Below are 288,358 nucleotides of genomic sequence, written 5' to 3' on the forward strand. Positions count from 1 at the left end.
AATCCTTTCGAAAACCCTGCTATTTCTGAACACTGAGAGAAGCAATTTTCAACTGTTTTCATCTTATAGTACAGGGGTGTCCAAAGTTTTTGGCAGGAGGGCCACATCATCTCTCTGACATCGTGTCGGGGGCTGAATTAATTTACATTGCAAATTTGGATAAATTTACATAAATGAATATATTAAAGATGAACTTATATGAATGAATGAAGGCCTTGCAATAGCTCAAGGCCTATAAAAGGCCTTGCACAAAGCAAGGCTGGCCTTTCCTTTGCTGCTGCTACTGCATCACAGAAGTGAAACAACAAGCAGCGGAGGGAGCCCTCATCCCACAGCTCACTCGAGAGGCCAAACAGTTGCCCTCAAGCTGAGAGCAGTTGCATCGGGCCAGTGTGGGCTCCAACAAATTTCCAGAGGGCCAGAGGCTTATTGGAGACTAGGGGCTCCCTGAGGGCTGCATTGAGAGGCCTTGAGGGCCGCAAGTGGCCCCAGGGCCAGGGTTTGGGCACCCCTGTTATAGTACACTGAAAAAGTACTAAAATTGTCAGCTAAAATTTTGATAATTGGCAAGGCACACAGCACTGCCAGCCAGGGGCTCACATCCCCAATTGCCCTACCCTTCAAACTCCTATTGCACATGTGACCTGCCCTCAAACTCCCATGGCATACCTGAAGATCATTCATGGCACACCAATGTGTCATTGCACAGTGGTTGAAAATCACTGATTTAAAGTATAACAGAAATGGGAAATTTACTGAATTTCGTTAGAAAAGTACATATTGTATGTTAGAACATAATAAAATAGTATAGATAGATAGATTTCACTGATTGATGAACTGATTAGCTGATTGGTGTAGTGGTTGGGGGTTGGACTTAGACCTGGAAGATCCAGGTTCAAATCCCTGCACAGTCACAAATCTTCCTACGTGATCTTGAGCCAGTCACTGTCTCTCAGGGTTGTTGTTTCTCAGGGTCCCTTGCAGGGTTGTTATGAGGACAAAGGAAGGGGAGGAACTCTGTATACCAGCCTGAGCTCCTTGGAGGAAGGGTTGTATAAAAGTGGGAAAAATAAACAAAAAAAATGTATTCTATATGTTCTGCCACTGAGCTATGGCCACTCCATTCCATTAAAATTCAGATCTACTTCTGATAATAAATTTCATTTTCTTGTAGAGCAGGGGAAAATATCTTTGATTTCTCTGGAACCAAGTGGAACATCCAGAGCCGGGAGCCAGTGATAGTCCATGACATCTTATCAAATGACATTCTGAACTTCAGGGACCATCACAACCTGCAGATCAAAGCTATGATACATGGCATGAAGGACGATGGAGACTTGTTGAACGACACTTGTGAACTGTGTCTAGAAGATGATGCAGAGGTGGGAAGGCTGGGGGCAAACCTCCAGGAGTACACAGAGGAGAGGAATGCACCTGGTATGCTGCCAAGCAATGAAGTGGAAACTTGTGGGACAACAGAGAAACCTACAGATCAGGAAAGGGGAATCAAAGACCCTGAAGAACGAAAGAGCTATTCTGCACCACTGGGAAAAGAATAATCAAATGCCGGTTTTCAGGAAGTCAAGTCCTGAACTATAGGAATCATCAAACCAGACAATGACAAAGGAGATTCTCAGGGAGGTGATATCACCTTGACCACATGATAGCCTCTTGTGGACCCCTTTGCTGTGCCTAGGGCTACTTCAGGCCTGGAAGAACCAGGTTGGCTGTCAGACGGATGTTCTATTGCAGAATGGGTTCTCGAGTGAATCCTGCCCTTGTTCCTTTCACACAGTATGGCTCTGATGTCTCCAACGGTGCATGATGCACAGTACAATGGTTTCCAGTATCCCTCTGTTTTAATTATTGAGCCTACAGGATCATAGATTCTGAATTTCTACACTATACTGGTTCTAGACTTCACGTAGCTATGGTCAGACTTCTGGACTCAGGAATGTAGGTCGCTACTCTCTACCTTCATAAGTACTTTTCAACTTTCTAAGAAGGCTTGATGGACCAAGAAGAACCTCAGTCTTGCTCAAAGCATTTCTTTGTGGTACCCCCAAATCACCATTTCTCTTAAAGATACTGGCCAAACACAGTTTCTTAAGACACTTCCTGGCCTACCTTTTGATCAATTGTGGTTCATTCCAGTTTTATGTGTTGAAGCTAATATCCCTCCCCCCTTTGCAAAATGATGTCAGAAGAACCATATCAGTGAATAAGACACTTTTTAAACCCTAGATGACAGAAGAGGAGAAATGGGACAACAAACTTCTTTTGTTAAATGTATTTCAGTGTTGTTTATTCACAAGAACACATTCTACAAAATTGGTTCTTTTAAGCATACAATAGTTTTGTGTGTGTTTTGTTTTCTCAGGATTCTTAGTATCGTTTAGACCAGGGGTCGGCAACCTGCGTTTCTAGAGCCGCATGTGGCTCTTTCAGCTGTCTGCTGCGGCTCCTCCAGGTGAAAGTGGCAAAGAGTGTAACAGGAGGCACCTGTGTTGGGAGGGTGGGCTGCTTCCCTCCACCCCCTGAGCTCATTGCCCTCCTCTCCCTTCACCCCCACCTGCCCCGCATTGGTTTCCCTTTCCAATTTTGCAGCTCTGCAGGCTTAAAGTCCCTGTTTTTCCCTTCCCCAACTCTCCAGCAGGCTCAGCCAATCAGCATCCAGCAGGCTCCTGGCTTTTTCTGTTGGAATGGCTCAGGGCCCTTCACTGGCTGACCACCAGCCAATCCTGAGCCGCCTTCCTCCTCAGCCATTGCAAGCCCTTGCAGCCGGACTTTCCCTGAGCATGTCCCCACTCAGTGCAAGGAGAGGCTTTTCCTCTACAGCAGAGGAGACATCCTGTGTGTCTACTCAGTAGTAAGCCCCATTACAGTGGATGAAGCTTGCTCCCAGGAAAGGGTGCCTGGGATTGCAGCCGTGGAGCCTGCTCCTATGTGTGTCTACTCAGTTGTAAGCCCCATTACATCGGATGAAGCTTACTCCCAGGAAAGGGCGCCTGGGATGGCAGCCTTGAAGCCTGCTCAAGGCCAAGTGCAAGGACGGGTGAGTGGGAGCCTGTCTGTTCCAGAGTAAGCCCTGATGTAGTCCCTGGGCTACTCCCAGGAAGGTGTGGAGGGCTGTATCCTCAGCCTCCTCCTGTGCAGGTCTACTCACAAGTAAGCCCCGCTGTAGTCAGTGGGGCTTCCTCCCAGGAAGGTGTGGAGGGCTGCAGCCTCAGCCCCCTCCTATGCAGGTCTACTCACAAGTAGTCAGGCTTCCTCCCAGGAAAGTGTGGAGAGGACTGCAGCCTGAGAGCTCCAACCAACTTGTCTGCTCAGAAGTCCCATTGTAGTCAATGGGGCTTACTCCCAGGATAGTGTGGAGAAGGTTGCAGCCTGAGTGAGGGCGGGCAGGCAGGGCAGAAGCTGGCCTGTGGTCCCCCCCCAGGTCTGTTTGACCTTTAAGCCAATGGGGCTTACTCCCAGGATAGTGTGGAGAGGATTGCAACCTGAGGGAGGGCAGGCAGGCAGGCAGGCATGGCAGAAGCTGGCCTGTGGCTGCCCCCCTTCTTCTCTTCCCCACCTCTGGAGTCTGTGTCCTTTTTTCCTTCCAGCAGGGTGCCTCTGGAAGGTGGGGGGAGTTCTTTAGTATCCATGTAAGATAAGCAGATGTCATAACTGCCATATGTATTGGAATCCTGGAAGATCTGGTGAGGAGGTAGCATGTGGTGTCAGCAGTGGCCCCTTTAAGGGTAAGGCCTGGGCATCCAGCAGAGTGTGCTGCACAGCTGCAGCCACTTGAAGGCAATAGGGCCCTCAGGGATATAAGGAGCACCTGAGGAAGGGGGTGTGGGTTGTAGAAGGAGTGCAGGTTGGAGAGGAGAGGAGGCTGACTGAGCTTATTGATTTTGACTTGGATACTCTGACTAATTTGACTGACTTACTTTGGAATCTGATCTTGGACTATGACTTGGCTTATTGACTTTGGACTCTGCCCTGGATGCTCTGACTGACTTTGTGACTAACGGACTGCTGGAGACACTGGAGTTTGGTGTGTGGCTGCTGTGCCGAAGACCTGCTGAGGACCCAGGGTCTGCTGTAGTGGTGGGAGGCTGCTGGCAGGAGAGGACCTCTGCAGGTTGAACAGGCGAGCTACCCTGGAGGTGGGGTCCAGCAGGACTGCAGGGCTGAACCAGGGTCATTTGTTGGGGGAAAGAAGGGGAGCTAATTTGCTTAAAGTGGGCCTAATTCTCCAGGCAGAGAATGGCCTTGGAATCAGGCAAAACACCATAGAGGACCAGGCGTCTGAAAACATAGGACAAGAATGTATGACAAAACTAACTAAAAGCTACAAGAGGGGCTACATTATAAAAATGGGACCTATAAGAGCATAAAGGTGAAAAAAAACTATATATGCAGTATTATCTTCATTTTAGACATCAAAAGGGTTTTGTGGCTCCTGGGGTTTTTTTTCCTCCGGAAAATGGGTCCAAATGGATCTTTGAGTGTTTAAGGTTGCCGACCCCTGATTTAGACCTTCAGTGGTCTGAGGTGGTAAAATGGACAGTGCCAATTGAGACCATAGGAGGGGGAACCATAGGCTGCTTCAGATTATCTCTTTATCACCCAACCAGCTGCGTGCAGGATGGGCCTTAGGACCTGCAGGGCCCAATTTAATACTTCGACATAAGTGCTAGATCCTGGCCCTGGCTCCTGCTCCTCGCCCACCCACCCCTGGGAACTCCTGCCACCCTCCCTCCCTCACCCCAAAACACCTCCCTCTCACCTTCCCCCCCCCCCCCGACCCTTGCATTGGTCAGGTTCAGCCAACACAAACTTACCCCACCAGGGCTGGAACCGATGCAGGGAGGCTTATGCAACTCCTTGCTCCGGCCTCCCCAACTCCGAGGTCTGCACAAACATGCTTTACGGCACATTTACGACACTCCCAGGCTGGCGCAAAGGACTTGTGCCGGCCCAAGTCCACCTCAGCATTGCGCCCTGAATTGTATGGAGGAATGTTTCATCCAAACTGGCTACGCAGCCTGATAAACCTATACTTTATTTCTATGTAATGTATATATACTATTGGAGAATATGGAAATCACTTTTTCATCTATCAGAGTGACTGTCTTGGGCATTGAACTAACATTTTTCATCTATCATTTGTCCAAAAAGTATTCCTCTTTCAAAGCTTAAAAGAAAACATTTTGTGGAAAATGCAGGGGGGAAAAAGAAATCCAGTTGTAGTTTGACATCCATTCTATCCATTTCCAGTGACATTATCCCATTTTTAAAGCCACATTTTCTTTAAGTGATTTGACTTCATAATGGATTTGATAATCAGGAGGTTTGCTGGTGCCACTTTTCTGCTTTTGACAGGAAGCAGTTTGAACATTATATTTAGAGTTGAACAACTGGCTGCTCTCACATCTGTACAGCTTATTTGAAGGGTGACCTGCTTATCAGGCAGCTACTGAGCTGTTGAGCCTTCAAATTGCTGAGCACAGTGAAAAGGTGGGGGGAAAGGGGCTTTTGCTTCTTCAATTCTTTTGCTTTAGCAAGATCAAGGAGGCTTTGTACCTGGGGATTTATAGTCTAGAAATATTCCTTCTTGGCTACATATCCATTGGCAGGCTTAGGGTAGGTTTCACAATGCATCTCATTGGTGACCTTGCTGAGTGGCAAACCCACGCCACAATCCAACACAAAAACGTGAGTGGCAAAATAGTGAGGAGGCAAAATAAATAAAGGTCTTCCTACATTTGATCTTGTCTCTGGATTTTGGTACTCTAGGGCTCCAGTAGGGAGCAAGTCTATTGACCAAAAGTCCAATCCTATCCTGCACTGGTGTGGCTGGGTTGAGTGGCCCACACTGTATTCTGTGCAGGTTAGGAGTAGGCTGCAGGTCTCCTTGCGGTAAGGGGATATTTTTCCCCTTACCCCAAGTAACACCCCAGCCTGCCCAATGGGGATACTTGGATCTGCACCAGCTAAATTGCTGGCACAAATCCAAGCAGCCCTGTGTAGGGCTTTCAGGGCCAGGATAGAGGTTGGGATATGGCAGAGACCTGCTCCACTGATCCCACCTCTTTTGGGCCTGAAACACCCCCCTACGCACTTTCCCTCCACACCGAAACATCCCCTCCCTGCCTCTGTTCCACCCTCCTGTTTCCATGTCTCTAATGTTCGATGAAGCACTCACCTCCGCTGGTGGCTGGGAATGCAGCACCAGATGGCCAGCTGAGGCCAATGATAGGATTGCGCTGAGAGTGACATAACATCCTTATCAAGCCTGGCTTGCCCATGAAGAGGACTGAGGCAAAGACTGGAAAAGGCACTTCCATCCACCTCCACTTTTGTTACCTTCCACCCCCACCCCCAATCTTGCTCCCCTGCTCACTGGACTTAAACAGGAAAAGGGGAACAGAGCAGAAGAGAAAACAGTGAAGAGATGAGTGATGGCCTAGAATGTCTTGACAGGAACTGTAGTAAAGGCTGGGGTTCTGGGAAGACATAGCAACCAACTCCCTAAGCAAACTGAGATCAAGCAAATTAAAATTGTAATGGTAAATGAAGTTTGTTTAAAAGGGTGAAGCACACACCAAAATAAGGAAAGGGGAATAAAAAGGCTGCCCAAACACTAAGAGTCAGTGGTTCAATTTGGCCATCAACCCCTTCCTTTTCCTTTGGAGGATCTTGTTGAGTCACCAATGGAGGAGAAATGGATGGGGGGGGGGTTGGCCAATTGCAAAGCCATCCATGAAAATCCAGAAGTGCCATCATGACATAATAATAATAATAACAACAACAACAACAACAGGTATTTATATACCGCCTTTCTTGGTCTTTATTCAAGACTTTATTCAAGGTGGTTTACATAGGCAGGCTTTATCTAAATCCCTATTTAAATAGGGATTTTTACAATTTCAAAGAAGGTTCTTTCTTTCAAGAACTACTACATTCAAGGTGTTTCATTCCGTTCTGGCCTCCATCCTCCCACGCTCCGAGCAGATGGAATTGCTCGGCTTCAGCTTGTGAGCTGCTCCAAGGTCGCACGGTGCCGGTGGCCTCAAACTGGCGACCTTGTGGATGTTATCTTCAGGCAGACGGAGGCTCTACCCTCTAGACCAGACCTCCTGCCCATTGCATGATATCACAGTGTTGCATGATGTCACGCTGTCAAGTGACATCCTAATGTTGCTGCCGTGCATACCAGGGCCCCTAGCTATGTCGCTGCTTCCAAAACTCTGTAGCAAGAACGATGCAACAGGCCTTGCCGTCACCACCCTCTCCTTTTATGTGCCCTCTCCGTTGGCAATGTGCTCTCCATCTCTTTCCAGGAAACAGAAGACAAAGATTCCCAGCAAAAAGGAAAATCAAACAGAAGGATACATGCTAAAATGTGCCCATACAACAGGCACATTAAAAAAAAAAACCAACAATATCACTCTGTTCTCTCTTGGTTTCCAACCATTTCACTCACTAGTGCAAAGTTGATCCAGATTTGCAAAGCAAGTCATCACTTTTGTCCCCTTTCTTAAAGGTCTGCACAAAAGGGAAAGGCAATAAAAATCAACCTCTCCAAACAAAGGCAACTTCACTGAGCGTGTACAGCTCGAAGCAGGTTCACTTTCCATCTTTCAAGGGCTGTACACAGCAGGGTCCTGCATCCTCAAAACCAGAAAGCAGATTCTGTTCCTCTGAAATAGCCAGTATGCAGAACACCTCCCCCCCCCCCCCCCCCAAGGAACTACTGAAGCTTGAACACAGGTTTCTTATCTGAGGCTACCACCTGCTCAAGCCCTGAAAAACAAACTGAATAAGGAAGTCTGACAGAGCTTCCTCTTCCGAGTAAAATAGGGAAGTTGAATGGTGAATGTAAACGGAAACTTATTTTTCTCCACATTTCGAGAAACTAGATGCAAAGCTCTCGTACAGGAGCGCTCATTTAATTTCTGGACTGCTGCAGGTCAGTACTTTATATATCTTACCTTTGTGGATGGTTAGCAAAATCAGTGGTCTAGCTTCTAGCTGACCAGTCCTCTGTTGGACTGATTACAAGCTGATACTAGAGATGATGCTTCTTCAGTGGTTTTTTGATAGAAAGGAAGCCGTCTGAATTTTCTGTTTCTATTTCTGAATGAGAGACCCAACAGATCATGGAGCAGGTGACACACACAACTAAGGGGAGATTGTTCATGACATTCTCCAAATTCTGATGGTGAGCGCATAAGTGGAAAAAGCAGTTTTGCAGGCTGGGAGAGAAAAGGGTAGCAAGGGAGTCATGTGTTTAAGTCACATTCGGGGTACTGGATCTCTGCGGAGATGAGAGAGAGCTGCTCTACTGCCTTGTAAAAGTGTCTCCTGTTTGCCTCCACATGTGTATCTGTAAATAAAACACATGCTGTAAGTTAGGGGGCAATCCTAACCCCTTATGTCAGTGCTTTCCAGCACTGGCATAGCAGTGCCAATGGGACATGTGCTGCATCCTGCAGTTGGGTATCACTCATGGAGGCCTCCTCAAAGTAAGGGAATGTTTGTTCCCTTACCTCGGAGCTGCATTGCCCTTATGTCAGTGCTGGAAAGCACTGACATAAGGGGTTAGGATTGCACCCTTAATTATTTTAATCAGTTATTCCCCTCCTTCAACACAAATATTTCTGGGGCAGCTTACTAATAAAATATTACAACAAAAGCATTTCAAAGACACCTGAAGTCTCCAGAGCTTTCTCATTCAAATAAATCAAACTGGGGGAATGCTACCCCTGGAACTCCCCACCACTTAGAGGAAGTGGGAATTGTGCTACCCCATTTGTTTTTCCCCTTCTGATTGCTACTAAAAATAACATCGGCTCATCAGGCTTTTTATCCTACTGGCTGAAGTTTTTTGCTTCAGTGTTCTTTTTAAGACCACAAATGTGTGGTTTTCAATTTGTGGTTTTGTTTTTTTTCAACGCTGCTTTAACATTGAGGGCGAACCACCAGAAGGCTTGAAAAGATGGCTTGCAGACATACTGCAAATTTCTCTATCCAGTTAATCGCTATGGATAGGGTATGCTAGCAAAAAAAAAAAAAATACTGATTGTTATTGTAAGTTAGGAATGTGTGTGTATTTTGCTACATCACAAAAGTGGTTCTGGAGTTGAATTTAGGCATGGAAGTTCAAATCCCCAGGTTCAAATCCCTGCTCAGTCATGAAGCTTCCTGGGTGACCTTGGGGCAGCCACTATCTCTCAGCCTCACCTACCTCACAGGATTGTTGTGAGGACAAAAGCAAGCAAAGTGCCATGTCCACCGCCACGAGCTCCAAGAAGGAAGGGTGGTATTAAATGTTAAAAATCAATATATAAATATGGTGAGAAACAGGATGCTGGACCAGATAGAGGCCTTGAACCTGATTCAGCAAGGCATGTGTTCCTATGCCTTGATCTATTTGATGTTGTTTTTAAAGATGAAGGACTGGTGTACGTTACAAAAGGCAAGCATCTTCATGGGCCATGGGGCATGGTGGGGTGTGCATGAATCCCTCTTTATTTTCTGACAGCTCTGCAATGGAGAGAGGCCAGCCCTACTCAGGCAAAGGTGTTCATCAGGAAGATACAGAAGTTATGGCTGACTTTGATACTGCTGAAGAAGGTGACTATGAAATCTTAACTCCATTGCAACCAAACCAGGAATTCAAGGATCCCGCCATTCTCCTAGGTGAGGCTCTAGACACGCAACTCCAGTATTTTTTTTTTAAACTAGTTTTTATTATCTGTGCCTGTACTACTTCTGTTTAATTTGGCCAGAATATTATTTATTTATTTATTTAAAAGATTTATACTGCGCTTTTCCTCTGCCTGAGCAGATGCCCAAAGCAGCTTACAAATAAAAACTTTATAGAAAAACAAACAAAAAACACCAAAATATATACAACAACAAGACAATAAAAACAAAGTGAGGGCATACAGAGGCACGGGGGGGGAGATATCTCTCTCTCTCACACACACACACAAGACTAAACAGAAACGTTTTGAGCCCCTGCCAAAAAGCCATGAAGGAGGAGGTAGTTCTTGCTTCCCCCAGTAGGGAATTCCATAGTTGTGGTGCCACTACTGAGAAGGCCACCCCCGTGTCACCATCCTCTAACTTGGGATAAAGGTCGCCCTTGAAGGAGAGCCCCCTCAGGTGACCTTAGAGATCAGACCAGAAGGTATGGGAGAAGGTGGTTCATCAGATAACCTGGACCCAAACCGTGAAGGGCTTTAAAGGTCAATACTAGCACTTTGAATTGGACCCAGAAACGAATAGGAAACCAGTGCAGTCGCTGAAGCAGCGGTCCAACTTATTCAAACCACTTAGCTTCAGTTGCCGCATTCTGCAACAATTGCAGCTTCCACACCATCTTCAAGGGCAGCCTCACGTAGAACGTGTTACAATAACTCAGTCTTGAGGTCACTAAGGCATGGACCACCATGGTCAGGTCAGATCAACTCAAGTACAGCCACAGCTGGTGCACCAGCCAAAGTTGGGCAAACACACTCCTGGCCACAGCTGCAACCTGCACTCCCAAACTGCGCCCCCGATTATGCAGAGTAGGCAGGTGGCTTAGAATATAAATTACCATCTATATCCTAAACACGATGTAGTATTGGCTCAAACGAACTACTGTTTTCACTCTGTGCATGTGTGCGTGCGAGTATAATATTATATTGTTTTTAGGTGCCCAAACCTCCCAAAGTCCCAACTCTTCCATGACAACTAAACAACTTCAAGAATATTGGAGAAATGAGAAACGCAATTGCCGAGAAGTCAAAGTCCTTTTTGAAATCCCATCAGCCAGAATAGTTGAAAAACCCTTCACAAAATACGTGGTGAGCTGATGCAAGATTGTCAACTGATATCAACTCTGTACAACTGGTGTAAATGAAATGCCACTTGATCCACTATGTCATCCTTCCCTTTTTGTTCTCATGGCTAATGTTACATCCGCACCACTATTTTCATTAACCACGGTTAGCTCAAATTCAATCAATTGCAACCACGGAGATGAACATTAGCTTTTCATTAGCATTTTTTGCTAACCATGGTTAGTTCAAAATTCACAATTTGCAACCATGATTAGAAGCTGATTTGCAAATTGTGTCTTGAGCAAGCCCCATTTAGCAAAGAACCAGTGAAGACGTTAACACTAGCCTTGGTTAGCTCTGAAAATGAAGGGGAGGGGAACCATGGATGAGAGGTGGGGAGAAAGGGGGGGACAACATGCCAGCCTGCAGGGTACTGCGTTTTACCTAACCTTAGTTAGAAGTTTAGGTAGCATTACTTTGCTATGAAGTTTACAGGGACAATATGTCAAAGAGATGAACTAAAGAGTTATACCAGGGCTGCCCATCATGGAGACTTGATGGCCATGCCATATGGTTTGGTTTATTCTGTGTGTTAAGGAACTTGAGTCTTGAACCAATGCTTTTCCAAGCTTAGTCTATTTATTATTTATTAAGAGTTCAATTCTATGCATGTTTACTCAGAAGTAAGTCTCACTGTGTTCAATAGGACTTACTCTCTTGTAACAGTGTTTAGGATTGGAGCCTTATTTAAGAAATTTTCCCTTCCTAAGCATGTAATCCAGTACAATGCCAACAAATGATCCTCAGTCTTTAAGTCTAGGAAATATCAACATGCCCCATTCATGCCAAGAGCACCTTTACTGATTGGCTTGTAGTAACCTTCATCTGGATTGGCCTCCTTGCCAATCAAGTCTGGATTAGGCTTGGCATCAACATTTCAGATAAGCGAAATGGAAGATTTCCAGATTCCCCCACCCCAAGGAGAAATAACTGGAATTTTCAAGGGAAATTTGGCCAAACAAGTTTCTATAAAGCACATATATTTCTTAGGGGCTCTCTGCACATCTCTAATCTGGAGAAGAGAAATGCTTATTCTAGTCTAACCCATGAGCAACAGTGGCGTCACTAGGGTTTATGTCACCTGGTGTGGGAGACCATCTTGCCCCCCCCCCCCCGTTATGGACCTCCACCCATGCAGTGGGCATGGCAAGACCCTGAGTAGTGGGCATGGCAATATATTATTGTCCCACCCCCTCTGGTTTTTTGGCTATAACTTTTGATAGAATAGAGATGTTTCAGCGTGGTTTGTTTCATTGCATTCTGCATGAAATTAACGCACTGAATGATGGTATTATTCCTAAAGACTGCAATTTTAACCATTTTGGCCAGTAGTGGTGTTACCCACCCCCCATGTGCGGCCCACACACCCCATACACCCCCCCCAGCACTGGCAACAGTTGTGATGTTGCAGTTTCTCCATCCTTCTGCCCGTACCTCAGCTGAGCATACATGCCCGATTCTTCCTTAAACGATTTTGTTTGTATGTTTCCTCTTAGAAGTACCAAATTATCATCATCCAGACAGGCAGCTTTGACAGTAACAAATCGATGATCGAGCGTCGCTACTCAGATTTCGAGAAGCTGCATGCAAATCTTTTGATGGAGTTTTATGATGAAATGGAAGACATCGTCTTTCCCAAGAAGTGTCTCACAGGAAACTTCACGGAAGAAATCATCCAGGAGAGAAAGTTAGCCTTTCAGGATTATTTGCGGCTTCTGTATTCCATGGAATATATCCAGACATCTAGAATGTTTATCAACTTCTTAGTAAGACCAGAGCTCGAAGAGGCCTATAGTTGCCTCCGGGGAGGGCAATACACCAAAGCTTTGAACTTGTTTCTGGAGGCTGTGGCTCTGCAGGAAAAACTCACCAAGCACAGGCCTATCCTATTGGTCCCAACTCTCTGTGCCATAGTTGTGTGTCACAATGATCTGGAAGATTCAAAAAGTGCCTATGAATTTGGAGAAAAGGCTTTGCTGCGTCTTGAGAAATACCCTTGTCACAGATACCATCTGCCTCTTCTGGAAACCATGATCTCCTTAGCTTATGAACTTGGCAAGGATTTTGTATCCTTACAAGAGAGGGTGGAAGAGAGAAAGGCCAAGAAAGGTCAGATAAGAGCTGTGACCCTAAAAGAACTTGCAGTTCAAGAGTATGTATACTGAGTGGACTGGCAGAAAACTACAACACCCAGGTTACTCTGGAGAGAGGGAATATTACCCCAGTTTAAGGCTGTGTTCATTTTTCAGCTAACAGGACTAGAAATGCTAGAGAGCTTCCCCCCTTCCTTCTAGTGTGCTAGAGGCTCATTCATTTTTCAGGTTCTAGCACGCTAGCAATCTGTTCGAGCTCAAGACTAGAAAACATGGTGGTCTCCATGAATAACATAATTGTTAGACTTCCAGGTGGAAAACAAGTAGAATTATTAGTTGACATAGAAACTTATGTGAAGTTTGTTCAGTAACCTATTAAATTGTTAAAATTTCACCCAAGTTATTGTTGTATTTCTGAATTTGTAACATAAATTAACATATATTCACAAAATATTCACATATGTACATATTTACATATTAATATGTAATTACTATGTGATTACAGGTGTGCTTCGCTTAACAACCTTCTGCTTAACGACAGACCGCATATACAACAATGGTCAAAGCACCGCAAAGAGGCTCTTAATGAGGCGGCTAGGTCTCCCATAGCCTGCAGCAGAGTGTCTGTTTACACAACAAAGAGGCTCTGAATGCAAAGAAGAGGCTTTTATCTCCAGTAGCCTGTGCAGCCAGCTAGTGTCTGGTAGGGAGTGTCTGTTTACACAACAAAAGCACTAGATTGGGCTGAATGTTTGCTTAATGACCTAATTGCATAGCAACAGGGATCAAAGAACGTATCCCCGTCGTTAAGTGATGCATACCTGTTCTTCGTAAATATAACATACTTAAATAATACTTGCATTACTCTGATTAGTTCAATGGCTCTGCCTTTTAATTGGTTACTGCTGGTTTTCTGTTTTTGTTTATTCCCCTTGCTCTTGGCTTTAATGCGATTTTTAAGTTGTCCACTGTTTTAAAGAGATTTTAATGTTTATTTTTTTTTTAATTTTTGTAAGCTGCTTTGAATGCCTCTCAGGGAGATAAAACAGGATATAAATTTGTAAATGAATGAACAAATAATACACTTACATATTTTCCAACTTTGAACTTGGAAAAGTTCCATTTTTTAACTTCCATTTTTTAATGAATTGCACTAGAAGCGTGCTAATGACATCACTTCTAGCTATTTTCTAGTTGAAAAATGAAAGCAGCCTAAGTTTCTGGCATAGCTGATACTCCTATTTTGCCTTTTTTCAGTGACCTCTGGAGCCTCAGTACAATCTCTCTCTCTCTCTCTCTCTCTCTCTCTCTCTCTCAACCTTTAACATGCATCTCTATCAGGACATACAACTGGAACTGTTTCATCTCCAAAGAAACAGGAGACAGCTAACATCTGTCTAGTATGCCTTGCAAGCCTCAGAACTGCCTGTACACAAACACACAGACACACAACAGAAAATTTAAATAAAATCTGGGCAGACCATTTAGAACAGCCTTAGGGATTTGCACTACAAGCTACTAAGTTTGGGCCTATTTCCATATCAATTATTAGATCATTTGGGCCATTAAGCAGATAATCGTTCCTACACCACACTTGAAAATAAGGAAAGGAGGTCCCCAAGGTTGCCACTTTGCTTCTGAAGCATATGCAGGCAAGCTGTTCCCTGTGCAACACAGCATCTTGTTTACAGGGAATCCTGTGATCTTCCACCCTTCGGCCTTGCAATCAGCACTCGTTAGCTGCGGCATCACCAGAGGATAATTATTCCACTTTTGTGTGTCTTAATGAGGCCTTGATGAACTTTTCCTACATTCACTGCAAACCCCCCCCCCCCACACACACACACACACTACTTCACTGGGATTTCATCATTTAAGCCAAAAAGAATATTTTCAGTGGTTCCAATCCTGGCCACCCACTTCCCAATCAAGGATCTGGTTAAGGGCTGCAATTGTTGGTGCCCAGATAAGACATCATCAGACAGTGCCAGGCAGCTACAAAACAGGCCAGACTTGGACAACACAGGCACACAGCACAAAAGGAAAAGCCCATCTATGAACAATCAATGGGTAGTCCAATCCTATCCAACCCTGGTGTAGCAGAGCTACCAGGCCCATGCTGTAACCAGCATTGGACTTGAGCAGGTGGGAGGTCTCCTTGGGATCCCTTATCCCAACCTGTTCATTGGGGCTACTTGGATTGGTGCCAGCTAGTTAGCTGGCACAGAATTGAGTAGCCCCATATAGGGCTTTCAGCCCCAGGACAGGTGTTAGGATGCAGAAGAGGGCTTTCCACCATTCCACCCCTTCTGGTCCTTAATTGCTCCTTGCCTACCCTGAAATAACCCCTCTTGCCTCTGACTCAGGTTTGCAGGAAAGCCTTCTAAACCCCTTCATCTGCTTTTAGAAGATACAATCTTTTGGAGAAGATACAACAACACCCCTTCCCTGCAACCACCTTTTGTTCACCATCTAGCCTGATGAAGAATCCAATGGGAGCTGCAAGCTTGCTGTTTGATACCTTGTCATTTTTTTGGTTGGTCCTAATAAGTCCTACTTTAGATTGCGATTTTTTTCTTCTCACAGACCCAAGGTTTTGAAATCCAGAACAGTGACTCACTCAGGGCGCAATCCTAAGCCTAACTAGGTGGGTCGCAAACATGCCATAAAGCATGTTTGCCCTCCTCGGGAGCAAGCCATGCCAGCACACAGAGGTGCGCTGAAGCACGGAGGCAGCATCCAGGCTTTGCGGCAACTTGTGGAGCGAGCCTTGTGTCGGCCGAGCTCGGCTGACACAAGGCTCTAGGGTGGGTGGGGAGGAGGTGGGGAGGAAGCGGGAGGGAGGTATTCCAGTGTGGGGAGAGGGCGGGCGGAAGGCAGCCCTGGGGGCAGGCAGGTGGGTGTGCAGGCAGGGAGAGGGAGGTAGGGCTGGGATCCAGCCATTACACTGGATCCCAACCCCCATTCCCGAGCAGTTCTTACCCAGGGGTAAGGGGAAGAGTTTCCTCTTACCTTTGGCTGAGCCACTTTGGTGCCCTATCTTGTGCTGGATACAGTGCAAGCCTCTTGGACTGCCTGTTGCAGCACAAGATAATAATAACAACAACAACAACAGGTATTTATATACCGCCTTCCTTGGTCTTTATTCAAGACTTTATTCAAGGTGGTTTACATAGGCAGGCTTTATTTAAACCCCTTATTAAATAGGGATTTTTATAATTTGAAAGAAGGTTCTTTCTTTCAAGAACCACTACATTCAGGTGTTTCATTCCGATCTGGCTTCACATTCTGGCCTCCATCCTCCCATGCTCAGAGCAGATGGAATAGCTCGGCTTCAGCTTGTCAGCTGCTTCAAGGTCGCACGGTGCCGGTGGCCTCGAACTGGTGACCTTGTGGATGTTATCTTCAGGCAGACGGAGGCTCTACCCTCTAGACCAGGACTGTGCAAGATAGGACTGTGCTGTCAAAAACACAATGGGAGAACTCCTTCAGGGACAGAAGGTTTTTGCGTCCAGTCTTACATGGATTGAGCACAACCCTTTTTTTCTCTTGTCAGGATAAAGAATGTCTCTTTTTAACTCTGAAAAAAACAGCATACCCAACCATAGAAGTTTGGAGGCTCATGGTTTTGTCTTGATGATGTGGTGATAGACCACTAGATGGCACTGCCACACCAGTCCCAACTCACAACTGTAGGCATACTCCTGAAACTATGTGCATTAAAAAATCAAAACTCCTCTTTTCTTTTTTAATGGCAAAGATTTAAAAATATTCTGAATAAAGGATTTTCTTTTATTCCAAAAGTATAACATTTAAATTTTTAATGTACTTAAATTAAAAAATAAAATCAATTCCATTGTGAGTTTTGGATAGCGGAGCTTACCTTTCTAGTCATCCTTAAGGACAATTTAACATATCCCTTTATCAGGGAGCTGTATAAGGCAGGCGAGGAAAGTGAAAGAGAAAATATTCTTGCAGGCTTTTAGACCTGGTGAGTTCAAAGGCAGAGTCACTGCCGTGCCTCGGCTGCTACGCTGCCATCTCCTTCTGATCAGAGGCAGGCCAAGTAAAACCTGCAACTCTTAAAAGAACTATCATATAATGAGGGGAGGAGAGGAGCAAAAGTAAACGAACCTTTTCTGTGCAGTGCAAAGTGGGAATCTGGCACAGAACTCCAGAACTAACCGCTGTAGCAGGGGTTAATAAGTCGGCTGTGACCCACACTGACAAACTGTGGTTCAGGATGGTGAAGTCTCCCAGTACAGACTGGGAGACTGACAAACGGTCAGCACTCAGCCACTGATGTGGTTCTTGATGCTAAGGCCCCACTTTTTTTTGTTTGCTGGCAGATTGGGCATGCACACTGTCACAAACGTGTTCTAGGCATGTTGCAGTAGTGCAGCAGACCCCAGCGTAGGTGGGAAAGCTTGTGCTGGCCTATTGGTGTCAGTTGGCCAGTGCCCACCAAAGCAGGTACAGGCTCCACTGGCTAGTGGGGCAGGGTAGGGCAATCTGGGGGTGGGGGAGGTGGTACAGCAGTGGGGAGGGGAGGGGAAGGGGGAGGAAACAGTGGAGGAGGCATCTGCCACGTCCTATTCCATTCCTGAGCCTCCTCTGGACACAATGGCACAGATCCAAGTAGCCCCACAGAGGCTGCTGGGGGTTTTCCGAGAGTAAGAATGAATAGCCCTTTGCCCAAAGGGACCTCCAGCAGCCTCTAGTCCCATGCTGGATGCAGTGGAGTTTGTACCAGCCCCACTGGATCAAAGCCCAGAACTTTTGTCAGGATTGGGCTGTTAGTGTCCTAAGTTATGGAGAGGAACTCTCCCCAGGGAAAGCATTGTTCTCTGAAACTCAGGGGCAGGGCTTGCCAGACTGCTCCCTGTCTTCCATAAGAGATATGATTCCCCATGCAGAACATCTGGGGTGTTCAATAGCACACTCCCAGCGTCTCAAAGCCTGTTTATGAGCCTGAGCTCAGAAGAAGAAGAGAGAGAAGTCTCATCCAGCCCTTTAATAGCATGCCTGCCCCTTTCTCCAGCAGTGAAAGGGGAGAGCTCCTTCCTCATCTCCCTGGTGCCCTGGCACACACCACGTCAAAACAATGCTACAGGGTAATTGCCATTGCAGTAGCCCTTGCAAAGACTACAACTCCCATAAATGCTTGTGTATTTCTTTGTGACATGCTGAGAACGCAGCACAGCATCTCATGTGCTAGGGACAAACAATAGGGAATGGTCATCACACGTTCATGCCCCACTTCCAAGCTTCCAAACACATCTCACCAGCAGGTAGCAGGGAAAGCAAGCCTGGGCAGCCACTCCAATCCAGCGAAAGCAGCTCTAACATGTGTAGCTTGCAATCCCACCTACCAGGGCTGTGTTTGTTTTTCAGAGTCCAGCGCTAGGAGTGCTGAAGAGTTGTTTTTCCCCTCCTTCCAGCATGCTTGGGTTGTGTTCTTTTTTCAAATTCCAGCAGGTTCACCACGCTAGCAATTTGCACTGTGAGCTCGAAGCTATTAAAGATGGTCACCTCCACACATTTGCTTTCTAGTGGCAGAAACATGGTGACCTCCATTTATGGTAACAATGTGGCAGCCTCCATGCATTTGATTTCAATGACTCTATGATGTGTCCCCATTTTTTCATTTTTTAAAATGAGTCACACGAAACACATGCTAGAACAATGTTTCTCAACAAGTGGTACAGGTACCACGAGTGGTACTTGAGATGGTGTCTGGTGGTACTCTCAGGACCGCTGGACCCCTGCTGCCTGGCAGTGAGACCAGAAATGTGACACAACAGACAGCACTAGAAGGCTTGGCTCAGCAAGCAGAGCTCCAAAGCATGATTTTCTGCACTCAAAAAAGCCCTCCTGTCCACCCTGAGCCTCTTACTGGTGTTTGGCACATCACATCTGGCCTCCCAACCCAGAAGTAACTGGTGATTATGTTACTTCTGGTGGTATTTTGAATAGGTGGACCATGTGAAGTGGTAGAGTGGAGGGCAAATGTCGAGAAACACTGTCCTAGAGGCAGGCTAGAAATGTCACATCCTGCTATTTTCTATCAGAAAAACAAATGCAGCCTAGATCTGTCTTCTTCTCAGTGGACTCTGTGTATTGGGTATTCTTTGTGATACCCCAATCCTTCACCTGAAGTGGTCACCTCACTTCACGTTCTCTTGGTAGCAGAGTTGACCCTCAGCAAAGTGATCTTGAGTGGCCTACCCGGGCGGCTTCCAAGAGAATGGCTCTGCTACCATCACGAGAAGGCTGTGGGCACAAAGGGACATGGAAGCGTAGCTACATTCTACGTACATTTTCAGTTTCCTTTCTTGTTTTTCTCTCCCTAAAACGGTCTGTTCACCAGAGACGGCGCATTCTTTTTATGCACAATAGAGAAGAACATACGACCCTTTTTCTTTTGGGTCTCTTTGAGTGTCGAGGGCCCTGAGCTATAGAGAAGCCTAACGACAAGATTTTCAGTTTGGCAGATGTTCTATCGCTAACACCCATTCGCCACTGGGGGGGGGGGACCCTACTTTCTCTCAAAGCAAAAGAACTTTTCAGGCATTCAGCCCTGTTCTCCCAGGAGAGCTCCATCGTATGCCACCATTCCAGACTTATTTTTGTTTTTTCAACCATTTTCCTCGCGAAATCCACGCATCCCTTTGAGACAGCCTGTCTTTCAAGCTACTTTCCCCCTCCTTGTTCCCATTGATATCACCTGCCCTCACTGCCTACGAGAGTGTGCTTGCCTGTTTAAAGGAAGAAAGGAACGGAGAGCAAAAAAGAAAGGAAGAAAGAAAGAAAGAAAACAGCAACGAAGGATATACGTTGGATGCAGCATCATTAACAATTCCTTAATACATACAAGCAAATCCGGCAACTTTAAATCATGTTTTTTGCTTTGAAACACACGACAGACCATCTTTCCCACTTCCTACTTAGCAAATCTTCATAGGGGCTTTTTTTTTAACACTCTTTCTACTTTTGCCGTGATCAAAGGAATTGCTCTCCGTTTGCTTGTTCCTCTGATAAGTGATAAAAGATGTCAGTGAGACTAATGAGAACTGCCTCCAGCTTCCTTCATAAAGCCCCTGTAGAAAAGGAAAATCACAATGTATCATCAAACCTTTTTTTTGGGGGGGGGGGATGCTAGGTACAAAGGCAACGGAAAGCAGGGTGTTTGGTGGGGGGGAGAGGCTTTTGCAAAAGAAACAAAACAGGGTAATAGCAAAAAGGACATAATACTCCAATCAAGAAGCTGCATTTAACTTTCTTTCAAAATCCAACAGAATCCTTGGGGAGATTGTTCCCAGACTTCTTTGTTGTGCTGTGTGTTATGCTGTTGCCTTTTTTTTTTTTAACACAATAACCCTTGTGCCGCTTTCTTCTGAATGCAAGTGGTAGAATGCATTGCTTGAAAGTCAGGATTTTATTTTACAGATCTAACCCCCCCCAACACACACACACACACACACACACACACACACACACACACACACACACACACACACAGAAAGAGAGAGGATTTGGTGAACTGAAAAGACAAGAAATAAATTCTGCCCAGAACCTGCCAGATTAAAGGACCCACAACTTGAAAAGGGGATTAGACACAGTCATGGAGAAGAATATGGCCGCAATCCTAACCAACTTTCCAGCACTGATATAAGAGCAATGCAACTCTGAGGTAAGGGAACAAACAAATAGCTATGCTGGTCAAGGCCGGTTCATCCACAGGGCCCACTGAGGCAGCTGCCTCAGGTTGGGAAATGCCCTCCTCTGTCAACCCACTAGCCTCCAGCACTCCTCCCTCCTCCTCCTCTCTGGATTGGAAAAAAAAGAGGGGTGCAGAGTAGAACAGGAAGTGTGAAGGACCCCACCGCTCTCCTCTCCTCCACACATCCTGTTCTACTCTGCACCCCTCTTCCTTTTCCAGTTCAGGGAGTAAGAGGAGCCAAGGTTGGCATGTCACAGTTGGGGCATTTGTTAAACTGCCTCAGGCACCAGGAGGTCATGGACTGGCTTAGATGATGGTTTCATGAAACCTCCAGCTTCAGAGATAAATGCCAGTGGCTGGGAAGAAGTCCTGATCCTTTTTACTGGAGATGGCAGAGATAGATTCTGGGGCCTTCTACTTGCAAAGCTTGCACTTAGGCTGCAGTCCTAACCACACTTTCCTGAGAGTAAGCCCCATTGAACAAAATAGGACTTACCTCTGAGTAGACCTAGTTAGGATTATACCCTTAGTTACAACCCCTCATTTTCTGTTCAGGCCACAAGAGCAGAGCAGTCACACCTTTTCTGGTCAGTGGGCAACCCTAGTCCCTCCACAATACAGACATGTTGATGCTCCTTCTTTCACATCTTTTGCACCTTCTTTCCTGAATTCACTGTAAAGCTGTCAATTCATTTCAATAAATTTGGCAGTGGCTGAGCCAAATGAAATGGGGGGGGGGGTGGATTGGGGGCCTGAAACAGACAGCAACAGGATGGGGAAAAATACAAGGCCTGTAATTTCAGCAATGCCCTTTAAAGTGATTAAACCCAAATTCCTTTGGAAAAATATTAATACACCACATATGGTGAAGGCAGGAACTTGAGGCAATTTGGAGGAAGATGGCCATTAGAGGCGTTAAGCTCATTATACCCAGAAAAGCATCTTTGGGGGATTTTTGTAAGGAAACCTATTATATTCACAGAGGAGAGCAAATTATTAAGCATTGGGAACAGATGTGGGGGAGGAGAGGCTTCCAGACATGGCCACGTTTCATGCCTCCATTTTTACAGTGAGCTCAGAAAAAACAAGGCAGGCAAAAAACAAACAAACAAAGCCCTCCCATCACATTTCACCTCAAAATACTTGACTGTTGCCTTCTAGAGCAGCGTTTCTCAATGTTTGTCCCCTGCCATACCACTTCTCATGGTCCACCTATTGGAAGCACCAACAGAAGTAACTGGGCACTTACTTCCTGATTGGGAGGCCAGATTTGACACAAGAAACACTGGTTAAGAGGCTCAGGGCAGACAGGATGGCTTTCTCCAGCTAAGGTAAGGGTCTGGGTGTCCCATGCATACCACTGGACACCACCTCAATTATCACAAGGTTGAGAAATGCTGTTCTAGAGCAAATGACTGCCTAGTGCTCTATGCCTACCATCTGTGTACAAGGTCTGTTTCCACTGGTAACTAAAAGAACCCAAATGGCCTATACACATTGTACTCACGTGCAGGTGTCTGTTCACATTTCTGTGTCAATGGCTAGGAAAAGAAGAGCTCTGCTGGATCAGACCAATGGCCCAGCTAGTCTTGTTTCCCCACAGAAGCCAACTAGATGCTTTCGAGGAGCCCATAAGCAAGAGATGAAGGCATATACCATTTCCCTTATTGCTCCCTATATTTGCCCCTCAGACTGCCTCTCAACCTGGAGCAGTGCTTTTCAACCTTTTTTTGTCTCATGGAACACTGACAAGGTACTAGAATTGTCAAGGCACACCATCAGTTTTTGGACAATTGACAAGGCACACCATGCTTTTGGTGGGGGCTTATGACAGATTTAGTCATTCTAAAAAGTGGGTCCCAGTGCTAAGAGTTTGGGAACTGCTGCAATAAGTTGTTAGTAAGTCGTCACGGGGTGTGCGTGTGTGTCTGTGTGTGAGAGAAAGACTCTACAAGTTTTCAAAATCACTAAAATCAGAATTTGGAGGAATAAGACCATCATATTATATATCAATCAATGTGTAATTTCATGCAGAATGCAGTGAAACAAACCACATTGAAATAGCTGTGTTATAACAAAAGGTACAGCCCAAAAACTGGTGGGGGTGGGGTGATGGTACATCACCACACCCACCTGGGGCATTACCCTGCCCACTACATGGGGTGACGTTAAGGCCTCCCGCACCGTGTGACGCAAATCCTAGTGACGCCACTGACTTGTCTAAAGCCATCTAAGCAAGTGGGCATTGCCACATCTTGTGGCCACATCTTGTGCAAGGAACTATATCCTACATCTCCTGCCTGTCATTTCACTAGATGACCCCTGCTGCTAGTGCTATGAGAGATGTCTAGAAGATCTATCATTCTCTTTCCAATGGTGACCAACTCAGCAATTTTCAACCACTGTGCCACAGCACATTGATGTGCCGCAACTAGTCCGCAGGTGTGCTATGGGAATTTGAGGGAGAGTCGCTTATTAGTAGGGCCATTTGGGGAGTTTGAAGGAGGGCAGAAGGTGTGTCATTTTCAGTCCAGGTGTGTTATTCTGTGTGAGCCTGAACTAATGTACTTTGTTTGTTCTTTCTATATCTTAATTTTAGTGCCTTGTCAGTGGGCCATGAGATGAAAAAAGGTTGAAATTTGCTGAAATAGTGAGTTCCATAAATGCCACAAGGAGGGTTTGAAGGCAACAGCTCATGTGTGCACACCCCCCCCACACACACACTGTTGCCAGCCATTGGTATCCAGTGGCACAGTCCCACTGAAACTAGAGGTAGTGTGTAGCCATAACAGCTAATAGCAGCCTTACATCACCAGTCTAATTCCCCCGTTAAAGCTTCCTGTGAAGGCGGCCATGAAGCCCGCTTGTGTTGTAAAGTAACACAGCATGTTAGAATATTCATTAGTCCATTTTGTTTCTCTGTTTCAAGAAGCAAAGAAGAAAACAAAGCACGAAAAGAGCAATCCATGGCATTGAAATATATATATATATGTGAATTTATAGACGAAGCAAACACCACACACTCGTCTTTTAAACTGAAACACACTGCCTCTAGGACTCATCTTTGTCTCTTTTTTCTTTTCTTTTTTTGTGCTTTTCTTTTTTTATTAAAATAAAAAAAGACCTCTTTTGATACACGAAAGAAACTAATTCAAGGGGCGGATCTAGAACTGCACACGGATACCTGCTGATTTGCCAACTCTGGGGTTTTTAAAAGTCTCCTCAGCTGCTGCTGGCACCTCATGTCAGTTGCTGACAAGAAGATGTTCCTCTGTGAAGGGCGATTTACGCAGCAGGGGTCCTCCAAACGACCGCCTCAGGTAGTATAAAAATATGTAAGAGGCAAATCATATAGAAATGAGAGGGAGCGGGTGGGAAGGGGGGTTCGAGGAGAGGCCAATTCCTCATTTTTGAGGGGGGGGGGAAAAAGAGGAAGAAGTAGGGATGGAGAGGGCACAGAAGAGAAGGAAGGAGCTGAAATATTGCCCAGATACTTCCAGCCTGAGAAACAAGAAATGCACGGGGGAAAAACATAGGGAATAAGGATGGAAAGCTAGAATTTTGTCAACCAGGCTGGATCTGAGCAAGCAGTCCTCATGTTTGGACCTGAGAACTTGTTTTCAGATTTAGGACTCAGTTCTGCAGCATGCCCAGAACAATAACTCAATGCCCTGGCGCTCACTGCCCTGGTGACATCACATCACGCCGTCACTTCTGGGTACTCCCCGGAGGAGGGCGTGCGAGCAACTTCGCACCCCCATTCCTTTTCCTATGGAGACTGCCTTTCAAAGGGGAAACATCCACAGAAGAAGGAGGGGCACAAAGCCGCCAGAACACCCTCCGGGTAGAACCCAGAAGTGAATGCCTTGCGCCAGTTACAGTGCAAGGCAGTTACTTCTGGGTTTTTCCTGAAAGAAAGTGTGCTTGCTGCAGCGGCCTTGCCCCTGGTTCCTTCTCCTGTAGAGGCTCGCCTTTGAAGGAGCAGAAACAGGGGTGCGAAACAACCACAGCCTCCTCCATAATTAGTGTGGAGCCTGAGGGGCAGTTATGCAACCCCCTTGGCATGGCGCCTGAGGCAGATCCCCCTCAGGCTTCACCCAAGTTACACCTCTGAACATGCCAGTAGATAATACCATAGTCTTTTGAGACTGAAGGTTGCCAACCAACCAATAAATAGCAGGGCCTCTGAGCATGCACAGAGTGTATTTTCCATATCATGTTTGCTTGTAGTTTGTTTTACAAGTATGCAATTTTATATTAAAATATGCTTAGATCCATTTGATTCACTAACTCTGATGCACTTTTTAAGCCCACACTTTGATTGCTTTCCATTCTGCCATAGAGATAGAAAGTCTTTAATCAATTTTACTTATATCCCTAAGATTCTACAGACCTTGGCTGGGAACCTGGGACCCCGCAAAAACCATGTTTCCAGTTGGGCCCTGCAGCTCTGTTGCAGTACGCAGCCGACGCCGCAGCTCCAGAGACCCAAGGTCAGGCAAGTACTCCCGGGAAATAACGAGGCACATGGCAGTGCTCCACCACCAGATGTTCCTTTACTTGAAGTATGTACAATACAGTTGCAAGCAAACAGCACAGATAGCTCTCTTTCTCAATACTCCGATCACCTACGTAGCTTCCCACTGACACTCCACTTATCATCTCCCACACAGCAGCTTACACAGGCTGCAATATATACTGGCACTGGCCAATGAGAGGTGGGCAACAGTCTGGTGATCCTATGACTCACCATCTGGTGACATGTCTGGTGACATGGTATTGCATCAGCCACTCCCATGATGCATCAGTGCTACACTGTATGCAGGCCAAGACATCAGGGCCTTGCCTTGTTCTATCCAGCCTGTAAATTCTCTACAGCCCTGGGGCATATAGCATAACAAGGTCAGCCCTGAGTAGCAGTGCATGCTGACTGGGCACCACTGGGACAGAAAAGTACAGCAACCATGGCCGTGCCCACCAGGTTTCAGGAAGTAAGGTATTTATTGCAGTTTGGAATCTGAAGTGGATCCCACTGCCCTAGAACAGGTGTTTTAGAAAGGCTCAAAGAAACAATGACACGTTTGAGGAGGCTCAGAAGATAAGTGTGCCTTTTCCTAGCCAAGCATATATTGCAAAACAGCATGTTTTGGAGGGATGAGGGAATCAATGTACCAGGACTGGATATTATAAGGAATGGAGATTGATCAGTGGAGAGAGAATCTGGTTTCCTTTTAACCAAAGCTATCAAGCTGTCTCCAGCCCTCGTCTGCAAACTCTTAGAGTCCGTTTCAGCTGGAGAATGTGAAATTTCAGACAACTGCTGTTGCCAGTTCTTTAAACAATCATCAAGCGTTACGGTCAAAAGGGCCTCTGAAGTTTTAAATCAGCCGGGGGAGAAAATATTACATAGCAATGTGGGATTAATATCAGCTAACTTGTTAAAATTAGTCACGGCCATAATTAGGAGCATGCCCGACAGTGTCCATGGGAAAGCAGCACTTTTGGAGAAGTATTCTGGAGGTAAAGTTATACATTGATCCCCAGTGATAATGGGATAATGCCGCCGGTTTGCTGGCAGTGGAACCGAGCTTTTGAACCTGGAAAAACTAACAGACCAGAAGCTCACCGAGAAAGCTAATCAGTTCCAGGCCAAGCTAGATTTATTTTTCCCTCTCAGGGCAGGTGGGGAATTTTTAATCACAAATACAAATAGCAGTTCAAAATGTTTTAAGGTCCACTCCTAGATTCTGCTGCTGTAGTTCAACTTCATAGTACCTTAACTAATGTAATTAGGTCCTAGTCAAAGATCATTTAGGAAAAGCTAACATTCCCCCCCCCATCAGTGTCACCAGTCTCTTCTCTGGCTGCAAAGCAGAGGGAGGGAGGGAGGAATTTGGGTAATTTGTGGGTAGGTGCACAAACGAGGATACAACATAGAGTGAAGTTACAAGTGATGGAGATAGTACTCCCACCTTCTAGTGAGTTGCAGGGGAGTAGCTAAGGCATCTGGTACCTGGGGGCACAAACATTTTTATCACCCTCATACCACATGCAACCCATAACATCCCCAAAATTTTTAACACCCACCCATAAGACATCTTAGAGGCCTCTGAAAGGCAAAAACCAGAAGTGCCTTTTGGAGATCTCCAGGAGGTTCTTTGAGGACCTAGCTACCATATTTTGAAGGGATGTCTTAGAGTGTCGGGGCCCCTCCCAGATGCCCTGACCCCTGACTTACCCGGGAGCAGGCACCCCATGCCCAGGGTGGGGAGGCTTCCCTGGCCTTGAAGGGGGCAAAGCAGGTTGGCTCACCCCAACCAGTCAGAGGGGGCTGGCAGGGCAAACAAGGAACACAGAAGGAAACAAGCCAGGAACAGGAAAGGACTTTTCTGCCCCACCTGGAGGAAGGGGAGGGGCCAAAGGGGGCAGGCTTGCTCCATTAAACAGGAAGGCCAGGGATGAGAGACAGTCAGTGTGAAGCAGGGAGCTGTGAGGTGAACAGCTCCTGCTCCCAGGCCAGGTTTGGCAGCTCTGCTAGGGAGGAGGACAAGAGTGCTGGAACCCCCTCCCCCTCAGGCCAATCTGAGGCCTCCCTGGGGGTGGAACAAGCCTGCTCCAGGCCCCTCCAGGGCAGGGACCCTACACAGAGGCCTCCAAAAGGCACTCTTGGTTTTTTCCAAAAACTGGAAGTGTCTTTAGGAGGTCTCCAAGATACCCCCTCAAGTGTGGTACTTGGGGCAGTGTACCCTCCCTGGCCTCCCTTAGGTATGCCACTGGTGAATTGTTGTTTTTTAACCCACAAGGTCTCCAGAATGAAAACACCAAGTATCACTTTGACATGGCACTGTCATGAAGCCTAGTCAGAGTGAAAGCAGTTTTTCCAGACCTCATTCTTCAGTTTGCAAGTAACTGAGATTCTGAGAGCTTGATGGCTGACAGTTCCACCTGGTCCATGAAACAGGCAGTAGCAAAATAGATGACACCTTTTGTTCCCTAATCACCTTTCAAAAGAAAGTGTTCTGAGCAGAACATTCAGCTCATCTCCAGATATAATTCAAGGTTCTATTCTATACCATGAAAAACAGTGGCACCTGTTCTTGGGTGCATCAGTTCTTGGGTGCAGTTCCTTTGTCACACTCGAGGGCAACGAAGAAACAGAGCTGGTCAGGAAGCAGGGCTACACTTACAGGAAACAGGGACCAGTGACTCCCTCTGAGCACTATGTGACAAAGGGAATGCAATGGAACATGGAACAAAAATGAAGGGCAGCAGGCAAATCAGACCTATGCCTTTGGCCCTGGTGGTCAACCTGATGCCTATTTTTGCTTTCTTCAAAGAGCTCAAGGTGGCACACATGCTCCCCATTAGCCTCACAACAAACATGTGGTAGGCTAGGCTGTGGAACATTGGGTGAAGTAGGCTAGGCTATGGTTGGTTGACCAAGAAACAAGCGTGCCCTGCAACCCAGTCCTAAGCTGTACTGGTGCAGTCAGGCCACATGGCTTGCCTTGCATCCTATGAAGCTTAGGAGGAGGCTGGAGATCTCCTTGGGGTAAGCAGTGCTTTCCAAACTCCTACAAGGGAGTTGGGAGCATTGTAGGTCATTGCAGGGGAGGCCTATGGCAGCAACACAATCCCCAAAGGATGGGAGGGGGTTTTCACTTACCTGCAGCCAGCACTGCAGTTCTGAGGGATCCAGGGACCCCACCGTAGGACTCCCCATGCCTGCTAAAGTCTTAAAAAAAGGGGGGGGGGGAAATGGGCATTTCTTGTTTTGTCACAAAAACCAGAAGTGCCTGCTTTTTATTTTTATTTTTTTTAAGGCTTTTGCAGGCATGGGGGGCTCCCTGCCGACTCTCAGGACTGCCGCACAGGCTGCAGGTTACGCACAGGCTGCAGGTTACGCAAAACGCTCTGGTCCCCAGCAGCAGTGCAATCCTGGGGATCATGTTGCCGCCTTCCCCCCCCCCTTAAAGGGGCAGAGACAAGTGCTTCCCTGGCTTGTGGGTCTCAACCCATCAGTTTGGGAACCACTGGGGGAATATTTTTCCCCATTATCATAAGTTAAGACTCAAACCTCCTCCCCCACCCCCCATGGGGCTTCTTCGATCCATACCAGCTTATTTAGCTGGCATAAATCTGGGAAACTCAGATAGGGCTGACCTGGCCCAGGAGTAGGTGTTAGAATGCAGCATGTTCTGCCCTCCCCTTCCCAGAAACACCCCCTCCCCACCCAAAAATTGCCTCCCGCCACCCTCTCCCACCCGGCACACACTTCCCTATGCTGGCTAATGCAGAGTCAGAATCAGGCCTGTTTGTTTTGGAAAACAAAAACAGCAAAAAAGTCAGCTGGTTTCACTCTTTCCGCCAAGATTTCAAGCCAAAAATTCTCACTGCCTAGCTTTTGGCTCATCCTTAGTCGGCCCTTCTTCAGTACTACTGCTCCAAACAAATTCAGAGTCCCCTACAGCTACTTGTAGGTGTTAAAAAAATGAAAAGATCAGGATAGCCAATCATAAATCTCCTATGTTTTTGTCTCTTTTGGTCCTTATGGCCCAATCCTCTGGGCCTGCTGCACTGCTGGAACTCGGGTTCCAGCAGCACAACAAGCTTACGGCGTTTGCAAAACATGACGTTCCATAGAGGGCAGCCTGGCCACTGCTGCAAATGTTGAGCAGCAGCAGCCCAAGTGACAGCTGCCTCCATGGAAGCCCCAGTACCAGTACAGTCACACTGGAGGTTGGAGTGGTCAGAACAGGCAGTAACCAGGGCAGAACACAGGTGTACCAAGGGCAGGAAGGGGGTGGGTATTGGAGTGGCAGCTCCACCACTGTCCTATCCCCCTACCCAGTCTCGATTCACATACCTGGGTCCACTCAGACGTCCTCCAGCAAAACCACTGGCACAGGTCTGAGTAGACCCATCAGGGCAGCAGAGGCTTGCTCTCAGGCAAGGGAACAAGTTTTCCCTTACCTGGAGGAGTCCTCCAGGACTTCCTTCCCCCACATCACAGCTGCATGGGAGGGGCATTTGGATAGGACCCAGCTAGTAGTCCGATAGGTGTTATGGGTTTTCCCCCCTTCCTTTCTATCGAAGAAAGCATGATTGCCAGTGCACTGATGTTCCACTTCACACATCATAAGGTTGAGCCCTGACTCCAATTACGAGCTGTTTGAAAGCCTGATTTCTGCTGTCACACAAGAAACTCTGTTGGTTTAAAAAGCAGGGTGGGGGGGGGTGAGGGGAGGGGGGAGAACTGTCAAGAATAAAAACAGCCTGAGTGACAGCTGTAGCCACAAGTGGAATGTTACACCATGTCAGAGCTGTCAGGAACTCCATAAAGCTTGGGAATAGGCTGTTGTCTGCCTGCCTGTGTTTGCAGACAGAAAGACACTCCTGTAAGACAGGTTGAAAAATTAAGTCTACAGTGCAGAGCCCCCGGAAAAGCAGAGCCCTGGATGTGGTGTGTGATTCTCTGAAAATACCCCTTGATCATAGATCCTATATATATATATATATATATATATATATATATATATATATATATATATATATATATATATATATAGCACAGATATAAGTAGAGGACATCTATTTTAGCATAATATATTCTGAAGTATTTGTTTGCTACCTTCCAATAGCTTAAGATGGATTACGCACAATTCAGATACAATAAAATGGCATACAAAAAGAATAAACCTGGAGCAAAAAGTCTCCGAAGAGAACTTTTGGCCAAAATTTGGGGCGGCTTTCAGAGGCAAAAGCAAGCTAAAACAAGACCCCCAAACTGACCATGTTTGACTGCCATGTTCTCAGCTGCAATCCTATGCACACTGACCTCAGAGTAAGTGCCATTAAACACTGTGAGACTTACTTTGGAGTAAACATGTCTAGGATTGCATGGAGAATTTCTCCAGAGAGTTGCCATATCCCTCCAAAACTGACATTAGCATTATCAAGTCCTGTTACTAGGAAAGGGGTGCTCAAAGGCGGGAAATGGCAACCAATCATTGGTAATAACAGACCACTATATTTTCCCAGAATGCCCAGCCCTGGAATGACACTGTTTCCCCACTCATTCAGGGGAGGATGGGTAGAGACCACCTGCCACTGAAAGAACCTTTGCCACCTTCAGTAGTGGTAAGCCCCCCACTCTTCCACCACCTTTCCTTCCCTCTTTCACTCTTTCCTTAAAACTGCTAATTGCAGTTTTCCCTGCCCATAAATGGGGTGACACCAGCAAGGGTAATTGATGCTCCAGTGTTTTGCCAGATTCCCGATCCAAGCTTCACTTAGAGAACTTATGCCTACTCTGAGCTAATTAGCTCCCCTTTGTTCCCCAACAATGGCCCCAGTTCTCCACGGGGGGGGGGCACTGCTGGACTCCACCACCAGGGTAGCTTGCCTGTTCAGCCTGCAGGGTCCCTCCTCCCAGTTCCTAAGGCAGCAGTCCTTCCAGGTACAGCAGCAGCACCTCAGCTCTCCAGCAGTCTGTTTGCATAGTCCATTAGTTAGTCAGTGAACCAGATAATCAGTCCAAAAGTCCAGTACATCATTAGCCAGTCTGTTGGTTTTTTAGCAGAGCTGTGGGTCAGTCCATGAGTTAATAGCCAGTAAGTCAGTTAGCCAGAAGGTCAGTCTAAAAGGCAGAGCCATAAGTCAGTCCATGAGTTAGCAGTCCAGTTAACCACAGTCAGTCCACTTAGTCAGCAAGCAAGTCTCCTTTCCCTCACCACTACAACCCACAAACCCTTCCTGCATCAGGTACTCCTTATTTCACTAGAGATCTCATTGCCTGTGCAGCACACCCTCTGCTCAAAGCCCAGGCCTTAGCCCTTAAAGGGGCCACTGCTGACACCACATCCTATCTCCTCACCAGATCTTCCACAATTCCAATACATCAGGCTACCTCTTCATGATGTTGGGTCCTGTGTGGAAAACTGCAGCCAAAAGCCACGAGGACAGAATCTTCTAGCAGGGACATGTGGTAAGGGGAGGAAGGTCTGTCCCATTGTAGTCTAAGGAACAGAGCTGCAGCTTTCCCTGTGGTTGCACATGCAGAAATCAGAACACATGCAGAGTCAGAAAGTGGGTGGATTGTATGCACAATCACAGTGAAGGCTGCAGCTCTTTACCCCTGACTACAACAGGGGTGGGTCTTCCTCCCTTGCCTCCCCTCACCATTGTCCCTGTCTTCTAGTGGCTTTCTGTGGGAGGCTTCACACATCCGTCCTTTCAATCTGACCAGGATCAATCTGATTCTCAGGGGGAGCCTGTACTTCCCTAAATGGGCCACTGAAAATAAGGCAGACCCAGGCATACTTTTTGAAAAGGACAACCTTAACTGAACCAGTTCTGCTAAGATTGCGATCTTGGTTTGGCTCTCTGGCTGGGCTCCAATATCAATAACCCAGGAGGCCAACTGAGGCTGACTGGCTGCCTCCTCTTCTGGCTCCCAGGATTCAAAATGGGAAATGGAGAAGAAGAGAAAGTGTGGAAAGCAGTGACTGTCTTCTCCCCACATTTCCTCTTCTGCTCTGTCCCTCATCCTTTTTGAATCCAGGATGTGGAGGGAAGAGATTTGGCAGTTGACCCATCACCAACCAAGGGAGGGGAACATTTACCAGGCTGCTTCAGGCACCAGGAGATCTTGGGTCAGCCCCGCTTTAACCAACACGTGAGCTAAAACAGTGACTTTCAACTGGTGTGCCAGGGCACATTGGTATGCTGTGAAAGGTCCGCAGGTTTGCCGCAGGATTTCAGAGCACAGTGGTTGACAATTGCTGAAAAACTCTTCCGGGTTCTGCAGCTCTGTTTCTAGGGCAACTCTCTGTAGTAGTGAATGTAGTAGTAGAGGAGGAAGAGGGACAGACAATTCATTGCTGCAGACAGTTGCCCTAGAAACAGCTGCAGAACCTGGAGAAGCCTCATGGAAACTGGAGGTTCCATCACAAGAGGCAAAGACCACAGAAGTCAGTGTGCCATGAGAAGAAAAATGCTGAAAATCACTGAGCTGGAGAAATGCCACAGGTAGAGCTTCTCCCATTCTCTGAACCCCCATGCCAGAAGAAAACTTTGCCAGCTGAATTTCTGACTGTCGTGCTACTATTCAATGCACAGGAATCCTACCATGAAAAGGGATCCGTTTTGCCTCCAGGAATTTGTGACTGAAGCTCCCAACAGCATCTGTTCTGGGACCAAAAGGTGTGTGTGTGTGTGTGTGTGTGTGTGTGTGTGTGTGTGTGTGTGTGTAGGAAACACTTGTACAACATGGCATGAAAATCCTCATGCATGTATTTGGGGGCCATGCGCACCATGTGGGAACACAGTGTATGTGCTCCCTTAGCCCCAAATGGTTCACAGGACCTACATTCTCCATGGGCTAGAATTCCACCCCTGGTCAGAAATGATCAAAGTATTTTACGTATTTTCGTTGAAAAGCTGACCTATTTCTGCAGCAGTTCTGTCTATTTATCTTTCAAAGCAACAATAGTAAATGCTGGAAATTATCTCAGTTTGTTTTTTTTAAAAAAGCACAGACAAGAAAAGTAACCTCTCATTGAAATGTCTTTTTCGCTCTCCTGCCACATCGCACACAGTTTCTCCAGGACCATAAATCCAGACTAGCCTTCCAGCAATTCCCCCACTACCTCCCCACCACCACCACCACCCCACCAAAAGCCTGTAGAAAAAATAAGCCTTCAGAGAGATCAGTTTTCCACCAACAAGCCTGCAAGATCCAGATGAATATTTGAAACCGCACTTCCTCAAAAACAATCCTCATCTGTTGTAACGACACTGTCCTCACATCCCATGGCTTCCTCCCAGGTCGCAATAAACCTACAGCATAGTTTATAGTCTCTATAAAAAAGAATAATAATTGAAAGGGGGGAAAAATCCTTTTCAACAGTCTATGTCCCAGTGAGTTCCTTGGAATCCAAGCATCCCTCTGCAAAGACGATTATTCTCAAATTACAGCTCTCTGATTTTTTTCTGCAGCATTTCAACTTTACACTAGAATGCCCCACTGGATTTTATCTTGCCTTACAGAAGAACAAAGGACATTGTAAGAGGCGCACTCCTTCAACCAGGGAAGCATCAACACAGAGCCCTGGAAATGTGCTCGTGGACAAGGGATCAAGGTTTTTAGGGAAATAATAGCAGGGATAGGACCCACAGTGGAGTACCAGAAGTTGTTCACACAACTTGGGAGGCTGGGCAGCTACAGGGAGATCCTACATGCGTTGGCTACCAGCCCAGAGCACAATGCTTCATGGCTACACACAGAACTCCGGTTTTGATGTGGGGGGTTGAAGCCGCACAGATGACTCTTGGGTGAATGATTACTGTTCCTTCAATCGCCACACATCATCAGAATTATTTTTAATTGTTACTGTTAGTACAGGTTGAGTTTCCCTTATCCGGAATGCTTGGAACCAGAAGTGCTTCAATACAGTAATGTAGCTGGGGGGGTGGGTGATAAGTACTGCAGGCAATGCAATATGCTGTGTAAGCAGCTCTCCCACTCGCCATTGGAGCCATTCCAAACCAAACAGCATCTCCTGCGCATTGTTGCCTGGAATGGCTCCGATGGCAAGTGGGAGGGCTGCTTACACAGCGCATTGTAGCACCTGCAATACCTACTGATCAGATTTTTGGGGTGGATCTTGGAATATTTGCATATACATAAGATATCTCACGGATGGGACCAAGTGTAAACAAATTAATTTAGTGTTTCATATACACCTTACACACATAGCCTGAAGAAAAAAAACTATACAATATTTTTAATAATTTTGCAGATGAAACAACTGACAGTTGTACGCCTACCAGATGCCATCGCCATATCCTGTGGCAAGGAGTTCCACAGATTATTCACATGCTAGGTAAAGAAATATTTCCTTTTGTCTGTCCTAACTCTCCCGCCACTCAGTCTTAGTGGATGTCCCCTGGTTCTGGTGTTGTGTGAGAGGGAAAGGAATATCCCTCTTTCCACTCTATCCATCCCTGCCTCATTTTGTACATCTCAAGATTGCAAAGCATCAGCCACCAATTGGTCCCCTTCCCCCAATCCAGCTCTCAAAGGAGGTGTTTTAGGGCGCAATCCTAACCCCTTATGTAAGTGCTTTCCAGCACTGGCATAGCGGTGCCAATGGGACATGTGCTGCATCTTGCAGTTGGGTGTCAGTCACTCAAAATAAGGGAATGTTTGTTCCCTTACCTCAGAGCTGCATTGCCCTTATGTCAGTGCTGGAAAGCACTGACATAAGGGGTTAGGATTGTGCACTTAGTCTGTCTCATGGCTGGGCCACCCTGCGTAAGGGTAAGACAAAGTCAGGGACTTGAAACCAGGGGCAAAACACAATGAAATCCTAAACAAAGGCTTCCTAGACTGTCCCTGCCTAGACAATGTCTGCCGGTTGGTTGCCATTTCCTTATTTGCCTCCTGTCCCAAAGGCATATGCCAGCAAGCAGCATTTAACCCTGCAACTTCTGGAAAAAAACACTTCCCTTCTCAAACCAATCACCCCTTTTTATGAAGTGTTGTGGGGTTGAGATTCTACAAGCCCCTGTTTTGCGTCCAAAGACAGGAGAGCCTAGCTCAGCTTCCAAACCGCACCTAAGTCATGGTCAGGTGGATGGACTTGGCAAATGACAGGGACTAGCCCAACCCAGCAGTGTGCCAGTGGATCTGTCCTGGCTCATTTTTTCCCCCCACAGGGACTGGTGTTAGCCACACTGACAGTGCCAATACAGTGTATCTGCGGATCCATCATCCTCTCATTTGACTCACTGTGGATGCCATGGATATGCAGGAAAGCCACACCTGGTTTGCTTGTCTTCTGGGCTTCTGAGGTCTTCCTGAGGCCTTCTTAGGCCCATTGAGACCTCCACGGGCCTCCTTGGATGTCAGAAGGCCTCTCGGATGCCTCAGAAAGCAACTTCTAGTTTGCTCATCAAACCGGACGTGGCAGCGGATTCACATATTCTCAGATTTGTGTATCCATGGGAGGTCCTGGAACAGATCCACCATAAAAGGGACAGTACACATCCTCAGCTGAGTCCTTCAGAGGATGGGAGGTTCACAGGAGTAATACCAGGAATGCGGCAGGCATGCATTGCAAGGAAGGCTAACCTGCAGTCCTGCATCAACCCAGTTCTTCTCTCCATAAAAGCATTTGCCGCTCAGTTCTTTGAAAGGAGACATTCTCTCTCTCTCTCTCTCTCTCTCTCTCTCTCTCTCTCTCTCCCCCTCCCCCCTGCTTTTATTTGTACATCAGAGAGAAGGCCACAGAAAACAGATTGATTAACATTTGGAGGCATTTTGCTTTCCAGAAATCAAAGCTGGAAGACTCTGAAGGGAAGGACAAAAAGTCCCAAATGTTAATCAGTCTATTTGCAGCTTCTTCTCTGATGTCTATATAAAGGGGGGGGGGGGAGAGAGAAATATGTTGCAATCACATTTTGCTTGGCCGGCTGCCAGGAAATACCTCAAGGATCTCATTGCCAGCCCCACCTTTTCCAGCGCCTCCTTTTGTACTGCAGACCTGAACAGCACATGTGATTACAGAGAGAGAGAGAGAGAGAGAGAGAGAGAGAGAGAGAGGTGATGGAAGCTTGCAAAGGTGCAAAAGTCTTTATGCCACAGGGCAATCCATTAGAGTTGTCCCAATGATTGGTTGGAGCACCAACAGCCAAAGGAGTCACTACAAGTTGCGTCACCCAGTGCAAGAGCTCATTGCATTCGCCCACCCCACCCATGATGTACCAGAATGTACAGAATAAATTACAATATCATGTGCACCGCCTAAATGCAGGGCATCACTAGGGTTGGTGTAATCCCCATTCACTTTTTTTATTTAATAAATAACAGTACAGATCACCCAACAAATCAGTAACCAACCCAAAACCAGGGCCAATTTGATGACACACAACTGACTAAGAATTCTGATATTAGCTCTGTTACACCAACAGCCAAAGGCATCACTACGATTTGCATCACCTGGTACAAGAGATCATTGCTTGTGTCCGCCCCTTGATGGACCTTGTCTCAGACCATACAGAATAAATTACAATATCATATGCACAGCCGAAATGCAGTGGCATCACTAGGATTCATGTACCCCCATTTACTTTATTTATTGTTAATAAATAACAGTACAGGTTACCCAACAAATCAGTAACCAATCAAAAACCAGTGGCCAACTTAACATAAGAGCATAAGAAGAGCCCCGCTGGATCAGGGCAAAGGCCCTTCTAGTCCAGCTTCCTGTATCTCACAGTGGCCCACCAAATGCTTCAGGGAGCACTCAAGACAACAGACACAACCTGTGTCCTGGTGTCCTCCCCTGCATCTAGCAATCAGAGGCAGCCTGCCTCAGAAACCAAGAGCTTGATGACATACAACTGAATAAGAGTTCTGGTTTTAGCTCTGATACATGGAAATGAGAGCTGACGCACCTTATTGGTTTCCTGCAGTGTCATAATAACACCTCATTGGCTCTTGGAACAATCAGACTCATTGGCCAGTTTTGAGTAAGAAAATCCACTTTTTCTTGCATAAGGCAGTTATGTTTTCCTTTTCTGGTTACTTTACTACAACTTTGGATAGAATAGAGATATTTCAACGCAGTTTGTTTCATTGCATTCTGCATGAAATTCCACATCAAATGATATATAACATGATGGTATTTTTCTAAACTACCACAATTTTCTCCCTTTTGGCCAGTAGTGGTGTCACTCGACCACCTGTGCAACTTGCACCTAGCAACGCCACTGGCTGTATCTGAGTTAATTAAGGAGGGTGAGTCATGTAGCGAATTCTCATACTAATATTCCAGTTTAGTAGCTGTGAATGGTAGTGGTGGTGAAAATACTTGCCACGATTGGCTGATGTCACAGAAAGGCTACAGGGCAATACGCATTGATTTAGCCATGCTTTGCTTTAGCCATGCTTAACCCTCAAACTGTGCTCTGGGACAGTTCATCTCCAAAACACTGCAGCCACTTCCCATGGCATTCTCAGAGCCAAACTACACATTGCATCACCTGCATCACTGATCATGACATGCTTGCTTTCTATTAGGTTAACAGCAGCTGTGAAGGTGAGGAGGCAACCAGGACTGCAGTTCGAACAAAAGGCTTTTAAACCACTGCCCCTGCTATGGTGCTAATCCGGATCAGATTTCCTCCACAGCTGCTGTTTAACATTAACAACCTGGCTGAGAATGGCATTTGGCTACTCCTGTCCCAGCATTATCTCCTGAATTTCAAACACCATGGCCACTGCAGGCCATAGTTCTCTGAGGGGGGAGGGCACCAAATGGCAGTTGGCTTCAGTCGAGTGGATGGAGGGAAGACTAGCTATGTCATCTCGCCCTCTGATGAGGCAGGTGTTCATTTGTGGAGGCAGTTCTGAGCTAAGGGAAGCCAAACAGCAATTGGGTTCCAGACCAGTAGTGGATGAGATCTCAGTATCTCACTCTCCCTCTGACGTAGCTATACGGAATGGCCACTGGTGGAGGCAGTTCTGGGTGAAGAGGAGCCAAATTCCAATTGATCCTACCCAAAGCTATGGTTTTCCTCATTGTTGAACTGTGAGGAGGCAAACACCCTCCTGTTGGAAAGCTACTCCAATGCAGGGAGGCATTAGCAAAGGATCATGGCCTTTGAAACATGTGGTGTGGTATCAGGCAGAAAGGGCTAGGAGCTGGCTTTGGTTGGCAACCTTCAGTCTCGAAAGACTACGATATAAGCCTACAGCACCTGGTATTCCCAGGCGGTCTCCCATCCAAGTACTACCCAGGCCTGACCCTGCTTAGCTTCCGAGACATGGTATAAGCCTACAGCACCTGGTATTCCCAGGCGGTCTCCCATCCAAGTACTAACCAGGCCTGACCCTGCTTAGCTTCCAAGATCAGACAAGATCGGGCATGTGCAGGGTAACAGAGGTAAATACAGGAGCTGGCTTTATTTATTTATTTATTTATTTATTTATTTGTAGAATTTATATCCTGCCTTTCTGTCCTGGTAAAGGCTTTCCCTGTTAAGCGTCCAGTTTGCAACTGATGCATGTCCTGTGCATGTCCTCTGATCTAGACAGCACAGGTTGGCATTCCACTGTCCAAACCAGCAATGTTCAACTGGTGTGCCGCGAATGGCCCACATGGTTTGCCAGAGGAGTTTGGAGCACAGCAGTTGAAAATCACTGAAAATAATGAATTGTCTGTCTCCGCAGAGCCGGTGGAGGAAGAGGGACAGACAATTTGTTACTACAGACAGTCACCCTAGAAACAGAGTTGCAGAACCCAGAAGAATCCCCCAAAAGCTGGAAGTGGCATCATAAGAGGTGAAAACCATAGAGCAGATCATGGAGGTGAGTGTGCCACGAGAGGATAAATATTGAAAATCCCTACTCTAAACAGAGACGTGTTACGATTCTCTCATACTCACTCCTAGTAAACCATAGCCTCTATTTTGACCTTGGGGAAATGCTGGGATAGGCCAGAAATGCAAATTATTGCCTCTAAAACCACTTGAATGTTTTTCCCTCTAACCAAACATGTTTTTCTTCCAGCATGACAATGGGGGAGGGGGGAGCCAGATATTTGTTCAACTGGAAAGTTTTAAGTGAATGCATTCCCTCCCCATGCCTGTCAAAGTGGCCCATAAACTGCACACCTGTGAGGGACATCTTTGCAAATGCTTCTATGCGCTGGAAGCTCAAAGGCTCTTTTGCGCTGGCAGCCCTGATCCACAGACTTAGATGTTGTTAAAAAGCTTACGGCATCAGCAGGCCAACGGCTGCCTCCATTAGAAACATGATACTAAGATGCTGATTAAGACCAGGAGGGGGCTTTAATCAGCTCGAGCCATATGCTATTTAACTTAAGATGAAAGTGCAAATGATAATCATTATTTCAGAAAGGCTGTATTTAAAAGAAGGGCAGAACAGCAAGTGGCATCTTTTTATCATTAGAGTTCTTCATGCCGCTCCTCTCTCTCTCTTTTCCTTTAAATGCTTTATAAGCTTTCATGAACATCTGGATCACTTCTTCATTATATGGGCTTCCGATGGCATCACGTTTGATGTTGGGATCCATTTTCCTCTTCTTTATTTTTATTTTTTTAACAGAACTATGCTAAATAGCTAAATAAACAATTAATTCTGATTCATTACAGTTTTCAAACTGGCAAAATTATCCTTCATTAACTTAATCACTTCTATTTTATCTGCAAATTGTATTCACTCTTTCATAATCCCTTACATCTAAAGCAGCTTTTTTTCTTTCTTTTTTGTTCCGGGGTCTCTGATGCCATGCATGCTGTTTGTAAAAAAAAAAAAAAAGACTCTTTTTTCCCTCCCCCTCTAAGAAGCCATTCCTCATTCTCATGCATAACTAGAGATGTGAGCCACAGCATTCCCCCCTCCACACACACCCCATGTTCAAAAGCCAGCCAAATCCAAACTGGGTTGTTTTTATCCAAGCGGTGCTCAGAGGAATGTTCTCCAAACCCAGTGGTGAAATTGGAGCTACAAAGAGTCCAGACCTGATTGTAGCAGATGAAACTTCCACGTTTCACAGTGTTCGTCTGGGTGGGAAGGGACACTAAGCAGCATGTAACGGACCAAGTTAAAAGTCAAGCATAAGTTCACCTTCTGCAGGGTTCAACTTCATGACAGATGCAGGGATAGGTTTCGTAAAGCATCAGCATATGAAGGAAGTGCTAGAACCATCCTTAGGGCATTCCAGAGATGGGATTGCATTGCTTTGTTACCCTGCACATGCTGGATCTTGTCTGATCTCGGAAGCTAAGCAGGGTCAAGCCTGGTTAGTACTTGGATGGGAGACCGCCTGGGAATACCGGGTGCTGTAGGCTTATACCATAGTCTTTCGAGACTGAAGGTTGCCAACCATACGGTTTTGAGTAGGGTGTGAGCGGTACTTTGACAGCTGTCCACCAGTGGCCTCCTGGCCAGTTTTCAGCCAGTGGTTCTGCCAGAGAAGGGCTGTGGCCCATTGGCAGAACGCTTGTTTTGCTTGTAGAAGATTCCAGGTTTAATTCTTGGTACCTCCTTGGCCCTGCGCTAGAGTAATCTGCTCTAGTCTTGTCAAAATGCACACAAGAACAATGGAAAATTGTAATGGACATAGATGCAAGATAACGCTTTGTTTACTTCTGCAACGCAATCCTAACTTGCACTGGAGCAGGCAGGCCAGTGGGCCTGCACTGCATCCAGTGCAAGTTTGGAGCCAGAAGTGGCACAACCCAAGGCAAGGGGAAAACTTTCCCCTTATCCCATGTTGCACTGCACTGGCCCCAATGGTTCTACTTGGATCTGTGCCACCTGACAATGTGGCACAGATCCAAGCAGAATGGAGCAGCTGGGGCCACTCCCAGGAATCTGGTATAACCACCAAATCCTGGCCCTGCTTCCCGCTCCCCACCCGTCTTCCCATGGGAATGCCTGCTGCCCACCCTCCCTCCACATGCCCCCCCCCCCGGAGCCCTACATCAGCCAAACTTGGCCAACACAAACTTACCCCACCGCACCTGGATCCAGTGCCAGGAGGCCAGCACGACTCCTTGCACTGGCCTCCCTGACTCCTGAGTTGATGCAAACATGCCTTACAGTATGTTTGCAACACCCCTGGGTCTGCGCAAGTGACTTGTACTGGCCTAACTCAGGGCTTAGGATTGCACCCTTACATGTATGCCATTTTATATTAAAATATGCTTAGATCCCTTGGGTCCATTAACTCGCACACACTTTTTAAGCACATATTTGGATTGCTTTCCATTCTACCATAGAGACAGAAAGTCTATAATCAATTTTATTTATATCTCTAGGATGTTACAGGCCTTGGCTATGAACTGGGGCCCTGCAAAAAATGTTTCCAGTTCGGCCCTGCAGCTCCTAAGGCCAGCCCTGGGCATGGTTATTGGGAGGAATGTCTTGAAGGTTTAGCACTTCAAAATTTACCACAACACTGATGTCTACTCAAAGGTAAGATCCATTAAATTAAACAGGATTTTCTCCCAGGGAAGTACAGCTCTATTATTGTTCTCTGTTGTTATTACATCGTTATTGTTGTAAATTGCTTAAGGTCATTTCAGGGCCAAGGCAGGGGGAAAATGTTATAATAGATAGATGTATACATGTTACATGCAACAGTGTTTAAGAAGAGCCTAATGGATCATTGTCTTGCTGCAAAGCAACATTGGGGTATGTGTGTGTGTTATGTGTGTATGGGAGGGTAATTTAGCATAGGAAAGCAGTGGTGATTCTTCACCACCACCACCACCCCAAGTCTGCCATGCAAAGTAGGCTGCCCAAATTTGGTGATCTGCAAAATGGAAACCCTAGGAATAAGGAAGGAGAATACTGGTCTAGAAGAACACATCTAAGGTATCCAGGGTCAGGACATGACCCCCTCGCCTAACCAATCTCCATCTATCCGTGACCAACATTTCCTCCAATCTCTTCCTGCAGTGTGCTGTGCTCTATGGTGGCTGTGCATGTGATGATGTCACTATCATGACCAAGCTCCAGAGCTCTGAGAGGGAAGTTGCTTGGGGCTTCGATTATAGCTGTAATGCCACGTAGCTCACAGGTCATGTGGTCTGTGACTCTCCTACTCCTCCATCCCTCACAAGAGGATGCTATTTGCCCCTTTTTTCAGGTGGAAGTGTCCAGCCATTCTTTGTAAGACCCACTCTTTGTCTCCCCCCTGTCCCCTTCCCCCTCACTACTCCCAACAACAGTCTCCAGGGATCTAATCTCATTCCCTCTGGTCTTCCATAGAGGGCACCAAAGTTGTATTTTTCCCATTCTTATGCATCCCATTCTTATGCTGCAGAGATTTGACTTCCCTTTCCATGATCAAGTTGAAAAGAATGCACTGTGGTGGGGTAGGACTGGTGGGGTGGGGGTTTGTGACATTTTGAGCCAACCAGCTGATGAAGCTATATGCCCGAGTCAGAAATCAAGTATATTGCAGTACCATCATTGTTACCTTGACTATTATTATTGTTATTCCCTAGGCTTATTTGTTTAGAACCCAGCTGGAACAAAATTGCACAGAGTGGACCAACTCAACAGAAGGAGATTTATTTTATCTTTGTCATTAAAAGGATCCATCATGGTCTCCTCAAATAACTTTTGACATGTATGTATGCCTGTGTCTGGACATCCACTGTACCTAACCATGGGGAGTGAAGGTTAAGAAAAGGTTTCTTCACAGAAGCCCCTTTCAGACATTCGCCAGTCTGTCTAGAACAGCATTTCTCAACGTTTGTCTCCCACCATAACAAATTGCATGGTCCACCTATTGCAAGTACCACCAGAAGTAACTGACAATGATGTCATTGCCAGTTACTTCAGAACTGGGAGGCCAGATGCTGGGCAACGAACACCGGTTAGAAGCTCAGGGCAGACAGGAGGGCTTTTAGAGCATGCAAAAAGCACGTGCTGGAGCTCTGCCAGCCAAACCGAGCCTCCTAGTGCTGCTTGTTGCATTGTGTCGCTGGTCTCGCTGCTAGGTGGTTGGGGTTTGGGGATCCTGCACATACCACTGGACCCCACCTCAAGTACCACTGGAGGTAAAAGTACCACTGGTTGAGAAACATTGGCCTAGAAAAACATTTGGAAAACCCCATTTGAAAAAATAAAAGGGGGATTTTGGTCCGCCTGCCTATGTAAACCGCTTTGAGTCTATGAGACACAATTCTACAAGTGTACGACAGAGGTGGTATATAAATATGGTAATAAATAAAATAATATCCTCCCTTAAATTTTTGGGAATTTGCTCCCGCCCCCCAGCCACAGTGCATACACTTCCAATTTGCTGCCTGTGAACAGGGTAGCATATTTACAGGTTGGGGGGGGGGCATTCACTATTTTCACTCAGACCTAATTTTTGCAAAGCACATGCCTGAAGCCTGGGCACCTTGCCGGAGCACTTCACTGTCCAGTTGCTCAGCTCTGCACAGCTGCATTCTATTGAGAATGTCTGACGCCTCTACCGCAGAGCGGAAGCCGCACTGGAAACCTTAGACAGGGTTGCTGTTGCTGTTGGCACGGCAAGATTGCAATTTGAGGAGTCCCTGCAAATCAATCCATTAATTCTTAACCATTTAATGAGGTGTGTTTGCTAATGATCTTTTAGCTGAAATGGGGAGGAGGCGGCATGTTTGAGAACCTCAGATAATGGGGCAGGAAATCACAGCAAATGCTGGTGATTAGCTATACTTGGATAGTTTTCCTGAACAAGCGCTCAAGAGCTGAAACTTTCCTACTTCCAGCATCTCTGAAGAAGTCTAGTTCCCCCCTTTCTTGCCTTTTTGTGTTGCATTTTGATGTTACTTCCTGCGAATCTGCTTGTCAGACAAGACTAACTCTCCACCTACTGTCTGTCAAAACGCTTTCGCTAACCTGACATTCCAAAGGTTCGCCGCTTGAAAGCTGATCGTCGTTATATTTCCCAGCAAATATTTGGAAACCTCTTAGAGGCACAGTGGCTGCCCCCTCTTCTCCCCCCCCTTTAAACATCTCAGCAACAATTTGAAGGCCGATCAAACGATTACAGTAATTAATTAGGCTGGCAAAAGTCGTTCAGAGCAGTGCATTGAAGCAAGCTTGACATGTGTGGAGGTTGCCTTCCTACTGGGGACTGAAAAACATAAGGAAGCTAAGAAAGGAGACTAGAATTAAAGTACTGAGCTAGCAGAGAAGCCTCCACCTCTACCAGGACTCCAACTGATCCGATCTAAAGATTTGGGAAGGCATCTTGATTTCAAATGAGATATTTGCTGTTTAGGCCCACACCACGCTAAGTTACAGCAAGGCAAAAGTGCCCATATGGCAAACTTTCCTTTCTTCAGCACTCAGCAACGCTCTTGAAGTTTCTTATGGGGAGGTGCTGATAGAAACTCCTTGCACACCAAAAGGGCCAAACAAAATGAATGCATAAGTCCTGTATATCCATAGAGTGGGCCCACCTTATCCGCAGGCTTATCATTCATGAATTTTGGTGTCCCCGGACACCAAGCCCATGGCTGGAGGGCCTCAGAAGCACACAGTGGAGCCGTGGAACTGGTGACTTATGGTCACGTCCAAAGGTGTTCTGAGGCCCTCCAGCCATGGATTTCATTATCCATGAAATTTGGTATCTGCGGGGGATCCTGGAATTGATCCTCTGGGGATACTAAACGCCCGTATACCCTATCATTTTTTTCCTTGCGTCTTTGACACTTTGTGCTTTGCCCAGTATCATAAGAATGGTTCTCCCAGAACAAACCAAAGACCCATCTAGTCCAGCATCCTATTGTTCCAGTGGCCCACCAGCTGACTTGAGGAAGCCCACAAGCAGGTGAAAAGGGCCTATCTCTTGCCCACCACCACTCCTCTGCAGCTGGTAATCAGACTGAATACTAGCACATAGTCAGCATGATGAGAAGCTATGTATAGACCTGTCTATCATGAATTTGCCCAATTGCCTTGAATGTAATGGAACTTATTTCTGAGCAAAAATGCATAGGATAGTGCTGTAAAACTTGTGAAGGGCCCACCAGATGGTGATTAGTGGAGCAGGCAGGAAGGAGGTCCCAAGAGCTCTGCAGTGCAGTCACCTCTGTGCCATTTTGTTTTGGCAAGCACGGAATCCAACCTATTCACCCTTTGACCTTGTCTGAGATTAGCTGGTTGCATTCAGAGGCCATTTGGAATTTTTTTTGCCTTACTCTGGATTGACATGGGAGTGGAGTTTTTCACCTACCTTGGACCAGCAATTTTCAATGTTTTTCACAGTGCTCTGACCTCTATAGGATGATCTATGGTCTTCGCCACTTGTGATGTCACTTCCAGCTTCTGGGTTCAATTCATGAATGGTTCTGTTTGTAAGGCAATTGCCTGTAGTAACAAATTGTCCCTCTTAGAGCCAGCAGAGGAAGAGGGACAGACAATTTGTCATTACAAGCAGTTGCCCTAGAAACAGAACCCAAAAGACATTTTCAACTGCTGTGCTCCCGTGGCACATCTGCAGACCTCCCATGGAACACCAATGTGCACAGCACACCAGCTAAAAATAATTGCACTGGACTGTGTGCTTAGTGACGGGTGTCAGCCAGGTAGGCTAGGACTGGCAGGGACAGGGGAGTAGGAATCTGGTACCTGTCCTTGGGTAAGGAAGAGTCTCAGACACTGTCTGGCTCAGGGATGCAGGCTGGCAACCCCTCCACCTTTAATTGGGGAACCTACATTAAAGACTGCTTAGCTTGGAGTAGGCAGAACTGTTCCATTACCAACACCGGCATGGAGCCCAAATTCAACACAGGACTGTAGCGTTTGATGCATGTGCTACCACCCCCATGTGCCTTATTTCCTGTACAATCTAAACTACCCTGCTTAATTAGAAATTATTATTCAGTGTTTTTCTAGACACTTCTCTCCAGCTTTCAGCCAAGAATCCAAATGAAAGGCAACTTCCTTTTCACAAGACTTCTATTTCTTTGGTGAATGTGTGTGTGTGTATGTTTCCATTCTTACAGTAGTACATATTTTTTTTCAAATCTAGGATCAGCAGAGAGATAAAATACAAGATGGGCTGCTCAAAGACATAAAGACCTTCTGGACAGGATGGAGGCATACTTCCCTGCTTTATTCTATTGTAACTTATTCATAGAACAAGCCTTATATCCCAGAGTAAAGGCAGAAGAAAAATGAAACCAATATTCCTCTGCATTAGACTCCATGCCTTTCTTCTGTGTCTCAGCATCTCAAGTTCTCAAGAAGATGCTTTTGAAAGGGCAGCCTTTTCTTCTCTAGTTTCATCTCAATGCCCCGCGAGCAAGCCATACAGTAGCTACAGCTTCATCCTTACTCTTACCCACCTTAGAATTACTTTGAACTCCAATAAGACGATTTAGGTTAAACATCAGGAAGGATATGTTAACTGCATGAATAATTGGGCAATTGAACACATTTATCAAGGGAGGATGAGCAACCCCCATTATTCTGCAGTTATTAAACACAGGCAAAACCTCCGTCGGCGATGACTTGTATGAGAGAATTGGCAAAACTTCAAAACCAGGTCCATGAAGGCTGTGGGCTTGCATCTTAATTGGTCTTTCCGTGAACAGTCCTTGCAATTCCACTTAAGACATGTTTGGCAGGATTTGTCCCCCACCTCCAAGTTTTGGTGTGGTGACTCCCCACAAGCCAGACTGACAGCCCAATCCTAAGCTAGGCTAACACCAGTGTAGCCACTGCTGTAATGGCGCTAGCTGTCACAAACATGCCGTAAAGCACATTTGCAACAACTCAAGAGTAAGGGGCAGTGGCAGGAAGACCTGCTCTGTCCCACCGACACCAGTGCAGGACCTGTAGCTGCCAGCACAAGTAAGTTCTGTGCCGAGTGGTGTAGGAGTGGGTGGAATGGAGGCAGGGAGGGGGGTTTGGAGTCAGAAGAGGGCAGGGAGGAAGCAGTTCAGGCCTGGGAGGGAGTAGGGGTGGGAGACAAGGTCTCCGCCGTATCCTAACACCCATCCCAGGCCTGAAAGACCTATATAGGGCTACTTAGTCCTGTGCCAGTGATTTGGCTAGCACAGATCTGAGCAGCCCCGTTGAGCAAGCTGGGACTCTAGACCCTTAGCCCCGAGGAGACCTCCAGTCTGCTCAGTTTCAGCACTGGATACGATGTGGGCCCCATGGTCCTGATACACCAGTGTTGAATAGGATTGGGCTGTGCGTCACATAGTAGAACATAGCCAACATGGGGCAACATGGAGAAAGGACAACACACACATATGAAGGTGCCCTCATATCACAAACGTTTATTCAGTCTTAAAATGCTAGCTCCATGAAGCTTTGGGCCATCACGTGAAACCTTCTGGGATGTGTAAGGCATTCACAACACAATGAAACATGCCCAAACTGGAATAAGAAATCTGTGTTTTATGCAGAAAAATGCACTGCTCTGGGCACAGAAAAATTGAATTAGAGACGCAATTCCTAAGGCGACCATCCAATTAAAGAAATATTAAATCTGTTAATTGTGTGAGTTTTAATCAACGAAATCTCCATATCTCTGCATATGGATAAAACAACTATTAAGAAGGAAAAAGCCATACTTTGCAGACAGATGGTAGATGTACGTACTGCAGCTCAGTGGCACAGCTAGAGGGGATGCAAAGCACTACGTTTTGCAGGGAGCCTCACTGCAGCATGCAAGCAGCCCCTTTTGGAGCCATTCTGGGTGGTGTGCGCAAAACGGAGGTGAATGCTCCCATGCCTGGAATGGCTCTGAAGGGGAGGGGCCGCTTTCATGCTACAATGAGGATCCCTGCAAGATGGTGGTTGGCAACCTTCAGTCTTGAAAGACTGTGGTATAAGCCTACAGCACCCAGTATTCCCAGGCAGTCTCCCATCCAAGTACTAACCAAGCCTGACCCTGCTTAGCTTCCAAGATCAGATGAGACTGGGCATGTGCAGGGTAACAGTTGCTGCAAAATGTCGTGCTTTGCACCCCCTCTAGCTACGCCACTGCTGCAGCTGCATCCTTCCCCCAAATATGAGTGCAAAGATGGAGCCAGCAAGCTACAGTATTATACTACAGAATGAGTCTCCCTTATCTGACATGTTTGGGACCAGAAGTGTTTTTGGTTTCAGATTTTGGAATATTTCCATATACATAATGAGATATCCTGGGAATGGGACCCAAGTCTAAACACAAAATTCCCTTTTTATGTTTAAAGTCTTGCACATTGGGGCAAAAAATCAAAACTTCACATATAGGCTGATGGGTTCTGAGCTGTATGTGACAGATCAGGAGAGAGATCTTGGGGTGGTGGTGGACAGGTCGATGAAAGTATCGACCCAATGTGCAGCGGCAGTGAACAAGGCCAATTCTATGCTTGGGATCATTAGAAAAGGTATTGAGAACAAAACAGCTTCTATTATAATGCAGTTGTACGAATTGATAATAAGGCCACACCTGGAGTATTGTGTCCAGTTCTGGTTGCCGCATCTTAAAAAAGACATAGTGGAAATGGAAAAGGTGCAAAAGAGAGCGACTAAGATGATTACTGGGCTGGGGAACCCTCCTTATGAGGAAAGGCATTTGGGCCTCTTCAGCCTAGAAAAGAGGCGCCTGAGGGGGACATGAGACATACAAAATTATGCAGGGGATGGACAGAGTGGATAGGGAGATGCTCTTTACACTCTCACATAACATCAGAACCAGGGGACATCCACTAAAGTTGTGTTGGGAGAGTTAGAACAGACAAAAGAAAATATTTCTTTACTCAGTGTGTGGTTGGTCTGTGGAACTCCTTGCCACAGGATGTGATGATGGCATCTGGCCTGGACACCTTTAAAAGGGGATTGGACAAGTTTCTGGAGGAAAAATCCATTACGGGTTACAAGCCATGATGGGTATGTGCAACCTGCTGATTTTAGAAATGGGCTATGTCAGAAGACCAGATGCAGGGGAGGGCACCAGGATGAGGTCTCTTGTTATCTGGTGTGCTCCCTGGGGCACTTGGTGGGCTGCTGTGAGATACAGGAAGCTGGACTAGATGGGCCTATGACCTGATCCAGTGGGGCTCTTCTTATGTTCTTATATACACCCATAGCCCGAAGTTCATTTTATAAAATATTTTTAATAATTTTGTGCATAAAACAAAGTTTGTGTGCACTGAACTATCAGAAAGAAAAGGGGTCACTATCTCCACCACCCATATGGACAATCTGTGGTTTGTTTGGCATCACCATCATTCCCGATTCTGAATTTATATTCTACTGATAAGCAATCTTTTTTCTTACAGACAGTGCAATCCTATGCATGATTACAGTGTAGTAAGTCCCATTACATGCAGTGTGGTTTACCCCCAGGAAAGCATGGATAGGATTGTAGCCTTATTCACACATAAGTGCTTAACACTTAAAAAAAAAAAATACCATTGATACAGTGAAAAAAACAATGTGTTCAGGGCAACTAAGCAGCACAGTAGCATCTCAGAATACCTATATCAGCTGTTTTGGGCTGTTTCAGATTAGAGATGCTCAGCCTGTTGTATGTTTAGAAAAACAATTTCAAGGTTGCTGTCTGATTAATCAGGGGCAGCTTTGGATTCAATCAAAAGGCTTAACATTGACTGCTCTCACCAGACTAGGGCTGCAATCCTATCCACACTTACATGGGAGTAAGTCCCAATGATCATAATGGAGCTTACTTCTGAATATTCATGTATAGGACTGGGCTCTTAAGCTTACACCACCACCATCCCCCAGTTATTCCTCATGCACATTTATAGCTCGTTACCAATAAATCCCCCCCCCATAAAAAAAAACTCCACTGGAAAATGCATAAATTTTAAAAAACAAAAAACCAGAAAAAAATATGAAACAACAAGAACTTGTATGGCCCTACTAGCTTACTTTTGTACTGACTTTGATGGGGAAAAAAGTTTTTTTAATCTCTTAAACTTGGTCTAAGTAGACTTTTTAAGGTTTGCCGAGCTGTTCTCCAGCTGAGAGCTTCCTTTTAGATATGCACACCTCCTTGTTGGACATTCATTATCAACCCTCGTGTTCGTCTTTTATCTACAAGTCCTCTTCAGTGTTCAGCATAAACTACATGGACACCTTGCAGATTGACATTTCCCCATTCATGCTTTACCTTAAACAGCATGCAAAGACATCAAAGCGGTGGAACTGGCTTTGATGTTACAAAATGAAAAACGCCTCATGATTTGCCAAGACCAGGGGAACTTCTAGTTGCTCTTTTTTCCCCCCTTAAAGGAAAAAAAACCCCTACTTTTCCTGCAGACACGTGAAAAATCTTTTTCCTATTGTTCGCCAAACAGCTGAGTGCTGGTTTCTGGTTTAAAAGGAAACCACGTGGTCCGGCATTCCAGACAAAAGTCAAACCGTATGCTGATCTCCCCCATCTGCGGCAGAACCGTCAAACAGATGCCTCAGAGCCTTCTGTTCATGAACACTCTGCAGGGCCAGCCACACCATGAGGCAAGTTGATGTATCTGCCTCAGGCAGAAGAGTTCAGGAGCCAGCACGAAAGGCTCCACCCACCCCACCTGCCTACCAACACTGCAACATCTTTGCATTTGCAGAGGCGAGGGCAGGGGCGGATCTACAGTGAAACTAATGATGCTTAAGCTTCAGGGCCCCTAATCTCAGAATGTCCACATTGCTTAAAAATTTTGTATGAGAAAGGGTTTAAAATAATAATAATAATAATAATAATAATAATAATAATAATAATAATAATAATAATAATAATAATAATAATAATAATAATATAGTGCAATGGTCACACAACTCAAACTGATTAATTTTTTGTTGTATATATTTCAACAATCCCAAAACTTGAGAGTAAGCAGCTATAAAGGTCGCGGTACGTTGGCTGTTCTGCTGTGGCTAATGTAATTTTTTCCCCTTTTTAACAGTGGTCAAGACTCTAGAGCAGGGGTGTCCAAACATTTTGGCAGGAAGGCCACATCATCTCTCTGACACTGTGTTGGGGGCCAGGAAAAAAAGAATTAATTTACCATTTAAAATTTGAATAAATTTACATAAATTATTAGAGATGGTACTGATATGAATGAATGAAAGTCTTGCAGTAGCTCAAGGTCTCTAAAAGGCCTTGCACAATGCAAGGCCAGCCTTTACTTCTCTGCCACTGCTGCATCACAGATGTGAAACAGCAAGTAGCGGAGGGAGCCCTTGTCCCACAGCTCAGATGAGAAGTCAAGCATGAGAAGTCTCATGCTGAGAGCAGTTGCATTGGACCAGCATGGGCTCCATCAAGTCTCTGGAGGGCCAGAGGCTCATTGACTGGGGGCTCCCCGAGGGCCTGATTGGGAGCCCCCAAGGGCCGCAAGTGGCCCCCGGGCCAGGGTTTGGGCACCCCTGCTGTAGAGGAATAACAATCCAGTACAGCAATTTTAATCAAAATCTGAGAGGTAGTGGTTAATTTTTTTTTTAATGTGGTGATCTGTCGTGGAACAACCGCACTGAAGAAGATAACAGTGAACCTCCAGATCTTTTTGCTGATTGAGAAAGGGTTCAAGCTTCCGGGCCCCAAAAATGTAGGTCCACCACTGGGCAAGGATCAGAGCAGAGGAGGAGATGAAGGAGAATGGTGGGAACCATTACCACTTTCCACTCTTCTACTGTCTCTTCTGCTGTATCCCCAAGCTCAGCCCAGCTGGCCTAGATGCCTTTGAAAGGGAATTGGATAGATTTGTGGATGAAACATCCATCACAGGTTATAAGCCATGATGTGTATACCCATTTATTTAGAAGTAAGCTACCTCAGAATGCCAGATGCAAGAGAGTGGCAACAGTGCAAGTATCTTGTGCGCTTTCTGAGGCATCTGATGAGCCACTGTGAGATAAGGAAGTCAGACTAGATGGGTCTTTGGCCTGATCCAGCGGGGCTCTTCTTATGTTCCTATGAGCATCCATGCACCCACACCACAAATACCTCCAGTGCCTTGCTGTCTTGTCCTGTGCTGAAGAAGAGGCCAGGCAGGGAAGATGGAAGCAGCTGTAGATCAATTCGGTTTTGATTTTTCACCTCGAGCAGGTGATGATTGGAACAGGATCACAGTCGCTGCTTGCTTTCTCCTCCAGCCCCACTGGTGCAATTGCTGGCTTGTGGTGTATGACAGACCCCACTGCCCTGATCTTCTTCCTGCTGACTCTCAGCAAGCAAGAAGAGGGGAAGCACAAAGAGCTCAGGGTGATGTGGCTGGGATATCTTCCTCATCTGCAGAATGGGGCTGATAAGACTTACCTTACGGGGTTATTTTGAAGACAAGATCAAAATGATACATATGGAGCATTCTGCACACCTGTGAAGGACTACATATATTATTAATTTATTAAATTAACCAAAACTCAAAAAATCATGTGATTTAGGAGTGCTTTCATAAAATGATACAACATTTGGCATCCTTCAGTCTTGGAAGACTATGGTATTGCACTCTGAATGGTGGTTCTGGAACAGAGTGTCCTTTCCAGTGCACAAAGCCTGGATAAAGTAGATATGGAGGATAGACTGTTTCCCATGCAGCAAATCCCCCCTCTCCATGTCGCTAAAATGGTCCAATGGAAAGGCAGAAGCCAATACAGTTGGTTCCAGCGGTGTGGCAGGAGTTGCCAGAAAGTGACTGTGTTCAGCCATGAACTGCCTCAGGGACTCCGGCTCCGGATTTTGCCTTGAGGTTGACTCCTGAAGCCTTTTCCATAACTGGATGTAGCCACAAGGCAGTGGAGGTTTGGAATCAGAGCTTTCCTTCTCTCAGATGAGCTGCCTTCCCAGGCTGATGAGTCCCACCTACCCGGTGGCTGTTTAGTTGCCTCTTATGACAAGTACAGCCAAACTGAGGGCCTATTCTTATCCCCAGCCCCCAGGGGAATAAAATGATAGCTGCATAAACTAAGCTGCATAAACTAGCTTCTTCCCCCTCAATTTGACAGATGTATTCACACACTGAGAAAGGCGGTATTTGTATGACAGGGGGGGGGGCCTGGGGTGATTTTCAGAAGGGGAGGCATTCACCTGTAGCAGAAGCACTTCTCCCAATGGTCACGGGCTGGCAGCTGCCGTGTTTTCCCCAGAATGGAAACAATTGCTATATCTTGTCATGTCCTGCCAAGGGGCATTTTGAGAGCTTTCTTGGTGGCCAGCAAAACAAGAGGTGGTGGCCAATCAAGACAAGCCAGAGAATGAGTTTTCATCCATTTCCCCCAACTCGCATACTGAAGATGAAAATTATCCATACTGTAGGAAGCTCAGTGCAGACTGCTTGGGGATATCCAGCTGCCTCCCATCCATGCGCAAACCAGGCTGACATCAGCCTTAACAACCAAAGAGCATCACGTATCATCAGGCCCTTCTCTGGGCATCATACGAGGAAGTCATCCAAAGACAATTATGTGAGCTAACTGTATCAGGCCCAGGGGAATAAGATGGGCCAGAGCATTTTTCACATGTGAGCATCCATAGGAATCATTCTCAAAGCCATCCCAGGAATGTAAAACACAATGCTGGAAACTGTTGGGGAGGAAAAGTTCACAACAACATCTGCCAGGGACAATTTCTATCTTGGGAATCCAGACACACTGAAGAGGTTAGGAAAGAGTTAGACTGTTAAGGCCTTTGATACAGCATCCAGTTTCATGTCGCTATCAACCATAGTGAGAAATTGCAGTAAGGGGGAAGGCAATCATTTGGGAGGAGAGAGCTTACAATGCGTCCATCAGACTTGGTACAAGTACAGCTTCCACCCAGTTTTGGAGGGTGAACAACAGATGTACAAACTAGCCCAGGGATTCTCAAACTTCCCCCTGCTGCAACTCACCTGTTCTGCAGGCCTCTGGAAGCAACCAGAAGTCACTTTCACAAACACAAAAGAAAATCAGGAAGTGACTTTCTGGTTGCTTCTGGAGACCTGCTAAGGCCTGATGCTGTCTCCAGTTGTGTCCAGAGGCCTCCAATTTGGAGCCAACCCGACACAAGGGAGGCTGGGAGGGTCCAACCCAGGACTCACTGGACATTGGGTTGCAACCCACCAACTGGTAAAGCCTGTACTAACCAATTAAACAATGACTCCTACATGCCCCTCTCTGCATACCTTCTCCCTTACTTATGTTTGTGTCACCTGTGCATTTACCTCTGTTGCCAATTCATTCACATCTTACTAATTTTTTTTTTTAATCCTAGCTTTTTAAAGTGCAAAACTGCCTCAGGGATTGTGGGAGTTGCTGGTGACGGCACAGGTACCAACCAGTCAGTGCTATTCAGAGTAGATTTGCAGAAATGTCCTTTTTTCCTCCTCTGAAACGTAGGAATTTAGGAATTTCATACTGTGCGTTTCTCGTAAGCAAACCAAAACGGCTAACCATAAAAAGGTAAGCAAAATAACATGGTCAAAACTATTAAAATGATCTATTGTTTTGTGGAATGTTTCATTCATGAGATCAGAGCCCCACATAAGTGCAATCGGTTGCCTCTTTTCAAGTGGTATTTAGTATGGTGTCATGATTACCATGTCAAGACTAGGAATGGGGAGATCCAGGTATATCCAGCTCTCTTTTCCATATAGTTTCTTCTATACATCTCCCTTGCTGTAACTTTTTGGCATAAAACAGTAAAACTGCAACGTCTCGGGTGTCATCCTTCATTCCTGCCACGGAAAGCTGCAATCATTTTAACAAGATTGGGTTTTGGCAGATATTTCAAGCATCGTAAAAAAAAATGCCACCTCTCTCTCTCTCCCTTTCTGTCTCTTTCTTGCGCTACGCATTCATAGGGATTTTGAAAAGTCTGCCACCGATTGGAAATACTGTTGTTAAAGTTCAGATAATTTTGACAGATATGGCAGCTTTTTCACAGGGCCTTTTTATTGCAGGGAGATGTGCCTGGATGACTCAGCCTTTTTAGTCCCAGCTCTTAGAGTTCATCTCTTCCTGTCACCGTTGCCCTCCTCATTCAACTCCTCGGTAGACTTACAGCTCCAAGCATTCATCATTCACTTGCTTGGCGCTTTCAGACAAGCACACTGAAGTGCAGTGCCGTCTCCATTGAGTTTTCTTGGCATGGGAAATTACTAACTCAGAGCACCTAGAGAGATTTGACAAGTAGAGAGCACCTACTTGTCCTCTTCAACGTGCTCAAGTATCTCGTCTTTGCAACTGCTGGGAGCATAAAGACAACAGCGGAAGTGTTAGGGCCAACACAAGCCGGGGCCAACCCATGACCTCTCAGCACAGTAAATGCTGCCTGCTCTGAGCGCCTCTGTCATTTCTCCTCCTCCCATGCTCAGGGTTAGAAAAGTAAGAGGGGAATAGAGTGGAAGAGATAGTGTGGAGGAGAAGAGGGTGGTGGCTAGAGTGGCTGCATTGGTTTTTCAACTTCTAGTTCTAGAAGCAGTAGATAATTTTTTTTTTTTGCCTTCTAGTATGCTTGCCACACTAGCAATCTCTGCTGCAAGCTTGGTGCTCGAAAACATGGTTGCCGCCATTATAATGATTCTGTAAGGGGAGACAGGATGGTGCTGCTTTAGCCACTGCATCCCTATGGTAAAGACCCCATTGATTCCCATCAATACTTGGATGCCATTTTCTGTGTAGTTTCTGGATAGTTTGACGTTTGTTTTTGAATCACCCTTCTAGCATGGCACAGGCATGCTAGCAACTTCACTTCTGGTTATTTTCAAGTCAAAAAACAAGCACAGCCAGTGTCAGTCCATCTATATCCATTTTCCTCCCTGTCATCAAATTCAGGGAGAACTGGTGGGAAAGGACAGACAGGGATGAGCAGTGCCAATTTGCTAGCTGTGGGAAGGACATCACTTCTGAGGTGGAAAAATATAAGCCGGGAAAAGATATAAGCTTCTCCTTCCCTCCCTCACACATTTTCCTCTACAAATCCCCCCTTTCCCAATGCAGCTTTTCAAAGATAGCATGGGGCTCAACTGCACACGGTGTGTGATGCATCCACTAAGCTTGCAGCCATCACCGCCTTTGGTGGCTGACAACAGGATGTGTCTTTTATTAGGTATGCTGCAATCAGCATCTTTCAAGGACCTGTCAGCATGCTCCTCATTTAATTCCCCCTCCCCAAATCCTCTAAATGACTTTCTTTGGCAATAAGATAATTAGTCAAAGCAAAAATTCAGCACAGGAACGGATAAACACCCACAACAGGGAAGAAAGAAGCAAAGGAAGAAAAAAGAAGGGAAAGGTCCCATTCTTCCACCACCCAGTTCCAAGCCAACCAGGCTTTCTGTTACAATATCAACCTGAAGTACAGTGGCAAGACTCATCTTGGGCTGATTCATCATTCCTAAAATACAAATCCTACTGTCTTCTGATAAAATGCACAACTAATTCCTAATCTGATTGCAAGGAGCCACTTCATAGAAAGAAGGAAAAATGACATGGCAACAGATTGCAAACCACAATCATGAAAGCTGGTCTATGGACTGGCAAATCACAGAGGCAGAGACAAGACCTGAATCCTCTTAAGAGTTTATTGGCCATTATCATCAGTGGCATCGCTACGGGGTGCGGGGTGACATGCACTGGGGGTGACACGCTAAAATCGTGGTGGTTAGGAGTAACCCCATCATATTATATACCGTTGGATGTGGAATTTCGGGCGGAATGCAATGCAAAAAACTAGAATGAAATATCTCCTTTCCATCAAAAGTTATGGCCAAAAAACTGGAGAACAAAAAAATGTATGGATCCCTAAGGAAAGTGAAAGTGAACCATATCACACATTTACTCGTGAGTAGGCAAACACGCCTTAGTCCGTCGGAAAGGGCAGGCTGAGAGGAATCCAAAGACACCAGAATGGTCCTGATCCAATGAATGCAGCCCAAAAAAACACCTGAGAAGGAAGTCCCTCCCTCCAAGCAGATGAATGTATTGAGCCCTTTGGAAAGCGAAACTAAGCCTCGTGGTCACGTTTACCCACGAGTAAGCAATCATGCCTTGGCTGGTGTGGAAGATTAGGTGAGGGAGAGTGCAAGGCTACCAGAATGGTCCTGATCCTATGCACCTGGAGCTAAACAAGTGCTCCAGAAGTCAGCCCCCCCACTAAAAAGGATCAAAACAGAGGCTTCAGCTGATAAGGTGAACCTTTCTGAGACTTGCAAGGCCAGGTGGATCCTGACAGTGATTGGGTTTAAACAGAAGTTCTTATTTGAACTGGGCACTGGGTAGGGCTGAGAACCTTACTGATTTGGGGAGGGGGGGGATATTGCAGGCAGGCCACAGAGGAAATTCACGTGGTGGAACAGGGCTGGCTTCTGCTTATTTAATTATTTGTTTTACTTTAATTATTTATACTTATTTATTTTAATTTGCCTGATGATGTCACTTCCACCATGACATCACTTCTGGTGGGTCTTGGACAGACTGTCATTCTAAAAAGTGGGTCTCAGTGCTAAAAGTTTGAGAACTGCTGCAATAAGGTGTTAGTAAGTTGACACCCGGGGGTGTGTGTGTGACACCGCTAGTGACCAAAATAACTAAAATCATAATTTGGAAGAATAATACCATCATGTTATATCAATCAATGCGTAAATTCATGCAGAATGTGTTCTATCTTTGTTCTATTAAAAGGTAAAGCCAAAAAACCAGTGGGGGAGGAGTGATGGTACATCACAACGCCCACCACCTGGGGTGTTGCCCTGCTCACTACATAGGGGGTGACGCGCTGGCATCCCGCATCGGGTGACACAAACCCTAGTGACGCCACTGATTATCATTAACAGACTGTTGGCCATTATCAACAACAGGGTGTTCTGCCAGATTTCTGATCCAAGCCTCACTTAGAGAACTTATGCCCACTCTCAGCTAATTAGCTCCCCTTTGTTCCCCAGCAATGGCCCCAGTTCTGCACTGCAGTGCTGCTAGACTCCACCACCAGGGTAGCTTGCCTTTTCAACCTGCAGGGTCTCTCCTCCCAGTTCCTAAGCCAGCAGTCCTTCCAGGTACAGCAGCAGCACCTCAGCTCTGCAGCACTCCGCAGCCTGTTTGAGTAGTCCATTAGTCAGCAAGCCAGATAACACAGGCCTTCAAAACTGAGGGTCAGAAAAGTTTTTCCCAAACTTTATGGTGGTTTGATATGAATTTGGGGTGCCGATTCCAAAAATGGCATGGTGTAGGCTTCCTCATGAGGAAGCTGCTTGAACCATTCCCTAAAGAGGTTATGCCATGTCTCCAAAACTAGACGTGATAGAGCAAAACGGATGCCATTTCTGGAATCAGCACCCCAATTATACCCAGGAATCGGTGTAACGTTTAAGGAAGCAAAATGTGTGCTGGTCTGTGTAATCAGTCCAAAAGTCCAGTACATCATTAGCTGGTCCATTGGTTTGTTAACAGAGTCGTGGGTCAGTCTGTGAGTTAATAGCCAGTAAGTCAGTTAGTCAGAAGAGCAGTCTAAAAGGCAGAGCCATAAGTCAGTGAGTTACGGCACAATCCAAACCCCCTTTGTCAGTGCTTTCCAGCGCTGACGTAAGGGCAATGCAGCTCTGAGGTAAGGGAACAAACATTCCCTTACTTTGAGGAGGCCTCCATGAGTAACTCCATGAGTAACACCCAACTGTAGGATGCAGCACAAGCCCCATTGGCACCACTATGCCAGTGCTGGAAAACACTGACATAAGGGGTTAGGACTGTGCCCTTAGCAGTCCAGTAGGTCAGTTAGCCACAAAGTCAGTCCGTTTAGTCAGCAAGCAAGTCTCCTTTCCCACCTCCACTCTCTCTCCACTACAACCCACAAACTCTTCCTGAATCAGGTGCTCCTTATATCCTGTAAAAGCTTGACTGCCTCTAGTGGCTGCAGCTGGGCAGCACATGAAAGCTCCGGTCTTAACCCCATGTTTCCCAGATTCACCAGAACAAGGGCCACTGCAGACACCATGTCCTAACTCCTCGCCATATCTTCTGCAATTTCAATACACAGGGCTGTTCACAAGTACTGTCTTCACACAGCTTCTAAAGAGGTAGAGGGGGGGAAAGAACCTCTATCACCAAGCCCATATCAGACTCCCACCTCAGTGGCTGCACACTAGGAAAGGATTAGACCAGTGTTTCTCGAACTGTGGGTCGGGACCCATTAGGTGGGTGGCTTTTCTTATGGTGTTAAGTAGACCTGGGCAAAGATAGTTTATAAACAAAATCATGAGGTTTCAGTCTGAGCAAGAATGTTTTTTTCCATATTCAAGTCCCAGAACATTTTTCTGTATTGACCAAATATTGGCATAGTAGGGGACACCACTTTTGAAAGCTGTCCTACATTAAAAACAGAGACACAGATAGTGAGCTAGCCTATCACAGCTGCTGCAGTTGTTCCCTCTTTACAAGAGAACATTGCACATTGAAGAGTTCTACAAATGCAGTCTGTCCACTCCACCCTCACCCCTCATCCGCTGACTACAGTTGTCCTGTCCATTCCACCATTTCAGAATTCTACCTACCCCAGTCCAGGCCAGCCTTAGGAGCTACAGGGTCTAATTGGAAACTTTTTTTTTTTTTTTTGTGGGGCCCCAGGTTCACAGACAAGATCTGAAGAATCTTGGAGATATAAGTAAAATGTATTAGAGACTTTCTTTCTCTATGATAGAATGGCAAGCAAACAAAATGTGCGCTTACAAAACGTGCGTGAGTTAAGGGATCAAATGGGTCTAAGCACATTTTAATACATGCAAGATGAGAGTAGATTACCCTAGCTTAGGGGCCTTCGGTGTGGGGCCCAGTTGGGACCAATTGGTCCAATTGGCTTAAAGCCTGTCCTGACCCCAGTCTGCAGTGTGTGCAGACCAGCCCTGAGCTGCAATTCACTTTTGCAGGATTGTGTCCCAGGTATCCTCTCTCCACAGATGGATCACAGAAAGGCTGGTCCAGGTTGATCGCATCACCTCCTCTGGGGCTGGGGTGGAGGGAGCAGAACTGCATATGAAAAGCAAGAGCCTACTGGAAGTTGGACACAACTGGGAAGCAGATGTAGCGCTTGACTCATTACAGTCAGACGGAGAGATGAAGGGCAGGGGGGTGCAGGGGGGGAGAGAAGGGGACCTTTGTGAGCCAAGTGCTTTGATCTTTGCAACCTAAGTCTGGCCAGCTTTAGAAACACAGAACTCAAATCAATTACAGTCCTCCAGTCAGCAGTGTTTATAACTCATGACATAAGCTTGGATGGCTTTCTCTGTGCACAATTCAAAAGGGACACTGTCCAGGTTTCTAAGAGAATTCCTTCCTCCCACCATCGAATCAACACATTCCAAATCACGGCCTTGCATAAAGCCTTTTTTCACTTTCAAATAGTTTTATGTAGAACTTTTAACATAAATAGTACTTTGAAGCCCTTTCGGCTCGCTTGGGCGATTTGCTGCAGGGGCATTGATGCAGGCATCCTCAGAGCTCCCCCTCACCCACTAGGGCATCTCCAGTGGTTTAAATTGGGAAGGGGCATAGTTCAGTGGTCCCAGGTTCAATCCCTGGCATCTCCATGTATGGCTGGATCTGACCCCTGTGAGACACTCTCGAGGGCTGCTGACAGTCCATGGAGGCAACAGTGACCTAGATCAGCATTTCCCAAACTGAGGGTCACAACCCACTGGTGGGTCCTAACCTGATTTTCAGTGGGTCACGGGCTTGCCATGACCCAGACTTTCGGTTGCGCCAGCCCACAACCTGTGAGATTGGTTGCCTTGCACCACGTTGCGCCCCAGAATGCCTAGCAATAACTTCTGGGGCACAACATGGCACAATGCAGACAATCACACAGGTTGCAAGTAGGCACAACAAAAAGTGACTTCCAGGTCATGTCCCACATTTCCCTGCAGCTTCCTGGGCATGGCAGGTCCAGGACCCAATATGGACAACAAAGTGGGTCATGGAAGTAAGAAGTTTGGAAACTGCTAACCTAAATAGACCAATGGAGTGACTCGGTATAAGGTAGCTTCATATGTTCTTATGCTGTCCACAGACCAGCTCTCTCCAGTAGAGGCAAGACAGCACCATGTTTTTAAATAAAACTCCGTGTTTGAAAAGGAGCATCTACAGAGCACCATCATGGGTGCAGCACCAGCCTGCCTGAGCACTATTCAGCTGGCCCCAAGAGTGCTCTGTAGAGTGTCCTTCTGCCCTGTAGTGGGAGGCAGGGCTAAGGTCCCTCTTTGTCCCTCCTTATGCTTCGATCCCACTCTGGCTCGGGGCCCTGCCTGGCATCAATTTACGCTCTAAAACTCTTGCCCCAATCCTGCAATAGGCATGTTGTCCAGTTATGCCTTTTCATTGAGTCAATCAGTGAGTTCTTTGGATCAAAGTGACGTCTGAGGAACAGAGCAAATCAAATAAACAGAAGCCCTGTCATATTTCCAGTCACTGAGCGGCCATTTGGGAATTCAATTAGCCTGTGTGATTCTACATTCCCCTATCTTTAGCCTGATGACACTCATTTTAGCCCAAATGCCTGGGAAGTGCTTGACTTCCTATACTGGTTTCATATAACATCTCCATGACCTAGGCAAGATGTACTGGGAAGCAACTTGGCATCTGTTACTGATGGGGGTAGACACACATAGACGAGATGCTCTCCTGTGGATCATCATGATTCATTTTGGTAGATTCCTTTCCTGCAAAGCAGGAGGCAAAGCTCACAGCTGAGGAGCAGAGCATACGCATCGCACACAGAAGGGCCCTGCCCTGTCATGTTCAACTTCATATGAATGGAAGCCTTTCGTCTTGGATTCCATTCTTTCAGAAAACGAATCTACACCCCTATCAAATCCCATCATTAATTATTCCAGTTCAGCATACCTTACATGCCTACATAGGCTTTCTGCCCACTTCTGGACCCAACACTTGTCCTTGCATGCAAAACCCTCCATGACCTTCTTGTCTCTGCTGTTATGTCCCAGTATATCAGTAGCCCTGGCCTTTGCTCCTCCAACTCCACTGTCCTCAGCCATCTGAAAGTCTCCTGCTCTGTCAAACATGAGCCTTCCTCCCTTGCTGTCTCTTGCACCTGGTGCTGCCTCTCAAAAATACCTCTGTGGCACTTCCTCTCTCTCTCTCTCTCTCTCTCTCTCTCACACACACACACACACACACACCACTTTTCAACCAAGTACAATAGGCCCTCCTTATCTGCAGGCTTGGCATTCGTGGATTTGAACCATCCCGAATGCTTCCCCATGTCTCACAATATTTCCACATAGCAATTGGAAGCTACTTCTGGCTCACACTCACAACTTCCAGTCAATTTCAGGTGGTGATTTGAGATGGGGAAAGGCCCACAGCCCACTACAGTGGCCTCCCTGATCTCTGGAGGGCCCAGCACAACCTCAAAATCAGACTCCGTATTGTGGCAGCACAACCCTGTCCCTCCCTATGCCCTTTATTCAAGATTCCAGCATCCATGGATTTTGGTATCTGCAGGTGGACCTGGAACTAACCCCTACCCCTTGCAGATACTGAGGGCCCACTGTAGTTCACAAAGATTACACAGAAATAAAGCAATAAATGGTACATGATGCCAGTGTGCCATCTAGCCTCATTTTGTTGCCAGTGTGCCATCTAGCCTACTGACTTGTAGGCTTTTTCGTTCAGTCACAGTCCTTTCCCAGTCCTACCCAGAGATGCTGGGGCAAAGCAGGTGTTCATCCACTGAGTCACAGAAACATCTCCTAAGATGAATGTCAGACTGTATGCTCCTCGGGGCAAAGGCACTATCTTTTGACATGTTGCAACGCATCATCCACACAAAGGGCACTAAATAAATAACACGTCTTAATGTACAGGTGGAGCAGGCAGGTGGTAAGGGAGTTGATTAAAAGACGATGGAATTGGCAGTCCCTTGAAGTCGATAACATCACCAGATACTGCATGTCACTATCCTCTTGTGGCTTCTTGACATTCCCCTGACACGACAGACTTTGATACTTTTAAGAGCCAATCAACATATTTTAATTTATGCTACACTATTATTGCTTCACTGAGACTGGGAGGCAAATGTTCAGCTTACGGAATCCTTGCTCTTCAACGAAAAGAGCTTGCCCACACACAAAAAAACACTCCTTAGTTCTCTCTCTCTCTCTCTCTCTCTCTCTCTCTCTCTCTCTCTCTCCCCCCTATATATATATATAAAATCAATTTTTGTTGAGTTTTTACACTGCACATAAAAGACTGTGGCATCAATTAGCCTTAATTCTTTCCTCTCTCTCCCTCTCTCTCTTTTTTGGAAAACCTCTTTGTAGAAAAATCTCATATTTCAGCAATTTGCATTATCCACACAATCTGCTTTGAAGTTCTAAGTTATGGTAAGAAAAGGATCCACTTATCAGCACATAAAAAATGTTCAAAGCTTATAAACTCCCTGAAACAGATGTACATTATCATTGGATTTGCCTTTCTCTCTCTGCTGTTGCATGGCTAATAGAGTTTCATATGCCCCCTCACATCTTCCCTTGTAGCATCTTTTCTCTACAGAAGCATGCTCCCTGCCGAGCCAATCCACACTTCAAAGATTTCTGTCTATCTATTAGAAACAAAGCACAAAGTGAGAACATATGGCCCCTTTTAAATTTCCCACATTTAAGTCAATATCGTTTCTTTTCTCCTTTGGCAAAGAACATAATAAGGTTTATCTCTCTCTCTCTCTCTCTCCCCCCACCATCTTTGTTCCCCCCCCTTTCCAAAATCTGCTGGCTCTCTTAAATTGCTTCTGCCAATGCAGCAGTTGCACTTCACATCAGAGTTGGCAGCACATTATGTTGTGTGCGTGTAGCTGTGGGTATTTAGTTCAAAAATGCATTTCCCCTCTCCCTTGCCATGAATTCAATCTTACATACTTCCCAGTGACAATGCAGCTGCAATGCAACCCCGAGGCCTCCATGACTGTCCCCCTCACTGAGGATGCAACACATACCCCACTGCATTTTGTGCTGGAAAGTTGGAGAGGATTGGGACCCAAGTTCTTCGAAACAACCATCTATATTCTAACAGCATCCGTCTGAGAGGAAGTGTGGTGTAGTGGCTAGAGAAGCCATTTTCAACCACTAGTGTGCCATGGATAGTCTGCAGGTGTGCCCCAGGACACATTTGTGTATCAGCCTGCGTTGGAGAACTGGAGGCCAGAAGTGAGACCAAACCAGGAAGATCCATTCTGAAATGTTGTTGGTTCTTGAAAGAGAGAACCTCTATGTTTGTAAAAATCCCCTTGAGGGATTTAGAAATGCCTGCCTATGTAAACCGCGTTGAATAAAGTCAGAGGACTAATCTGATGACCAGAAAGGCAGTATATAAATACCGAGTTGTTGTTGTTGTTGTTATTATTATTATTATTGCTCCCCACTAGGGGATACAAGCCTCTGCTGTCAGTGTGGTGTGTCTTGTCAATTGACAAAAAGCTGATGGTGTGCCTTGACCATTTTAATGCCTTGTCAGTGTGCCATGAAATGAAAATGGTTGAAAATCGCTGGGCTAGAGTGTCAGGCTATAGATAGAAAGACCTTCTATCTATCTTCAAATCCTTGCTGAACCATAAAGTTCACTCAGTAACCTTGGGCCAGTTGTGGTCTCTCTCTCTCTCTCTCTCTCTCTCTCTCTCTCTCTCTCTCTCAGTCTAACCTACCTCACAGGTTGGTGTGAGAATAAAACAGGGTATGACAACCATGAGCATCTTGGAGGAAGGGTGGGAAATAAAAGTGGTTCTCTTCCAGAGCACAGTACTGGATTCTGCAGACAAAATGCTATACACCTAGGCAGTGGGAGTATGGGGTTTCAGAGGGTTTCGTGCAAGGGTAGGGCTTGCCAGTGCATTTGTGCTCCCCCAGTCACATTAGGGCCACGTGATTTGTTGTCTGAACTGGAATATGGCAACCCTATCAGCATGAACTCATTTTCAAGACAGACGCCTCCCAGCCTAACTTAAATCTTGGTGGGCAAGGTTGCACCCAGAACGTCCTTGCCAACGGTTGCTGCCAAGCCTTTCGGAGTGTGGCACCTGACACGAAGACTGTGGTGTCGGTTCTATGCATTGTGTTTGCAGGAACTAATTAACATTCGTTCTAATTTGGAAAGTATCGCTTCAGGGGGCTACAGCAAAGGAACAAGGAACAAGACTGCCAAACACTTGTCAAGCCCTCAAGGCAGTTCTAGAGAAACTGAATTAGTAATGGAAAAGGTGTTTCATGGAGACAAAACACTTGCTTACAAGGGAAGAGAGATCTAATATTTGGGGCCCATGAGGCCAAGACCTGGGGTTTGGGAATGGGAGGCGCCCTCCCCCCACCTTCAAGCCCTCATGCTGCAATTTTTGTTTATTGTTAATCGCATCTAATGGACACTGTTCTGACAACCCCACCACAGAAAATAACTCTTTGCCAAAACCCTGGGCACATTTGCCATAGCATCAGTCAACTTCCTCAGTGTGGCCAACATTACTCTCTTCAAGGTCTAAAAAAGACAGAATCGAAATTAAAACGGAGAGACAGAAGCACGACGACGGCAAACTTCACAAATGCAAGGGGGAAATAATGTCTGAACTAGTAAATTTTTTAATTAACAGGGGTTTCTCTTGGCACAGTTTTGCTATTAAATAAATAAAGCATTTAGTCAAAACCATCTATATTTACTATACAAAATACTGAAAAGCAAACTTTAAAAAAATGGTATGGAGACTTAAGAGTTCTGTGAATAAAAAATAACCCAGAACATAAAAACTGTGCTACATGATGTGATTGATTATTCACACTTAATGCACATAATACAAAATGCAAAACAGTTCTTTAATACCATATGTTCCTACATAACTGGTGTAAAAAAAAATTTTTTTTTGCCTCCTTTTTAAAAAAAATGCACAGGGATGCCATGTTAACAAAAATTCATTTGCATTTCATAAAATCTACGTTTCATGTGGTTTAGATTTTGGAAAGTAGACAAAATAAAATGGTCAACCCAACCCCACCTCCAACCCACCCCAAACTCCCACTTAATTTCCTTCAATTTCCTTCACCTTATACGTTTTAAAAGCTCAAATGACAAAATTCTTACTGACTGCAAGAACTCCCCACCACCACCTAGATCCATGGGAGCATATTTGCTGTTATCTCTACTGAGCAACTATTGTTAGATTTCAGTGCAATCAGAAAACTTGAACAGTGTCAGTCCTAAAATGGAAAAGGAAGCTTGTGGGTTGACCTAGAAAACTGACCCAAGGTAAGCTTGGCCCAGTTCTCACCAGGGCAGTAAAAGTGAGCTTGGGCTGTACCACTTCAGATTGCAGATAGGGGCTTCCTTAAAGGAACACTTCTCCATACGAAACATTCCTTCTGCACATAAAGCTGGTACATTAGGGAAAAGAACACTATCCTTGCCTTCTCCCCACATGCTAGTTTTCCATCTTGTGGACACTTTGGGTATGGAGGAGTATTCAATCATGTGATCTATCTTCTGGGGTGGTACAGCCCAGGTACCAGCTCACTGAGCTGCAGTGGGCTATATCTTAAGAAAGTTAATGCTGACTACACACCATTGTAATCAATGAGACAAGTTAGACATAACTAACTTGTGTCCCATCATATCAATGGGACTTACTCATGATGAACATGTGGAGGATACAACCCAATGTGTGCTGGCTATTTTGGTTAGGGGCAAACTCAACCTCACTCCTATTATACACCTTCATAAAACCAGCCTTGAAAGAGGTGTTCTCCTAGGACAATCTGGGATTGTTTGTTTTTTTTTTTTGGGGGGGGGGGGACAACGGAATTATCCTTTAGCACCTATCACATACACACATCATCCCCTAAAACTGACCCCCTTCCACGGCATATCTGAAAAACGATACCTGAGAGAAGGTTGGATGAACACCACCCAAAGACACACAGCAACCATTTGGACAAAAAGAAGAAATCTAGTAGCCAACATTTCCAAATTTCTAATGAATCAAGTAGGGCGGGTGCTGGAGATCAATGTTGGACAAAGATCCCAAAACTCATTGCCAATCTGCTTCAGCTCTAAGCATTTTCCACATTCCTTATCTCCCCTCCCCGGCCCACAGAAATCCATTCTTTTGCTTTGCTCTCACTGTCCAATTGTGCTTGGAAAACACTCAGCAAAAAAGACCATCACCTTCTCCAGAACCTAACAGGCATCCTTTCTCCAATGGAATGTGTTACACTCATGGGGTTGCATGCAGTTTAACAAAATCACTCAAATACATCAGACATTGTTTAACACTATCATATAAATAAGCTTATCCTTCTACTAGACGTGTAAAATGTCTTTTTGTTTGTTTGTTTGTTTAGTTTCCTTTTCTGCAGTCCGTGGTTATATATACACATTGGAGGAAAATAATGGTCTGATAACACAAAGCAGCAAAACAGGCTTAGACTAGGACAACCCAGTGGTAAGTAAGGAATTCCTAAATTTCTCCACAATTTTTTTTAATACAGAAAATTCCGCCGATAAATATGTTTTTGAATGTTAGAAATTTAAAGGATAAACTGAACGGGCTAGCTGTCACATAGATCAAGCGCATGTGAAAACATCTCACCAGATGGAACAGGACAGAATGTTGACAGGAAGAGAATACACTCGGATAAATCTGGTTTTGTCTTGTTTTTAAAAGGAACAGAAAAAGTAAACTATGGGTCATTTTCCTTCTTTCTGAGACAAGAGTCGGAGAGTTAATTAACGGCTGTTGATTCCAGTCTCAATCCACAAGAAGACCAGACTTTTGAATTGTGTTTGCTTCATGTTTAACACTTCGGTGGAGAACATACTTTCTTCTAAAAGAGACCATCCCAGCTTGAACAGATCAAAATTGGAACTGGGGGGGGGGGAATACCCCACCCTTTACATAAAGGGCACAGAAATGTAGTAGAACAACATTTCACAATACTGTAAACAGCAACAACTAAATCACAAACACTTAAAAGAAGTTACAAGCAAAATCATGTCGAAACACAAAAAGGACTCCCTGTGTGCGGTCAGAACTTCCTTTGAATTTCTTAAAGCAACAAAGGAATCCTGGCATCCTTGCTTGCTGCCTGCAAAAAATGATCTAAACTGTTGCCAAACCGGGGAGGGGGGGGAGCTCAACACTACTCCCACCTCCAGGTCAAGAACATCCTCCTGGTAGTCTCTGCAAAAGACACACATACCCAAAATATATTCTCCTCTTCCAACATCTTTCACCCTGGCGTAAAATACAACCTCACCCAATTATAGCAATTGGCCTAAAACAATTCTGGTTGGCAATTAATTTTTAACACTGTAAGTTCTGAAGACCCACCTACATTGGCTCTGCCTGCTGGCCCACTCTCACACGTGCAAAGTGTTCCTGGTAACACCAGTAGAGGTTTTGGCACAGCTCTTCCCTCATACTGCACCCTCATTATAGGGCCAGCCTTAGGGCAACTTGACCAGTTTTGGCCTTCAGGAGCCCTGCACTGGGTCTGTGAGCAGCTGGCACCTTGCTCTGTAGCTGATGCTCTAGCATGGAACCTTCCATGCTAAGGTGTCACAAGGAAAGAGTGGCAAGTGGAGCATTGCTGCTGGACAACCCTCCCTCCTGCCTGCCCCGGGTCCGTTTGGGTTGAAATCTCCCCCTCCCCAAAAAACAGTTGGGGGTAACACCACTGCTGGGCGCCTCACCGCTGCTGCTTATCCTGGTGAGTAGGGGGGGCCTGTGGGGGTTGGGCCCCTTGCAAAAATGTTTTGCATTGGGCCCTGCGGCTCTTAAGGCCAGCCCTGCCTCATTCTCATTTGCTTATGTCATGCTTGGTTATGTCATGCATGGGGAAGAGTGAATCTCTGGGGAAGCTCTGTTCTACCAAAGACATGCTTGTGAACTTCTTGGAAGGCATGTGGTTGAACATGGAGTCTAGTAGGGTGTTGGATTACGCAGACCTTTGGTTGAATCCAGTAGGGCTCTTCTGATGTTCTTAGGAGCTGCAGCAGCAGCAAATCCTTCTTCTATGTGTCCCCTCTTGCCTCTGGGATGGCAACTGGGGAGTGGGCAACTGGTGCACCGGGGGGGGGAGATTTGGCTTGGGGTTCTCCAGTTGCCAATCTGTACAACAAAATCTAGTTCACCAAATGTTTTCCTTTGTCTATTGGCTGTGAACAACCTTTTAGAACTTGACTTGCCTGCACGTCTAGATCTCCTCCCTTATGGAATGGAAACCTGATGATATAAACGGGGAGAAATGAAGGAAAGCAGAAAAACCCGGGGAAACTGGTATCTTTTTAGCATGGATGTAGCACAGTGGTTCCCATGCTTTGTTAACTGGCAGCTCTCTTGACCTACTGGGTTATTGGCCACAACTCCCCCTTAGGGCTACAGTCCTATGCATTGTATAGGGCAGCGGTTTTTCCACGAAGATTTTGCTGCTCCCCTGGCTGGTTTCCATAGGAGAGACACATCTCACAGTTTGAGAACCACTGGTGTAGCAGAAACAGTAGATGCTGGGGAACCAGAGGCACCCAGGAGGAGGAGGAGGAGGGGAAAAAAGGGATGCACATGAGTGTGTGTGATGTAGTATACACAAAGAATTCACTGTTTTAAGATTAAAACGTTAATATTAAAAAAAACCCACAGATTTCTATAAAACACAAGATGTACCTGAGAGTGTGTATATTTATATATTTATATATTTATATATATATCTTTATATTTTTATAGATATATATTTGCCAACATTTTAAAAAGTGAGAAAGCATATTCTTCCCACAACTCTCAAAAAGGAAAAAAATACGAACAAGAAAAAAGAAAGAATACCCCACAACCTGTGGGATTAAATGATTCTTTTTAAGTGAAAGAAAGAAAAAATCTGAGCAGTGAAGGTTAATTATGGCACAACTGAGGAACAATGATGGGAATATATCTCTGTCTGGGATGTGTTTTTTGTCAAGATGGTGGACCCCTCTGCAGTTCTTGAGAAGGGCATTAAGTGGTGGTGGTCCTGAGAGCACCGTGCATGAAGCTGACAGGCAATAGGACCCTGAGGAGGCAAGCTGGAGGTTAGCGGAAGCAAACAAGCAGCAAACAAATGATTACACCAAGGGCAGAGAAAGGACAATTCATTGAGAGCTACAGAAAGCAGCTTTCAAACATGGTTGGCAACCTTCAGTCTCGAAAGACTATGGTATAAGCCTACAGCACCCGGTATTCCCAGGCAGTCTCCCATCCAAGTACTAACCAGGCCTGACCCTGCTTAGCTTCCAAGATCAGACGAGATCCAGCATGTGCAGGGTAGTAGTTGCTGCAAAGCACTGGGGGGAAAGTCTGAGAGAAAGGCTGAGAATGAAGTGAGCCCTTGCCCAGCTATTGCTGGGAAAGATGATTGCGAATGGGGGTTCCGTAGATGTGGTATGCCTGCCTTTGGAGTCTAGCGCTAAGATCTTGTAGGGCCTCTAGAGAGCCAATGGAGTATGCTTTTTACTGCCATTTTCCAGCACTCCACAGCTAGTAAGAAAAAGAAAATTCTGTTTAAATATTACTCAATATATAGAGCAAACAAAAAATGTATCCAGCAAAACAATTGGAAAGGAGAGAAAAAATTAAGTCAAAAACGTGTAACTCTGTTGACAAATATAGTTAATATTTTCCTCATTATTAATATTAAGATATAGCTTGCAAGGAGGTGAGAAGTACAACATAGACAGGCTACACAAATGCACTCGTGTACAAATGCACCCTCCCCCTCCCCCCCCCGTAGCACAATACAATCAATAAGAAGTTCTGAATTATACTAGAGGTAGCAGCTGTTTGCATTCCTGGAGTCCAGAACCTTCGAACATTTGCTCCCCTGATGATAGGCTGGTGTGCAATGAGCCCACATGTGGGACAAGCTGAATGTCTCACTGTATTGTCTGAAGCATCTCTCCCAGTACCACGGAGGAAAGGGATGCTCACCAGAAGTGCGCCAATGACCTGCATTTCATACACAGCTCATAATAATAGTTATGGCTGTTAGCGCTTTGCGTGTTAATGTGTGTATAAGTGTGCTCTCTGTCCAAGCCAAACTTAAAAAAAAAATCCACAAGTTATTAAAAGTAAGCTATACAGGTCCAGGTAATATAAATAGTGTTAGGTTATTTTTGTTTGTTTAGCAGTTTCCGATAACTCCTTAAATAGGTGCAAGCGGAATATTATAGTGGAGTAGCGCCAGTGTTCTCAAGATCAATGCCCTTCTGTCTGGAGTCGCGGCAAAGAGTTTCCTTCATATGGGATGATCCAGAACGGACTATGGTTGGTCCATTTCATGTTTGGTAGAAGTGGTGATAGTGGTGGTGGTGCTCGTGGTGGTGGTGATGCTCGTGTCTCTGTATCATCTGTCCCACTTGGCCTTCGTACAAGATGACGGAGGGGAGGTCTCGCACGTGTTCCTTTTCCAGAACCGTCCCAGGAGCCTGGAAGGTTTTACACACTTGGTGAGTCTCTTTTGCCCTCTGCTTGTGTTTCTTGTAAGTCTGCTGAGACTGCATGGGGAGGTAAGGAAGGTTTTGGCCTACCCGTGCGGAAGGAGAAGCCACTGGTACAGATGCCCCTTGCATGGGTCTACTCCTTACAGCCCTTCCTGCATTCACAGAAGCTGTGTTTTTGCTTTGGGCCTTGGGGGACTTGACAAAGTGCCTGCTTGCATCTTGACTCCGCAGCCTCTGCTGTATCTCCGCAAGCTTTGCATAGGAAGCTTCCATTAAATTGATATGACCAGGATCTGCGGCCGGCGACTTCCGCTGGTGAGCGTGGAAGGTTTCCGGTTCGTGAGAACGGGATCTTGTCTGATTGACAACCCGGATGGGTGGGTCGTGTTTTTGAGCTGCTGGTGGAGATCCTAAGGAACGACAAATGGCACTGGTCATCTTTAAAGATTCAATGTTTTAATGAGTAATATTCTAAAATTAGCTTTTGTATGGTGAAAAATTCAGGCTTATAAATTTATGCCTTCAGAGTATTAAACGGAAGCGGTCTAGGAAGGAAGAAAAGGAGATTTGTAACAGATCTCTGCTGCATCATTGGTGACTTTTCATTTGGGCACAGAGAAGGGTTGTTAATGAGACCATGACATTACAGGGCAACCCATTTACAGAGCAACCCTAGAAGTGTCAACTCAAAATTAAGTCCCATTGAATTCAGTGTAACTTACTCCTGGGTAGGTGTGTATAGAATTGCAGCCTCACAGCGCAATCCTAAGAAGACAATTCACAGGTGCAGCGGCCCCTGTGCTGGTGGAAGGTGGCATATTTGCTACATCGCATGAGTAGGTAGTGTTAGCAGGGTGGCCCGCACCTCTCCACTGGTGCAGTCTCCAGAGGCACAGCCACTGGAGGAAGTACGTACACTGCCAAGCAGTGCAGGGAGAGGGCGCTGGTGGGGTGTTCCGGAAGCAGGGATGGGTGTTTTGGGGCAGGGAGGATGAAACGAGGGGTGAAACAGACCTGGGAGGGGGCAAGAATGGCGGAGTAGGCCTACACCGTATCCACCGCATTACACCGGGCTTCCTGGATTTGCACCAGCTGGGGCAGATTTCAGGAGGCTGGGGCTCTTATTCCATATCATTCTAAAGGAACTCCCATTACAGTAAACATCTATGTGTTTACTGCAGAATATATGGGACACGTCAGCCTGGGAAGGCAGCTCATCTGAGAGAAGGAAAACTCTGATCCCAAACCTCCACTGCCTTGTGGCTACATCCAGTTATGCAAAAGGCTTCAGGAGACAACCTCGAGGCAAAATCCAGAGCTGGAGTCCCTGAGGCAGTTCATGGCTGAACACAGTCACGCTCTGGCAACTCCTGCGACGCTGCTGGAACCAACCGTATTGGCCTCTGCCTTTCCATTGGACCATTTCAGCGATGTGGAGAGGGGGGATTTGCTGCATGGGTAACAGCCTATCCTCCATACCTACTTTACCCAGGCTTCGCGCACTGGAGAGGACACTCTGTTCCAGAACCACCATTCAGAGCGTGACACCATAGTCTTCCGAGACTGAAGAATGCCAACATCATACCTTCAAAAAATACTTATCTAAGTTCCATTTTAACCAAATAAAATAACAATCCTAACAAGGAGATGCAATCCGTTTCAGGGGAAATGCAAGTGTAGCCTTTACCTGGCCCAAATTTGGACGTATAGTTTTCTATTCCTGCAAGATCCAAGTAGTGGTTTCTCCTTTCAATATTCTCATCCACACAATGACGATAGCAGCTGTTCTGTTCCGGCTCAGCATCACCGTGGTGGTACCTGAGAACAGGGAAAGCGAATTACAGTACGCGTAATATTGGGATATCTCAACTGAAATGAGAAGCCTCGTTTTGTAGTTCTGAATGCCCACCACTTGAACAAATACACACTAGGAATGAGACTCCCACAGAACCCCCACTGCAATGTCACATGCAGAGATAAACCATCGGCTGTGTACATGTAAAAGGTCCTAGGCACAGATTGCTGATATGACCAGTCAGAGCTGTAACCAGGGTGGAGCCTGAGGGGCACCTATCCTGGGTATTACACCAAGCAGAGGGGGCCCTGGGTGCTCCCAGGCTCTGCCCTAGTAACAGCCTCCGGGGGCTCCGGGGACTCCATGCACCCCATTACTTTTCCTGTGGAGGCTGGGAGCCTCTACAGGAGAAGGAATAATAACAACAACAACAACAACAACAACAACAACAACAGGTATTTATATACCGCCTTTCTTGGTCTTTATTCAAGACTTTATTCAAGGCGCTTTACATAGGCAGGCTTTATTTAAATCCCTTATTAAATAGGGATTTTTACAATCTGAAAGAAGGTTCTTTCTTTCAAGAACCACTACATTCAGGTGTTTCATTCCGATCTGGCTTTACATTCTGGCCTCCATCCTCCCACGCTCAGAGCAGATGGAATCGCTCGGCTTCAGCTTGTCAGCTGCTTCAAGGTCGCACGGTGCCGGTGGCCTCGAACTGGCGACCTTGTGGATGTTATCTTTAGGCAGACGGAGGCTCTACCCTCTAGACCAGACCTCCTGCCCAGGAACAGGAACAGGAAGGAACAGGAACCCCCTTTCTCAGGGGAGAACCTGGAAGTGATGTCATAGGGCACTGTGTTATAGCTCTGTATCCAGTGAAAAGAACTTCAGGGAGCAGTTCTGGAAGAGAATTGAGGCAGAAAATCCGCTCCTAGTTGGGGCAGGGAGCACCAGCCTAGATGTACCAATCCCGTGACCCAGCAGCCATGTGTTTCTCTCTACAATCCCACAGTTTTTGGCAAATGGGAGGGACTACAGGTGAAAACAATGAGAGATAAGAGCAGACTTCTGTTTTTCAGAAAGAAGTAGAGTTTATAAAGTCAGATCAATTGCTGTCTCCCTCCATCCAGCTCTCTTTCCTGTCGAGTGCTATAAATGTATTTATAGCAAAACTATTTCCTGAAAATGAATATCTGAAATACCAGCCATTGGTGAGCCAAACAAGGAGAAAGAGTATTAGTGAGCAGTCTGAGCAGTGTTGTGGCCAAGAATTCCGCACAATAAATTGCACTGTGTTCTAAACGAAAGATGTCTACATGTGTAAACAATTTCTCTAAAAGAACAAAAGGTGAACCTTTCAGGGTAGTTTCTGAAACTCATAACATGCAACAGATCTGAGCTTCTCCTTCACTCCCCCCACCCCAAAAGAAATTCTCCTTTTTTTCCCCTACATCAGGGGTCTCTAAACTCTTTGGCCGAATGGCCACATCAAATAGCAGGTACAGTGCCGAGAGCCGGGGGGGGGGGAATTAAATAATAAAATTATTATTTTATTTATAAACAAAAACATTAGAGATGGAACTTAGATGAATTAATAAATGAATGGGCTCAAATGCTCAGGATTTCTCCAAGCACCAACACAGCTCAAGAAATAAAGCACACACTTAAATGGCCCCCATTCCCCCAACCCAGAAGCACAACTCCAGTTGTGTTTAGTCAACTGGGCCAGAGGCTTTCAGGGGATCAGAGGCTGGCTGCGGGCTGGATAGAGGCTGTCCTCGGGCCATGTCTGGCCCCCGGGCCAGGGTTTGGAGATCCCTGCCCTACATAACCAAAGCAGAGGATTGGTATACTGTCACTGGTGGGCCTTTTTTATCTGTGGATTTGATTCACCACAGGTTCTGATCACATGGTGGAAGGCCCCACCTGACCTCCTGGACCTGACTGGAAGATGCTTCCAGTCACACCTGGAGGTCAGGTGAGGGCCCAAACCCACAGATTTGGTTATCCACAGGTTTCGGTATCCAAAGGAGTTCCAGGAACAGAACCCCCACAGAAGCTAAGGGCTGACTGTATAAGAAGAGCCCTGTGGAATTGGACCAAGGGTACACCTAGTCCCACATCCTCTTTCCCACAGGTGCACCTGGGAAGTCCATAAGCAAAGCATGAAGCTAGTAGTTTTCCTCTAGGTTTGTTCTGTAGCAACTCGTATTTAGAGAGGATGCTCTGCTTTTATGGGTTCCATTTAACTTTCGTAGTCAAGAGTCATTAATAGATCAGATCTCCCTGATTTGTCTGATTCACCATTTAAGATAGTGGCCATCACCACTGATGACATGGCACACCCCTCCTGAAACACACTGAGCTCAAGCATGTGTGTGTGTGTGGGGGGGAGAGACGACTTTCCACTGCTTGATTAGATAGCCTGTGTGCCTGGCTCAGGGCACCGAGGGATTACCAGGCTGAGAATGGATTTGAAACCGCCTCTCTGGTACACACCTGATGCTCTATGCATTACGCGACACCACTGCTCTCAGTACCAGAAGCATTCCAAATTCTAAGAGCATCAGCAAAAGAGGAGAGAAGTTTTTAATCTCCACAACTGTGGAAACTCATCAAAGCCAACAACTTGTAGAAGCTCTGCAAATATCCTTTCCCCTCTTATTCTTTAACTGTCTTGGGGGGAAAAAAACCAGACAAATTGGGGCAGACTTACCGTATTTTTCGCTCCATAAGACGCACTTCCCCCCAAAAAAGTGGGGGGGGGGAAGTGTGTGCGTCTTATGGAGCGAATAATGCCAAAAAGAGTGCACGTTGGGGACCTTAATGAAGGGGGAATCTTCATGCCAGTTTATGATCCCATTCACTCTAATAAAAGGAGGGATCTTCATGCCAGTTTATGATCCCATTCACCCTAAGAAGGGGGAGGGATGGTTCAAATGTTATTCTGTTATAGTTTATTAAATATTTTATTACACTATTTGGTTCAGAATATTTTTTTTCCTGTTTTCCTCCTCTAAAAAATAGGTGCGTCTTATGGTCAGGTGCGTCTTATGGAGCGAAAAATACGGTATTTTAATCTGATTCACTCTTTGCGTTGAAATGGGCATTTCAATGGGGTGGAGTCACCCTACTGCATCATTTTATGTGCTGCAACCTGCAGTCTTTGGAGGATGGGGTGGGACAGACCCTGAAAACGCACAACTACAATTCCAAGGCAGATGAAAAGACACCACACTGGGGCAGACCTTCGTCCCAGTGATTCTCCCTGCAAACAATTGCCAATGACATGACAAGATCCCCCCCCCTTTTCTGGAGAAACGAGGTCTCTTTCCCAGACTGGCATCCAAAATCATATTGCACATTCCTTCGGGGAGATAAAACTTCAAATAGGCCTGATTTATCTAATCTTTTCAAGCTGCAACTATACTTGCAGCTGTGCATAAAAGGGACTTCTGTTTCTGTCTCGCTGCTTTCCTGGAAGCTGACGTACCCTGAATCACACCCTCAAGAAATCTATGGAAAAGCAACACACACTTTTTTTTTTACTCTGCTCCGAAGGGCAGTTCTGAGCATTCTTTTTTAAGTGCACCTCATAGTTCCTCTTCAGACAGTTTATAAGAAGTGCTGTTTACATTCTTTGTACTTCTTTCTTGCCTTCAAGAATTGGTGCTGCTGTACACTGAGTTCAAGAAAGCCAGTGTGGCACAACGGGTACAGGGCTGAACCGTTTCAATTAGGCATGCCTAGGTTCAGTGCTCCACTCAGCTACAAAGCTTTCTGGGTGACCAGCCTCACCCGCCTTGGAGTTGTCACATGAACTACGTAGGCCCAAAACTCCCTAGGTGGGGGAGAAGGTATAAAAGCCCCATTACCAAGATAATGTGGACACCGCAGGGAAGCGGTTCCTGGCTGCCACCCTAGCATTTGAAACATTCCGTGATTATTATGAACACAAAATTGAAAGTCTTTCAAGGCTGACTAATCTATTGCTACCTTACATTCAGGAGATGGATAAGGGGGGGGGGTTACCTGAGGGAGGCTCGCTGCTTCTTTTCACAACTCCTCATTTCTTCATTGGCTTTGCTCTCCGTTCGGTGCCTCTGGAGATCTGCCCCCACCACACAAAAATAATGTTATTTTTCCCTCAATACTGATTTTCAGTACAGGTTTTTCAACACTTCTACAGGCACATCTACTATTGCACCATTGCAAACCACTGATGTGATTAAAAAACCATGCACAGTTTGCTCCGTGACTGGGTCTTTTAAAAGATACACTTGGACCTTTTTATCCATGTTCCTGTATCCCCCCCCCCCCCCTCGCATGGATTCATGGATAGTGAATCCTGGCTAATTCTGGCCTGATGAGCAAACTGGAAGTGGCTTTCCCCTGTATCCACAGAATCCATGGTAAATCAAATTTGCAGGTGCTGATCTACGAGTAGGGAGTCACAATGTATTGCCACACCATGACTTCTGGATGTTTACCTAATGGAATCAGGGTCCAATCCTATCCAATATTCCAGCTCTGATGCAGCTGTGCCAAAAGGGTGTGTGCTGCATCCTGCAGTGGGGGGGGGGGGGGAGAGAATCACAGAACCCTCTTCAAGGTAAAGGAACTTTTGTTCTCTTACCTTGGGGCTGCATTGTGGCTGCATCAGACCTGGAAAGTTGGATAGGATAGGGTCCTCAGACTTTTATCCAAGCCCATGTTATAGAACTATAAAACCAAAGGAGATAAGGTTGGGGCCATAGCTCAGTGGTAGTCAGTGTGCTTTGAATGCAAGGTCCTAGCTTCTCTGGTCGCATCTCCAGGTACGACAGAGAAAAATTCCTGCCTAAATCCCTGGAGAGCAGCTGCCATTCTGAGTTGACAATACTGAGCTAGGTAGATCAACAGCCTGACTCAGCGGGACACCTTCTTATGACAAGCCTAGGGGTTAGGCAGGTTGGGAGATGAACAGACAACTCCATCAGGTACAAATATTTAATAGGCAAAGGTGTTCTTAAACATTTTTTATTCTTTTGTGGATTTCGCTTTTTCCTAGCGAGGAAAAGTACAGAAAGTGGTGTTATGTGTTTTTATTCAAGGGCACGTTTTTATAAATTATAAATATAAATTACAATAGCTTTAAAAATGTACTAAGTAGATGATATATAGGTGATATAAATGTCAGCAGATGCAGCCACAATCATTACCCATGGACCCCTCTCCACAGATTTCAGGGTTGTTGCTGTTGCATTTGTTTTATTTTTTTGACAAAAATGAGAAGTGCAGACAGTGGTGTCTTGTGCTTTTATTTTGTTATCACTGAAAACTCACACCTCTGTTAATAGGTTTTAAAATCTAGCTTTGCAGTGCTTGGCTAGTTCAGTAGCTTAGCTGGGCCAGCTGGTGTCTGAGGGCTGGTGATGCCCCCCCCACATCATAAGAACATAAGAACATAAGAACAGCCCCACTGGATCAGGCCATAGGCCCATCTAGTCCAGCTTCCTGTATCTCACAGCGGCCCACCAAATGCCCCAGGGAGCACACCAGATAACAAGAGACCTCATCCTGGTGCCCTCCCCTACATCTGGCATTCTGACTTAACCCATTCCTAAAATCAGGAGGTTGCGCATACACATCATGGCTTGTACCCCATAATGGATTTTTCCTCCATAAACTTGTCCAATCCCCTTTTAAAGGCGTCTAGGCCAGACGCCAGCACCACATCCTGTGGCAAGGAGTTCCACAGACCGACCACGCGCTGAGTAAAGAAATATTTTCTTTTGTCTGTCCTAACCCGCCCAACACTCAATTTTAGTGGATGTCCCCTGGTTCTGGTATTATGTGAGAGTGTAAAGAGCATCTCCCTATCCACTCTATCCATCCCCTGCATAATTTTGTATGTCTCAATCATGTCCCCCCTCAAGCGTCTCTTTTCTAGGCTGAAGAGGCCCAAACGCCGTAGCCTTTCCTCATAAGGAAGGTGCCCCAGCCCAGTAATCATCTTTGCGCATGATGTCACGGGGCTTTTAGGCAGGAAGCTGAAAGCCAGGACCTCAAAGGTAGCGTTCTCTGAAGTGCTACCTTTTCCACGCGCAGGGCCAGCTAGTCAGGCGGAGATCAGGGGTCTCAATGCGTGGATGAGACGGTGGTGTAGGGAGGAGGGGTTTAGATTCATTAGGCACTGGGGAACTTTTTGGGACAAGCGGGGCCTGTACAAGAGGGACGGGCTCCACTTGAACCAGAATGGAACCAGACTGCTGGCGCATAACATTAAAAAGGTGGCAGAGCAGCTTTTAAACTGATCCCTGGGGGAAGGCCGACAGGAGCCGAGGGGCATCTGGTTCGGGACTCCTCATCCCTATGGGATGAGGATGGGGAGGTTAGAGAACAACAAGACAAAGGCAGGGTAGGAAAAGAAATTGGGAAAGGTAGGGTGATGGGATGTGATAGACGGTTTGGCACAATGAGAGGATGCGGGGACAAAGGAGCGAATAAGCAGCCCATCCTGGGGCATTCCGTGTATAAATGCTTTTATGCGAATGCCCGAAGTCTACGAGCAAAGGTGGGAGAACTGGAATGTCTGGTGACAAGGGAAAATATTGACATAGTGGGCATAACGGAAACCTGGTGGAATGCGGAGAATCAGTGGGATACCGCAATCCCGGGCTATAAACTCTACAGGAGGGACTGGCAGGGGCGTGTTGGAGGTGGGGTGGCCGTTTATGTTAAGGAAGGGATAGAATCCAGCAAAGTAGAGATTGAAGGTGGGTCTGACTCCACCGTAGAATCTCTGTGGGTTAAATTATCAGGCTTGTGCAGCGATGTAATACTGGGGGCGTGCTATCGTCCTCCAGACCAGAAATCGGATGGGGACCTTGAAATGAGGAAACAGATCAGGGAGGTGACAAGGAGGGACAGGGTTGTAATCACGGGGGACTTCAATTATCCTCATATTGACTGGGTCAATTTGTGTTCTGGTCACGATCAGGAAACCGGATTTCTTGACGTGCTAAATGACTGTGGCTTAGATCAGCTAGTCACGGAGCCCACCAGAGGACAGGTGACTCTGGATTTAATATTATGCGGTACGCAGGACCTGGTTAGAGATGTAAACGTTACTGAGCCATTGGGGAACAGTGATCATGCTGCGATCCGTTTTGACGTGCACGTTGGGGGAAGAATACCAGGCAAATCTCTAACAAAAACCCTTGACTTCCGACGGGCGGACTTCCCTCAAATGAGGAGGCTGGTTAGAAGGAGGTTGAAAGGGAGGGTAAAAAGAGTCCAGTCTCTCCAGAGTGCATGGAGGCTGCTTAAAACAACAGTAATAGAGGCCCAGCAGAGGTGTATACCGCAAAGAAAGAAGGGTTCCACTAAATCCAGGAGGGTGCCCGCATGGCTAACCAGCCAAGTTAGAGAGGCTGTGAAGGGCAAGGAAGCTTCCTTCCGTAAATGGAAGTCTTGCCCTAATGAGGAGAATAAAAAGGAACATAAACTGTGGCAAAAGAAATGTAAGAAGGTGATAGGGGAGGCCAAGCGAGACTATGAGGAACGCATGGCCAGCAACATTAAGGGGAATAATAAAAGCTTCTTCAAATATGTTAGAAGCAGGAAACCCGCCAGAGAAGCGGTTGGCCCTCTGGATGGTGAGGGAGGGAAAGGGGAGATAAAAGGAGACTTAGAGATGGCAGAGAAATTAAATGAGTTCTTTGCATCTGTCTTCACGGCAGAAGACCTCGGGCAGATACCGCTGCCCGAACGGCCCCTCCTAACCGAGGAGTTAAGTCAGATAGAGGTTAAAAGAGAAGATGTTTCAGACCTCATTGATAAATTAAAGATCAATAAGTCACCGGGCCCTGATGGCATCCACCCAAGGGTTATTAAGGAATTGAAGAATGAAGTTGCAGATCTCTTGACTAAGGTATGCAACTTGTCCCTCAAAACGGCCACGGTACCAGAAGATTGGAGGATAGCAAATGTCACGCCTATTTTTAAAAAGGGAAAGAGGGGGGACCCGGGAAACTATAGGCCGCTCAGCCTAACATCCATACCGGGTAAGATGGTGGAATGCCTCATCAAAGATAGGATCTCAAAACACATAGACGAACAGGCCTTGCTGAGGGAGAGTCAGCATGGCTTCTGTAAGGGTAAGTCTTGCCTCACAAACCTTATAGAATTCTTTGAAAAGGTCAACAGGCATGTGGATGCGTGACATCATTGCATCACTCCTGCACCTACATTGTCACTCCCCCTTCGCACATGTACGGCCCTGGCCCAGAAACAGCTCCATTTGGAGCTGCAAGGGAGAAGGGGCGGGAAAGGACCAGTCGGCCAATTTTGCACCTCAGATAAGAGCTGTAAACCTCCCCCCAGTGGAGATGGCAGAAAACCACCACTCCACTGTGGGGGGGGGGCCATGTACCTCCTAGCTCCAGCTTACCCACTGGGCTGGATGAATACCCATTGTCGTTCCAGTCTTCCACTGGTTGTGTCTAGTGCTTTCAATGGCAAAATTTGCTTCTCATAAATGAGCTGTTAAACCTTCTTAAGATTATCTTAAGCTGATATGCTTACGAACATGAGAATCAACAAGTTGCAGAATCAAATCTTACCAGCATGGTTCAGCAGAATACTTTTTTTCTTCTGACTTCCATCTGGAGCTACAGTGAGCTTCACCCGCAAGGTTTTACTGGAACTAGGAGAGTGGTTTACTGAGGCATCGACTACCTCATAGATAGTATGAAGCAAGCTGGTGATATCCTGAGGACAACGTTAAAACAGAGGAAGACAAATGTGTAAGAACAGTAAATAGAGATATTATTCCCCCTGATGAAATGTACCATTTTTTCCCTTCACAGAAATGGTTCTGCTTGCTAACATTCTACTGTTAACCATCCCCACCTCCCAAACAGTAAGAATATTTGTGAACATTCCATGACATCACAGCAGCTCAACCAATGGCAGAATTCATAAGGCTGGCCAGCCAAATGTCTTTGTTCTGCCTATTATATGCGTTAGGTTTCTGTTTTAAAATACTGTTACTGAGCAATCTGATGTTACTTTTGTTTCGATTACCAAAAGTTACTGATATCCAAATTATTTCGGGTAGTCAATCATTACATTAGTAAAACTCATTTCTTAAGTGAATGATCTAATTTATTTACTTAATTTATTTGCAAATTTATATACCACCTTTCCAGAGGTAACAAAATGTGGCACCCAAAGAATAGGATATATGTATAATAGGGTGTATATATCCTAAGTATAATAGGATATAACAAACAGGGCCTAGGAGAGGGGGGTAAAGGGGGTAATGTGTACCTGGGCCCAGGGTCAGAAAGGGGGCCCAGGAGCCAAAGAAGGGGATCCAGAAATTTCCTGGGATCTTACATTTTCCAATCTCAGACTTACTGCCCACATGGGATGCACATGGCAGCAACTACTGCCAGAAGCCACATGCACCAGGCCCAGGAATGCATACATTCCTTCACAGTGTCACATCTGGGAGGAAGCTGGCCTGCTCCAGGAGCTCTTTGGCTTGTGGATCTGCTTACAATGAAGGAGTGGATGGGAGCTCAGGGACACAGCTATGGGGCGACAGCTGCTGCAGAAGTGGTGCCATTGCCCACTGGCCCCCCCCTCTGTTTCACCCCACCCTCTTTGGGAAGGGGCCCCAAATAAACTTTGTACCCCCAACAGAATTCCTCTTGGAGGCCCTGATAACAAAATCACAGTATTTAAAACCACAGTAGCTAAATTATGCCATCAATATCAGCCTGGCTCCTCACTGATACCAATCAGATACAGCTTCTACTAATTGCCTTTGCCACTTCTGTGTCCTTGGACTAATTCTAGATACCTAGGAGTACATGAGGTATCTAAGCCCTGCTTTGTTAAACACCGGAGAGCATGCCCACTAAGACCCAATTTTAATGTAAAGTCATACATTCACATGCTGAAGTAATCCATAAATTCTGCTTAGCTGCTTCTGAGCAGAGATGAGACAGTAAGGCCGACTCCAGTGGCCTTACTGGGAACAAGTGGCATTTGGCCAGTTCTCCCTTCTGAGAACTTGCCTCCATTAGCGGCCATGGTACTTTACGTACTTATACTCTTTTCCCTACCCTTCTTTCTGTCTTTTTCATTTTGGGTCTATTAACCTGTAAACCAGGAGTCTATAAACTTTTCGGCCAAAGGGCTGCATCAAATATCTGGCACAGTGTTGAGGGCCGGGAAAAAAATATTAAATATAAAATTTAAATAAAGACATTAGAGATGGAACTTAGATGAATGAATAAATGAATGAATGGGCTCAAATGTCCAGGATTTCTCCAAGCACCAAGAAATAAAGCACTCAGTTAAATGAACCCCCATTCCCCTACCTCACAAGCACAACTCTGGTTGTGTTTGGTCAACTGGGCCAGAGGCTCTCAGGGGGCCGCGGACCAGATAGAGGCTTGCAGTGGGCTGCATCTGGCCCCCAGGCCGGGGTTTGGAGACCCCGGCTGTAAACCATTGTTTTAATTTGTGAAAAGCAGCATATAAACATATCTAGCAACTGAAGAAATAAATCTCATGCACTCAAATAGGAAAGGTACAATCTGCCTTTTTTTATCTGCAGAGGATCCCTTCTAGTACTCCCCCCTCCCGAATACTTGAATCTGCTGATGGGCGAATCCACGGCCACTTCTGGTTTGCTTGTCAAACTGGAAGTGACTTTATGAGGCTTCTGGGAGGCCTCCTCCTCTCCCCTGGTATCCACAGCATCCACCGTGAGTCAAATTCACGGATGCCGGATTCACAGATACCATGGGTACACTGTATTACCACATAACTTTTGCAGGGATGATCCTATGTGCTGCATACAGTAGAAATCTAGTCTCTGTTCATAAAGTCATCCCTGGAAGAGGCTGACAACCATTCCAAAACACCTTTCCCATTTATATGAGATTGAGGAATCCCTTTGGAAAATAATTCCACGGGGACGAACGTTCTGTGAAAAGGAGCTCTCTGATGTATTTTCCCAAGAGAATCAGACAGGTTTTAAAGGGAAGTGATACAATCCTGCTCTAGCGACTCCGGCATTATGCCGGTAGTAGTTTAACATAACCCCTTCTTTATGTGACATGCTGGAAGACACTGAAATTAAAAGCCAGAGCAAATGGTTTTAAAGGAGATAAGACCTCAAGCCTTCTGGCCTACTAAGACAGGTTAATTAAAAGCCCAAAAGGTTTTAAATTCCACTGTGAATTATAATTGAAGTTAACAGAATGACTCCAAATATACACTGATTCCAACAGAATCTAATTTGTCAGTGTCCATTTATTCCTCAGAACTCTTTCTCTGGTCTTTGCTCCACTCACAGTGAATGAGGTGTGCATATGTGTGTGTTTTTTGTTCTCTCTATCACCGTATTATCCAAAGTCTGTTGACAGTTTATATCCATCCTCCTGACAAAATATCAAGAATGTCTGTAGAGAAGTCTGTATGAAAGGACAGAGGCTTGATAAGAGGCAGGTGACCGACTACCTGAGTGTTCTTTATACTTATTCTCTTCTTGCACATCTCGATATCTCTCCTCACCTATCAGAAACTCCATTATCAAACACAGCATCTCTTGAAACAAAGCTCGACAACCAAGGGGCGGCCCACAACTGTGCTGACAAGGAAGTTCATGCAGGAGCAGTGGCAATACGTGCGCAATGCATACCTCTTTGAAGCCTCAATCTACCCTCTAACTCATCAGGGTCAGAAAGTTATGTACTTCAAACACAACTAAGCCAGAAAAGGTTTGGAGAGACGCAAATTGCTTTGTTGCTACCCTACTGAATTCACCGTTGTCCTGTATTTTGACCTTGTCATTGTGTTATGGCCTGAGGCGCCTATACACAGATAATCTTCCATAGGATCTGCTACAAAATTGGTGTTCTTTGTAGACATGGACACATTATATTTTAAAAACTGTAGGAAAACAGCTGGTTGTTTATTTCAGTGCACAATGAACTCCATAGTGAACTAGCCATGAGACAATTGAAAATTATTATTTATATTTTACCACCAACGTACATGGTGATTTACTCACAAAAAGAGGTTCCAACCCTGATGGCACAATCCTAATCTTCCTGAGCGTCCATGCAGCAACCACCATAAAGCACATTGCGACAGCTTAGGAGTCAGGAGCACCAGCCGGAAGGCCAGGGCTATCCCACTGGCACAAGAAGAAACTTGTGCCAGAGCATCGCAGGGACTGGGGAAGGGGAGGGGAAGTAATGGGGAAGGAGGAGGGCAGAGAAAGGGTGGGGATGGGTCCTAGGATGGGGAGGGATCAGTGGCAGTGGTGCATGCCGAATCCTATTCTCTCCCCTCGGCCTGAGAACCTGACATGGGGCACCTTGGATTTGTGCTGGCTTTTCGGTAGGTGCAGATCTGAGTTGCCCCATTTATCAAGCTGAGGCTTGACGAATGTCCCCTCACCTTGAGGAAACCTCCAGACTACTCAACCCATGCTTAGAATGCAGTGCAGCCATGCTGGACCACTGCATTGGATCAGGTTAGGATTGGGCTGCCCTGGACTAGACTATAGCCTAGGAAGGGGAAGTACAAGTAAATAAAGCCAAAGGAAGAACATGTAATTGTTTCAGCTGTACATGCTTCGGTTTAGTCGTAGAAGGGAAAGAGGACTAGGATATAGTGCCAAAGGAAACTGTGGAAACTGAAGCATGTGGGTTTTTAAAAAGGATTTGACGGAAGAAAGGTAGGGGACATTGTGCACCAGGAGGCAGTTCCAGGTCTAAGGAATGACCAGGGAGAGAGGGCAGACATGTCCAAGAGAGCAGAAGTCCTTTGGACAGCTCAGGGCAGTGGAGCTGGAAAAGGCAAAAGTCACAGGCAGGAATATAATCATATACAATAACCAAGTGGTAGAGAAGGGCAAGGTCATTAAAGGCTTTGAAAGTAAAGGCACGGGATTTGTGCTGGAGAAGATGGGCAGCCAATGATTTAAGGAGGGGAAGTGATATGGTCAGAGTAATGAGAGAGGTGAATGATTTTGGCTGCGGACTGATGAGGGAACCGAGGTGAGCAAAGTGAAGATGAGCTTAGTTAAAAAGTCTACCATTTACTCGAGTAGTTCCCAATCTCGACTTAAACATAAGAGAACCTCTAAGTCTTTGCGGTGGCCATAAAGCAGGGCAGGGACTTGACAGTGACGGTGGTAACATCACTCCCAGGTTTGTGCCACCACTGCAGTCGACTAGGTGAAAAAGGGGGGTTTTGTACTTACCCATGTTTGACAGCTGCAGAAACCCAGATTTTGTAGTGCCGTTGCAAACAAATACATTTTTTAAAAAACCTTTTTTCTGCTTAGTTGGAGGTGCAAATTTGGGAGTGATGTCATTGCCATCCTGCCATCACTGACAGGTTGCCGCTACTCTTAAGGGGGCAATAGGTTGTTTCCCACTGCCCTAGGGGTTGCAATCCCCAGATTGGTAAACACTGATTTACTGGGTCTTAGATTCAGGTAATTTAGGTCCATGAGCATCAATGTATGGATATATTTCAATGTAAGATTATTTTCTCATGTTGGTCCTATTCAAATGAGGTGCCCACACATGGGCATTCAGCAGTCACTTGTAGCAAGTGGCTAAGATCCGCTCTCCCACCACGCGTAGCAGGTAGGCTCATCAGAACTAGTCCGCTATAAACATGTGGTGTGCAGTACTTTGACCACAATTAGCTGGTGAAAACGAATGCTACAGCTTCTACTTTTCAAGGTGAGAATGTTATTAACTGCTGTGCGTTTTTCACCTCATTATATTTTATGGAGAAACCCGCTCTATGACCCAACTGCACCATGTTTACGAGGATTTTCCTAATCTTGCAACACATATAATAATTAAGTTACACTGATGTAATTTTCAGATCGAGGCTCGAGGCAGCTTGAATTTGAGACTCAGAAAAAAAAGCAACTTGAAATGACCAAGGTTGCAAACTTCTCCATATTTACTCGGAAATAAACACCCCTGAAACTGCTAGGATTGACTTCTAAGTAATCTTGTTTCAGGATTGAACTGTAAGTAATTGTAATTTTATTATTATTATTAACAGTATTTATATACTGCTTTTCAACAAAAGTTCGCAAAGCGGTTTACAGAAAAAAAAAATCAAATAACTAATGGCTCCCTGTCCTGAAAGGGCTCACAATCTTAAAAGATGCAACACCAGCAGGCAGCCACTAGAAAAGATGCTGCTGGGGTGAGGTGGGCCAGTTACTCTCCCCCTGCTAAATCAAAGAGGAGCACCCACTTGAAAAAGTGCCTCTTAACCAGTTAGCAGGGGTTTATTAGGCAGTGCATCTGTGGCAAGGTAGTACCTAAGCAACACCTGGAATTTTGAACTGCTTTTTTCTACTTTGGATCCTGCCCTTCCTTCTGCTCCTAGACAAATGGTTCCCAACATTAAGGAGCCTGCGGACGACTGAGGCAAAAACTGGAATCTCATGGACCACATGCTGTGCCATCTGTGGGCAATGTTCTCTGCCCTCTGTGGTGGTCTGTGGGAAGTGCGTACCCCACCACCAGAGAGAGTAGAGAATGGACCGCCCACAGCCACTGCCTTCAGTGTCTCTACTTTCTCTAGTAGTCCATGGGGAAGCATCTCCCAAGTGAGCACTCCCCCAAGGACTATAAGAGAGGGTGGAGAAAGGACCGCCCTGAAGTGCTAGCTGTGGACAGTCTGTTCTCCACCCTCTCTGATGGTCCAAGGAGGAGCACTGGCTCAGCAAGACATTGCAAGTGATCAAAGGCAATTTTTTCCTGAGATCTCATGGATCACTTCTCAAGGTCTTATGGACCACAGGTTGAGAACCAGTGTGACAGACAGACAGACAGACAGACAGACAGACAGACAGACAGACAGTCGCCCCCCAAACCCTTGCATCTCCAGTGGAAGAATCTCAAGTAGCAGGTTTCAAAAAGACCTCTGTCTTAGGCCTTGGGGAACTATTCCAAATTTACCCAGAAAGTGGTTTAATTAATAAGGCAAGTCCATAAATTCATTCCAAGGAGACATCTGCCTACTTGCAAGAAGCCCCACTCTGTGAAGTACATTCAAAATTTCCCACAACCTGGGCACATTAAAAGGAAGGAATTTTCAACAGCAGCCAGAGGACCATATATAGCAAGCGAAGTCCTGGTGTGGCACAGATGACCACATATTAGCTCTCTTCCATGCCTTCAATCCCATTATTAATATCCATGTGGAGTTAATTAAAGGGCAGCTGTCACGTTCTCCACTAGCCCCATGATACATAATGAGTTCCTCTCTTAATGGCACAGGGAATGCTGGGAAATAATATTAGTCCAGTTTTGTAACATCCACACCAAAGTTATCTCCCCACATCCCAAAAGGACCACGAATGGCCTTTCTTCACCCCAGGCATTAATGACACTGTTTCAAGTACAATAATCGGATGCTAATTTTATAATTTGCCATCACACTAATTATGCTCCCAAGTACACGCCGCTTATCATTTCAAAAGAAGCATGTCTACATCTGAACTCGAACTGTGGAAAAAAGACAAACGCCAAAGGAAAAAAGGAGCAATCTCAAGAAAACAATCAAAGCCACATTAAGTTTAGAAGACTCTTGAAAAAAGAGATAGTCAATTTCCAAAGAGCTGCCTTCTAAAATGAAATCTGAACACTTTCATGGAGATTTGCTATTATTAAAAAAAGAGAGCGCACTAGTGAAAAAAAAAATTAATGCGTGCTCCGTTCTTAAGAATTTGGGGGTCATTTTAACACCGACGCCATTTTGCCCATGAAGAGAACTTGTACTTCATCTTATGTCTTCTTCCAATCCATTATTTCAGCGGTTCCCAAACTGAGTTGTGGCTCCTGGGGGAGCCACAGAAACCAGCCAGGGAAGCCGAGGAATTCTTACAAAAAACCCACCACCCTATACAATATATAGGATTGTAGCCCTAATGGGGAGACACGACCAACAGCCCAGTAGGTCAAAGGAGCCACCAGTTGAAAAACTTTGGGAATCGCTGCATTATTTCATTGTTTTGAGTGCCTGCTGGAAATGCTCTAAAACTAAAAGAAAGGTGTGCTATGCTCCAGAATGCCTAGCAGCATGCACTAAAATAGTTATACTGCTTTAAAGCGGGCTTGCAATGAGCCATGTGCCCCAGTGAAACACTGCACAAAAAGAATTTCTTATAGATTTGCATCCACAGTCACATCAAGATGGCTCTTTTGCAGTGTTTATTACAGTGTTTACTGTAAAGTTACACATCTTTACAGGTGTGTAAAGAACAACGTAATAAGGGAAAAATTAACTTGAAGGAACGGAAAACTGCATCAAACTACACATGGACAGTATTCTGTATGAAATTCAGAACTTAAAAATGGAATAATGGGAAACCTTTAATGCAGTGATTTTCAACCTTTTTCAACTCATGGCACACTAAGGAAATGCTAAAATTGTCAAGGAACCTCATCAGTTTTTGACAGTTGACAAGGCACACTGCACTGATGGCTGGAGGCTCACAACCCCCAATGACCCTATTAACATATAACCCTCCCCCAGTCTCCCATGGCACACCTGCAGGCCAGTTGTAGCACACCAATGTGCCACGGCACAGTGGTTGAAAATTGCTGCTTTAATGCATCAGTTCCACTTCAAAAAACAAGACCAAGTAATTAGGAATTTCAAAATTTGGAAGAAATCTCAGATAGACAGACTTTTAGATGCATCAAAAGTCCAGCATGTTTTTTTGGTTTGGGGGGGGGGGGGAGGCTGAGATACACCAAGAGTATTGCACTGAGACACACCAGCTATAGTTTGTTGCATTGTAATGAAATCTGTTGGTGGATGGCCTATAATTTGACCAAGATGTTGGTACAGACCATGCTCCATGCCCATAAATATGATTGACTGACATAGTTAATCCCACTGGAAAACTTTTCAAAGAGCACCCTTGCTATTTGGTTAGCTCAGCTATAAAGGCAGGAGAGGAGCCAAAAGGAACATATACTTGCAAGGATTTGTTTTGACACTCTGTTTAGAGAATCATTTGTTTTATACTTTTATCCCTTCAAAAACAAGGAGGTTTTTTTTTTTAAGTCTTTGTTTTTAAACAGCTAATCCTTGACATTAAACAGGAATGGGCTCATATAAAAATCAAAAAAACACAAATTCCAGAACAGTGACATGAAGTGCTGGTTCCCACATGCACATGCTTGCCCCATATGCACATGCAGCATCCCATGATGACTATCACAGATCATCTTAAACTATAGAGACAACTTTCACTATCACTGCAAAATGCAAAGTTTTGCCATTTGCCTATTAAGTTGCGAATCATTAATTGTGCAATAGTCGGGTGGGGCACATGTTAAGTGTGAAGCAGGTCTATTGATAAAGTGGGTCTTGTGAAAGGGAAGCCTTCACACCTGGCACTGAGATTTGCCGATAACTTCCAGCTCATCTGAAAAATGTTCCTGTCATAGTTACACCTAAAGTGCATGAATGGAATGCTCAGTTCATATCAATGTGTGAAGTTGAGCCTTGCCAGCTTGGTGAGCACCTATGTGTTGCCGTCACTGCCCTGAATGGCTACAATTGCAAGGGGGAGATGCTGCTTACATAACACCTTGCAGTGCCTGTCATGGTACAGCCCCCTTTCCCCCCCCAGTTATGCTTCTGCTCCAACTATTGAGTTTTCAGGACATTCTCTTTATCGCTTTCTTCAGCCACCCAGTTTCTTGGCTGGTTTCCCCAGCACTCCACTCCTTCCCCTTCATAATAGTATGGGTTGCATCAGCGGTTGGCCAGAAAGGGCACTAATCAAGGGCCCCCAATCATCAAAGGGACTACCTGGGCAGATTCCTGAGCCCTCAATTCTGGTGTCACAATATGACACAATATGCCACTGACACCAGGGAGTGAGTAAGGGGGACTTTGCTCCAGGACCCCTAGCAATCTGCCACTGATGCCGCCCAATAACACAGGCTTCTCTTGACTGCAAGCGTTACAACATTTCTTCCAAGTCCCCTCTCTGTTTGCCTTATCTTGCCTCAATTTCCCAAGCTGTCATCACAGCAGCTCAGCCAATCAGTGAGGGTGGCTTCACCACTTCAAGCACAATACAACAAGGAATACATAAACCAGTCCTTTCGTCCTACACATGAATCAGGCAGCTATACTTTGCTCACCTCACGGGTGACTCTGCCATTGTTGTCAAAGTCGTAAAGGGTGAAGGTCCATTCTTGTCTGTTGTCTTCCTCAACGGATACATCACACTGTAATTCCTGCAGAACACACAAAGAGTAACAGATTACCTACAGCAAAATATCTATTGAAAGAAGGCCACTGTCTCCTTCATGAAAATATTAAGAGAACAACAGCTTATAAAAAAAAACTATATTCAACTTCCTAGCAGTAGTAGTAGTAGTAGTAGTAGTAGTAGTAGTAGTAGTAGTAGAACCATTATTGCCATAGTCTATGTGCAATAATACCTATGTTCTATACAGACCTACATCTTAAACACAGTATCACTGGTGTTCACTAGGTGTTCACTAGTCCGACTCTTCCCAATAACACCTACAAAAGCTACCGTTCTCTCCACTATGTCAACCACCTCCATAGATAGAACAAACCAGACCTTGTCCTGATCTTTATGGTTGTCCTGTCCTCCCAGGTTGGCCATAATTGAACCTAGGAACTCTGATCATGGCTCTTCAAGAAGTGGACAGTCTAAAAGTAAATGCAATACAGTTTCTAAGTCCCACCCACATTGACAGCGCCTTTCAGCATATAGCACCCCGTTAAATCTGCCATATAATAGGGAAGATGGCTGGGCATTGCACCTTGATAATGAGAATGCCCTTCACTCTTGTGGCCCTTTAAGGAGGGGGAAGAAAAGCCACCATTTGACCTCTCTTGATGGAAAAATGTAGATGCAATGGTTTCATTAGCAGCATTTGGCACTTCCTGATATTTTATATCCAGGATTCTCCTTTTGCTCATTTGAAATGCTTGCTCTTGGCTTGATAGACCCAATAAGTCAAGGTCTGTTCCCAACTGTTTTAGTTTCTTCACAAGTGGATGGTCTGTTCAACTTCATATATTCATATAAGCTTGGCTGGTGGTGGTGATCAGTAGTTTGTCTTACTGAATTGCTTCACCAGCTGCTGCTGAATAAAACTATTGCAAATAGTCTCCTCTAAATGCATAAAACTGCCACAGCACTGAAACCTATCAACACATAGGAATGCAGCAAATCCCCTCCCCTCACAATAGAGATGTTTTCTGGGGAAATGAATTTTGGCCACTTCCCTGCATGTCTGAAGGGATGGTGCCTGGAAGGCTTCCCTAAGAAAGGAGTTCTAAAAGGGTGTGCTACTACTGAAAAGGTCTCCTCCTTGTAGACTGTAGTTTAATGTCTCTGCAGGTAAGTAGGGCTCCCAGATTATGGTATTTGGTGAGCAATTCCTGCAATTGTCATTGCTATGTTGCTTTGCCTTCTGTAAATGGAGTTTGTGGGATGGGACTGCAACAAAGGCCCCAATCTCATAAACCCTGCATTCTCATAGAATGCCACAGAAAGTGGTGCAGTGCATTGTAGTTGTATTCAACAACCCCGTTGTCTTAGATCTGCATATTGGTTACACAGCTGACGCATGCATAGTAAATGAAAAGAGATCGTGCTGACTTTAATTTTAAAAATCACACAGGTTTAAAAAATTTTTATTAATAATAATCTATATGTGGATGACACATAATTAGAGGCTTATAGTTTAGAACAACCGTCTCTAAACTTGAGACCACTGCATCAGGAAAATCCCTTCCCTGGCACAAAGAGAGCTTACAATTCCACTGGGGAGCCTCCTCTTTGGGCCGCAGATCCCCCCCAAGCATCACACCAGCCAGCCATATCTGCCTGGAAACCCAGGTGCAAAAACCTGCTGGGGTGACTAAACCCAGAAATGGCTGGCTGGCACAATGTTTGGGGGTGATCTACGATGCAAGGAGGAGGTTCCCTGCTAGAACAGTAAGCTCTGTTCACCCAGGGGATGGATTCTGGCGGGTGATCTGTAGTCTGTGGCTGGTCTAGAAAATCGATAGAAGATAACAGAAGAAGGCGAGGGAAGTGGAGGCCACATAAACAGGGGAAATAGATGTCATTATTTCAAGTATATGTGGTTAGTCTTAAATACAGCTTGGTGCAGAGAGCAGGGGAGCAGTGGCGTAGCAAGTGGGGAAGGATGCCCCAGGTGCCAGACCAGAAGGGGGTGTCACATGAGGCCCAGACAAGATGGTGGTAGTGGGAGAAACAGCAGCAGCACCAGCATGATTGCAGGTGGGCAGAGGCTGTTGCCACCTGTTTCAATGGCTTTGCGATCTCGTTGCTGCTTTGTTCCTTCTCCTATGGAGGCTGAGCCTTCAAAGGTGAAGGAATGGGGTGGCAGCGAGATTGCATAGCCACATCCGCCATCACCTTCTCTTCTGGGAGAAACCATAAGGGACGGCACAACATCCCACAATGTTGTGACATCACTGGCCTGGGTTCACTGCCTCTAGCGACACCTCTGCAGGGAGGTTAAGCCAAAGATTTCACAGAAACTGGTTTAATTCACGTACGAAAAAAAATCCTCCATTATCAGGCCAAATTCCTAGCTCTTACAGGAAGAAAGCAGGCAACTGGCCCCAAAAGTAAGAAATAATGGCTAGACCAGAGCTTGGGTTGCATGTGTGTTTTTTTTTTTTGTCTCTGTCAGTTGGCAATCCTGATGATAATGACATTTGAAGCCAATTTTCCACCTATTCTCCTGGGCGGGAGAGGGAAGCCATTCAGCAGTGTATTTGTCTAATTCCCTTGGGCTAACACTCTCAGAGAATTTGAAACTTTTTTTTCCCAATTTCACTGAGCAAGAGAAAGAAACTATGTGAAAGGCCGACAGACTTCCTAAAATCCTTAAGAATATAATGTTCGAGATCCTTTAATTTAAGGGGGAAAGAAAAGATGGGCACAAGAGAGAATACACAAGAAAAATCTCTGGTTTAATTCAAGGAGAAAAAGCCAGAGGCTCACAGCATGAGGTAGGATAAAAGTTGAAACAGAAGTGACCATTAATACGAAATTGACATGCGGCATAAACCTCTAACTGAAACATCCTTCCACAACACAGATGTTTAAATGCAGTATTAATTCCAGCTACCCCTTATAACTCATTAAGGCATTATACCTGCTGAAACAGAGCCCAAGCTGGGTTTAATAAGGGAGGGGGGGGGGAAATCTTCCCTGTTAGAGCTATTTTATTAAATCTTGCCAGGTGTAATTTATGTTGAAATCTTGAGGATGTTGAGAGGACAGCAGTGTCCAAAGGATGCAGTTGAGAGCCGTTAAAGCCAATGGTATCAACAGAACACACTTCAGGAAATCAAGGAACAGAAAACAAAGTCAAAAAGGTAATATTGTTTTATTTTGCTATGTAATCCACTTTGTTAGCTATGCTTGTTGAAAAGCAATATACAGTGCTCAGTATTTGTGGGGGATCTGTTCCACGACCCCCTGAGGATTCCAAAATCCACAGATAAATCCGTGGGGGCCAAGGCTGCAGTGCCACAAAAACTCATCTGGAGGCTGCACTGGGCCCTCCAGAGGTTATGTGGCCTCCTTGCAACTCAGAACATTTCCCAGATGTGACAAGCAGTCACAGGCACCCAGTCACATCCGGGAGGCCCTCTGAAGCACTCTGATTTGCGGGCTCAGGATCCAATGGTCCCCAGTCCACGGAGGTCCAACATGCGGCTCTTTTTGGTGCTCTTCAGAAACCTGGCCACAGGCTTTTTCTGTTTCTCTGTTTCTCTTTTTTTCTGTTTCTCTGCCATGTTGTTCCAGTTTCTCCTGCAGATAAGGAGGGCCCATCGTATACATATTCTTATTCTTAGCTACTACAACAACAAAAGTCAGAAATGAACTTTCAGACCTCTAATTGTCTACGGCCTGGCCTTTATGACCGCTTCATTTTGTCATTCCATGTGCAGGAGGTGAAAATGCATGTTGAGGGAGGAGGAGAAGGAAGGATTTCAACCAGGTTGAGAAGGGCATAAAATGGAACTAAAGGAGAGGAAAGGGGGCTTTACTAGTGGCACTCAGTATAGGTGGTGGCCACCATTTTAGTTGCCCATAAGTCCTCTGGGGTGGTGCTATGTCATTGTGTAACATTGTTCCCAGGTGATCAATTGGAAATTAAAATGGTCACATCTTGTGAAAGTGAGTTCCATACATTATTATTATTATTATTATTATTATTATTATTATTATTATTATTATTATTATTATTATTAACAGTATTAACAGTATTTATATTGATCATGATCATTGATCATGAGTGGTGTGAAGAAATACTTTCTAGTATATGTCCTGAATCTATTGCTAATCATTTTCATTGAGCAATAGCAAGGCATTGTAATATGATGTCAAGTATTATGTCTAGTATTGTGTCTAGTGTTATGAGAGGTAGAACAAAAACCCTCTGTGCCTATAGAGTGCATGTTTGATATACTTCTCAGACATTATTTCATTAATCTCTGCAACAGCCCTAGAACATAGGACCATACTATTTTCCCCCATACTGCATTTGGATGCTAGGGATTGACTCAGGAACTTCTTTAGGTAAGCCGTATACTCTCTCATTGAGTTACACAACACCAGAACCAGGGGACATCTACTAAACTTGAGTGTTGAGATAGTTAGAACAGACAAAAGAAAATATTTCTCTACCCATCACTTAACTAGTCTGTGGAACTCCTTGCCACAGGATGTGGGGATGGCATCTGGCTTAGATGCCTTTCAAAGGAGATATGACAGACTGATGGAGGAAAAGTTCATCTTAGCAGTGATGACGCACCAGCCCTCAAGAAGGAATCAGCCTGTGCCAACTGGTCTACTTGACTGTTCTTATTCCTCCTCGTTAGATACTTGCCCTCCTCCTCTCGAGGCCTGTGCTGCGATCAGAGTCGGCAAGAGTCACAACACAAGCCATGGGGGCAATTAAAGGAAATGTTGCTGCTCACAAGTAAAATAAACAGCTCCAAATAGCTTTGGCATGATGGAAGATTCGAAATACCTGCTTGATCTGCTGACTTGAAACCAATTCCCTACAGCGGTGAAGGGTAAACTCCCCCCCATCCCCTGCTGAGTTCAAAGGCAGCCTTCTCTTCACTCCAACAAGCCCTGGCTGAAAGCAGCTAAAGTATCCCCTCTCTCAACAGTGGAAACAGAGTTTCGTATTACACAAACATTCCCAGCACCTTTAAAAGCCAAGGCACATCCACCTTCTCCGATTTAGACCTCTCTGTCTTGACAGTTGCATTTCAGATTCTTTTGTACTGGTCATAAAACGAAAGCATTTACCATTTTCTCAGCCCCCAGCTTACATGGTTCAGAAGCTTTGAATTGAAGTACGTGGCAGGCATGTGTGTGTGTGTGTGTGTGTGTGTGTGTGTGTGTGTGTGTGTGTGAGAGAGAGAGAGAGAGAGAGAGAGAGAGAGAGAGAGAGAGAGAGAGAGAGAGTGAGTGAGTGAGTGAGTGTCTGTGAGTGTGAATACATCAGTATCTGGTACTTCGTCTCATATGAAGAGCTTTCACTGCCCTCCGCTATCTAATACACAAAACAGAATAGACCAAAGAAACACACAGGCAACGCATCATTAATGCATAGAATTTTCTGCCACGGGATGTGGTGATGGCTGCTGGCTTTGATTATTAGGCAAATTCATGCAGGAGGATAGCCTATCAATGGTATTTAGCCAAGAAAACTAAATGGAACCTCCAAAGTAATATAGCACTGAATGCCAGTTATTGGAAATACCAAGAGAAGACTACGTATTCTTTTCATGCCCTTTTGTGGACTTCTTAGAGTTATCTGGTTGGCCACCATGGGAAGCTGGATGCTGGACTAGAGCAGGGCGGTTCAACTTTTAGCAGTGGGGGGGGGGGGATTGCATGACCCTTGTGTGACCCCTGGCTGGGTCGATTCAGAAGTAATTCACAGTGACATCATGATGTCACCCCCAGTTACTGCCGCATTCTGAGCCTGCAGAAGTCATTCAGCAGGAGGCACTGGAGGTGGGTGTAGCGGGGCTTTACGAACTCCCTGCACGTTCCAGCTTCTCCTCCAAAGTTATGGGTACATGCTATGACAATTCTCATGCTGCTGAGCTGGGAGAGCTCTGGGAGAATCAAGAGATAGCCAGTTATGAAAGAATCAAACTCTGTCTCCCATGAAAGAAAGAAAGAGCTCCTGCTTTGCATGTAGGACATCCAACTTCTACTACTAAGCATGTGTCAAGACCCTGGCACCATCCCCGAGTAGCCAGACATAAGATGATGTCACCACCAATTACTTCTGAGTTCTGAGCTGCTGGAAGTCACTTGTAGGAGGAAGTAGCAGGAGAAGCAGGAGGAAGAGAAGGTGGTGGGTGTGATTGGGGCTTCGATCTCCCAGCCACACCATTCCAGCTTCTCCTTCAAAGTTGGAATGATGTGGCAGAGAGATGAAAAAGCAGCTGAAGCAGGTGGTGGGGGCAGTGGGGCTTTTCTAAGGTTGCCAAAAGAGACCTTGCCTGCTGCATGTGGCCTGTGGGGCATGTGTTGGACCACCCTATAATAATAATAATAATAATAATTATACTGGTATTTATATACCGGCTTTCTGGTCATTGGATTACTCCTCTGACTTTATTCAAGGAGGTTCACATAGGCAGGTTATCTCTAAACCCCCGAGGGGATTTTTACAATAACAGAAAGGTTCTTTCAAGAACCGCACAATGTTTCAGATGGATCTTTCACGGTCTGGTATCACTTCTGGCCCCCAGTCGCCTCCCACGCTGGCTGACAAGCAGCTCCTTCATCTCTCACTTGAAAGGCAGCCAAGACACTTCACTCACACCAGATAGCAGGTGGAATAACTCAGCTCAGCTTGTCAGCTGCTTCAAAGTCTCGCCATTCACGGAGTTGCCGGTGGCCTCGAACTGGCAACCTTCAGATGCTATCTTCAAGCTAACGGAGGCTCTACCCTCTAGACCAGACCTCCTGCCTGAAGGACCTATGTTCAAATTATAGAAGAACCTATGCTCAAATCTCAGCAGTATCTTCCAGCAGAACTGGGAAGCACCCTTGCCTGCAATGCAGTAGAGCTTCTTTCAGTCAGTGTAGACAGTGCTGCCTTGGTCTGAAGCAGTATAAGGAAGTTTCACTGTTTTCTGGAATTGGTCAGAGTATATTATTTTCATGGTATTCAATCTCCATTGGCTGGTCCAGACTCCATTCAAGCTACTAGTTCTTACTTTTCAAGCCCTAAACACTGCAACCAGGATACCCCTCCCATGCTCCAATCAGTAACAGAGGTCATGCTCCATCTTGCATAGTTCAGCAACCAAGGTGCGGCAAGCAAGTACAGAGGCTTTTCAGTTGTGGCACTGCTGAGAAACACCCACCCATACTGAAGGTTTTTCAGCAGTCTTTGTGAAAAAACATTTGCTTAATCTTTTACACTGGCCTCCTTTGCCTGCAGTGATGTCATTGCAGAACTATATCTTATTGGCTACTGTCCTGTTCCTAGTTGGATAGCATCAACTAAGGAAGGAGGAAGAAGCAGCAGGTGGGGGAAAATGGCATTAAAAGACTGCCTGTCAGGAGAAACAATGTCGCCAAATTTTTTTTCCAAAAAGTTGAATGTTTACTAAATGGTTTTCAGGGAAAATCTGATCATTTCCTAAAAACATTAACTGGAGAACATCCAGAGTGCCATTAAATAACATGACTGATTCTTTAACAAATGGGTAATCCCAGACCCAGTTCAAACATTACACCTACTACGAAGATATGAGAGATTGTGGCACTCAAGGTGGATCGTAGCCACCTGAGTTCTTCAGCCACGCGTAACTTTTGCGTGGGAGCTTTGGTCTCACCAAAATGTTCTGAAGCTTTTCCTTCTTGGAAGATATTCCATGATGCATTATAACTTCTTGTCAGCAGGAAGGACTCTGCCTTCTTCAAAAATTGTTCAGGAAGCGATAGGATGGCACTTCAAGGGAGATAGACTTTTATATATCTGGATAGCCTTCGCAATATCAGCCAGTTTGGCATTTGCTCTCACTGCTTTGATAGAAACGTGGCCTCGTCCCACGTGAATTGATTCTAGCTCACTCTCAAATGAGTGAGTTAGAATCAATTCACGTGGGACGAGGCCACGTGACTTCAACTGAGGTGGGCACCTGAGGTGGAATGTGAGAAGAAACCACACATGAGAACAAATGCCAGAAATCAAATTCACCACGTGAGCTTGCAAGTCATTGCTGGGCAAGAGTACAGTGGGCCCTTGGCATCTGTGGGGGATTTGTTCCGGGAATTCTGAATTCCACGGATAATTAAATCCATGCTGGGGGATGGAGACGCTGACAAATAGAAGTGCCTCCCAAATGCACTTCCAGTTTTTTTACAAGCTACTTCTAGTCATGTCTCTGAGGCCCAGCATCCCCTGATACTCAAATCCATGGGTGCCGAGCCTTCAGATAAGGAGGGCTCACTGTATTGTCTAGACGAGATCTCAATTTGCCGTATATCCAGGGATGCACACAAGTTGCTTTGATGGCACCAGCATGCTTCGTTCTCCAAGGAGGCCTTCTAGCTTGGTTGACAATGTGAATCAGCACTTGTATTATGAAATCTCTTCCTTTGTAAGCGATGCACACAACACCTGACAGTTTTACGAAGCAAGGAAATCGGCCAACCAGACTTGTTTTGGCAGGACCTTGTCTTCCTCACCACCAGTCATCAGATGGATTTCTAGCACGACTGGGTCAAGGTCAGATCACTCTGGAGGCTTAGAAATGAAAGACTTCTTGCAAGCATCTTTTTCACTAGGAGGTGTATGAGTGAAAAAAAAGGAGGACGGTAGACTACAAAGCAAAACAAAACAAAACAAAACGAAGCACACAGGGAGATACGAAAACACAACTCTATGACAGAAAAACAAAAACATTACACATAAAAGGAAGGGGAACTCAAGTGTTTGAGACCAGAGAGTCACAATATGCAAGGTTGGCCTGGCGTACATTTCGTTCCCCTGAGCTATATGTTAACATCCCTTATTTCCTATCTCCTGGTGCCAGTACACCTTGGAGCTCTGCCTTCTCCAGTCTGTCATATTGCAGCCTCCACCTTCCAGTTTCAAAATACAGGCACCTTCTGGGTATCCACATAGGATACGTTCCTGCCTCCTGTAGATACTGGAAACCATGCATACGGGAGAACGCAATTCCCCAAGCCCCCGTGCCCCATTACCTTTGTTTCGTTTCATTACAGTTCCCCCAAAGTGATAATGTGTCTTACTTGAACAAAAGTTATAAGCAGAAAGCTTATAGCAAGACAAGAGGCAAGCAGCCTGCAGCCTAGGAGGGAGACTAGGAGCAAGCATTACTCTCCTGCTTCCTGCTCACTTTTATTCTCTCTTCTAGGTTGCAGGTTGCTTGCCTGCTTGTCTTGCTATAAGCTTCCTGCTAATAGCATTTTCAAGCAAGACATATTATCACTTTGGGGGAATATCACTTCTGGGGAATGTAATGAGGTTAAACAAAGGTACTGGGGTGCACTGGGGCGGGCCCATAAGAAACCGCAGATAACCAAATCAGTGGATGCCAGATCTGTGGAAACCAGGGGATGCCTGTATTCCAGCAGCACTCTGCCTCAGTCTGCAGCACACCCCCTTCCACTTTCTCCATGCTTAGCATTCCTCTCTTAACATGTTCAACAGCTGCACAAAAGGAAGCAGGATCACAGCCCTGCACCCTGTGACCTGTTGGTAGCCATACCCTCAGTCACTACTTGTTAGGCCAAACATAACGCCCTGTTTTCACAACACATCCAGGATGATCAAGCCATTTTTTTCACAGAGGGCTGGTGCAATGCAATGGCTCAGATTCTGAGAGTGCCACGAAGTCTCCCGAAGGAACTTAGGTAAGCTTCAGCCCTACAAAGCTGCAATATAGGGATAAAATGAACCATGGTGTTTGGACAAAGAGCTGTCTTTTAAAGTACTGGCTCTCCTACTCAGTACTTAGCTCAGAAAGCAAGCTAAGCCAGCAGTAAAAGCAACCACAGGAAAATGCCATGAAAATGATAAAAACAGAGCAAACAGCAGAATTCACCAGAAGCTTGTTGTGGCTAGAACACATAGTCTCCATGCGAACCCTGAAGACATACAGCCTAAAGACTATTCAGGAAGGCGCTGAGTGAATTGTCTGGGGCGAATGTTCCATAATCAAGGTGCCACAACTGAAAAAGCCCTGCCGTTTGTTGCCACCAGCCTCACTTCTGCCTTCAGCCTTGAAAATGAATCAACTTGGTTCAACCAGGGACTTACAATGAAGTCTTTGGGGGGAAAAATGAGCCCTTACCTCAAATTTCAGTTGCTTCTTGGAGCTTGTACGTGCATCAGTTTCCTTTTCCGCTTTCTTTTCATCACTGCTACAAATTCCGTCTGTCTTCTCTGGAGGCAACGCCACTGGGAGGGAGAAAAGAAAAAAAAAGTACACTCAGAAGCAAGTTCTAGAACAGGCTGCTTTAAATCACCTGACACACCAGAAACCTAGCTGTAAAAACCAGCAGAGGTCTTCGCCGTATCCTATCCTCCCTCTCAGGGCTGGAAGCCTTACACAGGGCTTCTTGGACTTGCACCAGAAAATTAGCTGCAATGGATCTGAGTAGCCCCATTGAGCAGCCTGGGTCTCAACATGAGGGGGGAAGGGGAAGGGAAAAATATCCCCTTACCCAGAGGAGAACACCAGACTGTTCCTAACCAGTGCTGGATATGGCGTAGGCCACTCGGCCCAGCTGCAACAACATAGGTTAGGATTGGGCTGCCTAATGCAGCTGGAACTCTGTGCCACAGTTAATACTGAAAATTGAAGTTAGAGGAGAATTTTGGCCACAAGAAAGGGGGAAGGGAAGGAGTTCATGAGCTCAGAGGATGCTCCCAATCCTGTATCCCTAGTTAGAAGTTCAGGAACACAAACCTGCAAGGAATACCCTATCAAGCTAGTTTTGTGCATTGTCCAGACACTCTTTTTTGACAACATTCATCCTTTTTCAAAACAAGATCATGTCCATATTCTGCTCTTTCGTCAATCTTTAAGTTGAAATTTGACATTCAGGCAGAGGGTGGGCTACCTGAGAACACGGCCAACAGAGAATAAATGCTCTTGGTTTTAAACATTGCAGTTTAATCTTTCTGCATATTCAAAGACATAAATTATACATTAAAGCAAAATTTTCTAACAGGTAAAAGCTGTGCTGTGACAAATTAGACCCCATCAAATATAAGAGTTCAGAATATATGAAGGAAGGGCAGGGAAAGGGGAAACTTGAAATATAAATGCCTTAGAACATTTTTAATATTGTATGCAGGGAAATATTAACCATTCATTTTTCCCAAGACCAAGACCAACCATTCATTTTTCCATTTCTTGGAAAAGGGACTAGTTTCTTCAAAAGGGACTAGTTTCTTCAAAATCTCTCATGTATATTTCAATATATTGTGCACTCTAATTTCTATCAGAGAACTATGATTTCTCCTATGTATATAATTACTTTTACTACTAGCTTAGATACATCCAAGTATAATTATCCCTTAATCCTGCCAAGTAAGGGCTCCAAGAATATTTATTTTATATATTTACAGGTATTCGTACAATAAAATTTGCATTTGCTCTTGGAAAAACTATATTTCCCAAGGGCTACCACATCACTTCTTCCGTATATGTGCCACAAAAGGAGAGGGAGGGAAAGAAAGATTTACCTCCTTTCTTTTTTCTCCCCACAGTTCAAACTCTGCCCCTGTTGACCCTGCCCAAAGTTTACAATACTGGTTCCCAACCTGTGATCCGTGAACCACAGGTGGTCCATGAGAAGTGGTCCACGAGGCCTTAATACGAATAATAATAATAATAATGAACCACATCACCTTCTATCACTTCCAGCCACTTCCAGCATCCCACCAAGTCAGTGCTCCCCCACGGACCACCACAGAGGGCAGAGAACGGACCGACTGAAGTGTTGGCTGTGGGGGGGGTCCATTCTCCATCCTCTGTTCATCTGTGGAGGAGCGCTCATGTGGGAATGCTTACCCATGAACCACCAGAGAGGGCAGTGAATGGATTGCCTGCAGCCTGCAACAAAAACAGCAATCCACAAATCTTCCCTATAAATAATAAATCTAAAATTTTCTCTATTACCAATTTAATTTGTGTGTGTGCAGGTGTGGGGGGAGGGGGTTGCATGTGGCCCATGATGATTTCAATATTTGCCTCAGAGGTCTGCGGGCTCCTAAAGGATGGAAACCACTGGTTTAAAAAGAAGGGGGGCTGGGAGATGATGCAGCACTTGGTAGGTGCAAAGGAGTGGGCTTCAGTGACCTGCGATTTCAGTGAAAACCCCTGAAAACTATATCTGAATCCTGATACAACAAGCTTCGCCATCACCTCTATACAAATTATCTCTGATGCAAGAAAGGAACTACTGTACAAGATGTTTTTCAAACTGTGTTAACACTTGGAGAAAGAGAAAACCACTGAGTTCAAGGAGACTTACTCCTATGTATGTGTGCACAAGATTGCAGCCTTTTTAAATCACACTGCTCAGTCATTAGAGAAATCAATGTTTTGAGGGGTTCCACCCCCTTTTCATACTGCATTCCCGGCTTGAGGCAAGCTCATTCTCTTTCAGCATCTGTGCAACCAAAGCCTAGCTTGGGCACATGCGTTGAGGCAACTTGCTCCTTGCCTCTGAGCAGGATGTTCAGTCCCTGCAGAAATGGGAAAAGGCTATGCCACTTGAAAGATTTATATCCATATAATTCACAAAGGAGAAAGAAACAAAATATGCCGAGAGCTTCTATTAATAAAATGTGAATGCCTTGCCTAGGAGAAGGAAAGCGGCTCTGAAAACTCAAGAAACACCATTGAGCTCTGTGCCAGAGTTCACGGAGTATACACAATGCCAGAGTATACACAATGTGGACTTCCACCAAGAGCCTTGCCAACAATATTAAACCTGTCCAGACTAGACTGCTATCTTAAATAAGAGGGAAGCATTAACAGAGTCATGTTTCCAGCATCTGTGCCATTAGAAATAGGTCCGTTGACAGTATCATTTCTGTAAAAATATGCACTTGCTTCCTCTTCAGATGTCAAGCCGCTTTCAAAGAGGTGCATTTTGTGTGTGTTAAACCTTCAGACTTGTAGTTGTAAAAAGCCAGAGTTGGACTCTCCTGAGGCTAACTACAAACGAGTTCCAAAGAGTTACGTTAGGCAGGCCCAAGAGCTTGGATAGGCCCAGTGGAATTTTTTTTTGCTTCCCCCCCTTTTCTCCCTCCTTTGAACAGCAGACCACCGTGCCATATCAAAAGCTGCCTTTGGAATGCTTGGTTCTTAACTGTATGGTTGTGGTTTTTTGTATCACATAGTTTTATATCTATGCAGCCCTTCCTTCCAAGTCTTTAAGGTGGAGCACATGATTCTCCCTTCCTCCAACTGCTCTTAAGAGACAACTTTGACTTAAGAGACAAGTTCAGTGGTTCCCAAACTTTTAAGCGCCGCAGCCCACCTCATACTCCCCAGTGGGTCACCACACTCCGCTCCTTCTTGTGAGACCCTGGAGGCCTCTACTTGGTTGTGCCGGGCCGGCAACCAACTTTATTGGCCTCTGTGGACCTCAGAATGTAAAATGACTTGGGCTGGTTGTGGTCTGTTGACTCCTCAACTCTATAAAACCTTTGCGTCTAGGCCAGTGCAGAAGCCTGATAAACTCAGGTAGCAAGGAAGCCTCCCTAACCCTGCCTTGCCTCACCTCATCATGCCTTGCCCAGTCTTGATAAATCTGGCATCTTGTCACTGGCATAGCTAAGGCAGGGCCAGGGGGGATCCACAGCCTTAAGGGAGTATCAAGCTGGGGGATGCTTAGAGCAGTTGCACATTGCTCAGACTGGGCAACCACTTTTTTACCTTTTTTTTTTCCTCTTGACAAGTCACAAAAAAGTGATCAACCACTCAGAGCAGAGCACAACTGCTCCAAGTGTCCTGTAACCCAGACGTAATTAGCAGTGGTATCACACACTTCCAGGGCAGGTGACATTTCAAGTCACAGCCCTGGGTGTCAGAAGGGCCAGCTACACCACTGCATCTCATCCTCAGTTTGGCTCAGACCACGTCTTATGCTCTGGCCCTCTGATTGTTGGTCTCAACCAGAACTCAACCCTGGCCTGTCCTTGTCTACCTCAACTGCCTCTGGCCCTCCTCTTGTCTCCCACCTGTGGCTGAACTGGATCATCCTATCATGGCTGGTTTCAACAATTAACCAAGGAGTGATGCCCAGTGAGCTTCATGGCTGTGTGGGGATTGGCAGCTCCAAAGTGCTTGCAAAATGTCCCTGAGTAGGACATTAGGCAGTATTACAAGCTTATTTTTCACTGTGAAATGTTGGAAGATATGTTAATGAGGTCTTACAACTTAGCACATTTTAAATCCAACTTTTGTTGGACACAAGATTTTTTAAAAGTGGGCACTTTGCACAGTCCACTCTTCCACTCCCTTGCCAATTAGGAAGCCCTCAAATGGTTTCTTGTCCAGGATCCTTTGTATAGAGCCTTTCTGCAGGCTTCCAGTAAGGAGATTCTTTACTGGGTTAAGATCCCCATCTGTCAAGGACAAGTACGCCTAAAAGTACGTCTAAAAGGATAAGTACGTCTATTGTTTGCAAGGGCCTCATTTTCAGTCAACCCATAATTGCATCATTGAAAAAACATTACATTTGTTTCTTGACAGTGTCCCTTTTTCTCTGTCTCACTGCTATTAATCGGAAAGTATGTGCCTTGAACAACACACTAAAATGTTCCTTTTTCTGTTTGAAACTGGAAATACAACAAAGGGGAGAAAAATATTACATTTCAAACATTGTGAAATACTATTCCTGCATTAAAGAGAGCTAATTGGCACAAGTACACTTACAGATGTCTTTTGCTGAGGACAGTTAATTAATAACATCTATTTTTGAGAAAGAATAAGAGAACAAAAAGCATATGTGGAAGGGTGCTGAATCCACGGCTGTCATTCTGTATTCTGTACTCAGCCTGTTATGGAGTTCTACCCATTAAAGAAAAGAAACAGTTTTAACCATTCTTTAAGAATTCTATGCCCAAGACTGGGCAATGGGGGGGGAAAAAAGATTGACGGAATTTCTGCCAACCTATTTGGGGGGGGGGGGGAATGGAAGTTGGGTTGATGATTGTGGTCTTGTCACTTCTGAATCCTGACAGAGAAATGTATTTTAAAGAATATTTATATACTGCTTTTTGACAAAAAATAAGGTCACAAAGTGGTTAATGTGGTGAAAGAAATGAAAAAATGGTTCCCCATCTCTCACAATCTTAAAAAAGACACATGACAGAAAAGCCACTAGAAAAGATGCTAAGTTGGAATTTATAGGGACAGTTGATCTCCCTCCTGCTAAATATAAGAGAACCACCACTTTAAAAGGTGTCTCTGCCTTTTAACTAGGGGTTAAAATTCAGGTGACTGTTCCAAGAATACACCATGCTTTCTACAAATGCACTCATGAGTCATATGAACAAACATGCACTTGTGTGATATTTTCTCAATTGGAACTTCTGCATTCTCACAATGTTCCATGCCAAACCAAGATTATTCTCTCAATCAAAGCATGCATGTCCAAGAACCACCATCTTAAGACTACAAAACCCATGAAGCACTGCAAGTCTACCACTAAACTGAACAGAGTAGCTCCTTGGGTCTACCATGAACTGCTGCTCCAATAGGAACAGAAGGAACTATAAAATTTCAACCCAGAAAGTACTAAAACACTCATTCCTAAAATGCCTTCAAGAATACTTTCTGCTTGATCATAGTTTATCAGATCAGCCAAGCACAAGCCGTTGACAGTACGATTTAGGTGCCAAGTCTGAACTGAAAAGGAATGTTCAGAAGTTTCCTTGATGGCCACCTAGCAAATGTGGAAGTCCCTTCCCCTGGAGATGTCTCCAAGTCTGAACCTGAGTATTTTTCCAGAAGCACTTCAATAATGCTTTGTTTGAACTGGTTATGAAAGTTTGGAATTAAGGAAGAGCTGAGTAATTTTAATTGGCTTTTATCACATCAGTTATCTGCTAAGCATTCTGCAGCCTTTGTGTATCTGCTACCAGCCCCAAGCCCTAGAAATGGGGGTAGATGAAAGTGTAGATGAACTTATAAGAACACTGTTAGATGGCATGAAATGGGCTCAGACTTGTTTGAGATTCACCAAGTTGGCTTCGATTCTGTGCCATCGGAAAGTACCTGAGCAGTCCACAAAGACGTAAATAAAGAATTGATCAAGATTTTATTAATTACCATATTTGTATATTGCCTTTCTCAAAGACTCGTAGACCTGAGTCATGTAGAATCAAGGTGGTTTACATAGGCGGATTGACCATACATCATGTTTTTCAAATGAGGTTTTAATCTATGAGAGAATCTCATGGGATCCTCCATTCCTCCAGATGTTTTCTTTCATTGTCCTGACTGCACCAGCTCTTGCACTTTCCAAGCTTCCAAAGGCAGCTGCAAAACACACCTCAGGCTGGTTCTCAGGATGTTCTCCATTTCTTGCCAGTCCACATTCCTTCATCTCTAGCCAATCTCCCATCCAAGGTGAAATCCAAGTTGATCCTGCTTAGCTTTTTCAGGTAAAGAGATGGCTCAAACTCCAGAGCACACCTCCTGCTGTCAGTGCAGTCAGCAATCTTGCACATCAGGTCTGAACAGCAAAGATTAAAAAAAGGTTCCTTCATTTTTCCTGCAAAGCTCTAAGGCTGGCTCATCAGGGAGGTAGTCTGAGACAGTCACCGAAGGAAACGTGAGGCTACTGCCATCATCCACTTGCCTCCATCACCTTCCCTCTTCCTGCTCATTAAAAAATGAAGCTGGGAAGAGCACACAAATGTGGAGGAGTATCTCTGACTCTCATCCACCGCTCTGCACTCTTTCCCTTTGTGAATCTGGGGAGCAGAAGGAGGAGGAGATGCAATGGAGACAGCAGCTAGCATGCCCCTTGGTAAAAGGGGAATTATTTGGTGTGCTGCTCAGGCACTGGAGGTCTTGAGTCAATCCCACACAGAGCCCAAGTTTGATACTTCTCCAGGGTTATGGTTTCTTCAGCAATCTCTGGGCTTGCAAGACAAATATGGCCAACAATTCCCAAGTGACCCACGGACACTGATCATAAGAAACAACTGGTTTTGCGAGTCCAAATTAAGGAGTCTTCCAAGCAGGCAATTATCTTCAAATTCAAATTTCACTTTCAAGTTTTTCACTGTAAGACATGAATGAAAATGTATCGCCACCCCCTGCTAGGCGCAGAGTTGCATGGACTGAAATAGATTTTCCCAAGATGCTTATCTGGCGCTACCCCAAAGTCTCCCTCCCATGCCAGTTGGGGAAAGAGGGGGAGAAAGCATATGGGTGAAACACAAGTCAGCCTCCATTAGCAAGGCCAGATGAGCCAGACAATGTTGTGAGAATGTACTCCTGTATTGGGTTAAGGATAAAAGGGAGATTCTCTTCTCATTTGGGGGCAGAGTGAGCATCTCATAAGCAGCTGAGTGCCATGAGACAAGAGCCACCATGCGCTCATCTTTGCAGCTGTATAGTTGATACATGTTGCATTCAGTTCTCCTCTCAGATTACTTCTGATTTGCTAATATGATAAGTTATAATCTTGTGCATTAAAGGTTAAATTATATATATGTTGACAGCGCAATCCTATTCAGGGCTAGAGCCAATGCAGCAACCGCTGTGCCTGCACTAGGTGTCACAAACATGCTGCAAAGCATGCTCGCGATGACTTGGGAGTAGGGAGCGTGGATCCAAAGTTGCAACTGTAGGTGCTGGTAAGTACAGTGCCAAGCTGTGCAGGAGAAGAGGGTGGGGAGGGGGTGTTTTTAGGTAGGAGGAGGCAGAACGGGGGCGCATGAGGCCCAGGAAGGGGTTGGGATAAGTGAAGGTGGTCACTGCTATATCCTAACCCTCTTCTGGGGCTTGGCAGCCACACTCAGGGCTACTTGGATCTGCGCCAGCAGGCAGGCTGGAGCTCGACATGGGGAAAGGGAAAAATGTTCCCTTACCCTGAGGAGACCTCCAGCCTGCTCAAAGCCAGTGCTGGCTAGGATTGGGCTGTATCATATGTATGTTTGTGAGCATAGTCTTACGTGTCTTAAGTGAGCATAGTCTTAAGTGTGTACAAGAGCAGGTAAACAGCCGTATTATTTACTTATTTGTTTGTTTAAGAGATTTATACCCCGCCTTTCTATCCCATGAGGACACTCAAGGCGGCTCACACTTAAAAACATTAAAAACATAATATACATATAAAAACATTAAAAACAATGAAACACAATAAAAGCCTGGATCCCAAATTAAAATCCATTCAAGATGTGCCATGCCCCCTAGTGTCAGCATAAAAAGGCCTCTCTAAATAAAAAGGTCTTAAGCCCCACCGAAAGGACTCTAAAGAGGGAGCTGTTCTCAGTTCCAAGGGGAGAAAGAGTTCCACAAATGGGGAGCCACCACCGAGAAGGCCCTCTTTCTTGCCGCCATCCCCCTCACCTCCGCTAGTGGTGGCATGGTCAGAAAGACCCCCTCTGATGACCTGAGAGAACGGGTCAGAATATACGGAAGGAGCAATTCATGACAGGAAAATGTCTTGCTAGGTTTTGCTATGATAACTCATGCTAGCTATTGAAGTAACTGTGCCCATTTTAAAGGGATTTGGTGTTGCTTTAGCATAAATGGGTGTCAATTTTGGGGCTCAGGAACGCATCAAAAATGTTTCCCATTGGAACTAATGGTAATTACATACATCTTCAACTTCTGAGAATTCGCCCTACAAAGGGTTTTTCAGGAACGAATTACCCTTATAAGGTGGAAGACTGGATATCCTTTTTTCTTTTCTTTTCTTTTTTAAAGCAGCACATTGCAACAGAAGTTGCCAAAACATATGGCAGTTCTAAATTGCTGTTAGTTAGCAATTACATCACTTCAATACGAGCTCAGACACCAAACTTCAATTCTTTGCACTGAGCTGTTTGATGCATTTATACCAGACAATCCTTTCTCTTTCCAATTAGTTCTCTGACTGGTTATGTTTCATCAACGGCAACTGCCAGATTAAATGCCTTACTTGACCATCTTCACCCAACCTACTTTGATGTTCACTTTTTTCCAGCTTCGGAATACCTTTTGGATGAAGATCAGACAGCATTAAACAGAATTACTAATTAATTAAGTAAAGTTAAATTTTAAACACTGTTTGTTGTGTTAGCCAGAAGCCTCAACAGAACAGGCCTTTCCCATCTCTGCAGAGATCAAAGGAGATAGTTTTCCTCTGCTACCTCTCCCCACCCCCTTCTCTCCAAAATTAGCAAGTCCGGGCTCGAAAGAGCTGATGAAATGTTCAATTGCTATGCATTGAAAGGATTTTTTTTTTTTTGACATTGCAAGATTAATGCCATTGAAAGTCCAGAACATTCATTGCTCACCACTGATGTTTCAGTCTCAGGATTTGCATAGCAAGGTACCTTGAATCAAGTCACATTACTGGTCCCTCTAGCTCAAAACTATTCCAGTAGCACTCCACAGTTTCAGACAAGGGCTTTTCCCAGCCCTACCCAAGAGATGTTGCCTCAGATTGAACCTGGGACCTTACACATGTCAAGCAGGGGCTCTGCTTCTGAGCTCTAGATGAACGTACAAAGTCACCACCTATTGAATCAGACCACTGGTCCATCTAGCTCTGTAACATTGACCTGAATCGCAGTGTCTTTCCAGAGTTTTGGACAGGGGTCCTTCCTAGCCTTGCATGGACATATCAGAAGAGGCTCTTTGGCCTCTTCTTCAGGCCAAAGAGCGCTATACCACTCAGTTATGGCCCTGTCCCCAACGCATAAATGCTTCTGTTGGAGCAGCATTAACAATGTCGACTCCAGGGCTTGAACCAGCAACTTCAATATCTGGGGACTAGCCTAGGGAGCTGGGTTGGAGTTAGGGACTCATACCTTTGAAGAGCTGCCATTGACTCAGACAGTATCATCCAAAATAGCCCTTAGGCCCAAATCCTAACCAACATTCCAGCATTGACCTAGCTGTGTCAGTGGGGCATGTGCTGCATCCTGAAGTGGGGGACAGTTACCTTGAGAGGCCTCCTCAAGGTAAGAGAATGTTTGTTCCCTTACCTTGAAGCTGCATTGCCCTTACCTCGGTGCTGGAAAGTTAGTTAGGATTGCATCCTTAGTCACTTTTCCCCCCCGTAAACCTTCTGTATGCTTAATAAGGGGCTCACTACCTCCCCTTCACTAGCTCATCAATAGTTCTGACCCTGGATAACCCAGTCCATTTCAAGGACCAGTTCATTCCTCTCCCAGATTATACCAACTCTGGTTGGCCCACACACCCAATCTGTGCAGGGGAGGGTGTGTCCTGGGATTGCCAACCTCTTGGCATTGTATAGCCATCCTCTGAACTAATAGTGGAGAGGAGCCCAATTGCAGAGAGAACCACCCAGAATAATGCACTGATTTATTCTCTTTGCCAAGGCTGCTGTGTGCTTATTTAGGTTGGCAGCCATGATTATAGAGCCAACTCATTCCTCTCGCAGCACAACCCAATTTTTACATATTTATGTTTCCACAGTAATTTTGCCTTTTCACTTTAAGGCAACCCCCCCCCCCCACAGTCCCTTCAGGGCTTATTTTAAAGTCCTAAGGAAAAGCCTACATGACGCTATTCAAATGAAGACTGTGTAGGTAATGTCATTAATAATGCAGGCTTTGATTACTGACTGGTCCTGTCTAACTCAGATGTTCAAGGAGAGAGCTGGGTTTCTGCCACATTGGCAATGATAAGAGCTCTGAAGATTCCAAGACGAGGGAATAATCGTATCAACCTTTTCATCAAAATTGCTTCCCACGGGAGAAGCTGTCACAATGACCCTCACATCGCTAATCGTCAAGAAACAAAGCTTCTGAGACCAATCGCAAACGTTCTCCTTGTTGCTATGAACCCAGCACGCAACCAAAAAAGTATCTGCTGTTGCAGGTTTGGAGTCTCAACTAATCCAGCTGTATAAGCTCTCTCAACTAAAACAGGAAACTGGATCTCACTGCTGTCCTTTGAAAAACAAACGCACAAGCACATCAACGATTAGAAAGTTTAGGAGAAGAGATCTTGCATAGCTATCTACCTGACATGCTAGTTTACGTGCAGGGAGTTGATTATGCAGGGGAGGAGAGCATTCAAGCAAACCTACGGGGGGGGGGAAGGGTGACCAGATACAATGGAGGACACAGGGTTTATACTTTTGTAAAGAAGAGGGAATTTTGGCAAGTGCAGCTCTTTAAACCCTTCCATGTTGAGCTGCACCTGCCAAAATGCCCTCTTCTCTACAATGGTTAAAGGTATAGGCGTGCTGTCATCCATTGTATCTGGTCCCCTGGTTTTGGGGTTTGGCCGGGTCAGAAATTGGTCAAGTACTGACACCCGTAGCAGGGTCTATTGAAGTCTATTGAAGTAGCAGGTTGACACGTGTACCTTCAAAGTAGGGGATATACTAATGCCCAATGAGCAACTATTATTATTATTAACAGTATGTATATGCCACTTTTCAACTAAAAAGGGTGGTGGGGCACCATGCAAGGGGCCCAGTTTTGCCTCGAGACCCCTAGCAACCTAATGCCAGCACCTATATTCTGAAGTGGTACGGTCTAGTAAGAGTGACACCACTAGATTGTGAGGAACATATAGCGTGGGTTACACAGGACTGTGTGATTGGATTAGTTTACTTTTGCAGCAAACATAGAGGGCATGCATGGATTCAGTCCCATTGCCAGTAGGCAAATTTAAGAGAGGGGAGTATTAATGTGGGCAACCAAGTCTGCCCTAATGTGGCTCCGTTGCTAGAGTCCTGGACAGGGGAGGAAAAGCTTATATCCCCTTGCCAGCATGGAGCTTGCTAGATGACTCTGGACAAGGCACAAGATTATTGTGAGGATAACAAGGACGGGCTCCTGTGTATCACCCGAGCTCTATGAAGAATACAAATGCAATGCCTAAAATAGGATTGTTGCTTAATTGAAGCGTTCAAGTGGCCTCTCCCCCTCCCCTTTGGAGCCATTCACCATTCGGAGGTGTTTGCTTCTGTTTTGCTCCCCCCCCCCCCCGGCCCAGAATGGCTCCAAAGGGGAGAGGAAGGGCCCACTTGCATGCTGTGTGAGGCTCCATGCAAAACTTAGTGCTTTGCACCCCCTCTAGCTGTCTATGTCACTGACTGTACTCCTGAATGTGTATAGAAAAGTCTTCTGGTTGCATCCAGGAGGTGGTCTGAGGCCTGGGGAGGCTGCACCTCAGAATACCTCCTGGATGAAACTGGAAGGTACTTTCAGCTGAAACTAGGAGTCCTTTCTGCAGGAGTCCTGCAGAAATCGGTATCTGTGGGGATCCAGGAACAGATCCCCTGCAGATACTGAGGTCTGACTGTATCATACCACTCTAAAGGACAAATCATTATTTCTTAAAACACAGGAACTTGGTCTAGTTTCACTGACGTTCAAAACCATCTTCACTGAATCCAGTGGAACGACTTTGGTGGGATCGTCACCTTTCAGCACAATCCTATACGTGTCTACTCTGAAGTAAGTATCATTGAGTTCAGTGGGACTTACTCGCAGGTAAATGTGAATAAGATACAGCCTTTGGCATATCCCACCTTACAGGAAGCCCTCCTCTCCTGTATCCTAGTTGGGATTCACCTTCACTCCTGCATTCGTGACTAGAACATAAATGTTCGCATTCAGCAGCATGGGGTGGGAGGGGGGAAGAATCCTGCCATTTCTCAAGGGATCTACAAACGTTGTCAACAAGCAACATTTTCCCCCCCTCTTGGATATTTTGCTATCAAAGAAAAAAAATTGAAGCATCATTCCAACACAGTTTTTGGAAGTCAAAGCCTGTGTCAGGAGGATGCTGTGCCATTTGGACTACATTCTCTTTGTGGGTTATGACACCAGTTGCATTCTTCAATATTACATTCAAAGCGAGACAAAACGGGTCACTTCAATGTTTTTATTTCTTCCCTGCCTCCTCTCCTCCCTCCCAAGGAAGATGGGGTGGGGAGAGTTTCCATCTACCAAACAGCTGGTTTCTAGGCTGTCTTCAAAGGGGAACGGCTGCTTCAGGTTAATTCCAACAGCCCCATAACTTCATATTTATTATTTGTTTTTAACGAAGAAGCTAATTATGGTTCTATAAAAAAGGACTAGGCACGGGGAGGAGAAAGATGGGGGAAGTGAAACTGGCTCTCTTCCAAATAAATGGCATTTTCTCTCTCTCTCTCTACAGCAATATAAGGTTGACTGGTGCAAGAGCTTTGAGGTTTGGATATGATTGAGATGAAACATCTGTTGGGGGGGAAATGTGAAGGGGGGGACTTTTTCCACTAAAAATACATCTTTTTTTTCCCCTTCCTCAGCAAACTTAAAACATATGATGAAATTCAACTTTTAAAATATAACCCTGAAGCTACTTGAAAACTATAAAAGTTGCCTCCGTATCTGAAGCAAGTCAGAAATTCCACTGTTCATGCTGAGCTTTTATGAAGAGCAGACTTTAGGAGAAAGAGAGGGGGGGAAAAAGCTTGTAATCTGTCTAGGTAACAAAGGCCACTTGTTCTGCCGGCTGAGGTAAAACTTTAGGTTTCTGTAGCTACTCCAAGCAGAAGTGGAGTTGAAGCAAACAATAGGCCCCCTGCCTGTGATGTACTTTCAATCTGGGACAGCAAGCTGGTCAAAGCAATATCTTTTTTTTCCAGGTATTTTTTTTCTTCTGCACCCCCCCCTTTTTTTTTTTTTTGCAATTGCTGCTATATGTCTGTAGTCGTGTGTTTGCTACAGATTCACCAAGACAAAGGCATGGCTGTGTCTGAAAACATTTGGCCCCAAGGGCTTCCAGTACTTAACCAGCCTTACAAACTTTATGAAAAGACAGCTCCTAAAATTCAGTTTCCCTGCAAGTGATGCCAGTTATCTGGAATGCCTGTGTCTGGATGAGAAAGGAATGGGCTGTTAATTACACACACACAGCCTTAGAATGCCATTGCCCCCTCCCCTAGTTTTCAAATATGAAAAGGACCATCTTCTTCCATGTGTGCCCTTCCTGTATGTTCCAGAAGTGGTGTAGCTAAACTGGGGCAAAGGAGAGTATATGGTCCCCATAGTGAAGTGTTGGTTTTCTGCCAACTCTATGGGCGGGGGGGGGGGGGGAGAAGATTGACAGCACCTACTGGAAGTGCGAAATCGGCCCTCCCACTCAGACTTGCCCTCTTACAATGGAGCTGTTTCTGGGGCCAGGGCTGCACATGCACAGAGGAGGGGGTGACACGATGACGCGGGGGTGTCATTGCGTCACCTTGTCTTGGGTACCCATCCCCCAGCTAAGCTACTGCATACCAGTCATTTCAGGCCTTCTAAATCACAGTGGGCATCTGTGATTTAGAAGAACAGTGGGCATCTGTTACTAACAGCGTAACACTTTCAGTTTGAGTTTGTAGAATGGTTGGCAACCTTCAGTCTCGAAAGACTATGGTATAAGCCTACAGTACCCGGTATTCCCAGGCGGTCTCCCATCCAAGTACTAACCAGGCCTGACCCTGCTTAGCTTCCGAGATCAGACGAGATCCGGCATGTGCAGGGTAATGTGGAATGCCCTCCCTACAAAGGCCCAGATGGCGTCTACTTTGCACTCCTGCAAGAGAGGCACAAAAACTTGGTTTTTGTGTTCAAGGGAGGGGGAGAATTCCAGATGTGGTGGTGAGCGGGTGAAATTGTACTTTCCAAGCTTTGAATGTTTGTAATTTTATTTTATTGCAGCCTTTTAACTAGTTGAATTTTGCTAAGACTAAGCTCAACAAAAGATAACAGACCTCGACTTCAAATGCTCCACTGAAAACACACTTTGTTGGGCATGGATTAAAAATGGATCAACTTTTGAGAGAGCAGCATGGTCTTTGGCTTCACTGTCAACAATACATAGATAAACCAGAACACGGGCAAGACTAAGAGAAAATATCCTCTGTTCTCACATCATTGCTGGAAAATTAAAGGGGAAAAGTAGAACTTTTGTGCCTCCAACCAAGAACACTAAATCAATGGTATGCATTGCATTTCAAAACAGTTTATTTTCAAATAGTGACTTGCTTTGTTCCCTTGATATATATATACATTGTTCATGGTGGTAGCTGATCTGCAGTGGAGTTCAACTGTAGTGTATATGGATACTGTATATATTTTTGGCTCAACCCAGGCAGCAATAGCCTCCTGAATTTGTACGGAACTGCAGAAGAGATGTTTCCATTAGGGCAGTGGTTCCCAAACTTACCTGGACCTTACCTGGATCCGACGACCCTGCAGTTTGTTTTTCCTGACTCAGTTGGGTGCTGCCATCTTGGAGCATGTGAAATTTTGTGAGATCCAATACAGCGGCACTGAAATCTCACAAGATTTCATGAGATCCAAGATGAGCCCAGTTTTGCAAGATTTGGACACCACCATCTTGAGAACCAATATGGTGGAGCCCGGGAGAACAGGTAGGGAGGCCATCAGGGACAACCTATGGCCCCCCATGAGAATGCTGCAATGCCCTAAGGCAATGGTTTCCAAACTCTCCAATAGAGTTTGCTCTGCTGTCTTTCCAGGGGAGGGGGTGGTGACAGAATCTCCACAATCATGCTGCCACGGCACAAAAAAGGTTTTTTCATACTTATTGGGGGTCGCTGTGGCCCTCCCTGCACCTCAGAACTGCACTGAAACGCAACTGCAACCCATTTCCAGTTTTTGTCGATCAGTTGTTCTTCAGTCTCAGAAGACTCTGGTATTGCACTCTGAATGGTGGTTCTGGTGTCCCTTCCACACTGGGAGCAAGTGCAGTTTGTCCCTGGTCTGTCTTCCTGGCTATGGGCCTTCCTTCTTTGCCTCTTTGCCTCAGTCTGTTGGCCAAGTGTCTCTTCAAACTGGGAAAGACCATGCTGCACAGCCTGCCTCCAAGCGGGACGCTCAGAGGCCAGGGTTTCCCACTTGTTGAGGTCCATTCCTAAGACCTTCAAATCCCTCTTGCAGATGTCCTTGTATTGCAGCTGTGGTCTACCTGTAGTGCACTTTCCCTGCATGAGTTCTCCATAGAGGAGATCCTTTGTGATCCGGCCATCGCCCATTCTCACGACATGACCAAGCCACTCCAGGCGTCTCTGTTTCAGCAGTGTATACATGCTAGTGATTCCAGCTTGTTCCAGGACTGTTTTGCTTGGAACTTTGTCCTGCCAGGTGATACTGAGGATGAGTCGGAGGCAGCACATATGGAAAGCGTTCAGTTTCCTCTCCTGTCAAGGAGTCCATGACTCACTGCACTGCAGAAGTATACTCAAGACGCAAGCTGTGTAGACCTGGATCTTGGTATGTTCTGTCAGCTTCTTGTTGGACCATACTCTCTTTGTGAGTCAGTAAGTATGAAAAAGCCCATATTTGTACAGCAGTGCAATCATGGAAATCCAATCACCACCATCACCTACCCCTTAAGGGGGCAGAGACAGGGCTTCCCTGGCTGTGGTGCCACAAACCTCTGCCCTAAGGTGTCACGGTGCACACACTGGGAACTCCAGCATTAGGGACATTGGAACTACCTCACATTCATCAAAACTCACGTCAAGCTGTGAGCTTAACTGGCTGTCACTAACAAATCAGTAATTCCTGAACTATGCAACATATAAGCTTGCAACAGAAACACAATAATTCATTCATCTATTTATTATTAAGGGAGGCTGTGGGGGTAAAACTGAACAGCACAATCCTATGCATGTCTACTCAGCAGTAAGTCCCACTATGTTCAATGGGGCTTACTCCTAAGAAAGTGTGTACAGGACTGCAACATAAGTTAAAATGCAATTAAAAAATCAAATTAGAAAAGCAGAAATTCGGAAGAACACATAAAATTCCAGCATTTAAAACAACTCAGTTAAAAATGACAGATCTAAATGACCAGGGCAGCTAGTAAAGTCTTTACTTGGTGCCAAAAAGAAAACAAAGATGGCGCCAGGTGAGCTTCCCTACACCAGGTATTACAGAAGTGGAGGCCACAAAACTCTACTGCTGGTCATCACCTGCATTACTCCTGATGGTAAAAGGAGTTGGAGAAGGGTCTCAAAGAAAGACTTAAACATCCAGACAAGCCAGTGTGGAAAGAGGCAATTTTTTAGATACTATAGGACAGCCTTAGGGTGTCATGGTGCACTCACAGGGGTACTGCAGGATGTCCCCACTGGCCCCTTCTACCTGTAGATCCAGATAGATCTCCCAGAAATCCCATTTGGGTGGGATCATGCAAGATTTCATAAGATCCAAGATGGCTATGCCTGGCTGAGCCAGGAAGAAGAGGTTGAGGGGGCGCCGTGACCCCAATAAGTTTGGGAACCACTGCTATAGGAGGTTGTGCCTGAAGAAAATTAGTCATGATTCAATGCCACTGAAGTTCATGAGATAAGTTAGTCATGACTGGATACAAAGGAAGTCTTCTTATCCTGGGTCAAACCATTAGTACATTAAGCTAATCTATAGTGAAGGAACATCTACACTTAAAAACAGCAGCTGTCCAGGGTTTTAGACACAGTCCTTCGTAGCTCTGCCTAGAAATACCAAGGATTGACCTGGGACTCTCTTCACTCAAAGTACATGCTCTTCCACATAGCCAGGGATCTCATGCCCAAAGGCACACAGATACAACCCAGAGTGTTTTACTGCTACAAGCCGCCTAGACGCTATTTTATGGGGAAGGTAACCTAGAAATTTTACAAATAAATAACATCAGTCATCACGCCAAACCACAGCTAAATTCCTTGAACCACGGGGTATGGCGTGATGCCTGACCCAAGCCTACGCTGGAAGAGTTATCGTTCAACCTGAAATTTCAAAATCCAGCAAGACTCACCATTCTAAAACAGAAACACTTGCTTTAATTGCCAACTCTTGAAAAGGGAACTGTTCGAATCACAAAAAGAAGTTTACCTTCCTCCCCCGCTACCCCTTAAATTGCCATACAACGTAAGACTTTCCTCTTGCACAGGGTGAACAACCTACCTGTTTCTTACAATTTCCTGGATCTTTATATGACCGCAGGAAAATGTCTGCTAAGCCCTACCAGTCTCGTGTTCTTTGGTGATTTTGATTTTTCCTGCCAAACCAAACAGCTTGCTCTTGGCACCAAATACCATTTTCCTCCTGCTTTATGCTTACTGGTCCCTTTCCCATTTCCCATTAACCAGCTTATCATCCTCCAGATCAGGTGGTGCTTGGCTCTTTTGGCACGTAATCGACTGTATAAAGAGGCGCCTCAAGTTTAGGGAACTTCATGCCGCCATATGCCAAACCAAGCCACCTCCGCCTTTTCATCTGGCTTACTGCAATCCCCCCTCCCAAGGGCCCCTGTGAATGTGGCTGGCTTTCCTCTGGCACCCAGCCCAATCTCTGTGGGCTGCATCAGTCAAGTGTGGGGTTCTGTGGGGGACTGACAGGACCAGGATCAAGGGCAGGGATGGGGCGTTTCCAGCCAGAGCAACATGGGCGACAAGACAACCATGCTTCAGAGCAACGTCCATATTGTTGCTCAGCAAAGGTTTCAGAAACTGATGCTGACGGTGGAAAAACACAACTATGTCTATCCAAGAGTATGCACGAGAATGTTTGGATGTGCTATGTAATGTGCGTAAGTGAACATGAACAGAATTAGCCGCTGATCCACTCCACATCATTCCATAAAACCCACTCAAAGTGCCCTAGGGCACCGTGGTGCATTCACAGAGGCACCATACGATTCTCCGGCAGCCCTTTCCTCCTGGCTGTTCCACTATCTTGCCAGGATTGGCACGATCTCATACTATTCAAGTGAGACACATAAGATTTTGAGGAAGTGTGGTGTGGTTGTGGTGGTAGTGCCACAACAGGGTACCATGGATGAAGGGCACTATGACCTGCTCTTGCGTGCAGTTATTCACACATTTATTTATTAAATTTAGATCCTGCCTTTTTTGTCATGCAGCTCAAGTTGGCTTAACTGAGGCTCCCAAGTGGTCATCCAAACAGGTAATGACCAGACCTAGACCTACTTAGCTCCTCCAAGGTAGCTGTATCAGCTACTCCGAACAGTGGGGTCTTGTGAGTGATAGCACTCCATCTCTGGAAACCCAGAGGCAATCAATGAATATAATTGACATGGTGACTTTACATGCACTGATGATGTATATCTGTAGGGTTCCTGTGATACACTGAAACACACTATTTTCACTACCCAATACAGAATGAGATATTTTTAAAACCTTCTGTCTGTGGCTGCAGTCATGGGATCACCCTGTTCAAGGTGGGAAAGGTTAGCCCAGTATAAACTGGACACGCATATCTCTAACAACTTCTATGCGCTTGATATTCATGACTTTCAATTCCAAGCAACAGAAGAGAATTTGATAAGAAATGAACTGGGCCAACTGAAGCCACCAGTGACTAAATTGATCTCCAAGGTTCGTTTGCTTAACTTTGGCATGCTCAGCGCAATCATGTGGGAGAAAAATCCAATTGTCCCAAATTTAGAGTGATTTGTGAAGCAGAAAAATCAAAGGCAGGTACAGGCTGAAATGCTGGTCAAACAGTTCCTTTTTGCCTGCCGCTCAGTAAACAGAGTAGCCCCAATTGTGTCCTCCCCTCTTGTCAAGCATCAACACTGAGTCAACAACCCGCTCTCGTGGCTTAAGGCTTTTGATGTTTACTTTGTTCTTTCCACAGTTCAAAAGAAAGCACTAATGCAGCAGTCCTCTTACCAAATACAATCTTAATCCCAGAATCCAGAGCCTTTTGCTGTTGACCAGTTAAGTCTGTTAAGACGAAAAGGATTTGATCAAGCTTTACATAACAACCCAGAAGTTAAATCCAGCGTCTTCTTTTGGACCGATCCGACAGTTCTTTTTATCTTTGCTGCTCAGATGGCTTGTTAATAATGGGTGGGGGGGGGAGAGTAGTAATGAAATTGACAATGTAAAAAACAAAAACAAGGAATTCAATTATTCTATAATTGGCACTTTGTATTCTCAGGCCTATTTCTGTTGCGAAACAATGACATACTCTAAATCTCAGCGTGCCAATGCAATGAAAGTCTCGGATCCTAGGAAGAAACAAATTGAAAAATTGCTATTTCTTTCACTGACTGTTTTATGGAATTGTCCAGATCAATGACATCACATTGACCAAATCAATGACATCACAACCAATAGAATGCTACCTGGTACACTACTGTCATAATACCAACAGATGTATCAGGAAAGCATCACAAAATGCTGGTGCATAAGAAAAGGGAGAAGAATGTAATGTCCAGTACGCAATGATCGCCACAATACAGGCCATCCTTGAGAATCTGAATTAATACTGGGGGCATTAGTTGGACGGAATGTTGGGACAGATCCACAGGAGGCATGAGGGTTCAAAGATTTGAAGGACAAGGTCAGAGCTAAGGAGTCCATTGAAATTGAGGCTAGGATGCAGGAGAGTAGACAGAGAAGTTGTCTGAAAGAGGTTGCCTAGAACAAAGAGGGAGCCAAACAATCAAGTCCAGTTCCCAGCTGTTGCCTAGGTAAAGGGCCTGGAAGTGTTTAGAGTTGGGCCAAATGAGAAGGAATCAATGGGATGTCTTGTGGATGGTACCATGCTCCTATTTCCTTCACGTGACCATCTGTGGATGCTGAGACAGCACAGGCTCAGCACCCACAGATATTCAAATCCGCGGGAGTCAAGCCCACAGGTAACGAGGGCCCACTGTATAAAATAACATTTTAGTTAACAGTCCACTGATGATCACACTAGATAGCAAGAACCATGAACATGCTCAAGAAGGGACCTTCCTGACTTTCATTTATATAGCCAACTTTTTACAAATGGGTGATAAAATGGTCTAAAGCAGAATCAGCTACATTTTACTGGACGTGGGTGGGGGACTATATCCATCAGGCTCTTGCCACTCACCACCAAACATATCACAAGTGGTGCAATGGACATTTTAATCTTCCACTGACAAAGTAACATGCCTGAAGTGCTCATTAGCTAATGGAGCACGGCTTCCGATCTAACCGTGACACTGCATGACTTTTGCAATGTGAAACAATAAAGGGAGACTCTTGAGATTCGATATGAATACATTTAAGTTCTGAAAGGACTTTTTGTTAACATGGCTCCATTGCATTAAACGGTCAAGAAGATTGTGGAGGATGACCTCTTGCTGGAACATAAGACATGACTGGTAGGGGGCTGGGGGTGGGGCAATGATCAAAGCACAAGATACCCATTCTAAGAAGACAAGGACATAAGTCACAAAAAGCAAACATTTCCCTGCCTGCTGCTGCCGGGGAAATCAAGATACTTCTCCCAACATGAGAATGCCTTCTTATGCTCCTCATTACTCCTAGCATTTAGCATTCAGGAGTAATGACCAGCAGAGGGTCGGGAACACAACATGTCAAACAAAACAATTCTACTCCCTACAGGTAGGAATTGCTGTTGGCTAGCTGAAGAATATCATATGCTGAATATGAGCTTAGCCTTAAGGGGGCTTTATGGCAGGCTTCTGTAACACCACTGCTCAAGGGAATGCAGTGATTGAGATATGTCTGCAGCTACACTCCACAGAAGTGAATTTAAGTTTGTGCTGTAGTGGCATTTTGTACCCTGTTTATATAGCTTCTACTGGCAAATACAGTGGGCTCTTGGAATCTGCAGAACAGTTCCTGGACTCCCCCCCCCCCCACACACACACACACAAGTGTATACCAAAATCCGCAGATGCTGGAATCTTTGAGGGAGGGGTCACAGAACCATAATAACTTATCTGGAGGCTGCGCCTGGCCCTCCAGAGGTGGCACGTAGCCTTGCGACCTCCTCAGAAGCTTCCTGGACGCAACCAGAAGTCATTTGTGATTCACACCAGCAACGTCCAAACACCTTAAGATGCCTTCTCCTTAGGACAATTTTGGATGCAACCAGAAGTCAGTGGAGAACCACCCCCAAGCCTGACTCTACTTTGATTCTCCATTGCTTGAAATGTGCCTCCCATAATATTTTTGCATCTTCATTTTCAACGCCTTTCTCACTTTTGTAGTCTCACCATTTTTTGGCCTCAGGTAGCTTGTATTTTTTACAGATGTTCCACTGTGTTATTGCTGCGACCTTGTCCTGCCTTTGTTTATAGTCCATTTGTGCAACCTCATTACAGCAACTAATTAAGTGGTCCACTGTTTTATCTCTTTCCTTACAGAAATGGCACTTGCTGTTCATTGTTGCTTTTTCAATTTTTGCTTTTATTGCACTTGTTCTTAGTGCCTGTTCCCATGCAGTCATTATTAGACCCTCTGTTCCCTTTTTTGAGCCACTGCCAGGTCTTGGTAATGTCTGGTTTTCTATTTATATCTGGCAAATATTGTCCATGCAGTGGCTTATTTTCCCACATTTCTGCTTGGTTCATTATTTGTTCTTTCTTGTAAACCCACATTGTTTTGTTAGTATTTAATAATTTCTCGTTTTTAATCATTTTAAATGTGTTCTCTTTGCTATTTTTTATACATTCTTCCTCTTTTTTCTTCCTCTACTTGACGGACTTGCAGCATTCCTCTTCCATGGGAGCTGTGAGGGAAACACAGTCTATCCACATCACTGCGGGGGTGCACAGTATGATGAATGGTCATTATTTTCCTGGACTTCTGGGCTATTTTCCTGGTCTTATGGGTCTCTAGTTCTGCCTGAGATATCATCATCATCATTATACTGCCTTCCTTATAGACTTGAGTATCATAGACTCAAGGTGGTTTACACAGGCAAGCTGACCATAAGCCCCCTTTTTAAAAATAGGGTTTTTACAAGTGTTGTTCTATGAGAGAAACTCACAGAACCATAAGAACATAAGAACAGCCCCACTGGATCAGGCCATAGGCCCATCTAGTCCAGCTTCCTGTATCTCACAGCGGCCCACCAAATGCTCCAGGGAGCACACCAGATAACAAGAGACTTGCATCCTGGTGCACTCCCATGCATCTGGCATTATGACATCACCCATTTCTAAAATCAGGAGGTTGCACATACACACCATGGCTTGTAACCTGTAATGGATTTTCCCTCCAGAAACTTGTCCAATCCCCTTTTAAAGGTGTCCAGGCCAGATGCCGTCACCACATCCTGTGGCAAGGAGTTCCACAGACCAACCACATGCTGAGTAAAGAAATATTTTCTTTTGTCTGTCCTAACTCTCTCAACACTCAACTTTAGTGGATGTCCCCTGATTCTGGTGTTATGTGAGAGTGTAAAGAGCATCTCTCTATCCACTTTATCCTTCCCATGCATAATTTTGTATGTCTCAATCATGTCCACCCTTAAGCGTCTCTTTTCTAGGCTGAAGAGGCCCAAATGCCGTAGCCTTTCCTCATAAGGAAGGTGCCCCAGCCCAGTAATCATCTTAGTTGCTCTCTTTTGCACCTTTTCCATTTCCACTATGTCCTTTTTGAGATGCAGCAACCAGAACTGGACACAATACTCCAGGTGTGGCCTTACCATCGATTTGTACAACGGCATTATAATATTAGCCGTTTTGTTCTCAATACCTTTTTTCTAATGATCCCAAACATAGAATTGGCCTTCTTTATTGCTGCCGCACATTAGGTCGACACTTTCATCGACCTGTCCACCACCACCCCAAGATCTCTCTCCTGATCTGTCACAGACAGCTCAGAATCCGTTAGCCTCTATGTGAAGTTTTGATTTTTTGCCCCAATGTGCATGACTTTACACTTACTTACACTGAAACATATATGCCATTTTGCTGCCCATTCTGCCAGTTTGGAGAGATCCTTCTGGAGCTCCTCACAATCACTTCTGGTCTTCACCACTTGGAAAAGTTTGGTGTCATCTGCAAACTTTGCCAACTCACTGCTCAACCCTGTCTCCAGGTCATTTATGAAGAGGTTGAAAAGCACCGGTCTCAGGACAGATCCTTAGAGCACACCGCTTTTCACCTCTCTCCATTGTGAAAATTGCCCATTGACACCCACTCTCTGTTTCCTGGTCTTCAACAAGTTCTCAATCCATGAGAGGACCTGCCCTCTAATTCCCTGACTGTGGAGTTTTTTCAGTAGCCTTTGGTGAGGGACCGTGTCAAACGCCTTCTGAAAGTCCAGATATATAATGTCCACGGGTTCTCCCACATCCACATGCCTGTTGACCTTTTCAAAGAATTCTAAAAGATTTGTGAGGCACAAATTCTAAAAGGTTTGTTTGTCTATGAGTTTTGAGATTCTATCTTTGATGAGGCATTCCACCATCTTACCCAGTATAGATGTTAGGCTGACTGGCCTATAGTTTCCCGGGTCCCCCCTCTTTCCCTTTTTAAAGATAGGCGTGACATTTGCTATCCTCCAATCCTCTGGCACAGTGGCCGTTTTGAGGGACAAGTTGCATATTTTAGTCAAGAGATCAGCAACTTCATTCTCCAATTCCTTAATAACTCTTGGGTGGATACCATCAGGGCCCGGTGACTTATTGATCTTTAATGTATCAATGAGGTCTGAAACATCTTCTCTTTTAACCTCTATCTGACTTAATTCCTTGGTCAGGAGGGACCGTTTGGGCAGCAGTATCTGCCTGAGGTCTTCTGCCGTGAAGACAGATGCAAAGAACTCATTTAATTTCTCTGCCATCTCTAAGTCTCCTTTTATCTCCCCTTTCCCTCCCTCACCATCCAGAGGGCCAACTGCTTCTCTGGCGGGTTTCCTGCTTCTAACGTATTTGAAGAAGCTTTTATTATTCCCCTTAATGTTGCTGGTCATGTGTTCCTCATAGACTCACTTGGCCTCCCGTATCACCTTCTTACATTTCTTTTGCCACTGTTTATGTTCCTTTTTATACTCCTCATTAGGGCAAGACTTCCATTTATGGAAGGAAGCTTCCTTGCCCTTTACGGCCTCTCTAACTTGGCTGGTTAGCCATGCGGGCACCCTCCTGGACTTAGTTGAGCCCTTCTTCCTTTGCGGTATACACTTCTGCTGGGCCTCTATTACTGTTGTTTTAAGCAGTCTCCATGCACTCTGGAGAGATTGGACTCTTTTTACCTTCCCTTTCAATCTCTTTCTAACCAGCCTCCTCATTTGAGGGAAGTTCGCTCGTCGGAAGTCAAGGGTTTTTGTGAGAGATTTGCCCGGTATTCTTCCCCTGACGTGCATGTCAAAACGGATCGCAGCATGATCACTGTTCCCCAATGGCTCTGTAACATTGACTTCTCTAACCAGGTCCTGAGTACCGCACAATATTAAATCCAGAGTCACCTGTTCTCTGGTGGGCTCCAAGACTAGGTTCTCTAAGGTACAGTCATTTAACATGTCAAGGAATCCGGACTCCTTTTCCTGACCAGAACACAAATTGACCCAGTCTATATGAGGATAATTGAAGTCCCCCATGATTACAACCCTGCCCCTCCTTGTCACCTCCTGATCTGTTTCCTCATTTCAAGGTCCCCTTCCGGTTTCTGGTCTGGAGGACGATAGTACGCCCCCAGTATTACATCGCTCCACAGGCCTGGTAATTTAACCCACAGAGATTCTGTGGTGGACCCACCTACAATCTCTACTTTGCTGGATTCTATCCCTTCCTTAACATAAACGGCCACCCCACCTCCAACACGCCCCTCCCTGTCCCTTCTGTAGAGTTTATAGCCCGGGAATGCCCCAGGATGGGCTGCTTATTAGTTCCTTTATCCCTGCATCCTCTCATTGTGCCAAACCATCAATCACATCCCATCACTCTACCATTCCCAATTTCTTCTCCTACTCTGTCTTTACTTTGTTGTTGTTGTCCCATAGGGACGAGGAGTCCCGAACCAGATGCCCCTTGGCTCCTGTCAGCCTTCCCCCAGGGATCAGTTTAAAGCTGCTCTGCCACCTTTTTAAAGTTATGCACCAGCAGTCTGGTTCCATTCTGGTTCAAATGAAGCCCGTCCCTCTTGTACAGACCTTGCTTGTCCCAAAATGTTCCCCAGTGCCTAACAAAGGTAAACCCCTCCTCCCTACATCACCGTCTCATTCACGCTTGAGACCCCTGATCTCCGCCTGCCTAGCTGGCCCTGCATGTGGAACAGGTAGCACTTTTGAGAATGCTACCTTTGAGGTCCTGGCTTTCAACTTTCTATCTAATAGCCTAAATTTGGCCTCTAGGACCTTCCGGCTACACTTGCCCACGTCGTTGGTGCCGACATGCACCACAACCGCTACCTCCTCCCCAGCACTGTCTACCAGCCTGTCTACACTAGAAGTGATGTCTGCAACCTTCGCACCAGGCAGGCAAGTCGCCATGCGGTCCTCACATCCATCGCAAACCCCCCTCTGTCTCTTTCTGATAATCGAATCCCCCACTACAAGAAGCCCCTGACCCCCCTCCCGCCAAGGAGTATCCTGAGTGCATTTGGATACTGGCCTGTCCCCTGGAGAAGGGGTCCCCCCAGGGGATTGTTTCCCTCCTCTCCAGGATGACGTCCTCCAGCTCCAAGACTTCCCACCTGGGCAGCTGAGGACCTGCGCCCCTGAGGGTGGGACGAAGCCTGATCATCCCCGGAAGTCTCCCCATGGTCCTTCTCTGCCTGCCTCTGCTTCTCCAATTTGGCCACCAAGGCTCAAGGGAGCAGACGCATTCCCTGAATCCCTGGAGCTCCTTGCATCGAGGACACACCCATGACTTATGCCCCAGAGGCATATAGTCATACATGTGGCACTTGATGCAAAACACTGGATAGCCCCCACCCTGCTGCTGGCTGTCTGACTGCAAAGCTTTTTTTGGTTTGTTTCTGTTTAGGGGTGCTTAAAAACCCTACACTGGTTTGCTGCCCCGCTTCTCAAGGGAAGAGAAGGGCGGTATCTGGGGCCCTGGGGTATCCTTGCCCTGCTGCTGAACGTGCACAGATGCTAAACTTGCTGTGCCTTACCTGGCACTTTGTTCCCAAAGCACTTGGTTTCCCAGAGGCCACACGCGCTTCTGCAAACCATCCATTTCACCAGGTGTTTCCATTCATAGGGCAATCGTTGTCCTGGCTGCATAGCATTTGCACACATGTGAACAAAGCTAACTTTCCTTAGGCTGCAATCCTATGCAGATTTTCCTGGGGGAAAGCCCCATTGAAGACAGGAGGACTTACTTCTGAGTAGAGATTGCATGTTATACTAGTGAAATCTCCACGACCTGGACCTCTTGAAGGACCCTACTGTTATGTACACCACATAAATGTATTTTATTAACTGACAAAGAGACACTCCACAGGGGTTTGCTTCATCCACACATCTACACACACACACACCCCTTGCTGTTATGCACAAACAAGTTTCCTTCTCTTAAAAAAAAGTAGCTTTTTGTTGTTGTTTTAATGGTACCTTCCAGATGAAAGTGCTCATTCTCAGTTGCCTCCCGGTAACCTTCGCCAGCTGGATCCTATAACAATGAAACAACAAGGGGAGGTTACTGCTATGTTTACAACATGCAAAATAGTATTGCGTTAATGAACAACAATATTTATGCCAACGCTAATCTGGAAAGACATGCAAAAACGTCATCCAAGTGCATAGTGCAAGCTCCCATGAACCCCCAAGGATTGTAAAACACTGAACAGCACCCTGCAGTTTGCAAACTGATTTCAGATCAGATCACGGTCTTATCCACTCGTACACGACACTTGCACGGCTTTCCAGGGGCTCAGAATGGACTTGCTGAACTCCAATTCTTAAAAACAATAATGCATAAAGCAGGCTACTTTGTGAATGGAGACACACACTGCACCTTTGCAAATCAGTTTAGTTCCACATACTTATTTGATATAGTAATTTTCAATCACAAGCTTGGAATGCGTAGGAGAACAAAACAAACAGAGAAGAAAAGAGATTTATAGATTAAAATTACCTCTACAAGGCAGGTTAATACTTAGTATTGTCGTATTATCGTATTATTGTCGTCAGTCAATGCTATGAGAAATCTCAGATGGAATCTGTAACGGAGCAAGCAGTGTTTTCTTGCACATATAGCCAAACACTTGATTTAACCCCTGGGGGCTCGGGATAAGAATAAGCCCTCAGTTTGGCTGTACTTGTCGTAAGAGGCGACTAAACAGCCACCGGGTAGGTGGGACTCAGCCTGGGAAGGCAGCTCATCTGAGAGAAAGAAAACTCTGATCCCAAACCTCCACTGCCTTGTGGCCACATCCAGTTATAGAAAAGGCTTCAGGAGTCAACCTCCAGGCAAAATCCAGAGCCGGAGTCCCTGAGGCAGTTCATGGCTGAACACAGTCACGTTCTGGCAACTCCTGCGACGCCGCTGGAACCAACCGTACTGGCTTCTGCCTTTCCATTGGACCATTTCAGTGACGTGGAGAGGGGGGATTTGCTGCATGGGTAACAGTCTATCCTCCATATCTACTATACCCAGGCTTTGTGCACTGGAGAGGACACTCTGTTCCAGAACCACTATTCAGAACATGATACCATAGTCTTCCAAGACTGAAGGATGCCAACTGAATAGTTTGATTTTTTCCCAACAAAGCTTGCCAGTGACAAAGAACTCAGAAGCACCCCAAGCCTGACTCTACTCTGTTTCTCCAATGCTTGAAATGTGTCTCTTTCTCTCTCGCTCATCTGTCACATCCCTCAATTCTCTTGGTCAACTGAAGACATCAGAAGCCCTTCATCACCCTTCTGAATGTTATAAGGATGTCATAATCAGTTCAAACCTATATGAACTCTGGAATCTTGCAGGGTATCCAGTTCCAGGAAGCCACTATTTAATGGGAGACTGCAGAGAATGACACCCCAACACACAGACACACACACACACTTAGACTAAAGGATGAGAATATTTTAATATGTAGGGTTCCCTCTCTATCCACAGATCCCGTATTCTCAGTTTCTGTGGTGCACAAATTCCCCCGCATCATGCAAATGATTTCTCTGATCTCTGATTGCACCCCTCCTGTTTCTGTCTCCTGTTTCTGTGCTGTTTGCAATACTAACAGGAAGCAGGAAGTGCTAACAGGAAGCTGTTTGGAGGGCTGAGGACAATATGATGCATATCATCAAGTTCATAGAGCTTAGTGTTGCATTGTTGCCAGGGCAAAGAACTTTCTATAACTCTGTAGTTTTCCTCTTAGGACCTCTCAAGTTCTTTAGGGGTTCTTCTGTGACCAGATCAGTACCGTCAGAAAACATTCCTTGAAATGTAACTTCAGTATCAAAATGCTGCCAACTCCATTTGCAGAGATCTCCAAGCAGAGGTTCAAAAGGCACCTGATGGAGATGCTCTAGGGCAGTGATTTTCAATCTTTTTTGTCTCATGGCACATTGACAAGGTACTAAAATTGTCAAGGCACACCATCCGTTTTTTGACAATTGAAAAGGCACGCCATGCTGCTTGTGGGAGGCTCACATCTCCCAATGACCCTGCTAATAAATGACACACCCCCAAACTCCTGCGGCACACCTGCAGACCATTCGCAGCTCACCAGTGTGCCATGGCACACTGGTTGAAAATGGCTGCTCGAGGAGGATTTCCTGCTACAAGCAGGGGGGTTGGACTAGAACAGTGTTTCTCAACCAGTAGCATGGCTACCAACAGTGGTACTTGAGATGGTGTCTGGTTATACTTGCAGGATCCTTGGGCACCTGCCAAACAGGCAGTGAGACCAGGAACATGACGCATCAAACAGCTGTAAGAGGCATGGCTTGGTGGGCAGAGCTCCAAAGCATGCTTTTCCACACTCAAAAAGCCCTCAGCTCCACCCTGAGCCTCTTACTGGTGCTTGTCACATTGCATCTGGTCTCCCAAACCATTACTTGTCATCACTCATTACTTCTGGTGGTATTTTGAATAGGTGGACCATGCAAAGCGAAGGACAAACCTTGAGAAATACTGGACTAGATGACTTTACCTTCCAGCTCTATGATTCTATACCCAGTTTATTTATGGATTTTTAGGGCCACATCCAACTGTAAATAACCATGCTAAATAAATTTGCCCTTCACAGTCTATTTCTGCAAGATTCCATTTTTTAAAAATGCAAACAACCCACATACCCTAATTAGGCAAGCAATATATCCATGACACACAACTGGAGAATTGGGGGAGAGGCATAAAGTATGTCTAAAGCAAAGAATCAATATTTTAGCATTTAAACTTTCCCCTCCTTAGACCATTTATTTGCATTTGTATTTTCATACCACTTCTAAAGGTCTGTGCTTTTTTTTGTTGTTGTTGTTGATGTGGCAAGAGCTGCAATATACACATGAACAACCCTATTGCTAAAAATGGACAATGGCAACCTTTGCGCATTTCAGCGCTACAGCGAGGCAGCAAAAACTCATCAGCTGTCAATTAAATATGCCAGTCCTTCGTGCCAGTCCGAATGTGACAGGCATTATCTCTGATAGACAGACATTTATTTAATAGGGCTGTGTGGACAGTTCAGTCTTCAAAAAGTACTATGCATCTAAGAACCAAAAGGAGAAATATTTACTTATTAACGCAAGAGGAAGCTGTGTGGCCCCACAAGTTGGCAGTGCAACTAATGCTTCAGGAGGGGAAACAAAAATTAAATCTTTTTTTTATAAAGACACCATGGTCCCAATCCAGAGACAATAAGGTGCTTATAATCTGCTGGAACTATTGAGGCTCAACCCATGTGCTGCTCCTGCAGCCCCAATGGATCTATTTGGATCCCTGGTGCAGAACTGGCTCCAAGGCTTGGGGGGGCGGAGAATCCAGTTGCAGCCTCTGCCACCGTCCCTGCCCCACTCCTGGGCCTGATCCTCCTCCCATTCCTCCTCGCAGTTTCACCCCTCTCTGCCTTCTCCCGCCCTCTCCTCCACCTGGCGAGGAGCTTACCATCCACGGTTCCAGTTGCTCCTGCTGCCAGGACACCAAGTGGTGCAAGCCTCTCTGCCAGCGCCTCTCCCCTGCCAGCCACCGCAACATGCCTTATGGCATGTTTGCAATGGCTGTTGCCTGGGCAGTGTGCACGTGAGTGGTACTGCCCAGGTGGCCCAGTTCACAAGCCACAACCAACCATAGTTTGTCATGATGGGAAAGACCCGTGGCATCTTTTAGGTTTGGGCACTTCTCCTTCCCTTCTTTGCACACAAAGGGAGGAGAGTGAAAGTTTCTGTTTGCAATTTATAATAAGCCACCGTTTCCTATATTCAGACATTGCAAGAACATGCAGTTTATTACAAGTTGCAGTCTTGCAATCTTCTCCCTTCACGTACAGAGGAGGAGGAAGGGAGTTATACAGCCCCAAGTCTCATCACAATTCTTGGTCCAAAATCCACCAGTGTTCTGAAATCAAGAACAAAATGATGTCCACATAATCATCCTGATCTATGACAAAAAAATTATTATCAATATAGCACCATGAATGTACATTGTGTTTTACACAAACTAGGTCCCTGTCCTGAGGAGCATACAGTCTAAATATTGACACAAAGATGACAATAGAGGGAGAGACGGTCGCAAGGTCAATACAGAACAACAGAAGTCAATGCACTTGCTTTATTTTGAATTCAGGGTGCATCCAACACCAAATGTGCAAATCATTTTGAAGCTAGTTCCACACCAGTTTTAACTGTCATTGCTTTAACTGTCCCAAACAATCCTAGTTGTGTAAAATTTTTGGCACAGAGTCATAGGTTAGACCTGGTCAGCATCTGTAGCAGGATCAGGTGACACAGGAGGCAAGGGATCACATTTCAGTCTGACATCCTGGATCGTGTAGACCAGGGGTGTCAAACTTGTTTCATATAGTAGGCTGAACACCACTCATGGTGCCTGCTGAGAGCCAGAAGTGATGTCATTCAGCAGGAAGTGATGTCATTCAGCAGCTAGCCAGAAAGAGGCACTTTGTTCTGACATAGAAACTAGTTGCAAATGACAGAAGAGAAAATGTGCAAATCTTGATCATATTTTCCAGATATGGGAGAGACCAGTTATCACGCTGGGAGAGCTCACTTATCATGCAGGCTACACTTTCAGTAGTGTCACTTCTGCAGCAGCTCAGCAGCTGAGAGGTGGTGTGCAAAGGACCACTGGCAGCATCTTCCTTTCTCACCTCTCTTGGTCTGCCCCTTTCCCTGAACCAGGAAACCATTTCTCCCTCCCAAAGCTTTGGCAGAAGTGGCACTGCTGAAAGGGCAGGTGCTTGGAGAGCCCAGTTATCACTGTGGCCAGATAAAAGGCTTCTGGGGGCTGCATCTGGCCAAAGGGCCTTTTGCCTGGTGAAGAAATGATAAGAAAGAGGGATGGTCTTACTCTGTAGAAGGCATCTTCAGACATACTTTGGAAGGCCACAATTGGGCTACTAAAGCCTGGCCAGACTGGGGAACAAGCGAGCTGCCTAGATAGACACACTGTTTCTGCCCCTTCCAGTGGCACAACAGGCAACAGATTATGAAAGTTGCCAGTTTGCAGCCCAGCCACTCCTGACAGGTGCCACCTTATCTTCATGTTGAGCTATCGGTAGGCTGCAATGATACCTTGATCACTTGCACCTGTGAGCAGGCATGCAGCTCGCAAGAGCTAGAGAGGATTATCCCCTGCAACAAAACACAGGTGTGCAACCCCTGAGACACACACACATCCACACAGCTCCATAAATCTGTCAGCAGGAGGTGCTGGAAGAACAGATGGCTTGCATTCCGCAGGCTGCAATCCCCTTCTCCCATCCACAAACCCAGGTATGTTAACATCTCCTTTCTGTAGCAGGCGAGGATTTTAGGCTAGGAAGTTGCAGGGTGGGAGAGATATGTGCACACAACACATGCACTCCGACGTCACCAGCATCTGTTCTCCCATCCCGCCAAAGAGTGGGCCCAGCATGAGCACAGACATCAATAACTTGAAAAGACTCTGGGTCTTTTTCACCCCTCCCCTCCCACGTTCAGAAATATGCAAGCCAGCTGCCATGAGCCAGTGGGAGAGAAAGCTGAGACGAAAAGGATGGAGAAGACAAAAGCTACTGGAGCCGTCTTGAAAAGAGCAAAGCGCTTGAATTCCAGATTCTGAGACTTGGATTTACAGAGGCAGCCATTGGCTCTCATTGGGCCTGGCGGTTTCCGCAGCTACCTCAAGAAAGAAACCCAACAACCATCACTTTAACTGTTTTGTACAGCAATGTTAATAGAGATGATCACAGAGGAAAAACTCTTGATTCAGGCTGGGATTAATTAACAGACATGAACACCCTCTTCCTGGAGTATTTGTGCAATGTTCATAGCAGCATTTCTTTCATTTCTATCTTCTGCCCAAAAGGTGCATTCAGGGCAGTGCGCAATAGGAACACAAATATAAATACTGCACACTTTTCACAAACCAATCAAACACGTGTGTTGCAACACATGCATTTGCTTAAAAGCAGCGTAAAACAAATAATCACTGAATGTGTCACTTTAAAACTCATCTGAACGTGGAACAAAAAAGAGCCACATCCCAGAGGCCTAATGGCGCCAGGGCGGGGTGATGCGGTGACAGAGCAATGTGACTCCACCCTGCATCGCCCCCCCACTTTCACGCTACACCCCCTCCCAGAAGGCCTCCATTCTGGAGCCAAATGGTCCCACTTGGGGGCTCACCTGCAGGCAACAAGCATGCCCCCCTCCCTGTGGAAAGGCAGGAAACCACCTGGAGCACGGCTGACCGGGGGACGCTGTGCACCACTGCCACTGCTTTCTGCCTGGGTAAGCGCACCCAGCGCACCCCTTCAGTGGTGCCCAGGACAAATAACTTGGTTTGCCACACCTTAGATATGCCCCCTGAAGCACGCACACCCCAAAATGACCCATTTCAAACAACCCTTTGCAAACCTGAAAACAAAGGAAACTCTTAGGTCCACTACACCATTTCTGTGGCCACATCAGGGAATGTGGTTAACAACTGTAAAGTCCATCATGAGATCTTGGGCCATTCGGCTCTCCAGCTGCCCGCACCTGCCGCCTTGGGGGTAAGCGGCACGGCCGGGCAGCTGCTTCCGCAACCAGCTCCCCCCTCTCCCCTTCCGCAACCGGCTCCTTATAATGCCAGGGGTTGTACCCTGCCAGGCAGCTCCCCCACTGGTTGCCAGGGGGCAGGCTGAGGAGGCTGCTTTCCTTGCTCGCCCCCTCCCTCGTCCAGGAGCCTCGGGAGGAGCGAGTCGGGCTCCTTATGAGCCTTGCCACGCTCCCTCTCGGCACCGCCCCTTCCAGGGTTCGTCCGGACCCAAGATCTCGTGAGATCTTGGGCCATCAGGCTCTCCAGCTGCCCACGCCTGCCACCTTGGGGGGGAAGCCGCACGGCCGGGCGGCTGCTTCCGCGACTGGCTCCCTGTCCTTTGGGCGGTGGCGCCGCCTCTGCCTGCTGCTAAGGGGCCGGCTGAGCTTGTGGGCTCCGGCTTCCCCGCCCTGCGGGCTGTCCCGCTGGTCACCCCGCAGTTCCTTTGGGCGGTGGCGCCACCTCTGCTTGCTGCTCAGGGGCCAGCCGGCTCCTGCGGGCTCCTGCTCCCTTGCCCTGCAGGTGTTCCTGCAGTTCGCCCCACGCCTCCACCTGCCCAGGGTTGCAGGGCTTCCTGGCTGCCTGCCGCGTCCTCCCTGTTCCTTCCCGCCATCAGGTAAGTCCCCAGGCGACAGACCCCCCACCGCCAAGACCGGGGCCACAGCATCAACGGGCCACGGTGTCCGGGTATCCTGTCGAGAAAGGAAGTCAGCGTTACTATGGAGTCTGCCCGTACTGTATGGAGAAGGCAAAGGACTGGAGCAACATATACCAACGGGTAAGTTGAGGGTTTGTATCTTTCGTTCTGTGAAGACAGGTAAGCGGGGTATGGTCAGTCATTAGGATAAAGGGGGCTCCCAAGAGAGCGCATTCAGGGTCCACTTAACAGCCAAGGCCTCCCGCTCGATAACCGAGTAGGCCCGCTCGGCCTTGGTGAGTTTGCAGCTGAGGTACATCACTCGGTGTTCCTGGGAGGGGTTCCCCTGGCTAACACCGCTCATATCCCCACCCCAGAGGTGTCCGTCTGGGCGAGGAAGGGCCGAGAGAAGTCTGGGGCCTTCAACATGGGTTCTGCACAGAGAGCGGTTTTTATCTGTTGGAACTTTCTTTCGCAGTCTGGTGGCCACTCAGTGGGTTTCCCTTTCTTTCCCTTGGTCAGGTCGGTTAGGGGCACCGCCAGGGTAGCATACCCTGGGATGAACTGGCAGTAGTATCCTGAAAGGCCCAGAAACCGTTGTACGTCCCGCCGTGTTTGCGTCGTCGTCTGCCCCTGGAGAAACTGCACTTTGTCCATGACAGGCCGGACCTTCCCCCTCCTACCACATGTTCCAAATACTGCATTTGTGTCAGGCCAATTGCGCATTTGGTGGAGTTGGCCGTTAGTCCAGCTTGCCGCAGCACCTTGAGGACGGCCGTGAGGTGTTTCACATGTTCCTCCCAGGACAGGCTGTAGATGATGATATCATGGATGTATGCGGCCGCGTACTCCTGGTGGTTTTGCAGTACCCGGTCCATCAGGCGTTGGAAGGTGGCCACAGCCCCCACCAGCCCAAAGGGCATTCGCCAGAAGTGGAACAGGCCTCGGGGGGTGGCAAAGGCCATCTTTTCCTGGGAGGATGAGGTGAGGGGGATTTGCCAGTACCCTTTCGTGAGGTCAAATTTTGACAGATAACGGGCTCCCCCTAGACTTTCTAATAGTCCTGGCACCCCACGCATGGGGTAAGTATCGTGATATTTCATTCACTTTACGGAAATCGATGCATACCCTCACTGAACCATTGGGCTTAGGTACCATCACAGGGTGGGTACGCCATGGACTCTGGGAGAGTTCGATTACTGCAAGCCTCCTCATGGTTTCCACCTCCTCTCTTAGGGTGTTTTCCAAATACTGTGGCCATCAGCAGGCAGGTAGGCGGATGATACGTCCAAGTATTGTGGGGATGTCGTGTGCAGCCAATGGGGTCTGCCCTGGGGTGGGGGAGTACATGTCATTAAAGGTCTTTTTGAGGGTCCTTACCTGTTGGATTTGATATTTCAGGCTGTCCCCCAGGACCACCAAATGTGTCTGGTATGTTTCTGTCCCGGAGGGCCCAAAGTCCTCCTCCTCTTCCTCCTCCTCTGCCATAAGGCAATCTTGTGCCCTCCGTGCCTTTAATAGATTGACATGATAGATTTGCAGTTGTGGTCTGTGATCAGGCCTCCCAATTCACTGGCCCGGTTCTGCGTGTTACCTCATAAGGTCCTTGCCACCGTGCTAGTAACTTAGATTCGGAAGTAGGTAATAAAAGCAGGACCCTATCCCCTGGGTGAAACTCCCGTTGGGGTGCCTACCGAAGACTAGTTCAAACGGGGAGAAACCTGTGGAGGCCTGAGGGATTTCCTGGACTGCGAATAGGAGTGGGTCAATCAAGCGAGCCCACTGCCCCGGCCTTTCTCGAACGAACTTTCTCAGCATGCTTTTAAGTGTCTGGTTGAATCTTTCAACCAGCCCATTGGCCTGAGGGTGATACACTGATGTTCTGAGGGGTCGGACTTGCAGTATGGTCCACAGTTTTTGTAGGACCCGCCCCATGAAATTGGTGCCCTGGTCCGTCAGAATTTCCTTCGGGAACCCCACACAGGCAAAGAAATGTAATAGTTCCCTGGCCAACATTTTGGCCCCGGTCTTCCAAAGTGGGATGGCTTCAGGATACCTGGTGGCATAATCCACCATGACAAGGATATGTGTGAATCCCCCTTGGGCCGGAGGCAGTGGTCCCACTATATCAATACCAATCTGCTCAAAAGGGACCTTGATGATGGGGAGGGGTTCCCTCCCTTGGGGTCCCCGGGGTTGTGTCAGTTGGCATTCGGGGCAGGAAGAACAATATTGCTGAACTTGTTCCCATATCCCTGGCCAGTAGAACCTCCGACTCAGTCGGAGCAATGTATTATAGGCCGCCAGGTGTCCAGCCATGGGGACATTGTGCACAACCTGTAAGGCCTCTGCTATAGGCCCTGCGGGACCACTAGCTGGTCCACTGTCTGCCCTGTGTGTGGGTCTAGACCTTCCCTGAATAAGACTTCTTCCCAGAGGGTAAACTGCAGGGTGTCCCTTGCCCCTTGGGTAGGGTTGGCTGCCTGCACCAAGGCAGCCATAAAGCAGCCTGCCTGCTTTTTGTAATTCCCTAATATCCTCCCTAGGTGCCAACGGAGCTTTTTGTTCCTCCTGGGATACTCCATTCTCCTCTCCCAGTGCACCCTCCAATGCTTCGCTTTGGGCCAGTAACTGAGCAAACTCGGGCCAGTCCCGCCCGATCACGGCTCCGTACTGGAGTTGGGGTACTACTCCGACCTTGAGGAACTGGCAATCCCCCCCACTGTCATCTTAGCCCACCTCAGGTGATAGGGGCATACGTCCCCGTGGATGCAGCGAACCATTTGGACTGCATCCAAGGGGCTGCCCCGGGCCCGCTGAACTAGGGTGCAGATGCAGCTGGAGTCGAGGAGCACCATTACTGGTTGCCCATCTACCCAGGCTTTCACCAGAAGTCGGGAATCCTCCTAGGCCCCCTTTACCTGGGCCGCCGTCCACGCTTCCGCATGCAAGCACTCCATGACGGGACAGTCACGTCGGATATGGCCTGGCTGGCCACAGGTGAAGCAGATGATCTGGTTGGTCCGAGGGTTAGGTGGTGATGGTGGTGTCCCTGTGACAGGACTACGGTTGGGTCTGGTCCCAGGTCCTCCCATAGATCTCGGTGGGTTAGGAATCAGGGGGATTCTGGGTCTGCGTGGGGGATGATCTTCTCTTGTGCCTCCTCAGGGTGGGGGTCCTTGGCCCCTAACACCTCCCGGGTTTGGCCAGGTCTCAAAGCGACGCCCCGCCCCAGGAGGACCGGCCATGGGACCTGTTCCGGTGGCGGCCTCGTAGGTTTCCATGAGGACAATCGTGGCTTCAAGGGTATCGGGTCAGTTGCACAGGACCCAATTGTGTGCTGAGGATGGTAAGATGGAAGTAAAGTGCTCTAACAGTATAAGTTCAGTGACCTCTTGGGTGGTTCTGGCCGTGGGTTTCAACCACCGGAGGCCATTGTTCCGGATACGATTTCCGATAAGACGGATGCTGGTACCCTTTTGGAATTCAATTTCTCTGAGTCTCCTTCTATAAGTTTCGTCGGACACACTCAGGGTGCCTAAAATGGTAGTCTTTACGGTGGCATAGTAGGCTGCTTCGAGGGGTGTAAGCGTATCCACTGCTTCTTGGGCTATGCCTGTGAGGTACGGTGTCAGTAGAGCGGCCCATTGGGCTGGGGGCCAAGAGGCAGCCACCGCAATTTGCTCAAACATCTTCAAGAATGCTTCAGGTTCATCATCAGGTTCCATTTTTCTCATCCGTATGGGGAGTAGTTGTTCAGTTCCCATGGGGTTGGCCATGTTCAGGCCCAGGGGAGGGATGGTGGGTAGTGCGGTTGTGGGGTTTCCGGCCGTGGCCGAAGCGAGACTCATGGCTGTGATGTGTTGTAGTAGCGAGACCTGCTGGTCCACCAAAGCGGTTAGCAGCCTTTGTTGTCCTTCTGCACGGGTCTGTTGTTGTGACATCCACCATTGCAGCCATTCAGGGGTAGCGGGCTCCCCAGGTTTTCTGGGGCCTGAGGGCCCGCTGCCCGCATTTTCCACCATTGTAAAATCCATCCCTGGGGTGGGGCCTGGGGGCGGGGCCTCAGAAGTAGCAGTACTGGAGATGCAAGCTCGAGGAGGGCAGCAACGACAATGAGGAGCGGAAAGAAATGGTTTGCACACCCGATTTAATCGAGTCAATGACTTCACCTTCATTAGGACCTGTTGCAACAATTGTACAACTCCTTAATAAAGTATTTATCACACAATCAGATCAGAGTCCTTGTTCTTTTCACAAGCCTCTTGGAGGGAACTATGCCTGTGCCGCAGAGATCTGTACCGTACCCAATCGAAGTTGAGGGTACTCAGCTGTTGGTCCACTGCGGACAGGCTGCTGTTCTCTTGGGTCTCTCCTGTTGCCACTGTTGTGGTCTGGGTCCCAAGCGCTGTGTTACTGGAAAGGTAGGGTGATCCCTTGCAATTTCCCTTCAGGGGGGTCAGTTGGGATGCCCTCCTGGGGTCCCAAGTGGTTGCTAAGGGATAGGCTGCCCTGCCTATCCCTCTGCTGGCACTGTGCCCGGGAGAGGTGGATGTCCGGATTTCCCCAGACCCCTGAGCAGGGTTGCTGCCAGGGGTTCTGCCCTGCTAGGCAGGTCCCCCACTGGTCACCAGGGGGCAGGCTTTCCCTGCTCGCCCCCTCCCTCGCCCAGGAGCCTCAGGAGGAGCAACCTCCCGCCTCAGCGGTCGGGCTCCTTATGAGCCTTGCTGCAATCCTTCTTTGCTCTGCCCCTTCCAGGGTTCGTCTGGACCCAAGATCTCGCGAGATCGTGGGCCATTCGGCTCTCCAGCTGCCCGCGCCTGCCGCCTTGGGGGAAGCGGCACAGCCGGGCAGCTGCTTCCGCAACCGGCTCCCCATCCTTTGGGCGGTGGCGCCGCCTCTGCCTGCTGCTCATGGGCCGGCCGGGTCTGTGGGCTCCTGCTCCCTTGCCCCACAGGTCTTCCTGTGGTTCGCCCCGCCCCTCCACCTGCCCAGGGTTGCGGGGCTTCCTGGCTGCCTGCCGCTGCCTCCCTGGTCGCTCCCGCCGTGAAGTAAGTCCCCAGGTGACAACAACACAGCCCTATTCATGTTTATTCAGAATTAAATCCTGCTCTGTTCAACAGTACATAGAATTGCAGGCAATGAACATCTATAGTTCCTTCAAGCCAACACTTTATAAACAGGCAAACAACCCACCCTCCTTTTTCAGCAGTGGGACTGGTCTGCTATGTGCGTTTCCTTAAAAGGAGCCACATCAAAGCAGGGAAGTTTCATAGATTCTAGCTCCCCACCCCCAGACTTTGAAACCAAGGCTTCCTACTCCAGAATTTAATATCTTTGCTCCTTCTCCCCACTCAGTTTTCCCCCCACCCCCAACAGCCCTTTTGTCTGACTCTGTTCTCTTAAAAGCTACCAGATGTTAATGCCATGAAGTTTCAAAGAATTCTTTTTTTTTCATGCCCACATAACTCATTATAACTAATATATTCCAAGAATTCTTTTAGTTCAGGAAACACTGGAGTGGGGAGAAATAAAAGGGGCGGGAGTGGAATACAAGGGGCAAATGTCTACACAGAATCATCCTGGGAAGAAAATAACCAGTTCACCTGAAAGTCATTGATGTATCATTTTGGCCACTTTGGGCAACAATTACGACAAGATAAGAATTCCTCATGAGAAAGGGATCCGCAAGGAGAAAAGGGGGGGATGCTTGACCTGTACTGTGTGCACAAAATAATGTCTTTGTAATCCAGAATCTCTTTCACACATGCTCATGAACAGGTAGGACGGGGCTCTCTCTACAATACAATATAGAATCGACTCCAGCATTGCACAAATGAAACAGTATACCCCAATTTTCATCCTGAAAGACCACTGCCCAAGCCATTATGGTATATTGCATTGGTTTACTCCGCAGTAGTCTGTCCTCCAAGGATTTAAAATCACAAGAATAATTCACCAAAGGAGGAGGAGGAAAAAACCCACCCAAATATCCTACAATAGGTTATCAACAGTTAAAATACAGTTGGATCTTAGTATCCGCCAGAGATCTGTTGCCGGATCCTCTTTAGATACCAAAATCCATACATAAGTGAATCTGCAGGTCTGGTCCATAGGAGCTCCAAACATGACCAGAGATGTTCTCAGGCCTGAAGAGGCTGTGCACATAAAAACCTTTAGTGCCTTTCTGGCACTACCGGAAGTGTTGAGGGCACCTGTGGCCTTCAGAAAGCCTCCCGAATGCGACCAGAGAACACCCTCAATTCATATCCGGAAGTCTGTCTGGACCTCCACTGCAGGTTCATAACCCACTGGGATTTAAATCTGCTGGTCCTACATCTGCAGATACAGAGAACTGACCTGTATAGCTCAACAGCAGTAATGCAGGAAATAGTTCCTTAGTGTTCATGTGCATATATTTACTTGGACATGCACTACAGAGAAGATATACCGAGTCCCCACTAAGAGATTTAACCTGAGAGCAGGCAACACTATGGCTAAAAGACTGAGCTGTTTGCATCATGCCTCTACCTAAAACTCATTATGAGGAGATAACACCATATATAATGTCACTTATAATCACTTCGGTGCTTTTTCACCCAGATAAGCTGTCATTATTAATAAAACTACTGACCCTTCATTTTTTGTATTTAGAGCCCACTGCCCTTGAGCGACCAGATGTTGGGTTGGACTAGATGATCTCCAAGGAACCTTTCAACTCATTCTATGTTTCTAAATACAGTGGGCCCTCCTTAACTGCAGGCTCAGCATCCACAGTTTTAAATATTCATAGATGCTGAGCCCGTGGCTGGATGGCCTCACAGGAACTTCCTGACGCGATCAGAAGTGGTTTCTCTGGTTGCGTCCGGGAGGGGTTCTAAGGCTCGGGGAAGCAACAAACTTCATTATCCGTGAAATTCAGTAACCGCAGGGGGTCCTGGAATAGATCCCCTACAGATACCAAGGGCCCACTGTAATGAGAAAGGTTCCAACAGCTTCTGAAGGCCTATCAAGCTGGCATCAAATATGATGCTGACCCAACTCTCTTGGGAACAGAATCTCCCAGAGGACTTTGAGAAGGAAAGGGGGGGAGTAATAATCGCTGGCTCTTAAGGTTAGCTAAGCTGTGAATCTCACAAATAATAGCTGGCTCTCAATGATTTGTGGGCCCTTGTCCCTCACAAAGTATCCCAAAACTTTTTAACACATAACTGCTTCTTCCTTCTCCTGCTTGCCAAAATGGCCCTGAGAGTCACTGAGAGTTCCTGGCAGAGCTTTAGGGCATGAGGAAATGGGGAAAAAAAAGATTGCATCAGTTCCCCAGTAGGGGGGTATCAGGCACAACTTGTAGTCCCTTTCTTCCTGTCCTGATGCTGGCCGCTCTCCCCTTGAAATCAGTGGGAGGTTTGCCTGCATCAGGGCTGGAAGATCAAGACTTCTCTGATCACAGAGTTGGAAACAGTAGGGTTCTGCATCTCGCACCACCTCGATCAGCAGCATTCTGCAGACTTGGCGTCTGTCCTACATTTGGAAGGATATGAAAGACAAAAAAGTGTTTGGGGGGGAAAGAACAGAAGAAATGAGGGGGGGGGGGAAAACTAGTTACACAGCCACCTCTGCACAAGCACAAAGCCTCTAATAATCCATTATGCTTTAGATACCATCAACCATGATACCCTTCTGGGTCACCTAATGAGGCTGCAGGGCGGAGACGTATATTGGTTGCTCCACACATTCCTTAAAGCAAGGTCCAGAAAGTAGTGACTTCTGCTCAACCCCTTGGATTTTGGCTGGGGGGGGAAGGGCCACAAGGCTCCCTTTGCTATTCAACATCTACACTGGTAGCCTCCAAACTACAGCCTGCAGGCCAGATCCAACATAATGAAAAGGCTGTACGGGTGTGGCACTCGCTTTCCATTCTGCGCTGCAGACTCCTATCTTTCCAGCCAATCTTCTCAGACACTTGCGCTGGGCAGCTGCTTCCGCCCAGAAAGCAGGGCATTAAGCCTGCTGGAGCAATGGACAGTGGAAGCAGTGCCCGGGATGAGTTTTTGAGAAGATTGTCTGGAAAGATAGGAGGCCACGGTGCAGAACAGAGAGTGCTGCGCCTGGACTCCTTTCTCCTTATGAAGTGGGCTGTGGTTTAGAGACCATTGATCTACCCAAAAGTGACAGGACCATCGCATCTTGAACAAGTGCCTCCTGGTATTGGATATTTGCATCCATTCTTTTTGCTTCCTGGACATTTGCGTCCTGATATACTGTATGCATATTTATAGTAGATGTGCTTTTTTTCTTTTTAAAACACAAAAGTAGGGTCAGGGTTAGGGCTGCAATAACAGGTTTAGGATAAATAAAATAGGGTTTGTTGCCCATTTATATTTTGTTTGTTGTCCAGTTATAGTGGGATGCAAATGAAAGGGACGCCGCCCCCCCCCCCCCAGGGACACAATGTTCAGGGACACAAATGACTGGGATGTATTTCACTAGGACACAATTGTCCAGGATGCAAATACTCTAGTAGCCTACACAGAGAGAAGTCAACTGGAGATTTGAGCTGCAGAGTCAAGGGTATGCTGATGACACCTGGCTCTATCTCACTTTTTCATCTGATCCTGAGCAGAAGGTGGAGACCTGGCGGCCTGGCAGGAGTGTGGGACTGGGTGGAGGAGCTGCAGTGGAATGCAGGCAAGGCAGAGGTGCTGTTTGATGGATTTTCTACTGATCCATGAGACAGCATTCAACCTGCCCTTGACTGGTTTGCACACGTCCTTAAGGAGCAGATTCCCATTGAGGGTACTCCTTGTTCCAAGGCTTCTCCTGGAAGCTCAGGAACCCAAATGACAAGCAGTACCTTGTAGCAAGTTCTGCTGATTCGCCAGCTACTGCCTTTTCTGGAGTAGTCCGACCCAGCTACAGGCATCCACACTCTGGTCCCCTCAAGGCTACCGTACAGCAACCCGTTTTATATGGGGTTGCCTCTTCAGAAACTTCAGCTGATGCAAAAGGATGCAGCCAGCCTTTTGAGGCTGCTCGCTGTGATCACATCACTCAGACCACATCACGCAGTCTGGCTACCAGTCTGGCATCACGCAGTCTGGTAGAACGGCATTGGCTACCCATTTGTTTCCAGACTCACAATATTGATTATGTGGGAAATATCACGACAGAGAAAACCTTATGCTATCCCTTTCCAGAAAAAGAATGGAATCCAAACCCTAAAATCATGGTAAGTTTCTCAGATTTGTGGCAAGTGTACATGAGAAAACCAGGACTTTCATCAGGTGATTTAAACCCTTTTCAAGAATTGCAAAATCGCCCTTTCTCACTCCCTCTGCTTGTCTCATCAATGCCTTTCCTGGCATGTATTATCACACAAATTGCTCAGGTAGTTTAATGCTTCACTACAGCCAGAAACCTCAATTAAGGTCTGTTTTGAAAATACGTTGTGTTTTTTAAAAACAAATTTCGATTTTTTTGAAGGAGTCATTTTAGCCCTTGGACACTGCTGTTCAGCCAACATTAACAGAAAGACACCTTCCTCCATGTTTCACCCTACATGTTTCACCCTACATAAAAACAAACTTTAAACATACAGCATATAAAAGTGACCCCTATGGGTTGGCTCCAGACTCCAGCTGGGTTATATAGGCTGGAGTAATCATTTCTGCCACAGTGCAAAAGGCGGGGCGGGGATGGGATGCAGGAGTGAGGAATTGTGATGGATTGACAAACTTACAATAATGTATGTAGGAGATAAAAAAACTGCAAGGGGAAAGCTGAACCCAAACATTAAACCCCCTGCCTTTCCAACACTTGATTTTAAAAAATGGCAACATGACACAAACTTTGCATTTAAGACCAACATAAAATAAAATCCCATATTAGTAACATGTTGAGGCAGAAGGGATTTTGTGCCCAAGTAAGGGATTTAAGACTTGGACCAATAATAACAACACTCTGAACTCATAAAGTCTCAGGTTTTGCTGCATTCCATGTTCAAAGTTCTGTCCAAACATTCATAAGCAAAACACTTGGGATTTTTATTATTATTATTATCGTTATTTTTTAAACTGACTTTCCAGACAATCTAAACTGTCTGAAAAATTCTGGAGAGAATTTAAGGAACTTGTTCTTGGCCTCAGTAGCATTTTTTTTTTTTTTAAGTTGGGAAGTGAAATCTTGGGTAAGCCTCTGAACAGCATCTTTGCTTCAGAGGTCACAGCTAATTTCAAAACTTGCACACATTTTCCCCACTCACAAATGTCATTCCTTTAAAATGTGCCTGCTTAAAACAAAACCCATGAGCTTTCATTCCCATTCTCTACTTGAAGTTTTAGAATCTTCAACAATTTCCGACAGTAGCTTCATATTTAAGGGAAACCTCAGTGGCCACACCAAGCAAGAAATACCTTCTTCTGTCATTGACTTCAATGGTAAAAGGGCTCACAAAGGCTGGATGCAAACATGGTGTCACAGTCATGTCAAGGTGGACAAGGCAAGAAACTCTGTCACCAGCGAGATGGGCTGGGTGAGATGAAGCAAAGACAGCTCAGTTAACAGACATTCCAGTAGGTAAGAAGAGCTCTGCTGGATCAGGCCAAAGTTCTACCTGGTCCAGTGTCCTGTTTCCTATAGCTAGAGGTGGGAGAAAACAGTTTTATTTTGTCACAGATTTTGGTCTTTTCCAAAACTGGAAGTGTAGGTAGAGATATGTGTTTTTATTCAAAATCAACACTATAACTTTAAATTATAATCGCTTTAAAAGTGAACCAGATCGGTGATGAATGTGATATAGTGGTCAGTAGATGTAGTCACAGTCATGATCCATGCACCCCACGCCCCCACAATTAGAAATTAAAACCAAATAAGGCTTTGTTTATTCCACAGATTTAAGGGTTTGTTTGGTATTTTACAAAAATGAGAAGTGCAGAAAGCAGTGTTATGTGTTTTTATTTTATTATCACCATTTTTTCCCACTCCTGCCTATAGCCTCTGGGAAGCCCACAAGCAAGAGATGTTGGCACACCCTTCTCTCCTTCATAATTGGTGTCCAGCAGAACATCACCTCTAGACACGGAGGTTCCACCTAGCTAACATGGTGAATTAGTGATGATAGACCTGTGGCAGCTTGGCTTTCATATTCAAGAGATGGGTTGCTGAGGCTGAGAAGCAATGGCAAATTCCAAGATGCATAGGGTTGGGCTTTCCAAAGTGTGTGTCGTGACTCCTTAGGGCAGGAGTCTCAAACTCATGTTTTCCCTGGGGCCACAGTGGATTCATGGCACCTGCTGAGGGCCGGTGGTCCAATGGCCAGAGTTCCACGACCAAGCACGACCGGAGCAAGGGACAGGGAGGACATGCACTGCCTCCCCAGCCCTCAGAATGATGTTCTGAGACCTAAGGCGGCCTTATAACATCACTTCTGGTTTTCTGAAAAACTGGAAGTGACGTTTTAAGGCCTTCTGAGACCTCAGAATGTCAATCCAGGGCCAGGGTGGCAGTGCACAGCCTCCCAGAATTCCCTTTGAATGTGACCGGGGCACAGCTCCAGTCGTGTTCAGAGGGGGCAGCCCTGGAACCCCACGGGCCACCTGAAGAGGTTCCATGGGCCATATTCAGCCCGTGGGCCATATGTTTGACACCCCTGCCTTAGGGCATCACAGCATGCTCACAAGGGAGCCATGGCATGTGCCGGGTATCCCATCCTACCTGTTCCCCTGAACACCACCATCTTGGATCTTGTGAAAACTTGTGAGATTTGGGTGCCCCTATCTTGGATCTCACATGTCCTCTTCCTCTGTGAATGGAAGTTCTGTCTCAGTGATTCTCATGGATGGGCCATCCCTGCCCTCACCTCAGTTTCTTTGCAGCAGTGGGTCTTCCTCCCATCTGGCAGCCACCATTCCCAAACATAGTGCTCCTTGGAACAATGCTATGTCAATGTGAACTATTGGGGGTGGCAGTGACTGCCCGTCAGGAGAAGGACTGATGTCACTTGGAAGACCTCCACTTCACCCATCTGAAAAGGTTCCAAAATGGCCACCCACATTTCTCCACTTGCAACTTGAGAGGAGAAATTGCGCAGGGGCATTTCGGCATGGAAAACACAGAGAAAATGCAACATGATGCGTATTATTGGAGCCTTCCAATAGCCTACATCGGTGTTTCTGAACCAATGTTACTGGTACAGGCTAGCACTGAAGCAGTATTCAGGAGCTTGCAGGCTGTGGAGAGAATCACTGCAAGTGTGGCGGAGCTAAGTTGCTAGACCCCAGGAAGTTTTTCACTTAAGCAGAGACTGTGTCGAAAGTTTGGGGCCGCAGAGCCATTTCATGAAGTTTGAGAGGCAAATGCTCTTCTCCAAAAGCCATCGCTAAATGGAGCACCAAACACTTCTGACATCAAAGTGGCGACATTTTAACTTCACTTGAAAAGTCTCTTTACGTTCCTGAACAAACACAACATTAAGAACCCCGCCCTTTCGAAGAAGATGAAAGGAGCCAATCTCCTCTTTAAATTACCAAGGAAGTCGGGAGCCTTGACTCCCTTTTTCAATGGGAAGTCAAAAAAAAAAAAAAAAGGGAGGGGGGAAAAATGTCTGACTTCAATCAGTTTGTATAAACCAGCTTTTGTTTTTCCTTTTACCCAAATGACTCCACTCTTTAAGGATTTATTGTAACTGGATTGCTTTTCTGCCCAGCAGGGAGCTGTAGCACTAAGCAAAGCCGAGGAACACAGTAGGGTTTTTCTGCTGATTGAATTCCTAGACTTTCAGCTCTTCGGAAATGTTTGCTCTTGTACAAGCTGTCAGAGGGAAATTGCGAGCAGTCGATTTTCTCCCAGCTAAAGCTAAGCGGGGGGTCCCATATGCAGCCAGCAATGTGTGGAATTGGACGAGGGATTGGGTGAGGGGAGAAGGATCAAACAAATTGTGCCAAGGGGGGAAGGATGGAGAAAGGGACTCTCACAACACAAAGCCAAAAACATTCCTTCCAATATTTCTGAGATGAAAACAGGAACACCACCGTAAAGCCCTCTATTGTCGGACCAAAGGCCGGCGCCCAGGTTCTCCCTTCCCGTTAGAGATTGATGAAGGCTCTTTTCTGTCTCCTCCATGGGGTAATCTTTGCTGTGATCTGCAAAGCTTGATCCTGTGCTTTTTAAAAAACCCCGAAAATATGTAGTCTTTTTGGTGAAAGGTATGCCAGAAAAACAAAAGTTTCATTCACACCTTATCCTGCACCAGCCTACAACCTCTTGGCACCCAAAGCAGCCCTCCACTGTTCCACCTCCTTGGATTTAAAACAAAGGGAGGTTGGAACTGTTTGGAAGAAGTGTGGAGGTGGGCAGGACCTAAACTTCCTGCCCATACTACCTCTTCTCCTCTAAGAACATAAGAAGATTCCCACTGAATCAGGCCAAAGGCCCATCTAGTCCACCGTCTTGTATCTCACTGTGGCCCACCAGATGCCTCAGGGAGCACATAAGACAACAAGATCACTGCATCCTGGTGCCACTCCCTTGCAACTGGCATTTTGAGGTAGCCTACTTCTAAAACCAGGACGTTGCACAGACCCAACATGGTGTGTGGAATTTTCCTTCATGAATCTGTCCAATTCCCTTTTAAAGGCATCTAGGCCAGATGCCATCACCACATCCTGTGGCAAAGAGTTCCACAGATTAATTACAAGCTGGGTAAAGAAATATTTCCTTTTGTCTGTTCTAACTCTCCCAACACTCTATTTTAGTGCACGTACCCTGGTTCTGGTGTTGTGCGGGAGGAAAAAGAATAGACCGCTATCCATTCTATCCATCCCATGCATAATTTTGTATGTCTCCATCACCCCACCCTCTGGCACCATTTTTCCAGACTGAAGAGCCCCAAACGATGTAGTCTTTCCTCAGAAGGGAGGTGCCCCAGTCCACTCATCATTTTGGTTGCTCTCTTCTACTCCCCTTCTTCACTCCAAGGAAAGGGGAAGCAGGCAGGCAGTGGCAGGGGTCCCTCCACCTACCTGTCACCCAAGACACTCATCTCAGTTGATCTCAGAGACAGGATGACCAACTGCCCTCTGTCCAGGTGGAAATCTGCTAGGAAAGTCTACACCAATCCAGCTCGACATGACTGGAAACCCTGCACAATCAGGAATCCTGATTCCCATGGAAAATGTACATGCAGAAATTCCCTTCACAGACCTTTAGTTGAATATGTAGTGATACTGGGGGCAGGGGGCTGACAGACATGACAATGAGGCCAGCAGGTTTGACCCTCCATGCACCCGTTGAATGTATGAACGTACAAAGCTGCCTTGTCTGGAGTCCTTCTCGCTAGCTCAGTTTTGTCAACACTGCATAGTACCGGCTCTCCAAGGTTTTTGATAGGAGGCTTTCCCAGCTCCACCTGAAGATGCCAGGGGTGGAACCTGGGACCTTCTGCAGGCAAAACACACACTCACCCTCTGAACTGCAACTCCTTCCAAAAGAAAAGGGAAAGATTTTTTTTTCTAAAAAAGTTTTCTCCTCATTTTTTGTTTCCCTTTTGTTGATTGATAGATTATAAATCCCTCCTGTCCTCTTGCTTTTGTGTGCATGTGTGTTTGTTTCCTTATCAAATCTGCAAAATGTACAAACTGCAAATGGAAAAAATTACACAGACCGGCATTTAAATACATCAGACAGGGATGGCTAATCACATGCAGACATCTGAGAACTCAAAATGCATGGTTGTCAGTATCACACTGGTATTCCAAATATCAGTTGCAGGACAGCAAAAACAGGAGTGGGGTCTGCCTTTCTCTCCTGCTTGTGGGCTTCCCAGAGGCAGTTGGTGGAGCACAACAGGGAAAAAGAGTGCTGGATTAGATGGGCCTTTTGCCTGATCCAGCAGAGGTTTTCTTAGGTTCTTATGTACCTGTTCCTAATGAAAGGCAGACAAAAGTCCCTTTCATTGCAAAAGTCTCTTTGCATCCTACCTTTTCTCAACCTATCATCTTCAGGTATTTTCATACCTGCCCCTTGCCATACTTTACCTACAGTGCAATCCTATGCATGCCTACTCAGAATTAAATTACAGTGTAATTAACTGCAGTGTAATTAAGTAAGTGTGTACAGCAATGCAGCCCTAGTCATTCTTTTAAATAATACTGAATGCCGCCAATATTTAACAAACAAAATTTGGGCCACTGGACATAAATAGCCAGTGTAAGAGCCAGGGTGGTGTAGTGGTTTGGGAGGTGGGCTTAGACCTGGAAGATCCAGGTTCAAATCCCCCCTCAGCCACAAAGCTTCCTGGGTGACCTTGCGCAGTCACTTTCTCTCAGCCTGACCTATCTCACAGGGTTGTTGTGAGGACAAGAAGAAGGGGAGGAGCAGCCGTGTAAACCGCCCTGAGCTTTTTGGAGGAAGGGCAGTATAAAAAAGTGGAAAATAAATAAATAAATAATAAATTACACATCTACTCCTGATGTTCCTCCCTAACCCTTTTATCCAAACACCCCAGTAACATCACCAATGGGTTGAATGGGATATTGTCAATATGATAGCACCGTTCTACGTGGTCGACGCAGAAGTATAGGCAGAGAGGATTGTTGGCCAAGCCATATGTTCCCTTGCCCTACGCGCACAACAGATAGAACAATAAAGAGAGACAATGTGGCAAATACAATCTGGAATGCATTTCCCACACAAAGAAAATGGGGTTGTGGATTCAGCATAATTGCCCTGAATCAAACTGCCACCAACTCTCTTGTCGGGGATAGGCATCTGTGCTTCTGATCAGCAGAGAAGCCAGAGCAAAGCACGCATGATGAAAGAACATGTTTTCAACTCCAAAAGTCTAACCGGAAGGCCCGCTTGACTGATCAAAGGCACGAGGGCACTTTTGTTTGCTGAGTAATAGGCTAATGAACGCCATTAAGTGCTCAACAGATAGGACAAACATTCAGTCACTTTGTCTCTCTATACAAGATTTCAGAGGATGTCAACTAGTTTTTTTTTCCCCCAGCTCTGGGCTGGGAACATATCTATAGGCTCAGGGCCAAAAGGGAACGGGGGAAATTTGTCAGTTTTAATTTTGCTGAGAGATCAATTATTTTAACAGAAATAATAACAACAGCAATGATGATAACAATAATTACACCAACGAGGAAATGACACAAGGTTTTGATCAGCCACGACAACCAATTCTATTAAAATTTACGCCAGCTGCCCAAATCATTAGCATTTTGCCTTAGCAGCAGGGTTCAAGACAGCTGGTTCTGCAGCTGTAATATATGCACAGATGCCTCTCCCTCCTTGAAGTGTCACTCAGAGCACAATCCTGAGAAGTACTTGGGCCAGGCCAGTCTTGCGCAAACGGACTTGCGCTGGCCAGGGAGTTTCACAATCATGCCATTATGCACATATGTGATGACTTGGGAGTTGGAGACGTTGGTGCAAGGACATGCACCAATCTCCCCATGCCAGACCCGAGCTGGTGGGAGGTAAGTTTGCGCTGGCCTAGGGAAGCCAATGCAGGGGGTTGGGGAGTATAGCAGGAGGACAGCATTTTGGGAAGGGGTAGGGCAGGCTGGTGGGTGGACTGGGCCCAAGAGGGGGACTGGCCTCCGGCACTTAGGCCAGATCCAGACCCCTCTCCAGAGCAGCTAGCATTAAACCAGACTACTCAGATCTGTGCTAGCGTTTTGGGCAGCGCAGGTCGAGTAGCTAGCGTTTTGGGCAGCGCAGGTCGAGTAGCTCCATTAAGGTGATTGCCAAATGATACAGGGTAAGGGGAAAGGAAATCCCCTTCCTCCAAGTTGTGCTGAATCCACCTCCTACCCCAGTCAGCCTGCCCTTTCCAGCACAGGATAGGATTGGGCTGTCAGTGCAGTGACTAAGAATCATAGAGTTTGAAGGGTTCCTCAAGGCCATTTAGCCCACCCCAATGCTTGAAGCAGGAAAATATTCTCTAGAGCAGGAGTTCCTTACCTTCTTACAATTACAGACCCACAAGGGGTCGCCCAATATGTCCCCAAACCCCTTCACCAGACTGTCAAAATAAACATCACCACCAGTCCTATTAGGTAGTATGACTTTTTAAAAAATGCTAATAGCTTGGTTTTACCTTACATATGAATAGATAATAATAATAACAACAACAACAACAACAACAACAACAAAGTATTTATATTCCGCCTTTCTGGTCATCAGATTACTCCTCTGACTTTATTCGAGGCGGTTTACATAGGCAGGCATTTCTAAATCCCTCTTACAATCATAAAGGTTCTCTCTTTCAAGAACCAACAACATTTCAGAATGGATCTTCGTGGTTTGGTCTCACTTCTGACCTCCAGCTCTCCCACGCAGGCTGACAAGCAGCTCCATCTCTCACATGGAGGGCAGCTAAGACGCTTCTTGCTCACTCCAAGAGCAAGTGGAATCATTCAGCTTGGCTTTGTCAGCTGCTTCAAGGTCTTGCCATTCTCAGCCGTTCAGGGAGCTGCCGGTGTTCTCGAACTGGCGACCTTCTGATGTTATCTTCGGGTTAATGGAGGCTCTACCCGGAGGTCAGGATAGGAACAGAACACTTCAATCCATATTGATAATAGTGATAGTTAAACTAATCCAACAACAATTTTTTAATTGTACAAAAATCAAGTCCTGTACCCCCATAATTTGGTTCCCATTCCCCCAAGGGGTATGAATAGAATCTCAGCTCTAGAGCATCTCCAAAAGATGCCTGTCAAGACTCTACTTGAAGACTTGTTGCCACTGAACCCATCATAAGGTATTGCCTTTTGTGGGGGGGGGGGAAGAGGGGGGGAGACCCGATAGACATCCAGCAGCACTTCTAGTATAACAGGAAAAAAGATGCTTAACACTACACACTTGATTAGGTCTGCAGGAGGCTAAAATCAAGCAGAAAAAACACACTAGCTAAAAAGCCTCCGAACAGAAATATGATGGAAAAAACAATCTATCCAAAACGGGCTCTTCTGCTTTTATATGCATACAGCTCCAAATAGGCTGAGCGGTTTACTGGTTTGAAATGCTTTCCGCGGTCATGTAACTCCAATATAAGCTTTTATTTAAAACATGGGATTTGGCAAGTCAGGAATCTCCACAGAAGCCAACTTACTTTGGAGAGTGTGGAGTCTTTTTTAATTTTTTTTTTAAATGTTCACATTGACCAGAGACTTTTGCATTGACATGGCAAACTGCCTGCAAATTCTCAGGCAGAGCACTTAAGTATAGGGTTGCATCACTTCAAAGAGCATGAACAGTCTTAGGGAGGAACTAGATGTAATGGCGGACAACACAACACTGCCACTGAAGACTTGGGACACTTCCCAAATTCTCGTCTGAATTACTCCCCAAATTATTTCCAAATTACTTGCTCTTGTTACCCAAGTGGAACCAATGCATTAGAAATTCTAAGACATTCCCATTTCTGGACGTCCCAGAGACATCTGGTTGGCCACTGTGAAAAGAACACTGGGCAAGATGGACACTTGGCCTAACCCAGGAGAGCCTTGACCCTTCCTTGCTCTGTGTGTGTGTGTGTGTGTGTGTGTGTGTGTGTGTGTGTGTGTGTGTGTGTGTGTGTGTGTGTGCTTTTTTAAATTGTCAAATAGCACACAGGGCAGGAACAGTTCACTGCAGCTTTACGCTCCTTTGGGAAGTCAGTATCTTTTCTCCCATCCTCTCTCCATCTCCAGTGTGCACATGAGTATTCACAAAACACCACACAAAAGCAATTGTGATTTTATTATATGCCAGATTGTGGCAAGACTCTTTTCTATAGTGTTTCAAGCAGTGTGTAGAAGTAAATCCAACCATCAAGCAAACACTACACTAAGCTACTACTGATGCCATCAGGAAAAGGGAGAGAGGGTGAGATGTGGTTGCCATTTTCAAAGGCATCTGTCTCTATCTGTCTCTATCCTTAGTCTGATCCAACAGAAATACTCATCATCTGCAAAACTAAGCACATCTCCTGGAACTACTCCCTCCCCTTCTGTCTGAAAGGAAAATATCCACACTAGAAGCTGGAAAAAAAACCCCAAGCACCTGGTATCCTTGGCACCCAAAGTTTTGATGAAATAGTTTATCAGTAGTGGACAGAGGGTGTCTCTATGAACGGTTTGCTGGAAGCACAGTTTAAGACCGTGGTGAAGTCTCAGAACACTTCTCCAGTCGGTCCTGGAGTCATGTGAGGCTCCACAGTGATCCAGGTAAGTGGGGGGGAGGGTGGCTTCATGCTGAGAATGGATGTAAAGGTCCACCATCATGAACCTTTGCCCTGGGGCACCATGAGGGCAGGTCCACCACTGCAGTTTATATAGCAAAAGAAATGAGAAGATTGTTCTCTATCACTCAATCTCTTAAGGAAACAAGGAAGAGAACAGCAAAGGTATAAGATGCTCTGCTGGGATGAGCAGAGAGAGTTCATTTCCCCTTGCTGAATACAAGAGAACCACCTCTTTAAATGGTGCCTCTCTACCCAGTGTGCCAGAGGAGACATAGGGTTGACTCTTACAAAGCTATTGCAAGCATCTTGGAATTAAAAATATTCTTCCAGCTCTTGTTCTAATCTAAGGAATAGACTCTGAACCACTAGCCTGAAGAGGCAGGATCTCTCCACATGGTTTATTATTAAATAAGGTCTTGCAGCTTTGCTCTTGCAAAGCTTATCTTGTACAGCTCAAATAACAACACTATTTAGCCATGTTCACTCAATCAGGTTCACTGCATAAAGAAGGTTTGAGTTAAGTGTGACCCAGTGAGGCCTCATGGCGCTAAATTAAGTCTCCTCCTCCTGTCTCAGAGAGATCTTGACAGAATCTATTTCAGCCTGAAAGAAAAAGATCCAGCTCTCTTTCCTTTCCTCCACCTTGTCCCCCCTGGAACGCTGCTCCAGCAAGCTGTCGAATGTGACCTGTGTGAAATTTAAGAAGAGAACGGATGTAAATCAAAGGGGCAAAATGTAATAAAAGACCTCCTGGCAGACTTGATGATATGTTGATAATGTTCTCGTCCTGGAGTCAGGGTGACACAAGCCTGAAGATGATATATAGAACTAAAGCCCACATACCACACAATTTACTGGCCTAACGACAGTTTTCATTGATCCAAGGCCAACAATTACTGGATCCCAGCCCATTGCCTATTTCAGTATCTGGTTCTGGCTTACAATCAAAACACAAACTCTGCCTTTCCACAGTTCCCGTGCCAACTCCATGCTGCATGCTCACGCCAAGAAAGGATGATACGCAAATCTGGCAGGTGTTAGGAGCATGCCAGCGCAGTTTGCAAACCTAGACATGCGGTTTTTTTAAGGGAAACAGTCGAAGAGGTCGAGGGAGTCCCATTCAGAGGCAAACCAGTTGCCCACTTTGCATAAAAACACCGTAAGTGGGTCCCAGAAATGGCAGGTGGGTCTCCCTCGTACCCACAAAAAAAAAAAATGATCATAGGGCTGGGTTTTGTCATCTTCTTCAATATAAACATGCAATCAATCTTTAAATCCCCTCCGGACCATTTCAAGATACGAAAAGAGGAACAAGTCCATCAACAACCAACAGGCATCAAGTTTACATAGAGATTGAGGTCAGGTTTCTCTTTCTGAAACAGTGCAAGGCACCAATTTTTAATATCCTCCTAAAAGTAGACAAAACTGCTGCAGTGTTCTTAAGAGGACTAAAACAGGGAGTTCAGAGTTAGGACAACCAGTTCTCCTGAGATTCAGATCCAGAAATGCAGGGGATAAACCCAGAAAGCTATAGGCTGATACCAGGCAAATCAGGTACTGGGGCTTGGGTGGATAATTGTGAAACGTCTTGATCCACCACTGCCATACCCGCCTCCTCCCACACCAATTCACCCACCCTACCCCCTCTCCTCCCTGTTTCACCCTCCTCCACCCTGTTTAACACCCACCCCACTCTCCCATCACCTGTTCAACTCCGTTCGCCAGGTCTACCTGCTCCGGCCTTCCCACCAGAACCCTGCACTGCCGCAAAGAACGTTACGGTGCTTCTCTGGCAGCCTGCACCAGCAGAACATGTGTTCCACCAGTGCGGCCTCGAATAGGATTGGGCCATTGGTCACCTTGCTATACATCTTCCCATCAAGTCACTTATAGAACATGGCATGGCTTGTCTTTGGCAAAAGGTTGTAAAGAATATCACCCAGACAAGACAGGGACATATTGTCAGAATAGAATCCAACAGAAAGAACAGGAACTCAGGCAGGACTCAGAGATCCTGAACTCCAGAAAGAATAATCAGGGAAGTGGGGCACTGTGTGGTGAGAGGAGCTGACCCAAGAACCAATACAGCATCTCAGCAGAGAAAATGAAACAGTCAATTGTAGCACTCTGTTATGGCTATTTAAGGCTTTTGTTTTACTACTGCGAAAAAAAACACACACAAACACCTTCCAGTGATTCTTAGGCCCAGAAGTAACATTTTAACTCTGCGCAGAATCAACTAAGAAGTAGGTGACAAAACCACATAAATATTCAAAATGCAAGCCTGTGAGTGCCCTTTTGCATGAGCCCAAAGGGCTGGAGTGCCCTTTTGCTTACATCCAGCAGACCCTTGAGTGCTGTTGTCATCTCAAAAGCAACAGAGCAGCCTGCTGTGTCCCTGATGTGTGGCAAACCAAAAATGCACTCTTGGCTCCCCTCTCATACTTCCTGATTGTCTCCAATGCGCTCAGGGTGGTAAACCACCACAAAAGACAAACCAAAGACAGAGGCATTTTTGTGCCCTGACGCTTAACCCATGTGCTACTCTAGCTCCGGGGGTACTCATCTCTGCCAGTACCCAACTCAGTTCAGAATAGGTTTCTGACAAAAAGTGAAAGAGTCTTTCAGAGGTCTTGAAGACACCCTTGCAAGGCATGGCACCTGGGGCAATGTGCCTCCCTGATCCCCCACTGGCCACATGTGGAACCCAGACCTTTTCTGCAACCTCATATCCCTGGCTGCTTCCCCCACCCCAGACTCAGACTAGCATCAGTCAGTACAATACTATGGACTGGGCTCTTGCGCGCTCCCCCCCCCCCCACACACACACACACATTACAGGCATGATTCCCCTGGTGCTAACATTGGTCACTAGCCCCTTTCCCAAGGCAAACTATTCAACATTTAAGCTCCGCAGGAGCTGTCACACTCTGTTATGTAGAACCTGAACACATGACAAACAACATCTTTCCCTTGCATTAAACAGGGGAGTAGTGACATGCCTTTGGAAACGCCTATTAAGGACAAATGAACGTGAGCAGCAGCCAACTATAAAAACTTCATGTTTTTTGTCTGAACACAAAATGAAGACCAAAAAAAATGAAAAAGTGAAGGAGAGGATAAACGGAAGTAAGATACCCAAGGCTGGAAAATGGCCCCCAGGCTGTCATCCACAACCAGCCGGAAGAGGACCCAGAGCCTGTGCTCAAGCAGTTTCTGTCCCAGCTGGCAAACTGAGGGTAGGCAGGGCTATGCAATCTGTGAGCACTTTCCTCTCTGCCCAAGAGTCAAGTTGTTCACACTGAGAAATCAGGACAGAGGAGCTCCATTGAACCCGCTGGAACTACCTCGGCCCCCTTGTGTCACCTGCTTTCTTCTGAGAAGGTTGCAGCAGTACCACCCTCTCAACACCTGCAGTGGAGGTGCTGCAGCCTAGCCAGGAGCAAACCAGCCACTCCCTCCTCTGGCAAGCTGCCCCGGCAATGCAAAGAGGAAAGTGCCAGTCCCACAGCTCAGCCTCAACATCTTACATTTACACTGGCTTTTGATTCATTTCCAGATTTAATTCAAAGAGCTGGTTTTAACCTTCAAAGCCCTAACCAGTTCACTACCAAATTTACCAATATCAAGCTCCCCTACTCTCTAGCAGGGATTCTTTTGGCAGATAGACACCTTTTAGCAGTGTCCCCAGAGTTACGGAACTCCTTCCCAGAAAGATGCAAGTGGTCCTCCTCGCTTGCCGTAGAGACCAGGCCTTAGGAAAGAATTAGACCAGTGTTTCTCAAACTGTGAGTCGGGACCCACTATGTGGGTCATAAGCCAATTTCAGGTGGGTCCCCATTCATTTCAATATTTTTATTTTTAATGTATTAGACTTGGTGCTACCATGGGATATGACTGCATTTGGGGAAATGTTACAGACCTCTGCTTTTAACAAACTACTATGTATATTCTTTTAACCATGATTGTCAATGGGACTTATTCCTGGATAAGGGGTAGAATTACAGCCTAGGATTGTTAAAAATTTTCCTGCTTGATGATGTCACTTCTGGTAGGTCCTGTCAGATTCTCATTCTAAAAAGTGGGTCCTGGTGCTAAATGTGTGAGAACCATTGGATTAGACAAATTCGTAGAAGATGAGTCCAGCAATTGCTACCAATCAAAAAGACTAAATGAAACCTCCCTGTTCCAAAACAGTCTACCTGCGAATACCAGGTGCTGGAAATGAATAACAGGAGGGATGGCACATTCATGCCTTGTTTGTGTGGACCCAGAAGCACCTGGCTGATTCCTGGTGGAAACAGAATACTGAAACAGACACAACCTTTGACCTAATCTGGTGAACTGGTTCCTCCTTTCTTAATATCCACGTCTAGGCAATGCTTTTTATTGGCTCATTCCAGCTACGTCGCCTGCTTCCTGCCAGGGAACCCTCGCCTTTCCACTCTCAAAAGCAGGAGAAGCTCGGATTTCCCTTAATGAGAACAGCCCTGGGACAAAGCTTTAATACATTAACTAAAATTACATTCAACACATAATTAGCAGAAGCTCTGAACTTGCAAGTGGCGGCCCATCCACTCCTAATGCACTAATTAGATAAGACAGCCTTTAAAGCTGACGAGTGCAGTTTAAGGCCGCCACTGACGGGAGATGTGGCAAGAATCCTCATCACCCAGACAGGACTGGTGTTGCATATGGATGTACAGCTATGCTTCTGAGCCACTGCTGTTAGCATTCGTCAGGAGAAACCCTAATTACTTCTAACCTGTGTTTGCATGGATGCCAGCCGCTATATTAGGGCAGACCTCTCCTTGATTTGCTGGTTTGTGACATGCAGGGTACGTTTTTGCACAGGGAGGACACTGCAGCTGTAGTATGAAGTGGGACCATCCAGAATGCTCACTTGGCCTCTTGCATAGACCTAGTCTTAGAAAAATAAGATCACTATCCTTAAGTGAGCTAAAACACTCCTGCAAAGACGAGGGGGGGATTCATGTTTTCTGCAAGTCCAGCAGTTATGGATAGAAACAAACATGACAGCATGCATTTTTTTTTATCCTTCCTTTCCTCTGGAGAGCTCCCTCACCTAGTTTATCCACATGGCAATCCTCTGAGGTAGAAACAACAAAGACTAGCAAAATGGATGTTGTCATCAGTTTTGGTGGACTCCAACCCACTTCACAGAGACACCTGATAAAGCAGATTGACATTTCCAAAGGCATTGGGTAGAATACACTATTTTCATATTATTATTATTCAGATTTTTATACTGCCCTTCCTCCCAGGAGCTCAGGACAGCGTACACAGCTGCTCCCCTCCTTTTGTCCTCACAACAACCCTGTGAGGTAGGTGAGGCTGACTGGCACAAAGTCACCCAGGAAGCTTCATGGCTGAGGGGGAATTCGAACCTGGATCTTCCAGGTCTAAGCCCACCTCCCAAACCACTACACCACCCTGGCTCTCTGGGGTCCCACAGGATTCCTTGTTGCTTTTGCAGTCACAGACGAACACAGCTCTGCCTCTGGTGGTTTTGACCAGACTGCATTCTGGATCTCAGCCCTTGGAGCTGAATCTGCCCCTTCCAGACTCAGCCTGCAGTGAATCCAGGTTCAACAGCCAAGGCACATCTATGACGGAACCACCGGATGTTACTAAGGATTCTGGGAAGTGTTCTAGTTCAAACATTCTTTTCACGCAGGGCATTGCCCAGTTTTGTCAGGGACCATGTGAACTGAGAACAGGCTCATATCAAAAATCATCCTGCAGTTTGAATTGCCATGCTTTGCAGACAGATAATTGCACACTCAGGCCCTGATATTTGCAGTGGGGGGGGCCTGGGAAGAAGAAGCCCCCTCTGAAATCAAGGAGAGTCACTGCCAGACAGCGTCAACAGTGCTGAGCTAGATGACCTCAGCACGACCTCAGATGACCTCAGCATCTGACCTCAGATGACCTGACTTTGTGGCAAGCAGCTTCTTTTCCACCATTTTACGGGGCGAGCGGTAGTAGTGGACAAGCCACCTTTCAGGGAGCAGAGGCAGCTCATTAAATTCTGATGCCTTCAGCAAATGCTGCCCTTCTCATCCCCTGACCTGACATCATGGTATCAGCACTAACAAGGTTTTGTGCTCAGCCCACAAAGAGGCAAACAGGAGCAATCCAGGAGCCAAGATGGTGCAGTGGTTTGGGCGTTGGACATAGACCTGGAAGATCCAGGTTCAAGTCCTGACTCTGCTGTGAAGCTTCCTGGGTGACCTTGGGCCAGTTCACTTTCTCTTAGCCTTCACCTACCTTACAGGGCTGTTGTGAGGACAAAAAGAGGAGAGGAACCATGTACACCACCCTGAGCTCCTTGGAGGAAGGGTGGCTTAAAAATGTGAAAAATAAATAAAATCTCTTCTTCCTTCCACAGTGAATTTCAAAAGCAGGAGGAGGAGAGAGAAGAACAGGAAGTGGAGGAGAGACTAGTGTTTGCTAGAGTGGCCCCCTCCTCCACCACAGTGGTAGCACATATAGCAGCAAACTGGTGAGCAGGCAGTGGTGTGCCCCCAAATCCATCAGCTGCAAATCTGTGGCCTTTTGCAGCCTGCTTTAGGGGACTGTAAGGACTAGCCAGACTTGCAGGGGAGTTTGGTCTTCTAACTAAGGAACCCCCACAGTAGAAAGACCACCAACTCAGAGCGAGATCATTCCGTTGGTGGTTCATCTCTTCGAAAGCTACTTTTGTCAGAGCTTCTAGAGCACACATATCAGTGGCAAAAATGATCAAGGGCAAGCCTGGCTTGGGTTGAAACCGACTCCCGCCCAACAGGTTGAAAGTGTTAGGAAGGAGATATATATATATATATATATAAGTACATCAAAGTCCCATATTTAGTTCTGCTTGTATGCGGAAAGCGGCCAGCCATCCCTGGAGGATACAGAGTTGTGATGTTTGCTCCGGCGCGGCGCAACTTCCATTAAACCGAGAGAAAGAGTTCAAGCCCCATGATAAGTTTCTAACTGCTGATCCAATAAGAAGCTTAAGAAAGACTCTTGATCTCTCAAAGCAAAAAAATAAAAAAAAGTTTCAAGTTACATTTTCTATTTCAACATCTGAAAAAAAAGAGGAATCAAGGAAGGGAAAGTCAGAGAAACTAAGGAGAAGGAGGGAGGGAAGAGGGCCAGGACTCTGCAGAAAATTATGCTGCCAGAATCCTTTCATCCTCTATTCCAGCCCGGCCCAGTGCACATGGTGGTGGAAAAGATAAGCCCGAGACACGATCGGATCGTCTCTCTTCTACATGCAGAGAACCACCACTAAGGTAGAAACAATCTACACAGCATTCTCCATCCTTCAACAGAGGACAGGCTGTAGCTCAGGGGCTCAAAGCATCTGATTTGTGTGCAGCATGTCCCATGTTCAACTCGCTACTTCCAGGTAGGGCTGGGAAGGAAAGATTCTTGTCGGAAACCCTGGAGAGCAGCTACTGATCCATAAAAACTAGGTTGACCAAGATGGAGCAAAGGGCTGCCTCAGGACAAAGCAGCCTCAAATAAGAACATGAGAAGAGACTACTGGATCAGGTCAAAGGCCCATCTTGTCCAGCTGACTGTGTTCATAGTAGCCTGCTAGATAGGTTGCAAGGGAGTAGCAATAGGATACAGGGATCTTGTTGTCATGGGTGCTCCCTGAGGCATTCAGAGGTAGCCTACTTCTAAAACCAAGAGGTTTGTATATGTCTTTTAACCTGTAATTGACTTTTCCTCCATAAATGTCCAATCCCCTTTAAAAGGCACCTAGGCCAGATGCCATCACCACATCCTGTGGCAAGGAGTTCCACATATTAATTACATGCTGGGTAAAAAAAAATTTCCTTTTTTTCTGTTCTTACTCTCCCGACAGTCAATTTTAGTGGATGTCCTCTGGTTCTGGGTTGTTTAAGAGGGAAAAGAACAACCCTCTACCCACTCTATCCATCACATATTCAGACAATGTGAACTTCTACGGCACGAACATTTCAAGCCTTCAATGGTGAGTGGCTGACTATGGTTCAAATTAAAGTGATGGATAAGATGGACCTCTGGTCAGAGGCAAGCAAGATAGACAAGGTATACCATACAAGGTAATTTCCACGTTTGTAGGAGGAGATGGGGATGAGCAGAACAAGCCTATGCTTTCCTCATTCAGACAGGATGATTTCCTCCACAATGCAGAGCTGACTGCAACTGGATTCATGGCACTGGGGTGGCTGAACTTCTCTGGAAAAGAATTTGGATGACATGCCTTTATAGTGAGTACACATAGCTTGGAGAATAGCAATGCCCAGTTCAGCCCTTTAAAGCAATGTCTCTTGGCCGTTACATTTGCCATCCCAGATGCAAAATAAGAGCATGAGCCACATGCTGGCAGGGCAGGTGTGTGTGTAGATTTAGGCTTGATCATTACCCTAAAATGGTCTTCAAGCAAAATTAGTTGGAGATCAGGTCCAAAACAAGCCAAAAACTTTTTAAATATAAGCTTGTATGAGAGAGGAGAGACAATGACCTAATGAGCCAAACTCAGTTCTAATTCTGCTTAATTAGAAGGTGCTAGGTTGCTCAGTTGAGCTTATCCTGCTATGGAAAGGCACTATTAAACACACACACACACACACACACACACACACACACACACACACACACACACACACACACACACACACACACACACAAAAGCCACATGAAAAATTCAAGATTCTAGAATAGACCATAGGAATTGGGAAAGTGGTAGAGTAAGTTCCCACTGGATGCTGTTTTATGAGTTCTGTACATAAGGATGAAAGTGGGCATGAAGGAGACCAAAATCTCCCTCACAGAGGTAAATTTATTTCAAAATATATATTTAGGAAAAGACCATGTTCAGGAGAAAGAATGCAAGTTAAGGAACTCCCCCAGTGTAGCTAAAAGGTACCTTACCACACAAAAGTCCTCAAGTCGAACTGTTAAAAGTGATCAGCTGAATAGATTATTTCCCAGTGCCATCAAATGGCCATCCCTGAAACATTAACTCACACTCAAACAAATGGCCAATGAAAGGGACAAAATCTCTACAAGGGCTTTAATCATGATATTAATTCTGTGCCCCAAGCACGGTATCTTGACAGCTAGGCAAACTGATTACAACCACCTCGATGGCACCAGCCAAAATCTCAGAAACATTTATGAACAAGCATGCAGGGTTGGAAAGAAGCGGTGTGGGGAAGAGCATGTAACCATAAATGAGCCAAATTTGCTCTCTTGGCAATGTGCTGTTAGACTGCCGGAGGAAGCACTCTCTGGGTCTCGGGAAGTTGTGCATGTGAACATTCATAGAGAGCCAGGGTGGTGTAATGGTTTGGAAGGTGGACTTAAACCTGGAAGATGCAGGTTCGAATCCCCCCTCAGCCATGAAGCTTCCTGGGTGACCTTGGGCCAGTCACTTTCTCTCAGGCTCACCCACCTCACAGGGTTGTTGTGAAGACAAAAGGAGGGGAGCAGCTGTGTACACTGCCCTGAGCTCTTTGGAAGAATGGCGGTATAAAAATGTGAATAAATAAATAAACTTCTTTCAGGCATGAGTGGTTGCCTTTGAGGTCTACAGTGCAGCACATGGAATTTTCAGGAATGGAGGTGACTTCCAAAAGAGATAGTGAAGGCAGGGTTTTTTTTGGTTTTTTTTAAAGTCATAGTTTCCCCACAAAAGGTAACAGCAGACAAGTTCCATGAAAAAAACAGCTAGATGTACAATATTACTGCTTCTTATTGTAGATAGGTGGGGCTAAGGTTGAGAGGTAGTGGCTTGCCTAAGGCCATCAAGTAACCCGTTGGCAGAGTCAATATTCAAACAGGCAGGGCCAGCCCATTCACAAAGCTGATAGAAGAAGTTATCAGGCAGGTTGAGGCAGGTTGAGGGGGTGCCGCTCATCAGGCAGGTTGAGGGGGTGCCCGCTGCCTGTCTCTAGCGCTCCTCCTCCCACCTGGGTTGGAAAAGGAAGAGGGAAACGGAGCAGAAGAGAAAGCGTGAAGGAGAGGAGAGTGTTAGCTTCCACCACTCTAGCCCATCATTCTCCTCTACTCCATGCTTCCCCTTCTGCTCTGCTCTCCCTTTTCCAATCCAGGAAACAGGAGGAAGGGAAGAAGCAGCAGAGATGGCTGGTGCACCTCCAGGGGAGTGGCACTGAGTGTGGCACATGCTCTCAGGTGGTGGGAGGCCTTGGGCAAGCCCTGTGAGCCAGGGACTGCCCAATTCATAGCTCAGCCTCTTCATCGCTAGCCTACAACAGCTCTGCAACAGACACTGCAATGCGCAATGTAATTCACGAGTTTCACATTGTGATCGAACCATAGTACGATGTTTCCAAAACGCCAACAAAACAAAATGGGCTGCAAGCAAATACAAAACCATGTTGTTCTCCAAGCAAACAGCCTCTGGCTGGGTCAGGTCATATCTATCAGACCGGCCATCCTCTTCACAGGGCAGAAGCAGGCGCACTCCCCTCCCCTTGACCACACACATAATACGACACACAAGGAAGTCACTCCCTTTGAGGCCCTGACACATGTAGCCCAGATTTGTGCAGTTCCCTCCTTGCATCTGCCTCACACATTTGCATTCTGTGCTTTGCGGAAAGGGAGGGCAACACGGTGGAAGGAAGGGAGGGGTGTGTGCCAGCTCCTCCATAATGCAAAGCAGATCACCAGCCTGATAAGGGCATGCTGAGCCTCTGAATTCAGGTCATGTGCATACCTGACAGACAGACTCTCAAAGGTTTCAGTCAGGGCCAACCCAACTCTGGCAGGAGATGCCGGAGCTTGAACATGAAAACTTTTTGCACACAAAACCCCCAGAAGGATGTTCAGCACTGGTGAATGGAAAAGGTGCTAACCAGATTTCAGACTGACACCAAACCCTGGTTATCCCCTGCACATTTGAGGAGGGAAAGGGCCATAGCTGAGTGGTGAGGGTTCTTTTTGCTTGCAAAAGGTCCCAGGTTCAATCCCTGGAGTCTCTAGTTAGGACACTACCTCAGAATGCCAGATGCAAGGGAGTGGCAACAAGATGCATGTATCTTGTTGTCTTGTGTGCTCCCTGATGCATCTGGTGGGCCACTGTGAGATACAGGAAGCTGGGCTAGATGGGCCTTTGGCCTGATCCAGTGGGGCACTTCTTATGTTTTTATGATGAGAAATACAGACAGCCCTCCATATCCATGGATCCAGTATCCACTGTTCCACATCTATGGACCCAGAGAGGACACACCTCCTCCCATGCCCATAACCTTTGTTGATCTTGCTTACACTTGAGTAAATTCGGGTTCTTGCTTTTACAATAGGCTATAAGCAAAATGCCTACAGAAAGACAAGCAGGCAGGAAGCTTGCATGCTAGTGGGATGACTCAGAGAACATTAACAGGAAGCATCCATGGTTTCAGTATCTGCGGGGGGGGGGGGGGAGACAGGAACGCATCCCCCAAAGAGGGGACACCTGTATCCATATGAAACCCTGGAGAGTCATTGCCAGTTCAAGTCGGGAATACCAATCTAGAACAAAAGGTCTAATTCAGTGATTCTCAATGTTTATCCTCCCCCATATCACTTCATATGGTCCACCTATTCGAATGGCAACAACATTGCCAGTAACTTCTGAGTTGGGAGGTCAGATGCCCTGTGACAAACACCAGTAAGAGGCTCAGGGTGGATAGGAGGGCTTTTTTGGGCATGGAAAAGCATGCTTTGAAGCTCTGCCCACTGAGCTGAGCCTCCTACCACTGTTTGTTGCATCACATTCCTAGTCTTGCTGCAGAGGAGCAGGTGCCCAGGAGTCCAACGAGTAAAACCAGACACCACCTCAAATACCACTAGTGGTACCTTTACCATTGGTTGAGAAATACTGGTCTAACTCATAACTACCAGGTACCAACAGCAATGGGTAACCAGTACCAGTTACTCCTGGTTACAACCAAAGGTCTGAACTGGCATTGTTGCATTGCATACCCTTCTTTGTTACTCCAGGTGGTTTTTCCAAACTACCGTTTAATCCTTCGCTGCATCAAATCAAAAGTAGCGTGTTTCCAAGTGGCAGGAGCCTTTTGTACATGTCAGCGCTTCTGAATACTCCCGAGGGGGGATAAAATGTTAAATAAAAGATTTATTTAGGAAAAGACGGAGCATAAATCCAAGCATGTAAGAAGAGAAACATGAAATAGCATTCTAAACGAGTATTGTGACTCCACTTCAGATGTTAAATGCTATACGCTAAGGCAAGAAAATATTTAAGAGCTGCTAAAGTTTCGAGAGTTAGGGAATGCATTTTTCAAACGCAAAAGTCCTTTTCTGAACACGTACCAGCAGTGCTTCCTTATATGGCGAGAAAGTGTTCTGATCTGTTACAGTGTCAGACCTCACATGGGGCACAGCCACTGGGCAACATTTCTATTTCATTTTCTTGTTAATAATGGGCTACAGTGACCCAAACAAAGGATGGGTCAGCAGGGAAGCAGGCTGCTAGGTGATTAGCACAAGCACATTTAGTGACCTGTTCTCTCCTGCAGGCAGAAGCTTGTGAGGTGAGGCAGGTCAGTGATCCAGAACCTTGGAGAGTTCCATGTAAACTTCCTCCACACATTCCAGAGGAGGAATGAGGTCTCAAATACCTCCTAGGCTACCCTACCCAGGTTTTGCCTCCCTGCTTGGAGGGAAGAGATTGGGTTTGGCAGGGGCTAGTTCCTTGCTGGTCCCCATAAGAACATAAGATCCAGCCCTGCTGGATCAGACCAAGGGCCCATCTTGTCCAGCTTCCTGTATCTCACAATGGCCTACCAGGTAGACTCAGGGAGCACAATAAACAACAAGATACCAGAGACCAAAGTCTCCAATTCCTGGTCTCCTGGTAGGTGCAGGTCTCCAAAGTCTCCAGTTCTGAGTCTCTCTTACTCCAGGGTGTTGACAAAGGGATCACCTGGTAAGTTTGCCCAGTTCCTCATTCCCATTTGATGTCAAAGACTGGGATGAATTCAGAGTTAGTCCTTCTCACTGGATCATTCCATTCCACAAGTTCATACTCCAAGTTCTGGGCAAGCTCATGACATTTAGCAAGATGTAGAAGAAGTACAGATACTGAGTTTTCTCAGCACAATAAGGACTGAAGAACCTGGGAATTCTAATCATTTATTCAGTGCCTGATGGATGGGCCAAGATAGATACCTATGATGTCTAATATGAAGTCAAATTTTCTACTCAGCATTGCTGTACAACAAGGACAAGTTCCTGCCTCTCTGTTCATACAAGCCATTGGGCTTACCCAACATCAAACATCCCCCAAGCACTTAAATTCTCTTTGTGCAACACACAAATGTCTGCCGCACACAAGACTGCAACTTCAGCACCTTCCTTTTTGAGACAGGAAGTGCTTCTCCTGGATGCAAAGACTCTCCCTTCTTCAAGAAAGAGGCTCAGATCTACAAAAGAATAAAGGATTTGCAAAGGTTTGCATGTCATTTTCCCCCGTGATCGTCTCCTTCGCTCTGTATTTTGTACTGGCCCTTGGAGTCTGATCACATTAATATAAAATGTATGTTCCAACATTTTTTTTAACTTCTTGAAAGAGTTCTGGTGCACAATTGATCTTGCTTGCTTTCTTCTCCCCCCCCCCCCAAATGCAACATTTTATACCAATCTCTAGGCCAACAGATATATTCTCGTCACCCTTCTTTTCAAAAACATGGTCACTACAATTTCAGTACATTAGTACAGCTTCTTTAAAACTAGCTCTGAAAGAGAGCCAGTCTACATCCAACTCACAAACTAGAGATATGTAACTCACAGAATCATGGACACAAGCCTGTATTCTGGAAAAATGGCAGAATGTGACTTCCCTGCATATGACCCATCATGGAGGGATCCCTGACATGCACTATTTCCATGCTGGATGCCAGCAAAACTTTTAGGGCTCATAGTCATTCCCCACTGCAAGCACAGAACACTCACTGAGCTCTATGTGAGCACCAGAAGTCTATTCCGAAAAACAGTAGCCCATCTTATGAGGAGAGGTGGGGGTGTGCCATTCTAGCTCCACCCACCTGGAACATCACCTTTTTCCTGCAAGGGGCCAAGACAATTATTAGGGTCAAGTTCCAGCCCCATGTGTTCCAGCCCATGTGATCATGCAGGACTGCAGGCTGGGTTAACAGAGCGGGGAAGGTACCCCTCCTCCACTTCCTCCCACACCCCTAATGTGCATCAGTGGTATTAGCTCAGGCGATAGCTCATTACAGCATCTAGGTATCATACGTTCTTATCAGATGTCCTCAAAGGCCTAGTTCAGACATTACAACCAATCTAGAATGTGGGTGTCAAGATTGTGCATTGAGTTCACATGCTTCTTCCTTTCACTTACTTACTTACTTACTCTCGCGCGCACGCACACACACACACACACACACACACACACCTCCTAGTTCCTAAGTATTAAGGTTTAATGTCTGAAATGGGCAAACCACGGTTACCACAAACTAGTTTGTCTCCAAACCAGAACTGGAAACACAATTCAAACCATGGTTTCCAAGGTAGATGAGAGACAAATTGTGATTTTCAGGAACCATGGTTTGTCTGATTCAGATGTCACTACAAACTATAGTTTTCATGAACCAGGAAGCAAGGTATAAGGAGAGGAGAGGGGCCAAGCCATGGCCTTGATTCCCAAACCACTGTTGGGCCTTCACGTTGGAATCGGATCAAAGTCTCAGAGCCATTTCAGACTCTGAGCAAACTCGGATTTGTCAACAAATATACACACAACAAGAAGACAACCATGAGCGACTTTCACATTTCACCTTATGTAGTTAAGGTCTGAAGCCAAGAATTAGCTGAATACAAAACCAATACTAGAGTATTTGGACAATTGTGCTCTAGTCAAATGCATACCAGTCACTGGCGTCCCTGGACATTTGCATCTGTTTTTTTGCGTCCTGGTTATTTGCATCCCACTAATAAAAAACTGTAACTGGGCAACAAACTCCATGTTATCCTAAGCTTCTTACCCTAGCCCCACCTCTAAGTTACTATTGCGTTTTAAAAAGAAAAAAAAGTACATATAATATAAATATACATATATTAGGACAAAAATGTACAGGACACAAAAAGAAGGGATGCAAATGTCCAATACTGGGACTCATTTGACAACTGTTACCCTGCACATGCCTGATCTCATCTGATCTCCGAAGCTAAGCAGGGTCAGGCCTGGTTAGTACTTGGATGGGAGACCGCATGGGAATACCGGCTTATACCATAGTCTTTCGAGACTGAAGGTTGCCAACCAGATATCCAGGATTCAGTGGTCTTTTAACTTACAAAACCAAGGCCCCTATGTCGGTTTTCTACTATACCACCAAACACCCTTTGAATATTTTGAAGAAGTCTGCATTATCTCACATGGGAGAGATTTATCAATGGCTATTAATCACAAAATGTGCTAGCCCTGGGTTCAAGCACAATGTGTCTCTGAACACCAGCTGCAGAGGAGCAATGACAGACAAGGCTATGCTTTCATCTCCTGCTTGTGGGCTTACAAGAGTGTGCCTTCCTCTCCTGCTTCTGGGCTTCCCAGAGGCAGCTGGTGGGCCATTGGGAGGAACAGGATGCGAGACTAGATGGGACTTGAGCCTGATCCAGCCAGTCCCATGTTCTTATGCACTCCTTTATTTAAAAAAAGAAAAAGAAAACAAAAAGAAATAAACCATCACTACTGACACCTAGGAAGGAAAAATGCCAAAGAAAAAAGCAAGACCTTTCACCAGAACCTTTCCGTAAAAACACCAGCGAGATAAACTCACCCCATAGGCACAGGCAGACAAAAATATTGCTTCTCCAAAGGGATATTATTTTTTCACAAAAAGTACATTTGCTACTGTATGCCATATGTTTAAAAAAAAATACAAATATAAGAAGAGGAATCCACGAAGCCAAGCCTGAAGCATTTAATGGTTTATGTAACAAATACATGTGAAATGCATACTTAAAAAGTTAAACCCCCTGAAAGACTTGTGAATTTTTTCGCTGTAATGCACCCTTGGAGGATTTTATTTTGTAACCGCCCTGCATGAAGTTAAATGCACTTTCTAAATTTGTTTGCTTTACTTGGAGTTAAAATCCAGGTTGTTTGACGGGGGGGGGGCACTGGAGAGTCTAATAAATCTTCAACTATACCTCTTGGCAAGAGAACTACCTATTGGTGTCACAAAGAAACAAACTTTACCCCTCTCTAAAGAAATATTGGTTTCAGAAGTTAGTACTCTATTCAAGACACATGGTAGCGACATTAAATCAAGCTGTGAAAAGTATGGAGGATGTGCTTTTAAGAAATTTTGACATGCATAGACAGAGAAAAAAAAGGAGAAACATTTGCAGGCTTCCATAAATTCTGAGAAGAGGAAGTTTAAAACTTGGGTGTTCTTAAATTGCATTCCACCCAGAAACCACTTGCTTGAATAGCAGAAGCTTAAATAAATTAAAAATTTTAATAGTGTACCCCCTCTCCCACCCCCCAAAAAAAAAATGTAAAAAAAAAAACTTTGCAGAGCCTATGTGTGGCATTTTCATATAGAAGCTTAACAAGCATGGAAATTCTTATAAGCTAGTTCTTAAATGGAAGAGGACTTTTTATCTAAGAGCTAGAGATTATTCTTCATGCATGTGCGTAAAGACACGCTTGCGCATATTCTTAACTACCCCAATCCAGTGACTTCAGCGTACAGAGAGAATCAGGGCGGTGTAATGGTTCTGGAGGTGAATTCAGACCTGGAAGATCCAGGTTCAAATTCCCACTCAGCCAGGAAGCTTCCTGGGTGAACTTAGGCCAGTCACTATCTCTCTCAGTTTCACCTACCTCACAGGGCTGTTGTGAGGACAAAGTGAGGAGAGGAACCGTCTACACCAGTGGTTTCCAAACTGGTGGGCCACAACCCACAAGACAGAGAAGCACCTGGGGAGAAGGCAACAACACAACCCCAGGGTTGTAGTGCTGCCAGGGCAAGAGGTTTTTTTTTAACTTACCTAAGGGAGTGCCAGCCTCTGGGTGGCGCAGGGAGCCCTGCAGACTGTAAGTCCCTGCAGGACTCCCCAAAACAAGAAGTGGTTTTCGATCTTTTTTTTCTGTTCCAGAGAAAATCATCTGCAGGGCTCCCCATACCCCCTGGATGCCAGCACTCCCTCAGATAAGTTTAAAACCCCTCTTCCTCCTGGCAGCAGTGCAATCCTGGGGATTGCTGCCATAGGCCCTTCCCCATACTTATGGCACTTCCAATGCCCTTGTAGGAGTTTGGGAAGCACTGATCTACATCACTCTGAGTTCCTTGGAGGGCAGTATAAAAATGTGAAAAATAAAAAATAAATTAAAATACACACCAGAGCTTTAGTGCACCTGGGGAGTTCCATGCAAGTGGAGGTCCTTAGCAATCCGCATGCACATCAGACTGTTGTGGGATGGTGGATCACAACTAGGCTCTAAATACATTGTAATCACCACTGGTTACATCAGCAGCAGCAGTACTAAATGCCGCCTTTTGGAATGTTCAGAGTGCTTCACATACATTATCCCAAGGTCAAGCTAGCTGTGACATGAGTCATATGTGGATTTCCAGGCACCCCTTTTTTCATGAGGTGGTACTAGCTGTGAATGAGAAAAAAAAGGAAAAGAGACAGGATATAAGCAGGTGAAATGTCTGGCCCCAATCCACATTAACCCTCACCCAGCTGCTTTTAACTAAAAAAAAAAGCTCTCAAGAGACCAGATCACGAAACGTCTAGTTTGGCCAACTCCATAAGGTACGTCAGTGCTGCAAAGCAGAGAGATTATGTACTCATGTACTGTATGTCCTCCTGGCTTGCGATATCTAACTTGTTGCTTTCTTGCTAGAATCTATAAGGTCTCCTAACCAAAGCCGGGTGCAAAATGGTGGCTTGGAGGGAAGAGCCACTTATTTATTGCATCTCATAAGCCAGTGGTTCCCAAATCTTTTAAACTGGTGGCTCCCTTGATCTACTGAGCCACTGGCTCCCCATTAGGACTACAATCCCATAAATTATATAGGGTAGCGGGTTTTTCGCGAGGATTCCGTGGCTCCCCTGACTGGTTTCTGCAGCTCCCTGAGGAGCCATGGCTCAGTTTGGACATCACTGCCATAAGCCATAGACTAGGATGACATGTCAAACCTACACCTAAATTACTACGGATCAGGGATTCTATTGGCCTAATTTAGGGAAAAAACTGTAGGTGCTGCTGAACAATTGGGAGTCAAAACCTTATCAATCTACTGCAAATCATCCAACTGAGCAACCAGCAGATCTCAAGCTACTCTTTACCCACCTCTAGCTTAGGTGAGCTTTGAACCTGGAACTTCCCGATTCACACTCCTACCTGGAGCATTGCACCAGTTCTCCAAACTCTGCACAGACAACCTGAAGAGCTGGAAGGCGGGCATCGCCGTTCTTTCAACGCCTGCGCATGTATGTAGTGGATTCCTAGAATTCACCCTGGAGTGCATAAACCCACTAGAGCTTGTTGTTTTTCCATACTCAAACAACCCTCCCCCCCCCCACATACACACACAGAGCACATGATCTTTTGTATCTGGTCTAGGAATTATGAAGCCAATGCAGCAAGCTTCCTTGACTTGCAAAAAAATCCTTTTTATCACAAGATGTACTGCTGGAGCCAAGAGGATAATTCAGACAAATAAAAAAAGCTACTTATAAGAATAACATTTCTCAGAGGGTTTTTTCTCCTGCCTTCCAAGAAACCCTCCATATTTTCTGAGAGGAGAGGAGTCCTTCATCAAATAGCTTCATTTTTACATGGGACATTTGGCAGTTAATCATGTAGAATGTCTCACGCAAAGGGCATTTATTCTGAACATAAGATGCTGAGCGTCACTTTGTCTAAGGTTCTCAATACAAACATTCAGAAACGGTGACACAAAACGTTAGATGTGTACACACAAAGGGGAAAATGTGTGTGGCACTGAAACACAGAAGCCTCGGGAGTGGTATTGAAGGTGCCGTCAATGAATGCTTTCCTCCAAAGATGCTAGTTTGGTGCATATGTTTCAGCTGCCACGCGGAGGCCACACTAAATCATTTCCAGTGGCAAAGCACTTTGAACACAGTGGAACCACCAGGCAGAGAGGAAACTGTTCTCCATTTCGCTGTCAGAATTTAAAGGAAACAGAATCTATAATGGCATGGGGGAAAAATCTCCCCAGTATCTCTGCACCACAAGCTTCTTGTACACAACTATATAGCAATATGAAAACTGGTGTAGCATAGTGGTTAAGAGACTGAGCTGCGAAACCCCCTCCCCAGTTTGAATCTCACCTCTGCCATGAACTCGCTAGGTGGCCAAAGGCAAGCCACTTCCTCTTAAGCCTCAGTCTTCCCCATCTGCAATATGGGGATAATAATACTCACATACCTCTCAGGGTTGTTGTAAAGGTTCCATCAAGATAATACAAATGAAGTTCTTTGCATGCTCAAAGAACACTCACTACACAAATGCTCAATATTTATTTAAACCAGCCATGTACATCCTGCTTCCAAAGAGGCCCCCACAGAAGCTTACAACATTTTTAAATAGCAACTACAACACACTAATAAAAACCTTTAGAAAACAGACATAAAACAAAACCCAAGGGGTTGCTTGACAGAATGGTTGTCTGTATTCACTCTGTGTGGGAGATGGGAAGGAAAGATACAGTGAGATCAAACAGAGCTGGAGAAGAAGGTAGCCTAGCAGGCCTGGTTGCTGACTTGAGTCCAAACCAATTAACAAAATCCTGATTCTTTTAAAAAGTTTTCTTTCAGCCAGTGGCATCACTAGGGTGTGTGACCTTTATCGGGTGCGGTACGGAGGGGGTGACACCACTACTCACCAAATTTTTTAAAATCTTGGTATTTGTGAATAATACCATCACGTTATATATCAATGTGTAATTTCATGCAGAATGCAATGAAACAAACTGCATTGAAATATCTCTATTCCATCAAAAGTTATAGCAATAACCCAGCAGGAGCAGGGCAAATATATCCCCGCAGGGATACATCACCACGCCCACTGCCCGGCGCATTGCCCCACCCACTGCATGGGAGGAAGTCCCATCATAGGGGTGGCACACTGGCCTCCTGCACCAGGTGACAAAAACCCTAGTGACGCCACTTCTTTCACCTGCTATATTTTTAACATGGTGTCTGCTTGTCAGTTTTTTTTAAAGCTGCCTCCCCCAAAGCCTCCACACCCAAAGACAAGTCTGAGAAACTTTACAAATACATTGTCTCCAATCCAAAAATCACCATTAAATATCAAATATTGTGTTGTGACCGCCACATAAAGCCAATTTTTCCAGACATTGATTTATCTCAACATACCCTGCGAGGCGACAGTATCACAAGGAGAATGGGGTGGGGGGAGAACTACAGATCTACACTTTCCAAAAGAGAAGTTGGTGGGAACCGACCAACTCCCTGTTCTTAACAAGCATTGCATGAGTTTGCTGTTGAAAGTGGGATTTAAAAGAAACGTCACCACATAGAACAAGACAATCCCAGACATACTGGATTTCAAAGATAGTCCAGTTTTATCTCTTAATTATTAAAACCGCATGCAGCCACATTCTAGAACCATTATGATAACAAAAGTTAGATCCAGCTTTGGGGAGGGGGCAAAATGTTTACCAGAGAAGCCTGTGCTGCAGATTCATTTTAAAAACTTGGAAGCCATTCCAAAGCTAATTCTCTGATGAACACGATAAACTCTCACGTTTTACATAACAACGACAACAGAAAATTACATGTGTATCTCTCGCTACATCGACAGACCTCATGCCAAAACAACCAAAAAGGGGGTCGTTGTTGTTTAACATCTCAAGCAAACAAGGCAGTCACAATGATTTGCTCTTATCGGGGGGAAAAAATTTCCACTAATAAGCCATAAACAAAACATTTTGGCAGCCATGCTGGCAGGCTTTTGCGAGTTGAGAAAGAAGTAGGGGCAGAAGGGGGGGCACTCTCTTGGGGTCAAAACAATTGCTTGTTCCATACAAAGGGACTTTTGCCAAACTTCAAGAACAAAGGGTTTGAGAGAACAAAGGTTCCATCCCTTCTGTGTCATTTCTAATTTCCGTCATTTAAAAAAAATCTTAAAAAAAAAAAAAGCACACATGGAAATGGAAGGCAAACAGTATTTTACAATGCAAGACCCCAAATTTCCTGGCTTCTGGATGCGGCTATATTAAACACTGAAAAAACAACAACCACAATGTGTGTCCCCTCTCTTGTCCCTATCTGGTCACCCAATTCAAAATGCGTGTTTAATGTAAGACCACCATCTTTTGATGAAAACCAAAGGGTATTTCGTAGGATTGTACAAAATGACTATTTTATACCTCTGTTCTATACACATCTGCAGAATGAACACCATTCGGCTGCCACACAAGCTCCTTTGGAGAGAGTGACCTCCCTACTGGAGGGTTCCAAAGGAAACATGGCTTAAACTCATTGGGAAAGATCTAAGGAACCAGCAATTGACCATTGACAAGGCTAGAAATATGATCACCAATCGCTAGGAGTGGAAGCAAGTCACAAACGACACATGGATCCCAGCGGTGCAAACCAAGCAGGTTTGCTTGAAAGGACAAACCTGCTCCCCAGGGGGGGAGGAGGGGGGGAGGAGGAGGAGGAGGATTTCTATTGGCTATGAACCTGAAAGCGATTTCACCATCATCAGTGTGTATACATCATTGGTGTGCACACCTTAACTGTTTTCAGTATACACAGAGAAATACAGCCCATGTACACTGCTAGTGTGGGTTTTCCTATGGTGCAGGATCTCCTGAGGATCCTTGGCATGGGTACACACATTTGAAAATAAGTCCTTATGGCAAAGGGGGGCTGAAGGTACATTGAGGTGGTCTCCTTCCAAGAACTTTGCCCTTTTTCTCTTGCTGCCCCTCGTGCCCGGAACTGTTTAAACACCACTCTGGCCCCAGATTTCCTATTTCCTCTAAATCTCTCCTTAAAGCACACCTCCACAAAATCTTTGGCCCACCCCCTAGTCCCCACACTCTGTTATCACTAAGACTAGGCATGTGAACATGAAATACCTGCATATTCTTCCCTGGCTTATCCCTACCTCCACTTTCCTGAAGTTCCTTTGTGGTCTCCCTTCTGTTGCCCTTCAGGATACGGCTTTCTTTTCTCACTGCAGGCTTTCAGGGTAGGGGAGGTGTTCCAGGGTGGGTGGGTGGTGGGGGAGGAACCTGCCTGGGAGGGGGGTGGGACCATTGGAGGCCTGAATCCTGTCCTCTGTGTCAGGTTGCAAAGCCCAACACAGAGCTTCTCAAGTCTGCGCCAGCAACATAGCTTTCTCCAAAATGTCCCCTTCCCCCTGAGGAGACCTCCAGCAGCTTCCTGTCACCTGCAGGATACAGTGGTTGCAATTTGGTGCCACTGTTCCTTCGGGCACTGGGAAGCTTAGGATTGGGCTGCCCATGAGCTACCTGGGACTGCATCTGTTCCAGAACTATAGGATTGCCTGTTGCACCCACCAATACAAAACTGACATTTCTCATACCTCTTGAAATTCTCTCTAACAAGGCACACAACACAGGAGCAGCCTCAAGGTTTCTAAAGCACTGCCAAAAGGCTAAGAATGAACAGATCATTGTAAAAAATTACTCATCATTGCCCTTGGTTTCTTTCCTGTTGCAATGTCCCTGCTGCCCATACTCAAAATGCCTTTAGCAGCTGTATCTTATGTGTCATTGACAACAATCTTCTGAGGTTGGAGGTTCCTCTTTTACAGGTGGGAACAGTGGACTGCATTTGGACCAAGGCAACCCAGACAGCCTACAGGTCCAATGGGAATTCAGAACCAGGTCTATCTCCCAGGTCAAACTCACTGCTGTAGCCAACAGAGCATGGTAGGCTTCCCAGTAGTCCTAAATTAAAGAGCAGCTCTCTCTTTTTCATAAGAACTTTTTCTTAAGCTTGGCTGGATCAGGTCAAAAGTCCATCTAGTCCAGCTTCCTGTATCTCACAGTGGCCAACCAGATGCTTCAGGGAGTACACAAGACAATAGGAGATCTGTATCCTGGTGTCCTCCCTTGAATCTGGCATTCAGGTTTTGATCTGGCCATCCAGTCAGATGCCCTAGAATTAAAGGAGAGTTCATGGTGCTCTCGAACAACACAACCAAGCATTTATTTCCCTTACATTCCACCTTCCTTCTAGTAGGCAAGCACAGGGAGCCTACACAGTGGGCCCTCCTTATCCATGGCTCGGTATCTGTGGATTTCAATATCCACAAACACCGAGCCACATCCAGGAGACTTCTCAGGTGGCCACGCACAATGGTTCCCAGGTGGTCTCTCATCCAGGTACTGACCAGACTCAAACATTCTTAGATTTATCAAGGTGGCCTTGATAAAGTTTAACCCCAAATAGTTCATGATCACAGAGTGAGGGTAACAAAGACTACACCCCACACCAAGATGTGTAAGACAAATTCAAAACTTGAGATGATGTATTAAGAAAATGGGAACTGGCTTTGACACATCAAAAAATCTGGCAAAATATATAAAGCCGAGACAGAAGAATTTCCTGGCACAGCTCTGTGCAGAGATCTGTCTTAATCTTCAGGAGGAGGAGCAGGCCAAATGTACAGACCAACAGCTATGATTATTACAGCCAGATTGGCTGAGCCCTTTGAAAACCACACAGCTTTTGGAATAAACCCATCCCTATAATCCAATATTCATCAGAGAAGTTGTCTTTATTAATGCACTTAAAGTGCCTAAAGATGCTATTAACTCCTTTACAGACAGAAGGAAATTGTCTTGATTCTCTTAAGCTTTAAATAATACAGGCCTCACAACGAGAGCAAAGGGATATGCTCTCCAAGTTAAAAGAGGAGAAGAACACATGACAAGGAGGGAGGGAAAAAAAAAATTTCAGAAAGGCTAATGCCTGTTGGAAAAGATGGCAGCCATCTTCCGTGTGGCTCATTTGAACCCTGGTCCCAAGGTCTCCAAGATGAATTGTATCAGGGGATACGATGTTTCTTTTGGGGTCCCTTCCCAAAGGGGAGGGGAAAACAGAGCAGGGGGAGGGTGGTGATAGGGGTGGAACAATGGGGGCATGGAGGGGGCAAAGCAGGGCAGGAGAAGGTGGAAACAGCCAGAAAATCTTTTGCGTCCAGGTCTGCTGGGTTTCCCAATGAGGAACCCAGGTCCACCTGCCCGTGTAGCATCAGCAGAAGTAGTACTGAAAGCCAAACACACTGCTAAGTCTCTCTAAAATCTTTTTCATATAGAAAATCATTTGCAGAAAATTAGCATCATCATATTTAGGCTCACACTAGAAGGGAAAGTGTCCTATGTGGACCAGCACTTACTTCTGCAGCAGCTATAGTCCCACAGCTGTGCCCCTGAGCTCCTATACATTCCTTCATGGTTAGTGGATCCACAAGCCAAAGAGGTACCTGTGTGAGCAGTGAGTCCGGATGCGATTGAAAAACGTAAGATCCCAGGTAATTCGCAGGGCCCCTGCTTTGGCTCCCAGGCCCCCTTTTTGATCCTAGACCTATGTACAAATTACCCTCTGCACAGCCCTCTCAAAGGTCCTGCCTGGTCCATATCATTTGCAAATGCAGAGTCCTTCCTAAGCAGCAAATTATACAGCACTGACAACAACACAAGAGCTTTGCAGTATCCATCCCAGGTTTTCAATAACCTCCTCCTTCTCGGGCTCACCCACCAGGGTGACATTTTGCATGCTTTGGAGAAGGCAGGAGTAGGAGTAAGAGTCTCATTAACCTGGCAACCTCTTCCTCACTCTTGAGCTCTGGACAATGCGCAGGGGCCCCGCCCTGCACAGGAGGCATTAACTCTGCCCTCATTATAAGACTTTTCCATCACAAAGCTGGGTTAGACAAAAGGTTGCCATTCCAAATGCCCCCCACCTCCTCCCCACACACACTTGAATCCTTTTGTAAACATTTTGACATGCATTTCACTTAAGGCACAATAACCAGCACCATTCCCAAGGATAACCTCCCCCAAAGGTCATTGGGCAAAAAGAGAGGATGTGGAAGGCTTATCCACTCCATCGAAAACATGAGTGCTCAACAGCTGGCTTGTGTTTGCAGAGGAAACTGTTCGAAACAGGTCTACGTTGCTTCTTGGCTACCGTCACGTACAAGCAAGGCTTCCAAGGAGTGTTTCAAAACCTACCTGTGGAGGCTGATCCACTCCTAAACAGTAAGCACATATCACAGCCAAGAGGTGGCTGGAACCAAGACTATCAGATCTGCATCTCCAACTCTGCAACAACTCAGACAAAATGTGACCCAGTGCCAACATTCCTCACAAGTAACAGCCAATGAAGTTAAGCAAGGGGGACAGAGAAATGCACTACAAGATACAGTCATCTTGCGCATTTTGCCTTCCTAATAGGGGAGAGAGCGTAAGGGGAGACGTCAGGTCATTTTTTGTGTATGTGTGTGTCTGCCACACAGGTTGGAACCACTTGTTATGGCCCATGTGCGGATGTAGCGGGACCTATCTTACTGTGCACATCAGAAAATATCTCTGGGAGTGTGCTTGTGCATGTGTGTCCAGCCAACAACGACAGCCACAAATAATTAAAAACCCCATCAAAGACAACTAGAAAATGGATCAGCCACTCAGAAAAGTCAGTCTTAAGAGAAATCCTAAAAACCTACAATTCAAGGGATATGCCCAGCCACTCCCTAATCCACAGGTGCTGATGCTGATGGACCAAAGATAGGCAGGAAAAAGGACGTAGGACTATGAGCAGCACCAGAGAATGGACCCAACCGAGGCATATGATGGGCTGGGAGATCACAGCCTCTCCAGGGCCTCTGCAGGGATGATCTGCCCCACATCACAGTGTGACCTGCAGCAATCAAACAGTAGAGAAAGAACATCTAGAGTCCAACTACCATTCCAAATTTTGCCACTTGGCTACTTTGAGTTGTGCTGCAGCCAACAGGGTTCTCCCAGAAGCTCCCAGTGATTTTCAATGCTGTTTTTCTTACAGCACACTGACCTCTACGATCTTCTCTATGATCTTCACCTCTTGTGATGTCACTTCCAGCTTCCAGGGGACTCTTTGGGGTTCTGCAGCTGTTTCTAGGGCAACTGTCTGCGGTAATGAATTGTCTGTCCCTCTTCCTCCATCGAAAGGAATTTTCAGCTATTTTCAACTGCTGTGCTCCAAATTCCCGCCGCACTCCTGCAGACGTTTTGCAACACACCAATGTGCTGTGGCACGCAGGTTGAAAATAGCGGCTCTGGGTCCACTGGGAGCAGTGCTTCTTGGCTGCTGGGGAAGGAAGAAAGGAGAAAGTGCACACACAAGCCCCGCTGCATGGTCCCTGGTCGCAGGAGCAGGGAGAGTCAGGGTGGAATGCACATGCACACAAGCACCAGAACCAAGAGGTGCTCCAGGGCCCAGCAGGTGTAGCTAAAGGGGGTGCAAAGCACTAAGTTTTGCAGGAAGCCTCACCGCAGTGTGCAAGCGGCCCCACCTTCGGAGCCGTTGTGGGTGGTGGGAACAAAACGGAGGCATACTGGCTCCGAAGGGGAGGGGCCCCTTGCATGCTGCGGTGAGGCTCCCTGCAAAACTTAGTGCTTTGCATCCCCTCTATTGACACTACTAGGCCCAGCACATCCTGACTGATCTACATTGGAACGAACCTAAACACTATGAGACAGCACTCCAGAAAAGAAAAGAAAAAGGTCTGCAGGTAGGTGCTTTTTATGGAATTTCTTTCTCCCATATTACTAAATATAAAGGCAAAGTTTTAAAATGGCCGGAATTCATTAGAATGTAAAATAAGGCAGGAAGATACACAGAAGGAGGAAAGATCTCTGAAGAGAAAAGGCCTGTCTTCCCCCCCGCCCCTCGCTAACATTCTCAATTCACTCTGAAACTCCTTCACAAATTCTCTTTAAGCTCTCGACAACAAAAAATGCACCACTTCGCTGACACTACAGAAGAGGGTGGAAAAAAAAACCCTCTACAAAGGAATAACTTCTTGAAAAGGGAGAGGGGAGGTACAAGGAGAGGAAGCGAAGACTAATGATGGAATATTTCCTGCTACTTAATCATGGCTCTATAAAGCATGACAGTGGAATGTCCACTTGGTCTTGCGCGTTGACTTGCCTGAGTTCCACAGCCACGTTCAAAGTTCTTTAAATGGTTTATTATAATGAAGATGTTAAGGAAACGAAATACAAAGCTCATCTCTGGTGAGTTGGCTTCCCACAGTGGAGCTTGTGAAAGCAGCAAATTTGCAGAAGTGCCTGCCACACACCCACCTGCCCCGCTCCTCCCTGGATTCAAAGAGGAAGAGATGAATTAACAGAAGCAGAAGTCTGGAGGAGAGGAGAGTGGTAGGTTAGAGTATCTGCAACTGTACTAAAGAACTGTATATTTTGCATTAGTGCTCTCAATCATAAATATATTTCTCTGAAGTAAGAGCCTATCAGTTTTGATGGAGTTAACCATCAAAGATGGTGTTAACCACTTAAAGAGCCAGGATGGTGTTGTGGTTCGGGAATTGGACTTAAACCTGAAAGAACCAGGTTCAAATCCCAACTCAGCCATGAAGCTTCCTAGGTGACCTTGATCAGTCTTGCTCTCAGCCTCACCTACCTCACAGGGTTGTTGTGAGGACACACGGAGGGAACCATGTACATCACCCTGAGCTCCTTGGAGGATGGGCATTATAGAAATGTGAAAAATAAATAAATAACCTGCAGATTAGCAGTTTAGGACTGCAGCTTGATTTTCATTTCCAGTTTGCGATTCAACAGCAAGTTCAGCAACATAAATAAATACCAAATTTGGTCATGAAATCCTCTTTCTATATTGTACAGCACCTCGGAACAGTACAGGAAAAATCTGATTTTTCATCTGCTCATAAAATTGTGCGATCTCATTTTTCTCAAATACAGGAATAAAGATTTTTTTCTCCTCTTTAAATGTACTGATAGATAGATAGATAGATAGATAGATAGATAGATAGATAGATAGATAGATAGATAGATAGATAGATAGATAGATAGATAGATAGAAAGAAAGAAAGAAAGAAAGAAAGAAAGAAAGAAAGAAAGAAAGAAAGAAAGAAAGAAAGAAAGAAAGAAAGAACATTTTCTCATTTCTTGTCACACTGGCAAGCCATTCACTTGGAGATTAAATTTTGACGAAAGAAATCAAATTAAACCATTAGCACAGCTGAAGTTGGAATACCTCAATTTCCTTCTATGATGGCTGGCAAAGAAATCCCTGCTTAATCTTTCAAGGTTCAAACAAGAGCTCTAGGATGGAGCAACTGAAAAGGTTCATGTGTCTTCCACTTCCCCACCCCTCACCCCACCTCGTTTGTTTTCTTTATAAATTGTTCTTCCTTTTGATGTCTATTCTAAATCTTTCTCTTTTAAAAAATTCTTTTTTTTTTCAAATTACAGATCAAAACTGCCCCTATGTTTGTGTTTACAAGCTCCAGAGAAAGCTTCCATTTGAAGGCCGATCAGGACTGCTTTTAAGAAAAACATCACATACCCCAAATCACACACAGTTCAACAAATCACGAGCCCAGCAAAAATTGTGGACTCAGTCTGGGAGGCTCGGAGCCAGCCTGGAAAGCCCTTTGAAGTTAGAAAAACATCCTCTGGTCAGGGCGCATTTGTGAAACGGTGGGACAGGGGCTTTAAACAACATTTGCTCCGGGATCACCTGTGGCGGAGCACTGGATTGGCGCCTGGGTAACTTCAACAACATAACCCCTTATGTTTAAAAAAAAAAAGTCAGCACCTCCAAAATATATCAAGTAGCGGTAACACAGCGAACAGTCCTTTACATAGGATAAATTCCATCTTGTAGTGCCCTATAAAAACATCCATTCAGAAGTTTCCAAGGAGGCACACAAAGTTTGGACAAACATCATGGAACCAGAGAGTCACTACAGAGGAGGAAAAATTAAACCCAATCAAGGTGAGAGTGGTCAGCACGGTGTCACTGGAGTGGAAAAGTCTTTAAATGTAGCAGAGCCCAATTCCCCCTTAAAAACTGTTCTCGTCTGACTTGATTCTAATGGAACATAGAACAGAAAGGAGCTAGCAAGGTGCAACTTAGAAGGCACACATGAGATGAAAAAACGAATACAAAAACATTCTGTGCAAGCCAGGTATGACATATAGTACCACAGGTAGGGAAAAAAATTCATGGAATAGCCGCAGCTCAAGAAAGTAGAGATCACTGCAGAGAAAGCAGAGAGAATGTTGGACTTTGCCATCTGGGATTACAATCGAATGACCAACGGACAGCTTACTGACGCACAGGGCAACAATGCCATTTTGTCTGGTCCCTACAATACATTTTAGGGGGCTGCTCCATCAAGTCTGGCATACAGATGACCATGACGCAGTGGTAGAAGTGACTTAGAAGGGTCTCTACAACCCTTGTATCCTTGTGTTGCCCTCCTCCCAAGCCTGGTAGTGATGTTACAGTGAAGAAGGAACCAATCACCAAGCATTTTGGTGGAAAATCTTGAGACTTCAGAAGTTTGCTATGATGAGGCTAGTATTTAGATAACCTCCTTTCTCATAGATTCAAGGCAGTTTACATTGGCAGGTTAGTCATAAACCCATTTTTTCAATGGGGTTTCTACAAGTGTTGTTCCATGAGGAAAAAAATGAAATACAGTTCTATGAAAAGGCCTCATCCTCTCCATTTCTCCAGATGTTTCATAGTCATCATTCTGACTTGCCAACCCTTTGCACTTCCAAGCTTTCACAGGCAGCTGCAAATCAAGCTTCAGATGTTATCTTGCCGGTTGGCTCCTCCACATTCCTTCACACTCCTCTGCAGCAGCTTTCCATCTCCCATTGGTTTACCATCCAAGGCTGCTGATCCTGCTTAGCTTTTTCAGGCAAGTCAACAACCCAACCTCCAGACCTCACCTCCTGCCCAAATAACTGGCAAATAGCTATATCCATTTTGAGGGGCCGAGGAGGTGAAAACAGCCTTCTACTCCTCACCTGTGTTCACATTTTGCTTCCTTACATATCATATAGTATCACTCATTTATCCATGGTGGAAATTCACGTGGCACTTGAGATAAAGCTGGCTTCGAAGGCAGCAGTCAAACATAGATGCCACCTAACCTTATCTATAAGATCTGAAGAGACTTCCCACACCATCCTTTGAAAGCAGATCACCGGTGCGTGCCATTACTCTGTTTTTTAGCCTCTACAATTCCAAGCTCATTGACCAGAATCAAAAAGCACCCAAGGGATCAGTTAAGTTCTATTGGCCGAGACAGCATCTGTGGCCAAACTGTGCTGCTGGATGTACAAAGACCAAGCACTGGCAAGGCTTGCGAACCACCTGCCCTTACTGAGGTTTTCGTACAACTTGGGATGAGCTTTCAGCAAGTTCAAAGGCTCAATGGCAAAAGAAATTTACTATGTGCTTGGCTTTAGCGCCAGACTTCCATGAGTATCAGATTTCCAAGAGATGAAAGAACCAAGCCAAAACTAAAGAAGCCATTTAGTCAAGAGGACATATTAAAAGACCCTTCAGAGTTCTTCAAAAATAAATCTAGGGCCAAGTTGGATTCAGCTGGATTCAAATCCTTCCAATTCCCAACTGGGTCAACACATTCCACCGACTTGAAATGCAAAGTTTCAACTGGACAGGTGCAGGAGGAGGCCGCCAAGGCAACTCCATTGTTTCTTGATAACTTGGTTTGCCGTAGTTCTTTTCCGGTAGCAGCCAAAAGTTAACTTTGCATCCAGTATACAGCAGGGGAAGCAAATCACACACCAGCTGCCCTCTTTACTTGATGATTGCTCCTTCCATTCTCCAGTACTCTAGCTCAGCCCTCTCCTCTCTTTTCTTCCAAATTTTCTCCTTCTCTTCTGTCCCCCTCTTCTTTTTCCAAATCCAAGGAATGGAAGAAAAAGGTGGCAAGTTGGCAGCAGTGGTATAAAAAGAGGGTGGCTAGGGGTGCAGCCCTGGGTGCCAGGCCACAGGGGAGTGTCAGAGAGGCTTCCCCAAGATGGTGGCAGCGGCAACCCTGGCTGCAGCCACAAGAGAAGCAAGAGGAGAGATGATCCACCAGTCCAAGTTGGCTGCCGAGGTAAAGAGGAGGGGCAAAGGGGAGGGTGCTGTGAGAGGTCGCCCCAAGATGGGTGTTTGCTGCAGAGCACTCTTCAGCCAGAATGAGCGGCCAGCCCTGTTCAGTGTCTGCACTTCTTCTCTGTCCATTATTATTGTTCACTTCATGTCATGGTTAGTACTGAAAATAAATTTGTCATGGGGGTGCCAAAAATTTAGGGGCCCTGGGTGCCAAGTGACCATGGTACACCACTGGTTGGTGGACGTAGGTGCTCCCCACCATCAGTCTGCTGTCTAAGGTGACCATTCCCCACTGCCAGCACCACAGAATATAACCCTGCCTGTTTTGGCGCATCTGCTTGCTGTGGTGTGGGAAAGGATAGGATTGGGCTCTTAGGTTTCACTTCCGGTGGACACCACCCAAGGGACAGTCCCATTGCACACAGAAAGAGGCATTAATAAAGAATATGTAATAATACTAATAACCCAGAGTCAAACCACTGATCTTTCTTTAGAGTCTTCCAAATAAGGAAAAATTCCTTCCATGGGGTCTTGTAAGTAGCCAGTTTGTCCCTTTTTCTAAAATAAAAAAAAAAATACCCCCAAAATAGTTTTAACTAAGATACCCTGTTCTCATTCACCCTCAAAATGAAATTAAACCTTTCACTTGACCATATAGAGTGCCCTAATTTTTTTCCCTTTTCCATGGGAAAAAATACCAAAGTGTTATTTATTTTGCTGTTAAATACTTGTTTTGAAAAGCCCTTTTGCTCCCCACCTGGACTCACGTTAAAGCCACAGTCTGCAGCGAAACCGTGCATAAGCTTCAGAGGCATTTTCTTTTTCTTCACGCCGAAACGTATGATCCACTTTTCATACAGAGGGCCTTGCAGCTGACCATAAAGAACTAGGCAGGTTCCCAGTATAAACTTACCAGGGTTACATCAAAGGCTTTGCTGGAGGATAAGACGATTGATTTCTTCAGTGCCTCTTAGAGTTTCATCCAGGATATTTTGGGTTGTTGCATTAGAGATCTTACTCAGCTAGAAATTGTAGCTATTCCAGTTACTGGTATGAGATGTTCTAGCTCTGAGGAGAGAAGAGGGTGCCTCTATGTGGTTAGCATATATGTCAACTATGTAGACTGCAACTCACATGCATCCCTGATAAAACAAAACAGGAGAAGCAGGAAGGAGTGTGAATGCAGGGGGAATGCCACTTCCAAAAGAGCTCTCACCACCTGCAGTAACACCTCCCAGAACTCTAGCATGGATTCGTTACAGCGCTCTTTCTCCTGGCTGTGATTGACTACCAGTGCAGCCAAGGTGAGCGGTGCATTCTGGGTAAGTTGGGTCCAATCCATGGAAGTCCCCTGCCTTGTCTGAAACAATGGCTCCAATAGGGCTGTTTTGCACACTCAACTCTCAGGGAACATATCCCCTGCATTCTCAGAGATAAACCGTACGGAATAACAAAAATAATTAAGGCTGCAATCCTATACACACTTTCCTGGGAGTAAATCCCATTGAGCATAATATAACGTACTTCTGAGTAGACTGAGTAGATAAGTAGTTATCTTACTGAGTAGATAACTCAGTAAGAATCTTATCTGAGTAGATAAGATTGTACCCTAACATATTTTAAAAATAGATTTTATTCTGATTAATCAGGTATGTCCTTCGAGTCAATTGAAAAGGTTCTAAGGCTGCAATTCTTACTCTGGAAGTAAGCCTCACTGAACTCAGTGGATCTTACTTCTGAGTAACATGCATGGGATTGTGCTGAAAATCCTTTAATCCAGCGGGCGCCAAACCCCAGCCTGCAGGCCGGATCTGACACCCACCGCAATCCTTCCCCTGGGTGAACAGAGCTTACTGTTCCACCTGCAGGCCTCTCCATTCTGCTACGGATGGCCCCTGCCCTTCACAGTGGTCAACCACACATGCCCCTAAATCCGGGTGCAAAACCCTCTGACAGACCCCAGAAATGGCTGGCTGCCATGGCGGACAGGAGTAATATGCAGCACTTTGGGGACTGCTGCTTTAATCTAATGCACCGATGAATTAATTGGTCCAGGCCTTCACACATTCCACTTGGCACTTACGTGCACTCTGGTTGCCTCTCCAAGTGACCTTCACATATGCATCGTACAGCCACCCTCCTTCCTACTTCCAAAACAGAGAACATCAGTACTGCTGCCCTGTTCCCCGATGTACCAAATCCTTCCCTTGCTTTTCAGACTGCTACATCTTCCGTCTCAATGACAGGAATAAGCCACATCCTTGGCGCAGCCCACTGAAGAGCTTGACACTGCAAGTTACTTCCAAGGGCACCGCGACACGCCCTCCTTCCTCCCCCAGACCACCAAAAAAAAAATCCAGCTTCGCCTCCATATCTCACATCATTCGCATCACACAGCAGATCAAAGGACCCAAATCTGCTCCCAAATCCCACTCCTCCTGCAAGACGGCACTTTGTACTGTCACTTCCCTACCGAGCACATCCCCCTTATTTCATACCTCACAGCATGTGCAGCTGCACCCCAAGATCAAACACCCATGCATGATTTCTTCCACAGATCTTGAAATCACAGAGTTAGACTTTAATGGGAACCTCAATATTCCTAATCCTCTAAAGCTGGCACAGTAAAGCCCAGAAATACATTAAACTCTGCCATAATCACAAAAGCAAAACGAAGTCCGTCACTCACTCTCTCTCTGTCTCTCCAGGATGCACAGAAATGGCTCTGACCATGCGAGAAGCCATCAGGGATCTAACACAGTTACACATGTCAGGCAGACCGGTACAGACTGAAGGCCAGTGACTTGTGACAAAGCGCCAGCAATCCTCAGACTTCTGTATTCACAGGGGGGATTCACTCACGCATGCAAGCACAGAGCAAGTGGCGCAGCCAAGGATGCCTCTAGCAGCTAAAGCCAGTTGCAATCCCAAAACGAGTCTGATGGCCCCACTCTTCTTAATGATGTTCTGTTTTTAGTGGAAAAAAAGAAGTGATGCATGCCCAGTATAGTGACCCTTTTTCATTAAGCACACCATCAATGGTCCACTCTATGCAATTGAAGGGGCACCACGTCGAGGTGGCAGAGCAAACGGCACCCGAGGCAGGTATTCCTGTTCCTCTACAATAAGGAACATTACTCCCAGTAAGTACAAAGTGGTCTGGTTCATATACCACCTCCTTCGTCACCTCTTTCTGCTCCAACCATAGACCCAAACAATACAGAGGCATGTACCATGGCACAAAGAGCAAGGAACACGTTGAGAGAGAGTGGAAAGGAAGGCAGAAGCCATTGTACAGCAGAAGATGGAGAACAGCAATATTATCTCCCTGTTACTCAGAGACCCACAAGCAGCCTGACCTGGCTACTTTTTAAGGAGTCAGAGAGTAGCACATAACCCACTCTGACCTATGGTTGTTAGATTCAGGCACCAAAACTCTCCTATTGTTATACAGTGGGCCCTCTGTATCCGCGGGAACCTGTTCCGAGGATCCCCGCAGATACCGAAGTCCGCAGAGAGTGAAATTCATGGGGGACAAGCAACCTGGAAGTGCCTTTTAGAAACCTCCGGGAGGCCTTCTGAGGCACAGGAAGCCACGTTTGATCTCCCTGTGCCTCAGAAGACCTCTCGGGCGTGACAGGAATGCACTTTCGGTACTGTCCAGGAGGTCTCTGAGGCGTGCCAGCTGCAGGCTCAGCATCCGCTTATATTCAAATCCATGGGTGCCAAGCCCACAAATTAGAAGGGGCCGCAGTATAGGGAAGCTCTACAATGACCAAATGGAACATTAACTGCAGGAGTAGGGGAGGAACCAAAATGGCAGTTGACCCCAATCAGGCCAATGTCTGCCTCACTTCTCCTTCTGATGTGGCCAAGTGGACTAGTCTCTGAAGAAGATATTTCTAGAAGGGGATGAGCCAAATGGTGGTCCTAGACGAAGCCACTGGTGCGTGTGGTGGGTGCATCAGAGAAAGCCAGGCAAAATGGCGGCAGATGAGCGAGCTCTGGGAGAGGAGGCGTAGCCAAATGGCAGTTGATCCTACCCAGACCAATGAAAGTAGCACTGCTGTCTCACCTCTCCCAATGAGGTAGCCGTAACACATTGCTATCTGTTTATAATTTCAAATATATTGTTTTACATACATTATAATCTACTCCAGGCCCTCGAGTAAGGGTGGGAGGCGAGCAGAAACACATAAAATGCAATTAATTTACATATTTGTGGCAGATGTTTTTCATGAATTTAAAGCGTCCTTTCAGAGGCGGGGGGAGACACGTTGCACCGCTTTCATGATGGCGCATTCATTAGTCATGCACCTTTGACTCCGCACACTGTGTGGCATTTCATTTCATGACAGAATTCCTGGCATGCTCGGAAGCGTGACAGGACCCCGCTCACTGCCTGAGTCTTCCAGCCAGCATGAGTTGACCCAGAGACTCGTAAATGCTAACATCACATGTCTAAAATCCATGATGTCTTCTCAAAATTCTGACATTGAGTTTGGGGAGTTTATGAGATCTACAATCACGACACATTTGGGGCTCTTTTTTCTGTGCCTTCTATCGTCTAAGCCAGCCCTTTTCAACCATTGTGCCGTGGCACATTGGTGTGCCGCAAGTGGTCCACAGGTGTGCCCCAGGAATTTGGGGGAAGGTCATTTATTAGTCGGGCCAATGGGGATTGTAGGCCCCCACTGGCAGCATGTTGTGCCTTGTCAATTGTCAAAAACCTGATGGTGTGCCTTGACAATTTTAGTGCCTTGTCAGCGTGCCCTGAGATGAAAAAGGTTGAAAATCACTGTTCTAAGCCTTTAAACACGATACTTTTTTATTTTTACTTGCAGTCATGAGGGCCAGAAGCTTATTTCTGTTTTAGAATAAAGCCTACATGATGCCTTGCAGCTTTTACATCCATCACACAATTTATCTTGCTCACAGCTTCTCTATGCCCAGAGCTTCTTTCTCTGGTTTACACAGAATGAACTTACAGTGGGAGCATCACATAGCATCCGAGGAAGTCAGTATAACCTCTGCAAGGGAAAATAGTAAGGTAAAGGAAAGTCACAAACAACCTCCACAAAGGAAGTTTCATTAATAGCAGGCAGCCCAAACCTGAGCTGCCCGACTGCTGGGGAGCCAAACCAGCTGCCCCAGCATCCTGCATGCAACAGGGCAGCCACCAGTGGCTCCTAGGGGGAAGAGGAGGAAAGTCCCCTTCCCCCAGGTAAGGCAATTATAGGTTACTCAAGACTACTCAATTCTGCAGCAATCCTTGGGCTGCCATAGAATCAAGAGGCTCCATGCTGGGCCCACGACCCGACACAGAGACTCTGGATGTGGAGGAGTGGAGCTCCTCTGGTCCAACCTTCCTCCTGCCCCGTTCCCTCCCCCTGGCACACCTCCTCCCCACCTTCTCCCTGCCCTACCCCCACCACGGAACGCTTCTTCCTTGACTCCTTCCACACCTCCGCCTACCACTCTGCCACCTGGTGGTTTGTGAGGCTGCAGGGCAGTGGCAGTCCACTGACTCTAGCCCAGCGCTGGACTAGCGGAAAGGGTTACAGAGGCGCCTTACGGCACGTTTGCAACACTCAGCACCAGCAGTGGACTGGCATTAAGAGCTCAGGATTGGGCTCTTAATTACCAGGTGACACAGTGATTCCTTGGGGACTACATACAGTGGCATCATTCAGTGCGGGATGGCAGTGCGTCACCCCCATGACAGACCTTTTCTCATGCAGCAGACAAGTCAATGCCCGGGGCTGTGGGCATGGTGATGTACCATCGACCCGCCCCACTGGTTTTTTGGCTATAACTTTTGATAGAATATAGATATTTAAATGTGGTTTATTTCATTGCATTCTGCATGAAATTATGCATCGAGTGATATATAGCATGATGGTATTATTCAAAAATACCACGATTTTAAAAATTTTGGCCAGCAGTGGTGTCATCCCTCATCGTGTTACCCAGTGTGGCCCACACCTCCTGCACCCCCACCCAGCAACACCACTGGCTACATGTATGAATCTAGGAGCCTTTCCAAGGCTACTTGCCTGCCTTTCTTTCACCATTTTTACATTTCTACAGCATCAGCACCACATTAGATGCTGTCTTGATGTTCAACTTTAATAGATGCAGTGAGCAGGCATATTATAATAGCTTTCCAAATTAGACCTGTTGCACCAAAGGCCTGTGTACACACTGATCCAATTGAGGAGGCAATACATATGGGAAAGGAGTGGATGGCACTCCCCCACCCACCCACTCCGCCCAACCACTGTGCATATTGGCTAACATGCAATGCAAGCAGGATGCCCACAGACACACAAAAGCAGGCCCAAATCAAAAGGGGAGTCTGTGCAAATTAGAACCACATTGCGGCAACATGTGTTGCCCAATGCTCCTCTACCACACATACCGGATACTCGGCAAAATAGCACAGCCCTCAGACTTTCGGCTCCATTATTTTGACATACAGGCAGGCGGTCCCACAATCAGAGCTTGGGTTTGCATTTGCCAGGCACACAGAGAATTCTCCCAAGCAAGAATAAGGAAGCTACCACTCTATATCTACAGCCTGCCCAGGTTTGGAACACCTCCCTGGACAGAGAAGGATTCCCAAATAATAAGCCGGCTTTGTCCTACCATGTGACTCACACAGGCAAGTATGGCCAAGTGGACTAGTAAATTGTGTGAACTTTTTTGTTTGTTTTTGCAAGGTAGGTTCTTATACTGTGGAACTCCCTGCCACAGGATGTGGTGACAGCATCTGACTTAGACGCCTTTAAAAGGGGATTGGACAAGTTTCTGGAGGAAAAATCCATTACGGGTTACAAGCCATGATGTGTATGTGCAACCTCCTGATTTTAGAAATGGGCAATGTCAGATGCAAGGGAGGGCACCAGGATGCAGGTCTCTTGTTATCTGATGTGCTCCCTGGGGCATTTGGTGGGCCGCTGTGAGATACAGGAAACTGGATTAGATGGGCCTATGGCCTGATCCAGTGGGGCTGTTCTTATGTTCTTATACTCAGCAAAATGGAAGATATATTCAAGTTAGAGGTTGAATTTTGCTAAAATTCATTTCAGCCATCTGTTTAACAAAAGTTTGACCAGTGACACCAGTCCCAAAAGCATGAGCATCCCAGCTGCAAATGATGATTATTAAGAATATTAAGAATGGTTTCCAGAGCAAAACACACACACACACACACACACACACACCCTCAGCAGGCTCACAATCTTAAAAAGACTCAGAAGAGACACCAGCAAACAACCAATGGAAAAGATACTATGCTAGGTAGAAGAGCGCCACTTGCTCTCCCCTTGCTAAAGATAAGAGGAGCACCACTTCAAAAGGTGCCTTTGCCCATTTAGCAGGGATACATTCACACAGGAAAAAGGACATGCACATTTGCACATGCGCACATACACACGTAGCCAAAAATCCTCCAAAATGTCCCAACGTTTGCAGCTTACTTTTCCACCAGTTTTGCAGCAAGCATGCAGGAAACATAACCCGTGCCCTTTCGAGAATTCCTATAAAGGCCAACAGCTGACATGCGGGAAGTGTGCTGAGTTGAACATTCTGTTTTGTTTTAAAAGATCATCACTGAATGATATTTTTCTTCTTGCGAGGAAAAAGCATCGGCCCTTACAAAGTTTCAATCCTCCAGCGGCTTCTCCTTTTTCTCCCCCCTCGGTTTCGAAACCAGTTCAAAGAGAACCATAAAAAGTCATCCTAACATCTTCTGGAATAGAAGGAGCCAAGGCTATAAAAATACCACTTCTTGAGTCCCTCCTGGGTCTTATTACAGAATCACACAAAAGCTTGTAAAGAAGCCTTCCTTTAAAGAAGTCTGGTGTAAAGGACATTTCCATATGTCCGCAAGAGCATACGAGAGGATTTTCTCATTCTCAGCACTTATTCCCTGGCAAACTCAGTCTTAGGTTGAGGTCTTAAGCCACGGAAGGACATTAGCGCATGTATTGCAGCTCATCATCTTGAATTCATCATCAGGCACAATGTAGAACATCAAAGATTTCCCCCCCAAAATTAGTTTTCACGAAGCTTAGTATTATATAAAGTCTCTCAAGGGCTGGAAAACCCTACACCAGTGGTTCTCAAACTTTTAGCACCGGGACCCACTTTTGAGAATGAGAATCTGTCAGGATCTCATAACCTGTCATAATCTGTCTCATAGGATCCCATAATCTGTCAGGATCTCATGACATCATAAGTGACTGGAAGTGACATCATCAAGCAGGAACATTTTTGAAAATCCTAGGCTGCAATCCTACCCACACTTACCAGGAGTAAGTTTCATTTACTATCATTGTTCAAAGAATATACATAGTAGCCTGTTAAAAGTACAGGTCTGTAACATTTCCCCCAATGCAGTCACATACCATGGTAGCATCAAGTCTAATATATTAAAAATAAAATACTGAAATGAATGGGGACCCACCTGAAATTGGCTCGCGACCCACCCAGTGGGACCTGACCCACAGTTTGAGAAACACTGCCCTATGCAACACAAGCCTTCCAAACTAGCTAGAGATCTATGCCTCCCTGGGGTGCTATTCTCAAAATAGTTTTTGTTCCACACAAGAAGTGGATAAAGAGGGAGGGGTGGGGGTCAGGACAATCCAATCCATAATAAGAATGATGTAAAACCTGATAGGTTTGTGATAGAATTGTTCTGCTTCCCTGATTTACTTAGGGCGCAATCCTTCCAGCACTGAGGTAAGGGCAATGCAGCTCCGAGGTAAGGGAACAAACATTCCCTTACCTTGAGGAGGCCTCCATGACTGCCACCCAACTGCAGGATGCAGCACATGCCCCATTGACACAGATGTGTCAGTGCTGGAAAGCTGGTTAGGATTTGGGTCTTAATTTTGTTTTCTTGAAACCAGGTGACAAACCAGGCGACAATCCAGGCTAACAAGGAATTTGAGATCAAATGGCCAGTTCTCTGGGATCACAGGTTTTTTTTTGCTAAGAAAACATGCTCCCTTGAGCTCTGCAGTTGCCAGTCCTGAGCTCACTTCCAAGGGATGGGTACAAGTGCGCTTATTTTTATGCTTCCCCCTTCTCCAGTAAATTTACAATGATTCACATGGTGTCCCCTCCCCACCTTTCGTCATCACAAAAACCCCGTGACATAAGTCAGGTTGTAAGCTTCGTGATGAATGGGGGTTTGAATTTATCATAGTCCAATTTTGACCTTATTCTGTCCATAAGTTGAGTTCATCAAGTTCAGTTACTAGGAAAGATATTAGATGCCAGTATATACCCCAAGATCTGTCTGCTCCTGGTTTCCAAAGGATTCAAAAGTACCAACACATACATGAGACTTTCCTAGTATCCATGAGGGTGACACATTTTTTAAAAGTGGAAAAAGAGAAATCTTTCAGGAGACGTAATTAACCAACAGAGCAAGCAACTATCAGATCAAGTTAGGACTCAAAGCGGAAAGCACTGCTCTTTGAGTTGCTATGCCAAGTGGTATGCTGTCTGAGGCCAGATAGTAGAGGAAGAAGAAGGACTGTCCTCCTGGAAGCCACCATAATTCCTCCAGCCCTTCAGCAGCCCTTTGGTTCCCCCAGCTTAGCAACAAATACTTCCAGGTCGCACACAATCTTCCAGAACATGCATCTTTGCTTGGGCCAGGACTGGATTCTGGTCTGGTTTCATGTCAGCCTTCCTTTTCCTTCTCCATTTCACTGCCTGCCTTCTCATTTACACCCACAGAAGCACTGATAGCCAAAGTGGGCAAGCAAGAGGAAGCAACGGCTTCATAGTCCTATGTATCTGAACCAGCCAACTCTCCGTCCAACTGTAATCCCAATCTCTCCAGGTCTCGTATTTCAGCTTCCTACATCTTTGGTTGCCTCAGTGGCTTTGCTAGGGAGGTGCAAAGGGTGCAGCCCATACTCCCCACCCACTGCATGGGAGGAGGTCCATCATGGGGGTGACTTGCTGGCCTTCCCCACCTGGTAACACAAACCCTTGTGACACCACTGGGTTGCCTCAGCCCTGCGCTGAATGAAATGGATGAATGATTCCCCAACTGCAATTCATCATAATATTACCATTATTCACATCTTATTTTTAACACATTTGTAGGTCTTTTTCTTCATACCGCCCCCGAAGGAAGCAAACGGACCAATTGACTTCCTTGCCAATATCCAAATTAACAGTGTGTCACATCAAGTCTGAAATACCCAGAAAATGTGCACAGATAAACACAGTTCATCTAGTTTCAACCAGCTCTGCCAGATGGCTCCACACGCACAAGTCTGTAAATTTTGCAACACAAAACATTTAAATTTATGCTTTCTCTCCCCCCTCCCCGTATGTCAATTTAACCTCCAGCACAACGCTTTGAAACCGTGCAAAGATGTCTAACGCTTTCCATATGGCAATGGCGCTGTGGCTTCTTTAATTGTACCAACTGGTGTCATTCTAGGATAATTACCTTGGAATCCAGCTTTCTGCTAGATTATTGGCCAATTCTCTAATCTCATCACCATGGCACTCCTAATACTTCCAGAGACTCTTTGATGGTGAGCATCCGCAGTGCAGTTGTTTCCAAACCAGAGATGTCAACATGGTCGGTACATTTTCTCTAATTAAATTATCTGTTACGGCAGCCAAATTTCATTAGTCTTTCGTCTTCTTGCCCTTTGATCATGCAAAGTTGGGGAACTTTTAACCACACTCAAGTGTAATAAGAGGAAAAATGATTCACTCTGAATAGCCAAAAAAAAAAAACCACCCCAAAACCTGATACACTGGTCCTGTTCAGCCAGTATTTCTCCATGTCTACCTCATGTTATTTAGAACATACCAACACAGGGTAGAGCAATACATTATTTTAAGCACATAACACTATGGGAGGCAGACATCTGTTACCCTACACTGTAACACATACTGTGGCTTCATTTATTTTCTGTATTTAAAATTCCTGCCTTGCTTCATCCCAGTTGTTTCTCATTTTTCTATCTTCAGGGATTTTTTTCTCATCCACTCACCTGCTAAGCGACCCCTGCATACTGCAGAGGATTCCAGAATATGTTTCCAGGAGTTCCTAAGGCTAAAACCCATAACTGCATGCACAACTGCACCATGCATAGAATGCCACAAGGGCACTGAAAGGTTCCCCAAGTACTTGAGTGGCTCTGTCTAGCAAGGATGGCTATTGGCTCCCCTCAACAGGAAGGAGTCTACGCACTTCCTGTTCAGACCAAGCAAGGATTGTCCTTCTACTGCTTTTTCCAATATTCAGTTTATTCCCTGGCTCGACCTCCCAATACAAATCCCTCAGCTGCAACTTCTGATTCTCACTATTGAGGCTGGCTCTGCCCAGATGGTTTAGGAAACACACCCATGTCACGTGGACCTGTGGAACCTCACTGCGGCCCAGTGCACTGTGGCCCTTTTTAGAGCACACACAATGCCGCTGCATGTCGCAGGGGGAAAATCATCAGTGACACACAAAACTATCAGTAAGGAAACTTTGACCACCATTATTCATGGCATTGACAAGCCCATGAGGTACCCACAAGTCTCCTGGAATGCAGCTTGAAAACTACTATTGTGCTATCCCGAAGCCTCAAGATGGGAAACCCCATTTTTAAAAAAAGACAAAGGTTGAACCCAATGTTACAAGAGAAAACCTCTAAGTATATGAAGAGCCGTAGGTCAGTGACAGAGCACAGATTTTGCATGCAGAAGGTCCCAGGTTGCAGAACATTCGTGGCAGAACATTCGTTCATTTAGTCCACAGTTGTTGATACAAACTTGTAGAGGCTCTCCAGGTTTCAGAGAACCCACCCCACCTCACCCCACACACATACCTGAACCTGGGACCTTCTGCATGCCCAGGAAATGCACTACCACTGAGTTACAGTCCCATATCCTTTAGCTGACTCTCAGTTCACAGGGGTCAACCAGCCTTAAGAAACAACTAGCTGATCTTCACTGACCCTGAGAATCAGTGCATCTACTGAAAATGAACTCTTGCTGGACCAGACTAAGGTCCACCTTGTCCAGTATTCTTTGCAAGAGTTCCAGCAACCAGTGGGCAGTTTGACAGAAATGGACCAAGGTCTAGTCATGAACCACAGTATGCCTTCCCATTCACTCCTTCTCTAGGGTCCACACTCAGAGGTATGTAAGACATTGGCAAGCCCTGTGAGCCTCACTGTTGACCTCTGTGAACTGAGAGAATGGAGAACCCTATCTGCAGTCCTGAAGAGCAACTGAAAGTCAGCGTGGAGAACACTGAGAGCCCAATCCTATGCATGTCTACTCAGAAGTAAGTTCCATTATAGTCAAAAGGGCTTACTCCCAGGTAAGTGTAGATAGGACTGCAGCCTGAGTTAGATGCAGTAAGATCCCCTCATTAGGACTCAACTTTTCTTAGAAGCTGAACCTGGTCTGGAATCTTCCGCAGGCAAGGGAGGTGCAGTACTGCTGAGGTACGATTGCTCCTGATGAACATGTGATCAGGAACTTCCATAGCTCAGAGTAGAACCACTCCCTTGCTTACAGAAGATTCCAGAGAAGGTTCAATTCTTTGTACCTCCAAGTAGGGCTGGGTCACCCCTGGAGAGGTACTTTCCAGCACCTGTGGGCCTCAGTCAGCATCCCAGTTGCAACTAGAAAAGATCTCTAGACATATCCAGGAACTCAGGTCCAGCCCTCCAAGTGTGGGTTCAGAACCCATGGTGTGTTAAATCCACAGGTCCTGAATCCATGGGTAGGGAGGAGGGAACTGTATTTCCAGTGTAATTGACACATCTACGTGGGACACATCTTTTACCTTGAAGGTAGAAGAGTAACCATTTTGAACTTTTCACTGCTTGGTTTTGTTGGCCCTGAGTTGCTTCTTTTATTCATGGCAAACCTCCCTCCCCCAGCCCAGGCTCTGTTAGGCCCCCACCATGTGAGTCAGAACTGGTCAAATTTGTTATGGCTTTTTGAAGATAAAAAGCAAATGGAATTAAGCAAATGTGATGTTTAAGAGATCCCTCTGGCACTGAGTCGATGCTCACAAACAACACAGGTTTGCAAAAGGAACGACAATAATATGTTTGTAAAAATAAACAACTGAATAAAGAACGGATAATCCGCACACAATGACAGGAACTTCGTCCTCAATTTGTTTTAGAAGTGAACTCCTCCATCAAATAGCAACACAGTATGCTCTGGAAGTCTTTGAGATGTTCAGCCCCAGAAAGTTATTGTCACATAGAAAAGCAGAAGTAGGGAGAAGTTCAGCTCAAGTTTTCAAAGGTACCACATAAACAAAATATGTTTTCTTGTTTCAGATTGATGGGAAACAGACAGTAAACAAATTTGCTAAAACATTCAAATAGAATACAGTCTATGCAAAAACATAAGAACAGCCCCGCTAGATCAGGCCATAGGCCCATCTAGTCCAGATTCCTGTATCTCACAGTAGCCCACCAAATGCCCCAGGGAGCACACAAGATAGCAAGAGATCCACAAACTGGTAGCATCCCTTGCATCTGGCATTCTGAGGTAACCCACCTCATGTATACCTGCCCTCCTATCAGACAGGAGTCAGCAGTTCACAGAGTGGGGGACGCTGTGCTCTAAAACCCAGGACTCCTTACGCTCCAACAATGCAATGTTCAGGCTTGTTTCAGACATCTTAAAATTAAGTGTACTTACACCCCCACCTTTCTTCCTTCATGAAGCTCAAGGTGGCACACATGAGGTTCCAAGGTGGTCTTCCTATCTAGGCTCTGAGCACACCTAGGCCCACTTAGCTTCAGCAAAGTGGCTGCATCATAGGCCTTCAGACCAGTCAGCAGTCCATATGTACCAATGAAGTCAGCCTATTGGTCCATTTCGCCCTGTCTGTTCTGACCAGCAGTGGTTACTCAAGGTCTCAGTCAGCAGTCAATCCTGTGATCCCCTTAAATCAGACAGGGGTACCATGGAATGTCCACAGGTCCCTCCTGTGGCTGTCCTGGGCACCGCCATGTTGGATTGCATGAGATCTTGTCAGACTTGGTCATCGCCATCCTGGATCAAGCAAGATCTCATGAGTTTTGGACACCACCATCTTGGATCATGTGAGATTTCAAAATCCAAGGCAGCAGCTCCAAGGCCAAGGAGGCATCGTGACCCAGTACATTTGGGAGCCACTGCCTCAGATGGAGAAACCAGGATCCGAATCTAGAGTCTTTCCTGCATGAAAAGCATGACTTTACCACTGAGCTCTGACCCCTTTCATGGTCTCCATTCTTCAGCGTCCTGATTTTGGGATAAGGGCCAACCTTTTTCAGTAGAGCACAGTCTGCATTTGGAAGGTCCAAGGTTCAATGCTTGCATCTCTAATTAAAAGGATCTCTGTATCAAGACTGGGAAAAGACCTGCCCTGGCCCTTGAAAAGCCATTTGCTAGACAGACTAATGGCCCAACCAATTTAAGTCTTTTCCACATGTTCTTAACTGATTAGGTAAGAGTTACGAAACCATGAGTTTTCAGTGTCTTAGAGCTGGGACAAAGTTAGAGGAGGATCAAAGCTTGTTACAACCAGGAAATCTATAAAAAAAAAATCTAAGAAAAAATTCCAATGTTGTCATCAGTAGCACCAGACTTCAAAGCACCAAGCACCACTTCTCAGGGCAGGTGATGAAAAGATCCTCCACACTTGGCTTGGGGATTCCATTCCAAATGAACTCCACAAACCTTACTATTTCCTCATTGCATAAAGCCAACTACATTAAATTCCAACACAATGTGGTGTCTACACCTCCTGATGGTAAGATGGCCATTGCCAACTACAGCAGCAGTCTTGTTCTGAAGCCAGCAATCTGCAGAACTTGAACTGATGACCAATTCCTGCTTTCGCTACTCTTTAATAAATCAGCCTTCTCTTCTATCAGGAACAGCACAACACAGATGCCTCATAACAACCCATTCGTTCCACTCCAACAAAAGCATCTTCAGTGTTGAACCGGGGAGGGGGGAGATTTCTTGGAAGCTCAACAGCTTATTAAAAGGGCATTGCTAGCTAGGCACCTTCAGCATTTCCCACCTTTGTACTTTCTTGCCCAAGCAGATCTTTCTGGATCCATTTGGATCCAGAAAGGCTAGAGTTCTGGATCTATTTGGACTCGAGTTTTTTTCTAGACTGGACTGGACCATTTGGACTAGAGCAGGGGTGCCCAAACCCCGGCCCTGGGGCCTCTTGCGGCCCTCAGGGCCTCTCTATGTGGCCCTCAGGGAGCCTCTAGTCTCCAATGAGCCTCTGGCCCTCCAGAGATTTGTTGGAGCCCACACTGGCCCGATGCAACTGCTCTCAGCATGAGGCCAACTGTTTGGCCTCTTGAGTGAGCTGTGGGATGAGGGCTCCTTCCACTGCTTGTTGTTTCACGTCTGTAATGCAGTAGCAGCAGCAAAGGAAAGGCCGGTCTTGTATAGGTATTGAGCTATTGCAAGACCTTCATTCATTCATATAAGTTCATCTTTAATATATTCATTTATATAAATTTATTCAAATTTGAAATGTAAATTAATTCAGCCCCCGACATGGTGTCAGAGAGATGATGTGGCCCTCCTGCCAAAAACTCTGGACACCCCTGGACTAGAGTTTTTTGTTGTTTTTTTGGTACCTCCTCTCAGTCCAAATTCTCTTTCTGCAAACCAAACCAGGCACAAGCAAAACTCCCTTTTCAGCTAGTATGAATGGAAACCACAATATACAGTCAAGATCTTTGGAACTCTAGTTTTCAAAACTGGGTGGGCTCAGCTGAAACTAACATTCAGAGGTATATATACAGACCTCTCGTGAACGACTCAGGTCAATGTACGAAAGAAAAGTAACCAGTTGCAACAACCACCCTCAATTACACATCCCACGGGGGGGAGGGACAGACAGGACTGTGTGCAAATGGAAATTAAGGATTGCTTAGAAAAGAATACCCCTTAGAAAAGAATACCCCTTACAATCTCAGTGCACTGGAAGAACACACTTAAGCAAATTACAGTCTTACAGCACAGCAAAACTGTATGGACAGTGTTCCTAATTGCTGAGCTGTTTGCTGGGAAGTTTATATTCAGAACTAGGCAAATCCCCCAGAAGATCCCAGCTTATCTTGAGGATCCACATATGCAGCTGGGTGAGGTCTTCTCCCTCCGTTTGAACTATGACTGCTCTGTTCTGGGCCTTGTTTGAAATTCCTGTCCTGAAACATGGTGAATGGAACCTTATCACAAGTTCTCCAAGGCTTAATTCAAACAGCTACAGATGCAGAAATACCTGCAAACAATCCACAAATAAATACTTGGGCTAGAACTCTCTCTCCTACATTGTTAGAGAGGCATTGGAGTCATCATTTGCCAAAACACACACACCAGTGACAACTTTAGAAGTCAGTGCAAAAATATACAATAGGGAGCCTGGCTTTCCCATCTTACTAAAATGTTGAAAAGCAACTTGCTCACTTTAACCTAATAAAATCACTTAGACCAGAGGCTGAACACCCCTTGCCCAGGGGAAAGCTGCAAGCATTTTAAGCCTCCACTTTAATCCAAGCCTGTATACAGTTACTTGGCTGTTCACCTGAGGTGAGCAAAAACTGCCTCCTGGTGACCAACCAAGAAAGGTTCACCAAATATGATCTTTTTTTTTTCCTTTGGTGGGGGTTTTTCAGTCATGCATTATTAACACAGCTTTTTTAAATAAAAAAAATTGTGAATCAGTGACTCTTCCAGTGAAAGTTATGACACCGCTTTGACCCATTACACACACACCCCATCATTCAATAGGAACTCTCTTGCCTCAATCAGAAACAGAATTCACTCTGATCAGCAGGGTGCAAACAAAGTGCTATCTTCTCTAATGACAGCAGTATGCAAATGCCAAAGTACAAACCAGGCCATCAAAGTAGAAAGAAATCATGGAGATAACACACTTGTGCCTGTGAAATAAATCATTATAATCTACCATACTATTCAGTCATGGTTTCTTCATAGATTTGGACCTTCAACGTGCTTTCCTGCAAAGCTTATTTTAGTGATGTCAAAATGCTGTCTTTTCATTCATCCAAGAGAATAATTGTGGGAAGGGTCTAAGTTTTGACACAGCTTAATTAACAAAAGCACCACTAGATCTGGCTACTCTTCAAGACTGTGTTCTACAGGTTCACTTTCAAGTACAATAAAAATTTTCTAAAGCACCCATTGCTTACTATGGAAGGTTCTCTTCCATGAATGTTTTAGAGCAGGGGTGTCCAAACATGTTGGCAAGAGGGCCACATCATCTCCCTGACACTGTGTTGGGGGCCAGGAAAAAAAAGAATTAATTTACATTTGAATAAATTTACATAAATGAATACATTAGAGATGGAACTTACATGAATGAATGAAGGTCTTGCAGTAGCCCAAGGCTTATAAAAAGCAAGTCCAGCCTTTCCTTCGCTGCTGCTGCTGTGTCACAGATGTGAAACAGCAAGTAGTGGAGGGAGCCCTCCTCCCACAGCTCATGTAAGAGGTTGAACAGTCGTCCTCACACTGAGAGCAGTTTCGACGGGCCAGTGTGGGCTCCAGCAAGTCTCTGGAGGGCCAGAGGCTCACTGGAGACTGGGATGTCTCCGCGGGCCAGACTGGGGGTCCCCGAGGGCCACAAATGGCCCCCAGGCCAGGGTTTGGGCACCCCTGTTTTAGAGTATTAGCACAAGAGAAGAAATGTAAAATCCAGATGTCCAGGGAAAGCTAAAAATATGTCTCTGAAAATAAATTTGCCCCCCACAAGCACCTGCCTGAGCAAGAAGGTAGACGTACAACCCGATCCGGTCCACAATTACTCATGAGTAAATGCCACTGTGTCCAGCAAGGCTTGTTCCCTCCTGGGTTTTTTGCCCAGCCTTGCAGAATAAGCTACACAGTTTTACTACATTTCAAAGCCTTGTTGAGAAAGAACGACATGAACAGGGACTACAGAACCAACAAATGTGACCAGTCTTCCCAACACTTTCTGAGCCCTTCCGGCACCACAGTTTTGAGCCTTTGACAAGTGAGTATTTAAAAGTTTCCTGGTGCCATTCCAACATTGGTGGTAGATCAACATTTCTGCAACCAGGATGCTCAGGCCGTTGCTCATTATAGTGACTTTTCCCGATGGTCCTACGAGAACAAGCTGGACCAAAATTTGCTGGAAGAAGGCGCCCTAGTCATTTTCAGCATTAAAACAACAGCGTGGAGGTCAACAGAAGAACATCCCCACCACACTTCCTTCTGCCTCCACTTGCTTCCAGTTCCCTCTCCAGAATCAAGGGGGAGAGAAAGTCATCACAACCAAAAGTGAGTACGACTTTCCACAAATGTAAATAGAGGACTTCAGAAGACAGAGTTGAATGCACTTAAAGTCACCCAGGCACATTGAACTCACAAATGGGATGCTCAGTAATGCCTCGGTTGGGACAGAATGCCAGACCTCTGTGCTAAGAACTCTATGGGGTCATAAATCCAAGGATAACTAAAGCTACAGTTATGAAACCAATGGCCAAACAACCAGGAGGAATGGGGTCTCCACAAGCTCACACGCACACAAGCAAACCACCCAGGACTTGTTTTTGTTTGGGGAGATGTCCCATCCACCCATCCCATTCACTCAAAAAAATCAGGCTCTTTGCTGTCCTCCTGGAACACGCTCCTTCTGCCCTTTGCAACTCACAACTTCTTCAAAGGGAGTCTAATCCAGCCGGCAACACCCCAGGACACAACTTGCCAAAGACATAATGCTCCCAGCAAAGCGGGGAGGGGGGGTAGTTTCATTCCAAGATGAGTGAGTTCCAACTCAAAGAAAGTCAAGGTTCAAGTTTTTTTTTTTGACTGGATGGAAGGGATGATGAAGGTAAGAGAGCCATAGAGGAGAAACCTCAGACTTACCCTGGAGCTGGAGAGCCTGCAAACACCCCGGTGATGGCATCCTGGCTGGAGCCCCAAGGTACTGCCCCCGCTGCTGCTTCCACTGCTGGAGAATTTCTGCTTCACCATCCAGTCCTCCAACCCTTTCCGAGCCAAGGAGGCATTCACAGCAAAACTATCGCCTGGGCAGAGGACAGAATTGCCACATTGGTGGAGTGGAGCCAGGCAACCATATCCCCTCCCTGCAAAACTACCTGCCCCAAATGGAGAAACTCAGAAGAGCCAGGATTCTCAGGAGGGAGGGAGGCAGGCAGGCAGGCAGCACCTGGATCCTAGTGGATCCCAGAAGGGCCAGGATTCCCAGGGGGGAGGCAGCACTTGGATTCCAGTGGATCCCAGAAGAGTCAGGATTCCAGGAAGGGAGGGAGGGAGAATCTGGATCCCAGTGGATCCCAGAAGGACCAGGATTCCTGGAAGGGAGGCAGACAGCATCTGGATCCCAGTGGATCCCAAAAGGGCCAGGATTCCCAGGAGGGAACCAGGCAGCATCTGGAACTGCAGACCAGCATCTGGATCCCAGTGGAGCCCAGCAAACTTTTGGGGGGGGGGAGAGATGAGGCAGAAAGTTGGGGACTAGAGAAAGCAGAGGGGATGGACAGGAGTCCCACTCCAAGCAAGGCAGGCTTACCTTCTGGACTTTCTCTGGGTTTACAAACAGCGGCTGGGGAGAGATCCAGGCGAAAGAATGCAGGGAGGGGGGTAGGTGGTGGTGGTGGTGGGGAGAGAAAAGAAGACACCGGTTAGATGCCACCCTGATTCCAACGCACACATCACCCCAGTGCAGGATGCAGCCCCAGCTCCCCCCCCCCCAAAAAAAAAAAACAAGCCCTGCAAAGCAACTTACCATGTTTGGAGTGAAGTTTCCCCATTGCTCTGCCTGGAGGTGCACATGAGATGCATTTGGGGTGGAGTGTGGGGGGGGGGTCTCAGTAGCAGCAGCAGGTCGTGGGCTTCATGGCTCTGCCCGAGCTCCGCCTGCGCCTCTGCCTCTCTGCCCCTCTCCCTTCAGAGCTCCAGCCCCAGCGGCTCTGGGGGGCGATCCATGTGCCGCGATGCGTGCAAGGCGAAGGGATGCCCGCCCAGCTCCCAACTCCTGCCAGCGCCACTCCGCCCGGGCTGGCTGGGGGTTTTGTGCGCGCCCCCTCCCTCCCTCCCTCCCTCTGCCGCGCTCTGAGCCCGTCTCCTTCTCCGCTTCTTTCCCAAAGACAGAGGCGGGTACAAAAGACCTGACTTCACCCACCAGGGAACATGATTGACACCTCATGGAGATGAGACCACTTGCAGGCAGGCTCTGGATGCCGATTGGACCCGGGCGGCACATGAAAGGCCACCGAGATCCTTTTGGAGTCTCCCCCCCAAAAAATGAAAGGAGCCCGCAGCAGAGGCGGCAGCTTTGGTGTGCCTCTCTGGCAGCCAGGCGCAGGCAGCAGAGCCCAGAGCCACGGAGGGAGGCCCCACCACTGAGATCTGTGGCTTCGTGCTCTCAAGGTGTGCGATTCTGGCTCTCTCTCCCCCCCCCCTCCTCACTTTTCTCCCCCATGAATCCGCTCCTGCAACTTTGGAAAGCAGGCTTGGGATGTCTGGGGATTCCCACCCCCTCCATGCCCTGGAAGCAGCTTGCAACAAAGTGGCAAAGCAAAGGCACAGTGACATAGCTGGAAGGGGTGCAAGAAGGGGTGCAAAGCACTAAGGGCCCGACCCTAGCCAACTTTGCCACAAAGTGGCAAAGCTAAGACACAGTGGCATCGCGAGAAAGACCAGTGGCATAGCTAGAAGGGGTGCAAGAAGGGGTGATAAGCACTAAGGGCCCAATTCTCACCAACTTTGCAACAAAGTTGCAAAGCAAAAGACTCAGTGGCGTAGCTAGAAGAGGTGCAAGAAAAGGTGCAAAGCACTAAGGGCCCAATCCTAGCCAACTTTCCAGTGCTGATGCAACCTCAGCGCAGTCCCAAGGTAATGAAACAAACATTCCCTTACCTTGGGGAGGCCTCTGTGACTGCTCCCCAACCCCCACTGCAGGATGCAGCACACATCTTGCTCACACAGCTGTATCAGCACTGGAGAGTTGGTTAGGATTGGGCCCTAAGTTTTGCAGGGACAGGGTGACCAGATGCCTTCCCCCCCCCCCAACACTTCCTCTTTTTGAGCCTCATGTTCTGGTAAAGAACTGAAATGTTCTCTTTTTCTTTTTCCCTGTAAGCGGGTCCCTGCTGGCAGCACATAGCCTTCATAAATTATATGTACTGGTAATTAATAAATTATATGTAATATAGTTTTAAATTTAACAAGAAGTAATATACTGTGTTTAAATTAACCACATGAAATCAATATATAAGTATTTTTAGCTTGTTTTTATTTTCCCATGTCCTACCTTTTTTGGGACATCCTAAATTTGGGGTGCCTTGTCGTCTTTTGCGGTTATGACATCTGGTAACCCTGTGCAGGGAGCCTCACTGCTACATGCGAGGGACCCCTCTCCCTTCATTTTGGAGCCATTCCAGGCCATGGGAGGTAGCAAAATGGAAGCGTACACCTCCATTTTGCTCCCCCTCCCCCCCCTTGAATGGCTCTGAAGGGAAGATGTCCCTTGCATACTGCGGTGAGGCTCCCTGCAAAACTTAGTGCTTTACACTCCCTTTAGCTACACCACTGGACAAGACACATTAGAAGCTCCCGTGCAGATTTTTTAAAAAAAATTGTTTTAGAACAATTTGTTGGGTGGGTTTCAACAGCCCAGGGTTGCCAAACAGAGCCCATAGTGAATGTGTCTAGAAAGATCAATAGTGAGACAGACAGGCACTCCCAAATTGGCTAGTTTTCAGCATCACGCATGCACATGAATGCTCATGTACATATTCTAACTTAGAAGGCCATTGGGGCAGGGACCTCGGTGACATAGCTAAAGGATTTGGCACCCAGGGGCAAAAAAATTTTTGAACACCCCTGAGGTGTTAACACCCCCTGGAAGTCAGATACCCAGAACACCCCCTGGGGGTATCCAGAAGGCAGTCTGAGGCACAGGGAGGCCTCCCTGGGTCTCAGAAGGCCTTCTGGAGACCTTAGAAAGGCCATTTTACTAAAAAACCTGAAGTGCCCTCTGAGGCTTCTGGCAGGCCTTCTAAGGCAGGGGTGTCCAAACATTTTGGCAGGAGGGCCACATCATCTCTCTAACACTGTGTCGGGGGCCGGGGGGAAAAAGAATGAATTTATATTTCAAATTTGAACAAATTTACATACGTAAATACATTAGAGATGGAACTTGTATAAATGAATAAAGGTCTTGCAATAGCTCAAGGCCTTGCACAAAGCAAGGCTGGCTTTTCCTTTGCTGCCACTGCTGCATCACAGTCATGAAACAGCAAGCAGTGGAGGGAGCCCTCGCCCTACAGCTCACGTGAGTGGGCAAACAGCCACCCTCACACTGAGAGCAGGTGCATTGGGCCAGCACAGGCTCCAGCAAGTCTCCAGAGGATCAGAAACTCACTGAAGACTGGGAGCTCCCTGTGGGCTGGATTGGGAGTCCCCGAGGGTTGCAAGTGGCATCTGGGCGCCCGTGTTCTAAGGCATAGGGAAGCCATGCACAGCCTCAGAAAGGCACTTCCCTGACACTCCCTAAGGTGTGGTGCTTGGGGAAATTGACCCCCTCAGCCCCGCTTAGCTATGCCACTGAGGCACCTAGCATCTCAATCATAGTAAAGCCCCTTATAGATGCCTTCTTCTATACAGATTAGGTATTTAAATAATGCATGCTTACAAAACACATTATTAAAACAATCCTAAAGAATTGGGTAGAGGGGAAAGAGAAAGAAGAAAACTGGGTTCAAATTCCTGCTGAGCCTGAAGATTACTGAGTAGTGTTAGGCAGTCATTTTTTCTTAGACCACCTACTTTTCAGGGCTGTTGCAAGGGTGATGTAACAACAGACAACTATACACTCTTGCACTCCGTAGAGCAGTGGTTCTCAGACATTTAGCACCGGGACCCACTTTTTAGAATGAGAATCTGTCAGGACCCATGAGAAGTGATGTCATGACCAGAAGTGACATCATCAGGCAGGAAAATTTTGAACAATCCTAGACTGCTATTCTACCCACACTTTCCCAGGAGTAAGTCCCATTTACTACCATTGTTAAAAGAACATACATAGTAGCTTGTTAAAAGTACAGGTCTGTAACATTTCCCCCAATGCAGTCACATACCATGGTAGCATCAAGTCTAATATATTAAAAATAAAATACTGAAATGAATGGGGACCCACCTGAAATTGGCTCGCGACCCACCCAGTGGGACCCGACCCACAGTTTGAGAAACACTGCCTTAGAGGAAGGACAGGATTAAAATGTGAATTAAAAGGCATATGAAAGTCATTGCATTTCAGAGGATCTGTTCTAGCTTCAGGTGCTTCCAACTGAGAGCAAAATCGCTTCCAGAAATCCCTTTCATGGCAGAGCCAGTGAAAGGGATTTCATTCACCCATTGGCTTGAGTGATGGACTTCCAAGTATCTACAACAGGCTCTCTCCAAATCGAGAGGACAGCATGCCGGTGACATTTGGAGGTGTTATAGAAGTGCCAATGTCAACATTATGGATGTTGGTGGATGGTATTGGTCTCATGATGTCAGTGCTGTGAACACTGCAAAAACAGCAGCGGAAAAGAGCCAAAGAGCCCAGAATTTTTGGGCTTGTGCTGGCCCAGGAGGGTCGCAAATGTGCGGTAAAGCATGTTTGCACCTTCTTGTGTGTCAGCTGGGCTGGCGCAGGGATGCATGTCAGCCCATAGAGACTGCATGAAGCCTTTGCACCAAGCTGGGGAGGGAAGGCCGTGCCAACTGAGCTCGGCCGACACAGGGGTCTGGTGGGGTGGGGTGGGGAGGAGGCAGGGAGGAGGTGAGAGGGAGACGTTCTGGGGTGGGGGAGGGCGGACAGAGGGCGTTCTGGGGGGCTGGCAGGCAGGGAGCAGGAGGCAGGGCTGGGATTCAGCAGTTATGCTAGATTCCAACCCTGTTCCCCAAGCAGCATGGAGCAACCCCAAGCCACTCCGTTCTCTTTGAACTTCTGCTACCTCCTGGGGTGGTGCAGATCTGAGGAGACCCATTGGGGCTGTGGTGGCTTACCTGGGGGTAAGGGGAAGAGCTGCCCTTGCCTCCAGCTGAACCAATTCTGGGCCCAATCTTGTACTGGATGAAGCACAGGCCTCTTGGCCAGACTGTTCCAGAGCAAGATAGGATTGCACTGGTGGTCACTTTGGCCCTCTTAAGATATTGCAGGAAATCACTGGTGGAGGCACTGAACCGACATCCTTCCCTCAGAAGGCAGGTCCTCAATCCATGACTGAATGTCTGGGAGAAGGGAGAAAGAATGTAGCCACATGCCTCCTACTAGCTATGGACCAGCTATCTGTGAACTGAGAACCCGCGCATATGAATATCTGCAGATGACAAGCCAGGAGGGCCTCAGAGGACCTTCCAGACACAGCTGAAAAGTACTTGCCAGGGGAGGTCAGAGGATTTCACTATATGTGAAATGGATCCCACGGTTTCGCAATACCTCGCCATATCAGAGAGGAAGTTGCTGACATTAATATTCATGGCAGCTGTGGATGAGAAGTGTCTTTGCCTAGCATCCAACTTCCTACTCTCAGGGTCGATAAAAGTTCCATGGGTTTGCTCCTTGATGGCTGAGTATGTTCTACTATGAGGGAATTTGTTTTCAGAAAGTTGCAAAGAATGCGCATCCTCTTGAACTGTCTATCTGCACGAGTCTCCACAGAGTGGAAGGTGCTAAGAGCAGCATCTCCCAAGCTTCTCCCACTGCCTTAAGAAGGACAGGAACCAGTGGTAAGGCTTCTGAGATGCTAAGGTTGGCGCTGCACATACACAGGTCTCCACTACATATAATTGCACAAAGTCGGTGAAGGAGACAAAAAATCACCTGGAAAGGACTGTGGGCCAAAAATGTTCCAATTTGTTCATTTTCACCACCAGCTCAGGAGCATTTGAATCCAGAGCTAAACTGGAAAAAGAAGAGACCTTGCAAAAAAAAACACCATATGATCAAATGCTCTGATTTAAAATTCCCTCCCCAGCATATCATTGACGATGAATCCCTAAACAGAACCTGGGTGGCCTTAATTAACAAAGACATTTGCCTTCCGTAATATTTCAACAAGAGATAATGTGTCCTGTCCACAGAGATTCCCAAAAGGTTTTTGCATCTTGCAAATCCTCCACCACCTCCTGCCTTCCTACCCACCCACCAGCACCACCACAACACAAGTCTTCAAATATTTCACACCCCTGGCAAAATGTCACAGGCCAGGCTGCCATGAGGGAGGGGGCCAAGGAGGTGGTATGCATCTGAAGTATTCGTATAGATGTTAATATTAAAATCGGATTGTAGCAAGAGGTCTGGTAGCCATGGAGGTTCAACTTTGATCTGAGGCTCATAAACCAAGAAGCAGAGTTGGGGCTTTGGATTGCTTCCTCCCTTGATGGGGCCGAATGGGATTTTCCTTCCTGTCCTTGATGTTTTTGCCACATCACGCTAGAGTAGCATTTAGTACGAATGAGTAGCATTTAGTAGCATTTAGCATGAGTAGCATTTAGTAGCATTTCGTACTAGCTCTTCCCTGCTCTTAATTCCCAAGGAGTCCCTCAAGCCCAGTGTTGTGTTTCAAAAAGATGCCTCTAGAACTCACACCCAGGGCACAGCAATGATAGTCATGCCCTATTATTTGTCACCACTGTCTGGCATTCAGAGGTATAGTACAGGCGTCCCCCAGTATCTGTGGGGTATACATTCCTCACCCCGCAGATACCAGAAACCATGAATAAGGGGGAATCCTATCTCCACTGTTCCTTGTGCCCCCCACCCATTATCTTTGTTTATCTTCATTACATTCATGTGAGGTAAGAACATGTCTTGCTTTAACTAAATGCTATAAGCAAGAACCTTATAGCAAGAGAAGCAGGCAAGCAACCTGCATAGAGTAGAAACTGAGAGTGAACATTAATTTACAGTTTCCTTCTTCCTGTTTGCTCTTATGATGCATTCTTTTTCTAGATAGAAAATAGTGATGTTTCCAACATGGTTCCAGCGCGGCTCATTAAAGAACGACAAAATGGCATCCCGTCATTGAAATCAAATGTATGGAGGTTGCCATGTTGTTATCATACACTATGGAGGCTGCCATGTTCCTGCATTCTTTAGATAGACAATAGGTGAACGTGACATATGCACAGAGGCAGCTATCTTTTCTAACTCTGAGTTCACTTTTCAAAATTCTAGTGCGGCTAGCATGCCTCTCTTGAGCATGCTAGAAGCTTTAAAAAAAAAAGCTCTCTAACATAGCGCTAGAAGCTGAAAAAAGAACGCAGTCTTAGTTGCCCTTTTAGCCTGCAGGCTGCCTGCCTACCTGTCTTGCTATAAGTTCTCTGCTTATAGCATTTTATTAAAGCAAGACACGCTATTTGCTCTCACGAATGTAATGAAGATACACAAAGGTAATGGATGTGGGGGGAGCACCAGGAACCAAGGGTAAGCAGATCCACAGCTATCAGATCTGTGAATACCGGGGGATGCCTCTATTTCTGAATGTAGGTACATGGAGACTCCAATTAGCAAGCAGGGTTAATTGCCATTGACAGGCTTCTTGAATTCATCCAGTCTTCATTAAAGCCATCTACGCTAGTTTCCATCACCATATCTCATGAACCTAGATTCCCTGCATAAGCTGCAGGGTGTGTGAAGACTACTGGCCATACAACAAACACCAGACATCTTAATACAGAACTCTTTTGGTCTATCAATGAAAACTATTCCTCAATTTCAGCTCAGTCTGGAGGCCTGGATTCTGTTCTTGGTCAGGCATCTTCTGACTTGGATGGAATTTGGGTCAAGCAGCGGTGAAACTGAGCGAGTCCCAAGATTTGGGGACGCACAGTAAAATTACAATGAGGTTTCATAACTACCAGATTTTTCAAAACACACAAAGTCTTTTGTTTCTTTTCTTTTTCCCTTCAGCGGAGCATGTTAAGGAGTGATGGCTAGTAAAATATCAGAGCAAAGCACACCATTCATAAAACTGTAATAATGATTAAAGGGGCCTCTCATTTAACCCGGTGACCGCAGTGGAATTTTTTGAAGGGTTGAAATCTGTGACGCAGACGGGCTTTTTTTCCCTTCTTCCCCTGTTGCCCTTTCATTAATGCCGAGCACGCTAAAACTCTTGCAAAGAGCTGATGTTGAAATAAACCCTTTTGAACCGAGATGCAATATAACCTGTTCTCATCTGATGATGGGAAATTAAATTTGTGCCAGAGTTAAACTAACGTAAAAGATCGCACTCTGAAGTTTTATATGCTCATTAAAAATGGGAGACATTATTTGTAGGAGAAAGTGGGGGGGGGGGAAGGAGAAGGAAATTGCTTTCTTGTTTCTCCACCAAGGGAGGGGAAGCAGAGAAAGAGGGAGGGCACTTTTGCAGGAGAGTAACAGTTAGGAGGACCTAACTCAGTATAAGCTGTCTTGGAGATATACATTCTGAGGTTGGATTATTTGAAGGGTTGCCACCCAATCAAATAGGGCTTCATTGGTTAAACATATGAGAGTTAGTTATTGATCAATTACACTTGCATCAGTTGTACTTCTCAAACAAAAAGCATATTTTCTGTGCCTTTCAATGTTATACATGTGTCGTAGCAGCAAGCATCACAGAAAAGCCATCCTGCTTAGGGTTACCACCAAAAACCTGAGGTTTGTGAGGTCAAGCCTAGTGATGTCACAAGATGAGGTGTAGTGAAGTTGAAAGTTTGCCAGCCCTTGAAAATGAGTAAGGGAGAGAAACCTGGTACTGGAGTGGGGTCCAGCCATCAAGGATCAGAGTCCAAGAGAAACTCAAAATGACGCAAGATTCACCTTTCCCACCCATTCCCCTGAGAAAAAGCAAAAAGTGAAGAATCAGGGTGATTTGTTGGCAAACTGAAGCAAAGAAGAACCCTGCTGAAGCAAGCCAAAAGCCCCTCTAATCCATCATACTGTTTCCCGGGTGGCCAACGAGATGCCTCTGAGTATTCCAGAAGGAGGAGATGAAGACATCCTCCTCTCCCACCACTGCTTTCCTGCAACTGGTATTCAGAGGCACCCTCTGTTCTGTTGGCCCAGGTGAGCAGGGGTTGGATGTGGGTCAGCTGACAAGTACTGTGGCCCCAGTGGCATCCTTGCAATCTCAGCATAGAACTTCCATTGTAGGCAAAGGAGAGATGCTACGGCGTTTGGGCCTCTTCAGCCTAGAAAAGAGGCGCCTGAGGGGGGACATGATTGAGACATACAAAATTATGCAGGGGATGGACAGAGTGGATAAGGAGATGCTCTTTACACTCTCACATAACACCAGAACCAGGGGACATCCACTAAAATTGAGTGTTGGGAGAGTTAGAACAGACAAAATAAAATATTTCTTTACTCGGTGTGTGGTTGGTCTGTAGAACTCTTTGCCACAGGATGTGGTGATGGCAACTGGCCTGGACGCCTTTAAAAGGGGATTGGACAAGTTTCTGGAGGAAAAATCCATTACGGGGTACAAGCCATGATGTGTATGCGCAACCTCCTGATTTTAGAAATGGGTTATGTCAGAATGCCAGATGCAAGGGAGGGCACCAGGATGAGGTCTCTTGTTATCTGGTGTGCTCCCTGGGGCATTGGGTGGGCCGCTGTGAGATACAGGAAGCTGGACTAGATGAGCCTATGGCCTGATCCAGTGGGGCTGTTCTTATGTTCTTATGCTCTTATGTTCTAAGGTGCTAAATCTGAACAGCAGAGAGCCTCAGGCACACAACTCCTTGTGTGTCCACATGAAATCCAAAGGCATATAAACACAACCATGGCCAGCCCATGAAGCTGATGATGTTGGCTCATGCCCGGTAGCAGGTTGCAAGGAGTGGCAAGCAAACACCTTCCAGCCTCCTGTGGACAAAACCACTTTGATCCATTTCCTGCTCAATAAAAGGAAACCAAAGGCAGCAACCTACTTCCGTATCCACTCATTTTGGTTTTTCCTTCTGTGGTCTCTTTAAAATAAAACAGAAAGTGCAGGACTCTCTAGGACAGGGGTGTGAAACATAAGGTCCGGGGGCCAGATGCGGCTCATGGAAGCTCTTTATCCAACCCTCGGCCTCTTCCAGCAACACCATCAGCTGCACTTAGCTGCTAAGCTGGTTGAGGTGTCACCGCTGAAAGGGCAGCCCATATGATAATTATACTCTTCCCATATCTTGCAAATATGATCAAGATTTGTGTATTTTCTCTTCTATTTGCTACTAATGAGCCCCTAGGTGAGAAAAAAGCAATTTGTCATGACCTGCTTAATGACATCACTTCCGGCCCTTACTTGAATGCTACCTGGCCCTCTGAAATGAGTTTGACACCCCTGCTCTAGGAGTTCCCAATGTGTCCCGCACTTCCTGTTTTGTTGAAAAGGATCTAACAGGAAGGAGGTAAGAGGCTGAATTGGCATTTTCCACCCAGGGGAGGGGGCCTGCAGAGCACCAGCAGGTTGGGTGGGGTGGATCACATTGGGCTGCCCCTGGCTGTGACCCACTTTCCATACACTCACATATATGGGAACCCCTTCTTCCACATGAGATAGTTAAGACATTCTATTATCTTGACGTTAGCTAGGCACGGTCAGACAAACAAACAGCAATTCCCCAAATATTGCTTCAGGACTACAAGCCCAGCTTCAAGTTCTCTGGGTACAAAGAGAAAACATTCCAAGCAAGAGAGTGCTCCTGTACCTTCCACTGTGACCTGGAGTGGGGCCATCAATGGAGTCAGATCCATCATTATTTATTTGCAACTTACCTTTTGTTCAAGGAAGCATGCACAGGGGTCCTCAAGTAGTCTTCCATGCAAGCTCTGACCAGAGCCAGACTTTCGAAGCTTAGCAGGCTTGCTGCATCATCTTGTGCCTTCAGGCCATAGAATCATAGCCAAAGAAAACAAAGATTCCCAAATTTCAAAACAGCAAGGTTCCCCCAGCTATGAGTAACACAAAACAAAGGAGATTAGAGAGGCAAGGCTTTGCTCTCAGCCCAGGCAAATTCACACAACACAAAGAAGGAACTTGGGATTGTTGTAAAGACCTCAAGAGACTGAAAGGTCTCACAGAACAACAGCGCACATGATCAGTAAACGCGTGAATGGAGTGGACCCATCTATGGATGATATTATTATCTCAGAATCCACCATGATATAGTGATACATTCTGACATGCAACAAGTCAACACACTCAGGCTGAAGTCCTATGCACACTTACAACAAGAGAGTAAGTCCCACTGGAATCAGTAGGACTTACTTCTGGGTAAACATGCATAGAATTGTGCTTTCACACTCCAAAGCCATGTCTCACTAAGACTAAAAAACAGACACTTTAAATGTATTCAGTGGAGTATCTAGTTCTCCTGCCACTTATTTCCACCTTGAAACTGATTACACTTCATTGAAAATAAATGCCATTTTATCCCACTCTTGGAGTGGGTTGCAAGAGTTCAAACCAAAGGTATTAATAAAAACACTGAAAAACTGACTTTAAAATATCCCAGATAAATATAAAAATGTAAATTCAATTGCAATCCTATACACAAGTGATTCTCAAATGTTTAGCACCGGGACCCACTTTTGAGAATGCGAATGTGTCAGGATCCACCAAAAGTGATGTCATGACCAGCAATGACATCATCACGCAGGAAAATTTTTAACAATCCTAGGCTGCAATCCTACCCACACTTACCAGGAGTAAGTCCCATTTACTATCATTGGTAAAAGCATATACACAGTAGCCTGTTAAAAGTACAGAGCTGTAACATTTCCCCAAATGCAGTCACATACCACGGTAGCATTAAGAACATAAGAACAGCCCCACTGGATCAGGCCATAGGCCCATCTAGTCCAGTTTCCTGTATCTCACAGGAATGCTCCAGGGAGCACACCAGATAACAAGAGACCTCAAGAGATAACAAGAGACCTCATTAAGACCTCATTAAGAGGTCTCATTAAGACCTCATTCTGGCACCCTCCCTTGCATCTGGCATTCTGACATAGCCCATTTCTAAAATCAGGAAGTTGTACATGCACATCATGGCTTGTAACCTGTAATGGATTTTTCCTCCAGAAACTTGTCCAATCCCCTTTTAAAGGCGTCGGCCAGATGCCATCACCACATCCTGTGGCAAGGAGTTCCACAGACCAACCACACACTGAGTAAAGAAATATTTTCTTTTGTCTGTCCTAATTCTCCCAGCACTCAATTTTAGTGGTTGTCCACTGGTTCTGATGTTATGTGAGAGTGTAAAGAACATCTCTCTATCCATTTTATCCTTCCTATGCGTAATTTTGTATGTCTCAATCATGTCCCCCCTCAGGCGCCGCTTTTCTAAGCTGAAGAGGCCCAAATGCCGTAGCCTTTCCTCATAATATATTAGCATTAAGTCTAATAAATTAAAAATAAAATATTGAAATGAATGGGGACCCACTTGAAATGTGCTCGTGACCCACCTAGTGGATTCTGACCCACAGTTTGAGAAACACTGCTACACACACTTACTGTGGAATACATTCCATTGAACACAGTGGGGTTTACTTCTGAGAAGGCACACATAGGATTATATTATTACAGTGCTAACCTGGGCATGTTTATTCAGAAGTCCCACTGTGTTCAAGGGGGCTTACTCCCAGGTAAGTTTGCAATGGATTATAATCTTAGGGCCCAATCCTATCCAACTGATGCAGCTGTGCCAATTGGGAGGTGGGGAGGGGGTAATCACTGAGGCCTCCTCAAGGTAAGGGAATGTTTGTTTCCTTACCTCAGGGCTGTGTTGCGACTGCATCAGTGCTGGAAGGTTGGATAGGATTGGGCCCTTAATGTAACCTGACCTATATCCTGTTGCTCAAGCAACCTTAGGAAAGAGTGTGACCTGAAGCAGGAGTTCCTAAACTTTCAGCTACCACGGCCAGATCACTCAGTCTTGTTTTGTACATAACTGTATGAGTGTTCACAACAGGGGAAAAATATTTGCAGGTACCGTATGTTATTAATTTAAATCATTGTTGTTATTTATTATAGGGGAGATGCACATAATTATAATCCTTCTGGGCGAAGCAAGCCAGTCAAAATGCATTAATGGATTGGATGTAGGCTTCTCAGTTTGACCTAGCCCAGCAATTTTCAACCACTGTGCCCTGGCACATTGGTGTGCCGTGAATGATCTACAGGTGTGCTGTGGGAGTTTGGGGAAGGTTCATATATTAGTGGGGGATGCAAGCCCCTAGTCAGCACTGCAGTGTGCCTTGTTAATTTACAAAAAAACCTGATGTGTGCCTTGACAATGCCTTCTCCATGTGCCATGAGAGGGAAAAGGTTGAAAATCGACGGCCTAGCCATTAGCATATGCCCCTGGGCAAACTTCTCAGTTTGCTTCCTGCTGAGCCAGGTCTTTTAAAAAAAAAAAAGTCAAAGGCAGCAGCTGAACAGTCCTGATGACTTCTCCACTTGTGCTGTTGGAGAAGCCCTGAAAGCTCTGCTTCCCCTCCTTCCAGTTTCACCTTTTAGAAGCAGGCTACCTCAGAATGCCAGGTGCGAGGGAGTGGTGCCAGGATGTGGGTCTCTTGTTGTCTTGTGTGCTCCCAGAGGCATCTGGTGGGCCACGGTGTGATACAGGAAGTTGGACTAGATGGGCCTTTGGCTCTTCTTATGTGCACCAAAGAAGACTTGCTATATATAACAAAAGCTGCAAAACAAAAACTGAACCAGTGGTATGTTTGAGGCTATTGCATTGACTTTTGCAGAAAAACGTCATCTCCGCTGAAGGCGCGAAGGCTGAGAAGAAGGAGGCTCTGGATGCTGAAGTGATGCCAAAGCTCCAATCAAAAAAAGAGATTCTGCATTTTCTGGGAGCAATGAATGGCCCCAAGAATATATAGACCAATCCTATGTACAAGAGCAGCTCCGTTGAAGAAATAAAAATGAGTGCGGCCAGGATGTGTAACATGATGAAATGTACTCAAGAGCCAGTATTAAAGTTTCATGCTCCTGTCCAGGCAGACCCATGAAATTTCAGCTGATGCGCCATGTTCTAGTTTTAGGAAGAATAATTCTGCAGAAATCTGGCCACTCCTGCTAACCAGTGATCCAGGCATCTAAGTAAACAGCCGGTGCCAAAACAAGATATGCACATGCTGAAGAAAGGGTTATTGGGGAATCTTGTGAACTATTTCACAGGTATCTCAATGGTCATTATTTATTCCCAAAATACATATCCCACATTGTGACCCACAGATCCCTAACTGACTAACAATAGAAAAAGCAGAATGAACAATTAATAAACACAAGGTCAGAACAGCAGCAACACACACATAAAATCAGAGCAGCAGAAATGACCAGGATCTAAAAGCCAATTAAAATTGTCTGAGAGATCACAATAATCACTCAGCACCCAAATTATATCAGAGCAGTCACAGGCAGCCCAAAGTGGCTACCGCTGTATCAAGTGGGCCCCGATAGCAGCGAGAGGTCTCCTCGGGGGAACAGGACTTTTGTCCCCTTCCCCTGGGGAAAGTTCCAAGCCCCGCAATGGGGCTTCTCAAGTCTGCACCAGCTATTTTGCTGGCACAGACTTGAGAGACTCGGTGTCAGGCCTTCTAACCCAAGACAGAGTAAGATACAATCCTACCCCTTCCACCTTGGGTCCTCCCCCCACCCTGCCCTCTCTGCCCCCCTCCCTCGAGGCCACACCACTGCCCAGTAGGTCACAAACCTACCAGAGGTATGTCCTCCTTCTGCCAGCACTGGGCCCTGTGCCTGAGTTGTGTGCGCCCAGCACCAGTGCTCCCTACTCTGAGGGTGCCATAAATGTACTAAGCGCTGGCACTGGACCCCTTTAGGATTGGGCCCCAAGTGAGCCTCTCTTGGGATGGCATTCCAATGGCAGGGCCCAGGCCTCACCCACCTCAACTCTGAAGATGAGCCCCCCTCCCCAAAGAAGAGCCTCCAGTAAAGGTGTTAGCATAGAACAGGAATGGCCAGACCACAGCTCGAAAGCCACATGCAGCTCTTTGACATATAATATGTCAAAGACTCAGAAATATGTTGGCTGAGCTCCTCTTTACATACAATTTGCATAAAAAAGGAAAATAAGAAATTTTCAAGCTTCATAATTATTTACTCAGAGCCCACTGGTTTAAGACATCCATTTAATGTTAAAGGTGAGTAAATATATTTAGGAATTTAAATCCTCCTTAAATATTGCAGCTCTCAAACACGTGAAATTTATCATATGTGTCTCTTATGTTAAGCAAGTTTGGTCACTCCTAGCATAGAAGAAGGAAAATGTGGGGAAAGGTGCCCCTTTGGGTGCTCAAAGCCCAAGGGATTTGGAAGAGATTTGAAATTAAGCACCAATTCAAGGGTTGCTAAGTCAGATGTATTTAAACATTTTTAAGATTTTTGAGGTGGGGCCTGGGGATGTCACACGATTGCCAATCTTTGAAAAAATGGGAAAGAAATCTGGCTCTGCTCTGGAGCCTGTCAACAGAGAGGTGAAGCCTAAAAGTGGTCTGAGATTCCATTTTGCTGCCTGATTGAAACAACCAGCAAAAAATTGCCATTGAGGGGCAAATGACCCTTAAGAAGCAGGGTCACCTGGGCAAACTGGCAACCTGAGGCAGCCCTTTTTAATTGTGCTCAGAAGCAGACCGGTCATGAGTGAAGTGATCTTAGAACTGATGAGATACATTCCCATCAACCTTTCCCTGTTAGTTCAAAATGCAGTGCTGGACTCCTGACGGAAGTTCAGACGAACAGACCACAGGATCCTCACAGGACTGTCTAGCAAATGGCTAATGGCTGTACCTCAAGGATTCAAAGAGTGGTGATCAAACTGCAAAAGTCTGATTTGATTGTCACCCATATGCCAGGTACATTTGCTGCATATAAACCCATACTTGGAAAGCAGAAAAGACCTCTAAGTGCGAGATGCAAGCTTAGGGAGACCTCTTTGTCAAATCCCTCCCTGTGTAAGCCAACAAAAGAATGGAGGAAATCAAAGTGGTAAGAGAGAAAGAGGACTCATTAAAAAAAGAAAAAAAAAGCTGAAGGAAGTGGTCATTCAAGGATGACCAGAAGGCAAAGGAAGCTATGAACTCCATAGCAAAAAGTACTGCAACTGCAGGAATGAGCTCTCAAAAATTGATGGGATAATTTTCAGAGGCCATAAACTTGTGATACTGAGGAATCTCCCAAAGGGCATACGGACATCCTCCTGTATCCACAGGGGATAAGTTCCTGTTGCTACTGTGGATACCAGAAACCACAGAAAGTAGTGAACCCTAAAAGAAGCATTTCACAAATTCCCCCATTGCACAAATGTCTTATCCATGTCTGACCGCAGGCCTCCTACCACTGTCTTTCTGTTTCTGTGCTAAACACTAAAAGGAAGCAGGAAGAGCTCACAGGGTATAGGCTGGAGGGCTGAAGACAACGTGATGCTTAGAGACAGAGGAGACAGAAACAGGAGGACAATCAGGACAGCAGTCTGACAAAGATAAGTCGTTTGAGCGATGGGTGAAATTTTTGGATTAGTGAAACTGCAGATATGGAACCCACGGATATTGGGGGGACACCTGTTGTATGAAACAACACTGAGGGACACTTTGGAATTAAGAATTAAGAATTTGGAATTAAGAGGTATCAAAGACGAACACAGAGGTGATGTACTAGCCCAGCGATTTTCAACCTTCTTCATCTCATGGCACACTGACAAGACACTAAAACTGTCAAGGCACACCATCAGGTTTTTGACAATTGACAAGGCACACCATACTGCCAGCGGGGGGCTCACATCCCCATTGGCCCTACTAATAAATGATCTTCCCCCAAATTCCTGTGGCATACCTGTGGACCACTCGCGGCACACTAGTGTGCCACGGCGCAGTGGTTGAAAATGGCTGTACTAGCCATAGAACAACTGTTGCTAGTACAGTAGGAATTGTTAACCTGTTTGTTGCCTTCATATTCTTCATATTCGTATTCTGCAGCGACGCTGCTGGAACCAACCATATTGGCTTCTGCCTTTCCATTGGACCATTCCAGTGACGTGGAGAGGGGGGATCTGCTGCATGGGTAACAGCCTATCCTTCATACCTTCTTTACCCAGGCTTCACGCACTGGAGAGGACACTCCAAGTTCGCCATACGGCGTCGGCACAACACGGGAAGCAGTAGTTTACTGGTTACAGACCGCACTTGCTCCCGTTGTGGAAGGGATTGTCACTCCCAAATCGGCCTTTTCAGCCACACTAGACGCTGTTCCAGAACAACCATTCAGAGCGCGATACCATAGTCTTTCGAGACTGAAGGTTGCCAACAACATTCTGCTGTGAACTCCCTGGAGCAATCTGGCCATCCACTATTAGAACATTGAACTAGACCAGGGGTTCCCAAACTTTGCAATGCCATGACCCACCTCATCCTCTGCAGTGGGTCATGACACTCCAGGTGGTGCTGGAGGCCTATACCAGCCCAGTAACACACTCTACAGGCCACTGCAGGCCTCAGTATAGCTCTCAGCGTCCATAAGCCACTTCCAGTTTTCAGAAGCAAACAAGAAGTGGCTTCCAAAAACCAGCTTCTGAGAGCCATTCTGAGGCCTGCAGAAGCCTATACAGGTGTGCATCACTTAACGAAGGGGATACATTCTCCAATCCCCATTGTTATGCGATTAGGGCTGCAGTCCTAACCATGCTTTCCTGAGAGTAAGCTCCATTGTACAAAATAGGACTTACTTCTGAGTAGACCTGGTTAGGATTGTGCCCTAGGTCATTAAGCGAACATTCAGCCCCATCTAGTGCCTTTGTTGTGTAAACAGACACTCACTACAGAGGCTACTAGAGACTGACTACCTCATTAAGAGCCTCTTAAGAACTTCCTCTTTGTTGTGTAAACTTACACTATGCTGCAGGCTATGGCAGACATGGTTGCCTCATTAAGAGTCTTTGTTGTGTAAACAGACACTTCCTGCACAGGCTCCTGAATACTTGATTGCCTCATTAAAAACCTCTTTGTTGTGCTTTGACCACAGTTGTATATGTGGTCTGTCATTAGGTGCACAGTTGTTAAACAACGCACGCCTGTAGAGTGGGTCACTGGGCTGGGAGAGGCCTCAGTAAGTAATGGGGCTGTTGGAATGGTTTCTATTTGGAGTCAAACCAGCACAAGGGCAGGCAGGAGGGCCAGGATCATGACCCACTGTTTGGAAACATACGGGATGCGTTAGACTGACCGACTCTTACAGCCCAATCCTAATTACTCCTGGCTACCACATCTTCCCAGTTCCTGGAACTATCACATGAAAGATCCCACCCAACCAGGGATCACATAGTAAACAGGATGCTGTCACAATGGTGTTCCCAGAGGGGGGGTAAAATGGTAAGTTTTTCTCCTCCATGTTGCTTTCATGGTCTGGAATGACTCTGAAGGCAAGGGGAGGGGCTGTTAACATAGCATGTTGAACCGCCTGCAAAACGTACCCCTTTTGCTCCCCCTCTGGGAATGCCGCTGTGCTGTCACAGCATTAAGTTGCCAGGTTTTGCTGCACAACATAATCGGGGCCAGTGAGGGCAATTTAAATACATTTTTTGCTATGGGTACTAATTCATTTTTAACACAACATTCATGCTTTTTTCCCCAGAACTACTGAAAAAAAAAAATGTTTATTGGAGGAAAATGGTAGGTTCTTGGCTCCACACCCAATCTGAATAAACATACATCGGAGAAGACTGCAAGAAGCCTTTCCCTGAGGCTCATGGACCACCAGGTCATCCCTTTTGTAGGAGCAGCTAGTCCAAATCCAAAGCTATTTTATTTTACGTTTTCATCCAAGTTTTTTCCCTTTCTGAAACTATTTTGCTGAAATGAGGCTTCCTCCTCCTAATGTTGCTATTATTTGCTGAGGAAGTAGAAAACTTTCACCAGCAATCATGCATGGTACAGTATATTACACTAAAAACAAAAGGAATCCAAAAAAAAAAGAGGGGGGGAATCAGCCACCATCCCAACCTGCAGTTCTAGGACTTCAATAATCCTTTAGCATCTAAAGAAATGACAAGGGAGGAAGTTTTAATATAGACAAGGAGTTTTTATTTGCATTTCTTAACAATGAGGGTAGTTTATACTCCACCTGGTGTCTTTTCTCACATCACCTCTTATGAGCTTCTCTCCCTGACAAGTATCTTTGTACAAAGGGTTTGCTTCTCCCCCTCTCCGCTCCTCCTGTTCGAACTCTCTACCAGGCTTCAGTATACAAGCACAATGGAAGCATTGAAAGCAGAACAGTGGGACATCTCTTTTGATCTTATGTTCTAATAACTTGTGTATGTTTGTGTCCAAAAAAAACAATGCTCTGAGGGGTTTTTTTCCAGCCCCCTCCTTTCTTGCGAACCGTCTGCTGTTGCCTCTGCCACCACAAAAGGAAAGGGGTTTTCATTACAGAAGGAGTGTTAACTATTTCATTTTAGCCAGGAAACAGTTGTGGGTGCATGGGTGGGTGTGTTAAGTGCAAATGGGGCAGGCAGAAAAGAGACTGCAGATGGGTGTGATTCCTGAGGGAAAAAACGACACCCTCGGAACAGAAGTTGGAGCCATTTACACACACGTGGTTGCCACTTGGTGACAGCAAGTCAGGGTGGGTAAGTCAGCGTGGCATAATGATTTGGGAGATGGACTTCGATCTCAAAGATCCAGCTCAACTAATGAAGCTTCCTCGTGTGTCCTTGGGCACTGGTGTCCTTGGGTACTGTCTCTGAACTTAATCCACTTCACAGGGCTGTTGTGCAGACAAAGGAAAAGAAGGAACCATGTGCACTACCCTGAGTTCCTTGGTGGGAGGGTGGTATAAAAATCTGAAAAAAATAAAATAAAAATGAACATGGCGTTGAGCATGGATATCTTCTAACAGGTGTTCAAATGAAGAAAGAGACCATAGCCATTAACAAGACAAATTCTTTCACAAAGTCCCATTTCCTTTACACAATTACTGTTCATTTCATTATAGTATCTGACCAAGTGGACTTTCACTGATTCAGTGAAAGCCCTTACCATGAAATAAGAAAGTCTATATCAGGGGTGGCCAAATTGTAGCTCATTAGCCACATGTGGGTCTTTGACATATGTGCGACTCATGGAAATAAGTTGGCTGAGCTCCTTTTTGCATCACAATTAATATAAAAGGTAAATATAAATTTTCAACCTTTATAATTATTTACTGGGTATAAACTGAGAGTCCACTGGATTAAGACATAAGTTGAATGTTCATGGTGAGTAAATATTTTTAAGGATTTAAATGCTTCTTAAATACTGTGGCTCTCAAACATCTCGCTTGCAGCTCTCAAACATCTGAAGTTTATTTTATGTGGCTCTTACATTAAGCAAGTTTGGCCACTCCTGGTCTAAATGATGTTAAAAAGACTCAGGGATCAATCTGATCTAACTTTCCAGCACCTATGCAACAGCAATGCAGCCCCAAGGTAAAATGTTGCTTTGCTTCGAGGAGGCCTCCATGACTCCCCACCACAGGAAGCTGAATGCACCCCATTGGTATGGCTCATCCATGCTGGAAAGTTGGATAGGACTGGGCCTTTCCTCACAAGCCTGATTCCCCATTTGATACCAGTTATTTGGTATCGAGAGAAAGAGTGTCGGAGATCGTTGAGCCAAGGTACACAAAGTCATGGACAACCTCCAGTTCATGAGCAGAGATTGTAATGCAGGGACGTGAGTCCACATCCTGAACCATGATCTGTGTTTTCTTCAGGCTTATCTTCAGTCCAAAATCTTGGCAGGCCAATCATGTCATCAAAATCAGTCATTTCGTGAAAATAGATGATGGCCAGATCCCAAAGGATCTCCTCTATGGAGAACTCGTGCAAGGAAAGCACCCTACAGGTAGACCACAGCTGCAATACAAGGACATCTGCAAGAGGGATCTGAAGGCCTTAGGAGTAGACCTCAACAAGTGGGAAACCCTGGCCTCTGAGTGGCCCGCTTGGAGGCAGGCTGTGCAGCATGGCCTTTCCCAGTTTGAAGAGACACTTGGCCAACAGTCTGAGGCTAAGAGGCAAAGAAGGAAGGCCCATAGCCAGGGAGACAGACCAGGGACAGACTGCACTTGCTCCCAGTGTGGAAGGGATTGTCACTCCCGAATCGGCCTTTTCAGCCACACTAGATGCTGTTCCAGAACCACCATTCAGAGCGCGATACCATAGTCTTTCGAGACTGAAGGTTGCCAACAACATTTCAACAACCAGTTATTGCTTCCTCTTCTGATAAGTTTTCAGTTCCATTGGCTGCAGCATTGGACGATTACACAGACATGTATGGGATGAAGGTCTACAATTTATACCCTCTAATCACTGCTCAACATTCAAGACTGGACTGCTATACTGCACTGTACATTGGACTACCCTTGATGGCTGTCTGGGAGCTCTAACTGATGAATAAGAGTGCCCAACGGCTCCGAGAAGCGAACATGTTCACTACCCAATATTGAACACATGTTTTACCTGTAGAAGGAACCATTTTCAATATTTGGAATCTCCAGCAGGAGATCATGGAAAGAAGCACTGTTGACATAATGTATAGTGGGTCCATGGAGAATCTGTTCAAGGACTCCCCGTGAATAGCAATTTCTGCAGTTAATCAAATCCATGGAGAGAGCCTCACAGGACCTCCCAGATGCAACTAGAAGATGTTCTGAGGCATGGGGGGGGGGGCTGCTACTGAATTTTAAAGGTGCCAAACTGGAAGAGGACCAGGTGTACAAACTAAGTGTGCCAAACTAAAGAGGACCTACTGTACAATACCTTAGTAGACAGCAGTATCTCCTTATAGTGTCTTCTTTCTCGTGTCCTCTTTTGTATGTGATGAGTTGTGTGTGTCTTTGTAGATGCTATCTAAGTACAAAAAAAGCCAATGAACCTGAGCATAAACAACGATCTTACACAACTTCGAGCTTCGAGATACAAGATAATTGGACATTTTACACCATGCCGCCAAGGTCCCACAAAGTCCTGACTCTTGTTTTGAAGGCATGTTTTCTCATTTCAGCAGAGGTTGCTGGAACCAGCCTCTCTCATAGAAAAGAAGCTTATATGATCCTCAACTTCTTCCTTTGCATTCAGTAGACATTTTGAGCTTAGGAGGGATCTCACCACCTCCGCCATCCACCAACCCACCTCCCTAAAAATGCCTTACATTTCAGGTGTACAAAATAGGTGACTGTCCTTTCAAAATTGATGGCTGTTCTGCTAGTTTCATGGGGTGATTCCACGGGGAGAAAACCTACCAGGTCCTTTCCTGAAAGGAATTGCTTTCTCCTCCATTCTGAAGAATGAAAAAACCCAAGAAAGAAGTCAATGCATTAAGATTTTTTTATCATCTCAATAACTCATGTACACACACACAAATCACATTAGAAAGGAAGAAATGATTCTGTGCTTTCCAAAGAACATAGCAAAGAAGACCCAAGAGGTTTTCTGAATTGAAATCCAGAACAAGGACATCTGTAATACAATACCAATAAAGGAAAAATATATATAATGTTTTCTTTCTGTTCTTTTCGCAACGCTGCATAGGATGTGGAAATCATTCCCAAGCTCTCAACGGAAAATACATACAATAAACAGTCAGATGGGGTAGGAAGAGAAGCTTAAAGTAATACAGATGGCCTACCCCACATTTAGGGTGGGTCTCCCCCCCCAGACTCGCCAGGGCTCAGGCTGTGAATCGAATCGGGGGACCTGCGCCTTACACCAAGTCTTGTTTCAGACACATTCAGCAGCACCAACCACGCCGAATGCAAACACAATTAGAGCATTCAGGATAAGACAGTAGGAGATTCCCTTTGATGTCGGGATAAATTGAGAATCTGCATGGTTTTGTCTGAAATGACAACCGTCCCAGGTTTTCTAATGGGTATCTAATAGTAAAAGAGAATTTTATGATGCTCATTAATTACCAAACTGTCATGTGCTCCTGGCAGAAAGAAAGTAATCCTCTTCCCCAGATTAGACAGCCACCACAAAGGACTTCAAAGAACTTCCAGTCCCCTCCCCTGAGAACTGCCTTGCGTAAACCTCACAGCTCTAATGAAAAGCAGGGGAACAGTTGACAAACCCTTCCTGTTACATGAGCAGTGTATTTCTACTGGCAGCTGAGATATTATTCTTTAGCCTGCTAACACACACACACACACACACACACACACACACAGAGAGAGAGAGAGAGAGAGAGAGAGAGAGAGAGAGAGAGAGAGAGAGAGAGAGAGAGAGAGAGAGAGACTCCTAGAGACAAAACTTTTTGTAGGCATCCTAGACATTCCAATGCGCACGCCAGACTTCACAAGCCATCCCAGTGGACAATGCGGTGTTGCCTCACTTTTCAAACCAGGAGATTGTTGCGTCTTGGGGATTTGGGCGGCGGGGATGAAACGAGCAGTAAGGATCTCCCTGCAAATGAGCAAGTGCAAGAGATACAGAAGAAGACATTTGGAATGTTGGCCAAACTCATAAGGGAGAAGAAGCCTCCACCAAGTTCCTCTCTTTAGTCGACAGGCCACTGTGAGCCAGGAGGATGGGGCTGTAGCGACACACTTTGCGTGCATGCTTTCCCAAGTCTAGTCCTGATATCTCCAGGTAGGGCTGGACAAGACCCCTTTCTCAGGGCCCACTCCTATACAACTTTCCAGCACCGATGCAGCCATACCAACGGGGTGTGTGCTGCATCTTATGCTGGGGAGGCAATCATGGAGGTCTCCTCAAGGTAAGGGAACATTTGTTCCCTTATCTTGGGGCTGGATTATAGCTGCATCAGCACTGGAAATTTGGATAGGATTGGGCCCTGAAACTCTGGAAAACGGTCAGCAGTCTGTGTAGACAACACTGAGTTAGATGGGCCAATGGTCTACTCAGTATAAGGCAGCTTCCCATGAAACATAAGGGATCGTCTTGATAATGATGGGTTGATTTGATTTATTGCCAGCAAAACTGAAAGCTTGGAGGCAGGCCACAATGTCTTTGACATAAAACCCTTATCGAGATGAGAACTTAGTGCCATGTTTGGTCTTATGCCTAGATCCCAAAAGCAAACTGAGATTTGAAAACCTCTTGCATTGCTTCTGGAGGATGCTCAGAAGTGAGCTATTTATTTAGAAATTTCAAGCCGTACAGCCCTGTCTGCATTGCTCCACTTCCTGATGTAGCTCAAGGATATCTTTGGACTTGCTTTCCATGTGAAAGAAAAATCCCTTCCTATGGAATTGCTAAAGTTTCAGCACCATACATCCAATAATGAGGGGTTTGTTCAAGCGAACTTGAAGAAGATCTTACACTGCGTTCAGTGGGGCTTACTCCCAAAGAGCAATGCATGGTACTGTATGCATTAGTTCCAGTTGGGGGAAGGAAGTAGAGCAGGGGTGTCAAATATAAGGCCCGGGGGCAGCTCACGGTTTATCCTGTCCTTGGACACTCTCAGCACCACTATCAGTTCAGCTGCTTTCAGCTCCTAAGCTGTACTGAGGGGTCACTGCTGAAAGGGCAGTCTGTGTGGGCTGTCCCATATGGTGAAAATATGATCACGATTTGTGTATTTTCTCTTCTGTCAATTGCACTTAATGAGTTCTTAAGTGAAAAAAAAGTGCTTAGTTCTGGTCATGGCCTGCTTAAGCCATTTCTGCCCAACGCATGTATGCAACAGGGACCAAATGTCTACATTTGGGCCAGGCAACAATGGGTTTTTTATGACATCACTTCCTTCCCTCAGCAGGCGTTATAAATGCTATTAGGACTGCTGTATGAAATGAGTTTGACTCCCCTGGAGTAGAGGGCATTGCCAAAGACTTCAGGGAAAAGGTGAGTTTTGAGAGGGCGTTTGAAGGAAGTACAAGAGGAGGGGTCTCACAGGTGAGCTGGGAGAGTTCCAAGCATTAGGATTTCTGAGCATTTATATTTTCAACATAAAATATGCAGGATGAACTGGAAGCTGCAGGGCCCAATAGGAAACATGTTTCTGCAGGGCCCTAAGTTCACAGCCAAGGTTTGTAGAATCTTAGAGATAGAAATAAAATGTTTTATAGACTTTATATCTCTATAGTGAAATGGAAAGCAAACCAAAAGTGCATTGAGTTAATGGACCAAATCTAAGCACATAGGGCCCCCTTAGCCCCTACCCCTTTAGTCCAATTGGACTAAACCTGGCCCTGACTGGAGGTAAGCAAAAAAATAATGTTGTTAAGGAAACAAAACATTACAGGCAATTTCCCAAAAATTCCTAAGATCCTCTCCACCTCAAGCAATAACTCCTTATTTTTAATTGTGGAAATTATTTTGTTTTCTTCCTGTCTGGCTCCTTCTCACTCCTTAATACTCTCCCAGGCATCCAGGGTGTTTGTACACAGCAAATAATCCTAATGTTAACATAAAAATAGAAAGCATACTTTCTTCCTTCCTTTCTTTTTTCCAGATCAACATAATAGCTGTTAAGAAGATCTATCTTTCTAATGATCCGCTCGAGGGTCAGAACGGCTAATCTCTTCTGAGGACTGTAAAGATAATATTAACCCAGGAAGAAGGAGCTGTGGGCAGTAGACAAAGCCACTCAGCAAATCAAAAGACCCTCGCTCAGTCTTAGGGATATTCAGGTTGGGTATTCTGCAAACATACCACACCATGCATCCTCGGGATTTCGTCCAGGATGTAGAGAGTTTCTCTTCTGCCTCTTCGGTTGTGGGAAAAAGTTGAAAATGCATAGCCGATGTCTTCTAAGGGGCAAAGGGAGAAAAGGAAGATTTATTTATTTATTTATTTATTTAAGACATTTATATCCCGCCATTCCAGAAGCCCAAGGCGGGTTACAGACCCAAATGGGTAAATAAAATACAGTATAAAATTCAATAAAAGGAAAACATTTAAAAGCACTTAAAATCGAGCACATTTTAAAAACCAGCAAGGCAAATGATGCAGCAGTTCTAAAAAACCCAAAGGTAGTAATAAATAAAAAGCATATACAGCAAGTTAAAAGGCAGCCAACATACAGATACAACAGGCAAACAAGAGCAAACAAGATTATCCCCCCACCCACCTTGAAAAGCTAGTGCAAATACAAAAAGTTTTCAGACCTCACTGGAAACTCTCTGCTGAAGGGGCCAGTTTTAGATGTTCCAGCAGTGAGTTCCACAAAAGTGATGCCACCTCTGAGAAGGCCCTCTTCCTTGCTTGCTGCATCCCTAACTTTGATGTGGTTATTAAGGAGATGGATCATTTGGGACTATCCTGTCTCTTCTGTCTGATCAGAACGCAAGCAAACAAAAACACTGGCCAAAGCAAGCCTCTTGCATTATTACACTGCATATGAAGGACTCATCTGAACATTGATTTGATACAGAGAGCGCTGAGAGCAGACAAGTCATCAGTGCCCTGCTACAGCACATGGAACCACAACATGCAGCTTGGTTTAATCATGTGCCACCTTCCTTCTCACTCATCTGTATGGTGGACATCTGTATGGTGGACAAGAATACAAACACAGACCAGGCTTGGATGCCCTGTTTGGATGATGTGGTGGTTAGACCTGGAAGATCCAGGTTCAAATCCTCGCTCAGCGATGAAGTTTCCTGGGTGACCTTGGATCAGTCACAGTCACTCAGTCTAGCCTACCTGTCAGGGTTGTTGTGAGGACAAAAGGAGTGAAGGAACCATTTACACCACCCTGAGGTCCTTGAAGGAAAGGTAGTATAAAAATGTGAAAAATGTATTAAAAAATAAATATTGAAACTTTGCATGGGTATTATCCTTTACCTTCACTTGGGAGTCAATCTTTCCTTGCGGAGGGCAGTGGGGGCTATTGTCTCTCTGTAGAGTTCCTATAATGGCTCCCTGGAACTTCAAAGGACAAGGGTTGGCAGGCCTTCTTTGTTTTTCACCTTCTCTCTGACCTCTCCCATCCTCTGCCTTTTATCAGCAGATCCCCAGCAATGCCCACTTCCTGTTTCTCTTTCCTTCCTTGTGCGTAACTGCCTTGCTTCCTTTCTCTTGCTCACAAAGCATAGCTGCAACCGATCAGGAGAATATCCAAGTCTTTTCGTTGCCTTGGCAATGAGGTCATCACCCATCACTTTTCTTGCCATGGCACAGACATCGGCCTGACACTCACCCATTGGCGCTCAACTCTCTTCTAGTTCCTCCAGCACCAGCATCCCATTGGCTAAACACTAAAGCTAAATCAATGCCAGCTTGTGGAGGACACATGATGCAGTGGCAGTGAAATGAAGAGGTCTTGGTTTGGTCATTGTTTGAATGGGTAATCACTCAGGAACATCATACACTATATTGAGTTTCACGGTGGAAGAAAGGTGGGACACCAATGCAATACGTAGCAATGGTCCCCCTTCACTACAGCAGAGCATCTTTTTCCCAATGGCTGTTTGCTGGTGTTTTTTTCAGCACTTTTTATTAGATTGTGAGCTGTCCTGGAACAGGAATTATTTATTGATTTATTTTGCTATGTAAACTGCCTTGGAAACTTTTTTGATGAAAACAGTTGTCCGGGAATGCCCGGCCTTAACCGTGGCACCATGCCATCAGGCTGCCTCACAGCATCTTCCTTGGCCTCCAGTTACTAAGAACCCTGAGCCTGCCCCCTTGGCTGAGCCACAGTGCGGTGAGTCGAACTGGCTACTAGCTTGGCCATCATAAGGCCTGCTGGAGTGCAACACTGCAGACACTCCAACAATACCCGCAGCAGCAATATATCTTCCAGCTTTTGCTGGTCCCAGGCAGGCCATAGGTGGGTCTACACCCCTCCCTCACCACACCGGTAGATCAGCTGAGATGTGGCAGCACTGGGGGCCTCCCCTTGAGGCTAGCAGGAGTGAGAGCCGTTAACAGAGATGGGGAAGAGGGAGCCAATCTGAGAAGCAGGGTTGGGACATCATTTGCGCTGGGGAAGACAGAAGAGGGGGAGGGACAATAGGGGGGCTACCTACACTTCAGCACCTTGGAGGAGGCTTAGTCTTAGGCAGACACTAGTCCATGTGAGGTGGCTGCCAGTGAGCCATATAAAGAGTCGTGGCTCAGGAGGAGGATCCCTCAGCTGTGTCTAGGCCTGGAGGTCATCTCACCCAAACCCAGCTGAGGGACCTCATTCCTCAAGCCTTTCCCGCACAACCAACAGTCCACAAAGGGCCAAAGGCAGGAGTGAACAGACCTGCATTGGGACCCACCAAGCCCCTACCCCATGTCCAGGGCGGATAGCAGTATACAAATATTCTTAATGATAAAAATTATAACCCCTTGCAGACAACCACCAAACCCCAGCCAACAGCATTGAGGCATTGCGGAGGGCATGGCTAACAGCCACAGTCCCATTCCCCTCTCATGTGGCCCCTCGGCGAGCTATCAAGACAGGGCCTTTTCTGTGGAACCACCTCAGTTCTGATGTATTTTCCCCAAGATATTTGCCATCATCTTTGCTTTCTTCCAGAAGCCAAGTGAAAACTTATTCACCAAATCCTTCAGTGGGTTTTTAATTGCGAATGGTTGTTGGTTTTATCTGCACAATAACTTTCTTTTTCAAGTCTATCTGTATTGTATTTTAATTTTATGTTATCCTTCTTTCTGTATCTGTTTTTCATTTCTGAAAGCGATCTCAAACTCCAGTCTCACTGGAAAGGCAGGGCAAAAAAAAGATTAAAATAAACAAACCTTTTGGCTCAGTCAGGACTATTGGCAAGGATGAACTATTGAGAATGGCCATGGCAGAGTGGGGTTTAGCACCAGAAGGTCCTGGGTTCAATTCCTGGCACTAGTAGGCAAGACTGGGAAAGACCTTTGTTTGAAACCCCTGGAGAGTTACTGCCAGTCAGTAGATGCAATCCTAAAATAGATGACCCAGGGGACTGACTCAAGACACTTTTAAAGCTTTGGCGTAGGTAAGGCAGCTGGCATTTGGGGGCACAAAAATTTTTAACGCCTCCGTATGACATTGTAGCATTTCCGAAAAGCACCTCACCACACCTTGAGGGAGTGTCTTAGAGGTCTCCAAAAGGCACTTCTGGTTTTCGCAGAAAACCAGACATCCTTTTGGAGGTCTCTAAGACACCCCCCCAAGGTGTGGTACTTGGTGCAATGTACCCCTGCCCCCCTTAGCTATACCACTGTTCCTAAGTTATATCATAATCTTGCCATCCGCTGCAAACTATTTCTCCAGGCACCAACCTCCATTTGGCTATGAAACCACAGTAATTACATAGGGGCAGCTTCAGATGTGTATTTACCGTGTGGTCTTAATGCGCACGATAGGAAGCACATATGAAAATAACTACGGACTTTGTCATGGGACGTCCATGTCTGAATCTGCCCTTGGACCTTTGCTAAGTGATGACAGAACAGTCCGCACTGACCTGAAGGAGCCCTGGCTGTAATCCGACCTGTTGGCCGGGCTCCCAATCAGCAAGCAGCCGCGGCTTCTCTCGTATCTCATTTCAAAAGGAAACAAAACGGGAAGGGGGGGAAGGTAGGAATCCAAGATTTCTCTGGCAAGAAGATCAGAACAAGGGGGGAAAGGAGAAATTACAGCTTGGCCTCGTTGCCAATATTACAGTGGAGCAACTCAGAAATAGCTGCACAGGGAAGGCCTATCAAATAATGAAGGAACAGCAACAATAGCCATAACACAAGGCTACAATTTTAACCTTCCTCTCGAAACCTCAAGATGAATATCATAGAGGAATAATTAGATATGCGGAACAGACACTTCAAATCAAAAGCCTTCCTTGTGCCTTGAACATTGTGCAAGGAGATGGAGGGAGGAGAAGTGGAAATAAAGCAAGCCTATCAAGCTGCAGCTTCTCCCTGTGTGAACCCGATTGATGGAGATAAAGAATTTGTATGAATAGCACTTGAGCCGTTTTTGTGTCATTATCTCACTGCCTTCTTCGCTTCTCCTCTTCGAAAGGAAAGATAAATCACTTCAACCAGAAATCTAGAAACAATGGCAAATAAAAATAAGGGCGAGGCGGAGGGTTGGAGGGGAACCCACACTCTTCACTCAAGTGCTCGACACTCAGCAACGATGTCATCTGAGAAAGCAAAACGTGTGTTTATGAAATGATTATTCAACAAAGGTCCAATCCTGCTACATCTCAAGGAGCCATGAGGTTCCTTAAAATGAGAGGTGTGGTGGGGAATGATCAGAGCTTTGTGCTTTTCGCTCAAGAAATGATAGAGGGACAAAACAAAGGAGCCAATCGCTCATCTGGTGTATTAAATCCAGCAGGAAGTGGGGGGATCATCATGGGAGGGGGTAGGGTAGGAATTTGGGGGTTGGAGGAAGCAGAGCCAAAGAGAAGCAGAGTTAAAATGGAGAACACGCCAAGCCACACAGGGTGGGAGATCAATTGCCTTGTGGAACAAAACACTTTATGAACTGGAGTTCACTCTCAGATGTGGAACTGAAGCGCAATAAGGCGATTTTGCTGCAGGGGTCATAAAGACAGCTCTGAACCATTTAGATTACATTTAAATTACTTGTGCCTTTTAAAGTCAAATGTTTCCATAATGAGCCTACATTATGTGTATGCCGGAGCAATAAAGATACTGTACTTTTCAGCCTTCACTGTAGACTATGGTTAGACGCAAAGTGCTTTGCACATGCCAGAGGGGTGGTACAAATGCTCAGAGTCATTACGCACGCCGAGGCAATTGTGCATATAATGCGAAGGCCTCGCATGAACAAATGTCTTGCCAACACACCCCAAAGTGGCAACCCAGCTGTGGAGACATTTGTTGTGTTTCCAAGCGGACTGTATGGAGTTGCCGGAATCGTTTGTGAGCCTTTATCTTGTTGTTTGAAAAGAAAATCAAGTCGAATGTCGATGGGTCCCAAATGTTTGTTTTTGGGAAGCAAAAGAAAATCGAGACGCTCCCCCTGGATGCTACAAGAGAAGAAGCTGCACTTTGCACCCCACCCCCACAAGCGTGCCGACTTTCAACGCCATCAGCATGGCAACACCTTGGGTAATCAGGACCCTATTTGCTTACGTTGTATCTGGCCAGCTTAATGGTCAACATAGCCCAGCAAATCCTATATATCTTTTCCAGATGACTTGGCTGGTTTTCATTGGGCAAATTCCATTCACAAACAGACCTTTTTTCTTCTATTTGGCATTTCCTTCTTTCCAGGGCTTTATGTTTCTCTTTTCCCCCTTTTTTCTTTTTTCTTGAGCATCCAATCATTCTGTTCATTTGATTCCTATTATGGTAGATGATTGGATTTTGTGCAATGTTTGCCTGGATACGATTTCCATTTGGCCAAGTTACAGAGTAAAACATGAATGTTTTGCGTTATTGTTTGAGCTCCCACGGCATTCTGAGTGCCAGACAAAACACAAACAGAGACGGGGTGGGGAGGACTATTCGAATCTCTCTTTGCATTGATTCGACACTGGAATTCTATGGTCATGAATGGAGACCGTGGTTCCTGTTTTATACTACTGGTAGCGGTGGCTTGTGGCATGGGGAAGAGGGTGCTTCTCCATGCACATGGAAGAAGTGGCACATGTGCCCCTAACACGGGTTGGTGCTTGCACATGTAAATGCATAGGCACACACAGAAGAGGCATTTGGGGTGGAATTCAGGCAGCATGGGGAACATGCACACCTTCCAGTCCAACAGTAAAGGGATGGTGTGTTTGCTTCCCTTCCTCATTCCAGACCCACAGCCATGGTGATTATTTCACTATTACTATAGTCAGTACACTGAAGAGCATGACCCTTATATTGTATCTGGTGGTCCTGCTCCAAGCTTCATCAACATTGGCCTCAGCTTACCCCACCCGCTTTTGAGATTGCAGGTGTGAGATTGTTTTTTCATCCCATAACTATACCCTTGACTAATCTACAGGTGCTTACCAGTGTGGGGAATTCAACTGTCAATTGCAAATGTACTGGTGGTGGGCTGCAAACACTGCCTTTTTGCTAGATCCTTGAATCCCTCGACTATCTTTACTGCCAAGGAATGGCTGCTGAAAGCTTTTGATGTTGCCCAGACGGACAGGGTAACTGATCAAATTTGACAGAGCAATGGGACAACTCGGCTTTGTGAAGATGTTTGCAGAGATAGATTGTATTGCCGCTGTTGTTTGAAACTGGAAATACAATCAAGAAAGGTTGGACTTTTCTGTACTGTGTAATTTTTTTTTCCTTTTGTTAAATGTTACATCTTTTAAAAAGAAGTCAAGCAGCAGCCATCTCATAGCCAGGTTGCTATTCTTGGTCTCCAGCATGGCACACACATTGCTTTCCAGGCTAGACCAGGGCAGGGTGCAGATGACCAGGGGATGGCTCTTGCATCAGCATCCAAACCAGCCCTGTTCATCAGCCCCACCACTTTGAAGGACGGTGCAGATCCTGCCAACCTAAGCAGCCAGTTTTTATGACAGCTCTGAGGACACCCTACTGACCATGTTGATTGAGGCACACGTCAGGCTGTGTACTGCCTGCTCTTGTCCTTCATGTGGAATTTGCTTTGATGTCCTCTATAACAGTAGGAGCTGATCTACAGTACGGTTTCGGCCTTTGGTGTCTAAGCTAATCACGGCTTTGAGGCTCCTGCAGTATCTAGATACACAGCAGGAAAGAGAGTTTCATAGTTAAACTCTGAATTCACTTATTTTCATTCTTTGATGTTATTTTAATCTAGTTTTGATGGGACTTTTCTTCTCTTTTCCCTCACTGCCCGCTTCTCATTTGTACTTTGAGGGGTTCCCCCCCTTTCACTTGCTTTTGCATAAGTAAAATGAGTATTATGAGCAGGACAGTCACTAGCTCCTAATGAGATCTATGATTTCATGAGAAGTGTGACTGAGCAAGCAAATGCCTTGACCGGGTGTTGGCTGAGGCTGTTTGCTCCCCAGAAAATGTATGCGTTTATGGGGTGGTGGACATGCTCAGACCCATTCTATCCCGGCCAAAAAAGGAGGGGAATTATTCTTCAGGAGTCCAGGCCTGAATAATTTATGATATTAGAGTTTAGGGCAGTGGCAGCAGTGAACCTCCCCAGCCCCACGCCCGGAGCAAAACTCTGTGATGGCACCCCCCATGGGCTACTGCCGCCACCCCTGCACAGAAATCTGCCCCCCTACTCCATGGGGTCCTGGCTCCTCAGCCTGGGACTTTTGTCCCATCAGACCTTAGGTAGGTCTGCATTTGGGCAGTGGTTCCCAAACTGTGAGCTGTGGCTCCTTAGGGAGCTGTGGAAACCAGCCAGGGGAGCTGCGGAATCCTCACCAAAAAACAGCCTCCCTATACAATGTATAGGATTGTAGCCCTAATGCAGAGCCAGTAGATCAAAGGAACCACCAGTCATAAAAGTTTGAGAACCACTGGTTTACGGTGATGACTGGAGCCAGGGCACCTCGACTGTGAAATGTCTCCCCCCAAAACATATGGCAGCAGCCTCACTGACTTTTAGGTGTCATGTTACAGCAAGTTTATTTTCCAGAATTTTTAAGGAACAATGTGTTTTTTCTGCATCTGCCTATTTTATTTATCAAGATTCTATAGTGTGGTGATTGTTATTAGATTCCATGTTCTAAGGGCCCAATCCTAACCAATTTTCCTCCGCCAGTGTAGCTATGCCAGTGAGGTGTGCACTGCATCCTGTGGTGGGGAGGCAGTGAGGCCTCCTCAAGGTACGGGATCATTTGTTCCCTGCATCGCGGCTGCACTGGTACTGGAAAGTTGGATAGGATTTGGTCCTAATTGCTATTAGAAATGATTTCAGTGAAGCTTAATGGTCTGGGATCCAGTTTCAAACTTAAGAAGATAAGAAGAGCCCTGCTGGATCAAGCTAAAGGCCCATCTAGGCCAGCTTCTTGTATCTCACAGTGGCCCACCAGATACCTCTAGGAGCACACAAGACAACAAAATACTTGCATCCTGTTGCCACTCCCTTGCACCTGGCATTCTGAGGCTGGCTACCTCTAAAACCCAGAGGTTGTTTATACCCATCGTGGTTTGCAACCAGTGATAGGCTTTTCCTCCATAAGCTTCCAGGGTTTAGAATGCTCACCTGAAAGAACAGGTGAGTTTTATGGGGCCCCTGAATTATTAAAATCAGGCAGAGAAGAATGCCAGGCTTACACATCCAGGCAGCAGAACATCCAACTGCCATCAGTTAGCAGCTCACCAGCAGCAGCACAGGTGACAGGTGACCAGCAGCTCACCCACTTTCCCTATAGACAGTGAAGACCTGCAGTACACCGGGGGGGGGGGGGAGAAAGTAAGGCATGTACAGCCAGGCACCATAAATGCTCTCAACAAAAGAACAAATTGCTATTCTCAGCAGCTCACCTGAGCTACAGTTGCTGAACCTGGGGGGGGGGGGGAATATATGAGGGTTCTTTATTTGCAGTGAGAGTCCTGCTTTTTCCCAGTTTTGCAGTATCTATGACAGTAGTACATTTTACCATGTCAAATGTTGGATCACCCATCAGTCTAGTTCTTCTGTCCATATTTCAGGTGAACTGCCGACCAGCTTTCTATTTCCACATCTCTCTCTCTCTCTCTCTCTCTCTCTCTCTCTCTCTCTCTCTCTCTCTCTCTGTCTCAACTAGAAACATTTCCTCCACAAATTGCAAAATCTGAACCAACGATTTAACAGGGTGGAAGATGTCATGGAGATGGCATCAGTGCTAGCCAATCAATGCCATGCACAGCTGTGTTTGCTGCAAACTTGCAAAAGTGTGTGTATGTGTGTGTGTGTGTGTGTGTGTGTGTGTGTGTGTGTATTTTAATCAGAGCTTGACCATTGAGAGAAAAAGGTTCATGGGTACCTAACATGATGAAGGCCACTGCGGGCCTTAAAAGAGCTGAAAGGCCCAATTGGAAACATTTTCACAATTGGAAATATTTTTTGCTGATTGCAGGACCTCAGGCTTACACCCAAGATCTGTAAAATCTTAGAGATATAAATAAAATGTATTATAGACTTTATATTTCTATGGTAAAATAGAAAGCAATCAAAATGTGCTCTTAAAAAGTGATTGGGAGTTAATGGCCCAAACTGATCTTTGCATGTAAGACTGGGGTAATCATCCCTGCACGGGAAGGGGGACTTAGGCACTGAGACCGGTTGGGTGCAGTTGGTCCAATTGGCTTAAAGCCTGCCCCAAAAAGGGCATTTCCAAACCAGCCCTATTGCTCCACAACTGTTCCCCATGTCTTCACCCTGAGATGATACAAAGGGAGCGTTCAAGAGTTGTAGGTCCCCATCCACCCCCTCTGCTTTTCCCTCCAGCTTCGTAAATGGATAACAGGAAACAGACAAAGCTCCTTAACTTTTCTTTAATCTTCCTCACTAGTTGAAGTTAAAAACAAAAACAAAATAAGCAGTAATTATCTGGATGATTTCATTATTGTCAACAGGACTGAAATCCTGAAGTCCCAGTGCTGAAACACGGATACATTTAGACAAAAAAAGAAGCGAATGCTTACATGTTGTTCAATAAATAAATAAGAGCTAGAGAGAAGCTCTGTGATGAATGAGCGGCACCATGGGAGAATTTCAGCCTGTCAGAATTATACAGTGACATTAATCATGCTCTAACTGTTCTGCTTGCAGGCTTCTCACACACAAAGTTCTCATTATATCTTAAAATAAAATAAAACCCTTCCAAGTCTCTGGCAGTAGTATTCTAAGAAGAAGACTTTTTTATGCGTGTGTGTGTGTGTGTTGTTTTTTTTAAACTGAAAACAAAAAACACAATATAAATTGGGCTTCTTCATTGCACAGGGTGGCAAAAGCACCAGAAAACTGTCAATGTGAGTTCCTGGGCAGGGATGGAGGTAACAGAGCATGTGTTCTTCAGCGGTGCAGACAAAGCAAGACAGAAGCCTTGACAGGGATAGCCAGCTCATCTGTGGAGGTGGTTTTGGTCTCAGACACGCTGCATCTGTTCATCAATTTGATTGAGTGGCTGAAAATCTGGTGATCCATTCAAAAGCTGCCCTTGCTTTAGGGTTGCAAGATTAAGCACATCTAAAACCTCAGGATCATAAGACTGCCAGCCCTTGAAAAACAGCAGGGAGGGGAAGGCCTGATAGAAGAGCAGGGTCCATAATGAAGAGGTGGGGTCTAGGGATGGGCTGAAAAGACCTGAGATCAGGCATCAGCACTCCATTACCCACATTTGTGTGCAACATACAGTCAGCCCCTAGTGGTCCCATCCTATTGAAGGTGTTCTGCCAGCATAACCTCCTTTACCGCCATTATAAACATGATTAGGCCAGGGCATGCAGACTGGCCACTGCTAGTGTGCTGACAGTTGCCGGACGCCCACTGGAGGTGAGCTGGTGCAAGGGATTGGAGGAGGGGGGGTGAAAGGAGTGTGAGGAGGGTGGAATGGACAGGGTAGGCGGAATAAGGTGGTGATGGGGCAGGGAGAAGAGAGGATCAGGCCCAAGATCAGGTTCAGCAGTGGCAGCACCTTCCCTGACATGATTTGCCTGCCTGGAGCGATGCGGAATTACATCAGCAATTGAGCTGGTGCAGGTCCGAGTTGCCCCATAGCAGCCACTGGGGCTTGCCTCAGGGAAAAGGGACAAATGTCCCTCCAGCAGACAACAATCCCCTGTGGGATGCAGCAAGAAGCCGCACTGGCCCCACTGCATCACCCTACGGGAATTTAGGTAGGATTGGGCTGCCTGTGGGACAGGATGCTAAATTTCTTGTACACAGTAGTAGTAGTAGTAGTAGTAGTAGTAGCAGCAGCAGCAGCTGATTTATTGACTCACAGAGCAGCTCATAGATCATATATTACAACAACCAAAAAACTTACTTTGGTGGTTCTGCCCAGTGGCGTCACTAGGGTTCACGTCACCAGGTGCGGGTTGCCAGCGCAACACCCCGGTTGGTGGGCATGGTGATGTACCATCACTCCACCCCCACTGGTTTTTGGGCTGTACCTTTTGATAGAACAAATTCTGCATGAAATTACGCATTGATTGATATATAACATGATGGTGTTATTCCTCCAAACTGTGATTTTAGTGATTTTGGTCACTAGTAGTGTCTCACACACACACACACACACACACACACCGGGTGTCAACTTACTAACACCTTATTGCAGCAGTTCTCAAACTTTTAGCACTGGGACCCACTTTTTAGAATGACAATCTGTCCAAGACCCACCAGAAGTGATATCATGGTGGAAGTGACATCATCAGGCAAATTAAAATAAATATGTATAAATAATTAAAGTAAAACAAATAATTAAATAAGCAGAAGCTAGCCCTGGTCCACCAAGTGAATTTTCTCTGTAGCCTGCCTGCAATAACACACACCCCCCCCCCTCCAAAACCAGTCAGGTTTTCAGCCCTGCCCAGTGCCCAGTTCAATTTATGAACTTTTATTTAGACCAGATCCACCTGGCTTTGCAGGTTTCAAAAAAGTTCACCTTATCAGCTGAAGCCTCTGTTTCAATCCTTTTTAGTGCGGGGGGGGGGGGGAAAGGTTGCCTTCTGGAGCACTTGTTTAGCTCCAGGTGCATAGGATCAGGACCATTCTGGTAGCCTTGCACTCTCCTCACCTGATCTTCCACACTAACCAAGGCATGTTTGCTTACTCATGAGTAAACGCGACCCTGATGCTTAGTTTCGCTTTCCATAGGGCTCAATACATTCATCTGCTTGGAGGGAGGGACTTACTTCTCAGGTATTTTGGGGGGCTGCATTCAATGGATCAGGACCATTCTGGTGTTGTTGGATTTCTCTCAGCCTGCCCTTTCCGACGGACTAAGGCAAGTTCGCTTATTCGCAAGTTAACGCGCGATACGTCTCACTTTCACTTTCCATAGGGATCCATGCATTTTTTCCCTCCGGTTTTTTTGCCATAACTTTTGATAGAAAGGAGATATTTCATTCTAGTTTTTTGCACTGCATTCCACTCAAAATTCCACATCCAAAAGTATATAATATGATGGGGTTACCCCTAACCACTGTGATTTTAGCGCGTCACCCCTGTGCACGTCACATACTCCCGTGCATGTCACGTGCTGCAACCCGCACCCCCCTAGTGAGGCCACTGGTTCTGCCAAACCCAGACTTTAATTATAGACTGGACTACAAGTGTTTGGTATCTTGAGCCATCCAGAAATCTGACTGGGCCCAGCCTTTGCGATGTCCATGGATTTGAAAGCAAACTAAAAAAAGGCACATGCTTAATTTTTGCCGAGTTCTCACTGAGATGTTCTCCACAATCCCCATGGGAAGCAGGTTTATATTTTCCAAATGGTACAAAGTGATGGAGATCACACGTGTTTGTTCTCCACTGAATTCGTTTTCAGGTGGCCGTTGATTGTGTGCAATTAGGAACCAATGAGAACTCCCTCATGCCTTCTTTACAAACCAGCAGGCTCTTGAGCAGAGCATCACGTCACTCTGGCGAGAGAGAAAATAGCAGCTTCTCCTCCAGGAACAGAATGTTTATTAAACATCCAAAGAAGGCCGAAGCTATTAAGTCCTGCAGCTGTTGCTCATATCCCAGCATCAGAAGAATTCCTGGGGGCTTCAGGAGTTTGCAAGAACCTCTATATTCTTGTGATTCACAGGTGTGCTTCAGCCACAGTTTTCTCACAGAAAATCAGAGTCCAGGGAGAGAGAAAAGGGGAGAAATCAATCTTAGGTCGGCTTCCTTTGGAGATCAGGAGCGAGCCAGGTCACTCTTGGTAGGGTTTTGTTTTTTTTTCCTTCTGCAAAGGCAAAAGGGAAATAGAATATTCCTCAACTTGCTTATTTATAACAAAAAATTCTTTTTCTTAAGTAGGAAAAACAAAGAAAGCTAAAGCAATAAAGCCCTGATGGTAGTTATTAAGAAGCCATCGTTACCCTACAAACCTTAAAGATATGTACTAAAAGTTTTGCACTGAAACTGAGGCATTCAAATAGAGGTTCGCCATGTCGTGTTCCCTGAGTCATTGGTGCAAAGGAATTCATCTAGGACACTATGATGCAATGGAATTGTGGAAATAATCAACCATTAAACTGGTTTAACAGTCATGTTGTGTTTTCAGGGATCAGTGTCAGCTAGTCCATGAGGCCAACTGAGCATCTCCAGTACTCCAGTCCACCATTCCCTTCTTCTCACGTCCTCTTTTGCTGCATCCCCCTTTCGCAACCTAGGGTCGGAAAGGAAGAGGAGCAGTGGAAGTGAAAAGACAGGTGGAGGTGAGCATCCCCCTTCCAATATGCTGCCTGAGGCAGCTGACTCAGCTGGTTTCATTGATGGGCCGGCCCGCCACTCTCCCCTCCTCCACACTTCCTCTTCTGCTTCATTCCCTTCTTTCTTTACAAATCCAGGGGATGGGAAGAAGAAAAGCAGCAGGGTAGCATGCACCAGGATAAGGGAGATGGCATTTGGTGCACTTCCTTGGGTGCCTTGAAGTCTTGAGCTAGACCTGCTAGGGATCCCTGGGAACTAGAGCAGGGACTGAGGGACACAGACAGAGAATTCTTAGCCCCATAACAAACTACATTTCCCAGAATTCTTGTGCAGGAGGGAGAAAACACGACTGATCAAGTGTTAAAAATAAAACCAAGATACCTTTGAGTCATCTCAAAACATTTTTGTTCTGTTGAAAGGACAAAGCCTCCCCACTCCCGCTTCCCTTCCAAACAGACCCATTCTGTCCCCCTTCTGCCTTCCTTGGACAACTACAAAGAAGGAAAAAGCTATTTAAACAAACAGCAGATGGAAGCCAAGATCGCTGTATGCCAGGCACATATTAAAGGCACATGTGGGTGCCTCCTACCTTAAGCATCTGCTCATACTTCAGCCGCAGTCATGATTTGGTCTTTTCAGGCATTCTTGCTCACAGAACGCCTGTGTGCCTTATATAGGCACAAATGTTTTCCAAGCTGACTTCCCACATTGAACGTTTTCTCCAAGCACCAACAATTAAATGTGGTATCCAATGCAAATCCAATGTGGCATCCAATGCACTGTTGCATTTCTGCCTTGGTGATTTTCTTTGTAACTGCAAGGAGAGAGCAATCTGGACTGAGATGGGCAGAGCAGGGGCAAACCTTTCATCCCTCCCACGCCTATGGTGGAAATTCTGTTCTCTGCACCTATTTGTCCCTGAAAGAAGAATGTATGGGCAAAACTTGTAGCTTCCTTTCAGGGGCAAAAAAGAAGCATAGTTATGTTCTTTCTCACCCCCTCCCCCCCCCCCCCCGTGAAAGTCCTGACCTTGCTCATGGGCCTTGATGGCTGCTATTTAAAACAGAAATCCCCAAATAGCCAATACAACAAGACACTGAGCCACATCTGTAGTTTAACCTTAAAACAACTGATAAATTTAATAAAAACAGAGACCCTAACAACAATGAAAGTGAGGTAAAAGAGGAACTCTATTTCAAAACAGTGCATCCTTAAGAATTAGAGGGATACATTTTAAAAAGTGACAAACATGCATGCATTAACACCCCCTGATCAGTGTATTCTCCTAGTGGTTTGTTGTCAGGGATTGAACCAGGAGCAGGCAGGCTGACTGAGGGGAGTAGCACCTAGTAGTTAGTTTTTTGCACCCATTCCTGTTACCAGCTTTCCCTTTTTGCCAGGTAAGCAACCTAATGGGGACAGAACTGGTAGTTTCTGTCTGTGTAGCCCATCCCAAGCTACACAAATCAGGTAGCAAGGGGGCATCTTGGAAAAAAAAATACCATCCCAGGAGAGCACTGAAGCCCAGAGATGCTTATGAAAAAACAAAACCACTGTAGCATCTGTGAAATGATATGTGATCTGTGATCAGATATGACAACCCACTGAATTAGCCGTGAACATGGACTAGGCAGGCAAGAGTCAAAAGATAACTAGTTTGTTAAAAATTCAGGAGAAATGGAATTAAAACAAATAGGAAATGGGTAGGTATTAAAAATACAAACAGGCTGATGGAAAATTCTTGAACTCAGCTGGATGAACAAAAAGAAAAGCTTGATCAGAGAAAAGATTCTAATGCCAGCTTTGATAAGGTTTTGGCGACCAGTGAAAGCAAACCAGTGGCAAACCAGTGGCAAGGAGAGATTTCAAAGACTGGAGTATCTTTGGCTCCTAATCTCAAAATGTTCCTGTTCAGGGTTCCATGCTTAGCTTATGAAGCTATAACACAGTGGCTCAGCAAATGCCCTCTTCTATATTTCCTATTTTGTACTTTGACCTTTTTTGTTCAATAAACACAATCATTGTGCCCATCGGGTAAAAGACATAGGCTAAGAACTGTGCATCTCCTCACCCTCCAGTTGATTTGCTTGGGCCAAAAGTTACAACTGCTTGGGAGTGTATGAGCATGGGAAAGCTGAGTGCGTTGTCACCTCCCATTCTCCTTCATTAGTGAGCTCCAGTGTAGGGGGATGCCTGGGTTAACAGCTACCCACTGGCTGGAAGAAGGGCTTGAGATGAGGCCCCAATTCTTCTCTCATGGCAGCGAATCTACTCCTGAAGGATTAGGCTGGGACACAAGCACAACAGCCAGGACAAGTTGCCATGGTGTGTCCCAGCCTCCCCTTGAGGAAACTGGGAGTGCATGGGGTGTGGGAAAGGGGGTAAAGCAGGGGTCCCCAAAGTGTGTGTTGTGATGTCTTAGGGCATCACTGCACATTCACAGGGGCACCATGGTATGTCCCCAGTGGTTCCTCATACCTGTTGCCCCAGGCACTGTCAGCTTGGATCTCATGAAATCTTGCAAGATCCAAGATGATGGCACCCAAATCTCACAAAATTTGTGTGCCGCCATCTTGAAACTCACAAGGTTTTGTGAGGTCCAAGACAGTGGTACCCTGCTGAGCTGGAAAGAAGAGGATGTGGGGGCATCATGACCCAGGTAAGTTTGAGAATCACTGGGGTTCCCAGTGCCGTGGTTCCAAGACCCAATTTGCACACACTCCTGCAGTTGCTTTCAGTGCAAGTAAAAGACATCGAAATGCTCTGCTAGGCCCATGCAACACAGGTCTAAGAAAATACCCCAGGCAAGAGACTTTACAGCTCCTATGCTTTCTGGTGTTCCTCAGTTTGAGCCAAGCAGCAACAAGCCTCCTGGATGAAATTCCTGCAGCCAGCACACAGCCAGCATATTTTCTCAGGTGCCGTAAGGGTCACATACCAGTGGCAGACTGAAGAGACTTCCCCTTCTCCACTATTTGGCTAGCAAGCCACCATTACACACTTGGAAACAGAAAACCCAGAACAGATTTCTCCTTCCTCCTGATACAGCTGTAAAACGCCTTGCTCTGCTGCATATTTGATGGTCTGCGGCCTCTCCTCCTCGCGGGTGATTTATGGCCGCCTCTGCCATCCCTCCCCACCTTCTTTCTGCAGCTTGCTTTGAAGACCTAAAGGTGAGTGATCTGAGAGCCAGACGTTAAATCCCAAACAAATTTTCCTCGGCCAAAACCAGAAGCTCAATATTTTCATTTCTCTTTGGCTGTTTTGATTCCTAAAACATTTATAAGCCAACGTGTGCGCTCCACCTTCTCAACCATATTTAATGCTTTGCTTCATTTGCTATATTTCGTCCAAATAAGGAATTGGAACATGGCAAGTAACTGGCTCCTGTGGGTTGAAATCTAACTCATGTTGTCACCTTTCCAAAGGGAAAGGGAAGATAGGGTGTTGCTCATTAGCATACATTAATACAGGTGGGACCTCGGTATCCACTGATTTGACTCACCACGGATACTGAGGTCCACTTTTAAATGCTTTGTAACAAGGAAAAAAGTGCCAAAATCCAATTTCCTGCCTTTGCGCTGTTAAATAATTATAATTCCATTCCATTAGATTCCATTATCCCCCCCATCTAGTGACTGAATACTGTATAGCTTCTACACCAATGCATTCTGGGGCAACAGTAGAGGAGCAAGAAAGCTGGAAGTGGGTCTTTAAAGCTATTTTTCCACTGATTTGGTATCCATTGATTTTTTTTAATCCGCTGGGGGTTCTGGAATGGAGGCACGAACTGTATTGAAATATCTGCAAATTCAATTGCCCATTGGATAGAAGATGTCTGGGTTTGTTTGTTTTTAAGTCAACCAGGGCAAATCAAGTGATTTCACTGATCTAAGAAGCAACATATTATGTATTGAATGGCTATTGTGGTAAGCAATACAAATGAATGGGCCTATGTTGAAGCCCTTCAATAAGGAGATAGGGAGGTGTTACCAAGCTGTATGCCCTGGGCTGATATACTGTTTACTGTGTTTCTTTAAAAGCATTTACATTCCATCTTCTTGCCCATGTGGCTTTAGAACAAACTAAAATGACATAAGAGTGCAATCCAAACTTCCTCTAGAACAGCCAGGCCAAGTGGTCTGCGCTGTATCCATCGCAAGTTAGGTGCCAACTGGAGGTGACCTTTCAGTAAGGGGATATTTTTCCCCTTACCCCTTGTTAAGCCCTAGCCAGCCCTATGGGGCTACTCAGATCTGTGCCAGCAAGTTCATTGGTACAAATTGGAGCAACCCATGTAAAGCTAATTGGGCCAGGAGTGGTGGTTAGGATTCAGCCTGTGCTGCTAAGGCCAATCCTGCCCCCTTCCCAGGCCCAGTTGCCCTCCAGGTCCACCCTTCCCCACCCAAAAATGCTCCATCCTCACCTCCGTCCCACCCTCCCACCACCCTTTCCCACTCCTCACGCTGGCCTGCTTCAGCTGGCATAAACACCCCATCTGGGCCTGGATCTGGTCTCCAGGAGCTTTATACTCTCTGGGCCAGTGCAGGGGACCCGATCTGACACTCTGTGGATTGCTCTGCCCACCAAACAGTCAGTACACAATACAATACAATTAAAAAAAAAAAAAAACTAATTAGAGGTCGCATAAACCAAAACTGAAACACCACAACTGCATATCCTTGCAGGCAAATATCAAGTCCCTCCAAAAGCACAATGAAAAAGACAGCTTTTTAAACATCTCTTGAAGGGGTGTAGAGTAGGGGTGGATTGAGCCTCCTTGGAGAGGGCATTCCACAAGGTTGGCACCACCACAAAGCAGCCCCTGTTCTCAGTCGATGATCCCAAGGTCTCTGAAGGCAAGGATACCAAGAACAAGGCCTGAGATGATGACCAAGGCATGCTGGAGTTGTATAATTCCCAGAGAAGCCAACATTTTCCCATTAAAAATTGGTGATGTTTGCTTTTCATTTAAATTCAGGGGGAAAAATTCAGGGGGAAAAGCAAGCATGGCATGGCTCTCAGAAGTTAGCAAGTGTCAACCAACTTGCTGTGCTAAACCACCTTGCCCTGATGGATGATTGGCTTTTTTTTTTTTTTTTTTGGAAGAGGTATGTTTCCTCTTAACAACATGCAACTTTCTGGCCAGGAAGCTGCTCTACTTCAAAAAGCTTAGGCAGGATGACAGCATGTACCCAGCACACTGTTGTTCTCAGATGTTAGCTCAGGTTGGATACAGGTTCTGCCTTGGCTCCATAAGTGGAATGTATGTTCATGCCTCTTGATGTTCTTATAAATCATGATGAATCAGGGAAAGGCAAATCACTGGTTTGGGTCTCCTCCACGCAAGCAAAGAGAAACCTCTCTTTGCCATGGTCTCTTGTATACTTCGAACACATGGCTGTACTCACATATTCCTGACATCACCACTGTGATCAACAGGGACATCAAATACCTGGGCTACTATCACAGGAGCTGAAGTATTTATTTACCATGCGTTTAAGGGTGTTTTCACATTGAGGAATACTAATTCCTCACACTTGGCCAACTATTGGTACAGCTGTCGAAATGCAGACCTGCTTTTTGGATTTCAGTTACACTCTGGGTTTGTCCACCAAGGATGCAAGTCACATGTTAAGCTCCTTCTCATAATGCAAGGAGGGTTGCCAGCTGACCAGAAGAAAACAGGCTTAGACATCTGTTGCACTTGTTTGGGGGCTGTTGCTGGGAAGAAATAAAAAAGCTCAGCTCATTTCTTCTGCCTTAGTCCACAGGAAAAAGAGCAACCTTTGCATACTGAAGGTGAACTGAGAGCTGCTTATGATTTATTTGTTCATTTCACTGATATCTTGAGTTTCACCATGGAACTCAGAGCAGCCATTGTGGGGCTCCCACCTGGACATCCACCCAGGCACTGATCAGACTGCACCAACCCTCATGTAACCTGAGGAACAGAGCTATGCAGAGACTCAGATTCTAGAGGGGAAAACATTTGGAAAAGCCAAAAGGAAGCTTTGGGATAGGAAATTATTCCTCACTGCCGCTTGAGGAATGCAGACTTGCAGGAGCTGAGCTGGATCGCAAATAAATATCTTACCTCTAACCTCATAAGAACAAAAGAACATTAGAAGAGCCCTGCTGGATCAGCCCAAAGGCCCATCTAGTACAGCTTCTTGTATCTTGCAGTAGCCCACCAGGTTTCTCAGGGAACACACAAGACAACAAGATACCTGTATCCTGTTGCCACTCCCTTGGATCTGGCATCCTGAGGTAGCTTAATTCTAAAACCAGGATGATGTGTACACCCATCATGGCTTGCAACTGTGATGAACTTTTCCTCCATCAATCTGTCCAATCCCCTTTTAAAGGCATCTAGACCAGATGCTATCACTGCATCCTGTAGCAAGGAGTTTCACAGATTAATTACACACTGGGTAAAGAAATATTTTCTCTTCATGTCTATGTCCTTTATGTTAAAGAAATATCTCACAAAAGTCGAGGAAGCGCAGAGCAGAGCCGTTCTTTCTGCATGCTGAATTTTACGCTAAGACAGCTGGGAAAGACTGGCCTTGATCCTTAGAGAGGTTCTTGTGCTTAAGTCTCCTTGAAATGTGTGTATCTCTAGTTCGTTGCAAATAACCAGCCCTATGGAGCTTCTTAAGACTGAAGTGTGACTAGATTCTTCTGAATTGGAGGCGTTTGTGTGCAGCCACTTCATAAAAATAACAAGAAGCTGAAGAGCTTTTCATCCTATTGTAGTCACTTGGTGCTATCTACTATACAGTCATCTCCATGCAGGAGAACAAAGGGGTAGGATGGCAGAAGGGAAAATACTCCTGCTTAGTGGTTTATGAATCACAGCCAAAGTCCTAAGCAACAAGCTGGGAAGGGGGTTTAACAAATGACCTTGGAGGTTCAAGGGAATGGCTGATCTAAGATTGGTTGCCTTGAGAAATGCAAGTGCTTGAACATCATAATAAATACTTGGGGAGAGATAGTTTTCAAGGAAAGCAGATAAGTGCAATATGAAGAAAGGAACCACGTTTATGCATTATAAACCCCCTAATTTTTTTTTTTTTTATCTAGGAAGGGAGAAATAAAAGGGTTGAATCCCAAAAGGGATTGGGAATATCTCGAAAGGATGAGACCATCTGCATCGGAAGCAGCCCATGTTGCGAGCTGCACGTCTTTAAAACGCTTTATGCCTTCAACCAATCGCATCAGGTGCTCAGTAGCATCATTCAGCATTTTGAGGATTCCATGCTTGAAGGTTGGAGATGAGCAGCCATGCGGGGACCCTCAATCACAGGCTTGGCATAATGTGTAGTTTGGCCATGAGAGATACAACAGCATTCTTCCTTCCACTCATCCCCCTGCCCTCCATTTCTTACAGCTTCTGCCAAACAAAAGCTTGCTTTATCTTGCCAAAGCATTTTTGAACCAACTGTTTCCCATTCAAATGTGAATTAAAACCCGGGTGATGGGATTGGTTTGATTTGGGGGGGGGGGTCTGCTCTTAACATTGTTGTCCTTTGGACGTGAACTGTCTCCACACTGACGCCAACTCACGCTTGGTTGACTTCAATTTGCATTTCGATCTAAATTGGTTGTATAAATGAAATTGGACTATCAAGATTCCAGAGGCCACTTGAAGGGAAAAAAAAATCCAATCAACAGCATTTCTGGGGGTTGTTTTCCAATCCAAATAAGGCCGTTTGTTTAGAAGAAAACCAGAAATTGCATTTTGAAGAGTGTAAAAGTGTTTTCTCATGCCAACAATATTTTACACAGTAGAGGACTTTCCTTAAAACCATCAGTTCTTCCGTATAGGAGCAAACAACAGCCCAAAGGAATACTTCAATGTGGAATTATTTAATTTTGATGAACAGAGTGCTACTTTTAGCTGGGAAGAATGTTCCCATAGACTGGTAGGCAACAGAAAGGCAGTATAAAGCCAAATGACATCATCAGTTTCTCAGAGGAACAAAAGACCAATGGCATCCCCCCTTGCTGGGTGAAAATGAGTCGCAGGTCTCACTCCAGGGCAAATGCGATGAAAAGAAGAGGTGCGTCAACTTCTCCAATGGTCCTGCAAAGCACACCAGCCATTTCCATCAGGTTCTCAAGCCCATCTCCTACACCAGTAGTTCCCAAACTTTTTTGGCTGGTGGCTCTCGACCTACTGGACCACTGGCTGCGGCTCCCCATTAGGGAGTACACTGTACATTGTATAAGGCGGTGGGTTTTTCGTGAAGATTCCATGGCTCCCCTGGTTGGTTTCCACAGCTCCCTTGGGAGCCACAGCTCACAGTTTAGGAACCACTGCCCTGAACCTCTGATACTTAGCTGTAACTAAACAGTTGGTTCCCAAAAGGAAACTCCAGGTGCCGAGAGGACTGTCAAAAGAAGCAGTGTGGGGGCAGCAGGCGATTCAGAACCACCTCAACAGTGACTGGAACATGTGGGTTGTGAGAGCAAGCACTCTCACAGCTGCTTAGTGGTGCCGGCACTTTTCAAAGAACTCCAGTGGGGCAGTTCTGCCTCACCTGCCACCACCATACCACATGTCCCTGAAAAAATCGGTTTAGATCTAAGATGGCAGCAATTGCTTTTCTTTAAAAAAAAAAAAGGTTCAGTTTACTACAAATCTTATTTATTTACATTGATGGTGCTTTATATATAGTGAAACAGTAGTTCTCTGCCTTCAGGGGCTTACAAAGTAGATGTTAGTAGTAGTAGTAGTAGTAGTAGTAGTAGTAGTAGTAGTAGTAGTAACTTTATTGTCATTTTGCTATAGCACAACGAAATTTATGCACCTTTGAGATACAAGCACAAATATATACTACAATTCCAACAATCACACTCTACACACTCACCCACGCATTCTATACAACATGCATCATAATATAAAAACAGTATAACAGACCATAATGCCCAGGAGCATGGTAACAACTATATCGCCTTATTCAACGTAATTATGGCTGTGGGATAAAAACTGTTCAGGAATCGTGTGGTGCTGCTCTAATAGTTCTGTATCGACTACCCGAAGGCAACAGTTCAAAGAACTTATGAGCCGGATGGAAGGGGTCTCTCAGAATACTATGTGACTTCTGCAGACAGCGAGATGTATAGATGTCCTCCAAAGCTGGTAGATGAAGGTTGATGATGTGCTGCGCGATCTTAATAATTCTCTGCAGAGCTTTTTTGTCCCCTGCAGAGCAATTTCCGTACCACACCAAGATATCATAGGTTAGGACACTCTCAATGGTGCAACGATAGTAAGACACAAGCAGCTGCTATGTCACAAGGAGCAGTGTTGTTTGTCACAACGTTGACAAACAACAAAATGTTGACAAACAAAATGTTGTTTGTCACAAAGGAGACAACAGAGGGAGAGAAGTGTGGTGGAGGCAGGAGTAAGCACAGAGAGCATATAAGATTATTCCAGTTCCATGGAGTTAAGCCATTTCTAACCAATGTTACATATATGCAACAGGGACCAAATATGTACACCTGTGGGCCAAGCAAAAATGGATTAAGGTTAGCTACAGTACAGTTAGTTATGACTCCAGAGGAGGAGGTCTTCTGTTTAGAGCCTATAGCAGTCTCAAAGGTGTCTTCATGCCTTAATGGGAGAGCTTTTCCATTTTGATTGAGAGTAAACTTTTCATTGGTCATAAAAAACAAACACTCGGAAGAAGGTGCCAACCAGTAGGAAGATACCCATCCATGCCCATGTTGGAGGTGAGAGGGGTGCACAACGTTGTTGGTGTATGTTTCTTTGGAAGGGCAGGAAGGGAGAGAACTGCCACTGGGGTAGGTGGCAGTTTCCTCTGTCAATGTGCCACATAGGCACAGCAGCTCATAAGTAGGATGCCTTGAGATTTGCCCCCAATCTCAGCCTGCCCCACAAAGTTACTCTTGCCCATAGAATCTCCAAGGTTGTGATCCCAGCCAAACTTACAACTTTCCCTTCCCTAAGAGGAACTGGACTAGGAACACCCTGATCACCAGAATCTCCATGAGCATCCACGTAGGTCAGAAGCTGTTTTAAATCAAGTGTGAACATCAAGCCTATTACTCTTACCCCCAGCTGCCAGCAGCTCTCCTGGGCTTCAGACAGAGGCTTTTATCTCTGGAGATATCGGAGATAAAACCTGGGAGCATCTAGCACACCAGGTGTGTACCACTGAGATGGGGTCCCTCCCAGTGCTACAACACCAGCTCAGCCAATTGGGCAGGACTGTTGCAATACAAATGGAGATCTCTGTACAGCGTAACAGCCTGCACCACATGTGAATTTGTCCTTGTCAGTCAACAAGTGATATATTAATCAAACAGGATTCCCTGGAGTGTTCTTCACACACACACACACACACACACACACACAAACTATGAAAATTGAATGTGATGGTAATTTTAGTGCTATTGACATACAGGGATTATTAAGCTGTCTCCCCAACCCTCCCACCCTCTCCAGTGCGCTACCATCCTATTATCAAGGGCATGCTTGTTGTAGTTAAATGACTGGAACCCTAAACCTCTTACTAGTTCATTGACATGGCAGTTTATTTCTTCTCCCCCCCCTCTCCATCCATTCAGTGTCCAAGAATCCCTGCTGGTCTTCCCAGTATGCACTGCTGGGTGACCCTTAACCTTTGGCAGTGATTAATTGTCTTAGTGTCGTCCCCCTCTCTGTTCCTCACTCACTTTGTTCCACTTCATGCTAGATCTTTTCTTCCCATTTAAAAAAAAAAAATCTGCCCAGTATCCTAGATACTGTGAAAACAACTTTAAAGAAATGGGTGCCATCTGTTATCAGATCCTAAAACCCTGAGCTCCTGGTGGAGGCAGACATAAGATACGTTCTGTTCACCTTCTGTTCGGGAAAACACACACAAGCACCTTGATCAGATGCGCTGCTCTGCTATAACCCCAACATATGTGGAGATACTGAGATTTTGCATAGTAGCAGAAGGCATGCACATTTTTAGTGCTTGGGAGATTGTAAGCTCCACGGGGCGGGGACAGACCTCATAACTGTAGACTGAGCTACTGTGAAAGAGTGGCTCTAATTCAGGAGAAAAGGATGTGCTTTGCATCCAGATTCATAGTCCATATTCAATCCCTGGCATCAGGGCCCATGAGAAGGGGTGCATCTAGCCACTTCCTGGACTGGAGGAGCTATGAAGAGTGGCGGGCTAGAGTGGCGTAAAGCTCCATCCACACTTCTTCCAGTCCATCCTTCTCTTTCAATCAAGGGAGTGGGAGGAGGAGGAACAGCAGTGGAAGTTGGTGGGCAAACAGAAGTGGGCATCCCACCAACCAGCTGGTAGGGCTGACCACCTTAGTCAGGTTCATGGCCTGATATCTGCTTATAAGACAGATCTTCACAGAATTAACAACCATACAAGAGGGCTGCTGCGGTTGAGACCTGAAGCTGCTGTGGGACAGTTTGGGTACCTGGATGGGCTCGGTTTACAAAGTGGCCACATGGGGATTAGTTTGCAAAGTTCCCGGGTGGGAAGTGGGGTTCACACAGCAACTCCACCTTGCCAAAACCTCCAGCAACAAGAAGAGTGTCCGTGACAGGACAGGAAGGTTGGGAGGCTGAGTGGAAATGGGAACCATGTGGGGTGTGGTAACCCAAGGTAGAGGCAGGGGGCATTCATCTTTCACTTGAGCAAACAGCCGTAGTCCTCATGAGCAACAGCTTGCTCATAAGGACCTCCACATGAGCAAGGCAAGGAGTGGCTATGACTTGCCTGCTGTGTATGAAGGGCACAGGAAGTGGGCAGCCCTGGAAGAATGAGCTCTGTGGAGAGTCAGGAGCTACAGAGGAGGAGGAGGGTGTGAGTAAGCCCCTTTCCTCTGAACACACATCAATACATTGGAAGGTGCCTTCTACTGAGTCAGACCCTTGGTCCATCTAGCACAGTATAGTCAGTTCTTGTTATCCGCAAGGGTTAGGTTCCTGGTAACCCTAGTGGATAGCAAATTCACAGATAATGAACCATTGATCCTATGGGATCAAAGGGATTAGGTGCAAGGGGTACATTAGTAGGGAAGGGGTACCTTACCTGCCATCAGAAGAATCCAGTGAAGACCCTCTGGAAGCCAGGTAGCAAGTTTGTATATAAAGACAACTGACTGTATTGGTTTACACACCAGTGTTCTTCAACCTGTGGGTCATGACCCCAATCAGGTGATGAAACCTCTTTTAGGGGGTGTGCAGCTACCATTTAAAGCCTGTGCAAAAGAGGGCTTGGATCCAATCCAATAATGGTACTGCCTTATCAAAACTGGATGGATTGAGTCCCAGGGGTGGAATCGGTGGTGGCTCCCAGTCCCATACTTGAATTGTTGGCATCACATGGCATGAGATGTGATCCCCAGCTTCCCCTGGGGGCTGGGGATAAGAATAGGCCCTCAGTTTGGCTGTACTTGTCGTAAGAGGTGACTAAACAGCCACCGGGTAGATGGGACTTGTCAGCCTGGGAAGGCAGCTCATCTGAGAGAAGGAAAACTCTGATCCCAAACCTCCACTGCCTTGTGGCTACATCCAGTGATGGAAAAGGCTTCAGGAGTCAACCTCGAGGCAAAATCCGGAGCCGGAGTCCCTAAGGCAGTTCATGGCTGAACACAGTCACGTTCTGGCAACTCCTGCGATGCCACTGGAACCAACCGTATTGGCTTCTGCCTTTCCATTGGACCATTTCAGCGACGTGGAGAGGGGGGATTTGCTGCATGGGTAACAGCCTATCCTCCATACCTACTTTACCCAGGCTTCGTGCACTGGAGAGGACACTCTGTTCCAGAACCACCATTCAGAGCGTGACACCATAGTCTTCCGAGACTGAAGGATGCCAACTACTACTTATGGCATGAGAAAGGTTGAAGTGCCACACACAGTGCCACACACTGACTGGCAGCAGTTCTCCAGGTTAACTAGGCGATGCCAACTTGGAGATGCCAATGATCAGTCCTGGGACCTTCTCCATGTAAAGTATGTGCCCTACTACGGAACTACAGCCCATCTCCTCTGGTAGGGCCCTGATCTCCCTTGATGATATAGATCTATAGATTTTAGCAAGAACTGAGGTCACCTCTGGTGAAGCAAGCACAAAAAGGCAGATAAAAATAAATTGGTTCAGGCACAGGCAAACGGCACGTCAGTTGCCTACACAAAACTCTTTCAAAGTTTCTCTCTCTCCCCCCCCCCCATCCTTTTCCTAAATCCCTCTAAAATAGAATTAGTATAAGCACAAAGTTAATCCACTTTGGGGGGGGGAAGAATTAGAAGATCAAAACACTGCGCACTTTTGCAATCTAGATTCTGTTGATCGGGATGGATGCGTTAGCTGAGTGGTAGCTCTGTGATACTTGTTAAGTATGGCATGCTTGTTAATTATTTCTCCCAGTCCTTTAATGTTGATTTGACAGCTTGTCAGATCTCTCTCTCTCTCTCTCTCTCTCTCTCTCTCTCTCTCTCTCTCTCTCTCTCTTCTGGGAAGTGCCTTGTCTGCATTGCAAAGTCTACATGGCCAGGGCTGAAGAAATGCGAGCAGATGCAATTGTATTGAAACAGAAAACCAGGCAATGGAATTAAACTGTGTACAACAGCTTTTAAAGGACATGTGATCCTTTGGAGGCATGAAGGAAGCTGGCTGTGAGTTTACAGAACTCCTTCTTATCACCTGGCTGTCGTTTTGCAATTTGGAGTTTGCTTATGGGTTGACTGGGGCTATGGCTGGCATAGAAACATAAGAAGAGCCCTGCTGGCCAAAAGCCCATCTAGCCCAGCTTCCTGTGTCACAAAGTGGCCCATCAGATGCCTCAGGGAGCACACAAGACAACAAGATACCTGTACCCTGGTGCCACTCCCTTTCACCTGGCATTGTGTGTGTAGCCTACTTCTAAAACCAGGAGGCTACACACACCCATCATGGCTTGTAACCTGTGGTAGACTTTTCCTCCATAAATCTCTCCAATCCCTTATCAAAAGCATCAAGGCCCAGATGCCATCACCACATCCTGTGGCAAGGGGTCCCATGGACTAAATACACGCTAACCTGTCCATGAGACCAAATGAGGTGATCGCTTCATGCAACAGATTGGGAGGGGGTGAACCCTGCTCTGTCTGCTCACTCATCTCCCCCACGCCTTCTCCTCCCACTCCCTGGATTCCAAAATAGAGGGGGGCAAGGAAGTCTGAATGAAAGGAGAGTGATAGGCTAGCATTTTAGAGAAACTCTAGCCCACCACTCTCTTCCACACTTCCCTTTTCACTCCTCTCTTCATTTTCAAATCTAGCGAGGGGTAGTAAAGGAGCACCGAAGTCAGTGGCTGGTGCAATACCCAATAAGGGGAAGGGAGTTTACATCCATCATGATCTTGCTATTTGCCCTGGGAGAGAAATTTCCATAGGAGTTTCCCTCCAGGGGCAAATAGGAGCCACAGAGGAGATCTGCATTGGAACTGTGGCAGAGGCCAAGAATGGAAGCTCCTATCCCCCTCCTGCTGCAGGCCCAAACCAGATTCGGAACCCCCCTGGCTCTCAGCAACATGCTGGTTGCTGTCTGTGGCTCACTCAGACACAATCTTCCCTTTGCTCAGGTCAACTAAGAACAGCTGATGTCTGTATTACCTCCCCACTCAACACACAGCTAGGCTGGAGCTTTTCAACTTTTTGCTTTGCAAGTGCCACTGATCCAAGGGTTCTGGCCACCAGAGACAGCTGCTGAGTGGCCAACTTGCTCTCAGTTTTTCCTGGAACCTGGAAGAGGCTTCTCTATTTGCCACTGCCTCCCAGTCTCTCATTCCAAATCCTCCATGCCCAACCCATGCTTCACAACCACATCTTGTCCCCAGCGCACTGTCACCCCAAACCACCTCCACTTCTAGTGGGGCCACCACAGGCCAAGCGGAGCAGTGTCATGTGATTCTTGTGGGCAGAGAGGGAAGTGCAGGAGTTACATTGTACCTGGGCCTGGGGTTAAAAGGGGGGCTGGGAGCCAAAGGGAACCAGAAAAGGGGTCCCAGGAGTCAAATTCGCATTTGAAGGGAGAAGAGAATGGGACCAACAGAAACTGATAAAATTCAGTGGCTCTGCTTGTGAGAGAACCACTAGTCAGAAAGCACCGTGCTAGCCTTTTGAAAATGGGGAGATCAAGGATCACAGAGGTGATGACAACACAATTTTTCCTTACATGTGAACACAAGTGCCAGCCCCTGTGATACACCACCCTCTTGGATGGAACCCACACATGTACCCAACTTACAGCCCAATCCTATCCACAGTTTCCTGGGAGTAAGCCCCATTGACTGCAATGGAACTTACTTCTGAGTAGACATGCATAGGATTGGGCTCTTAGAGACAGTGTGTGAACACACACACACAAACACTCCTCGCCCACTACTGCATTTCATGAGTTTCAATTTAATCCTTCTTCTGCTCAGCAAAGCCATAAGGGTATGTATGAATACTTCCTTAGCTTAACCATCTTGAGTTGAGCGGGGCACTGAAATTCAGAGAATTTCCCCAAAACAAGTTTTTAAAACACCAGGTGCAAGTCAGTCCCCAATGAAGCTTCCCAGAGATGGTGGCAGCCAAAAAATGCTTCAATCCAGTTTTGAAAATAAAGAGGGAAAGCCTTTTAAAAATAACAAAAAACAGGATTTTTAATTTCCAATTTGAGCTAGAAGTCATGCGATTTTCTTTTTTCTTTCTTTTTTTCTTTCTTTCTTTTTTATTTCTTTTTTTTTTTACAAGATCTGGACTTACTTTTAAACCCATCAAACAAAGTCTTTCCTTTCTTCTTTTTCCAACAGCAGAGTTTCAAGAAAACAAAACACATGTAGACAATTAAAGCCTGTTTCATAGAGAGGCATGTACTACTTTGGCCAACCCTAGAGATGTGCTGGGACCATATTTCTTGGTATTTCTCATTCTATATGGTTTTGTGGCTAAATGGGTCACTATGTTTGGGTGGCTTTCATCTCCGGAAACCTGTGTGCCATCTCTCCAAGACCACGGGTGAATGAATTGGGAAGCCCAGGAATCCAAAGTTTATTTCCAAATGATACAGTGAACCTTCAATTTAATAGACTCGTGGGGGAGGGGTGCCTATCACTGCCCAAGTCCATTAAATCTGAATGCACTTAAGTCAGTGGACATGCACATGTGCAAAACACACACAAGAAGTTTTTAATTGAGCAGAAAACGTCATTTGTTTCCAAAGTTTGTTAAATTGAGGGTCCGTCCCTTCTACTAAGGCTCTTCATTGCCTTAAAACCTCTCTGAGCCTAAGAAAAAGAGCATACATCGCAGAGGAGAATTCTGGGTGAGGAAAACATCAAGGGTGAAAACAGAGATTCTAAAGAGGAAGACAGACATTCTGATTGTGAAGACAGATGTTCAGCTTAGCATAGTGTCCCTCCCAGGGTTGTTGCTGGTATTTCCTTGCCTGCCTCTTGATGTCATCTGGAGGTGTCCTCTTTCAGGTGTCACCATTATCTGAAGATTGTTTGGTGACAACTCAAGGTAGGGCCTTTTCCAGAGTAGCACCACAATTGTGGAACTCCCTCATTCTTGAGTTGAGACAGTCCCTACTTTATCAGGATTCCAACAGGGACCAAATACTTCTTGTTTCTCTTTTTTTCTCTTTTTGTTTTTGAAAACTCTCTTCTTGCTTCTGTTTCAGTGCATGCACTTGACTTTTTTTAATGCTCCTTTTCTATCTTTTGATTCATTGGCTGTTGTTTTGTTTGTACTTATCCTACTTTTAACTTGCTAAATATTGTGCGCCTCCTCGGATGCCTCTTGTTTCAAAGGAAAATGCAGGGGGAAAATGTTTCAATAGACATAAATAATGAATATGTTGTTGAAACAAATACTTATAATGAGAAATATTAATCTCTTTTTACTCCAAGGGCCTCACCTTCCTTACCAAATATACACGCAATTGCACTACGTAAGCATTTTCCTTTTAACAAGACCCCACTTCCAATTCAACATGGCTATTTCACAGTAAGGTTAGAAGAAAACGGCCTTTTGTTGTTTTCATTCCTCCACCCCTTCCCATCCTGCTACACCTGGGCTTGTTCCTCTGTTCCTCTGTTTTTTCCCCCTTTCTTTTTCATCTTTCTTGTGAATTTAAAGAGCCGCACTCTTCTGAACTCTCGGGTTTTTCAAAGAGTGACACACAAGTTTAAGGTGTCTTGTTAGTTTATTATCTCCTTGGAAAAGGTTTCGACAGTGGAGTTGTCTGGGCCAGTTTTTCCTTTGCTGGTAAGTAAGTTTTAAGTCCTGATCCTGCTTCCTTCTCTGAGGGCTCCTGATCAAAACCTTTATGGGTTTCCCCTCCTTCAGCCCTGACTGAAGATCAGAAACAAGTCATCTACAAGACCAGTCTTTCATTTCCAATGCCACCTGGTGGCAGAATTCCACCGAGTTCTTCCTTGGCCTCTACAAGAACTGCGGAAGAGAAATTTGCTGTAAAAACTAAAGACTCTGAGCTTATCATACTTCTCTGGCACACAACAATGCAAATTCCTGAGAAATATACCCATATTTTACTATCCGAAAAGTCAAGATAAAAATGGAGGAGGGTGAGGCAATCACCATAATATGTTTTTATGACATCGATATATCACCTTTCTTCTGTCTTGGAAATTTAGGTGGTACATGTGGATTTCTCACACACTTACCCATCCAAGACAGATCATGCTTCAGCAAGATGGTCGTATCATGTGCTCTCGGACCACACTCTGGGACCCCATTTCTGAAAAATAGGATTCACAAATACATACACAAATGGGGTCCATAAAGCTACAATCCTATACACCCTTTCCTGGAAATTAGCCCTATTGAACATAATGGAACTTACTTCTGAGTAGATATGCGTAAGATCATGCTCTAACTTAAATAATAGTGAATAATAAGCACATTAAATTAGTGGTTTTTAAATTGCCTTTCCTTCAGGGAACTCTAGCCAAGAGAGCTGTCCATCAAAGAATCCTTGCATGTTGCAAAGGATCCTCGGTCATGTTCTAGGGTGCAGAGTCAGTTTATTTGACTGGATATGGTGTGCACCTTTTGGGCATGGCTGCATCAGTGAGGAAGGGGAGGTTAGGATAGGATTAGATTCTAAGAGAATGGCGTTGTAGCTCAATGGTAGAGCATCTGCTATATATTAAAGGTCCCAGGTTTAATCCCCAGAATTTCCAGGTGGGACTGGAAAGATTTGCTCTGTTTCGAAGCTTGGAGAGCCACCAGTCTGTGCAATTCATATTGAGCAAGACAATTCAATGTCTTAAACTCATATAAAGCAGCTTTATTTGCCTTTCAGAAAATTTGTTTCCCATCTTCTCATTGAGAAACCCCTGATAAGTTTCTGAGGAACACCAGAACTCCCTGGAACATGCTTGGAAAACCACTGACATAAATTCATGATGTGTGTGTGTGTGTGTGTGTGTGTGTGTGTGTGTGCATGTGCATAATACCCTTGTAAGCATAAACAACAAAGGATCTTGTGATACCATAAAGACTAAAACATTTATTCCAGCATAAGCTTTCATGGGTCTACTTCACCATGCATTTGATCACAAGACTTTCTGTGGTTTTTACAGACTCATTTGGCTAATTCTCTGGAATTTGTGTGCACAGTTTATATACTCCTGAACCCAACTAAGGTTTCCAACAATGGAATTTACATCTTTGTCTGAGAGTCAGGGCTGGCTTTAAGCCAAATGGACCAATTGCTCCCAGTTGGGCCCCGTACTAAGGTAATCTTCTCTAGTCTTGTATGCAATTTTACATTAAAGTGTGCTTAGATCAGTGTTTCCCAAACTGTGGGTCAGGGCCCACTAGTGGGTCGTGAACTGATTTACTGGTGGGTTGTGAAACTGGCAAACTGTTAGCCGAGGAGGAAAACATATTGTGCAAAGTGAAACTGAGCCGCATATGTGCGTTTACTCATGAGTAGGCAAGTGTGCCTCAGGTCTTACGGAAGACCAGGCAAAGGGGAATGCAAGGCCACCAGAATGGTCCTGATCTGATGAACGAGGAGCTCAACAGAAGCACCAGAAGGTGGGCCCTCTCACCATTGTAGAAAGGATAGAAATAGAGGCTTGAGTGCCTGGTAAAGTAAAAAAAAATTTTTTTTAAGTCTTGTAAAGCTAGGTGGGTCCCAATAAGAGTATTGTTCTAAAAAGTGGGTCCCAGTTCTAAAATGTTTGGGAACCACTAGCTTAGATCCATGTGGTCCATTAATTCACACATTTTTAAAGTGCACTTTTTGATTGCTTTCCATTCTACCAGAGAGCTATAAAATCTATAATACATTTGACTTATATCTTTGAGGTTCTGCAGAACTCGACTGTGAACTTGGGCTCCGCAAAAAAAAAAATGTTTCCAATTGGGCCCCACAACTCCTAAGGCCGGCCCTGCTCAGAGTACAATCAGAACACTGTTCCATCTCTTTTGGGGGGTGGGTTAGGGGAAAAGCGGCCAAGTCTGAAATCTAATTTCCCCCTTTGCACGGATAATGTCAAATACTTCCTTTCTGCCTGCTGATGCCTACTGCAGAAAAACACAACTGGCATCTCATTTCTACCTCTTGACACTTGAAATACAATTCTGTTCCACCACCTGATTGTTGCCCTTTCAGTTTTATCGCCGTGGAGCTTCTGTTGCCAGCACGGGCACCAGTCCTTGCGGTGGGATGCCCTGATGACACTGCTCCAATATTGCCATGCGTATAATTAATGGCGTGATCCTATACAGCGCAAATGCCGTTTGTTTTGCATCAGCAAATAAGATAATTACTGTCATGTGTATGATTTGAAGGGCACTTGTTTTGTGGTGAGTTTCTTTCTGTATTTTGATTCTGCAAAAGTCACAGCCTGCACAAGAAGCCTCCTGGTTCGTTGTCAAGTTAGCAGAATTCATTAGAATTTCCAGCTGCCAGTAAAAAAAGGGGGGGGGCTTAATACATTCTGGGAGGTTGCAGTAATGGGAAAACAGGCACAAAAGGAAAAAAAAAAAAGATATACCAGAACATATACAGGCTTGGAGACCATTTATTACTTAGACAGAATTAACTGTGGCTGGTTGTCCTGAACCTTCAATCTGCTTGTTTTTCCTTGCAAATGTAAAGAAGCAAATATCAATGCACGAGACAACATACAAAGCCCACTCTTATGGTTTGGTGTGATGGACTACACTGCAAGTCTTTTCCTCATGGTCCTGTGCACCAGGAATGTCCACCATTGTCTAGTTCAGTTATGGCAAACCTATGACACACGTGTCAAAGGTCACGCGCCATGCTGTTTGACAGCATGACAACACCCGCATTCACCAACACCCATTAACAACCAAGTTTGTTTTACTCATATTGCATTTTTGTACTGGTTTGATATTTTGTTATATAATGTCAGGGGGCGACCTCCCCCGGGGCCCCTGACTTACCTCTAGAGGGAAGAAGCCCCCAGTCACGGATCCTCCTTTCCTCCTGGGATGGGTGGAGATCGCGTCCCGCCCTCTGCAGCGCTGGTCTCACCATGCAGGAAGAGGTAGGATCGGGCAAGCCTGCGCCTGGCTTTCCCGGCAGACAGGACGCGAGCGACCCCCTGCTTGGGCCAGCGGGCAGGTGGGCCACCACCCCTCCTGAACCAACCGTGGTGGAGGCGCGTCCCCGCAGTGTCAACCAGGCAGCCGGCTGCGGAGGACAGCCCGCCAGACTGCCTGGCAAACCCAGGCTTCCCTGCCCGATGACATCAGTGGGCGACAAAGCTCGCCGCTGGCCCCGGATACCCAAAGGGGTGGGAAAGGGGGGGACTGGGAGGGGGTGCAAGCCACTGGCGGGGAAAGGTCCTTCAGGGGGATTGAACCCCCCACGGGCACCGGGAATCCCCTTTCCAGAACCTGGGGCCTGGGGCCGAACACTGGCCCTTTTAGACCTGCCAAGCCAGGAAGAGGTGGGGTTTGGAGGAGGAGCCCTGGGGTTTCTTAAGGTCTGGTCAGCCCATGATGATGGTCAGTCTGGCGAGAGCAGGCTGAGGGGAGGTAGGAGGCTAGAGCTCCAGCCTTCCTACCAGTGACCCAAGAAGCCTGCCTCAAGCCTGAGTGGGGACCAGGGTGCTGTCAACCCCCCCCCCATGGCAGTCTGAGGCCAGCCTGACCAAGACCACTGAACACTCTAGAGAGAGAAGCCAGACTGGCAGCCCGGCCTTCTGGCCCTGGGATCCTTGCGGGACGCCCTATGCCCTAGCCCCACCGGGCACCAGGATCCCCACATATAATACATAGCACCACACATGATTGGACTGTATTTTAAAAAACAAATATGTAAAGAATTGTTTCTGTTTTGTTTGGGGGGAGGTGACACATCAGAGGGATCAAATTAGGCATTTTCCGAATTTTTGACCCGCCAAGCCCAAAAGGTTTGCCACCACTGATCTAGTTTCAGACCACCTAATTCCCCGATTCCCTGATGGCTTCTAAACAAACAGACTTTGGGGAAAATAGATTGAAAACACTGATTGTTTGAATCCGCCTGTTGCCCCTAAAATGTCTAGAAGCAAAAACAGCCTACCTAGCTCACTGACTTCATAAATCAATCTTTTGCCGGCATCTGAACTTTGAAGTCAACAGCTGGGTCATAATGGAAACAATCTCACTCTCTCCCCCTCTGCACCTGGGCAAAATCTCTCCTTTCGAGATGAATTTTGCAGAAGACAGATAAAAAACGGTGATTACCTGAGCATTGCTGGCCCACTTCAAAGGCTCCCTTTTCCAGAGGACATAATCAGATTCTGATGCTCTGAGCTGGGGCACCTACCAACTGCTCATTTGATCACAACTCCAAACGGTTTTGCCACGGAAAGACACCCAAATCAATTACAGAACAGACATCTGCTCCAACTAATGTTACTGATGACTTAGGTGGAAGAATGTGCTCTACAAAGTGTTGGTCCAGAGGGAAGGCTAACAGGTGGCTGCAGGAGGAAGAGGGGATTAGGGGCAAGCGAGAAGGAGACTGGCAATAGTATGGCTGCCAAGGAAAAAAAGGGACTTACTGCTCCCAAGCTAATGCATGCCTATGTAGAAAGGAACAAATGTTTAAATTGGATGCAACATTAAATGTGTCAGTTTCACAGCAGGTTTATTTTTATTTTAAAACAGCAGCTGTTTGGGACCCGAGTTCACCTTAAGATTTGGCAGAGAGGTAGGGCATAAGAATATAAGATGAACCCTGCTGGATCAGGCCAAAGGGCCACCTAGTCTAGCTTCCTGTATCTCACACTGGCTCACCAGGTGCCTCAGGCAGCACAAGACACAACAAGATACTTACATCCTGGTGCCACTCCCTTGCACCTGGCATTCTGAAGTAACCTTCTTCTAAAACCAGGAGGTTTCTTATGCAATTTTCTCCCTTGTGCGGAAAGGCTACAGCACTTCAGGCTCTTCAGTCTAGCAAAAAGGTGCCTTGGGGGGATGGACATGATTGAGATGTACAAAATTATGCAAGGAATGGAGAGAGTGGATAAAGAGACTTCTTTTGTCCTTTCACACCACACCAGAACCAGGGGACTAAAACTGAGTGTCAGGAAAGGAAATATTCCTTTACCCAGCTTGTGATTAATCTGTGGAACTCCTTGCCACAGGTTGTGGTGATGGCACCTGGCCTAGACTGATGCCAGATTGGTGGAGGAAAGGTCCATCACAGGTTACAAGCCATGATAAGTATATGCAACCTCCTGGTTTTTGATGCAGGCTACCCCAGAATACCAGATAATAATAATAATAATAATAATAATAATAATAATAATAATAATAATAAACAGATAAAAAGAGCAAAACGCAGCAAATCATAGAGGAATCAGGCCTGTAAAAATACTAAAAAATATAGAAAAGATGTTTAAAAAGGCCATGAACTCAGAAGGCTTGTTTAAACAAAAAGGTCTTCAGGCCTCGCCGAAAAGTCTCAAGAGAGGGAGCCATGCTCAAGTCAAGGGGAAGGGAGTTCCATAACGTTGGTGCCACTACTGAGAAGGCCCTATTTGCACCACGTACCTCCTTAGGCGGCGGCACTTGTAAAAAGGCCTTCTCTGATGACCTAAGAGGACGAGCCGGATTGTACAGAAGTAGGCGATCTCTGAGATACCCTGGCCCAGAGCAGTATAGGGCTTTAAAGGTCAAAACCAGCACCTTGAATTGGGCCCGGAAACGAATGGGCAGCCAATTCAGCCCCCAGAGAAGCAGGCTGACAGAGTCAAACCCTGTGCAAGGCAGTGGCACCAGTATAGCTGTGGCAACAGTATACTTGTGTTGTTTTGTGTGCTCCCTGAGGCATCTGGTGGGGCACTGTGAGATACAGGAAGCTGGACCAGATGGGCCCTTGGCCTGATCCAGCAAGGCTCTTCTTATGTTTTTATGCTAAGCCACCATCCTGCACCAGCCCTTGGTCTTGTTCGACTTCAACCAGACAGACCAGGAGACACAGAAGCCTCAGTCATGAAGCTTGCACAACACAGCCTCTCTTTCAACTTAACCTAAAAAAGAGGGTCAGACTAGTTCCACTTTTTGAGGTCTAGCAAAAGAAAAAAAAATAGAGTGAGACATAATTTGAATACAGTACCCCCCATATCTGTGGGTCCCTGTCTCCTGTGTTGTTTGAAGCCCTCCAGTCTGCTTCCTGTCCATCTTTGTTGGCAGCAACACAGCAAATGGGTTTCACTCCCACCCGCTGTTGCAGGTATCTGCGACGGCAGTGGGAACATATCCCCCAAGGATACGGGGGGAACGGACTGCATATTAAAAATAAACAAGTGTTTAAAATTGAGGCCCTGGCCAAATGGCCCTGCTGGGACAGCCTCCTTGTTCGGAGGAAGAGCTCATAGAAGTGTGATAAAGAGATAATATAGACAATCCACACCGAGTGGAACATAGGAGGGGATACATATGGGAGTAGGCAATCCTTCAATCACCCACATTCCAGGCAGTTGAGTGCTTGAACTGAGACCATATGCAAACAGGAAGCCAGTGCAATTCAGACAATAATGGTACGAATATATGAAGTCAGACCCTTGGTCCGTCTACCTCAATGTTTTCTACACTGACTGGAAGCAGGTCTCCAAGAGTCTCTCCTAGCCAGACCTCAAAATCCTAGGGATTGACCCTGGTAACTTCTTCATACTCAGCATTTTGATTTATTTATAGATTTATACCCTGTTTTAGACTTTAAAAAAACCCTTTTTGCAGCTGCTCTATTTTCTGGCCAATGATATGGTCAAGCTGATCTTCTCCTTCCCATGGGGTTCATCTTGAGAGGCAGGCAGTACAGCTTCCCAGGGGCTATGCTGGTAACAACCCATTCCCCAGTCCACAACCTGGCAGCAAAATTTCACATCTGTTGAAGTTTTCTGACAATCTTTAAGGGGCGGACCCACATAGACCAAGTTGTGGTAGTCAAACCTGGAGGTTACCAAGGCATAAAGAAGCAAGCTTCTGTAGGTGACCGCAGCAGCACACAGCTAACAGGAATTTCAAATGGGTGAAGGGTTTTGGCCATAAACCATAAGCCTTTTAGGCTGTGTGTATCAGACTTTATCACATGTAGATCAGCAAGAAACCAGAATCGAACACTGGGAGAAGCCTGCACAACTTTATGACTCATTAAGCCAATACAGTATACCAGTCAGGTATCTCAGCCACCAAGGCTCAAGCAAACAAATTCAGGGAAGGCCTGGTGAGCCGTTGTACCTGGCTTTGTTCAGCTTGGTGGATCACAGCTGTGCAGGCCTTAGCTGCCAGATCTAGATGCTCCTCCAGAAGAATTCATCCTGAGACTCTGCATAAGTGGCATCACTAGGCCATGTGTCACCCAGTGAGGAAGGCCAGTACATCACCCCAATGATCTCCTCCTATGCTGTGGGCAGGGCAAGCCCTGGGCAGTGGGCTTGGTGATGCACTATCGCCTTGCCTTGCTGGTTTATTTTTTTGCAATAACATTTGATAGAATAGAGATATTTCCATGCAGTTTATTTCATTGCATTCTGCATGAAATTACGCATCAAATGATATATACAATGATGCTATTATTCAAAAATACCAAGATTTAAAAATTTTTGGCCGGTAATGGTGTCACACACACACACACCCTGTGCACATCACCTGGTGTGGCCCACACCCCTGCATTCCCTAGCAATGTCACTGCTCTGCATGGTAGTTTCACTGCAATCCAAAAATACGTAGGAATTGCACAATCTTCCCATTGCCTGCAACCACCCTTGGGGGGGGGGGGAAGAAAGCCACACTAAGTAAAGTTTTCCATGCTTATCTTAATTCATTCCCAATCACATCAAAGGGTATTTTACTTTTTGTTTGGTTTTTCCATGGACCAGTCCAAGAACTAACCCTAGCCCTACACTTCTTTATCGTCTTTTATGACTATGTAGGTTGCATTTCATTTCACATGCTCCATTGATCAATTCACAGGGCCTTGCTTTATCCTCGCTCAATCAGGACAAGAGCCCATTGGACAGAGATGAAAATATTCCTCCATTTGGCGTCTCCGCCTGTTCTGGCACTCACAGAGAGCATACAAAACACACACACACACACACACACACACACACACACACACACACACACACATATGAAAACTCACTGAAGCCCAGCCAAATTTTCGCTGAATCACTCCGCTAGGTACAGCAGCCAAATTCTGACTATCTCTCCCGCTGCGAAAGGCCGCCAATCTTTTGTTGGGAGTAGGGCCTCTCGGAGCTCATGGAACAACAGCCGTGTTTCAACGGCAAGGCAAGCAGAGCGCCGAGCTTGGCTCTCCCAAGCAGGGGGTCGGCGCAACCTGGTTTCTCTCCCTTCTCACAGCCCTTGTGGCAGCCTACACTTGGCTTATGTTATTTCATGCACCAGTCGGCAGGGGAGGGAAGAAGGATGCTATAATCTAGAACGGGGGGGGGGGGGAAACAAAAGCACAAAAGTCATTTGCATTTGTGGGGTTTCTTTTGCCATACCAAAATAGGCAGAAGTTAAAAGCACTGTCCGCTCATGGAATGAATGGCAAACGGCTTGTTTTCATCTCTCCTATTGAACCGATTCCCGCAGTTTACTTTTTCCTTTCTTTTCTTTTCTTTTTTTTTAGTATCTTCTAGCATCTTTGGATCAGCCAACAAAGGGATTCTTTTTGGACTCAGCATGTGGTCAAATGAAGATCCAGTTCAAAGTGACATGAAAATCAGAAATATTGGCTAGATAACAAGTATTGTCTTTTTCGAGGCCTCTGTTCTTCATTGTCAGTAGTCGCCATAACTGGAGAGCCCATGCTCACAGAGAAGTAAGAAATGTTCAAAGTCGGCGACAGATGCTTTATTAGAAGGCAAACCTTGCTCTTTTTTCTATTCATTTCATCCTAACACAGGCAGGTTTCCAAGGGGGAAAAAAGCAGCTTTGAAGTTCTTCCTCTTCTTAGTCTTCTCTTCTTTTTTTTTCTTCATTTGATGGGTTTAAAAAAAAAAAAAAAAAGATCCTAATTTCAAATTGCCAGTGAGGCCTTCTTAATGTTCTTATTTTACAAAATATTGTAAGGCCGCCATAAGAGGCTCATTACCAGTGCTCTTTTATATTTAGCACTCTGTCTAATTAAGTAATTGGGAAGTGACTTCTGAAAACACTTTCTTACAAAATGAGCTCCCAACAAAAGAGGGGCAAAAGTTGCATTGATCCTGGCAGGTACAGTTGAAGGGTGAACCTTTGACTCCAGTCAACTGCAATTGGTTCCACTGGCCTTGTGGAAATTTGTGGGTTGTTTTGTTTTTTTTAAATTCCCATGGAATTGCACTTTAAACATCACAAAATCAGTAGCAAGTATATCATTAGGGCTACTGGACCAGGCTTTTTGGAAGGTAATGGCTGGTAAATTGTCCAGGAGGGTGGGAAGGGGGCAGAACTGGGCACAGGAGGGCAGGGGGAGGGGAAGATCAGGCCCGGGAGGGGGCAGAGACGATGGCAGGCTCTGCTGCCGTATCCTAAGCCCCCTCCCGGGCCAGGAAAACCAACATGGGTCTCCTTGGTCCTACACCCACTCAATAAAGGGCACAGATTTTAGGAGACCCATTGAGGCCACCTGGGAGTTACATGGGGTAAGGAAACAAATGTTTCCTTACACTGAGAAGACTTGGCGCTGCTTCCCTGCCCCATGGGGATACAGCAATCACTATTTTGATGCCGCTGTAGCCTTGGGCACTGGGGGAGCTTAGGACTGGACTGTAAGGGCCTGATCTGACCCAACTTTCCAGCACCGATGTAGCCATACCAACAGGTTGTGCTCTGCGTCCTGTGGTGTGGGAGGAGTCATGGAGGCCTCCTCAAAGTAAGAGAACGTTTGTTCCCTTACCTTGGGGCTGCATTGAGGTTGCATCAGCACTGGAAAGTTGGACAGGTTGGGGCCTAAGTCACTTTATAGGGCAGGAATCCATTGCCTTGTAGGAATACTTACTGTTTGCCTCCACATATTCTCACTTGTGTACAGTGGCGTGGCAAGGTCATTTGGCACCTGGGGACTATCAATTTTTGGCAGCCCCCATGGCACAATTATTTTCAGTAATAGTCATGACATGAAATGAATAATAATAATGGCCAGAGAAGAAGTGCAGACAGTGAACATCTTCTTTTAATGAACTTTGTATATATGTAACATATATCAGTGGTTCCCAAATTGTGAGCCGTGGCTCCCCAGGGAGCCATTGAAACTGTGGAATCTGCACAAAAATCTTGCTTCCCTATGCTATGTATAGAATTGTAGCCCTCACGGGAAGCCATAGCCAGTGACCCAGTACGTCAAGGGAGCTGCCAGAACTTTGTACATATAAACATACCAAACAAGTTTCTCTTGTGGGCAGCTGAAGCCAGCGATAGCCAAATCCCCTGCAGTCTGGCACCCTGGGCCACCACCCCTGGCTCCGGGGACCCTCTCCATACACCGCTGCTTGTACATGTGTAAATAAAGCAAATATTAAACCTACAGCACTCTCTCATAGCAAAGGATTGAACCTCATAGCACTGTCTTATGAATGTCTCCCTAGAGACATTCTAGGGAGAGCAAGTCATCACATTTTGCAGATAAAAGCAGAAATGCCATTTGATTGTGGTTTGCAGTTGCATCTCCAAGCGGAAAGCCAACACCTACCCTATGCTGGCCACCCACATGCTTCCAGGAAGTCCACAAGTGGGGCCTGAAGGCCACACTGCCTGCTGTTTGCCCACCAGCAATTTATATCCTGTGACACGGAGGTTCCAAAGAGCCACCATGACTAAAAGCCATCACTAGATCTCTCCTGTTCCTCCTGCTCTTCCATGAATCTACCTTATTTCCTGTTAAAGCCTCCTAAGCCAATGGCCACCACCATATCAAGCAGCACTGAATTGAATCACTTAAATGAATTCTATCACTTGATTGCTTAGCCAGGGTGTGCAGTGGTTGGGTAGTTGGACTTCAGCCTAGACGATCCAGGTTCAAATTCCCACTCGGACCACAAAGCTTCCTGGGTGACCTTCTCTCTCTCAGCCTCACCTACCTACCCTCACCTACCATTAGTTATTTTATTTTCTCTGTAAACCACTTTGTGAATTTTCCGTTGAAAAGCAGTATATAAATACTGTTACTACTACTAGTACTACCTCACAGGGTTGTTGTGAGGACAATAGGAGGAAAGAAACCATATACAACAGCCTAAGTTCTTTGGAGCAAAGGCAGCATAAAAATATGAAAAATAAGGAATGGTTTTTCTTTTGCTTGTCCTGAATCAACTGTCAGTCAATTTCATTGGGTAACACAAAGTCAAAACTAGCCATTTCAAAAGAATGAAAATTTAATTTATTTGAAAGATTTATACCCCACTCTTTCCCCGTGATCACAGGGTGCCCAGGATGATTTTGTGCATATTTTAAGGAGTGCGCTGTTTAAAGAGACACCCTGTTCTAGCGATCGATCATATTGTTACTGCAGTTTGGTTATTCACAATATAACTCCGATTTGTGCAAACCTGCCTTATTACCAGCAATTCCCACTTGTTTACAGCAAGAAAGACAGCATCATCCAATGGTGTGCCACTGAAACAGCTATTACTTATCATCCCCAGAACCTTCTCATTGTTCCTTAGTGTTAGTGACATTATGCTCAAAACGCTGAACTATCAATTTCAAAAGAATGCAAATCTCTCTTTATTATGGCAGGAACCGCAATTTTCTATTGTCATCCCTTTTGTGCTTGTAAGTGAAGAATTAAAATGTCAGTGTTCATTGTTACTTCTTCATATTTTATGGATTAAGCTTTTTATTTTATATATTTATTTTTTTGTCCATGTGTGAAAATGTTTTGGATGCCTCACCACAATAAGAGAGCTTCACAGAGGCGGAAAAGGAAGTGAATTATTTAACATGCGGCGGAGACGAGCTTCATTATCACAAACACAAATGTACTGAAAGGCGCCTCGCGATGAAAAGGAATTCAATAATCTAAAACAGGAAACATGGAATGTCTGGACAGAAAGAGAGGCAGATCTGCAGAGAGCTCATCGACAAGGTACCAAACCGATAGGCAGAGGAACTGAATAACAGCTGAACGTTTGGAGCTACAAGACAATGGAAAAGTAGGTAACCGAACCCACTAAGTTGGAAAGGCCAAGTAAGATGAAGGACATGGTCAAACAGGATAAATTAACAGTATTTAACATGCAATAATGGCACTGGCTGCAACCCTATGCCTACTGACCTGAGAGTAAGCCCCACTGAATACAAGAAGACTTACTCCTGAGTAACACTTATAGACAGTGGTGACACTAGGGTTTGTGCACCCGATACAGGAAGCCAGTGAAATTGACACTCTGACATCACATCCATATAGTGTTAACTGGTGGGGGATAGGATTGGGTCACAAATCATGCATCACCAAAGCTTCTGTTAGTCTCAAGTGGGAAGGGGGATTCCCATGTCCCTCACCTGAAGCCAAGGCCGACCTTTGGAGCTGTGGGGCCCAATTGGAAACATATTTTACGGGAGCCCAGGTTCGCAGCCAAGGTCTGTAAAATCTTTGAGATCTAAATGAAAATTATTATAGATTTTCTAACTCTTTAGAAAGCAGTCAAAATGGAAAGCAATTAAATTGGACAGAAAGCAATCAAAATGTACTCTTAAAAAGCATGTAGGAATTAATGGACCAAAAGGACCTCAGCACATTTTAATATAAAATTGCATATATGTTAAGCCTACAAGAAAACAAACAAAATGCGTGGATTAGCTTTGAAAAGTAAATAGTTACAAAACCACTTGTTTTAGTGACTGTGGAATGATTTCATAAAAATATTTCATTTTTAGCCTCGTGTGGGCCTTCTTAAGTGCAGGGCCCAATTGGTAGCAACTGGTCCAATTGGCTTAAAGGCCAGCCCTGGATGAGTATCCAGATATCACCTGTGTGTGCTCCGGGCTGGATGTTCTTGGACATGACCAGGCAATGGAACTAACCCAAGAACACAAAACCCCAGTGGATGTTCTGCATACAACATAAGACACCAGCTGCACAGATTACAATGGTTGTTGCCACTGTCTCTGTCGACTGTGCATAGTAATAAAGAGGAAGAAATGAGGGTTATTTCTGTGCATGCAGACTGCCCAAACTGATGTGCTGGAACATTGTTGAGCACATACAGCTACGTTGCAGAGTTCAGACCCTGGATCCATCTGTCCCAATATTGTTTACACTGACTGGAAATGACTCTCCAAGACTGCAGATCGGCATCTTTCCCCAGTTGTACCTGTAGGTATCTGGGACTGAATCTGGAACCTTCTCCATACAAAATACAGTGGGTCCTCTAAGTCCTTGGAACCCGTGGATTTGACCCGCTGTGGGTTCCAAACCCATGGGAGGACTCACAGAGGACCTCCCAGACATGACTAGAAGTGCCTTCTGGTCACCTCTAGTAGGCTTTCTCAGAAATCCCTCCAGAGGTGTAGGAAAGGCACTTCCGTTTTTCTGAAAACCGCACAGCCTCCACGGGTCCCAGAATACCACGAGTACCTTCTGGTTGTGTCTGGAGGTCTGCTGAGGGCCCCAACCTGCTGATCTGGTTATCCACAGGTTTCAGCATCTGTAGCACTTCCGTGACCAGAACTCCTGCAGATACTGAGGGCCAACCTTTATATATTTTAGCAATGAAATATGGCCCCTCCCCAAATTGTTTAGCAATCAGATTATTTTCTGACCCTCTAAAAGCCAAGCATCCTGCTCAATAAAATTGCTTGGTTCAGCCCTTCCTAGGTTGTACCATTTCTGGTTGCAGGAGGAAGAGTAGTTTTTGAATGCTCACCCACGTGTTGAAAAGCTTCCTACTTGCGGGAGGGAAACCACTTTCACTGATGTACTAGTTTCCTGGGATCAGAGATACGGTGATGTGGGGAAGCATCCAAAAATGTACTCACCCACTTGCAACTTGAAATGGTATAGTCTCGGGAAAACTCTGTCATGTGGTTTGCTGAACTCTGGCAAAGAAACACCACATGCTGGAGATGGGGAGGGGAGTTCTTCAGGATTTGCTGCTGAAAGAAATCTAGAGGGGTCCTTCCCTTGGTCTTGCTCCCCCACCTAAAAGCCACAAAAACATCTGGAGCTGTTGGACTATTTCATTTGGAATTCCACAACTGAAAGATTTTACACTGAGCTCCTCCGGGCAGGAATGTTATGTGTTGCATTGTATATTTATGGTCCTCTATAAATAATGGTTTTTCCGTTAATTACTTTCTTTCCTCGTTCCTTAAGTGAACACAGCCATTTACAAGTATATAAAACACAAAGGCTTTGGCCCTGAGGAGCTTGTAACGTCTAAGCTTGCAAACACTCCATGGTTTGTGGAATAATGGCAATTCGTGGGGACATGGTGCGAAGAAACGGAAGCCTCCATTTAAGGAATGGAGACACCAGTGGTGCTGCACATCTGTTCAGAAGGCAAAGGAGGGAGAGGTTCAAGGTCAAAAATTCCAGAGGAATTTATGGGGGGGGGGGGAGAGAGAGAGACTAAGGTTCAGGCAATCACACTCTCACAGGAGAAAGAATCCCACGGCAGAAGAATAGGACTGTGCTGAATCTGGGGTGCTAGTGTGGGATAGTCCTGGGGCATTTGGTGGGCCGCTGTGAGATACAGGAAGCTGGACTAGATGGGCCTATGGCCTGATCCAGTGGGCTGTTCTTATGTTTTTATGTCTGTATCAGGGATGTGCCGGAGTCATTGCACCTGAGTCACAAGTCAAGGCACGGGGTCCCATCCCCTTGACTCGCTCACAAGTCATAACAGGTGGCTGTTGCGACTCATCCTAAGCCTTTTAAATAGTCATTTTGACTAGATCCATGTCTTTACAAGATCCATCCTAAATCCATGTCTTTACAAGAAATGAGTCAAGGCACAAGTCAGGCACAACTCCGCAAAAAGCACAGAAGTGCTGGTGGTGTGTATGAATTCTCACTTAACACTGCCCTGATATTCCCATCCCATCTCCCATCAGAGAGGTCTTCAGAAGGCCAAAAATTGTTACTCCCTGTTTTCAGCCCAAGTGATGGTTTTGAGCCTCCAAAAGGCCTTAGAAAGCCTTCTGAGGGCCAGAGAGGTTGAGCACAGCCTCACCAGCTTTCAGAAGGCCTTCTGAAGTGATGGTTTTCGGTCGAAAACCAGAAGTGATATTTTCGGCCTCCAGTAGACCTCTGGAGGCCGTGTGCAGCCTCCCTGGCCCTCAGAAGGCTTCTGTGAGGGGAGCCAGTGGACCTGGGGGGCAGCACCTCCAGTTGGCGATGGCACCCATGGAGGTGTGCCCCCCAGCCAGCACAGTGGTGAGGAATGCCACTGGCAGACGCAAGATTCAGACCAAGGAAGTCCTGATTCACAGCGCAGAACCCGATCCTATGGTCAGGCAGCACCAGCACTAGGTGTCATTAAAGCACCATAAAGTACTTTTCAACACCTAGAGAGTAAGTGGCAGAAGGGTGGTGAGGAGGGTGGACGGTGGCGGGCTGTAAGATGGGGTGTTACTAGGCGGGGGGAGGGCAGAATGGGGGCCGATCAGGACCAGGAGGGAGGGATGGTGGGCCTCTGCTGCATCCTAACCCCTGTCCCAGACTGTTACAGACACCCTCTTTCCCCAAACACGTGTCCAGTTCAAACTGACTCCATCTTGGTTTCAGAGTCAGGCAGGCCTCCCTGAAGTGCAAAAGGGATGAGATTTTGCTGGCTCCCAAGGAAAAGGCCCCTCTATGGTTGATTAAATCTGGGTGCTTGAGGTCTGACAAAGGATAGCTAGCAAGAACAAGTCCTGCCTGAATGTTAAATTGAATTACAGTGGCCCAAATGGGTAGTTCCTTTTCAGATTCTAGGCCAAGAAGTCCTTCCTGAGATAATACACCTTGCCACACCATTGTTCAGTAGAAACTTCCTGGTTGGGCCATCAAGCTCTTTTCTAACTCAATCATGGCCAGGAAGCCCAAATGTATCAGTCAAGGAGCTCTCCAAACTCCTTCGTCCTGCAGATATTCCTTTGTTTCCTTTGCAAAAGTCATATAACTTCCCTGCTCTGGAAGCAGATTAGAACAAGGTAGAAGGGAGGGGCAAGGCAAGAACTAGTCAGCACAAGACACAACAAGGAGAGAGACAGACTAGTCAACACAGCAAGAAGAAGGAGCAAGACACAAGGATAGAGACAGACAAGGCACAGGAACAGAGCAGAGGTTGTTCAACCTGGGAATTTTGCAGCCCTGCCTTGCTGTTCAAGAAGGACTTCACACTCAAGCAAACCAGCAGACTAGGATAGGTGATTCCCCTCCCCTTTTTGATCCCTCTCTCTTTTTCTCTCTCACTCTCTTCCCCCAAAAGATTATTTCTTTAATAAACTCATTATCTTCTTTTGAAAAGCTCTGTCTTTTGGTTAGTGTTAGCCTAATTTTTGAGGCACTTTGAGATTGGTTGCACTGCTCTTCCATGTCAACAATACCAAACCTTGTCACACTGCTAGATTTGACCTCTTGCTTGCTAATGTCCCCAATTTTAGTTATGTGCGCATGACACGTGTAGGTCACACATGTACATGTGGAGGAGCAGTGTTGGCAACAAGACTGCCAGCATTACACAGTGCTATTTGGTTCTGCACCAGCTCATTCGCTCCATTGAGCAGGCTTAGGGCACTACACTCAGCAAATATGGGAATATTTGCTCCCTTACTCCAGGGAGACCACCTGCCTGCTCAACTCCAATGCTGAATACAGCATTGAACACAGCATGGGTCTGGGAGCCCCATGGTGCCAGCTTTGGATAGGATTGGGCTTCCTGTCTCTTAGGCTAAGACAATGATTTGGGAGTAAGTTCCACAGCACACAGTTACTATTGAGTAAACAGGCATAAAATTGTTTGGTCAGCTGCTACACTACACCAGATCTAGTGTGGTAGTCCCTCTCAAAAATATATTGTTGTTTTTGTTCAGCGATAATTTTTTTTTAATGGGTTTTGATGGATCAGAATTTAAACAAGGTATTTCCGAGCCTTGCTAAGGCTGGATTCCAGGCAGCTCTAGCAGATGAACACTCAACAGAAGACAAACACTGAGAACAACCACAGAGCTGTGTGCTGAGATCTGGTGTGATAGGAAATACAGACCTTGGCTCTTAATGCCCTCATCAGTTCGTATCAAACAACTCAAATATATAAGAATATCTTACATGTAAATCTACTCAGAAAAATGGACCAGTCAAGATTAAAGGCCAAACTTTTTATTCTTTCCTCCCAAAATTGGGGGGGGGGGGGGAGCTGAAGAAAAGTTTTATTCTTGTGCCATTTTCAACTGTTCCTTTCTCAAAATCCTTCTTTGTTGGCGTCTTTTTGGAATAAAAGGGCAGATCAAAAAGAGAGATCTGCGAGTAAAACATTTCACTTGTTCTTAATGCGCTCTCTGTCTCACCAGCAGCGTCCAAAGTGCCCCACGAAATAAAAAAAGGATGATTCGAGCAGAGTTCTCTTGTTACGATCCAAATACAACATCACCTGTAAGCAACCCCCTCATTCAGACTCCCCAACCCTGGCTATTATTCAGGAACTTGAGTGCTATCACTCAATGCTGGAAAGGTCATAAAGTATCTACTCACAGATGAAAAATACTTCTATAATCAAATGCCGGGTGAACTGGCTTGCTCTTTCCTCTTAACTTGATTGTTCAGCTTTTAGCATCTAGGTCCAGACTTCTGGGTACCTTTCACGACTGGGGCAGTAGTGAAGTAGATTTCACACTTCCTATCATTGAGGAAGTGTTCACTAGTGATGGGAGAACAGCCTCTGATTAAATTTGCAACATGTGGGCAACCTAACTAACTTTGTACACTGGGATGCCCTGGAGCCAGTGTGGGCTCCGCTGCATCCTATGCACAGAATTGCCATGCTGGAAGCTGACATTCATCCCCTTGCTCCTGCCGGGTGTCCGGCAGACACCATGGGGCTATTTGGAACTGCACAGCAAAATTGCTGGTGCAAATCCGAGTGGCCTCATGACAGTTGATCAGGGACAGGAGGGGGGGATAGGATCCGGTGGGAGCCTCTGCATCCATCATACTCCTTCCAGGGCCTGATCCACTCATACCTGAAGCTCCTGTTGCCACCCTCCCCTGCCCATTCCACCCAGCCTGTTTACTTACAGGCATATCTTAGTCATCACAGGTGACAAGAAGCATGACTGCTTAATAAAAGGCATATATCCCAGTCTTTGTATCCATGATGTCCAGGGGTTACCCAATTAACCCCTGCTAATTGGGTAAGAGGCACTTTTTCAAGTGGGTGCTCCTTTTTTTAGCAGGGGGAGAGTAACTGGCCCACCTCACCCCAGCACTGTCTGTTCTAGTGGCTGTCTGCTGGTGTTCTTTTTGCATCTTTTTAGATTGTGAGCCCTTTTGGGACAGGGAGACATTTAGTTATTTGATTTTTCTCTGTAAACCGCTTTGTGAACTTTTAGTTGAAAAGCGGAATATAAATACTGTTAATAATAATAATAATAATAATAATAATAATAATAATAATAATAATAATAATGTCCTACTTCACAAACAATTCTCACAAACAGAGTGGGAAGCATTTTAAAACAGATTACCGAAAGCTCTGCTGTTTCACCACTGCTAACTCTTGTGGGATTTAGTCTAATCTCACCTATACACTTTTTTAAAAAATCAGCCTTAAGCTGATGACATTTTTTTGGAGGGGCGTAAATAAGAGCGCAAAAGAAGGAGATTGGCGTAAACACACTTGTGGGGTAGTTTGTTTGGCAATGAGATTGACTTTCAAATTAGGCTGCTTTTCAAGCGTTTCACATCAAAAAAAACATAGTCAAAATGCAAATGGAGTATAAATGGCCCTCTAATAAATGCTCATTCAACATTTATTCTTTCTCAAATCATCGTTTTAAAGCGCTTTCATGGTATCGTTGAGAAGATGTGACATTAGAAAAATTGCTTTGACATGCTAAGGAGTTCCCAAGATTAACAAAAAGAGAAAGAACAAGATAAAGCTTTCAAAAAGGCCTATTTCAGAGGAATTATTACTTCCTTTGAAAGTCTTCCAAGGTTGCAGTGCATTTAAGCTTGTTGGCATACATGTAAATGAAGGACTACAAAAGTATCCTCCGACATTGAACTTGAATTAAACCTTTAGGCTAATGTTCAGGAATGACAAAAAAGGCTAAATCTTTGTCGGGCAAAAAGAAAAAGAAAATAACCCACATGCTAAAAAGAGCCCTTTTCTCTTGGTTTCCTTAAAAAAAAAAAAGCTATACAATGCCTGTGGCAGAAATTATTAGTTTAATTACCATTACGATATTGCTCAGGCCAGTGGACTTGATCTGATTTCATAAGACATGTTCGGAAAAATATTTCATTACATTAGAGCAGTGACGTACCAGGAAGGTACTGCAAGAAAACGGTGGTCACAGCATTTGGAACTGGAGGATTCAGCATAATTTGTGCCTTCAGATGTTTGGCTAATTACTAATTTGCATTTCTGTCATGCTCTATGAGTATGCAAATCACTTCACATGTATTGTCTCCATGGAATCCTTAACAACAATCCTGAAAAGGAAGTCAGCATGATTATCCCCATACTGCAGATGAGGAAGACTGAGGTGGAGAGGAAGAGGTTTGCCCAAGGTCAGCCTTAAGAGCTGCGGGGCCCAATTGGAAACACTTTGATGGGCCCCCCCCCCTCTAATTTTGCAGGGACTCCTCTACTAATTTTTTTAGCTCAATGGAGCCAGACCAAGATAAAAAAAATCTGTTACTTCTATGCAAGTGGATAGAGCTCCTGTACCTTTAGTGGTTGTGCAGAACAGGCGCCTGGGAGGTCAGCTGAAGGGAGGAGGGAGAGCGCACCCAGCCTGCACCTCTCCCCAACTCTCGCCCACTGCTGTCCCGCCCACAGCAGCCCACTCCAGAGCGAGACAGGGGGAGGCTGGGACTGGGAGCTGCAAGGGCAGGAAAAGGGCGAGGTGCGCATGCTTCTGCCTGCATGGTACCAATTTCAAGCCAAGTGGAAGCAGTAGTGGGCATGAACTGCTTCCAAAGCAACCCAGTTTCAGGCCAATTGGAAGCAGAGGTGGGCGGAAGGGCAGTGCGGGGCCCCCACCATGCGCAGGGCCCAGTTGGACAAAATCTCCCCAATTGCCTAAAAGCCAGCCCTGCTTCCCACACTTCAAGGCAGCAGCTCCAGAACAGCCTCTGCTGTATCCAGCATGAGCAAATCGGCTGCTGGAGGTGTCCCTGAGGTGGGGGGGGACATTTGTCCAGAGTAGCCCCAGCAGCTGCAATGGGGCTACTCGGGCTTGTGCCAGCAAAATTGCTAGTGGAAATTTGAACTGCCTCATGTCAGAAAATCAGGTCCAAGAGAGGGAATTGAATATGGAAGGAGCCAGCCCTGCTGATCCCACCCCCTCCCAGGTCTGTCCCAACCTCCTCACCGCCCTCCCCTGCCCTGTTACATCCCCTCCCCACCCTCATTCCACCCTCTCCCTGCCCCTCCACTGTCTTGCACAGAGCTTGCCTGCTCTAGAGCATGCTGGTCATCTGTGGGCACAGGTAGGAGCCTTCCCACTCCTGCCACAATGGCCTTTGCTGTTGCAACATGCCCCACTGGCACTAACACACTGTGGATTGGGCTGCCCGTCTCTTAGTTGTTGTGCTACGCAAGGAATCACAAAAAGAATCACAACCACAGGAATCTTTACACTATACTTTACGTTGGATGCATAGTTTGGCCCTGCATAGTAATTTTGTTCTATTGTAAACAGCTGCCACAGAGGTGGAAAATAAGAACAGGCCCACTGCAAAGGGAAAGATTTTTTTTTTTTAAACCCTTTACCCTCAAGTTACGTATAAACCTAATGAAAATTCTTTCCTAGAAGCTGCTGTTTGCCTCAGTACAGAAGCTGGCATTGGCCAAATTTTTATTTATACCCCACCTCACTTCCATTGTGGAAGTCAAGGTGGCACACATGGGACTCCCAGATGGTGCCCCATCCAAGCAGAGGTGAGACATAGACCTGGTTAGCTTGAACAATGTAGTTGTGCCATGTGACTCCAGACAACAACCTGGGATGTGAAATACAGTGCCTGTGCAATGGCATAGCTAAGTGGGGCAGGGGGGTACATCACCCTGGGTACCACACCTTCAGGGGGTGCCAATCCACACTCCCCGTGGTAGATCCCAGGACGTGGGGGATGCTGCAAAAGGTACTGTGGTGGTAAGGACACCTCCTGTCCTCCACAGTACCTTCTCCTGCACCCCTCCTTGTGGGCACTCAGTATAGTTGAAAGCTGCTCTGAGCAGCTGACTTCTTTTTTCACTTTATCCCCAGCCGGAAGAAAAAGTGGTCAGCCACTCCAAGTGGCTCATATTTTCCCCAAGCACACCATAAACTTGGAAGTAATTAGCAATGAAATCATCACGTCACCACAATTACTTCCAGGTTTGGCACTTCCGGGGGGGGGGTGTCCAATGTCACAGCCTCAGGAGCCAGATGCCCCAGCTATGCCACTGAGCCAGTGTCAGGGGTCAGCATAATTGGGCATCTGCCTGCCAAGGCCCACATCCAAGTGAGGGGGGCCCTGCCACCCCCTGGAATGACAACACTCCTGCTGATACTCTCAGCAGTTGCTGCCTATTTGCCTGCCCTCTCCATACATACAGGAAATAAGAAGTTTCAGCAGCCCTCTTCCACTTTGCCTTCTGGTCAGTGGTGCAAACTGCAACCAATGTCAGCGTGCAATCAAACGGGCACATGTGGCAATGGCCAAGAGGAGGTAGAGCCAGCTCAAGGATGGAGGGCCCAGTGAAAGCAGCTTGCCAAAGAGTCCCCCAAAACCTGGAGTTGGCACCAGTCAGTTTCAGTTTTCATCCAGGCTTCAATGTGCAGGAAGCAGATCTGGCATTTTCAGGTTTTGCTCCAGGAGCCGAAAATAAACTCACTAGTACAGAAATCCAGCGAGGCTGCTTTAAAAACAGCTCTGCGGCTGTTACATCTGCTTTCCACCAAATGCATTACATAAATTCCAGGATGAGCAGCAGCGCGGTGAGTATTGCAGAGTGCATTCCTATTCACAGAGGAAGGGAAGATAATTCACAATGCAACAGATAATAGCTGAACGAATGTCGCCCGGATACAAGCTGTTCAAGCGATAGTTTGTTCCGCATCCAAGTCGAATTCTGTTAGAGGCAGGACGGATGTTGATTCTTTGCAGACTCTCAGAATGAATAAGCTATTCACATGTCATTGTGGAATCCTGCTTATCTGCGCAGTGGCCAGCGGACAGAAAGCAAGCCATTACAACCATAATAATTAAACAGAGAATGGCACATCTCATATCTGCTGCTGATTGGAATCTTCTGGACTAATTGAAGCATCAGGACAGTCTCCCTGAAATACAATAATTCTGCATCATAAAACAAAGCATCTCAGTGGAGAAAAATGATGCCATTCTAGCTGTTGCAGGCAGGAGCCTATGGACAGCACATAGCAGACTTCCCCGCTGACAAAGGAGGGAAAACAGGCAGCCCAATCCGATCCTTCCTGGCACCTGGAGGAACAGTGGCACCAAAAAGGTGACCACTGTATCCCGTGGGCGCTGGGAAGCCACCAGAGGTCTCTCCAGGAGTAGGGGATTTTTCGTCCCTTCCCCTGAAGAAAGCCCCAGGCCTGGCAATGGAGCTTCTAACACCTGTGCCCACTATTTTGCTGGCACAGACGAGAGGACCTTCTGTGTTGGGCTGTTCAGCCTGACACGGAAAATAGGATCAGTCCTCCTCTGCTGGTTCCACCCCTCCCCCCATCCCAGTCCCTCTCCCATTCCACCCTCCCTGCCCCAACACACACAGTGCCGTCCAGAGCTCTTACCTTGCTCCAGGCAGCTGTGCAGTATTCTCCACCCAATGCTGGGCTCAGCGCAACCTTCTTCTACACTGCCATAAATGTGCTTTACCGCACCTTTACAGCACCTAGCACCAGCGTTGGAGCTCAGGACCGGCACTAAGGAACTATAGGATTGAGTTCTAAGAAATGTTGAGGAGGGATGCAGGTGTGTGTGTGTGTGTGTGTGTGTGTGTGTGTGTGTGTGTGTGTGCTTTACATCAATGTCAGGTCTGGCAAAGCAAAGAGGTGGACTCACAATTATGGCTCCTTGAAAACCAACTGTCCTATTTTCTTATGCAGCTGGTTGACTCTTTTCTTTCTTGAGCAGATCCTTGGTCTATAGATAGCCCATAATGATCAGTTGACATGTCCTCTACAGGTAGTGGTGTAGCAACGGGGGGCAGGAGGTGTGGTCCATCCCAGGAACCAGCCATAAGTGGGTGCTAGGAGCATGCCAGTGTGGCTTCCACCCCAGTTGTGCCAGCCTCAGATATGCCATAGCCTAGCCAGCAGGAGGCTCAGTTGCCACAAAAGAGCAGCGGGCACACTCGCCACTGCTGAAGCTGACTCATACTCGCACCTGGTACCCCATGGCCAACTTCACCTTCCTCCAGCAGCAAAAGCTCAGCAACCCAGAAGTGACACGATGACATCATCATATCATTGCCAAACTTCTGGGCTGTGGATCTTGGCACTGGGTAACGCCACCCCCAGCAACACCACTGTCTACAGGAGCAAACAATTAGATTATTGGAAATCACCCTCCGTTTTGAAAGAGTACCCCTCAAAGTCTGGAGAAGGTAATACCCCACCCCACATAAACAGTGGGGGTCCTGTGTGTATCAGTGTGAAGACACATCAATTTGCAAGAAACAGGCCAAGAGTAAGCTGTGAGTTGACTGCAGGCACCTTGGGGTGTAGGACCTTCCTTTGTGGATCTAATATGAAAAAGCAGACTGCTGCCTTGTAGAGTTTTCACTCTACCGCTACTTAAGGCAAATAATGTTTTGTGGCTCTCATTCAAAAGAACAAAAATGCAGGTAATCTCCCACCCACCCACCCACCCCCCAAGCTTCTCACCATACAGGAAATTAGGGCACACGACACAATATGAACAAAAACTTTCAAAAGTTTCCAAAAAGCTTCACTTCTCAGAATCTAAGCCGAGGGGTAGCAAATAATTTACTTAGCATGCAGAAGGTTCCTGGTTTAATCTCTGGCAACTCTAGGTAGGGCAGGGAATGGGTCAGACAGGCCAATAGTCTCACAGTACAGTGGGTCCTCGATATTAGCATTCCAGGACCCCCACAGATACCAAATACCGTGGATAATTAAATCCACAGGAGAGCTTCGGAGGATATTCCGGATGCAACTGGAAGTGCCCTTCTGGTTGCTTCTGGGAGGTATTCTGATGCCCTCCAGCTCCAGGTCAAACATCCGCGGATACTGGAATCCATGTATGCCAAGCCAGTGGATAAGGAGGGCTTTACAAAACAGTTGTATATGTTCTGCAGGTCTACTACAGTGGTGTTATTCTCCATGGCTAGTCAATTATTGGCGACAGTGTGTTAGGATGGACTGGTCTTTCCTCTGACCCCACACTGTAGACCGAGTTAATGTTTGGAAACACGTTGGCAAAATCAAACAATTCAGGTTATGGTGTGTGTTTTCCAACTCACGCGACCCATCATTGCATTCTCTTTGAATGCAGCCGTCTATGATTCCTAATTGCTTAATTAGCTCACGAGCTGTGTGGGCTGCCTTGCAAGAGGGCGATCGTACTCCATCCCACAGGTGGCTCCATTTGAGTCACAGCTAATGTCGCATTTAGATATTCCTTGTCTGACTCACAAGGGTGCCGCCAGGCTTAATTAACGAAACTTGGCAAAGTCATTCAGATCCTCAGATGTAGGAGAACAAAATGCATTTGCCATCACGGTGAAAATACCCCCAACGAAGCCGCTGACAGACATTGTACCTGAGTGTTCGGGATGATGATATGAATTGTCTTTGATGGCCCAAGTGTGTCAATGCCTGGAATGTTTTTAGAGCATAAATTTGAACGGGTTGTTTGAGGTCTCCATTTTTTACTGTTTCCTACTGAGGGAGGAAAAAAAGACTTTGTTGAAATAGAAGACACGGGAGAATGGAAGCGCTTGGATGAAGGTGAAGCGGAAAGCTGCAGATAGCATCATTAATGCTAAGAGAATATTAAAAGCGCACGCGACTGTGCTGTGCTGGTAGTTAAAAAGGGGTGATATTTAGTTCCATAAATATGAAAGCAGGGTGTTTGGATGTACAGATGCCTGAACATTAATATAAAATACTGAAGCACAACTGCTGAAAGCTGCAAAACCAGGTAAGCCTGGGGATGGGGGGGGGGGCACAAGTTTTTCTCCTCTTTCTCCTCTCCCCTAATGCTGGAAATTCTCAACTGAGAGTTTTCAGCTCATTTTATGGGTGTGAAAATAGTTAGGAAGGCAAACGAAGTAATGTTGAACGGTCCTCCAAAGGCCTCAGAAGGCTTTTGGAGGGCTACAGGGTGCCGCACAAGACCTCCCTGGCCCTTAGAAGGGCTCCAGAAGGTGGGGGCAGCGATGGCAGGGTGGCAGAGGGGGGCCATGGGTGGCAGTGCCACCTCCACGGGCTTGGCACCTTGGGGCATTCCCCCCCCCCGGCCTCTCATGTATGCCAGTGCAGTACATAAATAACCTCCTTCTCTCACATAAG

General features: G+C 45.9%; 2 protein-coding genes and 5 pseudogenes across 3 annotated transcripts; 2 read left to right on the plus strand and 5 right to left on the minus strand.

Annotated features, from left to right (window-relative positions):
• The first annotated feature begins 2,987 nt into the window (after positions 1-2,987).
• Positions 2,988-13,344, plus strand: SNX20 (sorting nexin 20). Of its 2 annotated transcripts, none has more exons than XM_066637733.1 (4): positions 2,988-3,055; positions 9,539-9,696; positions 10,699-10,850; positions 12,383-13,344. In XM_066637733.1, exons 2-4 carry the CDS (start codon positions 9,546-9,548, stop codon positions 13,049-13,051), a joined length of 972 nt encoding a protein of 323 aa, XP_066493830.1. In that variant the 5' UTR covers positions 2,988-3,055; positions 9,539-9,545; the 3' UTR covers positions 13,052-13,344. The 2 variants fall into 2 exon arrangements, with proteins under 2 accessions (XP_066493830.1, XP_066493829.1); XM_066637732.1 differs by lacking the exon at positions 2,988-3,055 and adding an exon at positions 7,905-7,963.
• A 25,198-nt stretch (positions 13,345-38,542) lies between these two features.
• On the minus strand, positions 38,543-38,661 carry LOC136660781 (5S ribosomal RNA; annotated as a pseudogene).
• Positions 38,662-40,464: 1,803 nt separating this feature from the next.
• On the plus strand, positions 40,465-40,583 carry LOC136660973 (5S ribosomal RNA; annotated as a pseudogene).
• A 7,511-nt stretch (positions 40,584-48,094) lies between these two features.
• On the minus strand, positions 48,095-48,214 carry LOC136660919 (5S ribosomal RNA; annotated as a pseudogene).
• A 22,197-nt stretch (positions 48,215-70,411) lies between these two features.
• Positions 70,412-70,531, minus strand: LOC136660847 (5S ribosomal RNA; annotated as a pseudogene).
• A 941-nt stretch (positions 70,532-71,472) lies between these two features.
• On the minus strand, positions 71,473-206,833 carry NKD1 (NKD inhibitor of WNT signaling pathway 1). The gene is made up of 10 exons (XM_066637728.1): positions 206,662-206,833; positions 206,446-206,478; positions 205,779-205,939; positions 129,132-129,189; positions 101,957-102,063; positions 91,705-91,800; positions 82,096-82,243; positions 77,522-77,600; positions 73,376-73,506; positions 71,473-72,098 (listed from the first exon to the last, which is right to left on the minus strand). Exons 1-10 carry the CDS (start codon positions 206,684-206,686, stop codon positions 71,524-71,526), a joined length of 1,413 nt encoding a protein of 470 aa, XP_066493825.1. The 5' UTR covers positions 206,687-206,833; the 3' UTR covers positions 71,473-71,523.
• LOC136660813 (5S ribosomal RNA) lies at positions 116,244-116,359 on the minus strand (annotated as a pseudogene).
• Positions 206,834-288,358: the final 81,525 nt, after the last annotated feature.

The sequence above is a fragment of the Tiliqua scincoides genome, chromosome 9, assembly GCF_035046505.1.
Source record: "Tiliqua scincoides isolate rTilSci1 chromosome 9, rTilSci1.hap2, whole genome shotgun sequence".
Lineage (NCBI taxonomy): Eukaryota > Metazoa > Chordata > Lepidosauria > Squamata > Scincidae > Tiliqua > Tiliqua scincoides.

Bases quoted from the DNA above. Each gene is read 5' to 3' on its own strand.
- NKD1 (XM_066637728.1), bottom strand. From the start codon at position 206,686: ATGGGGAAACTTCACTCCAAACATG. The intron at 91,801-101,956 runs GTAAGGGCTCAT...TGTGTTCTGCAG, and splicing joins AGAAGCAACTGAAATTTGAG to GAATTACAGTGTGATGTATC. The intron at 82,244-91,704 runs GTGAGCAAAGTA...CGTTGTCCTCAG, and splicing joins ATGGCAGAGTCACCCGTGAG to GATATCACCAGCTTGCTTCA.
- SNX20 (XM_066637733.1), top strand. From the start codon at position 9,546: ATGGAGAGAGGCCAGCCCTACTCAGGCAAAGGTGTTCATCAGGAAGAT. The intron at 9,697-10,698 runs GTGAGGCTCTAG...TATTGTTTTTAG, and splicing joins GGATCCCGCCATTCTCCTAG to GTGCCCAAACCTCCCAAAGT. The intron at 10,851-12,382 runs GTGAGCTGATGC...GTTTCCTCTTAG, and splicing joins AACCCTTCACAAAATACGTG to AAGTACCAAATTATCATCAT.